Source organism: Pongo pygmaeus, chromosome 11, assembly GCF_028885625.2.
Source record: "Pongo pygmaeus isolate AG05252 chromosome 11, NHGRI_mPonPyg2-v2.0_pri, whole genome shotgun sequence".
Lineage (NCBI taxonomy): Eukaryota > Metazoa > Chordata > Mammalia > Primates > Hominidae > Pongo > Pongo pygmaeus.
In genome coordinates this window covers 129,340,386-129,628,743 of record NC_072384.2, presented here as the reverse complement: position 1 = coordinate 129,628,743, position 288,358 = coordinate 129,340,386, and the positions used below count along the sequence as shown (strand labels likewise).

Sequence of the window (288,358 nt, the reverse complement as noted above, 5' to 3'; positions counted from 1 at the left end):
TTCAAATCAAAAAGCTCATCTAATACCAAACTTTACTAATAATTACAAATAACCAAATAATTATAAAGCACAAGCAAAACAGAATGTGAGCTAGGACTGTCAGTACAGCACCCTCAGTCCTTTCTCGCTGCATTATACATGGTCTGGCTCAAATCAGCACAGAAGATACCTAATACTGTATACAGTGGCGTTACTTAAGTAGAGGGCACCCTTTTAATCTTGAAACATCTCCATTTTATACTTAGTTACATTGTGAGATTCTTTCTTGGAAGCTATATGCCATAAATCCACAGATTTCAGGTTTGTTTACTGATTCTAGGCAAACAGGTATATCCTACAAAAAGAATTCCACAGATAAGGATTTGCTTACTTGCAAACAGCAGAAGTTGCAGTCATTAACAAGTTGACAATAAGATTAGACTAGGTTCTTTCTTTCTGTAGGGTTACCTCCCTTTCTCCCTCATAAAGGGAGACAGTGGATTTCATAACTGTTGCTTAATCATTTATTGTCTGCCATGTCATATTTTCTCTGCAAGATAAATATATAAGCAATTGAAATTTTCAAAAATTATTTTCTGTAACAATACATCTTTAAGTTTAAATATTTCTTTGCTTTGAGTTATCCTTACAATTAGTATTAATATCCATTGATCAGAACAACATAAATATATGATATATTCTGATAATTATAAATAAAAGGTAGTCCCCATCCCTGATCCCTGACAACCAGTAATCTGTTCTCCAGTTCTAAAGTTTTGTTATATCAAAATTTATATATAAATGGAATCATATAGTATGTAACCTTTGGAGGATGACTTTCACTCAGTATAATTCCCTGGAGATTCATCCAAGTTGTTCCACATATCAAAGTTTATTCCTTCTTATTGCTGAGTAGTATCCCGTGATATGGATGTACCACAGTTTACTTAACCATTTATCTGATGAAAGACATCTGGACTGCTAGTTTTTGGCTATTGCAAATAAAGTTATGAACATTCATGTAAAGGTTTTTATTTAAATATGTCTTCATTTCTCTAGAATATATGACAATTCCAGGTCTAATTAGCCTCAGTGTACCTCTCCTTTTGTTCCAAATCTCCACTGGTTGCTTACTAGGATCTCTAGACTTGTAGCCAGTAGATTTGTGTGTTTATGACCTCTAACCACACGCTGTCGCAACATTATTCTTTCTAAATGTTTAGTGCCTTCTGTGATCCATTCTTAATGAGTTGTGCACGAAGGAAAATGAATTGATAAAGTGCTACAAGGACTAAAATTGGTGACATTTTTCACCTGCCACACTGTTTGTCCCTTGAATCCATTTGTCAGGATGACTCTCAAGCAGTGTGCTTGATATTGATTTGTCATTTAGAGAATTTTCTCGTTGTGAACATGTTATGGCCTAGAGAGCTCTGCTGAATTTCTGTCGCTTTTCAGTATACTCTTCTGACTAGAAAGCAGAGGGAGAGGTATCAGACCTGTCAGGAAATAAATTGTCCTTGGGCCTCTGTGTGGAACAGCTCCAGGTTTTATCATCCTAAGGCCAGCTCACCAGAAGGGGCCACATGAGGGGATGTGTATTTCAATGTGGTGTCGTTTTTATTAAGTGACTTTGTCTTCAGGGGCACACTTCAGTACCTTCAAGATGAATCGCTTCTGTCTTTGACAGTGGCATGACAATATTTCCAAGCTTCACACATCCAAGAGCCAATTGACAGGACAAATTGCACATGGGGACTGCTTGATAAGTGCAAAATGGGGCACAAATCTCAAGTCACTCTGCATCATTGGAACTAAGTTATAATACAAGTAGCAGAAATAAACCTGTCACTTTACTACCTAATTGTGGGACACATGCTGTATTTAACAGCTGAAGGAATGTTCACCTCTTTGCTAGAGTTCAAAAATAGTACTTAGTTATTACTTGATATTGGGTCTTGGTAAATTTGCTTTTTCCTCCATGGTATATATTTCTATAATAAAAAATATATTTCCTAATAAAATTTCTATTAATATTTTTATAGATTACATCAACATAATCTGTGCAAATACTTGGGGAAAAGTGCTAAACATTTTTTAAATTTTCTCAATATTTTTAGCCTTAGCAAAGTTACTGAAATAAATATCTCCCAACCAAGGCATGTGTGTAAATGTGCCCTAGAGATTGTGTACTTTATAAAATCGGCATGTTTGATACTGTTAAAAAAATTAAGAGTAAGTCTGTATGCCTTTCTGGGTCATAATCATTCCATTTAGAAAAACAAACCAAGACAGACTGTTAAAGTCAGAGGAAGGCCTTGTTTAGGCAGCGAAGCTTACCCTCTACTTTATGGTCAGGCAAGTAAACCTGGCTAAGCAGACATTAGGCAGAAGACTTGGAGGGATAACCCCATGGTGAATGACAATTAGTAGACTTCATCCCAGTCTAGCCATAGGACAGCTAGATCCATTTTCGTTTTTTCGTTTTGTTATGTTTTGTTTTTTTTGAGCCGGAGTCCAGCTCTGTTGCCCAGACTGGAGTGCAGTGGCGTGATTTCAGCTCACGGCCACCTCCGCCTCCCGGGTTCAAGCAATTCTCCTGCCTCAGCCTTCCAAGTAGCTGGGTTTACAGGTGCCTGCCACCACACCCAGCTAATTTCTATATTTTTAGTAGAGGCGGGGTTTCACTGTGTTGGCCAGGCTGGTCTCGAACTCCTGACCTCATGATCTGCCTGCCTCAGCCTCCCAAAGTGCTAGGATTACAGTCGTGAGCCACCACACCCGGCCTAGATCCACTTTTATCCTGATGAAGTGAAGTAGATCTGCCAAAAGACAGACCCCAAAATGGTATCAAAGACTCACTCTGGGAAGAAACCAAACAAAAGAAAAAACCCTGGCTTTGATTCAGAGTCATATGAGCTTCCTGAGGATGACACACACAAGCCTGTAGGACTGAGGAGTAGGACTCTGGAGCCATTGCAACCAAAAAGGATGCCCAGGCCTGCTCTGAGCTGAGACCAAGCCTCTTGGGTTGGCCTTCTGAGGGTTTCAACTGCCTTTATTGAGGGATGTGCAAAGTCCTACCCACCATAGTGTTGGGCTCCAAGAGCAATTTTTTAACATGTGTTGTCTAGTATGTTGATACACAATGCACGAGAGGCAGGGTAATAACCAACATGGCACAGATTTAATGTTTGCTTTTTGGAATTATTCTTTGAAGTGGGAATGGTTTGCTTTGTTAAACACCATTTCAGAGTTCTTTAGGAATATGATGTCTGAATATTAACTATGCACACTGTCTTTTTCTTTCAATGATTGATGCATTATAATTTAAAATCCTTGGGCTATGCAAACACATCTCTGGTTAAGGACAGTTTAACTGCCTTTGACCCCAGCCACCTTGCAGGATGTTTAAAAAGCCTTGGTAGGGTGCCTATTGCTTTTTGCTGTCCCTGACCAGGCCTTGGTCTCAGTATGGACATTTGAAGAAATGGCCAGAGAAAAGGTAAATGATATAAGAATGGAAACTAAGGTGTCTGAATCCTCTTCAAGTGAAGAAATTAAAGCGGTGGAAAGAGCTTTTGTTTTGTGGTGGAGGACTTGGGTTCTACATCTCACTTTTCCGAGACCAGCTGTGGGATTTGGGGCAAGTGTTCTCAGATCTTTGGCAGAATCATTGCATTTGCAACAAAGGAGTGGTGTTAGGTTGGCACACAAACACACACATATATAAATGATTGACCCATTTATATGTGTATGTGTGAGTAGAGGGAGGGAGGGAGGGAGGGAAAGAGAGAGAGAGAGAGAGACATGTCTTTAAAATAATTGACTCACATGGTTGTAGGTGCTGGCAAGTCCCAACATTTTAAGGGAAGGTGGGCAGACAGGAAATCCAGGGAAGAGGCATTGCAGTCTTGAGTCAGAAATCAGTCTAGAAGCAGATTTTCTTCCTTCTTGGGCATCTGTTCTCTCTACTAAGGTCTTAACCTTATTGGATGAGACCTACCTACATTATGAAGGGTAATCTGCTTTATTCTTAGTCTATTGATTTAAATGTTAATCACATCTAAAAAAGAATACCTTCACAGCAACATCTAGGCTGGTGTTTGACCTAAGAGTGGGCACCATGCTCTACCCAAATCCATGCATAAAATCAGCCATCACTGTATCTAATGATATGCCTTATTATAGAAGTTAGCTTAAGGAGTCACATGCTGAGATGGAAGGAACGTTTTTCTTAGAGTTGGGAGACATGGGCCCAAGAGCTGATTCTCTCACTGGTGGGCTCTGGGACTGCCACTGACTTCTCAGTGGAAAATGAGTGGCCTAGTTTTGATCACTGAGTTCCAATGTGATCACTGACAGGTACACATTTTCCATCATAGGCTCCATGTTTTGAGCAATTTTATTTGCCCAATAAATCACCATTATGTAAATGTGAATTCATTTTTTGCTTATACACACACACACACACACACACACACACACACAATAAAGGAGACACTGTCAGAAAACAGCTTTTCTTGGCCCTTTTGAAGTATTGAAAATAGTTCCCAGATTACCACTCCCCTTTGCTATTGTTATAGGTTTCCTCAGGGTCCAGGAAGACTGATGGAGGACCCTGCAATTCCTTGATGGCTGACGCTGAAACTGGGCAGAGAGCTCCAGGAGGAGCCAGACAGGATCCTGTTGGCAGGCTCACCACAAGTCTAAAGGGACCAGCCTTGGGAAGGGCAGTTGGGATGTGGCAAATGTGAGCCAGGTTTCTGGGTCCTACTATCCAGGTTCAAGTTCTGGCCACTCTGTGACCTTGGGCAAGTTACTTCAACCTCTTACAAGTTCCCTAATCTATAGAAACAGCTAGTACATACCTATGGAATTATTATGAGGATTAATGATCCATATAAAGCATTTAGCCAAGTACCTGGCATAGAGTAAGTCCTGGATAAATGTTAGCTGCTGGTCCTGTTCCTGTTAGTGATTCCCAGGAACCAGGAATTGGTTCTAGTAGCCCCCTTTGGGTCTTCCCTCTGCATTCTTCTAGACCTCCAAAATTTATTATTGTGCCGACAATAATTTCATAGATTTCACTATGAACAGCATCTATCCTTTAATACCTTCTTCATGGCTTAAAGCTTGTAATACAGGTTCATGGTCATAATTATCAAATCAGTGTTTGTGGTTTAGATTGTTGGGAAATTGGCATGCAGGTCCATCTCCACTCTTCAAAGTGCCCAGTGGATTCTGTGCCTCTGTGGTCAGCAAGAAAGGAGCAGATTCAAGCTGAGGTCATAAATCTCTGTGTTGCACCCTTTGCCTTTTCTCTGGAATGCGCAGGTGGGAATCCATGTGATGGAAGAAGAGCTTGACTCTGGTATTTTGCCCAGGGTTAAGAGTGGCTTTTCTTTTTCTCATCTTCTGCCTTGGAACCCAAAGGCTATTAGGATTCCCAGCAAAGTTTCCTCCGTTCTCTTTTCCTATCATGCTATTTTATGTCAGCTGGGTACATATTTTATGTCTTACAAACAATGGAAAAACAGCAAAATATTTTTTTAATTTTTTTATTGTACTTTCAGTTCTGGGATACATGTGCAGAACGTGCAGGTTTATTACATAGGCATACAGGTGCCATGGTGGTTTGCTGCACCCATCAACCCGTCATCTACATTAGGTATTTCTCCTAATGCTCTCCCTCCCCTAGCCCCCCGCCCCCCAACAGGCCTTGGTGTGTGATGTTCCCCTCCTGGTGTCCATGTGTTCTCATTGTTCAACTCCCACTTATGAAAGAGAACATGCAGTGTTTGGTTTTCTGTTCTTGTGTTAGTCACAGCAAAGTCTTTTATATCTCAAGAGAGACCTCTAGAAAGTCTTTATTCTTGGCTTGTCATTCTTGAGAAGCCCAGCAGTAAGTGGAACCCAAGCTAAGCTTGTGAAGCTGGGCTCATCCAGCTTGGAAAGTCGAAGAACTCCAGGAAAGCAGGTGCTTGGGTTCTTGCACAATCATCCATCCCATCTTCCATCTTTGTTTGGGAACCCTTGACATTACCCTTTTGATCCCACTCTCCAGTCTAGCGTGAGGTGAGTCAGGTTCCAAACAGCGGCTTCTCAGGCCAGAATGAAATAGGGACCGGCCACCAAGGGAAACAAATGGTACTGCTCAACCAGAAGGATAAATGTCGGGCAATCAAGTTTGTTTTGCCACAGATGAGCAGGGAATGGTGATTTATGAATGAAGAGCTGGCTGGGGTGTTGGAAAACTCATGAGTTGGAAGGAGAGATTCTGAGGACACTGCTCTCTCCTGATCCAACGCTGTTAACACTGCAGACACTCTGGCGGGTCCCTTGGCTTCACAGCCTCTCTGTATTTTCACAGGCTGTGGATATTCTCAAATAACTTCTTCAGTTGGGGTTGGGCAAGTCCATTTACACACACTGCAAATGTCTGTGTTTGGGACATCAGTTTATGCCATGGAATGACACATGGGGAAAGTGTTCATTTTATTTCTCTCAGAATGATTCATTTGTAATAAGTTTCATGCCCAAGGCCTGTTTCTGCAACCATAGAAAAGATGCTGGTATTTACTGCAATTTCCAGCTCGTTGTTACTTTTCCTGAAGATTCCTCTTGTCATCTTCCACGTCCCTTTGTTCCAGCACCCTGGGTGGTGAAGGCTCAAATAAAAATCTGTGTATCATTTTGGACACATATTGTGACCAATTTTATAAGTTGGTGTTTTCTGTCTACTTTGTGGCTCTGGAAGATTGCGACTCTTAAAGACAGGGCCTATCATTCATCTAGAAAGTATCCACCTCTTTCATAGACAGGATAACAGGATTCTCCTTAACCAAACCTGACGTTGGTGCACAGCTATGTTGGTTGCGGAACCTCCAGAAGCAGCCTTACACATTGAGTTCTGTGTTCTTACTCATAAGGAGGATGTGCCCACAGAAGAATATTAAAGGGAATTTTCCCACAAGAGAGAAACCATGGCAGGAGGAGACCTCTCTATGTTTAGAGTAAGTCCCTGTAACAGTGTTGATATAGAAATATACAGGTATAATGGCCCATATTATAGGGTTTCTGTTTATTGAGATGGGGGAACTCCATGGCCCAAATACACAGGGGGCATGGTTGCATGCAGAGCATAACTGAATCATTGGTATTTTGAGACAATTAATTTTTTTTTTAAGTTTTTACTCAATTTCCCTTGAAACTCAGAGCCATAAGATGCATTTCTATTAAACTGTATGCAAAAAAATAAAGAGGGAAGTTCACTTTTTGAAAAAAGGTCTGAATAGTGTTTTTCAGTGACTTACAGTCAACATTATGGGTTAATGCCAAACTCTGGAGAATTTAATGGGAGAATTAAGAAATATGTGGACAGGCAGTAAAAAATTGACTTCCTAGAGCAAAGTGCACAGTCATAGGTCAGGATTCCGGAACTTGGGCCGTTATGGATAACAGCAGGGCTGATTTAAAAGAGTTTCTGAGGGGAGACGGTCTTGCTACATCATTTTATCCCTCTGCATTCCATTTTTAGGAACACGCTATTTAAAGAATTCTTTCCATTCCATTTCTAGGAAACCCCATTCAGATAATTGTTTTCCTATGTTTCTCTTTTCCTTTCTTTTCTTTTCTTTTTTGAAACAAGGTCACACTCTGTTGCCCAGGCTGGAGTGCAGCGGTGCAGTCATAGCCCTCTGCAGCCTCTGCCTCCTGCAGGTTCAAGCAGTTCTCCTGCTCAGCCTCCTGAGTAGCTGGGACTACAGGCATGCACCACCATACCCAGCTAATTTTTGTATTTTTCGTAGAGATGGGTTTCACCATATTGGCCAGGCTGGTCTTGAACTCCTGACCTCAAGTGATCCACCCGCTTTGACCTCCCAAAGTGTTGGGATTACAGGCCTGAGCCACCACGCCCAGCCCCTATATTTCTTTAAGAAGTGCCAACTTGTTAACAATATTTCTTTTCTTTCTGTTTTTTTTGTTTTTTTTTTTTTTGAGACAGAGTCTCCTTCTGTTGCCCAGGCTGGAGTGCAGTAGCACGATCTCAGCTCACTGCAACCTCTGCCTCGCAGGTTCAAGCGATTCTTCTGCCTCAGCCTCCCCAGTAGCTGGGACCCAGCAGCCAGGTGTCTGCCACTACACCTGGCTAATTTTTGTATTTTTAGTAGAGATGGGGTTTCACCATATTGGCCAGGCTGGTCTCAAACTCCTGACCTCGTGATCTGCCCGCCTCGGCCTCCCAAAGGGCTGGGATTATAGGCGTGAGCCACTGCACCTGGCCATTAACAATATTTGAATTTATATAATCTCATATAAATAATATATTTTGAATTTATATAATCTCATATAAGCTACACATCTGTGCGCCACTCGTCTCTCCAGTACACCTCCAAAATACAACTTTATTTCTTTTAAAATCTTTATAAGTAATACATATTTATAAAGAGGAAGATATTTTCTCTTAGTTATCAAAATTTTACTACTATGAAATTGGTTTTCATTGGAGTGAATCATCTACAACTTTCAATAAAGTTTTTTAGAAGTTTTTTTTTTTTTTTTTTGAGACGGAGTCTCGCTCTGTCGCCCAGGCTGGAATGCAGTGGCGCGATCTCGGCTCACTGCAAGCTCTGCCTCCCGGGTTCACGCCATTCTCCTGCCTCAGCCTCCCGAGCAGCTGGGACTACAGGCACCCGCCACCACGCCAGGCTAATTTTTTTGTATTTTTAGAAGTATTTTTAAATTATGTCATGATATATATTTCTGTATGCAATTTTTTAGAAAAATATCAGAGAGAGAGTGTGCCTTTAGAGCAAATCAGGATTTTTTTCTACCAAACATAAAAACAGTTATTTCTAGTTTCAGTGAATAATAAAAATAAATATACCTCATTTCAGGCACTAAAGTTAATTTCCTCCATATGCTTTTTCCCCTAATTTATTTTTATTTTGGTAAAATACATACAACATAAAACTTACCATCTTAACCATTTTTAAGTGCACAGTTCAGTGATATTAAACACATTCATAATGTACACAACTATCACCACCAACCATCTCCAGAACCGTCTTCATCTTGCGAAGCTGAAACTCTGCACCCATTAAACAGTAACTCCTCATTCGTCCCTCCCCCAATCCCCTGGCAACCACAATTCTAATTGGTCTGTTTCTATGATGTTAACTACTCTAAATACCTCATACAAGTAGAATCATACAGTACTTGTCTTTTTGTGGCTGGTGTATTTTACTTAGCATAATGTCATCAAAATTCATCCATGTTGTAGTATCTGTCAGAATTTGCTTCCTTTTTAAGGCTGAATAATATTCCAGTATACATTATACATATATACTGTATTTTGTTTATTCATTCATCTATCAACGGACACTTGGATTTCTTCTACTTTTTAGCTATTGTAAATAGTGCTGCTATAAACATGTGTACAATATCTCTTTGATATACATCTTTCAATTCTTTGGGGTATATACCCAGAAGTGGAACTACAGAGTCATATAGTAATTCTACTTTTAATTTTTTTTTTTTTTTTTTTGAGATGGAGTGTCACTTTGTCACCCAGGCTGGAGTGCAGTGATATGATCTCAGCTCACTTCAACCTCTGCCTCCCGGTTTCAAGTGATTCTCCTGCCTCAGCCTTCTGAGTATGTGGGATTACAGGCGCACACTATCATGCCTGGCTAATTTTTGCTTTTTTAGTAGAGACAGAGTTTCATCATGTCAATCAGGCTGGTCTCAAACTCCTGACCTTGTGATCCGCCTGCTTCTCCTTCCAAAGTGCTGGGATTATAAGCGTGAGCCACCGCGCCCAGCCTGTACTTTTAATTTTTTGAGGAACCACCATGCTGTTTTCTACAGCAGCTGTACTGTTTTAAATTCCCACCAACAGGGTACATCAATTCCAATTTTTCTTCATCCTTCCCAACACTTGTTATTTTCTGCTTTTTTGATAGCCGCCATCCTAACAGATGTGAAGTGGTATTTAACTGTAGTTTTGGTTTGCATTTTTCTAAGGATGGTAGCATCTTTTCATGTTTTTTTTTTTTTTGGCTTCAAAAAATATCTATTAATTTCCATTGCCCATTTTTTTCCCCAGGGATTGACATACAGAAACTTTATTTTTTTAAAGCCTTTTTTCAACTTTTAGGTCCAGGGGTACAAGTGCAGGTTTGTTACATGGGTAAATTGCATGTTGCTGAGGTTTGGTGTGTTAATGGTCCCATTACCCAGGTAGTGAGCGTGATGCTTGGTAGGTAGTTTTCAACCCTCACCCCCACAACCCTCCCCTCCTAGTGGTCCCCAGTGTCTGTTGTTCCCATCTTTATGTCCATGTGTACTCAATGTTTACTCCTACTTATAAGTGAGTAAACAAGTGGTAGGGGTAGTCAGAGGGGTTCTTGTGTTGTGATAAGTATATATAAATTGAGTGAGCCGCTTATTAGTAGAACTGATAATAGCCACTTATTAGTATAACTGATAATAGGGTAATAGGATGATGGCTAGGGTAACTTCGTATGAAATTGTTTGGGCAAGAGCTCGTAATGCGCTAATTAGTGCATAGTTTGAATTGGATGCTGAGAACATGTGGTATTTGGTTTTCTGTTCCTGCATTCACTTCAGACAGTGGCCTCCAGCTATGTCCATATTGTCGCAAAGGACATGATTTTGTTCTTTTCATGGCTGCATAGTATTTATACATGGTGTATATGTACCACGTTTTCTTTATTAGGTCCACTGTGGATGCCTTTGCCCATTTTTAAGTTGGGGTTTTTGACTTTTTGTTGTTGACTTTTAGGTGTTCTGTATATATTCCAGATATTAATTACTTATTACATATATGATTTGCAAATATTTTCTCCCATTGGGTGGGCTGCCTTTTTAAATATGTTGACATTTTCTGCTTATGCACAATTTATTTGGTGCATAAGCACCACAATTTATTTGGTCCCAAACGATCACAGATTGTCCACATGAGTGGCTGAGATAGTGACACGTTTGCTTTCTGATGGCTCAATTTACATGAACTTTGATGCATAAAGTGATTAAAAATATTGGGTAAAACTAATGGCTATGTGTATAAGGTATATATGATTCATAATCATAAATAAATTTCAGTTCAAACTTAGGTTATCTCCCCAAGATATCTCATTATGTATATGCAAGTATTCCAACATCTGAAAATAGCTGAAATTTGAAATACTTCTGGTCCCGAGCATTTTCTCTAAGGGATACTCACCCTGTATTGTTAGTTTTCATCCTGCAATATTATTCCCTCTGCCTCCTCCTGTCCTTTCCCACTGCCTCTGTTCCTCATTCAGGCCACCCTTGCCTGCTGGCTGTGTCTCTGCTATAAGTCAGGCCTCCCCATCCACCTTTCTTCCTGTCATCAGGAAAGTCTGAGTTCACAGCCTGTGTCACATCCAGGCACTCCTTGGACCTTAGCCCTTCAGTGGCATTCCAGCAGGAGCAACGACGCCCCGATTCCTCAGACCGCATGTGGGGCGATCCTGCAAACGTCAGCCTATTTTTATCCAGAGGTCGTGGACCTCTTACACAGCCTCTGCTCCAGGGCTGTCTTAGGCTACCGCTTTACGTGTGCTCAGGTTAGCACAGCCTCTTTGTCCAAGCTGATTGAGACTTCCTCTACTACTTGCCTTTACTGCTCCCTCCTCCTCTTTAGCCATCTTGACTTACTGGGCTCCTATGTAGTTGGAGGCCGACGCTTTGAAATTCAGTGCCTCTTCCTGAGGCCTTCTGTCGTCAGTATATCACTGCCTCCTCCACTGAACACTCACAGTACTTTGCTGTTCCCCTTCCTGCCCTTTCCATGGCCTGCCTTACATCAGAGTCATAGCTGTGCACGTGCCAAGGGTGAGAGTTTTGCGCTGGTGAACTGTGGAGCTAGGATTTAAACCTCAACTTCACCCTGCCTCAAAGACTGTGCTCTGAATGAATATTCAAGTATTTCTTTCCTGTGGATATTCGGCCCTCCCCAGTTTCATAGCAACCCCCATGCCTATGTGTTATATTGCCATTGTGTATAAGAGGTTCCCAATAAATACTTCTGGAATGTACCACACTTACACATCTTTATTAAAAAGTTACCTTCTTAAAGGGACTACTCTTGTCACAAAAATACAATAGTCCTTAACTTCTGTGTTTTAATTTTTTATATGTGGCCTGTATTGTCCCACTAAATATAAACATTGTTTGGAATCATTCTGACCAAATGTCCCCTCTCAGTTCTCACGGTTTCCACGGACCTTCTTCTGGTCTTTCTCTCCTCGCATTCATAGTATTTCTATTTGTGTCACTAATTTTAAATGTAAGTATGTACTATTTCATTTTATTTCTTAGATGATCTCTGAAGTTTTATGCCTTTCCATAATGCCTATGCCCCAATAATAGTAATTCTGTGCATTTTGTGGGATGAATAAAACAATGAAAGAATGAAAATCCCTTCTTGGCATATTATAAACACGTTTTTAAAAAGACAGTATTTGAATCGTTTGGAATTGTTTTTCTTAGTTTTCATACTACCTACCTAGCCACGTGATAAGCCAGCATTCTACTCTTGATTCATCTGTAGATCTTTCATTTATTATCAGATCACCAGATGCTCATCAGTTCAAAAACAGTTTAGGTTCAAAAAGAACTGGGCACTGCTGTTATTTTTAAAAATTATCTTGGGAAAGAAAACTATCATGCTTTAGGCCATAATTTCAAGAGAACAGTTTTTGCGTCCTTGGCATTAGAAGCAGGCAGCCTAAGTGAAATCAAACATTGAGAGATTTGGAAAGAGACCCAGGCTAGGAGATAAGTTTAATAAAGATTTTGTTTTTCCAACGCAGCGTCCTTTTGATTCCTTCCTATTATTCAATTCTGTGTGTGTTTGGCCGAAAATAAACTTTGAGTGACTTTATGATGTTAAAGAAATGCCAAATTATGTAAAAGATCATACTCTTCATTTTAATTGGGGTTTAAAAAAGGAGTAAGGAGGGGGAGAGTAGTTCTCTAGAAATTAGATTTTAAAATCCAACTCTATTCAAATAATTTCAATACATTTGCCAAGTAGGCAACTCATTAGAGGGAAAAGGTAGAAATTTGGATGAGTTATTCTTTCAGGGAGCAAGAAAGAAGTGTCTTCACCTTCCCAATGTGACACCATGACTGTGTGAAACACCTGCTCATTCAGTCTATCAGAACAAAGAGCCTTCTGCTGATGCCTCCCTTTTCTTCCTCTCTTGCATCTGTAGGTTACCTACCTGGGCAAAGTCTCCACTACTGGCATGCAATTTTTGTCAGGCTGCACAGAAAAGCCAGTCATTGAGCTCTGGAAGAAGCACACGCTAGCCCGAGAGGATGTCTTTCCAGCCAATGCCCTCCTGGAAATTCGGCCATTCCAAGTGTGGCTCCATCACCTCGACCACAAAGGGGAGGCCACCGTGCACATGGATACCTTCCAGGTGGCCCGCATCGCCTACTGCACTGCCGACCACAACGTGAGCCCCAACATCTTCGCCTGGGTCTATAGGGAGATCAATGACGACCTGTCCTACCAGATGGACTGCCACGCCGTGGAGTGCGAGAGCAAGCTCGAGGCCAAGAAACTGGCCCACGCCATGATGGAGGCCTTCAGGAAGACTTTCCACAGTATGAAGAGCGACGGGCGGATCCACAGCAACAGCTCCTCCGAAGAGGTTTCCCAGGAATTGGAATCCGATGATGGCTGAATGAACTTGAGACGCTTCAGCAAAGGCAGCACCAGTCATGGAGTTCAAGGGAATAGATGAGTAAGCAACGTTTCAAATTTGGGATGAAAAGACTGCCAAACTATTGGCTGACCAAGCTTTTTAAATTCAGAAGAGCAATTCTAAATCTAAAGAAATGTATCATTAAAGTAATTACGTTACATTGAAACCTGCTGCTGCTGTGACTGTGAGGAGGGTGGGAGTGTGGATGGGGAGGAAGGTTCTAGGCTCTCTTCTTATTTTTCTCATTTCCCAATGCCTCTCTGTGGGAGAGCTCCATGCCAGTGTTCACCACTCTCAGGCGAATACTCTGCAGCTGTTATTGGAGGGGCCATTCCTATCTGCCTTATGAAATTCCACAAGAATGTTAGGGGCACCTATGGAATCTCTAGTGGGGTGGGCAGGGTGCTGATGGGGATGCTGGCCGCAGGGAGGAAGGAACATCTCGGGAGGGCCCTCTGTTCCTCTCCCACGGCAGATGCCCTTCTCTGTATGCAAATCAGCACAGCCTTTATTGAGCTTTACAACTAACAACCTGATAGTTGGCAGTTAATTCACAGTTACAGATAATGCTTTTATTTACATAAATATACCAAGTAGTACCCTCTTATTGTATTCGCTTCATCTATTTTCTTAGAATACTTGCAATTACTAATGACCCCTTCCCTTTCCCTCCTCCTACCCTGTCCACCCTCTTTCCCCTTCTAACATCCCTAGAGGGATGAAATCTCAACATACATTGCAGGACACCAAAAGGAAGAAAACAATCAAGCAAATAAAATAAACAGTTAAACAAACCAGGAGTTTAAAACAACAACCCCAACAACAGAAGCCTTGGCAAAGGGGAATGAGTGATCAGCAAGTGAACACACTCTATGTCAGCTCTCCTTTTATCCAGCTGAGATTTATGGTAACTTATTTAATTAATGGTCCTGTCTGATGCATCCTTGATGGCAAGCTTCAAATCCAATTTGGTATCACCAAGGAAGCCTTGCCCCCATCACTCAGCATTGCACTTAGATAGAGAATGAGTTAGATAAACTTGGCATGTCTAGAGACCCATGCCATCTTAACCTAAAGGGAAATCTTATTGCGTTATCATAAAATTGATGATATCTTAGGGTCAGAATTGCCCTTTTTTTTAAATTTTGAATGAGTAGTTCTCACTAAAAAAATCCTGAGATTTTTTAATTTCATGGTTCTTTAAATATTATAAACACAGTCAACATAGAATGAAATTGTTAAAATACATACATTGGAGTCCAAGAGCAGATGACTGCTTTTCCAAGTAATGCTGCTCCTTCCTAAAAGTCTGTTTTCAATCCTGGTAATATTAGGGGCACTGAGGCACCTAAGAAGCCTTAAATGAGAGCTAATCCAATCTAGAGAGCAATGGTGTCAGCATTTCAGTCTGCATATCTGCGTGTCCGTATCTGCGTTTGTGTGCGTGTACGTGTGCCCCTGTGTGTGGGCCCAGTTTTCAGGCATGTAGAATAAGCATGGAGTCATATTGAGGAGGACTCACTTCTTGAAGATATGCTTGTTGCTTTACAACATATGTAAGCTATTCTTTAGCATAAATGCATTCATTCTTTAATAAAAATATGTTTGCATTAATAAAGCTGAGGAGTTTCATACTTTATGTGTCTGTCCTCTTTCAAGTAATAAAAACATGAAGAACAAATTAGATCAAATAGTTCCATTAAAAATATTTTTAAACTGGGTCATAAATAAACTATTCCTTGATTGCGTTTAAAAATCTTGTTTTATTTTCTAAATGCTCAATTTGTTTTTAATTTTTGCACGCCCCTGAGATGGTGAAGTGGCAACAGTTGAAATAGTTCTATAGTATGATGGGTTTGTTTCAGTGCAGGGTCTTCCAGAACATGTTGCAAATGATTGCTATTTACAAAAATCTCGTGTATGTCTTTGAAGAACCTAGACTGAAATCCTGAAAAGTAAACACTGAGTGATTTTTTTCTGATGGGACTGGTTAAAGAATGTCTCCTCCAGGCTTTGATATCTCAGAATGGCCCCATTAAACAAGCAAGACAGGTGGCCATGGAGCCTGTGTTTTTTGAGCAATGCCCTTCATGGAATCAATAACAAATATAAAGGCTTCCAAAGTAAAAGTATAGGTGCCTGTTATAAAGAGATGAATTCAAGTGAGAATTATAACCTAACTCCTCTGATTGAAATGGCAGTTCTCTCAGGTCAAACTTTTCCCAATTTCAGTTTCTGTGTTGTCCTTGAATATACATTTAAAAAGAAGAAACAAAGAAAAAGAAAAAAAAAAAAAAAAACAGCCGGCATGTATTTCAACAGTGCCCTTTTCCTCACTGAGTAAAAGTTAAGTTGAATCCTAAGTGCACACGTGGTTATTTGTTGCAGGAAGCATTTGCTAGTTTTTTTTCAGACTACCAAGTGTGACTTGCTAAGTAATTGTCTCTGATAATATTGGCATAAGTTTTTGCTTGGGGTGATTGGTAGCAATTTAAAGATAGACACATAATGATGTTTTCCAATTAGCTGATGAAGTCTTTTGGGATGGCCAATCCTAATTCCTCTCTGAAGGGTGATTCAGCTTTGCATTATTATTTTTTTATGCTTTGTATACCCACTTTCTGTACTATATTTTCTATGCTAGTGATCACAAAGTACTTTCATGTACATTACTCAGATGCTCCTGAAAAGAACTTCATAGGCAAGCGTAGCAGTTATTTCAGAGACGAGGAAACTCACCCTGAGAGAGGTTACATCACTTGGCCATGGTAGCACAGCTAGGGCATGATTGATGAGACTAGAAGCCTCTGACTTCTGGTCCAGGGCTGTGGCTCTGTCAAGACAAGATCTACCTCCTTTCGATTTTTCATTTCTATTCCTCTTAAAACCTTCTAGCTTATTTTAAAGAAGCACACTAAACCATTAAAAATAAGCATTCTTTGCTGTTCATTTTTGAAGTATTTTTGACACCAACAGTATTAAAAGCAAAGTCCCAAGAATTTTTTTTGAGCCCAGATAACAAAATATGAAGTTTTGCTTAAGTATTTTAATGGCTATAGGCAAAATCGATACATTTTTCTACTTCTACAAAATCAAGATGCCTGTTTTGTTTGTTTTGTTTCTCTGAGGACATGTTAAAATTCTCAATCAAGTCCTTCTGTTACAGGATTCTATGCCCTCTTGTCATTTTCCTTCATGTCGTTCATTGCAGTTTTTAATTACATATTTATTTGTATAATTATGTAAATGTCTGTTTAAACCTCTTGGGTGTCAACGTTTTTGAGATGAGGGTTTTATCTCTTTTGTTCATGTTTATTGCCAGCTCCTATGGCAGGACCAGGAACGTGGGAAGAACTTATTTAGTTTCTGTTAGCTGGCTGGCAGGATGGATGGAGGGATAGGCAGATGGAAGGAAAATCACCATGTGTTTCGTCGATTTGCAAGTTCTAGGACAGAGTATTGAAACCCTGAAAGGTATCCTAGCGACTTCCTTGCTCAGTTCTCCAAAGGTTAGCAAATGGCTTTTTACTGAAGAAAAACCTTGGCCCTTACCTAATTCCAAAAGGAAATTATGGCTGCTTATACATAGAAAAACAATGTTACTCAATGCCACATGATTGAAATGAAATGAACATTATCCCAAGGAAGCAGACAGATGCTGCATTTTAAGACACCTGCATTTAGCAGATTAAAGCACTCCTGTCATGCGTCTGCTCCTGTTCATTTCTGATGCTGAAAGAGAAGAGAGAGAATGTTGGGAGAGGGTGTTTTTACTTTCTGACAGTATAAAGCATATGAATTCAGCTGAGTTTTCCCCAAATTTATACGTTAGAAAACATTGTTTTCCTTATGCACTCTCTCCTACTTTTTCTCATTTCTCTTTTTCTTCTTTCAGCCTTCCTTCCTCTTTCCTTCTTTTTTTTTTAATTATACTTTAAGTTTTAGGGTACATGGGCACAACGGGCAGGTTAGTTACATGTGTGTACATGTGCCATGTTGGTGTGCTGCACCCATTAACTCGTCATTTACATTAGGTATATCTCCTAATGCTATCCCTTCCCCCCTCCCCCCACCCCACAACAGGCCCTGGTGTGTGATGTTCCCCTTCCTGTGTCCATGTGTTCTCATTGTTCAATTCCCACCTATGAGAACATGTGGTGTTTGGTTTTCTGTCCTTGCAATAGTTTGCTGAGAATGATGGTTTCCAGCTTCATCCATGTCCCTACAAAGGACATGAACTCATCATTTTTATGGCTGCATAGTATTCCATGGTGTATATGTGCCACATTTTCTTAATCCAGTCTATCATTGTTGGATATTTGGGTTGGTTCCAAGTCTTTGCTATTGTAAATAGTGCCGCAATAAACATACATGTGCATGTGTCTTTATAGCAGCATGATTTATAGTCCTTTGGGTATATACCCAGTAATGGGATTGCTGGATCAGATGGTATTTCTAGTTCTAGATCCCTGAGGAATCGCCACACTGCCTTCCACAATGGTTGAACTAATCTACAGTCCCACTAACAGTGTAAAAGTGTTCCTATTTCTCCACATCCTCTCCAGCACCTGTTTTTTCCTGACTTTTTAATGATTGCCATTCTAACTGGTGTGAGATGGTATCTCATTGTGGTTTTGATTTGCATTTCTCTGATGGCCAGTGATGATGAGCATTTTTTCACATGTCTTGGCTGCATAAATGTTTTCTTTTGAGAAGTGTCTGTTCATATCCTTTGCCCACTTTTTGATGGGGTTGTTTCTCTTTTTTTCTGCCTTCGGTGTTTATTTACATGACACTTTTCAGACTTTCTCACATTTTAGAAGGGAAGAGCATCTGTGCTCTGAATTCCAGAGAACACATTTTTGGTTCATGATCCATTGACACAAAATTAGACCAGATTGTGGAACACTGCAGATTATCCTAAATTCCCTTTACGGATTTATTGTTTTTTCAGTCAGGTAGGACTTGATGACAACTTGCTTCTTCATAGCTTACTTAAGTAATTTTTGAAGTATCTTTCTATCTCCCAGCTACACCTTAACCTAGAGTGAAGGTAAAGATTCCCGTAATTGTCAGAGGTAACTCCCAGATTCTTATTGACCTTCAAGAAATTTTCCTGTGAGATGCCAAGATTTGGCTCTTGGAGTAATTTTATAGGATACATTGTCCAGCTTGAGAACTTGTGCTGCTCCTTCTGAAGTGGCACCAATTGATACTAGTCACCAGAAGAAAACTACGTATGATGCTGAAACTCAAGCTTAGAAAGAAAAACATCTGGATGGGTAAAAGCGAATTGCTAAGAAGCAGAAAAATCTGAATGACCTTATTTTGGACATATACTAATAAACCCTTTTTGTTGAATCTAAGACACAATCTTATGGGGAAAGTGTTTTTTTTGGAATGTGCTAGTAAATGAATTACCAATAATTACCAATACTTTTATGTCTATACCTTTTTAAAAATACGCACACATACACACACATATATTTTATATATATATACACATATATATACACACACATACATATATATATATATATATATACACTTTTTTTAATATATAGGGTCTCACTCTGTCACCCAGGCTGGAGTGCAGTGGCTTGACCACAGCTCACTATAGCCTTAAACTCCTGGGCCCAAGCGATCCTCCTACTTCAGCCTTCTGAGTAGCTTGGACTACAGGTGCCTGCCATCATGCCTAGTTAATTTTTTTAATTTTTTGTAGAGATGGGGTTTCACCATGTTGTCTAGGCTGGCCTCAAACTCCTGAGCTCAAGAAATTTGGCCATCTCACCCTCCCTGATAATATATTTTCTTAATGAGGATGTATTCATCTCTTTAAGCATTTATATTAAAATTGGGTTATTCAAAAGCATTCTGAGGTTTGTGAAATAAAACATGGTACTATTTGAGATCTGCTCGATAAAAGGCCTGTCATTACATGGCCTTGGTTGCTATTCTAGACATTCTTTATCCTCTGGAAGCAAAGTTTAAGAGAAACACTTAAGGAAATACCCACTTTCAAGGAAGAGCCAAGAGTTGGATGCATCCAAGGTCACTAATTGTTTAAAATTAATTTATTTCAATGGACAAATAAAAATTTGTATATATTTATAGTGTACAAAATTATGTTTTGAAGTATGTATACATTGTGGAATGACTAAGCTAATTAATGTATACATTCTCTCACATACGTGTAATCTTTTCTGGCGACAACACTTAAAATCTACTCTCAGCAATTTTCAGGAAATTAAAAACACAATAAGATATCATCTCACACATGTTTGGATGGCTATCATCAAAGAGTCAAAAGATAACAAGTGCTGGCAAGGATGTGGAGAAAAAACCCTTGCACACTTTTGGTGGGAATGTAAATTAGTACAGCTATTATGAAAAACAGTATGGAAGTTGCTCAAAATATTAAAAGTGGAACTACCATATCATCCAGCAATTCCACTACTGGGTATATATACAAAGGAAAGGAAATCAATGTGTCAAGGAGATATCTGAGCTCCCATGTTTATTGCAACACTAATCACAATAGCCAAGATGTGAGAACAAAGTGTCCATCAAAGGATGAATGGATAAAGAAAATGTGGTGCATATTCACAGGGGATACCATTCAGCCTTAAACAATACGGAAATCCTGTCATTTGCAACTACATGGATTAACCTAGAGGACATGAAGTAAAGAAAACCAGACACAGAAAGACAAATACTGCGTGATCTCACATATGTGTAGAATCTTAAAATGTCAAACTCACAGAAGCAGAGAGAAAAATTGTGATTACTATGGGCTGGGGATTTGGGAGTTGAGGAGATGTTGGTCAAAAGATACAAAATTTTAGGTAAATAGGAGGAATAAGTTCAAAAGAACATTGTACAACATGCTGACTACAGTTGATAACAATGCATTGTGTCCATCCATCGTCTTTTGTTTTTGTTTTTGTTTTTGGAGTCAGGGTCTCGATCTGTTGTTCAAGTTGAAGTGTGGTGGCACGATTTTGGTTCATTGCAGCCTCCACCTCCTGCGGTTAAGCAATCCTCTTTCCTCAGCCTCCCAAGAAGCTAGGACTATACATTCACAGAACCACCCCTGGCTAATTTTCGTATGTTTTCAGAAACAGAGTGTCATTCTGTTGCCCAGGCTGATCTTGAACTCCTGGGCTCAAGTGATCTACCCACCTTGGCCTTTCAAAGTGCTGGGATTACAGGCGAGAGCCGCAGTGCCAGGCCTCATCTATGGTCATTTTTAAAGTAAATTTGGGATCAACAAAGACTAAAGCTCATTATAGGTCTGAATGGAATGGTTCCGATTCCAATTTTGCACAGAAAACAAAATCTAACAAATTTCATTATGTTCATAATTAGATTATCTTCACATAGATGGTATTATCAGTATAGAAACATCTTAAATGGGGGGCTTGAGATGGAATTGGACCTTTAATCAGCCTTCTGCCAAATTATCTTTTTGCCTTTCCCATTTTAATTGCAGTAGCTTTTCCTAGAATTTAGTACTGAAAGTAAAACCTCGTTAATTTAGATAAAACTAATTATGAGTTTGTGGTTTTAGCCTTGAAAATTTAAATTTTATGCTTATTTTAATAAGCAAAAAAATAGGATGAATAACACTGCTATTGGAAGTATTGCCTACTTGGGAAAACACTGCTTTCACATATTAAAATAGCAATTTACTAGATATAGTGTAATTTCAGCATAAGTGGAAGTTGGCATGACTGAAATTGTGGCTTTGATGTGCTAGTTTCAAGCCATTCTTCTTTATTTATTAAAACGGGTTCTCAATGGAGCAACAGATGGTTAATGTAATTCTAGGATTTGGAGTCTTGAAAGTAATATAAGCCCTCTTCTTTTAAAATATCCATAATTTATATACATCTTCCCTTTTAGTTTGTATAAATGTTTGGTTCAATTAACCAAAAAACAAAAACTAAAAATGACTGAAGTATTGTTTTTTCTCATAAAAACAGCTGTTGAAACAGTTGAAATTATTTTTCTGATCACCAACCTGTAATAGTCTTCACTTTGCTACTAGTCGCTTTTTTTTCCTTCTTTTTCTTAAATTATCAAGACCCAGCATTATTGTAGATCACCTTAAGAAGTCCAATAACTTATCAAGTCATATAGTAAAACAATTATGACAATTATTTGTAGTGGTCTGTTTTGTATTTAAAGTTCAGTATTTTGTGATTTTTCGGGTCTGCTATTGTGATTGCATTGCTCCACTGCCAATTTACTATATGTTAGCTCCATCCAAATAATGTATGAGATTCTGAGGATGAATGCACATGCAGCTTATGCCCTGACCAAAGGGCCACAGTGAACATAGCCAAGTGGCTGTTGGAAACCACCTCCTCTAGCAGAGCCTGTGCCTTGGAAATTGGGGTGAGGTGGCATCAGGCCAGAGGAAGAGGAACCCTTTTGCAACCCATCAGCCAAGAGAAGTGCCTTTGTGTAATTATCTCTCCAGAGGGTGTGCTTTACCTTAGAAATAGCAGGCATGAGTTTGACCCATATATTGGTACTTAGGGTAATTTTTTTCAGGAGTTTTTGGTTAATACTTATATAATTTTTTCCTAAAAGTGATTACAATTTGATCTTTTTTCTTCTTCTCTTATTGCCTATCATTAACTCACATGGTCTGTGCTTAAGGAGATGGGAAAAAGGTGGGACTTCACATTTTGAACGCATACACACGCTGGGCCAGGCACTGTGTTAAAGTTTATGAGAGTGAGGCATCTCGCCTGAAAGAAGTTAAGACATTTGCCAAAGTTTGTACTGCCAGTCAGAGACAGGATCAGGACCGAAGCTCAGATGCATAACACACCAAAGGCTGGGTACTTCACTAGACACATGCTTCACAAACAAAAGAGCTCACAGAGGGAGACCCAGGGACCTCTAGGGAGCCATTGATGACTCAAAGGTCATCTTCTGGAGAAAAGCCATCTAATCTCACGCAGTGGTGGTTGTCTTCCTTCTAACCCTCAGAATCAAAACAATTGAGAACTTTGGCCCATCACATCCTTAATGCTATTGTATGAAAATGGCTTTTTTAAAGAACCAAAATCATTGTTTCCTTAGTGATATTTCTTCTCTGCTACTCTCGAGGGAAAGTGTGGCACAACACACGCATCAGGCACATCAGAAAATGAGATAAAATCCATTCTGGGGAAACCCAGGGATGAGCTTTCTAAAGTCCATGCCAGAAAGCCCGGAAACCTGAAGGGAAAACCTGGCGTCACACTCATTTCCCAAGGTGGGATCCTGGGCAGATGTCTCATTGATTTCTTCTGTCTCAGCCCTTCCACTGACCACGCTTTCCCAGCCCCGGAAGTGTCGTGGCAGGGATGGACTGATGCCAAACAACAGAACTCCTGAAGAAGGAAGGAAGGGGCCCAGCATTGCCCACAATTTAGTTTCAGTGGAACCAGCTCTGTGCCCTCAGATCTTCTCAATGTGTGACATTTGTCTTTTCTCTGGAAAAGACATTTGTGTGACATTTGTCTTTTCTCTGGAAAATGCCTCCTGAGGGCGCTATATCCTTCAAAGTCCATAGTAACAGGGATCTGTCTGGTTTATTCTAATATTTCTGGGCAAGGAATTTGAACACAAAGCCTCTAGCCCCACCGTTCTTCTCAGCCTCCAAAGATCCTGTTGTTCTAAAACCCGAATTTGATTACCTCAGACTTTCGCTTAAAACCCTTCATGGCGGCGGAGCGTAGTGGCTTACGCCTGTAATCCCAGCAATTTGGGAGGCTGAGGCTGGCACATCACCTGAGGTCAGGAGTTCAAGACCAGCCTGACCAACATGGAGAAACCCCATCTGTACTAAAAATACAAAATTAGCCATGCATGGTGGCGGGCGCCTGTAATCCCAGCTAGGAGGATTGCTTGAATCCAGGAGGTGGAGGTTGCTGTGAGCTGAGATTGCACCATCACACTCCAGCCTGGGAAACAAGAATGAAACTCCGTCTCAAAAAAAAAAAAAAAAAAAAAAAAACTCCTTCGTGGCCTTCTTCTTGTCTGCAAGAGAAACTAACATTTTACCTCCCTCCCTGCTTGCTTCCCTTCCCTAATTTTATATTTTATTATAATAAATAATTTTTTTGAGACAGGGTCTCACTATGTTGTGCCGGTTGGTCTCGTGCTCCCGAGCTCATGTGATCCTCCCGCCTTGGCCTTCTGAAGTGCTGGGATTACAGGCGTGAGCCACTGCAACCTGCTTATAAAAAAATATGCATGAGCTGCCTCTCACCTGAAATTCCAGGTTCAGGTTCAAACCCTGGGCCTACGTTGCTCTGGGCAAAGAACTTAACAACTTGGGCCTCAGTTTTCTCATCTGTAAAATGGGGAAAATGATGCCTAAATCACAGAGCTGCAATGAGAATTAAAGGAGTGAATATATATGAAGCATTTAGTCTAGGGGTTGGTGCCTTTTGAGTGTTCAGTCAATGCCGCCTGTGTTAGGGTTTTCATTTTCTTCTTTTACTCCTCAATGGATACCTGTCAGATCACCAGAAGAGCACTTTTCAATTTCTCCAAAGGGCTGGACTCACCTTGACATGCCCTGCTCCTAGATCATATAACGAACCCACGTTTGCTTATTCAGCTCTTCCTTCCAGTCATGTGAAGACACGCCCACCACCACCTTCATATAAAGCTTTCATTCCTAGTCCGAGAGCTCCCAGGGCAATGCTGTCCAATCTCTCTGTGTTGCCAACCACATGTGTAATTTCTAGCAGCCTGATTAAAAACGTAAAAAGAAATAGATGAAGTTCATCTCAATAGCAGACTTTAACCCAATATATTAAAAAAGTTGCCATTCAACACATGATCAATATAAAATTTATTTATGTGATATTTTATTCTTGTTGTATTGTGTGAAATTGAGGATATATTTTATACTGTATAGCACAAATGCTCTGTAGCCACATATGACTAGTGGCTATTGTGTTGAGCTGCATAGCCCAAGAGGGTGAGAACCACATCCTGATCCTCCCTCCTTGACAGAACCCATCCCGGTGGCTGACACTTAAGAGGGACTCGTAAATGTTTGTTTAGTCAGTAAAGTGTTGAACATGAACAAATCCTGCGAGTATGTAAGTGTGTTAGTTTTCTGGCGCTGCTGTACCGAAGTACCATTAAATGTGTGGCTTAAAAAACAGAGATGAATTAGCCGGACGTGGTGGTGCATGCCTGTGGTCCCAGCTACTTGAGAAATAGGTGGGAAGATCGCTTGAACCGGGAGCCCGAGGTTGCAGTGAGCTGAGATTGTGCCACTGCACTCCAGCCTGGGCAACACAGCAAGACTCTATCTCAAAATATAAATAAACGAAAAATAAAAAAATAAAAATAAAGAACAGAAATGTATTGTCTCCCAGTTCTAAGGGTCAGGAGGCTGAGATCAAGGTGCTGGCAAAGTTGATTCTTTCTGAGGCTGTGAGGGAGAACCTGTTCCATGCCTGTCTCCTAGCTTCCGGCGCATGCTGGCCATCTTTGATTGCATTTGGCTTCTGCTGCATCACTCCAGTCTCTGGTTTCATCTTCACATCATGTTCTCCTCTGTGTGCGTGTCTGTGTCTGTGCCTGCGTCTGTCTGACTGTTTCCAAATTTTCCTGTTTTATAAGGACACCAGTCATATTAGATTAGGAGTTGATCTTAACTAATTATATCTGCGATGACACTATTCCCAGATAAGGCCACATTCTGAGATACTGAGGCTGAGGCTTCATCATATGAATCCGGGTGGCTGGGAACACAATTCACCCCATCACAATAAGGCAGATATTAATGCTGAGTCTTGCTTCAGGTCTCACAGCTTGGAGGGGCACCGCAGGCTTCTCTCCAGGTTGTGTGATTCCCAAATCCCCACTTCCCGACTTTGGGGAGCCCTCAGTGTCTGGGCTTGGTTTCTCCTGGCCAGCCAGGGTTGTGGTTGGGTTATCAAGGACAGAGCAGACAGTTTCTTTGAAGCCTATTATTACTTAATTTTCAAAAAATATTTCGTGAAATAAAACTAACATGGATCTAAATACACCCACATTACAAGAAGATGAAATTTCCCTGAACTTGCCCTTTGTCGTCTTTCATTTCTCCATCATAGCTGCTTCCTTTTATTGCATTGGTGTCTGCCAACCACTGGCTTGGGTTGTCTGCTGAGGAAAATGAGGTTATGAGGGGGAAGCAGTTTGAGAATGAAGGAAATAAGAAGGTTTCAAGTAGGCAGGATGGCCCCTTTCTCTGTGTAATGACATTAGCCAACTCTTTTGAGGTCAAGTTTCCCAGACAGGGCCAACTCTGGTCTAAGCCAATGCCACAGTCCGTCTCGTGGTGTCCCTTGTTTCCTTTGGGCATGGGTGTTTTTTAGGCATCTCAGCGTGATGATCTAGCTAAAATCTCCACATCACAAAGAGGAGAAGGCTTTGAAGGCCGGAATCTGGGATTTGCCAATAATGCCGGGACTGTGGTGCATTGCTGCGTTTGCAGACCCAGGTCATGTGGTTACTTCTCCCTCTGCAACACACTGAGGAATCCTATTCCTCTGCCTCACTGTGGAGGAACATCTTTTGCCAGCATTTAAAAAGCTACTTCAATGCCACTTTGTTTAAGATAAGCCCATACCAGCATTCAATTGGCCCGCAACCAAAGAACTTCTGTGCAGCTGGGAGAATTTATTACTAAAAATTATTTTCCAGACCGATTATTTAATTTCTTTTCTAAAGGTCAGACTTTGTTACATTATGATTAAAGATTCCTTTTTTAAATTGCCTTTTTTTTTTTTTTTTTTTTTTTTTTGCCAAAATGGGCTCCTGTCAGAGGACTTGGAAAACTTTTTATTTCTCCTTTTCTCTGAAAAAATAATGAGTTTTGCAATTCCTTTCAACCTAATAATTTTGGTAGTGCTAAAATTTGTCTTTCTGTTTCTAGGCAAATCCAACTGACACTGTAATATATCGAGTATCCAATGGAGACTATTTCAGGAGTTATTTAAGCATTTAGGACATGGGATTTGGAGTAATATGTTCCAGGCTTTCTTTATAAACTCAGAATATACTAGAAAAAGAAATCAAGAAAATACTTCTGTAGGTCCCCCTGTTCTTGGAGAGAAAATTAGATACAAGATGGTGAATAACAAGTCATTTCATTCAGGCTCAACACTATGTACTAGCTGCTCCATTAGGCTCCCCCATGGGTAGGAGCTGGGGATGAGGATTAAAGAGAGAAGAGAGTTTCGAGGGAATCAAAATAATAAGAGCTAATAGTTTTGAGCATATATGCAAGGTCGTAACACCCTAAATACATCATCTCATTTAAGATGACAGAACCTTATGACAGTAGGAATTAACATTCACTCATTATGGGTAAAGGGTTGACGTTGCAAAAGCCTAAGGAAGTTGGTGGAAGCCCACCATGACTCAGAAACAGAGCTAAGTCTGAGCTCAGGGCACTTGATCCGAAAGCCTGTGATGTGCTTACATGTCCCACAGGCACCCCAGAGCTGCTCCCACCCTGATTAGCTTTTTCCACATGGCATTTTGGACTTCTAGGTTGGGCCTCAAACTTTTCCAACAGATTGAGGTTCAGCTCAGGTTTAGAGGACATAGTGCCTCCTCCCTGGCCAGCTGTTGGTGAGCCAGCCACAAAGAAAGTTTCACCCCCAGCGCTTGTGCTGCAAGACATACCCCAGAGCCCCTTCCCATCAGAGCCCCTTCCCAGGAAGTCAAAATGCAAAATTTCCCATGGACTATTCCAGCGATTCTTTCTGATGCCTTCCTGGGCACCCAGTGTCGAATCAGAAAATACATTTCAGTCCTTCTTTTCCTATGTGCACGTCACAATCTAAATGCTGAGCCTAAGTCATGTAAGATTTAAATGAGATAAAAAAAGAAGTGAGCATTTATTGAGTACTTACCATGTATCACACTTGCAGCTTTTTACTGTCATTCCCTAATTTTATACCTCACAAAAACCATATACAGAGAGAACTATTGTTATCCTTATTTTATAGTTGAAGACAATTAAGTGCAGAGATGTTAATCCTTTTGCTAAATGTCACCACCCTATTGAGGCTGTCTGAACCCTTAGTTTGACATCTTTTCCAGCCTTTCAGGTGAATGAAGGCCCTTGGCTGGTGTCTGGCGCAAGGCACGTTTAGCTCAGTTAAGTCACAAAAATGTTTCTGCAGTCTCTCTTCTAAGCCACTCTTGTCAGGCCAGCACCTTTCTTATTGGTAAAATAAGTTACAGTTGGGAGCCCGCTTCAAGGATTTCTTTTCTCCAATAAGGAAGAGAAGAACTAACAAGTCAGGTTATGACTGGGCATTTTTACATATTATTTATTTAAACAGCAGGTGTTATTAAAACATTTTTCAGATATCAATATTGAGACCCAGAGAGATTGACTTCTACTTTACACAAAGCTAGACTGACACTCAAGACACTCCTCCCAATTCTTTGCATGGGGGGCACCTTCTATGATAAAACAAGAGATGATCTCTAAATTACTGGGAGCGTGTCTTAGACACATCATTCTTTTTATTTTTTATTAACATGTTAATTTCTTATCCAGCGACTTTAAGACTGGAAATACAGAAGACATCATGAATCAATAACTCTAAGGTTACAGAGATAACATACACCCTGTCTAGGGACACTCTTCAAATAATTGGAACATATATAAACAAAATAAAGTACTGAATCTATACTGAGCATAGTCAAATGAGACAACTGGATCTTTGATGGTTTCCTGAGCCCTTTCATTATTACAAATGTGTTATTTCATGCACTGCCATTTAATCAAATGTACCATTTACTTTAATAAATGGTATAACACTAATTTTCATAACATCAGTAAAAATGTAGGCCATTGCATCATAATTATTGTTCAGTTTTTAAAACTCAGGACCCATTACGTCTGTTTAATATCAGTATTTTTGTGAAAATCATCCTGAGAGTGCACTTATGTTCTTTTGTATTATCTTCTCTTTATTAAAGAGAAGATAAACAACTTTGAAATTTCAACAACTTTGAAAGAAGTTGTTACAATTTACAATCAGATTGTTATTCCAGGGGGAGATATAACAATTGTGGTTTTATTTTTTGGCATTCTCTCCTGTAACTTCATTTCATCATCTAAGAAAACACATTTATAACAGAGAGAAAAGGAAGTGTTAGTCCTAATATATCTCATGTTGACAGTGACCTTCTCATGCTGTTGTGATTAGGGAATGATTGTTGCTTCCAAAGTTCTCCTCATTTGCTGATGAATATGGAATGCTTTTCATATGTATATATAATAAATATATGAAAATTATATATGAACATTTTATATATGTGCACATTATGCATAAGTGCTTCATTTAAAACTTCTGTTGCTCTCTGATTTTTGAAAAAAAAATAGAAACACAATATTGGTTTCCCTGGTGAAAATTCTTTCCAGAAGACACAATATGGTATGAGATATTCACTAACAGCAGGCAATATACAAAGCCATTTCTACTGGAAAATATACCATCTGGAAAAAGACAATTTGTGGAAATGCATGTCGGTATGATTGTGTTATCTTAGGTTAATGATGATAGTAATTGCGTCAACAAAGTAGTTTTTTAGTAGAAAATGGAAGAGCATTTGGAAAGAGTCATTATGAACAGGCTTTGGTTATATTTTCTGGCTATGACTTCATGCATTTCAAAGTAAGAGGAACTGAACCAAGACCATGTGCCTGTTTCCATGTGCTGGATAAAATGCGGGAAGAGGGATGGGGGAGCCTTGAGGCTTAATAAGACTGAAAAAACTCTGTTTCTTAGAGTTATCCTTAAGTAAACCTGTGATGAGCTTGACCCAATGTCCATGTCATTCTCTGTGCCTCAGTGTCCTGGTCATCTCCTAGTTCCTCATATACTCACACCAATGGCCTTCACACTTGTTGTTCCCTCTGCCTGGAGCAGTTCCAGCTTCCTGGCCCCAGTTCCCCAGTCTTAAACCCAACCCCTATGACATAAGCAATACTGCTTTAGCCTCTAGAGGAGGGATCAAAAAGCCCTTACTATACACCACTTGCATGTCGCTGTGAGCATTTTCTATGCACTTATCACAGTTGTAATTGTGTTCTATTGGCAGGACTTTTTGAATAATGGTTGTCCTTTACCTGCTAGATTTTAAGTTCCCAAAGTATCTAACTCAATGCCTGCCACTTAGAAGGGACTCATAAATATGTTCTGAAAGAATCAACGACTTGGCTTTATAGTAGTGATGACTGTGGCTACAGACCACCATCCTGAAGTTCACCACTAGTTTTACTAAGCAGCAGTGGTTCAGCTGGTGGTTGGCACGCTTTGCTGGCTGCCTTCAAGCATGGCTAGGGACTGAGGAATAGTGATTTCATCTGTTTGAAACTATCTGGGTTGTGTGGAGATCAAAGTAGGTGGGAAGAATTAGAGCAACTGATTCCTTAATCAACCCAGTCAGAAGGACTTCAAATAAACTTCTGTATTGGAAAATTGGGCAAGAGTTCCGAGGAAGATGAAGGTCTGGATGTAGGAAACGTTAAATCTTCTATTCTGACTTTATGAAGCTCTGTTTCTATCATATTGCAAATGTTTCCAGTTCAGTTCTAGGCATGTGCCCAAAGACAAGAGTAATGACTAGAAATATAAATTGTAAGAACTGGGAAAAGCCTTAGAAAATGGTTTAATGCTTTTTTCCCCAAGATGGAGACCTGGAGAAGGGTAGTGACTTGCCCACAGTCACCAAGAGTGCTGGATTCCAGACCTGACCCTGTCCACACACCAGCATCAGGTCTGGAATCCAGCCCTCTTTCTATCAGGCTACTTGCCTGCTTTTCCTACAGCAAGTCTGCTGCTTATATACCTGGAGCCACTCACTCGTATGCCTTGCTACCTAGGAGCAGGTGACCTGGGAAAACCACTTAACCTTCAGGGACCTCAGGCTTTTATTTCCCAGATGTAAAAGAACAGGGCTGTGCTAGATAATGTCTAAAAATCCTTTTGAATTGTAAATTTTTTGTTATTATCAACAAACCCTCTGCTCTTCTCATACTGCATGATGCCTTGGACATCATTTCCAAACCCACTTAGTGTGATATGAAAGTTCAGCATTAATAATCAGTAGTGTAAATATAGCATTTACTATATGCTAGACACACATATAGCAACTAATTTAATACTTACAGTGACCTTATGGGAAAGACTAGTATTTATTTCCATTTCACAGATGGGAAAACTGACATACAGAAAACTTAAAAGTCATACACAAGGTCTCACAGATCCTACGCAGTAGGGCTCAGACTTGAATACGTGCAGTCTGTCTCCAGAGTCCGTACAGACTTAATTTACAGACAACTGTCTGTGCAAAGTGGACTTTGCCTTTTATATTTTTGTTTATATACTACTCATTTTCCAAAAGGATTAGTAGTAATTTACTGATGTACACACTATACCACATACACAATTTATGAATAAATAAAGGGGAAGGAAAGTCGATGGATAGGGTCAATACCAAAAGTCTTTGGAACACTTTCCTAGATGTGGTTCTGGGTGTCCTAGTAGTGAATGTAAAGAAAGGAAAAAAAAGAAAGAAAGAAAGAAAGAATACCACCTGGAAACTTTCATCTATGTGAGACAGGAATTGGAAAAAAATTTTAAAGAATCTCCACATATTATTCTGATAACAAGCAAAATAGTGGAATGAAGTCCGTTATATTAAAAAACAAAATGAAACAGAACAAAAAAAAGCCATTTGGTCAAGAGAGACATTCCCTAAACTCTTAAAATGGAGCTCAATTTTATTTTCATCCTTAAAATATTGTTTCAGGAATTTCAGAAAAAAGGTATTGTCTTCTACCCACTTTCATTTTCTTTTATCTTTTTTTCTCCTATATTTTTCTTTTTCGTCACATGAATTCAGGCAAACTAGGGAAACCTAGCCAATTATGAGATCCGTCTTCTTTTGTCCTCTGCAAGACTGTTGAATTTCTGAAGCTCCAGAGTCCACTGTGACTCTCTGGACAAGACTGGTACCCACGATGTGAGAGCCCTATCCATAGCTTCAGATAGACCTAGGTGCCTTCACATCCTCCTCCAAGATCTGGATATCAATTCTGGTTCTTACATCACCCCCATGCCCACCCCCTCTTTATCCCTAAGGACAAAATATACCACAAGCCCTTCTTCAAACCTGCAGCCTAACAGCCCTCATGGTCAAGAAGGTGGTTTTTACTGTGCAGTCATCTACTAAGAGCTCATCTTCATGTAGTCTTTTCCAGCCTCTGGCTACAGCAACCTCCCCCACATTTGCTACAGCTATTCATGTGTTCATTCATGCATTTTTCACTACTTCATTAATTCATCAAGTATTTGGAGACTCACTTCTTTATCCAACTCTGTGACAGGCACTCTATCGTGAGTAAGAAGTTACTCTTCATTTCTTCATGGGGGAACGTAATAAAGGGTCAGGTTAACCAAATAATCTTACAAAAACGGGTAAAAATTTTTTGATGAGTGCTAGAATGGGAATAGCTAAGTTTCCAGAGACACTCTAGACTCTTCATGCCATTCCTTTCAACAGATTTTACATTCGTCTCTGTCTTTCCAAGCTTCATTTGTGAATTTTCACTTTCCATAAACCCTTCACAATGATTTAGAATGTTCACACGTCTTTAAATCAACTGATTATCTTCCTGTATCCTCAGATCTACGTGGCCCACCCTCTGGGTATCCAGTATCTTGTCTCCCATCCAAATATAACTCTGGTAGCCTGAACCCAACAAAATGCCTATAACAGTGGTTCTCAAAGTGTGGTATCTAGATCAGCAGCAGCAGCATCATTTGGCAACTTGTTAGAAACACAGATTTCTGGGCCTCTCCTTAAACCTACTGACTCGGAAAATGTGGAGATGGGGCAGACCAATCTGTGCTATAAGAAGGTGATTCTGACAAATGCTGAAATTTGAATGCTTCATATAGCACAGGAGCTCTAGCATATAGAATACTCAAGATGAATTAGTCTTGAGACGTAGTGTCATATTGACTTCATGGGTTTAATTCTGAATGAACTACCATGTAAATGACAATCCCTAGTGGTTTAGCATGACCAGAGTTGTTTTGGGATGCTCAATTGAATATCTTATTCTACATAATGGATTTACATGTTTCAAGAGTAAAGATTTGTTTTAAATAATACTTTTTCCTCCCTCATCCTTACAACTCCATTCCTACACCCCTCCTGGGTAATGTTTAGCTCATTTGGAAAGAAAACCAGTGTCACATAGAATCAAGACATTTAAATACAAATAAAATTTCATTTCCTAGGAGTATATACAATTTTAAAAAGAATAGGAAAAGATACAAGCTTGCAAAGAACTGGAAAATTATAAACAATCATATAAATCTTAAACAATCATAGAAAACAAACACCTATTCTCTGGCTGGGGTCAGCTTCTGAGCTCTGTGTGGCTGAGTGAGTGAGGCTGATGATGTCCATAGGGCATCAGTACTCAAAAATGAAACCATCTGATCTGACAGATTTCCAGCTCCTCCTCATGATGGACAGATAACAGGCCCTGAGAAATGAACAGTCTAGTATTTAGCTGCCAATTTCTGACATTTTCCAGGAAACCGAAAGCTTGGTTTCAGTTAGGAGGACTAAACCTCAACTATATTGGGATGGCTAATGGCTGAGCCAATCTTTTAATGTTTCCTTGTTTTCATTTGCAAATTAATAAAATTCAGTCGTAAAAATGAGAAAATGATGGGCACTCACTTCAGAGAAATGAAAAATGCCAAGTTGTGTTTGTTCCCATGGGGTGGTTTTTATGGTTAGGGAGATGGGGATACGGCAAAGCTAGTAAACTCAGTTGTCCAATCTGTCAGGCCTTTTAAATTTTGTCTTCTTTTACTTACTTATTTGTTTATATGCATTTTTAATTTTATTATCCAATATAAAGGTCTATTTTAACATGAAAGCATAGTTATTTAAATTCATGTGTATAAGAAAACTGTTGTGTCTTAGTTCTGTCGTTAAGTTTTATGTTGTATCTTTATTTATTTATTTTATTTACTATTTATAGGAACTGTATACAGGAGATAATGAGGCTTAAGCTTTAGGGCCCTTCCTTGCACATGGCCATTGGACAGGCCTAACAATGTGTTCACTGTGTCATGAGTTTTTGTAAACTTTGCAAAACTATGAAATTTCTGTGTTCCTTTAAATTCAACTGACCGCCTAAAATTGCACAGGCTTAAGCTTCACAAACCCTGGCTCTCCTCTTCCCCACCTGCGTAAATACTGTATAGAACTCAGAAGGTAGATAAAGACATAGGTAGATAGACACACTATTTCCAATCTCTCATTATTACGAAAAATGCAGTGATGACTTTGTGTATTATTTTGATAGGGGTGCCATAACAAAGAACTACAAATTGGGTGGCTCACACAACAGGAATTCATTTAAAATTCTGGGGGCTAGATGTCCTAAATCAAGATACTGGAAGGGTTTTTTTTTTTGGCGGGGGATTGGCGGGTTGTGAAGGTGAATCCATGCCTTCCTCCTAGCTTCTGCTGGTTTGCTGGCAATCCGTGTTTTTTTTTTTTTTTTTTTTTGACTTGTGGCAACATTACTCCAGTCTTTCCATGGCATTCCCCCTCTGTGTGTGTCTCTTTGCAAATTTCTTCTTTATATAATAAGGACACAGGTCATATTGGATTAGGGGCTTCTTCTATTTCAATATGACTTCATGTTAACTAATTAAATCCGCAACAACCCTATTCCACATAAGGACACATTCTGAAGTACGAGGGGTTAAGGCTTAAACATACATTTGGGGAAGACACTGTGGAACCCGTCTCACTAAATGGGCTAGATACTTTCCATTTTTCCCCCTGGATCAACTCTCCAGCCTTTTCTGTAATGAAGGACTGCACATACATGCTCACTTGTCATCCACATCACCTGGCTTCAGTCACTGAGGAGCACTGGCTGGAGATTGGAGAGTGGTAGAAGGGGATGTCTCTTCCCTGACTTTTTTCCTGAAGAGTCATCCTGACCCAAAAGTTAAGAAACAATTTCCCCCAGCTCTTTATTTTCATACTACTATTTTGTATATATCAATCTCCCTTACATTCGATTTCCTTTTTGTGTAAATTATGAGGTAGTGATCCATTTAATTTTTTTCTGTATGGCTAATAGTTGACCCATCATTATTTATTTATTTATTAACTTTTAATTGCATTTCTTTTATTCTGAATGTATTTCTGTGCCTTATGTATTGGTTTCTTCAGTTTCCTCTGGGATATCTTTCTCTTCTGATTTTGTTTCTTTTCAATAAAGATCATCTCCATGTGGTGGGGGAGGTCCTGTATGGGTTAATCCAACCATGAGCTTTGTAAGTCTGGCAGAGCATCTTGGGTGCTTTGTTCACCTGGATATGCTCAATGGCCAAAGGATCTACATCGAAACCCCTAGGTTCTGACTTATTTTCTGCATTTTTAAGCATGTGCGGCAAAAATTCAGCATTCTTTTTGGGCCACTGACCATGTGTCTAGCCCCAATGTTTGGCTTGGGCACACCTCCCAACTCCACCATTGTAACACTGGAATGGTACAGACTGTTTCTATACAGTGACATCTTTCAGATACTTGATGGCTTTTTATATATGCATACCCTTGGTGGCCTGGGCAGTTTCATGGGTGTTTTTAGAGTGAACATGAAGATTTGAACCTCTTGATTTGCATGATTTTGTGGGGTTTTCTTGGTCAAGCGAATAGTGGACCATTTTTACAGATCACTTCAGGCCACTCAGGAAAGAGCCCATCATCCTTTACACAGTTCTCACCTTCTAATTTGAAGTGATACCATATATACATGTAATGTGTGTGTGTGTATAAATACATAATGTGTATATATATGCTATATCAACAAAAAAGCTTTTTTGATTTCTTTTGGTTTTATATTTGTGTGTTATAAACTAAATTGTGTGCCCCCTTCAAAATTTGTGTGTTGAAGCTCTAACTCCCAAAGTTAGGGCCTTTGGGAGATTATTAGGTTTAGATGAGATAATGAGATTAGGGACCTCATGATGGGATTAGTGCACTTATAAGAGGAGAAACCAGAGAGCTTGATCTCTCCCTCTCTCTGCAATATCAGGACCCAGTGAGAAGGCAGCCACGAGCATGCCACAAAGAGATTCCTTATTAGGAAGCAAAATTGGCCAGCACCATGACCTCAGACTTCCCAAGAAGCCTCCAGAACTATGAGAAATACATTTCTATTGTTTAAACCATTCAGACTGTGATATTTCGTTATGACAGTTCAAGCTAAGTAGGGCAAATTTTGGTACAAGAAGTGGGATGCTGTGTAACAAACACCTAAAAATATGGAACAGGCTTTAAAACTGGGTAATGGGTAAAGTCTGAGAGAGTTTTGAGGTGCATGTCAGAAATATGGATGTTAATAGTGATTCTAGTGATGGCTCAGAGAGAAAAGAGGAGAGCTGGTGAGAAAGTTTTCATCGTAGAGACTATGTAAGTAATCATGAAAAGTATGGTGATATAAATATGGATGTTAAAGGCTGTTCTACTGATGTCTGATGGGAATGAGGAAGAGTTTATTGGGCAATGTAGAAAAGGCAATCTTTGTTATGAAATGGCAAAGAACTTGGCTAAGTGGCATTTATGTACTGGGGTTTTGTGGAATTAGAACTTACAAGCAATAAAATTGAGTATTTAGCTGAGGGTATTTCCAAGCAGAGTACTGAAGGAGTGGCTTGGTCCCTCCTGACTGCTTATAGTAGAATGCAAAAAGAGAGAAATAAATTAAAGAAGGAATTATTAAGCAAAAACGGTCCAGAACTGGAAGATTTGGAAAATTCTCAGCCTGCCTATATTGCAAAAAATGAGAAAGCTTTTTCTGAAGAGAATATGAAGGGTGTGGCTGAATAACCATTCAAGATGATTAGTGTGGGTATGAACCGTGGATCTAATCAGCTATATCAGCAGTGACTTAGAATAGAGATTGCATTTTACCAGCAGAAACACTACTAGCTGCCACTAAAGATAACAGAAAAGGGGGTGAATGAAGGAAGGCTGTCAGGCTTCTTGGATTTGACAAGATGGGATGATAGAACTATTTGGCTATGAACATGTGCTGTTCTTCAAGAAGACCAACTAGACCAAAGGAAATTCAGAGACCATCACAGCCACCACCTTGGTTTCAACAGGCTAGAAATCTTCTGTCCAAATCTGTAGAGGCAGGTCTGCCTGGAAGATCCTGGGGGACACAACTCCTGCCCAGAAGAGATTTGAGAGCATGACTATGCCCGGAAGAGCCTTGGATGCAAGACCCCTACCCAGCAGGTCTTGGAGATGTAACCTTACAGCTTGGCAGAGCCTCAGGGGTGGGATTGTCACCCCAACATGTCCAGAAGGCAGGGCATCAAGCCAAAGAAGATTATTTTCAAACATTAAGATATAATGGCGTTTGCCTTGAAAGGTTTTGGATCCTGCTTGGGATCAATTACCCATTTTTTTCTTCTCATCTCTCCCTTTTGGAATAGGAATATTTATATTCTATGTCTGCCCATTGTTATGTTTTGGAAGCATATAACTTGTGCTTGTCTTGTGTCACAGGTTTACAGCAGGAGAGAAATTTCTCCTCAGAGTGAATTGTGTCTCGAGTACAACAGACTGGGTGGCTTCAACAGCAGACATTTACTTTTTCACAGTGCTGGAGGCTAGAAGTTTGAGATCAGGACACCAGCATGGTCAGGTTCTGGTGAAGGCTGTTTTCCTGGCTTGTGGATTATTACCTTCTCACTGTGTCCTGATATGGCTGAGAGAGAAAGCTCTCTGGTTTCTCTTCTTATAAGGGCACTAATCTCATAAGGTTGCTGCTCTCATGATCTCATCTAAATCCAATTATCTGCCAAAAGCCCCATTTTCAAATGCTGCTACATTAGATGTTAGGGCTTCAATATATGAGTTGTGGGGGGATCACAAACATTCAATAAGCAAGACTTTGTTTTTCTTTTGCCATATCTTTGTATATATGCTATACTTAATCATTTTTAATTTTATACTGAGTATAATGTGTTTCTTAAAGTGTGGTTTCTTAACCACATGTTTCTCTCCATGTTTCTTAAAATGTGGTTTGCTGAATCCTGGTGTTTCCTGAGAACATTTTTAGGGGATCTGCAAGGTCAAAACTATTTTGATAATAATGCTGAAACTTTTTTTATCTTTTATTGTTTTTATGTTTGTGCTGATGTTGCAAAAGCAATGGTGAGTAAAATTGCTTATGTCTTAGCATCAATTTAGGAAGTACCACCAAAAAGTACCAGTAGTCATTGAAGCCTTCACAGCCACAAATTCACAGTTTCAGAAACTTCCCAGTTTTAGTTTTCCATAAGATATATATATATAATATATATAACATATATATCATATATATCATATACATATATATAACATATATGATATATATATGTTATATATATAATATATATATGTAATTTTTTTGAGACAGGGCCCTTGCTCTGTCACCTAGGCTGGAGTGCAGTGGCATGATCACAGCTCACTGAAGCCTCAATCTCCTGGTTGCAACCGGTTCTCCCACCTCAGCCTCTTAAGTACTTAGGACTACCAGCATGCACCAGAACACCTGGCTAGATGTTCTTAATAAAGCGAAAATTATGGTTAATTTTTATTAAATTTTGTTCTTTGAGTACATAGCTTTACAATCCTCTGCATAATGAAATGGGAATTACACATAAGGCACTTCTGCTGAATATGAAAATATAATGGTCATCTCAAAGAAAATGAGCTCCTTGTTAATGGAATATCATTTTTACATTGAAATAACTGATGGAGAAATTGAATATATTAGTCCATTTTCACACTGCTATAAAGAACTGAGACTGAGTAACTTAAAGGAAGGAGATTTTATTGACTCAGTTCCTCATGGCTCGGGAAGCCTCAGGAAACTTACAATCATGATGGAAGGAGAACAGGAAGCAGGCACCTTCTTCACAAGGTGGCAAGAAAGAGAGAGAATGAGGCGGGAACTGCTGAACACTTTTAAACCATCAAATCTTGTGAGAAATCACTTGCTATCATGAGACCAGCATGGAGGAAACTGCCCCCATGATTCAACCACCTCCCATTACGTCCCTCCTTTGACACGTGGAGATTACAATTCAAGAGGAGATTTGGTTAGGCATGCAGAACCAAACAATATCATTCTGCCCCTGGCCCCTCCCAAATCTCATGTCCTTTTCACATTTCAAAATGCAATTATGTCTTCCTAACATTCCCCCAAAGTCTTAACTTATTCCAGCATTAACTCAAAATTCCAAGTCCAATGTCTCATCTGAGACAAAGCAAGCCTCTTCTACCTATGAAACTGAAAATGAAAAACAAGCTAGTTACTTCCAAGATACAATGGGAGACAGGCATTGGGTGAATTCTTTGGTTCTAAATGGGAAAAATTGGCCAAAACAAAGGGGCTATAGGCCCCATGCAAGTCTGAAACCCAGTGGGGCAATCATTAAATCTTAAAGCTCTGAAATGATTTCCTTTGGCTTCATGTCTCACACCCAGGGCACGCTGACATGAGTGTTGGGCTCCCAAGGCCTTAGGCAACTCCACCCCTGTGGCTCTGCAGGGTACAGCCACCAGGGCTGTTTTCACAAACTGGCATTGAATGCCTACTGCTTTTCCAAATGCATAGTGCAAACTGTTAGTGGATCCACCATTATGGGGTCTGGAGAATGGTGGTCCTTTTCTCACAGCTCCATGAGGCAGTACTCCAGTGGGAACTCTGTGTGGGGGCACTAATCCCACATTTCCCCTTTGCATTGCCCTAGTAGAGGTTCTCCATTAGGGCTCCACCCCTGCAGCATACTTCTTCCTGGACCTCCAGGCCTTTCCATACATGCTCTGATATCTAGGCAGAGGCTCTCAAATCTAAATTCTTGCCTTCTGTGCACCCACAGGCCCCGAACCACATGGAAGCCACCAAGGCCTATACCATTTGAAGCTATGGCCCAAGCTGTACATTGGCCCCTTTTAGCCATAGCTGGAGCTGGAATGGTGGGGATACAGGGCACCATGTCCTGAGGCTGCACAGAGCAGTGGGGCCCTGGGCCCAGCCCACGAAACCATTTTCTTCTCCCAGGCCTGCAGGCCTGTGATGGGAGGGGCTGCCACGAAGATCTCTGATGTGCCCTGGAGACATTTTCCCCATTGTCTTGGCTATTAACAGTCACCTCCTTGTTACTTATGGAAATTTCTGCAGCTGTGGCTTAAATTTCTCCCCAGAAAATGTTTGGTTTTTTTCCTTACTACATGGTAATGCTACAAATTTTCCAAACCTTTTCACTCTGTTTCCCTTTTAAACATAAGTTCCAGTTTCAGACCATCTCTTAGTGAATGTATATGACTATATGTTTTCAGAAAAAGCCAGATCACATATTGAATGCTTTGCTACTTAAAGATTTCTTCTGCCAGATACCCTGTATTAGTCTGTTTTCAGACTGTTGATAAATACATGCCTGCGGCTGAGAAGAAAAAGAGGTTTAATGGATTTACAGTTCCACAAGGCTGAGAAGGCCTCACAATCATGGTGGAAGGCAAGGAGGAGCAAGTCACTTCTTACATGGATGGCAGCAGTCAAACAGAGGGAGGTTGTGCAGGGAAACTCCTGTTTTTAAAACCATCTCATCTCATGAGACTTATTCACTATCACGAGAACAGCATGGGAAAGACCTGCCCCCATGATTCAATTACCTCCCATCAGGTTCCTTCCATGACATGTGGGAACTGTGGGAGTTGCAATTCAAGATGAGATTTGAGTGGGACACAGCAAAACCATATACCCTAAATCATCTCACTCAAGTTCAATGTTCCACAGATCTTTAGGGAAGGGGGAAGATGCTTCCAGTCTCTTTGCTAAAGCATAGCAAGAGTCACCTTTACTCCAGTTCCCAATTAGTTCCTCATCCATCTGAAAACACCTCAGTCTGTGCTTCACTATCCATATCACTATCAGCATTTTGATCAAAACCATTCAACAAGTCCCTAGGAAATTCCAAGCTTTCCCACATCTTCCTGCCTTCTTCCAGGCCTTCCAACCTGTTCCAACCTCTGCCCATTACCCTGTTACAAAGTTGCTTTCACATGTTCATGCATTTTAATAGCAGTGACCCAAACTCCCAGTACCAATTCTCTTTATTAGTCCATTTTTCATGCTGCTATAAAAAATACTTGAGACTGGTTAATTAAAGAAGAAAAGAGGTTTAATTGACTCACAGTTCTATATGGCTGAGGAGGCCTCAGGAAACTTACAATCATGGCAGAAGGTGAAGGGGAAGGTGCCTACCGTCTTCACAGGGCGGCAGGAGAGAGAGAGAGAGAGAGACAGAGAAAGCAATCGGGAACTACCAAACACTTTTAAACCATCAGATCTCATGAGAACTCACTCACTATCATGAGATCAGCATGGAGGAACCCACTCCCATGATCCAATCACCTCCCACTAGGTCTCTCCCTCAATATGTGGGGATTATAATTCAAGATGAGATTTGGGTAGGGACACAGAGCCAAACCATATCACTAAGGTTATTCATATTTGGGAATTTTGCAGATATTTTCTCAAAAATGAATTAAGTAAGCCTGTCATATCAAGGAAGGTAATTGACAACACTTGTCAATAATAAAATTCAAATTTTCAAGTCAAAATGACAAGTATGGAAAATCTTTACCATTCTGAGCTTGACATCTTCCCAACACTTACTGACTTTTATGAGGAGTTAAGTGGTATGTTGACAATATAATTTCTTAATATCACACAATCAAATGTGTCAACATTTAAAAGATCTACATAACTGGTGAACCAAATGAGCAATTCATGATACTATAAAGTCAAGTAAGATTCATTCAAAGGGTAAGGTAGACCAATGGATTTGTTTGTACTACAGTAAGAGAACTTCATTGTTATGGATTTATACTCCACACACCATCCTCTAGGAAACTACTTTTCAAGTTTTGTGATATTAAAGACGTTTTTCCACAATTATTTGAATAAGCTTATAGTAAAATCCTATTCCAACTACATATCTGTGTGAGGCCAAATTTTCTTCATATACTTTAACCAAAACAATATATCTCAACAGAAACAGATATAGAATCCAACTTTTTTTTCCAGTAAGACAGACATTAAAAGATTTAAACATGTAAAACAGTATGACTCTTCTCACTAATTTTTTTGGGGGGTTGAAAAATACGTTATACTTTATTAACATTTTTCTATTTATGCTAAAAATTAATGAGTCTTATTTTAAACAAATTGTTAAATATGTTTAAATCACTTGTTTTTTATTTCTAATATGGTAAATATCAGTAGATACAGCCCACAGAAACAAAAGTCCTTTGGTATCCTTAATAATGTTTCATGCATGACAAAGTCCTGAGGCCAAAAAGTTTGACATTGGCTGGTGTGGTGGTTAACAGTGTAGACTCCGGGGCCAGATAGCTTGGATGCAAATTCTGACTACCTCCTTCTAGTTGTATGACCTCAAGGAATTTACCTAACTCCACTAGGTTATTTAAACCCCCTACGTGCTTTCAGTTCCCTCATCTGTTAAATAAAGATAATAGGAGCTTTTAACCTATGGATTATATTGAGGATTAAGTATAATACATGTAACATGCATAGCATTTTGCCTAGCAGATAGTATGATCTATATATGTTACTATCAGATTCATGACAACAAATATAATTATTTAGATTTGATTTACATTATGTATTCTTGGATAGATATTTTGTGAAATTTATTTAGGGAAGGAGCAAAGCCCGTGCCATAAACTACATGGAATTCTGTTCATAATTTCAGGTTAGGCATGTGAGTTCCTTTAGCCTTTGCTGTTTCCCAGCTGGGATGAATTACTGCAGAATTCCTTAGTATGCAATGTTTTTCCTCCATCTGCCATCCTTGGTGAGTGGCCTTGGGATTATTTGATTTACTTGGTGATCCCTCATTCATACTTACTTTCCCTGCTCCTCAAAACCTTATGCTATAAAAGTTCAAGGATCCTCCCACTGCCAGCATGTGCGTCCATTTTGGCATACCCAGGAGGAAAGTTTTGGACATGTTCCTTTCTTTCAACAACTGTGTTCTTCTGGCTCTTCTGCCAAGAGGGTCTTTGGTCTTCCCTGAATCAGCCAGGCTTTCTCTTGATAATGTGTTTCAGAGAGACCAATTTTATTTAGTTTCATCAATGATGTATTTTGGATTTCATGTTAACACTCATCATCTCTTCCTTCTTGCCACTTTTTGGACATTTTCAAGAGGAAAATTTAAGGCAAACAAACAAACCTTTATTCTACTGATAAGACTAGGCAGCTGTTTTAATATTAGCAATTCTATGTTAACACAGCTCATGGCATATGTTATTTTCATGTTCTAAATATGTGTTTTGAGCTGATGAAAAGACAACTCTAGGAGAAGAGTGATGTAAAGATTGTCTCTTATTGTGAAATTATGTTTATGGCTTAATATTTTTATTCCACCAAGCTAAGGATAAAGTAGAACCTAAGCTGGTTTCAGCTTATGTCACTATTCTCTAGTCTAGCCACATATATTCTATGGAAACTAAAAAGCAAAGCAAACATTTTCCTCCCAAAATCCTGTTTTTGGGAACTTCTGCTGAGCCTCACTCCAAGGTTACCATCCAGTGTTTGTTCCACACTGGATGTCTCCTTTACTTTCCCAGAAATCACATCACTCATCTGACCTCAGCTATGTCTCTTACAGCAAGATATGTAGAAATGATGGGAAAGAAATGATTTAGAGATGTTTACAAGGAGAAAGAAAAGTTGCATGATTTTAAAATAGTATTTATTCAGAATAGCTTCACTAGATTGTCCACCTTTGCTTCTCTCTGGTGTTCCAGCCTTAGCAAACATGGTCTTAATTTCGAATACTACCTGTTGTTAAATTATTTTCCACCAAACCAAAAAAAATATGTAATGAATTCCAGATTCAGTGCAGCTTCAAGAAACATAACCTGTTTTAGAACCCTAGAGGATAATTAAATACTAGAAACACTTCAAAGCAAACCCCCAAGAAGAAACACTCAAATTCACATCTTGATCTCTCTTGGCTATTTTTCTAACCATGAGAAAGGCCAGCCTTACTCAACCATAGGAACAAGTTAAAAAAAATAGATAGTTAACATAATATAATACTTTTTTTTGCTGTACTTAGAGTGGATTTTTTCTTTTCTTCTCCAACTCTAGAGCTGGAACATGATTAATTTTGATCATTCTATGGTGAATGTAAAATGGGTGCCATGCTGAGTTTCAGTCATATTGTTCAATCACTGTGCTCTTCATGTGACAGCAACACCTGGTTCAGGACCACAGCACTGAGGGGGATAGGCCAAGTAGGGCTTATGGGCTCCTGTGGACAGCCTTGTTCATGCTTCTTACTCTCAATGTTTGGTAGGAGCTCAGGGGAGGCTGGCAACTGTGGTAAGTCTGGATTTGATTTACATTTGGAATAGATGTAATTAGGCACAGATATAAGACTGATGACAAACTCTATTGCTGTAGGTAATAAAATAAGCAATAGTGCCAACACTTAAGGGAGCCAGAGAAAACTAGTTTGATTGGGAGAATAAGATGCTGAGAGGAAACTGCTAGATTTCTATAAGGATTCACTCAGAGGTAGAACATTCCTTATCCCTATTTGAAAAGTGAACTACCAAGTTTCTTCTCTTAGGGGATGCTGCAGACCTTTGCATTTTTAAAAAGCAGAATTGGAAAATTTGACTTTCACCTTCAAATTCAAGGTCTGATAATTGTATTTTTAAGTGCCTGGCCACTGAATATTTTGAACTCTTGTGCCACCAGGATGGTGATTACAGGGGTTTAAAAAAGGCCTCCAAATTCAGTCGTGAGAGAAAGGAGTGTGGCATTTGGTGATGTTAGGTGGAAGAGGAAGCTGAGTTTGGGGAAATTCAATGAGATGTAGATGGCCTACAACATAACCTTTCAATGCCCTTGGCTAGAAAACAAATAATGGCTCCATCAACTTACATAATTGTGAGTCTTGGGACCCCATAAACTGGGTCTGAATTCCAACTTCATCACTAGTTGGCTAAGGGTTGGGTATATGAGACCTCTCTGTAACATCCTCATAGTTTTTTTTTTTTTTTAATACAGTTTCCTTTGTTCAAAAAGCAGGGGGAGAAAAGTGCTTGTTCTTTTTCCCTGTAGTCTGAAGCCTTGATCTGTCAAGATGTTTTTGCTGTTTAAATATCTTCCTCCCTTGGGTATAGAATACTCTTGAGGCACGAGGGCCTTATCCCATGACTCAGCCTTTGGTGGTGTCTAACATCAACCCTCCCTGCACTAATGCCTAAGCTGTAGCCCAGGTATATGGTGGCAGCAGGCTTTGTGCAGTGTTGAGGGAACTGATGGCCAAGAACCTGTCCTAGAGAGGCAGGAAGGTGAGGAGGAAGCAGTAGGTGGATGAACCAAGTCTCCAGGCCACTGGCACATGTTCTGTTTTTTTCAACTGACTTCACTTGCAAAATTAAACCCAAAGATAAAATGTTTAAGAATTTCAAGATGACAACTGCAGAGCATTAACTCCAAGCATAATGTCCCCTTCTGAGTGTGGGGCCCTGTGTAACTGTAGTGGCCACATGCCCATGATACTAGCCCTGCTTCAGGTGTGTCCTTGACCTCATCAGCTCTTCCATTATCTCCTCATGCAGTACAAGCCACTGTTTGTGACTTAGAGCAGAGTTCCAAATCCTTTAATTCCATGGATTCTTTGGCAATATGGTGAATCTTATTGGCCTCTTCCCAGAATAAGTTTTAGTACCTCATTTTGTATAGTACATTTAAACTATGCTCTTCCACATGATTACGGTTTTCTGTACAGATTATTACACAACATAAATGGCCAACTATCAAATAAGTCTACAGTTTAGCAACATGTTATATTGGTGACTGAAACATCTACATTACAGTATACACACAACTACATCTGCATTACAGTATATCCTCTCTATTTAATCTTATGTTGATCAATATTTGGATAAAATTTAGTCAGAGACCATTCCACAGTATAACATTGTTATTCAAGTTAAAGAACACGAGCCTTTACAATGAAAACCTTTTAAAATGAACATGACTCTGAATATTTGGAAATGCAATTGTCTTAGAGAATACAAAAGAGAACTGAGTTCAAACTGGATAGGTTCCCTTAGTTTGGCTGAAATGATATTGATGGCAGTGGTGGCCCATCTGGAGTGGTTGCTGCCATCACTCTGGCTGCAGCAGGGAAGGATGGCCAGGGCTGCACACTCCATCAACAGAGCCAGTGGGAGCCAGGGACAAGAGGGAGCCCTGCCCCTTCCAAGTTGGTGGGGCAGGAGCTCCCCGGGTGCAACTGCAGCCACCCAAGTCGTGGCTGTGGACACGGGCTTCTCACTCCATGGAGCAGACAGGAGCTCCACCCTTCTGGGTGCAGCTATAGCTGCCCAAGTCATGGCTGCAGATCCAGGCTTCCCTGTGCTCTTGGGGGTGCCAGGAGTAGGAAGGAGTCCTGCCCTGCTGGGCGCAGATGCAGCCACCCAAGTGGTGGCTGCAGACCTGGGCCTCCTGCTCCACAGAGCAGTCAGGAGCCCTGCCCTCCCTGGGGAAGCTATATCCACCCTAGCCACAGCTACAGACCTGGGCACCTCTGCACTCTGGGGGCCCAGGAAGGACCCACCCCCTGCCTTCACAGGCTTGGTGGTGTCTGTTCCCACTACCTGGCCTCTCCCCATTTCTAGCACCCCCTCTGATCTTAGAACAAGGTTCGGGTCAAGCCCAGGTGCTGTTGCAGCCTGGCCAGCCATGTGCACACTCAGGGCAGTGCTGACACGCCAGCCCACTGCCACTTCAGCCCCCTCCAGACTTCGGGTGCTGACAAGTATGGGAGGGAAGTTGAAGGGGTGCCGAGGGCAGCTTGGCTCTGGCCTGCAGGTGCCCCTTGGCGTGAAAGCCTGGGCACCATGAACAGCAATGGGAGGCAGACAGGGCAAAATGGGGTGGGTCCCTGGTGAGGCCCCACTTTCAGGCCAGGGAGGAACTGAAGGCTGGGGATCAGGCTGCCAGTCCCGTGGACCAGAGTGGGAACTTGTGGTGCCTTTTCTGGGCCTGCTCATGGCTGCCCATGGACCAATTGGCATGCACTTCCTCCAATCTGTGGCCCATAAAAGTCCTGGGCTCAGCCAGAGCTGAGCAGATGGGATGATCAGCTACAGAGAGGAGCTGCCCACTACAGGGCCTCCTCTCTGCTGAGAGCTGCAGATGTCAGGATGACCAGCTGCAGAGAGTAGCTACCCACTCCAGGGCCTCCTCTCTGCAATTCTCTGCAGAGACAATGGGACAATCTGCCTGCAGAGAGAATCTACCCACTCCAGGGGCCTCCTCTCTGCTGACAGCTGAACACTTGATGTGACAACTTGCCTACAGAGAGGAGCTACCCACTCCTGGGCCTCCTCTGAGCTATTGTGTCACTCAATAAAGCTCCTGTACGCCTTGCTCACCTTCCACTTGTCTGCATACCTTGTTCTTCTTGGATGCAGGACAAGAACCCAAGACCTGCCAAATGGCAGGGTGAAAGAGTTGTAACACAAATGGCCGAAACACGCCCCTTGCTTGCCACATTGCAGGTGAAGAGAATGAGAAGAGCTGTGTCCCTTTGCGGAGTGCAGACATGGGAGCCCCCCTGAACCAGGGCTGTGACTCCCTCTTCTGGGGCCAGCGGTTCCTGCAGTCTCCAATATTTTGGGTGCCACCACATTTCCCATTGGCATTTGTGGAAGCTGCTTGCGGTGCACCTGGTCCAGCTGCAGTTTTCCAGAGAGCCAGTGCCCATGCCACCACCTGGAGCTGCCCGCCTTACTGCAGTAGCCAGCACGCTTGACTTTGTGCAGTGGCCAGACCCCACAGTCACTCTTTCACACACCCCTCACCACTCCACACCTGGCTCGCCCTTGTGAGGCATGGGATCCAGGCTGGTAGTGTGAGCCAAGTGCAACCTTGCCAGGCTGAGTGGGTGGAACCAGCTCAGTGGGCCCAAGCAAAACTCAGGCAAAGGTGCCACCAGCCATAGAGGTTTCCTGCCAGAAAAGTGACACCCCAAGGATACTGCACAATATGATTAAAAATGAAGACAGGTTGGGTGCATGGCTCACTCTTATAATCCCAGCACTTTGGAGGCCAGGAGTTTGAGACCAGCCAAGGCAATATAGTGAAACCTTGTCTCTAAAATTTATTTATTTTTAATTAGCCAGGCATGGTGGTATGTGCCTTTAGTCCCAGTTACTTGGGAGGCTAAGGTGAGAAGATTGCTTGAGCCCAGATGGTTGAGGTTGTAGTGAGCCAAGACTGTGCCACTGTATTTCAGCCTGGGCAACAGAGCAAGACCTTGTCTCTAAAATAAGAGAAGTCGGAGAAGACAGAAGAGAAAATATAAAAGAAATAAAAATAAAAGGGAGTAGAGGCAACACTTCATTTTCTAAAATTCTTAGAACTTTTTTTTGTTAATATTGTAACTTTTATTTTAGGTTCAGGGGCACATATACAGGTACGTTATATAGGTAAACTCGTGAATCAGGGGTTTGGTGTACAGATTATTCTGTCACCTGGGTACTAAGGAGATTACTTAACAGTTTTTTTTTTTCTGAACCCTTTCCTCCTCCTATCCTCCTCCCGCCAGTAGGCACCAGTGTTTGTTGTTTCCCTCTTCCTGTCCATGTGCTCTCATTATTTAGTTCCCACTTATAAGTGAGAACATGCAGTATTTGGTTTTCTGTTCCTGCTTTAGTTTGCTAAGGATAAAGGCCTCCAGTTCCATCCATATATTCTTGAACAAAGGACATGATCTTATTCTTTTTTATGGCTGCCTAGTATTTCATGGTGTACATGTATCACATTTTCTTTATCCACTCTACCATTGATGGGTATTTACATTGATTTCATGTCCCTGCTGTCATGAATAATGCTGCAATGATCATAGACGTGCATGCATCTTTATGGTAGAACAATTTATGTTCCTTTGGGTATATACCCAGTAGTGAGATTGCTGGGCCAAATAGTAGTTCCATTCTTAGTTATTTGAGGAATCATCACAGTGCATTCCACAATGATTGAACAAATTTACACTCCCACCAGCAGTGTTAAGCATTTTCTTTTCTTCATAACCTCACCAGCATGTTATATTTTGACTTTTAAATAATAGCCATTCTGGCTGGTGTGAGATAGTATTTCATTGTGGTTTTTATTTGCATTTCTCTAGGGATTAGTGATATTGAGCATTTTTTATATGCTTGTTGGACACATGTATGTCTTCTTTTGAAAAGTGTTCGTGTCCTTTGCGCACTTTTGAATGGTGTTGTTTTTTGTTTGTACATTTGTTTAAGTTCCTTGTAGATTCTGGGTATTAGACCTTTGTCAGCAGATGTAGAGTTTCAAATACTTTCTCTCAATCTGTAGGTTGCCTTTTCACTCTGTTAATTGTTTCTTTTGCTGTGCAGAAGCTCTTTAGTTTAGGTTCCGTTTGTCAATTTTTGCTTTTGTTGCAATTGTTTTTGGCATCTCATCTTCATCATAAAATTTTTGCCTTTTCCTGTGTCCAGCATGGCGTTGCCTAGGTTGTCTTCCAGGGTTTTTGTAGTTTTGAGTTTTATATTTAAGTCTTTACTCCATCTTTAGTTGATTTTTGTATGTGGTGTAGGGAAGGGGTCCAGTTTCAATCTTCTCCATATAGCTAGCCAGTTATCCCAGCACCATTTATTAAACAGGGACTCTTTTCTCTACTTCTTGTTTTTGTCAGCTTTCTCAAATATCAGATGATTGTAGACTTGTGGCCTTATTTCTGGGTTCCCTATTCTGTTCCATTGGTCTATGTGTCTGTTTCTGTACCAGTACCATGATGTTTTGTTTGTTGTAGCCTTGTACTACAGTTTGAAGTCAGGCAATGTGATTCCTCCAGCTTTGTTCTTTTTGCTTAGGATTGCCTTGGCTATTCTGGCTGTTTTATGGTTCCATATGAATTTTAGAATAGCTTTTTCTAGTTCTGTGAAGAATATCACTGGTAGTTTGATAAGAATATCATTGAATGTGTAAATTGCTTTGGGCAGTATGGTCATTTTAATTTCAGTGATTCTTCCTATTTATGAGCATGGGGTGTTCTTTCATTTGTTTGTGTCATATCTGATTTCTTTGAGTAGTGTTTTTTGTAATTCTCACTGTAGACATCTTTCACCTCCCTGGTTAGCTATATTCCTAGGTATCTAATTCTTTTTTTGTGGCAGTTGTGAATGGGATTGCCTTCCTGATTCGACTCTTGGCTCAGGTGCTGTTTGTATATGGGAATACTACTTATTTTTGTACATTGATTTTATAGTCCAAAACTTTGTGAAGCTACTTCAGCTCGAGGAGTTTTGAGGCAGATACTAAGGGGTTTTCTAGATATAGAATCATGTCATCTGTGAACAGCGATAGTTTGACTTCCTCTCTTTCTATTTGGATGCTTTTCATTTTTTTTCTCTTGACAGATTGCTCTGGCCAAGACTTCGAATACTATGTTGAACAGGAGTGGTGAGAGTGGAAATCCTTGTCTTTTTCCAGTGTTCCAGTTTTCAAGGGGAATGCCTCCAGCTTTTGCTCATTGAGTATGATGTTGGCTGTGGGTTTGTCATATTTGGCTCTTACAATTTTGAAATATGTTCCTTCAATGCCTAGTTTTTGAGGGTTTTTAACATGAAGGATGTTGAATTTTATTCAAAGTCTTTTCCGCACCTATTGATACAGTCATGTGGTTTTTGTCTTTAGTTTTGTTTATGTGATGTATTGCATTTATTGATTTGCATATGTTGAACCAATCTTGCATCCCAGGGACAAACTCTACTTGATTGTGGTGGATTGGATTTTTGATGTATTGTTGGATTCAGTTTGCTAGTATTTTTTAAGGATTTTTGCATCTATATAAATTAAGGATATTTGCCTGAAGTTTTCATTTTTTGTTGTGTCTCTGCCAAGTACTGGTATAAGGATGATTCTTATACCAGTACCTTATACCAAGTACTGGTATAAGGATGATACCTATAAGTACTGGTATAAGGATAATGTCTCATAAAATGAGTTGGGGATGAGAATCTCCTCCTCAATTCTTTGGAATAGCTTCAGTAAGAATAGTACCAGCTCTTCTTTGGGCATCTGGTAGAATTCAATCATGAATCTGACCTAGAACAGTATTTCAAGGATGAAAATAGAATGGAAGCAATTGCTACATTTCAGAAATAAATTAGGAGAGAGAGAGAGTGAGAGAGAGAGAGAGAGAGAAATTCAGATAGATATCAGGGGAGAGAGAGACAGAGAATAATTTCAGATAGAAATTAGGGGAGAGGCAGAGAGGGAATAATTCTATTTCCATTTAAATGAATATAATTGTATTCATGGATAACCAATGGTTGAGAACCCTCCTGTAGCAAGTATGCAAGAAACAGTTCCACAGCCAGCCAGCATGGAGAGTCTACCCAGCCTCCTTTGACCCCTGCACAATGGCATACTTGGCTGATATATCTGGTCACAGTAGAATGGGCTGTTATGTCATTGACAGCTGGAGCTGTAATTTCAGGTGGTGATGGAAGTACCCAAATTTCCCCCTGGGAATGTGGTACTAGACAACTGGGTGTAAAATGCACTGAGTAAGATGAACATCATGAACACTTCTTTGAAGTATCTGATGATTGCAGAAGTCCCAGCCCAGCTCATTTATGTGTGGGCCCTGCCAGGGAGTCTTGAGCTCATTTTGTTGTCTTTTAATAAGGATCAGGAAATGCACCAAAGAAAGAAGATTAAAAACTCATTTTCACATCTTTCTTTTGCCATCCTTTGGAGAAACCCCATCATTTTTCATTCATATCACTTATTTCATCTGAGGATCATGAAGTGTGACCTCGGATGTTTTCCAGATGACTAATGGAATGTGTTTTGGAGACAAATAACTTATTTTTGTTTGGTGCACATTTAGCTCTGTTATTTATATTACAGAAAACAAACAGATGGCGTCTGAGAGCATCCTTTCTACTGTATATCATTTTAAGTAAAAAAATAAAGTAGAAGATAGACAATAATATATAGTCAAGGTGAAAAATACCAAACAATATCAGACATTTTAGTTTATAATTCTCTTTCTTTGGTTAATTTTAGTTAAGAACATGAATCATCTAGACCCTTTTTGAAGTCCTTCAACTAATTAGCTCATTTCTGATTCAATAATAAAATTATTTTTGTCCCCATCCCAATCCTACCCAAATACTTTAGTATTGCTTAGTTATTCATTGCATAGCTATGGTACCTAATAAACTTTGCTTCATACAATACTAAAGATTTATATCCCACTAACTTCTAAAAGGGCTCAAGTCAGCTAGAAACATGTATGAGTATAACCAGGTCATAGTAATTTTTCTCCCTGTTTATGACATGTCATTCTCTTTGTCTCTACGAATACAAATGATCTCACTTCCTGCTTCTTCAGCCAATGAGAAGGTAATGAAAAATGAAAGGAAAATCACTTCCCAGTTCTTCAAACCGACATCACTAATTCCCTGCCTCTTTAAGACTTGGCATTCACAATGTAAGATGACTTCCTGAAAGACGAGAAATCTCAGTCGTGCATCAAGTTGACTTTCCACACTGCCATGATATGACATGATAGTCCTTCAACTATGATACCCTTTGAGTTTGCCGGCTCCTTATTTACTCAGTAATTCTGTTACATATCACGCTAGATTGTCTGAAAGATCATTTATAGGAAACACAATGACTTCAAGGCCCAAAAACACCATATATTTTAGGTTTCAGATGCTGAAAAAAAAATGAAAATAATACATGTAAAAATGGTTCTGGCCAACATATATAGGTGTTTCCTCAATGGTTTCCCCTCAATCCTTCTAGCCCAAGCATTGTGAACTCCACTTCTTCCTCCTCTTGGTCATATTTCAGTGCTCACATTGCAAGGAATCCTTCAAAATTGAGAGCCCGTTGTAAGGGTAGGAAATACTAGGGAAGTGAGGTAAGTAGTGAGAACACAATGAGACGTGTTTTAATCCTGGGCCTGGCTTTCAGGTAGGTTATTAGTGATTATAGCTAACTCACTTATGTGGTGGTAACACAAGAACTGCACCATGGACAACTTAAATAATGCCCACATGAATATCTAACTGTTAAAGGATCCCTGAGAATGATTTCGTGGGATAGTAATTTTTAAAATTCAGGAATACATTTTACTGTTATTCCTCAAAATAAACTGAATTGCTTAAGATGTGGGTTTTTATTAATATGATTAGTAGTAATTGTCAAAAATGCTAAGAAACGGTCTCCAATGAATATGTATGGAAGATCAATATTTTCACCACCATTACAACAGCAACAGCAGCAATAGTGATGATAGTTGCCACCATTAAGTCATTAAGTACCTACTTTTTGTTAGGCTCTGAACTGTGTGCAGCTTTCTTTCCTTCTTTCTTTCTTTCTTCTTCTGCCTTTTTTTTTTTTTTTGGATGGAGTCTCACTCTGTCACCAGGCTGGAGTGCAGTGGCAAGATCTCGGCTCACTACAACCTCCGCCTCCCAGATTCAAGTGATTCTCCTGCCTCAGCCTCCCAAGTAACTGGGATTACAGGCTCCCACCACCATGCCTGGCTAATTTTTGTGTTTTTAGTAGAGACAGGGTTTTACCATGTTGGCCAGCCTGGTCTTGAACTCCTGACCTCAGGTGATACATGTGCCTTGGCCTCCCAAAGTGCTGAGATTACAAGTATGAGCCACTGCGCACAGCCAACATTCTTTCTTCTTTATCCTGTTATGTAAACAGTGGAATAAATGCTGAGATAATCTGAGTGCATTGCCAGTGCCACATAGCTTGTTAATGGCCAAGTGAGAATTTCAACCATACGACTCTGGTCACTAGATGGTTTTCTCCACCCTTCTGTCTCTCATGACTCCTTTTTTTAGTAAGTTGTCAAGGTATTTGTGGAGAACAGTGTAACTGTCAGGCCTCTAAGAGACTCTGTTAACAACAATAGTAGGGCATACACACAGAGACACACATGCACATATACATACACCACAAACCTCAAAGAGCTTTCATAGCTTGTCAGGGCTTAGGGAAAATGTAAAACTATTCTTTTCTCTAGAAAATATTTGGAGCACTAACCACTCAAAATATTAAAGAAAACGAAATGAAAAAAATAGCATGCTCCGTTAAGAGACAGAAAAATTGCGAGAGACTGGTTGAGAGAAGCAGAGAGGAAGCTTTATAATAGGTTTTCAAGTACTCAAGGAAGATCAGTTATTTCCCATTTCATCTGTGCAAAAAATAGAGGAGGAACTTGGCTTAAAATGTAGCATAAAAGCAATAACAAAATAACTAGCGATGGAATTAAGACTCGAAGGAGGATATTGATGATGCTTATGCAGTAATCAACTCTCTTAGTCTTAACAAGATGTAGAGCTCATTGTGTCCTGGAAATGGTTCTTTAGTTCTTGAGAAATAGTGCATCCCAGTGGTTAAGAGTCAGGGTTTAGTAATCTGACCAACCTGGTTTGTTGCTTGGCTTTGCCACATTGAGCTATATGAATTTGAGCAGTTTACTTAACCATCTTCAACCCCATTTTTCTCATTTCTATAAAGGAGATACATTATCTACAATAAAAGGATATATCATTCTTTTAACAATTGGTTAACACAAAGTAAATGCATGTTGGCTGTTACTGTTACTGCTGTAATGTTTAGGTATAGTCTGGCTTGAAAATATGACTGTGGGTTCCACTGAGTTATCATTCTCCTTCAGACAAAGACTTGTAATAGACATTTGTCATGTTATAGCTACCCAGATTTCACACACCTTTTACATGCTTCAGGAATCACATGATTGTTATAAGCCACAGCAAGGAGGATATTCCTTCTCCCAACTTTCTGGCAATGAGAATGGAAACACGTGACCTTGGCTGGCTAGTTACTTGGGTTTTGAATATGGAAGAGTGATGAAGAGAGCAGAGGTCACTAGGGATTGTTTTCTGAAGCTGTGGCTGAATAGTAAACTCTCAGCATGTACCTGAGGTTTGCAGAATATGCTGGGAGAGTGGAGTATCCAGTGGTGACGAGACCTATAGTACCCTCCCAAGAAACCCCTTCTGTGGTGGAGTCTTAGCTATTCCTAGTTTCCTTTGGCTCTTGCCTCCATTCTCAATCTTGGTTATCTAGTAATTCTGGTGATTCTATGATTTCGTGATGTGTCCATCAGCTATATCCACAAAAATTCTTCAACACAATACTCCCTGCTCCCTACAAAAAAAAAAAAAAATCAATGGCATTTAACACATTCAACATAAGCTTTTATTTAAACTTTTATAGATGCAGGTTGATAGAAGATCAGCCCTTCTAGGCTGGACTTTGCAGGGTGTAGCTACAAGCTGTGGTTAGGTCCAGGTCTCCTCCACATTTCTTTATGTTTCTTGGACTACCAGTTATTGGAGGGATGTCTTTCTGATGATGAAAGGTAACAATGCATGACAGAAGGCCCAAGCGAGCAAGCACATTTGAAGTCTCTGCTTACGTCACACCTTCTAATGCCTGATTGGACTATGCAAATTCCATGGTTGAGCCCAAAATCGATGGGGTAAGGAATATATGCTGCCTCTAGTGGAAAGAAATGTAACATCTTAGGGAGTGGATATTACAAAGGCTGAGGCTGTGAACACGAAGAAGGGTGAAGAAATGAGGAAGGTAAAGCAAATGACCATATATGTGTTTTTCAATATCTTTCCAACAAAAGTCTTTTCCACTTAAATCAGTGTTTGCTTCTGCTTCTTGTAACAAAGAACCTTGATATATAGTATGGGGACTATTAAGGGAGTGAATGGTCTTTCCTTATAGGGTTTGGGGGAATCTCACATTGTTATCTGACCTGTGTGGAAAAGAAGGCAATGAAAATCTAGTGCCTTCCAGAGCATTGAAGGATGAGCCTGTAGCAGCCTATGATATATAGTTGCAACATTATTTGTTAAATTATTACCTAATTGTAACCTGGAATACACACTGAAAGCCACTAACTGACTACTGCTATAAAGTATTATAAAGAATATACATCATTCAAAGAATGAATAAAGTATTCATTATTAGATGTGGGGTGGTCACATCTAAGAGCACTGGATAGCTTGAAAAGGAATAATATGCTGAAATCAGTATATTCTTGTATGAAAGCACAAACTGAAAACTAAGAACTTTCTATAACTACTAAAATAACATCTTTAATACATTTTATACCTAAGTGCTGAGATCGTAAGCTGAAAAACAAGTGCGTCGAGGATTATATGCTTTGCCAAATTACAACATTGGTTAAATATATAGTGTTTCCAAATCTCTTAGGAACTTGATTAAGAAAGAATGGGCTCTAAGAATTGCCATAGTAGCATTTGAAAAAATTGGAGCTACCCAAGCTTCTAACACTGCTGAGCCTACCTTGCTGGCTGAAGCAAGCTTGTTGTCTAAAGAGTCTGTTCCAGCTTGGCTTAAAGTCATTGTGTCTCCCTTGTCGATTTTGCAAAAGAACCTCAACTTTGTTCCTTCCCTTCCCTCCCAACCCTCATTTCCTCCAGATACATAGGTGCAGACACATTGCAGCATGCATGCCTAAGAGGTCTGAAGAAGTCAGTTCTTTGTTAATTTGTATCAGCAAAAACAATCTGAGCAGTATGTGTAGGAATGGATTCCAGGGATGCTAGAACAAATAGGGAAGGATATAAATATAGATCAGACTAATTTATTTTAAAATCTGGAAGGCATATGAGATTCTGGATTCAATATGCTACTTAGAGCAGTAGGAGTAGTTTTAAAGGTTTGCTTGGTCTACTAGAGAGGCACAATCTAAGTTAATTTGAGATACCATAAATTCTTTCAGATAACAAAGAGAAAAATGCTGGGGTGGAATTATTGAGTGTAATCCATTCATTATTCACCTATAGTCTATAGGAAGACACAGAAGACATGACTTTTCTAAAACCTTAAAGAAGTCATTAGTGAAAGGAACATTAGTATTTCTTTTTTTGTCAACAGGAATTTATTTTGTAGATAACTATCACTTTGAATATATTAATTTTATAGTTTTTTATTTTTTATTTTACTTTAAGTTCTGGGATACATGTGCAGAATGTGCAGATTAGTTACATAGGTACACATGTGACATGGTGGTTTGCTGCCCCATCAACCTGTCATCTAGGTTTTACGTCCTGCATGCATTAGGTATTCGTCCTAATGCTCTTCCTCCCCTTGCTCTCCATACCCCAACAGGCCCCAGTGTGTGTTGTTTCCCTCCCTGTATCCATATGTTCTTATGAATATTAGTATTTCTTAAAATAGTTTAGTGGTTCTCTCTGGGCTGATGATGCATGTGGACAACAAGGTAGTTCAAATGGGCTATCTAATTTTAATGACATTAAACTATGTAGGATGGCAGACACCAATAAGTAGCATGGGATCACTACAAGCATGGTGGAAAAGGTACCCACATATTGAGACCAAGGGGGTGAACTAAACGTCCTGACTCCAAGTGAGCTTCGATTATGACTTTCTGATCACGGACTCCTAGGGGCTAAAACAAGGGATAACTTACTAAACAGCTATTTCACATTAAAAAAATATAAACCAAAAATTTTGAGATCTCCTTAAGAAACATAGTTTCTTATCAAATTCAAATAGATGTGTCTTTTCACATATCCAAAGCCCTAATAAAGTGAATGCCAGGAACTCAAAAAGAAGAAACTCACAATATCATAACGGGCATGTCATGTGAATCTTCATTCAGCCTTTCTTAGAAGAACTTGCATCCATTTAGACGGTAATGCTTAGACGTGTGGAAGTTGTTTAACCTGGTCATAGAGAGACTTAGAACAAACCTTCAGTGATTTGGGATTTAATGGGTTAAGTTATAAATAAAATTTTGAACTGAGGCTGTCTCCCAAGAGGTCCACCTCTCAGTTCATCCTGCAGTTATTTCTCTAGTTGATGAATGCAGATATATAAATCCTCATCAAAAATGAGAATTTTCACACTCATTTGCTGATCTGCAGAGTGAGTAGTATGTTTGTAACCTAAGCTCTAATTTCATGCCAATATACTAAATGTAAAATTATTAGTGGGGGAAGCAATGGAGGTCATTCCTAACTTCTCAAGCAAACAAACAAAAAAACCTATGTAAAACTTATACCCAAAACAAAAAAACAGAGACCATTCAACCCTCAAATTAGTTGTAAGTAGAAAAATAAATACCAAATCCTAGCAAGGTGTCTCCTACCATTCTTGATACAAGCTTTTGGGTAATACAAAAATAGCTCTGGAAAAATTGCAAGACATAGAGTATACAAAATTTATGACAAGCCTAAAATTGATCAGAAAAACAATACCAAAAGAGAAAGTAGGCACAGATGTAAAAAACGCCGAAATAATGTATTCTTCAGGGCACAGTTTACAGGAAAAACACTAAAAATGCATCCAGAACCTAAAAAGTGAGCCTTAGAAAAATATTGTTTGAAGGGAAAAATATTTTTAGAAAAAGTGGAGTGGTGCCTTTTAGAAATCGAGTAGAAAATGAAAAAATAAGCAAGAAGAGGCAATTCATTATCCTGCAAGATTACTAAATCAAATAAAGAGGAACACAAAACACCTTCTTATATATTTTCTCTCATTTATTTATCTCCCATTACCAAATCAGTAAAGAAACCCTTTTTTTCTATACTGGCTGAAGATATGCTTTGTGCCTGGAACCTCATAAACCACACTAAACTACCAGCTCCATCCACAGACTGCAGATACAAGAAACAGTATCCATTTATTCATCTATCTATAAGTACTTTAAACAACTTAGAAAATTAAAATCTAAACATTTCACATCAGGAAAATTCTCTCAATGAAATTAAAATTAATTGAACTCAAAAAATAAATTTAAAAAGACAAAATACACCAGTAATGAAGATTAAATTAGAAGTTGCCCAAGGAAGATAAAAATAATTTGAAACAATATGAAAAACATTGAGTAAAAGCAGGAAAATATAAAATATAATAAAAATTATGTAAAGAAAGCAGTAAAAAGAGTCAGAAAGAAAGTGGTTTAAATGAAGGACAAGCAAAGAAATAACAACGTATACGTATAATTGGAGTACTGAAAAGGACTTTTTTTAAAAAAAAACAAGAAAACAGAAATAATGTTTAAAAGTATTATCCATTGTTCTACTTTCAGTAATGGGTGAGGAAACTCCAATTAAACAGACAAACTCTACTGCAGGTAAAAATAAACTCTGAAAAAAAAAAACACAAAAGGCAGTTACTGGAAAACAATAGATGGAAGCAGATTCTAGTGGAGTCCATGCTTGTAAGCAGGAGTTGTATAGTAAGAAATCTCTATTTTTATCCTTTTAGCCTGAAGAAGGTGCAGTTGTCAGGGCACTGTTGGAAAAATGACAATCTTTCTGGTTAATTAGAAGATTTAGGATGAGACAACCATAACCATTGGAGAGGGAGGAGTATTCACAGATGAGGAAGAGTCAGCCAAGGACTATTTGGTTTATGTCTACCTGCATCTCTGAATGACTGTTGAAACATGCATGGTTGGAGCATACTCAGAACAGTTTAACTGTCTTTGCTGAAATAGCTCAGCTGGAGGAGCATTAGACTGAAGACAGCTTAATTACAAAATTCTTATTTTAAAATTTTAGCTAACTCCCAGGAGTGCATTTGTAGTTCAATCCAACCAAATTAAGTGTCTGTTAGAACAAGCAACAATACCCCTAAAAACCAGTTATCAGATAAAAATAAATAAATCCAGAATCTCTATAGCTTAACATTAGAATATTGAGGATGTAATTCAAAATTACCTGACATATGAAGAACCAGGAAAATAGAATCCATTCTCAATGGAAAAAAAAATCAATGAAGGCCAGACATGAGATAGAATAACTGTTAGAAATAACGTTTGAGTATTTCAAAGAATCCTGTATAAATATCCTTGATAATGTAAAGGATTATATGTTTTCAATCAATTTAAAAATATGAAATCTCAGCAGAAAAATGGATACGAGATAACTTCATCAAAACATTAGAACTGAAATAAACTTACCAGATAGCAGAATGGGGAAGATAGAGGAGAGACTCAGTGAACTTTAAAATAAATAAAAGAAGCATTCAATTTGAAAATAATGACAAATTTGTTAAAAAATAAATAGAACATTAAAAACTTGTTAAATAATATTAAAAGGTCAAACATACATGTAACCAGAGTCCCTTGTCATGAGGAGAAAAACTATCAGGCAGAAAAAAAGTGTTTGAAAATAATAATGGCTGAAATTTCTCCAAATAGGGAAAGACATTTACATATTTGAGATACTCACCAAACATTAAGCATGAAAAAGATGAAAAAAAATGGTTATGCCTAGGCACATTATAGTCAACCTGCTGAAAGCCAACGTAAAAAAGAAACTTTGAGAGGAGCAAGAAAAAGATGACAAGTTGCATAAAAGTGAGTGATAATTTGATTAAGAGGTGTATTAGTCTGTTCTCAAGCTGCTAATAAAGATTACCCAAGACTAGGTAATTTATAAAGGAAAGAGGTTTAATTGACTCACAGTTCACCTCACAATCATAGTGGAAGACAAAAGAGGAGGAAAAGCATGTCTTACATGGCGGCAGGCAAGAGAGCATGTGCGGGGGAACTTTCCTTTATAAAACCATCATATCTCATGAGACTTATTCACTATCATGAGAACAGCATGGGAAAGACCCACCCCCATGATTTAATTACTCCCCACTGGGTCCCTCCCATGACACATGGGAATTATGGGAGCTACAATTCAAGATGAGATATGGGTGGGAACACAGTCAAACCATATCAAGTGGTGATATCAGAAATTTTTAATCTCGAAGGAGAGTGGAACAACATTTTTTTTATGTGTTGAAAGGAAACTATAATTTAATAATACTTTCTGGAAAGAGAAGACCTGAATGTACGTAACAATAGGGTCATCTTACTACCAGGAAAATTTAACAAAATGTTAAACTCCAAGCCATATCTTAGAAAAAATATTAAAGTTGGAAGATAAAGAAAATGCCTGCCGACCTCTAGGGAAAAGATCAAATAACTTACAAGGGGAAAAGATTATTATCACCTGTCTCAGAAACAAAATACAAGGCAAGGCAATAATGGAGGAGCATTTTCAAAAGCCTCAAGGGATGAAAAAATGACCTAAGAATTGCATACCCAGTCAAGCCATTCTTCAAGTATTATTGCTATAAAAAAAACTTTTAGACATTCAAGAGATCAAGGAATTTTATACTCATTATCCCATCTTAAAGAATCTACTATAAGATGAACTTCAATCAATTAAGAAAAATGACAGATAATGAGTAAAGATTTGTTGGAATGAGACCAAGATGAAGGTGCAGTCAAGGGTGAAATGTTATACAACACAAGCTATAAGTTACATGTTGTATGTTCTGATAGAATTAGGGCAACTAAAATTTGGGAGGAAATGTCTCAGGGCAAAAGGAAATTGGAGTGAAGTCATCGATTGTTATATAGGCAATAGGTGAAAATTAAGGATACCATTAAAAACTGATAAGATATTAAAGGTTAAAAAAGGAAACATAAAATAACAACATCAGAAAGATAAATACAAAGGTTATCACTTGCCCAAAACACAAAGCTTCCTACATACTAAGGGAAATTTTAGAAATAGAAAAACAAACAATAAATAATTGACAGAGAAAAGACAACTCTTCCTTACTGTGGAAACCAAGCTTAAACAAACCAGTAGATACCATCTTAACCTAATCGTGAAAATTAACATTGCCAGCAATGGAATAATCAACAGCATGTGCATCCTGGTATTACACACTAAGATGTCAGTCTGATTTCTATTGTATTTCTGACAACAATGCATAACTTGAATCTAATCATAAGGAACCATCAAACAAACATAAATTGAGGGACAGCACATGAAATAACTGATCATCTGTACTTCTCAAAGTTATCAATGTCATAAAAAACAAATAAAAAATCATGAAACACTCCAAATTAAAAATGATTAGAGACAGGATGACTGAAAATAAATACAGTGAATTATCTTGGATTTTTTTTTTTTTGCAATGAAGGACATGTTATTGTAGAATTGGCAACATATGAATGAGTTCTGTGGAATTAGATAATATATTATCCATGTTAGTATCCTGATTTTGCTAATTTTCCTACAGATAGGTAAAAAAATTCTGTATTTGGTCAGGTGTGGTGGGTCATGCCTGTAATTCCAGCACTTTGGGAGGCCGAGGCGAGTGGATCCCTTGAACTCAGGAGGTCAACACCAGTCTTGGTAATATGTCAAAAACCTGTCTATGCAAAAAATATGAAAATTAGCCAGGTACAGTCAAACATGCCTGTAGTCCCAACTACCTGGAATTCTGAGGCGGGAGGACTGATTGAGCCCAGGTGGTTGAGGTCACAGTGAGCCGTGATTGCATCAGGGCACTCCAGCCCGGGTGACAGAGTGAGACCCTGTCTCAAAACAAAAACAAACAAACAAAAACAATGGAGAGAGAAAATATACACTATAGTATAGGGATAAAGAGACATTTATGTATGCATTATTAAAAAATAACAGAGAGAAGAACATGAAGAAGAAGGAGAGAAGGAAAAGGGAGAAGGATAATGAATAAAGAAAGAAAAGAGAAGGAGAAAATTACTGAATGAAGGGCATCGGAGGGCTTTTGTACTTTATTACAACTCTTATGTAAATTTAAAATTCTGTCAAACATAGAGAAAAAAACAAATTACCTCAAGTAATATTTCAGCTTAATTGTTCAGTACATTGAAGCGGCAGATTCTTCCCTCAATAAGGAATAATATTGGACATCTAAGCTTGCTTATTAAATAAGTAACAGACGAGATAACTATTAGTGGAGTGACTTGTGTTGTATGTTGACAACAGGCCAAACTGGTCAAGTTTATGAGCATATCTTCACAAAATTCACCTATGGAAAATCTCATATCAGACCTCTAGACCCTGAAGCCAAGCTACCCAGGGACAGGAAGTTACTAATGGTTGGTAGTCGATGCAGGTCTTGCCAAACTCTAATGAGAATGACTCCTTTGTTTCAGTAAAAAGAATTTGCTATCTCTGAGAAAAGGAATGGAAAATATTTAAAATAAACAGGTTTTTTTGTTTTGTTTTGTTTTCTGTGAGACAGAGTCTTGCTCTTTCACCCAGGCTAGAGTGTAATGGTGCAATCTCAGCTCACTGCAATCTCTGCCTCCCTGGTTCAAGTGATTCTCCTGCCTCAGCCTCCTGAGTAGTTGGAATTACAGGCGTCCACCACCACACCTGGCTAATTTTTGTATTTTTAGTAGAGACAGGGTTTCACCATGTTGGTCATGCTGGTCTCAAACTCCTGCCCTTGTGATCCACCTGCCTCAGCCTCCCAAAGCGCTGGGATTACAGGCGTGAGCCATCGTGCCTGGTCAAGCAGCATTCTTTTCTATGCAATTTGGTGATAGATTATGAAGACATCAGAGTTTGGTTTAAATTAAGTCATGTAAATCTATAAGCATCCTAAAATACCATAGAATTGTCATATTATGAAGTTGTCTTTTAGGAATGACAGTATGATGGCCCTCTGTGTCTTTTTAACTATCTTTTACTTTATTTATTTTTTTAAATTTCAAGTTTATTTTAGATACATGGAGTGCATATGCAGGTTTGTTACATGATTATATTGCATGATGCTGAGGTCTGGGATATGGATCCCATCACCCAGGTCATGAGTATAGTACATACTAAGTTGTTTTTCAACCCACATCTCCTCTCCCTCCCACTTCCAGTAGTCCACAGTGTCTACTGTTCCGAAGTATGTGTCTATGTGTGCTCAATGTTTAGCTCTCCCTTATGTGTGAGAATCTGTGGTATTTGGTTTTCTTTTCCCGTGTTAAGTTGCTTAGGATTATGGCCTCCAGATGCATCCATGTTGTTGCAAAGGACATGATTGTATTTTTTTTTTATGGCTGTGTAGCATACCATTGTGTATATGTACCACATTTTCTTTATCTACAGTGAGATACCATCTCACATCAGTCAGAATGGCTATTATTAAAAAGTCAAAAATCAATAGATTCTGCCAAGGCTGTGGAGAAAAGGGAGCATTTGTACACTGTTGGTGGGAATGTAAATTAGTCCAGCTACTTTGAGAAGCAGTTTCTCAAAGAACTTAAAAGAGAGCTACCATTTGACCTGACAATCTTGTTACTGGTTGTATACCCAAAGGAAAATAAATCATTGTACCAAAAAGACATATGTACACATATGTTCATGTATGTTGATTGCCCTCTTTTTTTTTTTTTTTTTTGGAGATGGAGTTTCTCTCTGTCACCCAGGCTGGAGTGCTGTGGCGTAATCTTGGCTCACTGCAATCTCCACCTCCTGAGTTCAAGCAATTCTCCTGCTTCAGCCTCCTGAGTAGCTGGGACTAACGGTACCTGCCACCACGCCCAGCTAATTTTTTTGTATTTTAGTAGAGACAGGGTTTCACCGTGTTTCCCAGGCTTGTCTCTGACTCCTGAGCTCAGGCAATCCGCTGCCTCGGCCTCCCAAAGTGCTACGATTACAGGCGTGAGCCACCGCACCCGGCCTCTCTTTTTACCACTACCCAGCTAAGAATAAAATGACATTCTTAAAATTAACAAACAAAGCCTTCTACAAGAGTGTAGGAAAGCTCCCTTCCAGAAATTCTAGTAAAGATATTCAGTTCAGATTTCTTACTGATTCCACATGTACTTTCTTTCTACTGTTTTTGTTCGTTTGTTTGTTTGTTTGTTTTTGAGATGGGTCTTACTCTGTTGCTCAGGCTGGAGTGCAGTGGCTATTCACAAGCACTAACATGGCACACTACAGCCTTGGACTCTTAGAATCAAGCAATCAACTCTCCTGTCTCTAGAATTCTTTACTTGCTCAGTTCCTTCTAGATAAACCTATCGGAAAATGTAATTGAAATCAATGCCATGATTATTTATACCATTGAGTTTTTGTTGCTTTTCAGGAAGGATCCCTGTTTCATGACTTTATGCACTCAACTGACAAATCATTGGCGCAAGCTTTCAACACTACCGAGGTTGGGAGATAAAGGTTGGGAGCTCATCCACAGAGTTGGCTGGATTGGCAGCAGTACCTGAAATCCAGTATGGGGTAGGTAGGCACAGTTATGAAATTGCTATCTAGACTCTTATTTGAAAGACTTTAGAAAGTTATGCATATGAAGGATGAAGTGCTTACATAGTCATTAAAATTCTTTAAAGATTTGGCTGAAAAGTATTGCTGAAGACTGATAGAATGTTCCCATTTTGTACGTGATCAAATTTTTGTTTGACATTTCTTATATACAAAGTATTTCTAAGCAGATGACATTTTTTAAAATAAACTTTATTTTGTGGAATAGCTTTAGATTTACAGAAAAATTACAAATATGGTACAGAGAGCTCTCCTATATTTCCAGTTGTATTCCAGGACTATTTATAGTTCCTCTATATCCAGTTTCTCTTATTATTAACATATTAATTTAGTATGGTACATTTGTCACAATTAATGAATCCATACTGGCATACTATTATTAACTGAAGTCCATGCTTTATTCAAATTTCCTTAATTTTTGCCTAATGTTCTTCTTTTTTTTTTTTGTTCTGGGATATCATCCAGGATACCATATTACATTTAGTCATCAAGTCTCCTTAGATTTCTCTTGGTCGTGACAGTTACTCAGACTTTTCTTGATTTTGATAACTGAGTCTGAGGAGTGTTGATCGTGTGTTTTGTAAAATCTCTTCTGTGGTTTGTTTGATATTTTTCTCATGATTAGACTGGAGCCATGGGGTTTTGGTAGGGAAAGCACACAAGTAAAATGTCATTTCATCACGCCACAGCAAGGGTACATTCTATCGATGTGACTTTTCACTCTTGATGTTGACCTTGATCACCTGCTGAATGAGTGTCTGCCAGGTTTCTCCACTGTAAAGTTACCCTTTTAACTTCTCTCTTTCCATTCTGTGCTCTCCAGAAGAAAGTCACCATACAGAGTGGGGAGTTACTCCTCCTCCTTGAGGGTGGAGCATCTACATAATTTTATGAAATTATTTTGCATGGGAGATTTGTCTCTTCTCCCTCATTTATTTATTTGTTTATGTAACAACTTATTTATATTGGAAATAACTCATGGATATTTATTTTATGCTTTGGGTTATAACCCAGTGCTAGGCAGCTGATATTTTAAAACATTTTAAATGATATTCTGTAATTTTTATTTTATTTCTATTGTAACAATACAGTAATATTTCAAAGTTACTTTTTGAGCTCAAAACTAGATTTCTAAGTCAATATGTGCATTTCATATTATCAAATTGTTAGTAGTGAAAAGTGTTGCTTATATACAACCCACTTTTTCCACGTCTATGTAATATAATTTGCATATTTTGTGGTATTGAAGTTATACAAAGTTTAAAGTGTCAAACATGCATTTAGTGTTTATTTTAAGAAGACATTTATGGACATTAGACTATTTTGAAACAAGGGCATTGCATTTCAATTTGTAAAGTCTTTTTTTTTTTTTTTTCTGTTTAACCACTACTGTGTCATTAAGAATGAGTGAGAGCTAAGCTATGAGGATGCAAAGACCTAAGAGTGATACAATGTACAAAGGACTTTAGGCACTTGGGGGAAAGGGTGGGAGGTGGGTGAAGGATAAAAGACTGCAAATTGGGTACAATGTTTACTGCTCCGGATGATGTGTGCACCAAAAGCTCACAAATCACCACTGAAGAACTTAACTCATGTAACAAAACACCACCTGTTCTCCACAAACCTATGGAAATAAATAAAATAAAATAATGCTTTATATAATGTCAAGTCATCTCTGAAGAAACTAAGTTTAGTAGCTATCAAATAGATGTTCTGTATTAAATTTTAAAAGAGAAATAAACCTCATCCATTATTCTTTGGGACCATTGCACTAAAACTGGACCATCATCACCTCAAACAAAAGAATTCTCCAGCTTTTTAGAATGAGCAAAATCTCTTTCATTTTCCATGGGTATCAATAATTCTAATAATTGATTCTAAACTGCAGAAGAACATGTGCCATGCCAAGAAAGGACTGATTAGGAAGTCTTTGTCTTGCAAGCCACTTATCATTCTAAATGGATCTCCTTGTAGTCTGCTCCTATAACACACCAGCAGTCTTCCAGAATTCCCACATAGTGTGGATGAGAAAAATTAGTACATCATCATTTATGACTCATATTTATTCATGTCTTATTAGAATAGGCTAGCAAGGTAGTGGCTTTTAACCCTTTAAATATTATGAGCTATTCTGAGACTTTGAGGAAGTCTCTATGAATAGATAGAATGTGCGAAGCACAAAATGGCAACATAGACCCCTCCTAGAATCCGTGGGCACCACATTAAAAATGATTAGACTAAGTCATTTGCCATACCTAAGCCTGGAGCCAGGGAGATGGAGAAACTTGGGTTTCCCTCTCTTAACCTATGAGAAGTAGACACTAATTCCATCATGACCTGTCAGGCTAAGTGTTTATCCTCTTATCTTCCCTCCAAAAAGCCACTAGCTCTGAGATGGAAATTACATGAAGTCAGGGATGGAGAATATTTGTAAGCTGAACACATTGTCTTGAGTGTGCTAAGCACTCAATAAACTTGTTTGAATAAAAGAATGGATTAATAGATGTATGGATGCAGTAGGACTCAACGTAAGTTTTCTTGTTAAATTCATATTGACAACACCAACAATACACAGACACATAATTTTTGCAACTTTTCATAGAAAAACTGAAACTAACATAGGACAGTGATAAAAAATAAAAATCCTACAATTTCTAAGATTTTATAGAATGAGACAATGAAGAAGTATAATTTTTTCATTTCACAATATTGTTCTACTCTTAGTGTTGGTCAAGTCAACCAAAGTATTAGGATTTGTGGGTCAGCAGAAGAAAGTCTTAGTAATACCACAGGAAAAAATGTCAACTGGCTTTAGTTCAGTAAGCAAGGGATATAAACAGGAATAAGTGTTCTCCTGTAACTCCCCTGCTTACTCTAGATCACAGTGTTTATGCTTTTGTGATCCATAAGACTTGATTTAGAAACTCATAGTGTTTACCACTGTTCAAAGAAATCATCAGAGCTGAAGTAGTTTCTATTACTTGTAAATCAAAAAAATTACATCAAGTCACACGTACTTTAGTAAGTCAAATGTATTTTAGTGGCAGGTACTTGTAGTTAGGCAGATGCCAGCATAAAATTTTTTTGGGTTCGAGAATATCCAGGCCAAATGAAGACAATAGATATATTCTCATATTTAGCTTTCATAAATATATCTTATTCTTCTTCCCTGAAAACATACTACCCTTAGTAATTCCTGAAAAAGGCTATCCCAAAAGATATACTTATTCCCACATCATTAGAAAAATGGAAAGGAAGTTGTAGCAGAGACTGGCAGTGATTGTTAAAATCAGCTTCATATGTGTTTATACAATTGTAGCAATTAAAGTTTTGTTAAAGTGATAATTTCAAAACTATACAAAAAGAGAGAAAAAAGCATAATGAACTCCCATATACATACCACTCAGCTTCAACAGTTGCTAATCCAGGACCAAGTTTGTTTCCTCTATATCCCAACCCTGTCTCCCTAACAGCCCCCTACTCCACCAATCACTGGATTACTTAAAAACAAATTGAAGACCATATACTTTCATTAATAATTATTTCAATAGGCATATCTAAAAAGATAAGGACTTTTAAGGCAAACATAACCACAGTAGAAAAATCACACCACACAATTAGAGTAATTTCTTAACTTATCTAGTATCTAAGCAATGTTCACATTTGAGAATAATTATTTATTTTTATTTTTAAAAATTATGGGATTATATAAACCCAAGTCAGAAGTACCAAAATCATTAAAGTTATTTTATTTGGGAATGGATATCAAAATGTATTGTTTTATTATTTATCTATGATATTATGTATATAGTATATTTTAAAACACAATGTTTTTATTTGAAAATGGATGTTAACTCAGTTTTGTAATATATATAATATTAGATACATGTGATATAATGTTAGTTACTTTGAGAAATTTTAATGGGACCTACCAGTTGGAGTTACTTTTAACTTTATTTTTGCAGAAGATAAATGCAAACAAAACATTACTCTGTTGCAAGGATAGAATGAAAAGGAAGCATGAGAAAACAAAAAGATCAATATGGTTACAGGAAAGAGGGGACATTCCTGTCTGTTTACTTCTCCTTTCTCTGTGAAGTAGGTGATGACTTTATCTGCTAAGAGTGAATGGGGATGTGAGAGCAGAGGACGGACGTTTGGAGAAAGCAGAAGAGGTTGGGATAGTCTTTTTAAAAAATTTTTTTAAAATATACTTTAAGTTCTAGCGTAGATATCTAGTCTAAAATGAACTCTCACTAGCAGTCTCCAGTGCAAATTTTCCTCAGAATCCCTGATGATATGTGAAAAATAAAATAGCAACTTTTAAGAATCTAATACTGAAAGTTAGAATCTAAAAAGAAGTGATACTCATTTGAAGGAAGAGTGTGAGTTAAGAAAATCTCTGGAAAACCTCATCTTGGGGCACAGTATGATTCCATGTCATGAAACAAATATGATATTCTTGATCCAAAACTTCAGATAGATTAATAGATGAAGGAGAGTAAAAGTACACGCTCATATAAAGTTCATCTCATGTAAGAGACCAAAATGAACATTTCATTTTAGTCTTTGATATTTACATGCATATAAGTTGAGGAGTACTCCTGACAAACTTACAGGGAACTGTTAAAATTATCACTGGCATAATCACCTTCAAAAATACTGCTTAATTTAAGCAAAACAACCATCACCACCACCACCAACAGATTTTACACATTAAAAGACAAGGGCAAAAGATACCAGTGAAAAATTAAAGAAGAAAAGAAAAGCTTAGAACAAAATGATTATAATTTAAAAAGTAAATTAATTAAATTCCCCAATTAAAAGTCAAAGTCTTTCAGATCAAAGAATAGCAATTGAGTTTTGGGTACAAAAGATGAACTCATAACAGAGATTGAAAGGAGATTAAAATGTTAAAAATGAAGAAAGCTATATCAGCAAAATTTAAAAAGAAAATAGAGCACTACAATATTAGTATCAGGAATGCAATAAATATAATAAAGATCTACAGGAAGAGTTTGTTAAACTAGTTTTTAAAATGGCTCTCATAAAACTAAATGATTAAATTTATAATAAATATATAATGACTAAGAAACTTTTTAACAAAAAAAACCCACTAAAATGCATACATAAAAATTTGTTAAAAATTAAGATAAAATGTGAACAGAAATGCCATAAGGATGAAAGATTTTACCCTATCATCCTCAGTTATTAAAGATGAAGTAAATAAAACATAAATGAGATTATATAAGGTTTGACTAATACACTTTATCAGATTGATTTATCAGATTCGTGCCATAGGTATAGAGTCACATCACTTCTTTTCAACATCTACATTATATTTACAAAATTTAGTGATATATTAAGCTACAAATAAAATCTTAATAAGTCCTAAATAGCTGAAATTGTATAAACTCCACTTTCTAATTACAAACGCCTTAGAAAAGGTTACAACCAGAACCACGACAAAAATAAATACAATGATGTAGAGTGAAAGCAACTCAAATTCAGGGTCAAAGAAAAAAATAAAAAACTGTGATATTTGATGTATTATTTCCTACTGTATAACAAATTGCCCTAAAATTTCAAGACTAAAACAACAAACATTTATTATCTCTCAGTTTCTGTGGGGCAGAATTTAGGAGCAGCTTAGCTGGGTGGTTCTACCTCAGGGTTTCTCCTGAAGTTGCAGTCAAGATGTCAGCTAAGGCCCTGGTCATCTGAAGGCTTGACTGGAACTGGAAGTTCTACTTCCAAGATGGTGCACTTGTGATCAACAGACGGCTGTTGGCAGGACTCCTCAGAATATAGCCATAGGGCCTAGTCTAGTACTTCGCCATAAGGCTGTATGAAACATGGCAGCTGGTTTTACCTAGAACAAGTGATCCATAGAGAGAGGAGGAAGCGTCTGTGTCTTTTATGACCTAATCTAAGTATACATGGTCACTTTCGTCTTATTCTATTCATGGTGGGTTGCTGAGAACAGCCCACACTTAGGAAATAAATTAGGTGGCCCCTTTTGAAGAGAGTGTCTCAAAATTTGTGAACATATTTTATACTACATTACACCGTTTTAAAAATAAAGATTATAATCTTAATACTTATCAATATTTGTGAAGTGTGACTGTATTAGTCCATTTTCACACTGCTGTAAAGACACTATGGGAGATTGGGTAATTTATAAATAAAGGAGGCTTAACTGACTCACAGTTCTGCATGGCTGGGGAAACCTCAGGAAACTTACAATCATGGCAGAAGGGGAAGCAGACACCTTCTTCATAAGGCAGCAGGAGAGAGAGAGAGGAGGGGAAACCACCCCTTATAAAACCATCAGATCTTGTGAGAACTCACTCACTTTCATGAGAATAGCATGGGGGAAACCGCCCCCATGATCCAATCACCTCCTACCAGGTCCCTCCCCCGACACGTGGGGATTACAATTTGGATTACAATTTGGGATGAGATTTGAGTGGGGACAGTCAACCCACATCAGTGATGGAAGCTTTTATTATTTAACCAGATAAAATAAAGAAGAATTAAAGGGAAATAAAATTTTAAGTTGAAGAGGCTAAGAAAAGCAGAAACAGCACATTCATAGAAGGGAAAAATTGTTTACAAAGATCAAAGCAGAAATTAAGTATATAAATAAATAAAAGAAAATAAATATTGAACTATATGAACTAATTTAAAGTCCCAGTGCTGGCCAGGTGCAGTGGCTCATGCCTGTAATCCCAGCACTTTGGGAGGCTAAGGCGGGCGGATCACTTGAGGTCAGTAGTTCGAGACCACCCTGGCCAATATGGCAAAACCCTGTCTCTGCTAAAAATACAAAAATCAGCTGGGTGTGATAGCACGTGCCTGTAATCCTGGCTACTCAGGAGGCTAAGGCAGGAGAATCTCTTGGACCTGGGAGGTTGCAGTGAGCCAAGATCACACCACTGCACTCCAGCTTGGGTGACAGAGCAAGACTTCATCTCAAAATAAATAAATAAAAAATAAAAAAATAAGGTCCCAGTGCTCTGGAAGGCCCAAGAAAGTAGGCTAACTTCAGAGAGGAAGAATAAGTAACCATAAACACACTGCATTAGAAATGTGAAAAAAGATACAACCACAGATAGAGTTATTTTTAATTATGAAAGAACAGTATTTAAAATTATGCTATTGTAAAATTGCTTCAGAAGAAATTTTTAAAATCTGAATTGACCTGTAACTATGAAGGAAACTGAAAATCATTATAAAAAAGTCTTCTCTCCTTTCCCCAAATTATTCTGGATCTGGAAAGTTTAATTTTGCATTTAGATATTGTCAGTTGATCATTCTCATGTTACTTAAAATGATCCAGAACATTTAAAAAGCTACAAATTAATGTTAAGAAGCAACTAAAACTCAGGTATCCAAATGATGAGAGTAGTAGAAAATTATTCAATTTTTCAATGCCTTTTTATTATAAATATATACTCAGTAGTCTGAAGGATACCAGTAGTGTATTAATGGAAAGCCTATGAATTTATCAGACTATGAAAATCAAGTCAGCAATTACCTTCCTATAAGAAATACACTGAAAACAAAAAGATACTGGAGAATTAAAGTGAAAGGATGGACAACCATGTAATAGGCAAATACAAACACAACCAAAAAACCAATTGAAGCTAATAGCATGAAAATTGACCAAAAGGGTTAATTATGAGGGAAATATCTAACAGGAAATATGAGGAGTCATGTTTTATTGACTAAAAAAATGTGCTGAAGATAAAACAGTCTTGAAGCTTTAGAAACTGAATATGATGACTTCACAATGTATAGACTTAGGAGAAAATGACAGGTACAATATTTGTAACGGGTTTGGGAAGCAATTCAGCAATTACATTTTGGGAATCTTTGAAGTGCTCTTACTTCCTGGTTCACTTACTTTCCTTCTCAGAAAAGAAAGTCTATCTTAAGAAAAACAATCCTAAGTGAGGGGATAAAGACTTCATGTCTAGAGGTAGTAAAGAGTCATAATTGAAAACCTGGACTCAAGGGCCAGATTGTCTGGGTCAGAAACTCTGGTTTGCTACAGAAGCTGGGTGTATTCTCTGTGCCTCAGTTTCTTCATTGTAAAATGGAAATAAAAAGCCTCCACTTCACAGTCCCCCCACCGCCCACTGTATTACATGAGTTAGTATATGTAAAGTGCTTAGGATAGTAAATCTCATTTACTAACTGGTATATATGCATGCCTGTTTTTATTAAATTTATCAGCTCTGTAAGTTTCAATGGAAAAATGATGAAGAAAGAAGAAGAAACTATCCAATATAGGAGGGAATTAGACATATTTATAGAGGAGTGCTATGCAACCATTAAAAATGATGGCTAGGAAGACAACATGGAAACGTTAAAAATGCTAATAATATACTGTTAGGTAAAAAACCAAAAATACAAATGATATTGTATATTACATTACTACCAGCATATGCACTAGATTTTCCATGCATATGAGAAAATGGAAGTTCACACAAATGTTAATCATAGAGATTGCAAATGGATAATTTTTTTCTGTTATTCACTTTTTTATTTTCTAAATTTACCTTTTTTGGACTAAAAAAACCCAAACATCTCTGTTTATAAATAAGATCCCCAGAATGGTTGCTTCACAATCTTTCTCCTTAAAGTTGAAAAAGAACATTTCTTAGGCATTTCATTATTCTATTACCTTTCTCTTAGATGATCACAATGATTGGAGGATAATTCAGACCAGGATTCAGAGCTAGTGAAATCATTATTGCGCTTCGTTTTGGGTGATTAGATTGATGCTGGAGCCGCAGCTGCAGAATCGACTTGTCATGACAATCATGGTTTCTTGCAAATTTGTATATGCTTGCCCCATTTATTTTCTGTTATACTGTTATAATTGAAGGACTCACACAGATTTTCATGGGCTCATTTTTGAATTGTAATTTTTTGCTGCTTTTACTCCTGTACATGTTTGACTTTACTATGCTGAGGTAAGAGTTTGAACTGGCCACACTGGAAGCTGATGGCATTCTCTTTGCATTCTTTCACCTTCCCTTACGTTTATGTTCAACCCCATCAACTTCAGACATAAAAACATCCACACTTTGCATGTTTCTGAGATACAGGTTCTGTTGCACTCCTGCACTGGAAAGTGACATTGATGTAATGCATATCTATTCAACGTTGGCCATCTCTGTCGGGGGAGAGGCACCACAGGGGCAGACCAGCTTTCCATGAGCATTTCATTTGCCTCTTTTGATGGCTCTGCTGAGTGGTATTGGTCAAATTTAGAAACAGGGATAGCTCTACATCATTTGTCAATTGACTTCAGGTGGATTGTCAGTCTCTCCTATGCATGCTGGTGCAAACAGAGGACTTTTCGTAATCAGCAGGCAGAGCTCCAGCAGACTTCAGCATGTCTGTTTGAGCTGAACACTTGACAACAGAAGAAAATTGGTTTGGAGGATAGTAAGGACCTTGACTTTGCATGAAATGAGGTTTTGTACATTTCTTGAGGTGTGCTTCAATTCGGGCACAGCAATTCCAGAGATGTGGCTCATCTCCCCTTCTATCGATCACAGGCAATTCTGAGTGTCTTATAACTCTTCTTTAAAAACTGGCTGTGAATTTAAACAGCTGCTGCACACGGAGAAGGGTGACAGAGTCAATTTGGCTTCCTGGGAAGAGTGTTACCACTGTTTCGTGGAGAAGATTAGAGAAGCATGTCTAATCTAATTGTCTTCCAGTAATAGAGTCACTTTAAGACAGTCTCTTCTAATGGAATTTGCTCCTGGCTTTTAAAATGGTGCTTTCTGAAAAATCTAGAGAGGCTGGCTTACTCCTAGTGCTGTGTGGTCTAAAGAGCGAGGCTGTTCCAGGAGTCCACTTCCCAGTACCAATACCTGATGTTGGTTACCCTAATTGGACCTCTGGGAGTGGTCCAGATTTCCCCCAGAAAGTTTTAGGATGGGTATTGGGTTTTAGAACAGTGTATTGTTCAAATCAAAACCCATGGTCATTTGTTGCTCAAGGCTAAAATTTCACATCCTATTATATTTCTGATCCCAAATTATGTCCAGCCACCTACAAGTAAGCCTAGAGTTTAGAGATTGTCGAAGAGCTCATAAGTATTTTTCAGTATTAAAATGTCAATATTAGATGCCCCAAACTTGAATACAAATCCTCTTTCATTATTAATTTTTATGAAAACCTTAAGTCACCTTGCAGAAAGGTTACTAATGAGAATAATAATTGAAGTTCAAAACAATGGTAGAAAGAGAACATCTTGGGTTTTAGCTTCTCCATAGTGGTTTTCAGTCTTAGTGACCAGCCAGAATACATGATCTGTGAACTTAAAATAAATTAAGAGAAGCTTCTCAGCAGACATACCTAAGTACTCTGAGATACTAAGTACTTACTAATTAGATACTTAAGTACTCAGAGATATGTAAGGAACCTAAGTACTGTGCACTTACCTTACCCAGGAGGAAATCTTTCTACAAACCCATTCAAAGGGCAATATTAAAAACTGCTACCTTCTTGCAAAGACCAGAAATTTGCAATGGTAGAAGCTCCAATCACAAGATTTAATTTGCATTTATTTTCTTTATTGATTTAATCTAAAATCTCTTAATTCTTGTTTCTCTGGTAAGCCTCATGCCCCTGGCTCCCAAGGACCAGATGGAGTATGGGCTCTATCCAGGGCCTAACGTCCATACACCCTTGTGAGGGGGTGTATTTGTCTTCCAGGGCCACTGTAGCAAAGCACTACAAACTGAGTGCTTACTCAACAAAAATGCATGGTTTCAAAGTTCTGAGGGCTAGAAGTCCTATATCAAAGGACTTGGCAGTCCTGGTTGGCAGCACTGGTTCCTTCTTAGGTCTGTGAGGGAAGGATCTGTTCCAGGCTCTTCCTTGGCTTATAGGTGGCCATTTTCACGTTCATGGCCATCTCTGTGTGTGTGTGTGTGTGTGTGTGTCTGTCTGTCTGTCTCAAAATTCCCCCCTTTTTATTAGGATGCCATCATGGTGGATTAGAGACCCCCCCCGCAATGATCTAATTTTACCTTAATTACCACCATAAGGACCTTATCTTCAAATAAAGTCACATTCCGAGGTACTTGGCATTAGCACTTCAACATACACATTCAGGAGGGAGAATAAAATTCCACCCGTATCAGTGGGCACTTTCATCCTAGGCTTCTCTCACTATGATGTAGGAAACCGCCTCTGAGGGAAGGCTCGTCTCACCTTGCAATGTGTTTCAGCTGGGGAAAGGCTGCATCCTGATCCCTGAACTCATATTGCTCTTGATGCTTCTGAAGCTTCAAGCTGGGTGGCGCGTGTGCCCGGAGACCCAGCTTCTGTTCAGTATGTCACACACATGTGCAGAAGACAGACATGCCTTTCTGGTTTGATTTTCTTCTGCTCTTTCCATGCTTCCCTCAGAAAGATTCAGACGAAATGATAAAGGTTTAACCTGCCTACTAAGGTGGATGGCCTTCTCCCTTCTCTAACACAGGTGCTGTCTTCTGGAATAAGTACCTTTTTTTTCCTGGTATATTTCTTTGATTTGGAGTATTTCCTAACTCCCCAATCTGTGAAGCCACATGGCAGAAAGATCGATTCTGCCATAATTCTCTCCATGGCTTTACAAACAGAATGGAATTTGGGGCAACTGATACAGCTTTCTAGGCCCAGAGCTAAAAGTTTGAGCTTGATTCTCACTAATGAATGCATCATAGGGCATGAAAAACTAGCTGGCCTTGCCTTCTAAAGAATGGCATATACTTTTCTATTCACTAAGGCCTGAAAGTCCCATATATAGAAACGTACACTTTTTTTTTTTTGGTCTATAATAGATTGTTGTCTCAGCTATACCACCTTAAGAAAAGCTTAAGAAAAGGACTATATATCTTTATAAGTCAAGTTATAGCCCTATTCCTTCCTAGCCAGCATCTGATCTGTTCCCTGAGGCCTCTGCTGAAGAGTTCAAATTTGCTTCAAGCAAGTAAGGCCTGCAAGCTAGTTACTTCAGGCCTAACGTCCACAGCCCTGACTCTATTAAGACGGCAATTTGCCTGCGGACATGGCCATCATCTGGCTGCAGTGAGCTGCCAAGGCTAGAGTCCTGACTGACACACAACTCAACTTACACCTACCCACCAGGTATCAAGAGTCAAAGGTCTATTGCAAACTCAGGTTGCATCCAACCTCATGGCCCAATATAAGTCTCAAATCGCAAAGTCTAGACATCCACTCGAACATTGCACACTGAAGTTCAAGATCCAAAGCTATGTGCCTCAAACTCACCTACATTTTGGTCCACAGATTCCAGTCTTTCTTTCTCAAGGTCTCTGGCCCTGCATAATAAATACGGAGTTTGAGAAAGGCCCAATAAGCAGTAATCTCTCACCTGAGTTTTGAACCAACTGAAAAATAAGGCAGATGGGAAATGAAAATGCTATTTTAATTTGCAATAATGCTGATTTTGAGGAATGCAGCATATACCTGGGGGCAAGTGAGCTTTGCCAAACTGAACCCCAACCTCAGCTGTACCTACTGGTCACAGGAAAGCTGGATCATCATAGGTATCCCCACGCAGGCCACTGTAAAACTTAGAACAAGGCGGAACAGACCAGAACTCATGCTTCTGGGCACAGCTGGCTCTGGAAAACAAAGGGGGAGAAAGAGGCATGTTTACAAATGCCCAGTCCCTCTCTTCACCTCATCAGTAAGAGCTTTCCTCCCCTGGGGAAGGAGCAAGGTGGAAATGTTATAATAACAAAGCCCCTGTATGTGGAAGAACCCAGCAGATATAGGGAGGAGGTCCCTGCCAACCACTTCACACTTACCCCTTAACAGCAGCAAAACCAATACATTAAATAAAAAACATTTTAATAAATAAGATAAAAATAAATGAAGGGGAGAAAAAATATTTTTGCTCTGCACATCACACTAACCCACTTTACTCTCCACTTCTGTGCTGTTTCCTCTTTTTCAGAATCTCAGGGCTCTTGATCTCTGTCTTGAGTGTACAGAGCCCTCGAGTGTGGCACCCCATAGGGCTCAATTATCCCTGGGAAATGCCACCATATTCCTTGATCTCCCATCAAAATGCACCTGTCAAGTGCATCAGCTGCTTCTCCACCTGAAGTGTACCTTGTTGGAGCGATGGGAATATGTAGAGCCACACTGCAAAGGTGGCTTCTCTTTAAGGGGCAATGATTTTTTAGTAGACAATCTGGGAGAAAAAAATAGCAAAAGCAACAGTGATGTGGTTTGGCTGTATCCCCACCCAAATCTCACCTTGAATTTTAATAAATTCCTATGTGTCAAGGGCAGGACCAGGTGGAGATAATTGAATCAAGGTGGTGGTTTCCCCCATACTTTTCTCGTGGTAGTGAATAAGTCTCACAAGTTCCGATGGTTTTATAAAGAGGAGTTCCCTTGCACAAGCTCTCTTGCCTGCTGCCATGTAAAACATCCCTTTGCTCTTCCTTCATCTTCCAACATGATTGTGAGGTCTCCCCAGCCATGTGGAACTGTGAGTCAATTAAACCTCTTTCCTTTATAAATTACCCTATCTCGGGTATGTCTTTGTTAGCAATGTGAGAACAGACTAATGCAAACAGCAAAACCACATTATCTTGATCATAATAAAATTCATTCCTATTTTGAGGTACAAGGAAAAATTTACGTAAGTTTTTAAGTAAAATATGAGGTTTTAAGGGAAATTATCCTGCCACTGGCTGCTTTGATTTATTCTCCCAGTGCCTTTGGGAGCACACTATTCGCTCTTTATTTGGATGGGAAAGCAGCTGTAGCTTAGTTCAATATTAGGAAAAAGCACCAAAATAGTGGTAAAAATAAAACCTTTTGAGTTAGGTAATTGTGTGGGCAAAGTAGTATATTTTCTTTCTAGATAATATAAGTAAAGTAAATGAACTGAAGCTCAGCTCTCTGATTTTAAAATGGAAGCACAATTAAAGTTTCCTGCCTCAGAAGGTTGTTGTCATGCGTGATTGAGATAATATCTATGTAAGTCATCAATGCAGTAATGGATACAGGGTGTGGGCTGCTCCTGGGATGGTTCCATCTTCATGTATTTGTGTAGTCATTTGTTTATCTATTCTCCTGACCATTAATTCACTTGTTCACTCATTTAATGACTATTATGTAATTTTTATCTAAATATATAATTATGTATCATATAATAATTTTATATAATAAAATTAATACACTGCAACCTAGAAATAACACCCTCAGAAGCACGGTCTGGTCTGTGCTCCACATGCATGAGCTTATTTAACACTCACAGCAACCCTTGGGGTCAGTAGTAGCCTTATTGCTTTTTTTTTTTTTTTTTTTTTTTTTAGAGAAGGTAAATGAGACATAGGTTCAGGTAATGCAATGAATCATATAATTGAAAACACAGGCCCTTTATTTTTAAGCAGAGTTCCTCACAGATTTAATGCAAGTTAGATGCTTCAAGCCTCAGAGGCGTTCACACGAATTGGAAAATGTAGAAATCGCTGTAATGATGGGATGATTTCTGCAGAGTGTCAGCCCACAAGTACAGTGGGCTCAGTAACTGAGGACAAGGCAAAGCCAAAGGCAGGGTGTCATCAATCTGGAAGTCACTGGTGAAGAGGTGAGGTTTGCACAACACAACACATTCTCAGGAGGTGGCAGCTATGAAAGCATCCGGATCCTAAGGTCTCAGGAGTGCTTGTTTGTTGCCTTTGCAAAGGTGCATTAAATAGGGTAATCAGGTGACTAAAGACTCTGTGACCTGTGAACAACTCCTGCAGAAGGAAGTGGGAGAGGGATCTGTGGGCATCAGCAGGGCTGAAGCATGGCTCTGGCACATGCTGGTGGGCACCTGATGTCCTTCCCTGTGTGTCTACCTGACTGTTACAGATCCAGCCAAGGTCGCCTCAATGTATTCTGAGTAAGTTATCCTGTAGTTTAATTCTTCCTTTAGCGTGCTGCACTAAAAAAAAAAAAGACTTAGGGTACATTATAGCCTACAGGGACTTAGAAAAATTGCCTGGTCCAGTTTCCGTAATCTACACTAGAAGAGACTGAATCAGGTTGGATCTGACCTACCTTAAAATGGTGTCAGCAAGTAAATGAGGTTTGGGAAACCTTAGTCAGATCCCATTCCCTGCAAGAATTTTGGCTTCTGTAACCTCTCCTGGCATGTTTCTAAGTCAGATAGTGTTTATCTAATGGCACAGTTGAGTTGTTTGGCAAAAGGAAAACAGAGTCTGTAACTTGGATAATAAGCACTGGGAGGAGGAAGCCCTTGGCTCTCCAGAGGTGAACTCCTTGCTTGAGTAGTGACAAGGATTCATGGGTGGGCACTGAGGAAGTGTGGTGGGCAGGCCTCCAGGATATGTGATTGAAGTTTATTTCAACAGCAGAATTGAGATGAGAAAAATGGATTGGGAGAAATCCATGAGGAGTGACCTCACACTGGTCCAAGATGATGACTGATGGCTCCCGAAGTGTGTGGCAAGTGTGGCGGACGCTCCTGGAGAGGTGGACCATGCTGGCAGGACACATGGTCTGGGTCCTGCTGGTGGCCTTTGTTGAGCACTTGCTGAGTGCCAGCCACGGTCTGCTCTATCCTTCGTGTGCATGGACTCATTTAACACTCACAGCAACCCATGGGGTAGGTAAGAGCCTTTGGCATTGTATTCTTTTTAGAAAAGGTAAATGAGACATAGGTTCAGGTAATGCCATTAATAAAGTCAGAGTTTCAACCCGGATCTGAGGAAGCCTAGAGTGAACACAGCCAGCCATTCCCTTATGCGCTTGTAAATACTGTAGGAAGGCAACTGGGAAACACGTGTGTGGAAGAATTGGAAAAGCCTTGCCACTGAGCACAGAAAGAGTCCAGTGTTTTGATGGTATCTCGGAAAGCAAATTTGCATAATGGTGAAGAGTGGAAGGGATTCCAGCTCTGAAAATGACAAGTTGCATGAGAGTTTTGTAGTTCAGCAAATCTGTGTGTCAGGTAACAGTGGAGATAGTAATAGTATTTACTTCATATTTTAAGGACTAATTGATACATTAAATGCGTAGGTTCATGCCTGCACTACAGTGAGCCTTTTTCGTATCACAACAGAGTTTAAAGAGTGAAGATGAATTTTCAATGGTTTAAAGTAAATGTTATTTCCCCATATTACTAGTCAGTATTTAATCCATATTTATTAGTTAATATTTCTTTTTGATTGCGAGTGATAGATGGTAAATCAAAACTCAAACTAGCTTAAGTAAAATAAAAAAAGGTCACAGGCTTCAGGCAAGGTCCGATTCAGAGGGTCAAATCATGCCACCAATTGTTCTTTTTCCTGCTCTCCTTTGAGTTTGTCTGTTTGATTGGCTTTAATCTCAGGCAGGGTTTCTACACAGGGTCCTAGATTAAAATAAGCAGATCTTTCCTGATTGATCTAACAAAGGTCCTACCAGGGGAACATACTAATTGCTTGACTTGGGTCATGGAACTACCCTTCTGATGAGGACGACTGATCATAGGATCATTGATTTCACAGCCCCACCATGAGAATGGGTAAAAGGAAAGTTCCCACATAAAAAGATTCCAGGCAGACAAAAGCTAACAAATACAACTGAACCCTATAGTTGGCAGTAAATGAGGAATAAAAGCCTTGCAACACCCCTTCTACAATTTAGTATTGAATATGTGATAAATGATGTATATGAATATGTTTCAAATGTATTCGGGAAGGTTTTGAGAAAGAGCATCTTCCTGCAGGAGCCCACTTTATTTGCCTCATATCAGCCAGTAGCCAAAAAGTCTTTATCAAATGATTCCCATAACCTAAGACTCCTGTTTGCACACAGCACAAATCAAATCAAAGCACAGTCAACACCACGATGATGAAAATCTTTCCTGGCAAGCAAGGCCCAGACCCCGGCTGCAAGCACGTTTGTTCCAGTGACATTCAGAAACACCCCTTCAGAGCCATCTAAGAGTATGCATCGCCTTTGCAATTTGCATAGGGCATGCCATCTACATGGGGCAGATACTTCGGGTGCTTTCATTTTTGTTTGCTTTAGTGCCCTTCTTTAGGAGATTTCATTCTTTATTAGCACCCTCTAAGAGCTAAAAAGGAATGCAGATCTCTGATTTATCTGCATGGTTACCACTGGTTTGTCAGAGGAGTATAAAGCTACAGGATGAATTAGGGACTTTGATAAGGTCATCATCAGAGAGATAAAACCTAGCACGATGAGGAAAATCTCCTTTTCCTACAGAAAATCATATTTAGTATATTTTAGACTATAAGTAACTGCCAGACATCAAGCTCTGCTTGGCTTCCAATCTTACACCAGGAGGCTTCATCTGGAGGAGGCTTCGTCTGGAGCAGTGGGCAGTCTGGAGAGCTAGACTTCATTGTAGCTCTTGGAAGCACTTAAAAGGTTTTGAAAAAGTGATAAAATAAGATTCGTGGTTTAGAAGAAACATTCTGGCAGGTGGAATGAAGTAGAAGAAGACAAGAGCTTTTACTGTCCAGAGTACAAGCCATGGTGCTATTTACTTAATGCAGAACTCTTGGCTCCCGTATTATCCTCAGTGATGGTGGCAGTGAGAATAGAAAAGGTAAAGTGGTGGTAAGCATCCTGAAGGTAGATGAGGCTCAGAGTAGATTGCTTATGTCTGGAGGACAGTGGCGGAGAGAGAGAGCAGGGGAGAGCGTAGATGGAGGTCTGTATTGGAGAAGGGAGCTGTCAAGATGCCACACATCATCGCAATTGGCTGGTGGACTAGTCCTGCTATCCTCCTCCCCATGCCCCGGGACCATTGCATTTGTTTTTGCACTTGAGTGTGTCCTGTCTGAGAATTTGCAGCAGATGAGACCATGATGCCAGGCTGAGGCGACCTTGTGGAAGAGGAGATAGAAAGTAGCATGTTTTGTGTTTCACCGTAGAGACTGCCTGGTCTCTTGATTATCCAGCCGCTAAATCCCATGCCTTGTTTAAAAAACAAATATTTTGAGAGGTTTTCTTTACTGAATTATAATAATAGATTGTGTAACCCACCTACACACAAACATAATTTCAAACTGTACTTTGAAGTAGATGTCTTTGTAAATTAACTGACAGTATTATGCATTACAACATGTAGCCACTTGTAAATGACTATACTAGAAGATAAAAACAACAAGAATAACAAAACACTGCTACAGCTTCCCATAATACTCCATAGGGGCCTGTATTACTCCCATTGGCAGTCACTGGGCCAGTCTCCACTCCTCATTTTAGAGGTTGATTACCTGCCCCAGGGCCCACAGGGAGGTAGGTGCACCAGGAAATAGAGCCAGAGATCAACTCTGCCAGCTCAGTACCTGGCCCATCCTCAGCCTCCTTTTCTCTGAAACAAACTCTTGCCATGGAACATCCGGATGCAAACTTTGACCATATTGAACAGTCCACAGAGCAGGGATAAATAGCATGGCTGTCAGAGCATCTCTTTCTGTCCAATAGGGTGGGGTAAAGGGCTCAAAAAAGGAGGCAAGAAGTCAGCAAAGCTATTATCAGGCATGTCCAATGACCTTAATAGTTCATTTTTTATGGTTTGTTCATTTATTCATTCATTCTGGACTTTCAAGACTATCCATGCTGTCATGGAATCTGTATCTCAGTAGAGCATCTGATAAGTCAGGTACCGATGAGTGCATTGAAGTAAATAAGGGAGGATCTTGGGGTCTGGGAAGTGACTGGGCAGTGGGGATACTTGTGATAGGATAATCAGGAAAGAGCTCTCTGTATGGGGTGGGGGGGCATTTAGCTGGATCCTAAATGATGTAATGGGCCCAGCCAAGCTAAGATCTGCATTCCAGGCAGGGAGGCTAACAACTTGTGAAGGCACTGAAGTATAGACAGAACTTGTCATTGATAAATGCGTGTGCCAGAGTAAAGGAGGTGAGTACCATTATCTGTTTTTTGTCCTGCCAGCATCTCTCCCTCCTTATTCTGATTATAAAACATCATTTCTCCATGGGGGAAAACATCCCTTTATCTTTTCCATGTGGTCCACAGGGACTTTGAATCCCAGAATTATCTCCCTGACCTTCCTCTCCTCCAAAGTTGAACAGAAGACCCAAGCTTTGATATGTACATCATTTTCCTCCAGACTTTGTGGAACTAAGGCTTTCTGAGCTGCCCTGGAGCCTGTCCTCCCCAGACCTAATTGTTCAACTTTCTATTTGATTAAGTGAGTACCCCCAAACTATTTTCATAATTTATTTTTGTGCTTTCATTAGCCAGAATGGGCTTTTGTGTTTGGCAACTGATTGCTAAAAAAATTGCCTGCTGTAATCAGCTCATCTTTCATAGAGATTCCTATAGATATTGAGATTTAACTTCATCTATTAATAAATAGAAGAGATTGGTTGCGTATCATATTGGAGAGATGTTGATTCAGTGCAATAAGTATTATGAAAATCATCACCATCATCATCAAATAACAATTTGAATATAATAACCAATTTCTTGGATGTGCTACTACATGGCCATAATACGGGCACTTTGTAAATATTGTACCTGTCAGCTTGCTTTATATCAGATGGCAAGGATCTTTTTAAAATTTGCTGTTTGTGCACTAGATTTATTTTCTGTGAGAATGCAAACCAAATAATTAAAAGAAAATGGACTTGACTAAGTGTATAATAGGCCAAATTTATCCTAGGAGGCCCATCGTATTCAAGAAAAAATTTGTTTGTCTTTCAGTTAGCAAATAAATAAGTAAATACATTTTGTAATCACACAACAAAATATCAAGTGAATCCTTTTTGGTAGTGGTCAGATGCCCAGTGGAGATGTGTTTAGCATCTGGGTGTGGAGCTGGCTGATGTCCTTTGCAGTCCCAGGATGTGCCTAGAGAAATTTCAGGAGAATCACTAGATAAGCACCAAGATATTTTTTAAAAAGCAAATTTCTAAATTATTATTTAAACTGATATTTTAAACTATGGCATATGCTTTGGGAAGTGCTAATTTTGTACCTATAATCATCTCTTTAATTTTGTCTTCTTTATGCTTTCCTGACTTAAAGCTTTCCTCTTTTCTACTTCCTTGTAGTCTTTTCAACACTAAGAATTTCACTTTTCATTTATTTTCTTAATTTTCTTTTGAGTTGCTAGCTCCCCGGGTTTAAGGTTTCTCTCAGGTAACCTATTATCAGTAATAGATAAATGCATGTTGTTAATGTCAGAACACTTGACTTCCAGTTTCGTCTAATTTATGAATCTCCAATAGCACAAACATTTCCCTTGCTAATGTTTAAAATTGTTTTAAATCTGTACCTGAAAATAAATGTGTTTTCCCTTAAATATGTGTTATTACTTTATATTTAATTTTATGCCTCAACCAGCCAGCTTTCTTCTGTTTTTCTGGTAAGGTTTCTCTTTTCTCTAAACTTTGCCTTTGTTTCTATCTATATCTTTTTGTCATTATTCGCCATTAAAAATTCCTTTTTTTTTTGTTTTGTTTTTTTTGCCAATAAGGCAAAGGAAGCTTGCTATTTTGAAAGTTCTTCTCCTTATGACACAAAGTCTTAATGGCAGTAGAGCCAGACGGTCCATTAGAGAGGTATTTTGCTGTTGTTATCACCAAGAGCAATACTGTTTAGGTTTCCAAGCTCAATGATTATAGTTTAGACATGTGTAATGCTAAAAGTAATTTAAAGCACTTCTATATATTTTAATATTTCATATTGCAGTGCAGTTTTGGGTAAGAATGGAAGTGTTGAACAGTGTTAGACAGATTTGTGTTCAAATCTTGGCTTAACCACTCATTTAGCTTAGTGTGGTTGAGCAAGATCAGTAACTTTTCTACATCCTGATAATTTCATGAGGAGTAGTTGAATAAGACAATGTCTATGAAATACACATAATATGTGCTTTAAAAATCATCATTACTATTATATTTTATTTTTAGTGCCAACATCATGATTATAACAATTCTCATCACTTGGGAATTTGCAACATTTTGGTTTAGTTATAGGAGTGCAATCTAAATCGATTGTTCTCTTAATCTTGAGGAACTTTAACTATCTTTAAAGAATTTTTTTTTTTGAGATGGAGTCTCACTCTGTCACTCAGGCTGGAGTGTCGTGGTAAAATCTCGGCTCACTGCAACCTCTGCCTCCCGGATTCAAGCGATTCTCCCTCCTCAGCCTCCCAAATAGCTGGGATTACAGGCAACTGCCACCACACCCAGCTAATTTTTGTATTTTTAGTAGAGACAGGGTTTCATTATGTGGCTAGGCTTGAACTCCTGACTTCAAGTGATCCACCTGCCTCAGCCTCCGAAAGTGCTGGGATTACAGGCATAAGCCACCACACCTGGCCTCTTTAAAGAAAATTTGAACTGTGATTTCTGGCCATTAAGGTGACTATAAAAGGAGAAAATACAGTAAGGTTCAAACTTTTGCAACACCTGCCTCTTCAATATCTCTACTTGGACATTTACTAAGAGCATATGGAACTTAATGTTCTGTATGCCAAATCCCTGGTTTCTGCCCCTCTCACACCTCTCCATCTGTATCTTTCTTCTTCGTGTTGCTGGTATTTCCATCCTGCCAGTTGCCCAAACAAAAAACTTTGGAGTCATCCTTGATTCCTCACTTTCTTCCATCTCTGACATCAATCCACCAACAAATCCTATAGATTCTAACTTTTTGCCTGGGTTATCTCATAGCCTCCTGACAGATTGCTCTGTATCTATCCTTGGGAAAGGTCTTGGGAGATCAAGGATATCCTCTTGAAAACATGATTTATATCATGGCACACCTCTCCTCAAACATGTGCAGCGCTCCCTCATTTTATCCAGAATAAGAACCACATTCGTTGCTGGAACCTACTAGTTCTACATGGTCTAGCTCCCCAAGCCCTCTCTGTCCTCTTTTCCTGTTATCCTGCTCACTCTTATCTCCATCAGCCACACTGGCCGCCGTCCCTCTTCTCCCTCTCTGGACATGAGTTTTTGCTCTAGCTGTTCACTTTGCCTAAAATGCTCTCTTTTCATCTTCTGAAATACTCACCTTGTGGATCATCTTATATATTTATGTGTATATATATGTATATACACATGACAGCTTTACTGACATATATAATTAAACCATCTAAAGTATACAATTCAATGATTTTTAGTATATTCACAGAGTTGTGCAACTATCAGCACAAGAGAAATTCTGTAACTACTAGCAATCACTGCCCATGCCCTTCCACTCCCAGACCTAGGAACCTAACAATTCACTTTCTATCTCTGTGGATTTTCCTACTGTGGTCATTTTATGTAAATGGAATCATATAATATGGGGTGGTTATTGACCACTTAGCGTAATGTTTTCTAGATTCATCCATTTTGCAGCATGTGTCAGTACCTCTTTTCTTTGCCAAAGAATATCTCACTATATTGATATACCACTTTTTATTTATCCATTAATTAGTTGAAAAATATTTGGGTCATTCACTTATTGACTATAATGGATAATGCAGCTATGAGCGTTCGTCTACAAATTTTGTGTGGACCTAGGTTTCCATTCCTCTTTGGCATATACCTAAGAATAAACTTGATGGAACACAGGGTAGGTGTGTGTAACTTTGGAGGAACTACCAGACTATTTTCCAAAGTAGCTATGAATTTAACGTCTGCACCCGTAGTAAATGCAGGTGCCTTTCTTCCCATCCTTGTCAACACTTGCTATTGTCTGTCTTTTTGACTATAGCCATTATAAAAGTGTGCAAGAGTATCTCACTGTGGTTTTGATTTACATTTCCCTGAAAGCTAATGATGTCAGTGTCTTTCCATGTACACCTAATTTACTGTTAACCCTTTGAATCTTTGCTTTACTTTTATCTTCTCAATGAGACCTATCATGAGCACCTTATTTAAAAGTGTTATTTGCCCCAGCCCCTGCACTTTCAAAGACTTCACTTTTTTTTAACATAGTACTTGACATCATTTTAAATGTCATATGGCTTATTTATTACATTTATGATTACTGAGGGCTTCCTCACTTCACTCTGATCTATTTGTGAATGCTCAATGAGAGCAAGGATCTTTGCTCTGATCATTGATCATATCCCACATTCCCAGAACAGTATCTGAAAAATAGAAGACACTTCAACAATATTTGTAGAATAAATGAGTAGAATGCAGAGAAAGTCGCTGCAGAAGGGACAAGGCAATAATTGTAGTGAATTAAAGCTGCCCAAGTTGAGACTGGGTAGCATCATATTTTTCTGCATCATCTTTGTGGATAATATGCTGCAAGCTTTGCTACTCTTTCAGTTTGGCCACTTTTTAAGATGGCGTTTCTAGACTACCTCACCAAGGATATTTAAGGACACATGTAGGACACCTACATGTCCTGGAATGATTTTAAAAGAGTCCCTGGAAGTTTCACTGGGACTCATTTGCACCTTTGGCTTGGTGAGAAGACTCACTTGGTGAGTAGACTGACAAGAATTTTTCATTTCCATTCAAACCGTACCAGAACTGGCCACCTTAAACCATTATATTTACCTCAGAGGTGAGGGGTTTTATTGATATAATGAAAACATGTATTCAAGACTATTTTTTAGTAAAAGGCAAAAGATGGAGTTGAGATGTAGAGATGGAGTTGGGGAGGACAGCACTCGTGAACTGGCTATAAATACTGGAACAGATAATAAAATGCTGTTCATAAGCCAATATCTACATCTATATGGCCTTAAAGAAGAAGTCTCAGGTGATATGTATCTCATATGGGTTTCAGAACATTCTTCCACTGTTTTTGCTTTTCCATACCAACTCTAGTAAGGATTGGTGTAAATATAGTAACATGTCTATCATAAAAATAACAATGAATACCTTGTGGAAATGATTACCATTTTCTTAATAAAACTCTCAATGACAGTTTAATGCTGTTAGAAACAAAATATTTTATTCTCTCATAACAGAGAACAAATTATAATTAGTTTATTGGTAAGAATGCTTTTGATCTGCTGTACACATTTATGAGGATATTAGCTTTTTATTCAGATATTATGGATTTTAAAACATCTTTTGGCATATTCCTGCCTTTGTGCTCCTTGAACTTGTGAACTCAGCTAACTTATCTCTCTAGCATACTTTTTTAGGCTCTTTTGTAAACATTTCGTTTTGGCATGGGAATAAAACAAAAATCCAAATGTAATCTCAGAGACATAATGCTCTGTGGAAAAAGAAACAAAGCGTTATGGCAAGGAAAGCTTTGGGATTCTGGTTATTTCTGTATATCCACAGAAAGCATACAATTTCAAATTTCAATGGCCAGATTATCATCTGTCTATGATTTTATTCTGATCATCATGATCATCAACTTATCAGTATAAAGACTGAACTGGGAATTATACTGCAGGATAACGAATGGGGAAATAGTCATTGATGGGAAGTTCTGACCACATGGCCAAGGTAAAGGAATCCTAGGAGTTTGAAGTCAGACTTCATTAATCAACTATTGAGCCCAAGACTCAAAGACTGAAAAACTAGCCAAACTTTCCCCTTCAGTTACAACCTGGGTCTAGATTTAGAGAAACCACCTGACTCAGGTAGTGTAACCCAGCATTTACCTTTTGTGTTCAGTGAAGACATGAAGTTTTAAGAAACATTGAATAAACAATTGAATAGTTAAGAGAGCACTACACTTACAAAAGGCACATTTAGCCAAACTTTTCCATTACTGGGAATTTCTTGCCTCTCCACAGCACTCATTTACCATCTGGTTAGCTTTTTAAAGGCTTTTAACAGCACCAGCAAAGAAAGCACTTCGGGCAGTGTTTAACCCAAATACCTATGTGTTCATATACTTTGTAATTTGGATCTTGCCATGACGGATGATCATTCCCAATACTTGCCAATCCCCAACAATGCACAGTTCTATCTTTATCCTGCAGCATCTTGACCAGAACCCTGTCTGATTAACCAATTTTATTATTTTTCCCAAGAGGCTGATCCTGGTCTTGCTTGGTTGCCAAAGTGTGACATGTCTTTTAAATGGACTATAAACCAATCTTCAGTGGCAGGATAAAAAAAAAAAGGAGTTGACTCTCCCCAGGTGAATTTATATTTCCCTATCTCTTACTAAAGGCAAAATATGCCTAGTTCTATGAGAAATAGTGTGTCAAGAATTATTCTATGGTGGCCCCAGTGTGTTATTTTATATTGACACTTATGAACATTCTTTTTATTATACTTTAAGTTTTAGGGTACATGTGCACACTGTGCAGGTTTGTTATATATGTATACATGTGCCATGTTGGTGTGCTGCACCCATTAACTCGTCATTTGTCATTTAACATTAGGTATATCTCCTAATGCTATCCCTCCCCCCTCCCCCCACCCCACAACAGGTCCCAGTGTGTGATGTTCCCCTTCCTGCGTCCATGTGTTCTCATTGTTCAATTCCCACCTATGAGTGAGAACATGCGGTGTTTGGTTTTTTGTCCTTGCAATAGTTTGCTGAGAATGATGGTTTCCGGCTTCATCCATGTCCCTGCAAAGGACATGAACTCATCATTTTTTTATGGCTGCATAGTATTCCATGGTATATATGTGCCACATTTTCTTAATCCAGTCTATCATTGTTGGACATTTGGGTTGGTTCCAAATCTTTGCTATTGTGAATAGTGCCGCAATAAACATACGTGTGCATGTGTCTTTATAGCAGCCTGATTTATAATCCTTTGGGTATATATCCAGTAACGGGATGGCTGGGTCAAATGGTATTTCTAGTTCTAGATCCCTGAGGAATTGCCACATTGACTTCCACAATGGTTGAACTAGTTTACAGTCCCACCAACAGTGTAAAAGTGTTCCTATTTCTCCACATCCTCTCCAGCACCTGTTGTTTCCTGACTTTTTAATGATTGCCATTCTGACTGGTGTGAGATGGTATCTCATTGTGGTTTTGATTTGCATTTCTCTGATGGCCAGTGATGATGAGCATTTGTTCACATGTCTTTTGGCTGCATAAATGTTTTCTTTTGAGAAGTGTCTGTTCATATCCTTCACCCACTTTTTGATGGGGTTGTTTGTTTTTTTCTTGTAAATTTGTTTGAGTTCATTGTAGATTCCGGATATTAGCCCTTTGTCAGATGAGTAGATTGCAAAATTTTTCTCCCATTCTGTAGGTTGCCTGTTCACTCTGATGGTAGTTTCTTTTGCTGTGCAGAAGCTCTTTAGTTTAATTAGATCCCATTTGTCAATTTTGGCTTTTGTTGCCATTGCTTTTGGTGTTTTAGACATGAAGTCCTTGCCCATGCCTATGTCCTGAATGGTATTGCCTAGGTTTTCTTCTAGGGTTTTTATGGTTTTAGGTCTAACATTTAAGTTTTTAATCCATCTTGAATTCATTTTTGTATAAGGTGTAAGGGAGGGATCCAGTTTCAGCTTTCTACATATGGCTAGCCAGTTTTCCCAGCACCATTTATTAAACAGGGAATCGTTTCCCCATTTCTTGTTTTTGTCAGGTTTGTCAAAGATCAGATGGTTGTAGATATGCCGCATTGTTTCTGAGGGCTCTGTTCTGTTCCATTGGACTATATCTCTGTTTTGGTACCAGTACCATGCTGTTTTGGTTACTATAGCCTTGTAGTATAGTTTGAAGTCAGGTAGCGTGATGCCTCCAGCTTTGTTCTTTTGGCTTAGGATTGACTTGGCAATGTGGGCTCTTTTTTGGTTCCATATGAACTTTAAAGTAGTTTTTTCCAATTCTGTGAAGAAAGTCATTGGTAGCTTGATGGGGATGGCACTGAATCTATAAATTACCTTGGGCATTATGGCCATTTTCACGATATTGATTCTTCCTACCCATGAGCATGGAATGTTCTTCCATTTGTTTGTATCCTCTTTTATTTCATTGAGCAGTGGTTTGTAGTTCTCCTTGAAGAGGTCCTTCATGTCCCTTGTAAGTTGGATTCCTAGGTATTTTATTCTCTTTGAAGCAATTGTGAATGGGAGTTCACTCATGATTTGGCTCTTTGTTTGTCTGTTATTGGTGTATAAAAATGCTTGTGATTTTTGCACATTGATTTTGTATCCTGAGACTTTGCTGAAATCATCTTAAGGAGATTTTGGGCTGAGACGGTGGGGTTTTCTAGATATACAATCATGTCATCTGCAAACAGGGACAATTTGACTTCCTCTTTTCCTAATTGAATACCCTTTATTTCCTTCTCCTGCCTGATTGCCCTGGCCAGAACTTCCAACACTATGTTGAATAGGAATGGTGAGAGAGGTCATCCCTGTCTTGTGCCAGTTTTCAAAGGGAATGCTTCCAGTTTTTGCCCATTCAATATGACATTGGCTGTGGGTTTGTCATAGATAGCTCTTATTATTTTGAGATACGTCCCATCAATACCTAATTTATTGAGCGTTTTTAGCATGAAGCATTGTTGAATTTTGTCAAAGGTCTTTTCTGCATCTATTGAGATAATCGTGGTTTTTGTCAGTTCTGTTTATATGCTGGATTATGTTTATTGATTTGCATATGTTGAACAAGCCTTGCATTGCAGGGATGAAGCCCACTTGATCATGGTGGATAAGCTTTTTGATGTGCTGCTGGATTTGATTTGCCAGTATTTTATTGAGGATTTTTGCATTGATGTTCATCAAGGATATTGGTCTAAAATTCTCTTTTTTTGTTGTGTCTCTGCCAGGCTTTGGTATCAGGATGATGCTGGCCTCATTTTAGGGACAGAATATTGTAGCAAAGTATAGGAAATGTGAAACTCGAACAAATACTTCTTTTCTAAGCTACAGTTCAGTTTCTTAGCAGCCTTTCTTTTCTTTATAAGCTTATGGCATTTAAAGTCACTTTCCTCATATTTTTGCTCCTTGTTTGGCAATTTTATTAAATGGTCTATGACATAGTTACAAAGATAGCCTAACAATATCTCCTTACTGACCTTCTATTTAGTGATGTAACTTCCTATTCTTTGTTAAAGGAGTGGAATCTACTTTCTCTCCCCTTAAAACAGCTGGACTCAGGGATTTACTTTGAATTCTATTCACAGAATAAAAATTCCATAAAATATACAAGACTTCAGATTATAATGGACAGTATAATGTGATAGAAGTGAAGTTGCATGACTTTCAAGGATAGGTCAGAAGAAGCCTTAGATCTTTCACCTGTTGTGTTAGAATGATTCTTCTTGAAATGTGGCTTCTATGTTGTGAGAATCCCAAGCAATATGGAGAGACCACGTGTAGGTGCTCTGTAAAGTAATCTCAGCTCAGCCTAGCCTTCAGGGCACTGCTGCCCACATGCCAGATGTTGAAGTAGCCTCCAACTGATTTCTGTTTCCATCCATTTGAGTTACTCCCAGATACTTGAATATTCTCAGCTGTAGCCCAGAAAGTATATGATATTCTCATTGTGAGAAGTGAGGAGCCCATTCCTTCTGTGCCTTTCCTAAATTAATGACCCAAAGGCAGGAAAACAAATGAGAAGGCTACTTCTTCAAATACAGGCTATTTTTCAAGAAAAAGGTGGGATGACCCAGAGCATGCAACCAAGGCCCCTGAGGACAAAACCAAGAGACACATGAATAGACACGGAATAGTGTGTTTCTGTTAGGAAAATTTCCACCTGATAAACCAAACAGGTTCCCTGGTAAGTGGCTTTGAGGAGTCAGGGAGAGAGAAAGTAAGATGTTTGCTGGCTTCATGGATTCACCATGTTTCACAGTCTGGATCTCACTTTTCAGAGACTCACAAACCTGATTTTACGGACTCACGGAGAATAATTTCATTTCCCAGATGCAGACTCATGTTGGCCCATCTATTTGATTGACACATAAAATCAGAATTTTGATTCATTAAATTGTAGTGAGAAATCATTGTCACTATAATTCAAATGCTCAAATACTGTGATGATCAGCAAATTCTCTCTGTGCAGGCAAACCTTTTTTGGGCAATAATATAGAGAATAATTTTGAAGTCTCTTTATTAAGCTGGAATCAGGCAAAACATTGTGTGTGGTTGGATGGAATTAGAGGGACTGACTATACACTGGCTTCATCTGAGATGAAGGCTAGATGAGGATTCATCTCATCTAGCAATAGGGGTGGCTTTTCAATGTGCATTGATCCTCCATTCCTTGTCACTATCTCAATATTGGCAACACCTGCCAAAAGGACTAGGCAATGGAAAATATAAGGTTAAATCTTCGTTTTCCTTCATTCTCTCTGTGCTGTCCTTGAGTGAGGGCTGACAGTGTTTTCTCCCTGTAAGTCTCATTTACTCTGCTTCCATGGCTTGCTACATTCCCCTACAGATGAAAACACTCTTCTTTTAGATATGCCAGTGAAGTCAATCTTGCTACATTGAAATCTTTCATATCTGGGGACCATTCTTTTTTCTTAAGGCATACTGCATATTTTTTTCTTTACATTGTTTGTACTTCCAAAATACTTCAAAAACATTCTCTCTTTGTCCATAGAGTTACACTCAACTAGAAAGATTCTTTTATCCATGATCTATTGTGTCCATGAAGTCGTCTGCCCTTTTAAAATATTAATTCGGGGCCAGGCACGGTGGCTCATGCCTGTAATCCCAGCATTTTGGAAGGCTGAGTTGGGCGAATCATGAGGTCAGGAGTTCGAGACCAGCCTAACAAACATGGTGAAACCCCATCTCTACTAAAAATACAAAAATTAGCTGGGTGTGGTGGCTCGTGCCTGTAATCCCAGCTACTCAGGAGGCTGAGGCAGGAGAATCACTTGAACCCAGGAGGTGGAGGTTGCAGTGAGCCGAGATCTCACGACTGCACTCCAGCCTGGGTGACAGAGTGAGACTCTGTCTCAAAAATAAATAAATAAAATGAAAAATATAGATAAATAAATAAAATATTAATTCAGATGCTGCATTATGACATGCTAAAACTTTTTCCTAGTAACTTGGCATTCTGTATTTTTTTTGACAAACCTATGTTCCAAATTACTCATTATTTTCTTCTTAATCAAGTTGGCCACTGGTGTATTTGTAATAGTGCCATGTCTTACATTTTGAAATTGCCTGAATTCATTGGGATTTTGTCATATTTACAGTAAAATTTTATTTTTCCAAATCCCTTTGTCTGAAAGCGTTAGAAATCCACTTTCAACTGAAGTAGATTTTTTTAAAGGAGAGTTTATTTTTGCTTTTATAACTGAGGGCATGATCCTGGGCCTGAGTCTGTCATCCCAATGCTAGATGTTTGTTCTGTTATTTGATCTCATTTCATTGATCTCACTCACTGATACTGCAGATGACTTCATTTATGTAGCCTTGGAAAATGACTCTAGAATCCAAATTATATCATCTTTATGGCTTGACATTTTAAAAAGAACAAACTTCTCTCTTCCAATATCAGTCATCAAATCATTGTAACTTGGCGCCATCCATAAGCTGTTTTTGTGTATGTATGTGTGTGTGGATGTGTGTGTGCTACGATCATGAAATACTTAGCTTGGCCTGTGTAGGACACTCATGCGGTAATGGCAGGCAAACTATGAGAGCCGCAGTAGGATGGAGGCAATGAGTATGATGGCTTCCTGAAAGCAAACTGGGAACTTTTACCAGACAAATGAGAATGTCACTTTGGGAATGACGTAAAGAGACAACCACGTTTCTTTCTTCTTTCTTTTCTTTCTTTTTTGAGACAGAGTGTTACTCTGTCACCCAGGCTGGAGTACAGTGGTGTGATCTTGACTCACTGCAGCCTCACCTCCTGGGTTCAAGTGATTCTCCTACCTCAGCCTCCTGAGTAGCTGGGACTACAGGTGCATGCCACCACACCCGGCTAATTTTTGTATTTTTAGTAGATTTTCTGTGTGTGAGTGTCTATGATTGCTGGTGACCCATGGTCAGAAAAATGGAGAGGAGTTTGTTTTAACCATTCAACAAATATATATTAAGTATTTCATTGGATTTTGTTTGTTTTTATCTGTCATTATTGTATGTCTCTTGGCCTCAAAACATCTGCAGTAAAACTTGGAATCTTCTAATGCATCTTAGTGCTCTCAAGGAATGATCTATCTATTCCCTAATTAAAACCAGATACTTAGAAGTCATCCTCTACACCATCTTGTTGCTCAGTCTCGCCAAGTCCTGTCAGTTCTATATCCAAAAATATATCTCCAATCCATCCATTTCTCAGCATCTCCATCACCACCACCCGTAGTCCAGGAAGTCATCTCTTGCCTGTGCTATTGTAGTAGTCCCTGACTGTTCTCTCTTCTCTCATTCTTGTGATTTCCATTAGTTTATCTGCTCTGCAGACAGCATAATTTTCAAAAACATGCCAGACATATCTGATCGTCTCTCTCAACTGCTGGAAATGTGACTGTGGCTTTCCATTGTCCTTCAGTGATGGAGAGTGCTGGGCATGGCCTCTTAGGCCTGTTTTCTGTGGCTTAGGTCACCCTTCTGCTTTCTTCTCACATGTACTCTCCAGCCATGCTAGCCATCTTTTCATTCCTCAAAAAAAGTTATGCTTCTTCCTCACCTCCCTCCATGTTCCTCATTTACGCACTTCCTTCCACTCACACCGGGCCTTATTTCCAAAGCTCATTCTCAACTGGGAGTTTTTGCCTTTGCAGTTCTCTCTGCCTGGAATGCTCAGATCTTCACATGGTGAACTCATCATTGACATTCCCATCTTGGTTCAAATATCATCTTCTTGGTCTTCCCCAACTAAAGAATCATTCTCCAACATATTATCTCAGTTTGTCTTCCTAATAGTGTTTATATCTTTCTTTTTTCTTGTTTCTTGTCTGTCTCCCCATTAGAAAGAGCAGTGTGACTGTATCTTCAGTGTTTGGCATGATGCAAGAATGAGTAAATGAAGAAAAGCATTAAAATAGCACTGCCCCCGCAACCTGGATCTTTCTTTTAAATTTACACCTTGTGGAAAGTAAGTTTAATTGAGTAATTAATACATATTTTGGAGCAAGGGCACTTGAGTTCAAATTCCATTTCTACACTTACTGACTGTATAAACTTGGATGTACTCCTGAGCTACTCTGTGCCTTAGTTTTCTCATATTTAAATAAAGACAGTAATATCTACCTTATAGAGTTGTTACAAGAGCTACATGAGTTATCATAAATAATGAACTGAGGATACTGCCTGACACACAACCAGTGCCCAGTATTTATCATTACTATTGTGTAAATATTACTGAGTGTATATTAAAATGAATCTAACAAAAGTTTATTGGCAAAATTGATGAGCATTGTTTATAATTTTATGTAACAAACTGGAAAACATTGAAATAGTCTTACTTAAATTTCTAAAAAGTAAGATACAAAGAAGGATCTCAATTCTAACTAAAATATTAAGACCTAACATGTGTTTAATACTATATCATTTATAAAACTACATCCTTGTAGCAAATCACATCACACTGCCAACATCCCTAGGAGCAGATATTACCACTGGCTTAAAAGTGAGGAAATGGAGGTGCTATGATGTTCATAGGCTTGTCCAGGGCTCCTTGCTCCTGACAGGTAGAGTCATATTTTAAACACAGATGTTTGAACACCATGTTCAGAACATCGCTGTGCTGTTTCACACCTTTTGTTTAATACTCCATATACAGCCTATGCACTTGCTTAGGGCATCCATAAAACAGAAATTCCCCCACAAATGAGAAAACTATTTGGAAATAATTAGATATTTAATTTTTTTCACTTTTCAGTTTTTTATTTTGTTAAACCTTCCTATACTTGCTTTATGGTTTTGTCTGTTTTCACTTTCATTGGCATGTGTGTGAGTGGCACTGCAATATTTTTCAGTCTTTAGACTCTCTAAAGATCCAAATCTGACCTTACATGGACCCATACACTGGCTTGGCAGAAGCAAGTTCTTGGGACTTACATACCAGTGATAACTGTTAACACTGGTTCTTTTGGACTTAAAGCTATCTCTGAAAGATAGGACCACACATGGAGCAAAACTAATGATATAGTTTTTATCTCAACCATTTCTTGGCTTTGGTGCTGCTGAGGGCAGTGGGAGATGGAGGGGAGAGGGTGTGTGATGAAGCACCAATACTAACAATGTTTGACGCACATGGCCCTGCATCCCTACATGGAAAGTAGTCAATTCCCCTAACCCATCTCATTCTGGCAGGCAGACAGCCATCAGATAATAACTCTGAATTCTTTCTCATTGGAGCCAATTTTGAACTGGTGGTCTGGAGAGAAATTCTGTATTGAATTACACTAGTTCCAATAGAATTGTTTCCAACGGTAATTAGGGCCAATGGAATGCTCATTCCTTAAAACAGTACCAAATTCCAGATTTTTCTAAAATAAAAAGCTAGACTCTGGCTCCATTGATTGCATCCATCCCCTCATTGTGGAGTATGATAGGATCTTTTTCCAAAAAAGTAAGGCATACGCTTATGTGCAGAAAGGATGCCTCCATGTTCTCTTTTTTGCTACCACAAGCTTCCCACACTATTCTAGAGAGTAACTGGGAGAATGAGACATTCAGAGGTTGACTGCTCTTGAATAAGAGGTTTTCTCTAGCTGGGAATTTGTCTCGGATTTAATATACAATGTGACATCTTGGCTTTGTGATTCAGTGGCAGCTACATGTATCAACATTCTCTGAATCCAAATCAAACACTTTTTAATAGATAGTCATCTCGATCAATAGAGGGGAAAAGCAATGCTATCTACTAGACTAAGATACTTAGCACTATTTTCAACAAAGGATGAGAAAACCTTCTATTTAGAAAAGATGAGGTAATGGCAGTTGTTTGCAATGAGAAGACCCATTCTTAATTGTTAGCATATGGCTGGGAAATGTTTTAAAGCATTGGCTTGGCTTGGTACTGCCTTGAGAACTAATAACCTTTGATGGGAGCCTAGAATGATATATCAAAAGAAGTGGTAATGCGCCAATTTTTAAAAATTGATCAGAATCCTTTTTTGAGCTTATACTTTTCTACTTTTCATAACTCTAAAATGGTTAACAGTAGCATCTGGATATACCTTATAGCAATAAGGACCAGATGGGGCCCGGTAAGGCAAGCTGAAAACACATGTGTTTGAGAAGCTGATACTAAGATTATATGCCATTTCTGCTGGCTTGAAAAGACAGAACCACAATTATCATGTTTTTGAGCCAATTTTCACATTAAGTATTTTCTTGAAGAAATTGGATTCCTGCTATTTTTCCCTTTACCAGTTAAGTTCCAAATGAACATCCTATCTCAGATCCTTAAAAATCAGAAGTGGCATTATGATATAGTTCATTTAAATAAGTGTCTCTAAGCTTCCTATTTTCTCATTCCAGAAGTAAAAGAACTACTTGATTTAATAGTTTCTGTCACCTAAAGTTGGTATTTCCCCTCTTCTTTTGTGCTCCGTTAGCCCTTTTAAAGAAAGAAGTGATGAGGATTAATTGTAATGATCACATTCAAAGCAGAAAGAGGAACTGATCATGGGTGTTTATAAGCTGCTCAGTTATTTGCAAATGCATGTGCAAGCATTATATCATGTGAGTAGGAAGGGAAAACTTTAAAAATTCCCAGATTATACAAATCATAAGTTTATTCATAAACATTCCAACCCCAGGTTTCAGAAAACTTCATCTGTAGGCAGATTCTCACTTTTAGCCACTCTGGAAGGCAATGCATCACACCTGTATTGAAGTGGGGAGGAATTGCCAAGGTATCTAAATTGTTAAGAAATAATAAAGAATTAATAGTTAGAGGCAGTTTGGCAATGTGGGATCTGGTGTTGTATACTCAGGCTTGAATCCATGCTGGCCGTCTTCCCAGCTGTGTGGCAGACCATTTGCTGGACTTCTCTGGTGCTCCTTCCTTGGAGGAGACTAACAGGGAGCTCATGAGTGCCGGCTCTGGAAGCTAACTGCATGCCTGCAAAGCCTGGCTCTGCCGTGTACTGTGGCTGACTGCCGCGCCTAGGGAAACAGAGACATTCTGGCTCTGTTTCCTCATGTGTAACCTGGGCATAATAATGATATTTATCTCTGAGGGTCATTGTGAGGATTATCTTCCTAAAAGAAATATTATTTAAAAATGGTTAACACAATGCCTAGCACTTAGTAAATAAGCCATACACGGAAGCTGGTACAGTTACTCAACCTAGCAGACTCTGGCTTATCAAGGAAGAGGGAATAAAAGTAACAATCTGTTCATGCCTGCAGAGTCCTTTTTTTTCTTTTAACTAATCAAATGCATGTGAGGTTTTAAGCACCCAGGAGGTCAGATTTTATAAAACCATCATTGCAATTAGCCAGCTTAGGAGGCAGGAAATGGAAAATAGTTTTGAAAGGCAATTGGCCAGAGGATTTCACAATCTATTTTCTTGTAAAAATTCTAAAGTTCTACAAGGGGAAGTGGTATCTCCCATGAACACCTGAATAGTGATTTTATCGTGCAACTGATTAATTGGGACTTACACTCATACTACAGTGGTAACTAACATGTACTGAGTAAAAGATGTTTTTGATTCTGGGCTGAATTGCTTTACCTCTCTCATTTATTTTTCACAATAATGCTTGGAGATCACATCCCTTTTTTGGGGAAGGTAAAGGCCAAATTCGTTAACTCATTCTGTATGGCTTGTATGGTTTGGCCACTGAAGCCTCCAGTGAAAACATTATATCCTCACCCACAACCCTCCTTTTATTAATTCATTCATTCATCAGCTTTTCATTCATTCATTCCATAAGTATTAACCAAGCACCCATGATGGGTCAGGTAGTGCTCCAACACTGAATACAGCGAGTCCATGTCCTTTGGAGCTTATGTTCTAGTGGAAGAAACAGGCAATGGAAATAAATGCATAACATTATGGAGAAAAAGTATTGAGAATGTGGGAAGTAGAAAGAAGCGCCATTTTAGATAGGGTAGGAGAGATCTGGGCAAAAATCAAAGAATGTATAAGAGGGAGTAGAGTTTGATTTTCTCTGGGTGATGGACATTCCACACTGATGGAACAAAAAAGCAACAGCCCTGAGGCCGGGGGTGTTTGACATGTTCAGGAGTGGGTGAGTGGTGGACGATGAAGTCCCTAGTACCAATATTACCTTCATTTTACTGTCTAGGAAACTGAGACTTAGAGAGACCACAACATAGCCAAGGTGACACAGCTAGAAAGTGGCAGAGGTAGGGTTGGTGCCCACTGAACACTTCTGGAGTCTGTGCTCCTAACTTCTGTGATGGCTACTGCACAATATTCGTCACTTCTTTCATGCTGAGGGCTCTCTGTGTGTCAGCAGGCAAGACAGGGCAGCCCCTTCTTTCTCCCTCAATTCCTTACCCCAGTTAAAAAGCTGATCTAATTTACTCACATGTCTCTTAACTTTTAGAATGTTGCTTATCTGACTTCTTCACTTTCTTCATCATTTTTATTATTCTAAACACCACAGCTTTTCAAATCAATTTGTTGCCTGGGATGGAATTTATGTACGGATGCATTGCTGTGGATTTCCACCCACTGTTTATTCTAGTGCAAGAGTGACTTATTCACTAAAGCAAATAATGTTCCCCTCCACTATCTCATTTGGTGGGAGCAGTTGTAGTTCGTGTGACAATGTAGGGCTGATTCTCATGCCTACTCTACGAGCAAATGTAAAATGTACTGTTTTGTGTTATTATCACAAAAAAATTACCTCATGGAACAAAATATAGTTTTTGTTTTCTTGTTCCTCCTCTTCCCACAATTATGTAACCTAATCTACCTATGACTATTTTCATGCTAAAAACATCACATGAGATCAACCAAAACTGCATATTGGTATGTACATTTTCCGAAAAATTGCTGCCTTCATTTTGAGTGGAAGAGTAAATCAAAGTGGCTGTTTCTCATTTTGCAGTACCATTCATGGAGGATGCATGATTATTATGAGCTTCTCACATAGTTATGGTGATATACATCCAACAGAAAAAGGGGAACAAAGAAGAATATTTTAATAGGAAACATTTATTAGAATAAAAGTACAGTTACTTTATTTAAACATTTTAGAACAGGTAAAATAGGCAAATGATTAGAACAGGAAGTGGGCATATTTAATACCATTTGGTGCCACAAACAGAGATTTTTCTGTATGCTGTCTTATAAAAGCCTTCTTAATGTTTTAACTAAGCAGATCAATAAGGCCATCCATAAACTGTTTCTTCTCTAATTCCTGAAAGACTGACTGAAGACATAAAAATATTATTATTAATTTTGGCTGAAATATGAACATTATAAATATTACTGAATGGCCTAAATCTCCCATGCTGGGGTATGGCAGCTCTACTAGTGCAAAATTTTTGTTACAGTAATCTTTCTCTTGTCAACAATCTTGCTTTATTTATTCTGCACCACCTGGCATGAGCAATGTGTCCAAATACTACAGGAGTGTGAACAGTTCTGCTATTTTTTCATAGCATCAAATATCGCCCCCAAATCCCAACAGATCTGTGATTTGTAGAATTCTTTGCAAAGGCTGCAAGTGGCTCATATTTTTAAATTGTTCTTTATGTAAGATTCTAGTGAAAATCAGAAGATCCTTGACAGAAAATTGTAGCATGAGAATTAGAGACGGACAAATGGAGGAAAGCTTTTATGTCTTGTTTTCAGAGTATTTTCACATTCCAGAGGTAATTAAAAGATAAACGATTATAAAGTCTTTAGTAATATGTATTGATTTTTAGTGAACAGACCCTTAAAGTAACGGGAAAGATGATGGCTTATTTTCTTACTTTTATTTAGAGTCATTCTGATGTAGGAAGGCAGAAATGATGTGTTTGTTATTTCATTGATTTGACTACATCTAATTAGATATTGATTCTGAACTCTGTACAAAGTAGATCGTGAGACAAGCTGGAGGACAATAATGAGTGAAGGCCCAAGTTTCCTTCGTCTTTCCCACAACTAGTTTTTTTTCACCCACAATGAGTTCTTGAGTTACAACAAAAAATGAATCAATAATGATTTATTTAAGAAATTGGGTCACAGTTATGGATCAATGTCAGCGAATACAATATAAGCCAAGAAACTTATAGTCAGTTTAAAGTAATAAGACATTTGAAGGATAATATATTTCAAAGCATTTCCAATTATTTGCTTCTAGATATAGCTAATAAATTATATCCGGACTACCATATTGCTAAAGGAATACATTTAAATGAATAGATAAGAATGATTTGAAGGAAATATGTTTACCTATAGAGTTTGAGTATTTTCCCTACATATGTTTTGCACTATGAAGTTACTTAATAAAATTATTCCTGATGTATAGGACAGAAGAAACACAAGGCTAATCACTGTCTATTCATCAATTTTAAAAATTATTACAGATCAAACAAATGAAGCTTTGCTATATCAAATATGACTTTTGGCCATTATTCCACTATCCCTAAGACTATGTAATTCTCATCTTTGTAACTGCAGAATGTATCATCCTTACAGTAAAAATGAAAGAAAATGTTTAAGAGAAAAAGTATTTCCCCCAGTATTTTAGATTCTGTCTGTGTGGCCAGCAACAGTGTCACTTAAAACTATTTACATAAAGACATGGCACAGACTGGGATAGAATAATATAATGACACTTTCGTAGCCTTATTCTAAATATGATCTTATTTGAAGAAGGAATAAAACCCAAAGAAGGCTCAAATTTTGCTTCAGAAATATGCTGCCTCTTTCAGTACATATTCCTGAAGAATATCTTGTTTCATAAAGAAAATCCAATATTAGAGTGATACTTTCTGTAACACTAAGCTGTATTTTAAATAGCACATTGGATTTTCATCAGAAATTGGGCCTCAGATACTAAACTTCAGATTCCCTAGAAATAAAGTGGGAAAGTAAACTCCTTAAAATGCCTGCTTAGAGAAATTCTGAAGGGAAATGAGATGGTCTGTGAATGTGTTTTTAATTTCCTTGTGGAAAAGAATGTTCATCTGAAATCAATTTTATGAATGCTTTTTAGAAGCTAGTGGGCCAAGTACATTCTATTTGACCTGCGAAGTTGGCATTGGGCCTACCCATATTTACCTGAACTACCCTTCTTTTTTAAAAAAAATTATTGCAGTATGATTAATATACAAAAAAGTTGTACATATTTTATACATTCATGAACAACATGATGAGTATACAACATGATGAGTTTGAAGGTAAGTATACACCTATGCCTATGAAACTATCACCATAATCCATGCCATAAATCTATCCACCAGCTCCAAAATGTTCCTCCTGCCCTAGTTATTTGTTGCATTTTTGTAATAATGTCACTTAACATAGGATCCACTCTCTTAGCAAAATTTTAAGTGTACAACACAGTATTGTTAACTATAGTTTCTATGATGTACAGTAAATTCCTAGAATGTATTCATCTTGTATAACTGAAACTTTGTGTACTTTGACTAATAACTCCCCATTTCCATCTCCTCGCTCCAGCACCTGGAAACCTCCATTCCACTCTCTGCTTCTATGAATTTGACTATTTTAGATTCATCATATAAATAATATTATAAAGCATTTGTTCTTCTGTGTCTGGCTTACTTGATGTAGCGTAATGTACTTCACTTTATCCATGTTGTCACAAATGGCAGGACTTTCTTTTTAAAGTCTGAATAATATCATATGTTAATATATGATATTATTTATATATTATATATATAACATATAAGTATATATTGTAATATAACCTATATATGTGCTATGTTTAGAAGATATAATTATGTGTTATATAATTATAACATTAAAATAATATTTACTATTAATAATAGTATATATGATATGTATATACCACATTTTCTTCATTCATTGAGTCATTTAGGTTGCTTCCATATCTTGGCTATTATGAATAATACTGCAATGAATATAGGAGTGCAGATGTAGTTTCATATGCTTTTGTGTTTCTGTTTAGCAGTCTTTAGTTTCAACTTGAATGTCTCCCTTTAGGACTTCTAAAGCAGGTCTAATGATGATTAACTCTCTATTTTTGTTTGTCTGGGAATATCTTTAACCTTCATGTTTGAAGTACAGGGATAGTATTCTTGGCTGATAGTTTTTTCCTTTAGCACTTTGAATTTAGTGTCTCACTCTTTCCTGGACAGTATGATTTCTGCTGAGAAATCTGCTGATATTCTCATGAGGCTTCCTATGCATGTAACGAATTGTTTATCTTTTGCTGCTTTCAAAATTCTCTCTTTGTCTTTGACTTTTGATAATTTTATTATAATGTGTCTTACTGTAGACTTCTTTTAGTTCAACCTGTTTGGGTTCTTTGGGCTTCGTAATTCTGGATGTCTATTTTTTTGGTTAGATTTGAGAAGTTTTCATCCACTATTTCTTTAAATATGCTTTCTACCCTTTCTCTTTTTCTTATCCTTCTGAGACTTTCATAATATGTATATTGGTTTATTTGATGGCGTCTCATGGGCTTTTTTCACCCTATGTTATTCTGTTTTCTTTTTGTTCCTATGACTAGATAAATTCAAATGACTTGTCTTCAAGTTTACTGATTTTTTTTCTGCTTGATTGAGCCTAGTGTTGAAGCTTTCTTTTGAATTGATCAACTCAGTTATTGTATTCTTCAGCTCTAGAATTTCTATTTGGTTCTTTTTTGTATTTTATACTTCTTTGTTGAGCTTCTTTTGTTCATGTTTTGTTTTTCTGTTATTTTCTTAGAGATTTACTGTGTTCTTTTCTAGCCTACTTAACTTCCTTAAGGGAGTTATTTTGAATTCTTTGTCAGGAAGGTCATAAATCTTCAAAAAACCTTTCACAAAATCAATGAATCCAGGAGGTGGTTTTTTAAAAAAATCAACAAAATAGACTAATAAAGAAGAAAATAGAGAAGAATCAAACAGACACAATAAAAAATGATAAAGGGGATATCACCACTGATCCCACAGAAATACAAACTACCATCAGAGAATACTATAAACACATCTACACAAATAAACTAGAAAATCTAGAAGAAATGGATGAATTCCTAGACACATACACCCTCCCAAGACTAAACCAGGAAGAAGTTGAATCCCTGAATAGACCAATAACAAGTTCTGAAATTGAGGCAGTGATTGATAGCCTACCAAAAAAAAAGCCAAGGACCAGGTGGATCCACAGCCGAATTCTACCAGAGGTACAAAGAGGAGCTGGTACCATTCCTTCTGATACTATTCCAAACAATAGGAAAAGAAGGACTCCTCCCTAACTGTTTTTATGATGCCAGCATCACTCTGATACCAAAACCTGGCAAAGACACCACAAAAAAAGAAAATTTCAGGCCAATATCCCTGATGAACATTGATGCGAAAATCCTTGATAAACTACTGGCAAACTGAATCGAGCAGCACATCAAAAAGCTTATCCACCACCATCAAGTTAGCTTCATCCCTGGGATGCAAGGCTCATTCAACACACACAAATCAATAAACGTAATTCATCACATGAACAGAACCAATGACAAAAAACACATGATTATCTCAATAGATGCAGAAAAGGTCTTCAATCAGATTCATCACTCCTTCATGCCAAAAACTCTCAATAAACTAGATATTGATGGAACATATCTCAAAATAACAAGAGCTGTTAATGAAAAACCCACAGCCAATATCATACTGAATGGGCAAAACCTGGAAGCATCCCTTTGAAAACCAGTGCAAGACAATGATGCCCTCTCTCACCACTCCTATTCAACATAGTATTGGATGTTCTGGCCGGGGCAATCAGGCAATAGAAAGAAATAAAGAGTATTCAAATAGGAAGAGAGGAAGTCAAATTGTCCCTGTTTGCAGACGACATGATTGTATATGTAGAAAACCCCATTGTCTCAGCCCAAAATCTCCTTAAGTTGATAAACAACTTCAGCAAAGTCTCAGGATACAAAACCAATGTGCAAAAATCACAAGCATTCTTATGCACCAATAACAGACAAACAGAGAGCCAAATCATGAGTGAACTCCCATTCACAACTGCTACGAAGAGAATAAAATACCTAGGAATATAACCTACAAGGGATGTGAAGGACCTCTTCAAGGAGAACTACAAACCACTTCTCAAGGAAATAAGAGAGGACCCCCAAAAATGGAAAAACATTTCATGCTCATGGATAGGAAGAATCAATATTGTAAAAATGGCCATACTGCTCAAAGTAATTTATAGATTCAATACTATCCCCATCAAGCTACCATTGACTTTCTTCAAAGAATTAGAAAAAATACTTTAAATTTCATATGGAAGCAAAAAATAGCTTATATAGCCAATACAATTTTAAGCAAAAAGAACGAAGCTGGAGGCATCACACTACCTGACTTTAAACTATACTACAAGTCTACAGTAACTAAAACAGCATGGTACTGGTACCAAACCAGACATATAGACCAATGGAACAGAACAGAGGCCTCAGAAATAACTCCACACATCTACAACCATCTGATTTTTGACAAACCTGACAAAAACAAGCAATGGGGAAAGGATTCCCTATTTAATAAATGGTGTTAGGAAAATTGGCTAGCCACATGCAGAAAACTGAAACTGGACCCTTCCCTCACACCTTATACAAAAATTAACTCAAGATGGATTAAAGACGCAAATGTAAAACCTAAAACCATAAAAACTTTAGAAGAAAACCTAGGCAATACCATTCAGGACATAGGCATGAGCAAAGACTTCATGACTAAAACACCAAAAGCTATAGGAACAAAAGCCAAAATTGACAAATGGAATCTAATTAAACCAAAGAGCTTCTGCACAGCAAATGAAACTATCTTCAGAGTGAACAGGCAACCCACAGAATGGGAGAACATTTTTGCAATCTATCCACCTGAAGAAGGGCTAATATCCAGAATCTGCATAGAACTTAAACAAATTTACAAGAAAAAACAAACAATCCCACCAAAAGGTACTTGAAGGATGTGAACAGACCCTTCTCTTAAGAATACATTTATGCAGCCAATAAACCTATGAAAAAATGCTCATCATCACTGGCCACTAGAGAAATGCAAATCAAAACCACAATGAGATACCATCTCATGCCAGTTAGAATGGCAATCATTAAAAAGTCAGGAAACAACAGATGCTGGTGAGGATGTGGAGAAATAGGAACACTTTTACACTGTTGGTGGGAGTGTAAATTAGTTCAACCATTGTGGAAGACAGTGTGGCAATTCCTCAAGGATCTAGAACCAGAAATACCATTTGACCCAGTAATGGGATTGCCAAAGGATTATAAATCATTCTACTATACCCAAAGGATTATTTTATATATATATATATATATATATATATATAAAATATATCTATTATACCCAAAGGATTATAAATCATTCTACTATAAAGACACATGCACACGTATGTTTATTGCAGCGCTGTTCACAATAGCAAAGACTTGGAACCAACCCAAATGTCCATCAATGATAGACTGGATAAATAAACGGTGGCACATATACACCATGGAATACTATGCAGCCATAAAAAATGATGAGTTCGTGTCTTTTGCAGGGACATGGATGAAGCTGGAAACCATCATTCTCAGCAAAGTAACACAGGAACAGAAAACCAAACACCACATGTTCTCACTCATAAGTGGGAGCTGAACAATGAGAACACATAGACACAGGGAGGGGAACATCATGGAATGGGGGGCTAGGGGAGGGATAGCATTAGGAGAAATACCTCATGTAGATGATGGGTTGTACTCATGCCACCATGGCATGTGTACACCGTGTAACAAACCTGCACGTTCTGCACATGTATCCCAGAACTTAAAGTATAATTAAAAAAAAAAAGAAAAACTGTCCTTTGGTTTTCTACTAGATTTCCACTGGGTCTATGCAATTAATTTCTAGACAATAGCATCAAAGAATGCAACAATTTTTGACCATCTGGATAAGTGCATTGCTAGTCATAGAAAAAATATATAAAATATAATTTGGAAGAAAATTCTAGTTTCTGCCACACAGTGATTGACTTAACATAATCCTATCTCTTGCAACATACATATAGAAATTATGGATAAGTTGTATCAAAAAATATTTGTAAGCTTTCTTTCAAAGAAATGAATGGAAAGCCAATATTCCATAGATGAAGAGATACGGTAAAGCCAGGATGTTTTAGAGAGAATGTGTAGTCTGGTGATTAGAAATCCTGATCTAAATCCTCAGTGTAATTTGCTGATTCATTCCAATATTAATGACAACACCAACAACAAGCCAATTTTTGAGTAATTCATTGACAAAAGTAGATATTTTAATAGAAATTGACAAGTAAGTAAAAATGAATAAAAACGTATACAGCACAAAGAAAATTAAGTGTCATACAGTCTAAGTGCTACACAAGCAGAGATATATTGTTTTTAATCTATGTATTTGGAAAGAAGATAAAAGGTTAATCATCTAAAAATCCAAGTCAAAAAATAACAATATAAAACTATAGAATAAAAAAATAAAAGTGAAAATTAATGAGTTAGAAACAAAAGAACAATAGAGAGGATAGGGTCAACTCCCCATTGTCTGAAAAGATTGATCTAGGAGAAAGAAGAATATTAAGAATGTACAGGGGATGGCAAGAGGTAATGTGTCCATGTTTTAATATAGTGTGTTTATACTAAAGAATTCTCTGCCAACATATTTGGAATTAGATAATTTTCTGTAAAAATATGCATTTATATATGCTACCACAAATAATTCAAAAGAACACAGAAAATCTAATACTCTATGACCCTTAAGAAATCAGATTAATGGTTAATAAATCACCTCTCTCTCCTCCCACAAAATGCGCACACACATAACTAATAAAACTAAACCAAAAAAATACCTACTAGGTTCAGATTGTTAGCCAAGTTACAGCAGATGTTTGAGGAATAAGTAATTCAAACTGGATACAAGCTCTTCAAAAGAATAAAGAGATTTTCCCATCTCATCTTATGCTGCTTTTATTACTTTGTACATTGACAATATTAAAAGGGAAATTATACAGCAATCTCACAACTGAATGTAGATACACATGTTTAAATAAAATCCAGCTACCCCCAATCCTGGGTGACATAAAATAAATACCATCAAGATTAGGTCGGGTGTGTTTTGTGACGCAAGAATGGTTTGGCATTGGAAAGCCTACATGGGCAATTCATTGCATGTTAGGATGCTTTTGACTTCAAGTAAGATGGACGATAACAAAAATAGCAGGTATTATTTTACAAAACAAGAAGCCAAGATGTTGGATGAGTTTAGGGCTAACTTAGGAGCACAACTGTGTTACCAGGGACTTAGGTTCCATTTATTTTAACTCTTTGCAATATTTAGTGTGTGATGGTTCCCAGGACAGTTGTGTAGATTAGTTCTTTCAATGTTCTGTTTCTGGAATCCCCAAGCAAGAATACATTTTATATCTCATTGGCCAGGTCATGTCATTCATTTATATTTAAACCAATCACTGAGATAGATAACAGAATTACCATGGTTAATTCAGACTAATCAAAATTCACCCTTGAAATTGAGGAGCAGTCCAGCTTATGAACTACATGACCTATCTATACTTGAACACAATCAATGTTCTCTTAGTAAGGTAGACCTGAAATAATGTCTTGGATACAGCCTGCAGTGTTAACAAAGAGGAAAATATGAAATCATTTTCATAGTTATAGAAATAACAATGGATGAAATTCAACATTAATTACAGAGTAAAAACAATAAAAACCCATTTAAAAATGAGAAAGTGAAATAAATGAACATATTAAAGACTATCTTCCAAAACCTTAAAAAGTATTTACATCCATAAGTGATTAAAGATGCCAGCTATTTTCACCTGTGTTAAACATTTTAATAGCTGTCATTCCTCCTCAGATATCTGAAATGGAACAGAAAGAACCTGCAATAAAATGTAAGGATTGGCTAGAAGGAGAAAAACTTTGTTGCAGATATTATGATCCTCTGCATAAAATGTATTAGAGAATATATTGTCAAATTAATATATGAACTGGCTTAAAGTGTTTCTGGTTACAAAAGTATATGTATTGTGTATATCTATATATTCTTTTGTTATGTAGTCAAGTTAAAAATGTACCTAAAGCTTAAAGCACAAAAAGTGTAATTTATAATAGCAACAAAAAACAGTGAATTAACTAGCAATAAATTCTTTAGAAATCCTCATGGAGAAAATTATAAAATATGTTAAATTAAAAGTCCTATTTTCCTCAAATTCCTTGGGAAAAAAATAAATATACCAACTTGTTAGGATTGTTTGAAGATTAAATGATGTAATATGTATAAACCATTTCACACTGTTCCTTGCAAAACAATTGCTAAAAAAAGATGGGTTTAATAAATTTTTATAAAAATAGTTCATTATTTTAAGAACTTATGAAATACCTCCTAAGAGCTCTGAAGTTCCTCTAAGTAATTATAAACCACACAATGACATTCATATTTTTCAGCTAATTTAAATCCACTACTCCCAATTCTTATCTAAACCAAAGCTGGTTCCACCCTTGGCAATGAGTTGTCTTATTGCTTATGCACACAGTGTGTCCTATACCCACTTTTCAACTTATGTTTTTTACCTTTTAACTGCATATTTGTAGGAATGTTTTATGCTTCCCCAAAGAAAGCAAATTCTCCAAATGTGTGGATAATCCTTCCTCCTTTTCTATCCCATACAACGTGGTATTCATTAATTTATTAGTCAAATATTTTTGAGTGACTACTCTGTACCTGGCACTAGTCCAGTTTCATGGAATACATCAATAAACAAACCCTGCAAAATCTCTTGCTCTCGTGGAGATTGCACTTTAGTGAGGGAGACAATGGCTAAACAATAAACATGAGAAATCAGGAAGCTATCATGGAAGAGATGTTTATCTATTCTATTTTTGTATTTCCTGGGCACATAGCTAGACTATATTTCCCAGATCATCTTGCAGTTAGATGTCCTCTATGACTACATTCTTGCCAGTGAGACTGGAGGCAGAGGGTGCCATGTTCTGGCCAAGGCTGACATGACCCTGCATGTTCACCTGCATTTGTCTTCTGACTTCACGCATCACAAGGTCCCAGGAAATGATGGAGCTACAGAATGGAAGGGGCCATACACTGAATCACTATGTAAAGAAAAGCTGCCCTCTGACCAGAAACGCAGCAATGACTGTTTCACCTGTGACAAATAAAATTGTATTGTGTTTGGTTCTTAAGTGGCTTTATTTATACTGCAATCTAGCATTGGCTTTATTTATACTGCAATCTAGTATTCTTTGAGTAAAATAACCATATGGTTAGTTTGAAGGTATTCTTTGCAAAGAGAAATACAAAAACAGGCAAGGTAGATGGGCATGGGGTACCAAGGCTTGGTTGATTGCAATTTTAATTAGAATGGTTAGGGTCACCTTCTTGAGAAGGTGAAGGTATTAGTCTTCTAGAGCTGCCATTACAAATACCGCACACTGGATGGCTTAAACAGAAATGTATTTTCTCACAATTCTGGAATTGAGAAGTCCAAGGTTAAGGTGTAGGTAAGATTAGTTCCTTCTGAAGACTCTCAACTTGGTATGTAGATGGACATTTCCCCCTATGTCTTCACAGAATTTTTTTTCTGAATGTCCCCAGCTCCCAAAGGCCAGATTGAGTATGGGCTTTATCCAGTGCCTAATGTCCATCTACTCTTGTGAGGGGATGTATTAGTTTGCCAGGGCTGGTGTAACAAAGTACCACAAACTGGATGCTTAGTCAACAAAAATGTATTGTCTCAGAGTTCTGGAGGCCAGAAGTCCTAAATCAAAGTGTTGGCAGGCTTGGTTCCTTCTGAGGACTATGAGGGAAGGATCTGTTTCAAGCCCCTTTCCTTGGCCTGTACATGGCCATCTTTACATTCACGGTCTTGTCCCCATGTGCGTGCCTGTCTCGAAATTCCCCCATTTAATAAGGACACCAGCATCATTGGATTGGGACCTACAACAATGACCTTACTTTAACTTAATTACCTCTGTAAAGACTCATATTTCCAAATACATTCACATTCTGAGGTGCTGGGGATTAGGACTTCAACATATGAATTTGCAGGGGCAACAGTTCCGTTCATAACAGTAGTATTTCACAAAGTCTTGAAATAAGTATGAAGGATATTCCAGCAGATATCTCTGGGAAGAACATTCTGTTAATTTCAGCATAATGACTATAAGGCAGGAGCTTGCCTGCAATGTTCAAGTCATACTAAGGAGACCACCGTTGGTGGAGTTTTTATCCTAGCTAAAGTGGGAAACCACTGTAGGGTTTTTAGTGGAAGAGTGACATCATCTGATTTAATGACTTAAAGGGATTATTCTGGGTGTTTTGATGAGAATAACTGTAAGGGGAGGTAGGAAGACTAGTTAGGATGTATCACAATAAACCAGATGAGAGTTGATATTCAGTTCAGGTTGGTGTTGGTAGTAGTGATAAATGACCAAATTTTGCGTATGTTTTGGAAATAGAGCCTACATTATTTGCTTACAGTTTGAATGTGGGGTGTAGGCAGAGAAGAGTTAGGGACAACTCCATAATTTTTGCCTGAGCAACTGAAAGGTGTGATGATGCCATAAAACTGAGATGGGAGAGTCAGAAAAGTTGATGGAGGGTTTTGTTTTGGACATGCGATGTCTATTAGTTTTATATTGGTGTTAAAACACGTGAAGTTGCTGATATTTAATTTCATATAACTATAAAATTATCAAGTTAGCATCATTCAACGTAATAAAATTCTGGAGTTTAGAAGAAAGATCTGGGAATCATCAGCGTAAGGTGATATTTCAAACTGTATTGTAAGAGCAGATCACTGTGATGGTGACTGTCCAACCAGGAAGCAGAAACCATACCATTATTTTAACTGGAGGATGCAATTAAAATAGATGTTAGGTATTAGAGCAACAAGAAGACAACAAAACACTAATAAGGAATCACATATGTAATAACTTCACATCTTGGCTGGGGAAGCAAAACAGAGTTTGGGATTAATCAAATTTAAAGGCTTGGAAGAGAAGTCCATGGGGCTAGGGCTCAGACCTCTGAGGAGGTGACACCATGTGCCTGGTGTTTCTGAGAGGGCATAAGGAGACTGATTCTGGTAATGTAGGGTGTGAGGACCCTACAATCTCCCCAGGGAAAGTTTGAAAAACTGCCACTACTGGAATTAGCTGTGTCTTCCAATGTGATGGGCCATTGTGGTTCAAGTTTCTTCTCCCTCTCCCAATCTTTTGATTTACCTGTCGCACCTCCAAATGGCATAACATAAATGGGACCGGCAGACAAAAGAGAAGTGTGATTTGCAGAGTTCCTGTCCCAGCTTCACCAAACAGAATGTGGACCAGGTGTCATTACAGTCTCATGGCTGTAATGTCAGCACTTTGGGATGCCAAGGCAAGTGGATTGCCTGAGGCTAGGAGTTTGAGACCAACATGGGCAACATAACAGGGCCCTGTCTCTACAACATATTTAAAATATTAGCCAGGTATGGTGGCAAGGGCCTGTAGTCCTAGCTACTTGGGAGGCTGAGGAGGAAGTATTGCTTGAGCCCAAGAGTTCAAGGTTACAGTCAGCTATGATCATGCCTCTGTACTCCTGCATTTAGGCTGGAACAACAACAACAAAAAGCATAATCACCAAGAATGACCCAAAGAGTGAATGTAGATAGTGCCTCAAGTCTCGGAACACTCCCTTGAAGCATCAAGCAGAATAGGAATAAAGGAGACATAGAAGGAACAATCAGTGAGGTTGGAGGAAAGCTAAAAGAATCCTTGATAGCCCAGTGAATAAAGCGCTTTAAAGAAGAACTGTTTATCAGTTGTGTACAATGTTAAAAAAAAAAACTAGTAAATTGCGAACCAAGAATTAATTAATGTATTTCACTATATATAGTCATTGGTGACTTGATCATTTGGTGAAGTGGCAGGAACAGAAAGCCTTTTGGGATTTTAAGAAGGAAATGGAGTAGAGAAATTAAAGACTTCGTATACATAGCATTTTGGGGATGGCATACATAGCATTCAATATACATAGCATTTTGCTGTAGTAGGAAGCAGAGAAATGAGGCAATATTTAGAAGTCAAGATGAGATTTCTTTTTAAACAATGGGATAAATTGTAGCAGGTTAGTGTATTGATGGGAATGATGCATTAGAGAGGGAAATATGGATTATATAGGAAATTGACTGAACAATTTCTGAAACAATGCCCTTGGGATGGCAAGAAGAGGTAGAATCAAGTGCACACATTAAGAGATTTTCTTTGGGTTGGAGCATGGATAGTGCATCTCTGATCATAGAAAGGATGGTGAGTTTGTGAGGACAGATGCTGGAAAGCATGCAGATGTGGTAGTGGAATTTGTTGACATTCTTTCCTGGTTGCTTAAAAGATTGCTTAAATTTTCCATGTCATCGACTGAGAGTGAGGAGAGCAGAGAAAAATGTATGTAATAGTGAAGAGAGCAAGACAGTCAATAGATAAGGGCAGGAAATTAGACTCTAACTCTTACAGCCCTAGTTTCTTCACCTTCAAAGTACAGCTAAATCCTAATGCTTTGTGCAAAGTAAGAGTTCTACAATCCCCTCACAAAATGAAGAATATGATATGATGTTAGATATATATTATTAATGATGAGATCTACGCAAAATAAAAGCTAAATAATTTCATAGAAAAATAGCCAGGGAGATTAATCATATATATATTCATATACATATAATTAATAATAATAATCATATATAAGAAACTTAAAGTTTTTCAAAAAATCTTTTACACAAAAAGTTATTTTTCACTTTCTGTATTAGTCCCTTCTCATGCTGCTATGAAGAAATAACCAAGACTGGGTAATTTATAAAGGAAAGAGGTTTAATTGATTCACAGTTCTGCATGGCTGGCAAGGCTTCAGGAAACTTCCAATCATGGCAGAAGGGGAAGCAAACACGTCCTTCTTCACAAGGTGGCAGGAGAGAGAAGTGCTGAGCAAATGGGGAAAAGCCCCTTATAAAACCATCAGATTTCCTGAGAACTCATTCACTATCTTGAGAACAGCATGAAGGTAACCACACTCATGATTCAATTACCTCCCACCAGATCCCTCCCACGACACATGGGGATTGTGGGAACTACCATTCAAGATGAGATTTGGATGGAGACATAGCTGAACCATATCACTTTCCAATGAAAATGCATTTTAAATGGATCTATTACATATGCATGATCATAAAACAAAATTGGGTTAAAAATCATTAAACTGAACGCTTCTTGAAGTCGGAGATAATGTCATGTTAAGTCTTCAGCATTAAATGCCAGCACTCATTTGTAGTAGCAGCCCAGTAAATATTTTTGAGCTAATTAATAGAGCAATGCTAGTTTGTCAAATGTTATTTATGAGGAGGAAGAGAGAGAAAGAGAGAGAATATATTAGACAAATCAGCATTATAGGTAATATAAACCACGGTATTGGTCCGTGGCCTGTTAGGAACCTGCTGCTGTGAGCAGCAGGAGGTGAGCCACGATGGGTAAGTGAGCATTACTGCCTGAGCTCTACTTCCTGTCAGACCCCCAGTGACATTAGATTCTCATAGAAGCTCAAACCCAGTTGTGAACTGTGCATATGGGGGATCTTGCATAGGGTTGCAAACTCCTTTTGAGAATCTAATGATAAGTGTAATGCACTTGAATCATCCTGAAACTGTTCCCTCCAACCCCCTGCCTGATCCATGGAAAAACTGTCTTCCATGAAACTACTTCCTGGTGCCAAACAGGTGGGGACCACTGGTATAAATCCTTCTTTTCCGAAGTGGTGAAATGTATCCTTAGGCTTGTTAAGATATTTCTAAGTCTAGTAACAAAGTATTTGATAACTAAATATATAATAATACTCTCTTTTTGAGCTATTATTGGATTTATAACACTGGGAACACAAGCAGCCCTGAATAATTATTATTGGGACAAATTAATACTTCAGGTTTAATATTTTCTTTTAAAACCTCCTCATGGGAGGACAGATTCTTTGTACTGATAGGTCTTAAATGAAATGCTAAAAGAAATGGCAGCAGAGATTAATGGACAAATAATAGTATCCGTCCAGGAACTAATCTGGGAAGACAACATGACGATTTTTACGGTTAGGACCATGTAAAGAATATATTTCCTGCTAATTGAGAATTAGCTGTCTGTAAATTACATGCCCACTTTTGAGGTTAAAGGTCTTTATACATTTAACTTGTAATTCACGTTATTTTTCTTGTCAAATATCCTAGGCCATGGCTATGTCAGATCATTCTTTAGAAGAAATAAGTTTTTCCTCTTGTGGTCTTGAGGACTAATGAAGTTACAGAAATCATTTGTAATCTAGTGCATGGAATTAAAGAAAAAATGTCAAATGTCTCTTATTTTTAACAGTTTTCTTGAGGTATAATTTATATATCGTAATATTCAACCATTTAAAAGTGTACAATTATTTAATAAATTTGTGTAAATTTACAGAGTTGTGCAACCATCACTACAATTTTATAACATTGTCATCATCCTGTTAAGATTCTACATCCCATTTGCAGTCAAACCCAGTTCCCACTGCCAGCTTTGGTGACCACTAATCTACTTTTTTTGGTGGATATTTCATATAAATGGATTAGGCACTATGTGGTGTTTTGTGTTAGGCTTTTTTCTTTTCATAATTTTGAGAACCATCTGTGCTGTAGTAGTTTGTTATTTTTTATTACCAATAGTATTTCATTGCTTAGATATATTATATTTCATTCATCTGTTCACAAGTTGGTGGGCTTCGAGTTGTTTCCACTTTTGGGCTATGATTAAATTTTATATTTACTCAGCAAGTTCAATATTTCTACCTGGATATCCTCCTCCACATCAGGTTGTATTCCAAGGAGGAACATGGTGTTTGGGTGCCTGTTAGTTTATTTTGACTTCCACACCCAAATGAAGAGCACTCTAGGGTATGGTCCCTCCACTCCTGGGACGCTCTGACTTTGGCTCAGGTGTTGGAAACTGCTTCTTCCATCTTCATCAGATGGAGCTGGTCCGGTCTCAGATCATGCTTCAATTATGGTTCACTTTTCCAGCTATCCTCCTAGTCTGTTGTAGTTTGTCAGTGAGAATGGTTTCATCCCCTAATTGCCGGGATCCTTTAATTAAACTCTATATATTGACCTTCACCTTGAGTGTTCGGCCTCTGTTTTCTAGAACATAGGCAACATGTCTGAGTGTCTGCATCTAAAGGGGTCTCCATCCTTGCTCTCTTATGTTAGTTAGGGTCTTTCTGGTTTGCACCATCATATCTTTTTAATCATATTCCTTGGGAACAAGAATTAGAAATATAGGTTTTGTACTTTGCACTATGCTGTGGGCTCCTTTTTTGCAAACCAATTTGGTAGTCAATTTTTGCATGCTAGGTGTCCTTAAATAAATGTCAAAAGATTGCTTGCTTGCCCTGTAGTTTTCTAATAAAAACACAAGAAAAACAAGCCAATTAAAACACAAAAAGGCAAAATTATGCCCCTATATACTGGCCACAAAAGGACTTCATAAAGACTTCAGGAGCCAAAATCAGTTCCTTTTTGGCAAAGGCATAAATGTTTAGTTCTATATAATGAGAGTTTATTTAACCACTGATTGCCACCCTCAGCAACTCAAAACCTATTGGAACTTCTATTGATATCAAAATGATAGTTCTGTCACTGGTGAGTAAGGGAGAATATTTATACAGTGCATTATTCAAATGCATTGGAACAGGGTACACCTTCTTTACCAAATGCCGTAGTGTTGTCTTGGAATCTAAATGAGAGTGGGCACCATTTCCTAAGTTCAACCCAAAATGCCTGCTTATCTAACCAGAGTCAATACAAATCTAGGGTTTTTTTTTTCTTTGCTTGATTTCCTGGGCAAGGAAGTCCATTCCTTCTCTGTTATTCTGTAGGGGGCTTTTCATATCCACTTTATAGCACTTATCCTCTTTTATTGCAATTTATAGTTTCATTGCAATTTATAATCTTCTTCATTAGATTATAAAGTTCTTTGATGTATAAATGCCTTTTCTTTCCTGCAAACTCTCACAATTTAATTTACTTTACAATTGGCACTAAATTAGTGCTTGTTGAATTGATAAATGAATGAGGAAATGGTGAAATAATTAATACTTCTGCTATTTGCTCTTTATTGCAAATTGTTTGCGAAGTGGACTATGAGATGAAGTTTAGTTTGCAGAATGTTTATTAGAGTGCCCTTGAAAAATAAGGGGAGTGTATTCGTGCATTCTTGCACCGCTATAAAGAAATACCTGAGACTGGGTAATTTATAAAGAAAAGAAGTTTAATTGGCTCATGGTTCCACAGGCTATACAGGTAGCATGGCTGGAGAGGCCTTAGAAAACTTTTAATCATGGTGGAAGGCCAAGAGGAAGCAGGCATGTATTATGTGGCCAGAACAGGAAGAAAGAGAGGGAAGTGGGAGGTGCTACACACTTAGAAACAACCAGATTTAGTGAGAACTCACTCACTATCATGAGAACAGCAAGAGGGAAGTCTGCCCCCATGATACAATCACCTCTTACCAGGTCCCTCCTCCAACACTGGGGATTACAACTGGACATGAGGTTTGTATGGGGACACAGATACAAATCGTATCAAGGAGGAAGTGGGATTGGGCCTAGAAGTTGTTGAGCTGTGTTAAATTCCCTATGATGACCCCAGCTAACCCTGCACAAAGCTCTGAAGCCAAAATGACCAGTAGGAGTTGCCCATATTGCATTGAAATGGCAATGCCATCATATCCCTCTTCCATTAGTGAATCAGTGGATGTGGGCCATCATGGGCAGGGTGTGGTCTGGGCCCACTTGCTCTTTGCTACAAAGAAATCCCTGAAGGTGCTGACAAGGGGTCCTTCCCTGTAGCAGGATCTGGGTTGTGCATCTCTGTGTCCATCAAGTCTCTCTTTTTCTTTCAACCAAAATATTAGTTAAGGCAATATCATAGTCACATTCTGCTGTTTTCTTTTCCCAAATTTTCCATTTCTATTACAAAAGACCACTTAGTGTATGTTGAATTCTGCTATGCTGCCAAAATAGCATTTTTGTGTTCCATAAGTATTTTTTAAACGTTGCATCAAATTTTTGGCGTAAATGACCAATAATTTTAGTTTAAAATTAAGAGCAGAGACTTAGAAGACAAATGGATTTTCTAATCATTTTAGAAGTGTCCTAAAATTATTCCGTTTCATCGTTTTTGGTAGATAGTCTCTTCCTCTGTCAACATATGTGGGAGAAGTTGTTTTACATTAGTGATGAATGTACATCCAAGAATGTACAACTTGGATGAATAATTTATCAAATTGTCAACAGCTGTTTTTTCTAACAATATATTTTAATGGACTAGTCCTATTTCATTTTTCAAACTTAAAAAATTTAAATTTTCTAAAAATATATTGACAAGCTTTTTTTTCACAACTTCTTCTGTAATATCAAAGTTGGCAGTGATTTTCTGGCTCCCTATGTATAGTATCAGAACTGAGATAATTTTTTGTAGACATGTAATACTTTATTTTTCAATATTAAGATTTCTTTTTGCTGATGGCCTACTGACCTATTCATTTTGGTTTCTAATAATCTCTGTTTTTCTTATACACCATTCTTAGCTGTAAGGTTAATTGTAAGCCAAGAAGGGTTAAACCCTTTGTGATGTTCCATGTTGTGCATCACCAGGGGATAATTGGTGGATCTCTTGTTTCTGCTGATGTTCCCATCCAAAAGATTAATTTTACTTCCACAGGGCTTTGCACATGACAATGACAATTCTTTATTAGATGGTTCCTGGGAGGTGTAGCTAAGCCAATAAAGATAACTTTTACTTGCATTACCAGGTGATGTTGGCCATTTCCTATTTATAATTCTACTTGTTGAGTGACTGGTCTTACAGAAAGTTTCATATGCATTATCTTATATTAATTATCATATTGGCTTTGTAAAACAAGTACTATCACCTGCTCTTTAAATAAGATAAACCTGAGGTTCACAGAGAGTTGAAGTGATTTTGTCCAGAGTCCTATAGTACGGAAACACCAGACCTCATATTCAGGTCTTCTGAGGTCAAATTTCTAGTTTTCAAGTCCTCCAAATTAGGGGTGTACTAGCAGAGTTCCGTTTAGAAAAGGTGTAACTATTGTACTTATCACACGTGCAGTGTAGTTCACAGAACTGGCACTGGTTAATTCAATAATTGACTATGAATTAGATTTTAGAGAGTTATAGGAATTGTAGAAGTAAATATAAAGAAGTACATTTTGGTACTTATCTCAGTCCTGAATTTCCATAAGATCAGTTCTCTTGTAAAATGATAGGGTGTTATGCTAAAACAGGGCAGATTGAAGACATACTTTTATTTTCCCCTCTGAAAAGTTCAGTGAAAAGAGAGTGAAGGAATCAAAAGGCATTTACCCAACTGGTCAAAGAGAATGGGGTAGCATCCCTGTCTGCTACATGTACTGCAAGTACTATTCCATCTGCTGGGTCATATGGTGTAAGTGAATAAGCAGCTTGCACAGTACACTGTACACATTACAGAGATGTATTTTACTCTGGGCCCCACTCAAACATTCTAAACTGGAAGCCTAACAGAGGTCTTGGTAAATTATTTGTTTCATACACAACTTATGTGAGTATATCTTGCCTCCAGTATTCAAATAGGTTGCTAGCTATTATGTGCCTTTCTTAGTGGTAGAAGATATCAGATACAAGATTTAGCCCTTAATTTTGGAGAATAGATCTCAACATGCTTCTGAACTCTCAAGTTCCTGGAATGTCACTGAAGTAGCAGATTGCTGAAATTTTGTTGGATTTATTTCCTACTCTCTGGTATGCATGTATTTTGCCAGAATATTTCTACTTCCTTTTCACCACATTCAGTCAGCATGCTATCACCAGTATGATGGACTAGCATAGTATCTTGTGTATCTTTTAATCATGGTGGAATCTTGTGGAATGCAGGATGATAAAAGTGTCTCTGGACTAGATTATGACACAGGACTGCACATTTCATATATCCCTGAAGTAGGAGAGTGAATAAGTATTTCTGTGTGTTTGTCTAGTAGTTATAGAGGAAAAAACACTCATTAGACTACTCGTTACGTGCCTGGTCATAGGGACTGTATTATTTCCAGCAAAGAACCTCATACAGAACATGATCTACAATTGAAGTTACCACTTGATTAAATTTATAGTAATCCATTGTCATTCTTTGAGAGCTGTCTCTCTTCCACATAGGCTGAATAGGGTAATTGAATGAGGATGTGGCTGGTATCTCTGCAATTCTCCCAGGAAGGCAGTATTGATTCTGATTACTATTTTGGCACACAGTGGCAATTCTAGAGGCTTCCTCTTGGATTTTCCTACTACAATAGTCCTCAATTTATGGGTCAGGAGAACAACATGGGGATTCTGCCAGTTGCTGGTTATGTCTCTTCCAACTATAATTTCCAAGATTATTAAAATAACCACACAGTGGATTAGGAACCCAAGAGACCCATCGTTAGAGGGATCAAAGGCAAATCCCATTAATCACCTGGTTTTTGTAAACCCCTACTCTGTCTGGTAAACCTTAATAATGTTTGAGTTCCTAGGAATTATTGTCAGTTAAAAGACGGTGTCTAGTAATCCCCCCAACATCTGAGTATTTTCCTTTCTTCAATTTACTGCTTTGGTAAGTGATCCCAAGTAAGGTCTCATTGGAGAAAACTAAGAAGAAAATATACAGTGCAAAATGTTGGCATTGTATCAGATTTCTTTAGAAGAATTCAGCTTTCCATTCAACTGGCTCTAAATCAGTGAACTGCATCAAGTCTTGAAGTTTACTGGGGAGTCTTGATCCTCTTGTGATGATTCAAGTCAGATTTCTGTTCACAAAACTTAAATTTCCTCACTTGCAGAAGTTAAGTAAAAGAGTGTTCATATATTTCAATCCTGAGGACAATACCAATAATCTCATGAGACAAATCATTATTGCTTTAGCTGTGCTATCCATTACAGTAATTTTGTCCATGTCCACCTTGTCTCTATGTGTTAAATCATACCACATAGACCCCACCATTCTGAAATGCCATCAACCTCATGGGATTCAAAAACCCCATTTTTATAGTAGCATCTCCCATTCTTATTCCTGGCTTAAAGATATCATTCACTAGAAGGCTTTTCATGGATTCTGATGCTTCCATCAAAAATGTGTTTTTTGAAACTCTGGTAAGGGTAATATCCTGAATGTTCTAGGGTACCTGGATAAAGTATGACTGAGTAGGTACATAATATTACTACATGTTGTATCTCTCTAATCCTTTAGATTCCATCCTAAAGTATTACATGCTTTCCTCTAGACTGAGCATACCAAGGGATTTCTTGCATTACAACTTTATTTGGTATAGGCTGCTGTTGTCTTCAAGAAAATTGTGAGAGCTACTCCCTGCCACTCAAGCTATGCCACAGAATCCAGAATATTCGAAGTGTGTACTACATCAATAAATTCAACCCAATCCAATATCCTAACATTTTCTACCATAGTCTATTATCTCTAGAATTCATTCCCATATATATTATTCAGATTTGTACTAGCATACATTGGCAAAATTTTAAAATTATTTTCATGCATATGGGGCTTCAGCTAGCTTATGCATTGTTCTTATCCTTCTGGGACTTGCTGAGATTTGAGTCTAAGTCTAGAAGCTATGAGAGGTGACAAGAGTGGGTCTTGAGAAGGATCATTATTCCCTGTATAACTCAGTTACCTCAGAAGAGTTTAATACAAGTCATTAAGACAAGGAGAGGCTAATGCTCTCAAATAAGAGAGAAAGTACCACTTCTATTTAAAAAATGGCATGGTGGATTTGAGTGTTCACAGTTTTTATTTTCATCAGAATCTGCCCATATATCCCATACCAATTTTCAGAATTTTACTCCTTCCTAATCAAAACTTTAACCTCATCATAAGGGGCTTCACAAGATTTTGAATTTAATTTGTTCACCTGTAACATCACACTCTGAGCTTGGTTTTCAGAAATGTTGACCCTATCATTAGAGAAGATAAATAATTTATTTAGGATAGTCACAGAAAAGTTCTGTGTTTTTTGTTTTTTTTTACCTGAAAGTAGACCTGGAAATTTTTGGTCCTGATATCATTTTTTTTTAACTCCACATTTACTGGCTTACTCAGAAGTAATAAATCAACCTTATATTATTTACACTCCTTATTTCCACTATAGTATTCTATTGAGTTGGCTATATGATTTTTCAAAGATGTATCTTCAACTAGGCATTTTTATTCCAGGTGACTACTGGTAAGTAGCCCCCGAAGACCATAGAATTTCCCATTTGCCACTTGATGTGGCCTGGCTCTGTGTCCCAACCAAATCTCATCTTGAATTGTAATCCCCATGTGTTGAGGGAGCGACCTCATGGGAGGTGATTAGATCATGAGGGCAGTTCTCCCATGCTGTTCTCAGGATAGTGAGTGAGTTCTCACAAGATCTGATGGTTTTATAAGGAGCTTTCCCCACTTCACTTTGCACTTCTCTCTCTTACCACTGTGTGAAGAAGGAAGTGTTTGCTTCCCCTTCTGCCATGATTGTAAGTTTCCTGAGGCCTCCCAAGTCATATGAAACTGTGAGTCAATTAAACCTCTTCCCTTTATAAATTACCCAGTCTTGAGTATGTCTTTGTTAGCAGTGTGAGAACGAACTAATATGCCACTGGACAGAGGACAGTATTATCTTTATATCTAGTCATATCAGAGAACAAAATTTAGATTTTTATATTCAAAACTCTGTATTTTTGGAATTAATTCCAGTATCAATAACTATATCAGCCTAGGTTTGGTCAAATAAACAAACTAAGCTCTGAATTCTGAACAAAAAATATTTACATAGAATTGGGAGATGGTGGTACTTTCAGAAGAGCTGGGTTGAGTGGGAAAGAGCAAGCATTGGTAAAGACGCTACCAAAAGTTGGTGAGCAGCTGCAGAAAGGTGGAGAAGGTGACAGCGAGAATCTCTTCTGAAGCAGTGGAGTGAGTGACTTCTACAAGCATGTCAGGAAGCCACTATGAAGCTCATGTCTGCACACACAACTGATCACTCTTGCCTCCTCCCATTTACCATATTCTGGTACATTTATGTTTTCCAAGTTTTATGTGATGACAACTTCTAACCTGGACCACATAGGAAACAAGACTCAGGAAACATAGTTTTGGCTTCAAATGTGTGTGATAATAGTGGTAATGAATTAGCAACAGAAAATCCTGCGTAATATCAAAAACTGAAAAATAAAAGAAAATATATTAGAAGTATAAATACGTTAGTTGGAAGCAATAGCTAAATGCTATATATGATTTTCTCAGTAGAGTACAAATGGAAAGTAGAATGGGATGTGGTGAGATGCTACTATATGCCTTATTAGTCTTAACGTTATTTTATCTTTAAAACAATAGGCAAGTATTACTTTAATGTTTAGGGCAATGATGCTAAGGGAATATCATTTTTTCAGGTAAATTAGAAATTTTTACTATGCAGATTTAAAACATTCCTATGTAGATTTAAAATAATTCTATAACTCTTCAAAATAAATGCAGCATTCTGGTTGGAGCATTCTATTTTATTTGCTCAAGCTACCTGTTATTCTCAAATAGGCCATAAAGAATCATAATGTTTTCCAATGGCTAGTGGGCTAATACAGGACACAGTGTATATTGGGGACATTATGCTTCTTCTGGTGAAGTCATGACCAGAACAGGCAACTCTGACTCCATGGGTAAAATGTCCAGTGCCAGTTTCACCTCTAAACATGATATTGCCTGCCTGTTCAGTTGGCTGGATAAAGAAGGATAATTTCTCTTTTCTGTGGCAAGTTCTGGACCTTGTTTCACTGAATGTTCCAGCAGGGCTTACACTGTTTGGATGAAGATGAAGTGTTAAATACAACTGTCAGCCTGAGGTTTTGTTGGAAATCATAGCAGTGAGGCCTTCACTTTATATGTAGAAGACATAGAAAGAACTATATGTGAATTTAGTTTAGATTCTTAAATGATAATTGTCACAATTTGGAAAAAAAAACTTGTGTAAACATTCTTTTGGAAGCGGTAATTTTGGAAAGGAATTTGTTGAGTTTTATTGTTGTTGAAGGCTTGTTTCTACTTATTAACCTAAAGTGGTTCAGTACAGAAATTAGTAGCTTTCCAAAGAAGCAGGATTGCATAATTTATTAAGCATGTATGCCTTAAAAGTGCGTAGATGCTCTGGGTTCATGTCCCTGTTCTTTTGCTAGCAAAATTTCCCTTGAATTATTTGAGTGAATGATTGCTTTCTCCTGCTATAAAATGAAGTTGATGACACTCCTACCTTATGGTATTGTAGGGAGGATTCAAAGAACTGATGATGCATGTCAATTGCTTAATAAAGTTTCTAGTACCTAAAATATTAGCTACCATTATGAATGTGTACAGATTATTTTTTCAAAATATATTACACAAAAGCATATTTATATAATGTGAGGAAGTGTGTATGTGTATATCCGTGAGACCTTACGAAATTTAAAATCATGAAATAGCAATATTGAGACTCATCCTTTGGAATGCTCTGAGGAGTAGATGAGTAAGGGCACTGTATGTTTGTTGAAAGGAATAAATGAAATCATGTAAATAAAAGCTGTTGGTAATCCTTCAGAGATTCTAATACAATGTAAACAGATGTTGCAGAGTTGCAGTTGATAGAATCAATGCAATAGCATTCTATCCTCCTCTGCATGCTTGCAACACCATGAAGAATAGTATTGCAGTCTTGCCCTTGGATGCCTGGGAGAGTTATAGCGTGCAATGGTTTCAGCATCCTTGTGCCAGAACGCACTAATAGAAGAATGCCAGATGCATAGAGAACCTCAAATACAAGTTACCTCTTATTATTATTATTGTCATTATAATAGGACAAAGTATATGAGAACAAGAGCAAATATCAGAGTTCTCTCAGCTAAGTTTTTTAATTGTACTAATGAGAATGTGAGGCTTGCTCAAGGTGAGAAAAGAGATATTCCCTGAGTCTGTACTAGAATGAAAGACTCCAGGTTCCAAGTTTGTTTCTCCACTCCAAGTTGATATTAACCTACTATATTCATTTGCCAGAGTTGCCATAAAAAAATATCATGGACTGGGTGGCTTAAAGAATGGAAATTTATTTTCTCACATTTCTGGAAGCTAGAAGTCCAAGATCAGGGTGCCAGCAGGATTGGTTTCTCCTGAGCCTCTCTCTTGGCTTGCAGATTGGCTGTCTTCTTGCTATGTCCTCACATGGCCCCTCCTCTGTATGAGCACATCCTTGGTGTCTCAGTCATGTTGACTTAGGCCCCCACCTGCATGACATTATTTAACCTTAATTACCTCTTTAGAAGGCCAAACACAATCACGTTGGGGGTTAGTGTTTCAACATATGAATTTTGAGCGAACACAATGCAGTCCATAACCCCTACTTATTACATTATTGTTCTTCCAATATTGTTCTATTGTTGTTCTTTTAGGTTTAAACTTCTGATGGTCATGTTTACATCCAGAACTACGCCTACAGGCACATATGTTAAATTTAATCATCTAATCTTGGTACTCAGCATAAGGGGACCAGGCCAATCTGCCAAACAGAATAAACAAAAAATGTTATTTTTAGAACAGTTCAAAATTTTAGTTCTATTGTAAATTATCAGCCTTTCAATTTTTTTAATTGACAGAACTGTGCATATTTATGGTGTACAATGTGTTTTTTTAATACATATGCATTGTGGAATGGCTAAATCAAATTAATTAGCTAGCATATTAATTACCTCATATACCATGTTAGTTAGTTTTCATGCTGCTGTTAAAAACATACTCTAGACTGGGCAATTTACAAAAGAAACAGGTTTATTGGACTTACAGTTCCACATGGCTGGGGAGGACTCAATCATAGTGGAAGGCAAGCTGGAGCAAGTCACATTTTACAGGGATGGTGGAGGGCAAGGAGAGAGAGCTTGTGCAAAGAAATATCTGTTTTAAAACCATCAGATCTCATGAGACTCATTCACTATCACGAGAAAAACATGGGAAAGACCCGTGTCCATGATTCAGTCATCTCCCACTGGGTCCCTCCCACAACGTGTGGCAATTATGGGAGTTACAAGATGAGATTTGGGTGGGGACACAGAGCCAAACCATACCACATATTTATCTTTTTTTGTGGTGAGAACATTTAAATTTTACTCTGTCAGCAAATTTTAAGTATAGAATACATTGCTATTAACTATAGTCATCATAGCAATTGTGAATGGGAATTCATTCATGATTTGGCTCTCTGCATGCCTATTGTTTGTGTATAGAAATGTTTGTGATTTTTGCACATTGATTTTGTATCCTGAGACTGCTGAAGTTGCTTATCAGCTTAAGAAACTTGTGGGCTGAGAAGATGGGATTTTCTACATATAGGGTCATGTCATCTGCAAATAAAGACAATTTGACTTCCTCTCTTCCTATTTGAATACACTTATTACTTTCTCTTGCCTGATTGCCCTGGTCAGAATGTCCAATACTATGCTGAATAGGAGTGGTGAGAGCATCCTTGTCTTGTGCCAGTTTTCAAGGGGATTGCTTCCAGCTTTTGCCCATTCAGTATGATATTGGCTGTGAGTTTGTCATAAATGACTCTTATTATTTTGAGGTATGTTCCTTCAATACCTAGTTTATTGAGAGTTTTTAACATGAAGAGATGTTGAATTTTATCAAAGACCTTTTCTGCATCTATTGAGATAATCACGTACTTTTTGTCTTTAGTTCTGTTTATGTAATGAATTACATTTATTTTCAGTATGTTGACCCAGCCTTGAATCCCAGGAATGAAGCTGAGTTGATCATGGTGGAATACAGCTAACAAGGGAAGTGAAGGACCTCTCCAAGGAGATCTACAAACCACTGCTCAAGGAAATCAGAGAATACACAAGCTAATGGAAAAACATTCCATGCTTATGGACAGGAAGAATCAATATTGTGAAAATGGCCATATTGCCCAAAATAATTTATAGATTCAATGCTATTCCCCTTAATTGACATTCCATTGACAGTCTTCACAGAATTAGAAAAAAAACTCTTTTAAAATTCATATGGAACCAAACAAGAGCCTGTATAGCCAAGACAATCCCAAGCAAAAAGAACAAAGCTGGAGGCGTCATGCTGTCTGACTTCAAACTATACTACAAGGCTAAAGTAACCAAAACAGCATAGCACTGGTACAAAAACAGACACATAGACCAATGGAACAGAATAGAAATCAGAAATAAGATCACACATCTACAACCACATGATCTTCTACAAATCTGACATAAACAAGCAATGAGGAAAGGATTCCCTGTTTAATAAATGGTGCTGGGAGAACTGGCTAGCCATATTCAGAAAAATTAAAACTGGACCCCTTCCTTACACCTTATACAAAAATTAACTCAAGATGGGTTAACAACTTAAATATAAAACCCAAAACTATAAAAACCCTAGAAGAAAACTTAGGCAATACCATTCAGGACATAGGCACAAGCAAAGATTTCATTATGAAAATGCTGAAATTTTGTTGCAATTGCAACAAAACAAAAATTGGCAAATGGGATATAATTAAATGAGCTTCTGCACAGCAAAAGAAACTGTCACTAGAGCGAGCAACAACCTACAGAATGGGGGAAACTTTTTGCAATCTATCCATCTGACAAAGGTCTAATATCCAGAATCTACAAGAAATTTAAACAAATTTACAAGAAAAAAGCAAACAACCTCATTAAAAATTGGGCAAAGGGCATGAACAGACACTTCTCAAAAGAAGACATTCATGCGGCCAACAAACATATGCAAAAAAGCTCAACATCACCGATCATTAGAGAAGTTCAAATCAAAACTGCAATGAGATACCATCTCACGCGAGTTTGAATGGCAATCATTAAAAAGTCAGGAGACAACAGATGCTGGTGAGGCTGCGGAGAAAAAGGAACACTTTTACACTGTTGGTGGGAATATAAATTAGTTCAACCATTGTGGGAGACAGTGTGGTGATTCCTCAAAAACCTAGAGGCAGAAATACCATTTGTCCCAGCAATACCATTACTATAATACCCAAAGGAATATAAATCATTCTATTATAAAGATATCTGCATGTGTATATGTTCATTGCAGCACTATTCACAATAGCAAAGACATGTAATCAACCCAAATGTCCATCAATGATAGACCGGATAAAGAAAATGTGGTACATATACACCATGGAAAACCATCAAACCATAAAAAGGAACGAGATGATGTCTTTGCAGGGACATGAGTGGAGCTGGAAGCCATTATCCTCAGCAAACTAACGCAGGAATAGAAAACCAAACACCGCATGTTCTCACTTACAAGTGGGAGCTGAACAATGTGAACACATAGACACAGGGAGGGGAACAACACACACTGGGGCCTGTTGGGAGCAGGGGGTGCAGGGACAGGGAGAGCATCAGGAAAAATAGCTAATGCATGCTGGGCTTAATACCTACGTGATAGGTTGATAAGTGCAGCAAAACATCACGGCACATGTCTACCTATGTAACGAACCTGCACATCCTCCACATGTGCCCTGGAACTTAAAATTAAAAAACAGGAACAAACAAAAAATCCAAGAGTTACTATGGTATACGATAGAGCTCTTGAGCTTCTTCCTGCTAACTGAAGTTTTGTATCCCTTGACCAGTATCTCCCCAGTCCTCCTATCTTCCATCCTCTGATAACCATCATTCTATTTTCTGCTGCTATGAGCTTGACTTTTTAAGATTTCACATATAAGGGATTTCATGAAGTATTTGTCTTTTTGATTATGTTACTTTAAGTTATGGGATACATGTGCAGAACATGCAGGTTTCTTGTATAAGTATACATGTGCCATGGTGTTTTGCTGCACCTATCAACCCGTAATCTAGGTTTTAAACCCCTTATTCATTAGGTATTCATCCTAATGCTCTCCCTCCCCTTGACCCCATTCCCTGACAGGCACCAGTGTGTGATGTTCCTCTTTCTGTGTCTATGTGTTCTCATTGCTCAACTCCCAATTATAAGGGAGAACATGCAGTGTTTGGTTGTCTGTTCCTGTGTTAGTTTGCTGAGAATGATGGCTTCCAGCTTCATCCATGTCCCTGAAAGGACAGTATTTGTCTTTTTTTTTTTTTGGTCTGGCTTTCACCTAACATTATGTCCACCAGTTTCCTCCATGTTGTAAATGACAGGATTTCCCTCTTTTTTATAGGGCTGAATAGTATTTTGTCATGTCTATGCTCCGTCATTTCTTTTTTTTTTTTTTTCTTGAGATGAAGTTTTGCTCTTGTTTCCCAGGCTGGAGCGCAATGGCATGATCTCAGCTCACTGTAACCTCCACCTCCTGGGTTCAAGCGATTCTCCTGTCTCAGCCTCCTGAGTAGCTTGGATTACAGGTGCCCACCACCATGCCCGGCTAATTTTTGTATATTTAGTAGAGACGGGGTTTCACCATATTGACCAGGCAGGTCTTGAACTTCTGACCTCAGGTGATCCACCTGCCTCGGCTTCCCAAAGTGCTGGGGTTACAGATGTGAGCCACTGCGCCCGGCCCCACCATAATTTCTTTATGTATTTATTCCTTGATAGACACTTAGGTTGATTCCATAGGTTGGCTGTTGCAAATAATGCTGCAATAAACATGCAAGTGCAGCTATCTTTCACACACTAATTTCATTTGGACATATACCTAGAAGTGGAATTGCTGGATCATATGGTAGTTCTATTTTTAATTTTTAAGGAAGCTACATAATGTTTTCCATAATGACTCTATTAATGTATGTTCTCACCAAGAGCATACAAGGGTTCCCTTTCCTCCACATCCTCACCAACACCTGTTATTTTTTTGTCTTTTTCATAACAGTCATCTTCATAGGCATGACATGATATCTCATTGTGGTTTTAATTTGCATTTTTCTGATGATTAGAAAGGTTGAGGATATTTTCATATATCTGTTGGCCATTTTTATGCCTTTTGTTAGGAAAATGTCCATTCAGGTCCTTTGCGCATTTTTTCATTGGGTTATTCTTTTTTTCCTACTGAGATGTTTGAATTCCTTGTATATTTTGGGTAGTAACTTCTTGTCAGATGCATGTTTTGCAAATATATTCTCCCATACTGTAGATTGTCTCTTCATTCTGTTGAGTGTTTCCTTTGTGGTGCAGAAGATTTTTAGTTTGATATGACTCCATTTATCTCTTTTCTGTTTTGTTGTATGCGCTTTTGGAGTCAAATCTAAAGTAGCGATCTTTTTTGATATTCAAATGAGTATACATTACAGGTTAAATGGAAAAAGTCATTAATTATATTCCTTATCATAGAAAGAAGTTTTTATCTGTAGGACAAGGTGGCTCACACCTGTAATCTCAGCACCTTGGGAGGCTGAGACATGAGGATTGCTTGAGCCCAGGAGTTTGAAATCAGCCTGGGCGATATAGTGAGACCCTGTCTCTACAAATAATTTAAAAATTAGTTGGGCATGGTGACACGCACCCACAGTCCCAGCTACTCAGGAGGCTGAGGAGGGAGAATCCCTTGAGCCCAGGAGTTTGAGGCTTCAGTGACCTATGATCACGCCACTGCACTCCAGCCTGGGTGACAGAGCAAAACCCTGTCTCTAAAAAATAAAAAATAAAAATAAAAATGAAAAAGTTTTATCTATTCACTAGCAGAGAAAAATGCTTCTACTTATTTTCTATATTATTCAAGGTTGATTTTTCAAGTAGAGCCTTTATTGCAAAGGGAAAAATCCAGATGACAGCACGATCTTCATGCCTCTAGAAGATATAATTGTGCATAGATATACTGATCATAGAGATAGAGATAAGAATAGAAACAGGGATAGACATGGATATATATATCTGTGTATAGTATAGATTTATAATTTTTCATGTACAACAAAATATTTTATTCTCATTCATGAACTTACATGAAAGTAAGTCCATCTCTGTTTACAAAATTTTATTCATAATGTAAGATAAGCTGCCTACAGAGCCTGCCAAGAGCACAGAAATTGCAAGCTCCCTTAGAAAGAAATACACATGAATGATCTAATTGCTGAGAACCACTTTTGAGAATGAAAGAACACAGTAAGCATTTTACATATAAATTTAACCTAATCATTTTATACCATTATAAAACACAAACACTTTATGTGATAGGTGAAATGTGTAGAGCTTTTGTGATTTGACCAGAGCTCGTGCTTTTTGGCAGCTAAGCCAGGAACCAGAGGAGGTATCTGGCTCCAAAGGCAGGTGGAGTTCCTTCTTCCACAATGCTTGGCTCTTTTTTGCAGAAATAGAAAATGGAAACCCAGAGGGATGAGTGATTTCATTTAAATTCAACTAATAAGGAAGTGCCAGAATGCTTGACATTCACTGGATGAGATAGAATTAATTCTCCATACAGACTGCTTAGCTCTCAGCACCGCTGTTGATGGTTAACTACTATGATGAAAATGATAAGATAATTTTAATAAAATAAAAATCGTTTGCGTTTACCATACACACATCTCTAGCAGGCTCATGGCCACTCCTTGGAGGGTGGGAATATCTGAGGACACCCCTTGGGGGTTTGGAACTATCAGGGAGAAAGCCTAGTGGACCAGTGTGAACCTAGAGAAGGACACAGTAAAATGTTAGGTCTGGGAATCAACTGTTTTTGATGAACTGTAAATTATAAAGTTTGCAGTCATTGTGTAGCCAGCAAGCAAGTGGCCACTCAGGTAAGTGGGGGAACACATGTGACCATTGCTTATAATGAGATTCTTTATGTTGGCTAGAGTTGGATTCCATCTAAGCTATAAATCAACCCTTCTCTTTCACATCATCCAAATCCATTCCATTGAAAATGAGACTCTGGCAGTGATTAGTAATTTCTGAAGCTGGAAATGCTGTCTTGATTTGGCTCTGGTTGGAAACTCTGAACATTTTCTTTTCTTACATAGAGCTGCCAGTTGGTACAGTTTTGCATTTCTCCTTAGATTCATCTCATGCCACTATAGTGTAAAATCAAAACCATAATTAAGTTCTGAAATCCCATACAATTTAGTGCCATTGAAGCTTATTTCTTTAAATCAGAGAAGACAGATCTCTATTGCCTCCATGGACAATAAGAGGGAAGGAAGAACACTTGAGAAATGTTGATCATTTAAAGATGCATTTCAGCCCTTGGGTTTAACTTTCCACAGTAAAACATTACTCAAAAATGCAGTTTCTGTTTTCTTCCCCCCCGCCCCCTGCTGCCACCATCTCTCTAAGCCACTAGCTCTCTGGTGAAATTGCTATGAGATTGTCTCAAGACTGTTAATAGCTGGAAGAAGAGTTCTAGATCAACTGAAGATGAGGAGAAGTGCGCATCCACACAGCACCAGTCAGCTCAACACGGATGCGACTTCACCAACTCTACTGCTGTTTACTCCTCTGTACAAGCCAGGTAGTGTTTAAATACAAATGTAATGCCACCATTTTATTTATTATTTAGACAAAAGAAACCCTGATGAGACACTTCTAAGCCTGCACAGGAGTTTGATAGCAATCCTTGCTTCAGAATAAAATTAGGATTAAAAACTTCCTAGAATGACTTAAAAGTCTCAACTAAACTCCAGCAACAGGTTTCTACCACAAGACAGATATTTCTATGAGGAACACTGATTTGATTAAATGTCCACAATAGAGAACCTTATTTAGCAGTACCATCTGCAGCCATAATTAGTTTGAACTCATGAAAATGATGAGTTTGACAGGAGATACATTAATTTCTGGGAAAAGAGGACTTCCTTATTTTGCATGGATGAAGGCACAGAAATGTAATGAAAAGGCACTCATAGAGATTCTGAGGGAGCTTGTTGAGAGCTTTTAAAGGTCAACGTAAGAATGGAAAAAAACTGGAACATTAACTTTGGGCTAAGAGTCGAGTTAGTGAGGCAGCTGACTGACTTAACACTTCTTCTAACATAGTTTCTTTTCCAATTGGAACAAAAATGGATGTCATCCATGCAAGCCCAGAAACTAGAGCTGCCCACCTTCTTGGACACTGCCACCTGGGTCCCCAAGATGCAGACAGCTGAGCAGTGCTTCAGAGAACAGCTGACGCAGACTGGCTGGGTATCCAGCACTTCTCAGATATTAATCACCCAGGATCTTGTGAAAAGGCAGATTCTGATTGTTTGGCAGTGAGGTGGGGCTAGAGTATGCATTTCTAACAAGGTGATGCTGGTCCCTACTTCCGTTAGCAATCTAGACTCTTTCTTAGAGATAGAAGAACCTGGAGTCTCATCCACACTTCTCCTACCCAGCTCCCACACCAACAAAAAGTAGGCAAGAGGGCACTTTTCCCTTTCGTCACCGTCCTTCTCCCCATTGTGCCTTTCCTGCCTTGGCCTCACTGGTTGTCTGTGCTATCCTGGGATGGAAGAGGCAGGGCAACATGAAAGGATCACAGTGGTGATTTGTCCAAGGCCTAAAACAATCCTCCATTGGAATTCTTACAGCCCATCTCTTATTCCTTAGAAAGCAGAAAACAAAATGTGGCTTTTATGTGTCTGGAGACATTAAATTTTGGTTCTTGGGTTGAATCTCACATGACAGCAATCACTAGGACAACACTGTCAACCACTCCTAGGAGAAATGTTTGTTCTTCTTTCAATATAAAGCAATGAATTTGATATCTGTTGTTAAAGTAAATAATTACATTATGGGGGACATAACCTCCTTTTTTTTTTCTTTAAATAATGGCTGAACTTATTATCTAAGATGTTTGTGTACTACAAACTGTTTATGTAGTTGGCTTTCTATTGAACTGAAATTCACAAGATCTGGCTTTTTTCTTTGCTCAGTCTAGGATTTACTGTGTGAACTAGGGGCAAAACATTGAAATTTCTGGGGCCCTGTTTCCCTGTTTTACAGTGTGGAGATTCATTACTTAGGTGCCTTCTGAAGCTACAATTCTAGAGTCTTAAGCTGATAGTAATTGAGGAGTTAACTAATATTGAGTAAATTTTAATTCTGCTAGTATTGTATATTTTGGAAAATTACTTAGCTTTTGGCTCATTTGGTTTTCACATCCACGCCAAAAGCTTAATTAGCAGCGTATGTAGCTCGATGTAAGGACAGTTAATTCTAGTCTTATTACTTGACAATTTCATTCTTAGTATGTCAGTATTCTTCATTTTGGGGAGAAATGTGCAAAGGTAGAAATTACATCGTGTAGTCATCTCTGTTAAGAACTTTTATCATTTTAAAAAACATCAGCTTTATTGAGATATAATTTACATATCATACCATCATACTATTCACCTTTTTAAAGTATATCATTCAATATTTTAAAGTATATTTACAGGGTTGTACAACTATCATCACACTCAATATGAGAATATTCCATCACCTCCAAGCCCTCTACCCATTAGCAGTCACTTCTCCTGAATTCTCCCCATCTCTACCCCTAGAAAACCACTATTCTCCTTTCTGTGTCTATGGATTTGCCTGCTCTAGACATTTCATGTAAGTGGTGTTATATAGTATTTGATCTTTCATGACTGCCTTCTTTCCCTTACCATGATGTTTTCAATGTTCACCCATGTTGTAGCATCTAACCGTACTTCATTCCTTTTTATTGCAAAATAACATTTCATTATATGAATGTATCACATTTTATTTATCCATTTATCCATTGATGGACAATGAGGTTGCTTCCACTTTTGGTTATTATAAATAGTGCTGTTATGAACTGAATATAAATGTTTTTGTGTGGACATGTTTTTAGTTCTCTTGGATCGATACCTAGGAGTAAAATTTCTGGGTCATATCATAACTCTATGTTTAACCTTTCAAGAAACTCTCAGATTGTTTGCCAAAGCAGCTGCCCTACATCATGCACTCAGTGTATGATGGATTCACGTTCACTGCATCCCTGCCAACACTTGTTATTGTGTCTTCTTAGTAATATCATTCTAGTGAGTATGAAGTGTTATCTCATTGTACTTTTGATGAGCACTTCCCTGATGGCTAATGATGTTGAGAATATTCTCATGTGGTTATTGGCCATTTTTATATCTTGTTTAGAGTGATGTTTATTCAGATTTTTACCCATTTTCAAATCAGTAAATATTTGCCTGTCTATGATTGAGTTGTAAGGATTCTTTGTATTTTCTAGATATGTTATCAGATACACAAATTGCAAATAATTTCTCCTGGATTGGATTGTTTTTTTCATTTTCTTGATGATGTCCTTTGAAACACAAAAGTTTTTAATTTTGAAGTCCAAGTTATCTATTTTTCCTTTTGTTGCTTGTGCTTTTGATGCCATATCTAAGAAACTACCTCAACAAGATTTATACCTATGATGAACTCCTACTCTTGATAGAAACACTTAAAAAATCTAAAGTGTTCAGAGTTCCAGACACTGGTATACCAAGCACACAGTTGATAAACAGTGTAGCGCAATTTTGATGGCGGGACAGTAGCACTCACTTGGGGAATTTTCATATCCATAGGCCATATGACACTTTGTCCATTCCCGTGGTCACATCATTATGCTAGATTGCAAAAAGACATTAAAGACATAAGGGCTTAATTATTTGGGGAAAATCTTATCTCTAACGGAGTATAACTCAGCTGGAAAACATGCTGAGCTCAAATTCATAAAGTAGGGGTCTTGTGTGCTATTTCTTTGTGACTGTTCCATACAGAACAACTTTATAACAGTCCCTAATACTTACTGAATATTTTAAAGAAATCAATTAACTGTTGAACAGCTTGGTGTTCATTTAATCCTGTACCCCCTTTTGAAATCTCTTAGACTTCTCTAAAGTGATACCTATTAATTCAGATTACCAGCATTCTATCTTATGGTGGTTTCTATTACCTGGACTTAAAATAAAAATCATACGTGTGCATGTGTCTTTATAGCAGCATGATTTATAGTCCTTTGGGTATATACCCAGTAATGGGATGGCTGGGTCGAATGGAATTTCTAGTTCTAGATCCCTGAGGAATCGCCACACTGACTTCCACAAGGGTTGAACTAGTTTACAGTCCCACCAACAGTGTAAAAGTGTTCCTATTTCTCCACATCCTCTCCAGCACTTGTTGTTTCCTGACTTTTTAATGATTGCCATTCTAACTGGTGTGAGATGGTATCTCATTGTGGTTTTGATTTGCATTTCTCTGATGGCCAGTGATGGTGAGCATTTTTTCATGTGTTTTTTGGCTGCATAAATGTCTTCTTTTGAGAAGTGTCTGTTCATGTCCTTCGCCCACTTTTTGATGGGGTTGTTTGTTTTTTTCTTGTAAATTTGTTGGAGTTCATTGTAGATTCTGGATATTAGCCCTTTGTCAGATGAGTAGGTTGCGAAAATTTTCTCCCATTTTGTAGGTTGCCTGTTCACTCTGATGGTAGTTTCCTTTGCTGTGCAGAAGCTCTTGAGTTTAATTAGATCCCATTTGTCAATTTTGGCTTTTGTTGCCATTGCTTTTGGTGTTTTAGACATGAAGTCCTTGCCCATGCCTATGTCCTGAATGGTATTGCCTAGGTTTTCTTCTAGGGTTTTTATGGTTTTAGGTCTAACATTTAAGTCTTTAATCCATCTTGAATTGATTTTTGTATAAGGTGTAAGGAAGGGATCCAGTTTCAGCTTTCTACATATGGCTAGCCAGTTTTCCCAGCACCATTTATTAAATAGGGAATCCTTTCCCCATTTCTTGTTTTTCTCAGGTTTGTCAAAGATCAGATGGTTGTAGATATGTGGCATTATTTCTGACAGCTCTGTTCTGTTCCATTGATCTATATCTCTGTTTTGGTACCAGTACCATGCTGTTTTGGTTACTGTAGCCTTGTAGTATAGTTTGAAGTCAGGTAGCGTGATGCCTCCAGCTTTGTTCTTTTGGCTTAGGATTGACTTGGCAATGCGGGCTCTTTTTTGGTTCCATATGAACTTTAAAGTAGTTTTTTCCAATTCTGTGAAGAAAGTCATTGGTAGCTTGATGGGGATGGCATTGAATCTGTAAATTACCTTGGGAAGGATGGCCATTTTCATGATATTGATTCTTCCTACCCATGAGCATGGAATGTTCTTCCATTTGTTTGTATCCTCTTTTATTTCCTTGAGCAGTGGTTTGTAGTTCTCCTTGAAGAGGTCTTTCACATCCCTTGTAAGTTGGATTCCTAGGTATTTTATTCTCTTTGAAGCAATTGTGAATGGGAGTTTACTCATGATTTGGCTCTCTGTTTGTCTGTTATTGATGTATAAGAATGCTTGTGATTTTTGCACATTGATTTTGTATCCTGAGACTTTGCTGAAGTTGCTTATCAGCTTAAGGAGATTTTGGGCTGACCCAAATGTCCAACAATGATAGACTGGATTAAGAAAATGTGGCACATATACACCATGGAATACTATGCAGCCATAAAAAATGATGAGTTCATGTCCTTTGTAGGGACATGGATGAAATTGGAAATCATCATTGTCAGTAAACTATCGCAAGAACAAAAAACCAAACACCGCATATTCTCACTCATAGGTGGGAATTGAACAATGAGAACACGTGGACACAGGAAGGGGAACATCACACTTCGGGGACTGTTGTGGGTTGGGGGGAGGGGGGAGGGATAGCATTGGGAGATATACCTAATGCTAGATGACGAGTTGGTGCGTACAGCGCACCAGCATGGCACATGTATACATATGTAACTTACCTGCACATTGGGCACATGTACCATAAAACCTAAAGTATAATGATAATAATAATAATAATAATAATAATAATAATAATAATAATAATAAAAGAAAAAAAGAAAAAAAATAAATAAAAAAATAATAAAAATAAAAATAAAAATAAAAATAAAAGTTACTTTCTCTCTTTTAAGCATTTAAAGCTTTTCCGCCTGGTTGCAAATGTATGCTTTCATACCCTCGGAGCCAAAAATGGATTTTCTTTACTATAAAAATGTTATCATAACAACCTTAGAGAAGAAAATGAAATATTCCCTTATTTACTACCTTAATGAAATGTTTCATTTTGCACATTCCTTTCCACATTTTGCTTCATACATGTGTGGCTTTACACATAACCTCAATATTATTTTCAAACAGTATTTTAGAATATGCCTTTCCAACATTCTAGTGCATGGAAAGGCTTACATCTACATATATAAGAGGATTCCAGATTTGCAAAGTAACTTTGCCCAAGGCAACAATATCCTATATTTAAAAAATCTAAAGTGTTCAGAGTTCCAGACACTGGAATACCAAGCACACAGTTGATAAATAGTATAGCGCAATTTTGTGCTTTTTTTTTTTTTGAGGTAGATTCAAAGTGGAAAATGCATCTGATGACTGCATTTTCCCTTGGAGTTGCATGATTTTACACACCTTTAGGCTGTTAACTCTGCCTTCACACTCATCTTTCTGCCCTCCTGCCCATTCACAAACAGAGAGTGTCCTGGCCACATCCTTCTTTTGGGCTATGTGATTTGGCTCCTGGCTACTTCTTAGGTTTCTTCCCACACCCCTCTCCACCTGCTAGATCTGATCTGGACACCATGGCCTTGATTGTTCCCTTAGAGCTTTCCATTCACTGACCCTTCCGTTAGGGACACTCTGTGCCTGGACCTTGCACGTTTGGCTTCTTCTTAAACTTAATGGATCAGCCAAATGCCACTTCAGGGAGAACTTTGCTTATCACTCCGATTGAAATTTCCTCTCCCTCCTCCCACCACATCACATTACTCTGTCTTATTTTCTTCATAGAGCTGACTATAGTCTATGAGAATCTGTAGTGTAAAATTGATATGTTCACAGATTATTTGTTTATTTTCTGTTTCCCCTCTGCTGACAAATGGATACTTCGTGAAGCAGGAATTCTGTCTTTTTCTCCATTATAAACTGGACTTATTACCACACATGGCACAGTAGGCATTCCATAAATGTTTACTGAATAAATGAAGAAATACAATTTTATAAATAAGCAAAGCATTTTTTTCCACACTAGTGTCCTTTCTTCCTCGCTTTCTATTCTGAGCTGAATGGGAGCAGAATATTTCTATTTTTACATTTTTGATAGTTGTGAGAAAACATCAAAAAAATAAAGCACTGAAAATACATAGATGGCAAAAATTATTATAGATAAGATTACATGCATAATTTCTTTGCAGAAAAGCTCTGGTATTAAACATAACTGAAGATCATTTCCCTGACAAACATTTTTTCAATGACTTTAATCATTCAATACTACAGCATAATAACAACTTTCTTGATTGATGGATGGTGTGCCTCAATACTGCTTGTGATAAATATTATATAATGTAATATAATATAATTAATGTAATATAATATTCTGTTTTGATATCACTTGGTGCATTTCCGACTGTATTTAAGCTTAGAGAAAATTTGCTAGTGGTAAGAAGGAAAAAGAAGAGTCTCTTGTACTTTGATTGTAAACTGGACAACATAAATGGATGAAGATGAATCTGACTGGGTTTATAAGAAACTGAAGTTCTAAGGGTAAAGTTAGATGGCTATTGTCTCTAAAAACTTTAGGTGAAGAACCTGTTTTTTTTGAGGTTGGGTATCCTGAAAAACTGAATTGTCACTTCTGTGCTTAATTAAACCTGAAACTGCAAAGATAAAAATGTGTTGTCATCCTAGATCAACTAAATCTGTCAGAAAAAAAGTACAAAATAAATAAAAAATGGAAGAAAATGTCTGGCCTGATCAAATAAACTGAAAAAAAAAGGGCTGAAAGTAAAATGATTTTTCTTCAAAGAATGGGTTGTCTTTTTTTCTCCACTGGGGACACAATTGACTTTTGAACAAAGTAATCATCTGGGCATTCACCTCAGGAGTCTCTTCTAGCACAGAATATTATTCCCCTATGCTCCTCTAAAGCATTTCCCCCTGTTCTATTCAGTTTCTTCCCTGGAATGAGGAACACATTCTGCAAGTGTCCATTTCATCTATAATATCAAAGCAGGGAATCTTGGCAACAGGAAACACCCTGCTGAGATCGAATAATAAAGTTGCAAATTATAGGTTTGGATGCTAGGCTCTGTCTCTCAGCCTTTGTCAATCTCCACCTTTACAAGGTGGCAGCTGGGGATCATGTAACAATTTAACTGGATGTGAGAGGGCCGGAGAGAGCTGTGAAAGGCCAGAGGAGAGAAAGGTGTACCATCATGAGGACACATAGAGTAGAGAAGGTATAACACTGGGAGACAGCATAGAGGGGAGAAGGGTGTGCCAACAAGAGGCGACAAAAAGGGGAGAAGATGTATCATTAAGAGGCAACATGGAGAGGTGAAGGTTTACAATCAAGAGGCAACACAGAGGAAAGAAGGTGTGACATCAAGAGCCAACATAAAGTGGAGAGGGTGTGTCAAGAAGAGGCAATATAGAGGGGAAGAAGGTATGTCATAAAGAGGCAACATGGAGGGAAGAATTTGTGCCATCAAGATAAAACATGGTGGGGAGAGGATGTGACAATCAAGAAGCAGCACAGAGGGGAGAGGGTATGCCGTCAAGACTCAACACAGAGGAGAAAGGGTGGACCACCAAGAGGCAACATGGAGGGGAGAAGGGTGTGCCATCGGGAGACAACCTGGAGAGGAGAGGGTGTAACATCAAGAAGCAACATTTAAAAAAAAGAAAAGTGCACCATCAAGAAGCAACAGGGAAAGAAGTAGTGTATACCTTAAAGAGGCAACATAAAGGCAAAAGAGTGTGTCAACAAGAGACAACATAGAAAAGAAAAGGGTGTACCATCAAGAGGCAACATGAAGGGGAGAACGGTGTGCCAACAAGAGGGAACATGGAGGGGAGAGAATAGATCGTCACGAGGTAATTAGGAAGGGAGAAGTGTGTGCCATTAACAGGCAACATGGAGGTGAGGGTGAGTACCATCCAGAGGCAACATGGAGAAGTATGTACCACGAGAGGCCACTTAGAGGAGAGCAGGTGTACCACAAGAGACAAGATGAAAGGGAGAAGTTTGTACCATCAAGAGGAAACATGGAGAGAGGAGAGCATACCATCAGGAGGCAACATGGAAAAGAGTGACTGTACCATCACGAGTAACATGGATGGGAAAAGATGCACCATCAAGAGGCAAGATGGAAGGGAAAAGGATCTACCATCGAGAGATAACACGGAGGGGACATTGTGTACCATCAAGAGATAACATAGAGCGGAGCAGACGTGCCATCAAGAGGCATAATGGAGGGGAAAAGGATGTGCCATCAAGAGGCAACATAGAAGGGAGAAGGCTGTATCATCAATAGGCACCATAGAAGGCAGAAGAGGGTACCATCAAGAGGCAACACCAAGAATAGAAGGGTGTTTCATTGACATGAAGGGGAAAAGTTTCAACATTAAGAGACAACAGAGAGGGGAGAGGGTGTACCATCAAGAGGCAACATGGAGGGGAGAGGTGTGTACCATCAAGAGGCAACATAGGAAGAGAAGTTGTGCCATCAAGAGGCAACAGGGAGGGAAAAAGGTGTACCATCAAGAGGGAACACGGAGGAGATAGGGTGTATCATTAAGAAGAACGTGGAGAGAGGAACATGTAACATCAAGATGCAACACAGAGGGAAGAAAGATGTACCATAAGGAGACAACATGGAGGGGAGAAGAGTGTTCCATTAAGAGATAACATGGACTGGAGAGGGTGTGCCATCCAGTGGCAACATAGTGAGAAGAAGGGTTTATCATCAACAGGCAAGATGGAGAGGAGAAGGGTGTGCCATCAAGAGTCAACAAAGCAAAGAGAACATGGCTTAAAGAGGCAACTGGCAAGGGAGAGGGTATACCAACAAGAGGCAACACAGAGAAGAAAAAATTATACCACCAAGAGACAACAGGGAGGGGATAGTGTGTGCCATGAAGAGGCAACATGGAGTGGGGAATGTTGTGGCATCATTAATAGGAAACATGGTGGGGAGAGGTTGTGTAATCAAGAGGAAATATGGTGGGGAGAGATTGTGTTATCAAGAGGCAATGAGGAAGGGAAAAGTGTGTACCATTAGGAGGTGTATTCATCCATTCTCACACTGCTATAAAGACATATCCAAGACTGGGTAATTTATAAAGGAAAGGGTTTTAATTGACTTAGTTCTGCATCGCTGAGGAGGCCTCAGGAAACTTACAATCATGGTGGAGGGTGAGAGAGAAGCAAAGGCCTGTCTGACATGGTGGCAGGCAAGACAGAGTGGTGAGCAAAGCAGGGAGAGCCCCTTATAAAGTGCCATCAGATCTCATGAGAACTCTCAGTATCATGAGAACAACATGGGGGAAACTGCCCCCATGATCCAATCACCTCCTACCAGGCCTCTCCCTTGACAAGTGGGGATTACAATTCTAGAAGAGATTTGGATGGGGACACAAAGCCAAACCATATCAGGAGGCAACATAGATGGGAAAGGGTGCACATCTAGAGGCAACAAAAAGGGGAGACTGTATGACATAAAGAGAGGCAACATAGTGAGTAGAAGAGTATATCACAAACAGGCAACATGGAGGAAAGAGGGATGTGCTATTAAGAGGCCACCTGGAGGGGAGAAGGGTGTCCATCAGGAGCCAATATGAAGGAGGGGGTGTATGATCAAAAGTCAGCATGGAGGCAAGAGATTGTGCCATTAGAGACAACATGGAGGTGAGAAGGGCCTACCATGAATAGGCAACATGAAAGAGACAAATTTGTGTCATCAAGAGGCAACATGGAGAGGATAAGGTGTACCATCAAGGAGGCAAAAAAGAGAGGAAAGCATTTACTATCAAGAGGCAATATGGAGGTTAGAGGGCATACCAACAAGAGGCAACATGGAAAAGAGAAGGGTGTGCCATCAAGAGGCAACTGGGAAATGAAGGAATGGCGTAATCAGGCAACAGACAAGGAAGAGATTGTACCATTAGAAGGAAACATGGAGAAGACAAGGTTATACCACCAAGAGGCAACCAAGAGGGAATAGTGTGTGCCATAAACAGGCGACACAGAGCAGGGAATGTTGTGGCATCAACAGGCAACATGAAGAGGAGAGTTGGTGTCATTATGAGGCAATATAGAGGGAAGAGGTGTGTACCATCAAGAGGCTACATGGAGGTGAGAGGGTTGTATCAAGAGAGGCTACAAGAAAGAGAGAAGGGTGTTCCAAGAAGAGTTAACATATAGGAGCGAGGGTGTGCCATCAAGAGGAACCATGGAGGGGAGAACTTATACCACCAAAAGGCAACACAGAGGGGGGTAGGTGTACCACCAAAAGGGAACACAAAAGGAAGAGAGTATGCCACAAGAGGCAACATGGAGCAGAGAGGGTGTGCCATGAAGAGGCAACATAGAGGGGAGAATCGTGTGCCATCAAGAGGAAAGATGGAAGGGGGAAGGGTATGCCATCAGGAAGCAAAAGGGAGAAAGAAGATTGTACCGTTAGAGACAACATAAAGATGAGAAGAGTGTACCATGAATAGGCAACATGGAAGGGAGAAGGGCATATCATCAAGAGGCAAGATGGAGGAGACGATGTGTACAATCAAGAGACAACATAGAAGAGGTTTTGACATCAAAAGGCAACATGAGGTAGAGCGTGTGCCATCAAGAAGCAACCTGGAAGGGAGAAACGTGTCCCAATTTAAAAAAAAAAAAAAGAAACATAGAAGGAAGAAGAGTGTGCCATCAAGAAGCAACCTGGAAGGGAGAAAGTTGTCCCAATTTAAAAAAAAAAAAAAAAAGAAACATAGAAGGAAGAAGAGTGTGCCATCAAGAGGCAACATGTGGGGGAGAGGGTGTGTCATCAAGAGGCAACAAAGAAAGGAAAGGGTTCCCACCTGGAAACAACACAGAAAAGCGAGGGTGTGAGATAAAGAGGAAACATGGAAAGGAAAAGGCCATCCAGAGGCAAGAAAGAAACGAGAGGGTGTTCCATGACAAGGCAAGGCAAGGGGTACAGTGTGTACCCTCAAGAAGCAATACGGATGAAAGAGGACATGCCAACGAGAGACAACGTGGAGGGGAGAAGTTTTGCCATGAAGAAGCAACGTGGAGGGTGAACCCTCGAGAGACAACAGGAAGAAAACAGTGTGTACCAACAAGAGGTAATGGGAAGGGAAGAGTGTGTGCCATCAAGAGGCAACATGAAATACAGAGGGTGTGCCACCAAGGGGCAACATGGAGGGTAGAGGGTGTGACATCAATAGGAAACATGAAGGGGAAAAGGGTGTACCATCAGAAGGCACCAAGGAGGAGAGAGTGTGTGCCATCAGAGGCAACACACAAGGGAAAAGGGTGTAGTATCAAAAGAAAACATTGAGGGGAGAAGGGTACACCTCAATGTACCCTTCGCAATAGGAAGTGAAGAGAGTCTACCATTAGGAGGCAACATGGAGAAGACAGGCTGTGCCGTGAAGAGTCAACATGGAGCAGAGAGGGTGTATCATTAAAAGACAACACAAAAGGTAGAAGTATGTATCATGAAGAGGCAACGGGAGGGGAGAGATGAAGGGTGCATCACCAAGAGGCAACATGGTGAGAAGAAGGGTGAGAAACCAGAAGGCAATATGGAAGAAAGAATGGTTTGCATCCACGTGGAGAGAGTGTACCATTTAGAGGTAACAGGGAGAGGAGAGGGTGTGCCATCAAGAGGCAACACGGAGGTGTTTCAAACCTATGCATCTTGTTATTAATATATCCTTGCTCACATGAATTTTACTTGTAAATTAGCGTGCATGATAGAAATGTAACAAGAGAGAAAATGGAAGAAGGATAAGGGAGAATAAGAAAGAGCTATGATGTGGGGATTGGCAGACTGAAATATTCCATTTTTATAAGAGTCATTTATTTACAAACCTGTGTATGATCACAGGGACATAGTTATGAAATAGCATAGTTATGTCACAGTTATGACCCTAAAATTCTGTATATTAGTGTAAATCTTAAAATACTATCATAATTAACTTTATTAATTGTTCATTATATAACAAATACTATTTTAATTGATTAACTTGTATTATGCAATTTTGTCCTCAGAATCTCCTTATCAAGTATGTCTTACTATTATCTTCATTTTCTAGGTGAGAACAGTGAATCTGGAGTAGATGATGTACTTACTCAAAGAAGTCTCTGGAGATAGACTGTTGCAGCTATGAGTCTATTAGAAGATATAAAACATTGTTATATGCAAGAAATTTAACATTGATGAAGTAATACTATAGAGTATACAGACCATCTAGACAAGAGGTGAATTCTGGAGACTGAGTAAAATAATCCTTTAAATTGGTTAGGCATTACATTTTCTGTCTTGTTTGGCTATATTATAAAGGGTTGTTTCTTAAAATGCATCTAAATGGAAAAAGTACTTATCTAGTTTTTTTTTCTTTGTTTATTGGTCAGGAGAGGAATTATGCTTGTTTAAAAAAAAATAGGCATTAAGAATAACCAGTGCCTGGTCACACTCATTCAAGAGAAAATTGAATAGCTCTTCCTTGTAGGGAGAAAAACATCAGCACCATCAGCAGAATTTTCCTAGTAGTCCTAATCCAGTGACCTTGAGGAATAAGTGATTCATACATTCATTTATTCATCAAATAATGTTTGGACAACTATTACTTATCAGCCCCTCTGCTAAGTAGTAGGAATAAAGTGATGAGTAAGATAATAGATATTGTCATAGTCCATTTCCTTAAAGAGCTCGATTCCCTGAAGTGGTGGACTTGAAAGGAGAGAATAACACTATATGCTGGCAAGTGTTGTCAAGGATATGCTATGGGAAATTGAAAGGGGAATGATGAACATTTGACTTTACTAAGAGAGTCAGGGTGATAGTGAGAGGCAGAGGGCATTTCAGACACTCAGCACAGGGTGGGGAAAAACTCTGAAGATAAACCAAGTAAAATGACTAAATGTTGATTAGAAAGAGCTCAGGGTGGATTTGGAAGTGACTCATTCATTCCTGACATTAAAGATGACATTATGGAGCCTCATCTATAAATATGTTTTTATATCACAAACTCTATTCAAGACATATTTTCTTCCAATATTCTCTATCACACAAAGGAACCCTAAAACAAAAAACAAAAACAAAAGCTAGAAACAACCTGTAAAGATCTCCTTCTCTTCCCCACATACCCTTTGGCTATTGTATGCTGCATTCAGTAAGGGCTCACCATGAATCAGGCACAGTGCTAGGCACTCTCATTCATTATTGCATTTATCTTTGGAAAACCTCTGTGGGGTGGTTTCATTGTGATGACTGTCTCACCAATGATGATAAAATAAATGTTCAAAGATGCCTAGTTAATAAATAGCACAACTGGCTCACAACTACATCTCTTTTATGCTGAAGCCTAAAATCCACTATTTTCTGCCCCCATTAAGAGGATAAGCCTTTTGTGATGTCTTCCTCTTCCAGTCTATCTTTGTGAAAATGCAAATAGCTGATTATTATAGGTGAACAATTTCACAGCTGAATGGACAGCCTGAGTGTTGATGCCTGAGGAGAGCAACAGATTCTCTTCTTTTAATAATAAACATGGTGATTATTTGCACCCAATTTTACCTGGCTAAAATATGAGAAGGTGATCCACAGTGTAAATATCTTTGCACAGCACACTCCCATTGGGGAGGAAGGGTCTTACTGCCCACCAGTCCTCTTCTCCAACAAGCAGACACAACATGACAATTTTCATCTTACTCTACGTGCCCAGTGTTCTTCATTATCTGACAGATATCTTTGATTATTCTTTTATGGAAATATATAGATAGGTGGATGCAGACATATTTTCTATTATTTTATTGTATCTTCTATTAATTGATAGATTTATGTCAGAGATTCAAATAGAAATGATTCTCTTATGGGTTATTTTGCAATTCAAAACCTCAAAAAATATTAAGGGTTTGAGGTCAGAAAATTAGTGCAGAAAAAAAAGATCTATTATAAAGACACATGCACACGTATGTTCATTGCAGCACTATTCACAATAGCAAAGACATGGAATCAACCTAAATGCCCATCAATGATAGACTGGATAAAGAAAATGTGGTACATATGCACCATAGAATACTATGTAGCCATAAAAAACAATGAGATCATGTCCTTTGCAGGGACATGGATGGAGCTGGAGGCCATTATCTTTAGCAAATTAACACAGGAACAGGAAACCAAATACCACATGTTCTCACTTATAAGTGGGAGCTAAATGATGAGAGCACATGGACACAAAGAGGGGAACAACATAAACTGGGATATTTTGGAGGGTGGGAAGTGGGAGGAGCGAGAGGATCAGGAAAAACAACTAATGAGTACTAGGCTTAATACCTGGGTGATGAAATAATCTGTACAACAAACCCTCAAGACACATGTTTATCCATGTAACAAACCTGCACTTGTACCCCTGAACTTAAACAAGCTATAAAAAAAAAAAAGGAGATTTGATGTCTGGTTCCAGATCTTCAATTAACTAGCTCTGTAATACTAGGTGGTCTTTTTGAACATCCGTCTCCAAATCTATGACATGTGGAAAATGCATAATTTCAAAAATCTTTTCCATGTCCAGAATACTGTAACTCTGAGGATTAAGTGGTTTCCATTCCCATGCTGGGGAAATGTAACTCATAAGCTTTTTCTGTATAATAGTTCTAGTCAACCAGCTGTTCACTCCCTTCTTCAAGCTTGGCCAGAGTGGAATGAGTTGCTAGTCTCATGCATGCCCGAAAGAATGAGAAACAAGACAGATGAGTTTTGATGAGTAAGAGCTGAGCTAAATAATCCACAGTCTAAGTGGGTTCTGGAGCAAGTGTTCTGGTGGTCAAGAGACAGAATGAGAACAATGGGGAAATAATTAATTTCTGCATTTAATGACTCTGTGTCAGGCTGATCCTGAAGTGTCTATGGAGAAAATTGCAGTGCTTCCTTGAATAGCCAGATAGGCAATAACCGGATGTATTTACACACCTATGGAGATATAAGAAAATAAAAGGAAAACTCAATTTATTTGAAATAGTTAAGGCTCTCATTTTATGAAAGGGAGGAAAAGCAGGTATCCTTAGGTGTCCCAGTCATATACCAAAGAGAGAGGCATTTATTATGAGTCAAGGCAGAATTTTCTGTTTAGACTTTGGGGGGAAAAAAGCAATTTACAGATGAGCCTACTTTCTGTCATGGTAATATATGTTACAAATTGCAAAAGTTGATGGGAGCAGTTTTATAGAAGTTATAATTGACTTGAGCCAATCAACATAAAGCTCCAGCTTCTACTTCCACTATATAATTACTTGATAAATTTCAGGCTCCTTGCACAGTCTTAGGGACCATAAACAAGTATTGAGTGCAGTCTCATTTACAGCAGAGCCCACAAACTGGGTTTATCTCCCCTGCGTAAAAAATGTTAGGCATGTTTTCTTCGTACATACAAAGGCATAATTTAGCAGCCTGAGAATGCATAAAACTCAAGCTACTGACAGATGCTTAAGCAATTCACAAATAGTATCACAAATCCTTCATTACACTTCAGCCTTTGCATTAAGACAGGATCTTGTTATTTTGCAATGTTTTTAGAAAGAGATTACCATTTCCAAGTTAAGCTTTAAGGAGCATATTGGTCGATCATTTGGATTAGAGTTCACATTGAGGGAAATGAGAATTACTATGTTACAGACACTAGAGAAAAACAAAATGCATTGGCAGAACTAGCAAATTGCAGATTACCATAGGTAAATGATTTCACTAGGTTGAATGGACAGCCTGAGTGTCGATGTTTTGTGAGAGCAATAAATTCTCTCTATTTTATAGAAAGCCTTGGTAAACAGGCATTTAAATTTGTATATTTGTATATGCCAGCTATAAGTATTTTATCTCTTTCTTCAATATTATTTGAGGTTTACAGCACAGTAAATAACATCAAAATGAATATTATAAAGACAGAAAGTGATAAGGGAAAAGGAAAATTCAAATGTGTCAACTTAAGAATTAAAGGAATTAGTGTGATCAATTTCAAGTTGGGCACTGAGATTTTTGGCTGGGCACAAGTGTTTACTCACTGTCTACTCTAGACCCAGCTCTGTGTGGGCTGTGTCTAGAGGGCGCTGGAGAAAAGGAAAGTTCCAATGCTGCTAACAGACTTTTGGCTGAAGCTTTCTTGTGTTGCCTATGTACGAAGAGTCAGCCATTTCACTCTTTATAAGCACTTCCATTACAAAGTGAGTGAGTGTTTACAGTAAACCATATACTGCACTAAGCACTAAACATGTGTTATTCTGGAAAGAAGATTAATTCATTTCCCTCATTAGGTAACATATGGCATGGCACAACATTCAAAAGACACAAAGTGGTATGCAGTGAAACTTCTCCCTTGCTACCATGTGCCTCAGCTACCCAATTATTTCCACAAGTACCAGTTTCTTAAGTACACTTTCAGGGATAATCTATGTATATGCAAATATATAAAAATGTGTGTATATCATCCTTTAATTAGTAAATTACTGTTTAGTTATTATTGGTGGGATTCTATAAACTTATTCCTCACCTTGCCTTTTTCATTAAATTTACATCCTGAAAGTGTCCCATATCAGTACCTGGAAAACTGCTTCATTCTCATTATGTTGCTCATTACTATACTATGGTGAGACAGCACAGTATTGTGGTCAGTTCTATGATCTTGGAATCAGATTCCCCTGGGTTTTAATACTAATCTTGGCATTTACTATCTGTGTCATCTTGGGCATGTTGCTGAACTTTGTGACTCATATGTACATGGGATAATAGTACTATTGTTTGGAAACTGTGTGAGATTATACATGTAAAGCACTTAGAATGCTGTGTGGTATGACAAACCACTATATATGTGTTAGCTGTCTTCATGGTAATTTTTATATTCAATTGATGCAATGAAATTAATTCAACTAGGTTCCCACTATTAGATGTATAAGATTTTCAACTCCATTGCAATTACTATATTGTAATCAATATCCTTATATACCCATTACCACTGGCACTTGCATGTGGATATCTGTGGAATGGATTTGACTTGGATTTACTCACTCAAAAACATAAATTTTTAGTTTTAATAAGAAATTTTATACTTCACACAACTAGGTACCAATGGTTCATAATAATTCACCTCCACTAACAATATACAAAATACCTACTCCTTCAATCGCAGTCAACATACAGTTTTATCTTTTCTTATCTATTACATACACTTTTATCTTTCAAAACCACTATCTCGTTGTAATCCTAATATCCACTTAAAAAATTAAAAGGGAACCTGGTAGAGTTCCATTTCCACTAGTAGTAGTGTATAGCTCATATCAGACCAAGCTTTTCATAGATAGCAATAATAAACTCTGGGCAAAATAATTAGAGAATCTGTAAAAACATTGTTACTATCTGTATGTCCTGGAGTGTGACAAAAGCAGGAAGAAACTGGAAGTGAGTGGACACTCAGAAGAAAAGAATGACACTGAGTGATTATGCTGTTTTTAATGATTCTTTGACTAAAGGCAGGTCCCAGTTATCACCTCTCAAGGTGGCTAAAACTGGATGGAAATCAAGTCACAGGACAGAGTTGAGGGCCACAACAGCTAAAAAGGCGAGGAGAAAAACCCTGGAAAGCAGACATTCAAAATTGGAAAGCCCTAAATTTTGGATATAAGTTATTCTTACATCTTTGAATATAAGAATGTATCTTTGAATTACACAATCGTGGGGAAGACTCTGAGCAGACCAATTAAGGCTAAAAGAAGTGAAAAAAGATTTTTGACTGAACTCCAACACAAGGAAAACAGAGTGTGGAACTTGAGTTCAAACAAGTTAACTTCCTACTTGTCCACAAAATTAGCTCTCTTAAGAGGAACACAACAGAATTCACAGTCTCTACAATCTTTACTTTAAAATGTATAGGAGTGAATGCAAAATTGCTAGACATATGAAGAAAAAGGAGAGTGTGACACATACTGAAGAGGAAATCAACTGAGATCAACTCCAGGATGATCCAGATATTGAAATAAGCAGATAAGACTGTAAAATAGCTGTTATAATGATGTTCAAGGACTTATAAGAAAATATATTCATAATAAATAAACAAATGGGATCAGGAAAATTGAAACTATGTGGTCATAAAGTACTTACGTTTTACTTGAAGTGTTGTGATATTCACTCTAAATAGATTGTGAAAAGACAGTACTGTAATCTCCAATTAACTACCAAAAATAAACAAAAAATCTAATAGAGACATTAAAACAGAATTTTAAGAGATACTCAACCCAAAAGAAGGCTAAAAAGAGACAGAACAAAAAAAGGACATATAGGATAAACAGAAAGTGAATAACAAAATGGCGTACCTTTATTCAATGATAATTAACATTACATGCAAATGAACTTCATACTCCAATTAGAAGGCAGTTTATCAGGCTCAATAAAAATAAAAAATCAAGATGCAGGTATATGTGATCCAGAGGAAATACACCTTATCATGGCACAGATAGATTCACTTTAAACACGGAGAGAAAAATATATCCTGAAAATACTTATAAGAAAGCTGGAATGTCTATATTAATGGTAGATAAAGTAGACTTACTGACAAACAGTTTTATCCAAACCAAGAAGGAACATTTTATCCTAATAAATGGTAGATCCTCAGTAATGCATAGCAATTATGAATATGTGTGTGTCTGATAATAGAGTTTCAACATTTATGAAGTATATATTGACATAATTTAAATGAATTAAAATCTCTGTGTCTCTTTGTATAAATCTGCTGCCGTGGTTGAAGCTTTCAACAACTCTCTCTTAGTAATTGATGAAACAGCCAGGTAAAACATTAGTAAGAGCATAAACCATCTTAAAAACCCTATAAATCAACTCGAAGTAAGTAGAAGAAAGAAAATAATAAAGACAAGAGCAATAATTAATGAAATAAAAAAGTGAGGTTGAGCATTTTTTCAATATGTATAAGAGTCATTTGCACTTTGTTTTTAATGCTAACCACCAAAATAACCACCAATATTTTTTGACTATCAAAAATAAGCAAAAATCTAATAGAGAGATTAAAACAGAATTTTAAGAGATACTCAACCCAAAAGAAGGCTAAAAAGAGACAGAAGAACAAAAAAGGATGTATGTGATAAACAGAAAATAAATAACAAAATGGCATACCTTTATTCAGTCATAGTCATTTGAATTTTTTATTGATTTGTAATGATGTGCTCTAAAGACTGTGGTTTATGTGCTTTTAAAAATATTTTTAAATATTTGCCTCTGTTTATGAATATTTTTGTTCATGCATGCATTATGGAGTTTATATACTCAAAATAATTAGCCTTTCCATAAATGGTTTCTGGATTTTGTGATTGATTGAGAAAGGCCTTTTCTGCACTGTATACATATTTGTGATTCTATGGCTTTACTTGCTGGAATTAATTTTTTTACCCATTTGACTCTTATTGGAGAGGGATATAGTGATTTAGTTTTTGTTATCTCTAGATGGCTACCTGATTGCCTCATTACCATTTGTTGAGTAATCCAGATCCAGATTTTATTTTAGGATATTCACAATAATGTGAATATGAATGATATGAATATCCTAAAATAAAATCCCTGATGTATTTGGGTCTATTTACATACTCTTTCTTTGATCTATTTATCCAGGCACAGTAAGACACTATAGTAATTAATTAGCCTTTATAACAGGGCTAGTGTCACCTCATTACCCTCTTCTTTCAGGTGTTGATTCCTCTTGCTAGTGATTTTTCTATATTAACTTCAGGATCAGCTTGATTATTTTTTAAAATCCCCAGCCACTCTATTTGGAAGGTTATAACTTTATCAAGTAACTTAGGAAAAAATTATTGAATAATGTCATTGAGTTTTAGCTAAGATTATGGTGTATTTTTAACTGTTTTTCAGTCTTTTGGGTACCTCACTAATGCTTTAAAGTTTTTCTTAATATGGATTTTGCACATTTCTGATAAGATTTGGCTTTGGTAATTTATTTTATCTTTTGTAGCTGTTTCTTCTATTAAACTACCTGATTCTTATTACATATAACATATATGTAAGTTCAGATACTGATATAGTTTGGATCTGTGCCCCCACCCAAATCTCATGTAAAATTGTAACCCCAACACTGGGGGATTACAACATTGGGGGCCGGGTGGGAGGGGATTGGATCAAGGGGGTGTATCCTTCATGAATAGTTAGGACCATACCTTTGGTACTCTTCTTCTGATAGAGTTCTAACGAGATCTGGTTGTTTAAAAGTGTATGGTATGGCCAGGCGCAGTGGCTCACGCCTGTAATCCCACCACTTTGGGAGGCCAAGGCGTGCAGATCACCTGAGGTCAGGAGTTTGAGACCAGCCTGACCACCATGGAGAAACCCCGTCCCTACTAAAAATACAAAATAAGCCGGGCTAGGTGGCATACGCCTGTAATCCCAGATACTTGGGGGGCTGAGGCAGGAGAATCACTTGAACCCAGGAAGTGGAGGTTGTGGTGAGTCGAAATGGCACCATTGCACTCCAGCCTGGGCAACAGGAGCGAAACTCGGTCTCAAAAAAAAAAAAAAAAAAAAAGAAAAGAAAAAAGAAAAACGTATATAGCACCTTCTTCCTGTTCTGGCCATGTAAGATGTGCCTGCTTCGCCTTCACCTTCTGCCATGATTGGAAGTTTCCTGAGGCCTTCCCAGAAGCACAAGCTGCTATACTTCCTGTACAGCCTATAGGACATGAGCCAACTAAACCTCTATTCTTTATAAATTTCCTAGTTTCAGGTATTTCTTTATAGCAATGTGAGAATGGACTAATATAGATACAGATACATAGATACAGATATAGAAAGTACCAGGGCATTTTAATTGTTTCCTAATGGAGTCTCTTGAGTTTTATGGGTAAACCGATATCATCTGCCCATAATGACACATGTATTTCCATCCTTTACAATTTTCATACCTCATTTATTTTTCTTTTGATAATGGACATTTTATTTTTAAAAAATAAATCTTTCACCGCTTCCTATTTAGCATAATTCTGGGCCAGTTTGATAAAGACATATTAAAGATTTATATTTCTATTACTATGTTTTAAATAATTTTTTCATAAATAATGGATGTTAAAATGTTCACTATTGAACCATTAATATACTGAATTATGCTAATGGATTTCTAACATTGAGCCATACTTACATTACTGAATAAAGACCACCAGGTTATTGTGTATTATTCTCTTAAAGTGCTGCTGAATTTTTATTACTGATTCTGTTGTGGATTTTTGTGTAGATTTTCATAAGAAAGAACTAGGATTATTGTGACGCTTTACTGTATTTCGTTATCAATGTTACATTATATTTATAAAAATAATTTTTTAAATGTTCCCCCTTATATTCTAGAACAGAGGTTGACAAACTGCTGCCTGCTGCCAAAATATAATAAATAAATAAAAATAAAGTTTTTGTAAATAAAATTTTATTGGAACACAACACACCACGTCCATTAATTTATATATTGTCTATGGCTGTTTTCATTGCATGGACATAGAGTTGAGTAGATTCAATAGAGACCGGGTAGCCCACAAAGCCCTTTAGAGAAAAGGTTTGCGGACTCCCACTCCGGAATAATTTAAGTAGCATTGGAATTGTTTGGTTTGGTTACCAAACCAATTAAGGTTTGGTAAGATTCCATGTGAAACAATCTCAGGCTCATTATTAATTCCCCATGTAGGCTTTTCTTTCTGTTCATGAGTTTATTGCAAACATTATTTCTACAATTTTATATTCATTGCAGTTCTCTTTGTGATCTAATATATTCTGAATGTTCCAAGGGTCTTTGAAAAAATATGTGTATTTTCTATTTGTGAAGTATAGTTTTTTATATGCATATTAGCTTGATTTATATTATTAACTTGTTAATTAAATCTCCTTTAACTTTACTTGTGTTTCTCCACTGATAATCTTTCACAGAAAAGAAGAGATGAAATATAATCTGTCAGTTTTCTTTGTATTTTCTTTCAACTTTATTTTTAAGATTGGTTATATATTATTTGGTTGATATATGTTGTGTAGTCATTTGGCAATAAAGTGTTCACATTTTATTTATTAATTCTCTTTATCCTAAATTCAGTCTTGTCTGATATGAAAGTTACTTACCTTGCTTTCATTGGTCTTGTATTTTCAGGAGTTATTTTGAATGCTCTTTTATTTTCAATTTTTTTTGTTGCAATTTTGTTTCAGTATGCATCCTCCATATAACAAAATGTTGAATGTAACATTGATTCTTTGATTCTTGAATATAAAATAGTTTTACCTTGTGATTCAATCAGATGTTTTATTTATTTAAATATGTGATTTTAATTAGCTTATAATTATGATATGAGAGTTTTGTTTAGTTGTAGAAGCATATTTTATTCTATGCTTTCTGTTTTGATTGCATTTGGAGTTCTTGTATCAGTCTTTTCGTAGTGTGCATAGTCTTTGATTTGGTTTGTGTGCATGTATTCCTTCCAATAATTTGGAGAGCTTGCCTTTTTACATTAGCAATAATTTTCATAATTCTACTGTTATATAATAAAAGTCATCTTTTATTATAATCAATCATTAAAATAATTATATTTCTGATTCATCCCCATTCTTTCAACCAATTGATTTTAATAATTACTATTATTTACCTTAGTGATTACTTTTATACTTTTAATTAGAGTTACATTGTTTATCAATTTAAAATCGTGTCATTTCCCTATCACTATAGAAGGTGAAGACATGAGCAATGTCTTTTCCTTTATTTTTAATTCTTTCAGTTATCTTATTTGTATATTATTAGGGTAGATATTTGTATTCTGTTACTAAACCTCTGAGTGCACATATGTTTATTTATTGTTTAATAAGTGTCAGGCACTGTTCTAAGTCCTCATAAAATTTCTGTGAAGTGGGTATTATTATTATCCCACTATACAATTCACAGAAATTTTATAAGGACTTAGAACAGTGCCTGACATTTATTAAACACTGACTAAATATTAGCTTTTTGTTATTAGTTTATCATTAATCACATTCCTTACATTTATTTTAGTCTTATTCATAGTGCTAAATGAGTTCAATGGCATTCCATCTATATTTAGGTTGGATAAAGGAAGTTCTTTAGTTTCTTTATGAAGGACTCATAGAAATCATATTTCTTGATCTGTTGCATATCTAAAACATATTAGTCTGTTGCTTTTATACTTGAGTGGTGCCTTGGATAGACATAAGCTTCCTTAAGGACTCTGTGAATGCTGTTAACTGCCTTGTCTGATTTAATGTGCTGAGAGAAAATTTTAAGTCAGCGTGATATTTTTCATCTGAGAGGTAACTTGATCACTTAGCCTTTATGCTCCACAAAATCTGAATTTGTTACATATATTTAAAATCTAATTGATGTATGTTTTTAAGTAAATTGGAATGTTTTCTTGAATTTTATCTTTCTTGAATATATTTGGTTTTATTATTTTGGTCCTCTCTGTTAAGGATACCAATTAACTATCTGTCAGATTATCTTTGCATTACTTTTACAGCTACCATTTTTCTCTTTACTTTCGACTTTCTTCATTTCAATTTCATTTTGCTTATTGCTTTTCATAATCCATGCTATCAAGTTATCCATCAAGTGTTTAGCAGTGTTTATTTTCCTCTGTTGCTTTCAATGACATTTGTTTCTGAGATGGCTTTCAGTTTCATATGTCTGCTTTAAGCTCTTGTTTTAAGACAGCATTTAGTTCATGACTTTTGTTTATTAAGTTTTTATAGGTTGGGGTGATGTCTTTATAATGATTTAAATTAGTTCCATTTTTACATTATTTTGAATTTTCTATTTGTCACTTTCCATTCTTTTATTCCCTTGGTTGAGGGCATGTAATATCTTCCGTTTAGGTGAGGGTAGTTTTTTGATCATTGCACATATCCGAATAAGTTAAATTCCTTCTAGACTTACTATTTTTAGGAGGCTGTGGCAATGAGGGCCATGCTTTAGGCTGGCAGAAATTCTCTTTATGACGTCTGGTTGTATGTGAGAGTGAATTTATCTTAGCACTATTTTTCCCAATCAAACTGTAGCAACAGCGTTACTCATAATGCAGAGTATGTCTCCTCCCACTTCCTCATTGGCAGACTGCATCCTGCAAGCATGGCGTATGAGCAATGTTTCTTACTGCCTCATGTTTTTTTCATCATTGTTGTATCAGCAAGGGTTTGGGGCAGCTTCACTGCAACCCTGCTCTCCTTTCATTCAGAGTGGAGACTTGTTGGTTTTGCCTTGTGAGCTGTCTCCAAATGTGCACTTGATGCCCTCTTGGCTTCTTCCTGCAACCCTGTGTGACCTTTACTTCATCTGACTGCCTTTCTCTCATTTTGTTGTTTGGTATAAAAGATGTTTCTTGGTGTCTTAGGACTTGAGTCTATGTACTGATTTTGTTCTCCTGGACATCTGGTCAATGCCATCTTTACCACCATGGTAAAATCACAAAAGTAATATTTTTGTTGTTACACATCAGTAATTCTGGAAACCAATTCTGGTGTTGGCAAATGACACTTTTGAAAGCAATATTTTCTTTTAGTATGAGCAGCCAAGTCCCATCAGTTTCCCTAGTCACGTAATACATGGAATAAAAGAATTGTCTCATTAATCATTAAACAATCAGCTCTAGTTCCATATTCTGTTTCTTCCTGTCACTGGGCCTCTGCCAGAGGAGATACCACCTCCTCTGTCCTTTTCCTTACTGAACCAGCTATTTATATCCTACATGCAATATTTATAAGATAAAATGTCAGTGGATCTTGATCTAGCTCATCCTTTAAGGAAATGTGACCAAAGACTGGACAAATAGCTTCTCAGGCCCAATCATGCCTGGAGGTCAGCCTTGTCTGGGATGCACGTCCACCCTCCTCCTTCTCCAGAGCTTCCCTAGCTCTCGTAGCTCAGCAAACATCCTGTCTTTTGATAAAGACTTCTCTAACTTCCAAGCACACAGAGCACTCTCTTTTTTCTGAATTCCTGAATTCCTTCTTCCCATCCTTCTTTATGGTGGTATGTTGTGGGGGTTAAAAATATGTCTCTGGAGATAGATGGCTTTCATAGGAGTCTCAGTTCTGTGAGACACCAACTGGGTAAACTTTATGGCTCAGCTTCTCTCAGTGCTTCAATATTCTAACCTAGATAGAGGACACTTATGCCTAATTATTCTTATTTTTAAAATGGGTAACACTAGTATAATTTACTTCATTGTGCTTTAAAATTATATTTTAAATAATATATTTCAATTAATTTTATAAAATAACATATTTAAATTAATTTTAAATAATTGAATTAATTTAAATATATTGACAAATGATGCTAGAACATTCTAAGCATTATATGTGTTTACTATCATTCACAAATACATATAATTCAACAAGGATGCATTTAGTAGTTAATATACACTAAATATTTTGCCATGTGCTTCAGCCACTGCTTTGTCTTGGGGTGACAGGAGGTACCAATTTTTTTTTTAATAAATTGTACCATGTATTTTTTTGCAACTTTTTTAGGTACTTTTTTAATACAAAAAACTGGACATATATAAGGAGTTCAATTTGATTTGTATTGGCAGATGAATACTCTCATAAACAGTCACCATGATCAACATGACAAATATTCCCATCACCCTAAAACATTTCCTTGAGTCCTTTAGCCATCTGTCCTTTTCTCCACTCACGTCTCCCTGCAATGACTTATCTGCTTTCTGTCCTTGTGGATTAGTTTGCATTTTCTAGAAACTATATAAATAGAATTAATGCAGTTCATTTTTGTGTCTGTTTTTTTATTTTCACAACAACTAGGATTTCCATCAAAATTGTTGTGTGCATCAATAGTTTGTCCTTATTACTTATTAATATCCAATTGTTTGGTTTTATCACAGTTTGTTTGTCCAGTGAATTGCTGATGAACATCGGATCATTTTCAGTGTTTAGATATTATTGATTTAGCTATTAATGAGATTCCGTGTACAAGACATTTCTACTGCAGTGAAACCCCTGGTCATATGGTAAGTATATATTTAATTTTTTATGAAATATCCTGTCTTTTGCCTCCCCAATTTTCCTGTGCCCATATTCCTCTTCCTCATATAGCTTATAATTGGAAAAATATTTTGAATGGAATTCCAGGCATAAGAAAAAGCATGTTTCTATGGAGCACAATCACAAAAATAATTTGCAGTTTCTCAACATATGTCAGGTCAAAATTCAAGTAAATGATGATAAACTCTCTAAGTGCCAGTGACCTGTCTCTACTTATCCACAATTAGAGCCTACCTCCTTTAGACAATGTCTGGAACAGGAGAGGCTCATTGTTACAGACTGAATGTTTGCATCTCCCCAAAATTCATATGTTGGAATCCTAATCCCCGATGTGAAGATTTAGGAGGTGAGAACCTCGGGAGGTAACTGGATCATAAGAGTGGAGCCCTTATAATTAAACTGGATTCATGCCCATTGAAGAAATTCTGTGAGGAGACCCCAGAGACCTCTCTTGTTTTCTTTCCACCATCTGAGGACACGATGAGAAGCCATCAGTCTGCAACACGAAGAGAGCCCTCCAGAATCCCACCAATGCTAGCACCCTGATCCCAAATTTTAGCTTCCAGAACTGTGGGAAATTAATTTCTGTTCTTTTGTTTGTTTGGTTGATTGGTTTTGTTTTGTTTTTGAGACAGAGTCTTGCTCTGTCACCCAGGCTGGAGTGCAGTGGCACCATCTCAGCTTACTGCAACCTCTGCCTCGTAGGTTCAAGCTATTCTCCTGCCTCAGCCTCCTGAGTAGCTGGGATTACAGGTGCATGCCCCAATGCCTGGCTAATTTTTGCAATTTTGGAAGAGACAAGGTTAGACCATGTTGGTTAGGCTGGTCTCATACTCCTGATCTCAAGTGATCCACCCGCCTCAGCCTCCCAAAGTGCTGGGACTACGGGCATAAGCCACCTCACCCAGCCCTGTTCTTTATAAGCCACCCAGTCTATGATACTTTGTTATCACATCCTGAACTAAGACATTCACTGTAAGCATTTTTTGAATGAATGTTTGAAAGAATGGATGTTTGAATGTTTAAATGAATATTTATTTTGAAGTCAACCTGTGTTACCATGAAAATTTTCAATAAATAAATAGACCTGAAACTTGCTTTAAAAAAATGAATTTAATAATGATGTATTTGTATGTCTTGTCTCAGAAGATGGCAGTGGCCTAAGTAAATGTGGTTCTTATTTGATTTGCCATAGTTTTGTGTTGTATTTGATTATTTGGGTTCTATGTACATGTTTCTCAAACTCCCCAACTAGAATATAATTTTCTTATTTTTGTCCACGATGCACTAAACATACATCCATGAATGTCGTAGGTCTATGTTGTACGTTTGCCAACCGATTGACTGATACTATCTATGACTGGTGGGACTATTTGACATTCATTTACTCAACACTTATTTATTGAGTGTTTACTATATTCCAGGTACTATTTTAGGGAACGTAGAATATCAGTGAACAATTCAGACAAAAATTTCTGCCTTTAGGGAGTTTAAACTTTATTTGAGGGTATCAGGCAATAAATAAAACATCGAGTATGTGACTGGACAACAAGGGTGATGGTGAAAAATAAAGTAGGAGCCCATGGTTCCTAGGAAGCAAGCCACCTAGATACTGGAAGAACACTGCAGAGAAGCAGCATGTGCAAAGGGGTTGAGGTGGGAGACTCTCTAGCAGGCAGAATCTTGAGTAAACCAAGGAGGTCAGTGTGACTGAAGCTGAATGAGGCACAAGGTAGTAGGAGCTGAGGTCAGCAAAATCCTAGGGGATGAAGTCAGGTCTTTTTGGTCAGCACAAATAGATTGAGCTTCATTCTAAGTGAGCTGGAAAGACTTTGGAAGATGCTGAATAGACCGGTGACATAATCTATCATGTTTTATCAGGATCACTCTGACTGGCATGTCTATGGTACACTGTAAGAGGGAAAGGGGCTGCCAGGAGAATCTGTTTGGATTCTTATTGCAGTGGTCCAAGGTGGAAATATTGGTAGCTTGGATGTGGGTGGTATCAGTAGAGGAGGTGAGAAGTGTGAGCAATCAGGTGAAATTTAGAGTATGTACTGCTTGAGAGGCCTTCTAGACATTAGGATGGTGATGCTGAATGGCTGTTGGATATACAAATCTGGAGTTCAAGAGGAAAGTACAGTATGGAGGTCTAAGTTTTGGAGTCAGCACGTAAAGATGGTATTTGGGCTTGGGTGATGCTATCAAAGAAATGCGAAGAGAATACCAAAGGAATTCTATTTAATCTCCCAGTGTTGTATTCTCCCTGAGGTGCCACAATGATCACTTATGCACTGTTCTAGCTGGATAAAAATAAAGATGCTGTGCACATCCTCATAAACAATTAGGAAGCATTAATGTTGATTGTCACAAGGAATTAAAGAGGAGAAGGTAATGTCAGTGACTGGCTTAAAGGTCATGCCACATGCTCCCATGGACCAGGTCTGGCCTGCATGCCATGAGTTATGGCTGGTACTTACCAACTGTGAGCCCTTGCAACATATAACTTAAATTCTGTGTGCCTCAGTTTCCTCAAAAGTAAATGGAGAAAATACCCAATTGGCAGTATTCTTCTAAGTATTAGACATAACCTGGGGCACACACCGAATATCTTTTCTCATTTTCTTTGTCCAAAACAAATCTATATTTTTTTTGGCAAGTCAGAGTTCCTAACCCTGGTGAGATACTCATTGTCCCTGGCTCCCTTGCAGCTAGGAGTATCTATGCCATCTGTTTCAGCCAATGAGAAAAAAAAAAATAGGCGTTTACTAGAGGCTTAAGGAAGGCTCTTTTTGTTTTTCCTGATAATAGAGAGAATAGGGCAGGTGTTCACTCTTTCTTCTCTCTCCTTTTCCTCCTCACAAGAACATGGAAATTGTGTTTCAAACTAGAGGAGTTCCATTGTTACCATGAGATGAGGATAAAAGCCAATACATAAAAAAGTTTTGAGAGGAAAGATGAAAAGATCCTGAGTTCCCAAGGCTAGATTTTTGCATATCTCTGGCTTTCTTATTTTGTTAAATAGACTTGACTTCTCTTTGTTTAAGCTACCGTAATTTGGGCTTTCTATTTTTTGCAATGAAACATATTCCAAATTGTATAAGTACAATTTATCAACTATCTGAGGATGCTTGGCCTATAGTGAAGTGTTCAATAATTCATTAATTCATATTTTTTACTTGGACATGTGTCTCAAATTGAATTAATTATAGTTTTTATTATGCATGATAATCATTGGTCCATGTACATACCTCTTTTATTTTGGTTAATTAATGTTAAAAATTATTCAGTAACATGGAACTTCTTTACTCTTTGTATTCCTTCTTCATGGGACACATAATTTCTTTGAGGTTCACATCAATTCAAGTAGCAAGATCATTGTTCCTTTGATTGGTCAAAGTTTTGATGGCATCAGTGAGGACTTGATTTTTAGTTGCAAATTACTACTACTAGAACTGGCTTAGTAAAATCAAGGTTTTGTCTTATCAGCTCCCACCTATGACGGTGCTAGGGGAGTTAGCAGTGGTTGCTAGGGCTGTACATGTATTTTGATTTAAAGGGTACAACTGAAAAAAAAAAAAGTGTGCTCCCACTTACAAATATACAGATAGGTTATGAGTGCCTGGACAACATGTTTAAAAGAAGAAGTACTGCTTGGCTTTCCAGGATTAAGTCTTATCTGTGTGGTCTCAGACTCAACGTGACCTCTGTCATCCGGTCAGTTCATCTAAGCTGCAGAAACAAATCCAGTGTGGGAATGAGGGGAGGCTTAGAACTAAGCCTTTCAGTATTTTAAAAATATTTTTAAAATTATTATTGAATAGTCCTGGGAGTTTGGTTGTTGAAGGATTTCATGTCAATTTTAAAAGATTATTTTTGGAATCATAATGAATTTAACTGTGGCCTTTCTTTTAAAAAAAATTATTGTGTTCTAGATGATGTATTCATCTGAAGAGTATAAGAAGCTCCTTATTTCTTTGTTTTAATGTCACTCATTAGCACAGAAATGAAAATGTCATATAATTCAATGTTTTGATAAGGAATCTCTGTTTCACTTTAATTAACTTTTTGAGAAGCTTATGCACATCAACTGTAATATGTTACCTACATTTATATAAAATATATTTCCTGTTTCTAAATTCCTTCTTCTTTACACACAAAATTTCGTTGTGAAAACTCCAAATCTCTATCAGCATTCACAATAAACAGATGTAATCCTGTACTTACAATAATATTGTTTTTAAGTATATCTTCCAGAATTTTCTACTTAAAATGAGAGAAAAAAGCAAGGAAAAAACTTAAGGAATTCCCAGAAATTGCAACAGGGTGTGCTTCTGTGCTGATGAATGGCTCCTTGAGGAAAATCAGCTCTCTTATTAATATAACATCTGGCTTGCATCTTGCATAAATAAAAACATAAGAGTGAGATGGAAGTAATGGAAGAGGGAAGTGGGAGGATGGGTTGTGGGTTTTCTAGCATAATAATTTTTAACAGCCAAGAAATCTAATTAGAGGAAATGTCATTTAATGAGGCTCTGGTCAAGGTAATTCCATAGAAGAAGGCAAAGCCTCATGGGACCACAACAAAAACATTAAATCTGTTAGATAATTTAAAAATAGGTAAACAGTATGCATTGCTGAAGGACCTCATTCAATCAAAACCGTGATTATCAATGGCTTCTCTGGGGGACCATTTATGACTTTAACCACAGAAATTCCATTCCTTGGTTAATATGCTTTGAGAAGGCCTGTACTGTTCTCATCTGCACGATCAGATTTCTGTCATTTCCTTTGTGCATTGTCAGCCTGGAAGACTAGAGCATGCCTAATTAACAACAGAAACAGAAGCCAATTCTCATGCTGTTACGTAGATGAGTGGAATGGTTCCTCCTCTATATGAAACTTCATTTCTAACAATTTTGTTGGAGGTCAACTTGATATTAAAGGTGAATGTCATTGATTCTACAACTCAATCTTGTTTTTTGTTTTTCCAGATATAGAAACAGAAGCAATGAATTGAGATTAGATAACATTGACTAGTATTGAATAGAAAAAAGAGGTCATATAGTAAATAAATAAATACATAAATAAATAAAAACTAGACTGAAGGCTTTAGCTGATGTTTTGTTGCTGTTTTTTTAAGAACCAGTTGTCTACTTTGAGCTTAACAAGGTATACCTGATGTTATCTTTTATGTATCTGTGCTCCACATAATCTCCACATAAACCACTTCCTGTGCTGCTTGGTGAAGTTTCCAAGATTCTAGAGACACCAATCAGCCACCTAGTAGAGTCACACAAACTAGTTTATGCCAGAAAAATAGACATGTAAAAGGAAATATTAGAAAAATGGGATTCTTATTAAAATAAAAATATAATCTACTATGAAATATATTTATTTAAGTAGGTTTGTAGGTTTCCTAAATCTAGATTCATCACTGTTTATGCTGATTACATTTTTTTCTTTGCCCTTCTCCTATTGAATATTTTTAATTATGACTCAGTAAGACCTGGGTTACATAAAAACCAATTAACATTTTCAATGATATTTTGGCAATAAGTATGACATTTTTCCAATTAAAAGTACCAGTTAAGTTAATATGCCTTTAAAAATGCATAACTTTTAACCTACCATCTCTAAGAATTTATCCTAGTTGAATAAGTATGCAGGAACACATATAGAAGAGTGTTTAAGCTAGCATTTTTGAAAACAACCAAATACTTTCCTAAGAAAGAATGGGCAGCATAAACAGGCCATTGAGTCTAATTTGGCCAATACGAAGGAGATGCAGAGACGTCTGCCAACTCCAGTCTTTAGTAGGCTCCTTGCTCATGTGGCTCAGGCACTCCCAAAAAAAGTATTGTACTGTGGCTGGCCGCTGTGGCTTACGCCTGTAATCCCAGCACTTTGGGAGGCCGAGGTGGGTAGATCATGAGGTCAAGAGATGGAGACCGTTCTGGCCAACATGGTGAAACTGTGTCTCTACTAAAAATACAAAAATTAGCTGGGCATAGTGGTGCGTGCCTGTAGTCCCAGCTACTCGGGAGGCTGAGGCAGGAGAATCACTTGAACCCGGAAGGTGGAGGTTGCAGTGAGCAGACATCGTGCCATTGCACTCCAGCCTGGGCAACAGAGCGAGACTCCATCTCAAATAAATAAATAAAAGAAAGAAAGAAAGAAAAAAAAGTATTGTACCATAAGGTATAGTTTAAGACATGCTCTAGAAAGGAATGTTTAAAGGACATTAGCAGGCATAAAGAGAAATCTTGGTAATGTATTTATCTTGGTAATGTAGTTCCACATCGTAATTAAGGCACTCCCTGAGTTGACCATATCTCACTTTGCAGATACTTACATGCATGATCCACCCAACTCTGGATTCCCAATTCTTGACTCCCTTAGCTCTACTGGCCTCTCCCTTCTCCATCCCTTAGACACCCATACAAATTGTTGTGTCCTGGAAATTATGTCATCATTCAATCTCTACATCTGCCATTCTCCTTCTGTCACTTCCTATGCAGCTTACTTACTCTACAGCTCCTACTTCAGAAATTTCCAGACATCATGGAGTACGCCTCATCACCACCTCACTGGCCTTCTTTTTCAGGCGGTGAAAAAAATCTATTGTAAATTCTCCTAGCTTTCTAGTCTTTTCCTTTTTAACTTGGAGAAACAGAAGCCCCAGTCACTCAGCTTGAGATCTGAATGTAAAGATCTGCCCCTGTTATCTAGTCTGAAGTTTTGCTTTTTCATTTTTATCATAGATATGACAAAATTTATATGAAATACCCTTTCTGTAAAATGAGGTTTCTTCCCTCATCTGGAATATCTGTAAAATTAGATTGGTGGGGTGGGAGGGGGGCTATAGATGTATTTTGGAGTTAACTGGTTTGTACATATCATTAAACATATTTTTCCCATGTAAATATGATTCTAAAAAACAACTCTGAATTTAGTCTGAAACACACACACACACACACACACACACACAAGCAAATAAGTGATTATGGTAATGCCGTTAGGAACCGTAATATTCAATACAAAGGAGACATATTACAAGACAAAAAACGTGAAGCGAAAACCAGTTAATCCCAAATTTGAATTGAAAATAACAGTATAAACTCACGATACATTTTCTAGTTCTTGTATTTTCATTTTTTCTTAGCTCTGTCTCTGGAAAAAACATGAAAATAATGATCCATCTGTAGCAATAAGCACCCTGTAGAACCCAGATTGTGATTGCTAAATATCATTTCTCGCCAAAAAAAGCCAGCCTGTTTGCAGAAGTGGCTGATTCCAGGTATGGGATGAGAAAAGGACAAGATAGTTCAGGAATATTTCTTCACGCCAGTTGCAAAGGACTTTGTTAAAGACTCTGGGTTGTGTCAGGAGTAGTTGGGAGTCAATCTGAAAGAGTTCTCCCAGGCAAAATAGGGGCAATCAGACATCATCAATAAAGATAACTGTAGCAGCTTGAAACACAATACCTATGCTAATTCATTATTGATATTAGATTTCAATAACAAAAAGATAATTAGAAAATCCCTAAATATTTTGAAGTTTTAAAAATTCAGTGAGTAAATGCAGAAGTAATAAGGAATTAGAATATAACCATTTTGTTCCCCCAGTGCAGTAATGGATGCAGGTAATGATTATGAGTGACTGCCAAAACTATTAGGTGGAAAGAGGGTAGAAATCTTGATTATGGATGAATAGTGCTGACAATACCTGAACAATCAATCTTCACGTTAAAAATAAACAAAGGGTGTGGTGTAGTGAGACATAAATTATCTGAGTTACTCAAGCACAGTATCTCACAACGATTTAGAGGAAATTAAGGGTTGAAGGAACATTTCTTAAAACCACATGCATCCTAATAGTAAAATCTAGAATATGGAAATTCTATGAGACAAAAAAAATTTTCTTCAAAAAAAATGGCAAGCAGGAAAATGCAGGGGGAAATAATAGATTTGAAGAGACTTATGAGGCCTATCAATCAAATGCCATGAATGAAATTTTTTGGATCACCAGAGATGGATAAAATAGGACTGCTCACACAGTAGATAAAGTTTAATTTTATTTGAATGAGTGCATTATAAACTATAGGACAGTTTTGACTTGTGCTGCACAAATACATTCTGTCTTTAGCTTGTGGAAATGATGGTAGAAGCATAAAGCCATGCTCAATCCCATTTGTCCTGTCACTACTAATTTCATTTCCAGGAGAGTGATGCCTTAACATTCTTAGCTCTGAAGTCAGCAAAAATTATGCTCCGTGTGATTAAAAGACAATGACAGCTATGCTTCCCCTGGCCTTGGGGCCACCTTGTCTGGGATATAAGTGTAAGACATTCTCATGAACATTTTACTATTACCAACAGACTATATCTTCTCAGGAGAAGAATGGCCATTAGTCTCCCCAGCATGTTAAAGGACAATGACAAATTCCAGTACTTTGTAAAATTTAAATAGCCTTGAACTTTTAATTAGATGATACCTATGGTTTTAGACTGAAATAAGACGTGATAGTTTTGATTCTTGGTTGGTATATTCATTTGCTAGAGTTGCCATAGCAAATACCACAAACCAAGTGGCTAAACAACAAAAATTTATTTTGCCACAGTTCTGGAGGCTAGAAACAAGATGAAGCTGTCCTCAGTCTCAGTTTCCTCTGATGCTTCTCTCCTTAGCTTGCAGATGCTTTTCTTGTTATTGTGTCCTCATGTGGTCTTTTCTCTGTGTGCACCCACACCTGGTGTCTCTCTCTGTGTTTAAGTTTCCTCCTCCTGTAAGGACATTAGTCAGATCTGATTAAGGCCCACACCAGAGACCTCATTTTAACTTAATTACCTCTTTAAAGATCTCTCCTCATATAGTCATATTCTGAGGTACTGGAGGTTAAAACTTCAACATATGAATTTTGGAAAAACATAATCCAGCCAATAGCAGTTGGAATGCACATTTTTCAGGTCATGTAAAAGATATTGAAATAAACTATCTTTTTGACAGAATATTAGCAATTCCACTGAAGTTTAGTTGGTAAAACTCTTTCTATGTATTTATTTAGGTGTTCCTATTAATATTCAGGTATCTATTTTCTCACCTATTCTTCTGTAGATTTACTATCTTAAAAAGCTTGTTAGTTTTAAATCTACACTCATGCTAAATTCTTCATTCTAGTCCACCATTTTGTTAATACCTGGTGATTTATTTTCATTGCACAATTCATGGCTTATATCTCTTTCCATAATGAAAATAACACAGTGGATTTCACTTTCATTTAAGATGGAATGACTGTCAATTCCATTATAACAGTGAGGAAACACTGGATAAACTAAAACTCATATGAGTTTTATATATATATATACACTAAACTAAAACTCATAAGAGTTTTATATATATATACTAAACTAAAACTCATATGAGTTTTATATATGTATACTAAACTAAAACTCAAGAGTTATATATATATATACTAAACTAAACTAAAACTCGTGAGTTTTATATATATAAACTAAAACTCTCATGAGTTTTTATATATATACTCTCTCTCTATATATATACATATATATATTTGATATATGTGAGTGGCTTTTAAATATATGTATATTTTTAAGCCACACAGTGTGATGGATGCATAGAAGTCTAAGTGAACTAAATTCCAGGCAGGGATAAGGCCTTCATAGGTAGGTAAAGAACAGCAGCCACTTTCATACAGGGCACCTTTTTCTAATCTTTGCCTTGGCAGAGGCTGTTCAGTCCGCCTCCCTTAAGCAGACAGATTTTGGTGGGAAAAGAGAAATGAGCCAAAATTTGATGGAGAGAATGATCTGACATGACAAGAAGAAGTCTGGGGAAGCATAAATGCAAAAACAAATCCCTCATTCTGAAAATCCTCATGTCCTGGGAATCTCAGTGATTGAATAGTAGTGGGGAAATAGCAAGAGAGCAGCAGGAGATCTTGCATCACAAACAAGACTAAAGTTTAGTCTGGAGGTAAACTAAAACTAACCCAACCTCCTTCTCACTCAAATTCTGATAAGATTAAATAAATGGGCTCCTCAGAGGGCAATAAGGGCAACTTAGAAGTAGGGCAGTAAGGCAGAGAGAGATTTTATATAATCTTGTTGGAAACCAGATAGAAACTTAAACTAATTAAAGTTGTGGCCCATGAGGGTATCTTAGTGATCAGCCTTCACCCAAGTTGTGTGGAGAAGAAAAGTGTGTGTTCTTTCTGGGAAAAACAAAATGAAAGAAAGCAAAATACATATGTATACATATTATCTACTTTAGTTTCTACTGTTCCTTTATAAAAAAATGCACAATATAATTTTTTAAAACATGAGATTTACAACTAAACAAAAAAATATGAGCCATAATCAAGAGAAAAGGCAATCAATTAAGGCAGACTAATATATAAACTTGATTTTACACTAAGCAGATAAGGAATTTAAAAATAATTGTTATGAAGAATTTAAAACATTTAGTGGCAAGTGGATAAAATGCATAAATAGAGAATTTTAGCAGAGAAACTAACTCTAGCAGTGAACTAAATGAAAATTCTAGAACTGAAAATTCTAGAAAATTCTAGAATGCTACAATATATGAAACAAAGAATTCATTGGATTGGTTTAATGTAATTCTGGACACCAGAAGATAGAACCAGGAACTCAAGAAATAGGTCAATAGCATATCAGTTTAAATATAAAGGCAACTAGACACATCAAAATAAAACTTGTGAAAAAGGAAGAAACCTATGCAAAAAATCCCCAAACAATAAAAATCATTAAGTCAGTTAGAATAAGAATGGACATCATATTCAGATGAACAACAGTAAGAATGAAATTTGGTTTCTCAACAGAAACAATTAGCCAGAAGACAGTGCAAAAGAAACAAAACAAAACAAAAACATTAACCTGTAGTTCAGTGTCTAGCAAAAGTATTTATCAAAAATGAAGGTAAAATAGAAACTGTTTTAGATTAGCAAAAATTAAGAGAATTTCTTGTCAGCTGATCTGCATTAGAATAGAAACTCTTTTAGATTAGCAAAAATTAAGAGAATTTCTTGTCAGCTGATCTGCATTAGAAGAAATGCTCATGAAAGATGATCAGAATAGCACCGTAGGAGAACGTGGATCTCCAGGAGAAATGCAGAGCACTGGAAATGGTGAATAGGTTGTAAAGTAGTAAAATTTCAAAAGAGACCATCGATTGTCTAAAGGTAAAATAACAAAGTGCTGTGGAGTTTTAAAAAGATATAGAAGTATAATATATGATGGTGATAACAGAAGGAATGAGAGGAGCAAAGGAAAAGACATTATTCTAAAGTTTTTTATTTAAGGTGGAATTAAAATGTATGCTGTAATGTTTATTCTAGAAAACTGTTAAAATGAGCAAAAAACAGTAAAGCTAAAAAGCCAAAAATAAAAAGCCGATGAAAAATACATGACTAATCTAAGAAAAAGGAGGAAAGGAAGAAAGGAGCACATAATAAGTGTGAAAGGTAGTGACCAAATGTAAAATAGTAAATTTAAACTCAACTGTACAGGTAAACACATTAGGTGTAAATGAACTAAGCACTCCAATTACAAGGCAGAGATTTAGGGAGTGGATTAAAACATACCCAACTATATGCTGTGTATAACAGAGAAATTTTAAATATAAAAACATTTACATCAAATGTAAAATTATAGAAAAAGATATGACATGCAGTCTGTACCAAAATATCTCATGTACCCCATAAATATATACACCTATTACGTACCCACAAAAATTAAAAATAAAAATATTTTTTAAAGATGTAAAATGCAAACACTGATTGTAAGAAATATCCAGAAGCTATTTTAATATCAACCAAAATAGACTCTAAGACAAGAAAAATGATCATAAATAGGTAACTTTTATAATGATAAAAGGGAAATTCACCATGACTATTTAAAAATCTCACTGTAGGTGTACCTAATAACACATATTCATAAAAAATAATCAATATTTGACAGAACTAAAGGAGAAATACACAAATCAACAGTCCTACCTGGACTGATTTTATCTTAGTCATTGCTAAGCAAAAAAAACTCTGGGTGCAGTGGCTCGTGCCTGTAGTCCCAGCACTTTTGGAAGCCGAGGCAGGCAGGTCACCTGAGGTCAGGAGTGTGAGACTAGCCTGGCCAACATGACGAAATCCCATCTCTACTAAAAAATTAAAAATTTGCCGGGCATGGTGGTGGACACCTTAATTCCAGCCACTTGGGAAGCTGAGACAGGAGAATCATTTGAACCCGGGAGGCAGAGGTTGCTGTGAGCTGAGATCATGCCACTGCATTCCAGCCAGGGTGACAGAGTGAGACTCTGTCCCAAAAAAAAAAAAAAAACCTGCAAAAATTTGAACATTTTTAACCAAATTGACCTAATTGACATTAATATAACACTTCATATTCAGATGGAACATTCACTAAAGTAAACATGCATTGAATCCTAGAGCACGTCTGAGTAAATTTCCAAGAATTAAAAACTTGCAGATTTGTGTTCTGGGACAAATGAAACTAGATTAGATATCAATAAGAAAAAGATAACTAGAAAATCCCCAACTATTTGGAAATCTAAAAACATAATTCTAAATAATCTTCTTGGGTAAAGAAAAAATCCTAAGAAATGGAAAACATAAGAAGTCAGAAGAGTGGTTGCCTGGAGGGGGAATTTTATAGAAAAAAAAAAAAAAACAAGAAGGAGCAGCGTGGGATGAATCATATCAATTTTCAGTCTTGTTCAACTAAAATGGACCAATATGATTTAAGGGTATTGCTACATACAGACATAGGCCAGACATAAAAGTCTTAGGAATCTTTGGAGTGTTGCTTTTCTGTCTGGAAACCTCTGTGGCCTGTGGTGCCTTTGCCCAAGTTCATGTCCTGCATCCAGGAATGATGAGGTACACAGACAAGTGGAGGGTGAGCAAGATGAAGAAGAGCTTTATTGAGTGTTAGAACAGCTCAGAGGAGACCTGCACTGGGCAGCTCCTCTCTGTAGGCAAGTCGTCCCATCCAGCGTTCAGCTCTCAGCAGAGAGGGTAGCTCCTCTCTGCAGCTGGTTGTCCCATAGTCTGCAGCTCTCAGCAGAGAGGAGGCCCTGGAGAGGGTAGCTCCTCTCTGCAGCTGGTTGTCCTGATGTTTCCTCTGCTCTGGCTGAGTCTGGAATTTTTATGGTCTTCAGAGGGAAGGAGTGCATGCTGATTGGTCCATGAGCCACCATGGGTGGGCTCAGGAAAAAGTATCATGAGTTCCCCCCTCCAGTTGGCAGGACTGGCAGCCTGGCTGCCAGGCTTCAGGCCTTCCCCTGCCTGAAAGTGGGGCTTCACTGGGGACATGCCTGCTTCTGCCCAGGAGCCTGTTTTCCTCTTGGCCTTGCCATTCATGGTGTCCAAGCTGTTCATACCAAGGGGCACTTGCAGACCAGTGCCAAGCTGCCATCAGGACCTCCTCAGCTTTCCTCCCATGCTCATTGTGCCCAAAGTCCAAAGGGGGCCGAGGCAGCAGGGGGCTGGTGTGTCAGCCCTGCCTTGATTGTGTGCACACCCAGCCAGGCTGTGATGGCACCCAGGCTCAGCCCAACCTTGCTTCATGACAGGAGTGGGCACTGGTAGCAGGGAGAGGTCAGGTGGCAGAAGCAGGCACTTCTGAGCCTGTTGGGGGAAGGGGAGCCTTTCCAGGGCCCCAAGAGCACAGGGACACTCAGTTCTGGAGCCGTGGCAGGGCAGGTGCAGTGGCACTTGGGGAGGGTGGGGTTCCTGTCTGTTGTGTGGAGTGGGAGGCTGAGGAAGTCTCCCCACTGCAGCCTGCATTGTGGCAGCAGCCACTCTAGATGGGCTGCTACTGCCATCAAAAGTATTGATGGAGATGTTCCTGTCTTGGACTAATCCAATAATTTTAAATAAAGCACAGTCAGCCCTTCCTATTTGTATGTTCCACATCTGGGGATTCAACAAGACAATATTCTAACAAAAGACAGACAATACTCTAAAACAATAATAGTGAATAATGCAAAATTTGAAAATCAACATAATTATTTATATAGCATTGACATTATATTAAGTATTATCAATAACTAGAGATGCTTTAAAGTATATGGGAGGATGCGTGCAGGGTTGTGCAAATACTACACCATTTTATAAAAGGGATTTGAGCATCCTCAGATTTTGGTATCTGCAGAAGGTCCTAAAACTAATCTCCCACACCCCCATACCCTCCTCCCTAATAAATAGTGAACACAACCAAAGGCATAATTATGTAAGCAAATTTTGAGTGGAATTGTTGTTCTATTTGAAGCATATTCCTAGATTACTTTCTCTGTGCTCACACTTGGCCCCTTTTAATCAACTTTGCTTCAATATGAATAAGAAAAGAAGTTTCTCTACCTTTCAGAACCACTTTTTCAGTCCTGCAGCTTCCAAGGCAATGTAGACATCTGTGAATTTCCAGATGAAAGCTCAACTAAAGGTGAATTTCACTGATAGCAGGCTGCTACTAGCAACCAACTTCTGCTGAATACAGTATTTAAAATAGTTATTACTCAGTGATCCCTCAAACAATGGACTAATTTACTAATGCTCATGCATAGCTGGATGTGCCTCTTTCAACATTTAGTGAAACCAGGTGTAAGGGCTGACTGGAAGAGAAGATACAGTTTTAAGGTAAAGAGGTCACTGAGGAATTACAGGTTGGAGCATTAGACCTAAATTAAGAATGAGAATAGGGACGTATTTTGAGCAAAAGTTATATTTGAAATTAACAGCTAACCAAAATTATGGAGTGCATTGAGGTTTCTTTTAAAAAATGTATATTTTGCTTTATTTTTAGAAAAAAGTTTAGTAGAGTTAAAAATTTATATTGGCCTGCAGCTGTAAAAAACTTTATTGGTATCCTTTCACTATTTAATGCATGTCATTGGTGATGGTCAGATACTGTACATCACTACCAAAACTGTTATGCCTGGCCTGTGCCTATTTGTGGCAATACCCTTAAATCATGGTAATTGGGTCCTTGAGGTTTTCCATCACAAGTCTTGCATAGGGATCACAATTTCCTTACTTCTACCCACAATTTCCTTTGCATCATTCTTAGCCCAGATTAGACTAGATAACTGTCTCAAAGGCATCTTTTGGAAATTTTACAATCCCTCCCTTTTTTTTTCCTTTTTTTTTGCCAGGAAATGTTTTCTTGGGTCATAGGTAATTTGTTTTATCCTTGTTGCTCTTATTTTTTCACAAAGGCTATCCAAGCCTATGTTTTAAATTAAGGATCACGTCTACATAGTATGAACAACTCTATGCTGCACTTTTTAGTGTAGAATTAACATTGCTGATCTGGAATTCTAGTGATGAAGTTAAAGGAAATGACTAAAAGAAAAGCCTAAACTACTTCTTATCTTGAATTCCGAATAATGGGATCACTTGACAAATCCTATGTAATAAATCCGTGTCCTGATTCTGTGCTCAGTGAATTCCAGGAAGTATAATCCATTATAATGATGACTGCTAGAGAGGGTATGTGCTGTACTGTGATTTCAGTTTTGCATTCAAAATGTCTCCCAATTTATGTTCCCTGAGGGTATGCTGTTTTCTCTCTCTGAACCCTATGTACCATAGAAAAGCCCATCAGAAGGAGTTCTCTCTCTTTCTTAGGGATATTGTAAGTGGGACAGAAGTAGGGCATAAAGTTCCGATTATAAAACCACACACTGATTAATGCCTTGTGAGAAGCCCTCACATGGCCATGTGCAGCATGGCATGGAAATATTAACGCAGGGTTAGCAGCAGGAGATGATTGACTATCAGCCTGAGATGGGGCTGCTGACTTTTCCATGGCGTATGCAGGAAAATCATGGAATTTAAAATGTAGTGATTGCTCAGTGGGAAGGTGCAGAAAGCTAGAGAGATAACAGGCCCCTAGGAAGTGAGGCTCAGGACAAAGAATGTTCAATTTGTGGGAATTTGCAAGTGGACAATCAATTGGCCAAGACCACAGAATCTAGCATTGGAGGCCCAAACAAACAAACAAACAAACTTGAAGGCCAGCTCAGAGCAGTTACCCCTAAGTGTTTACCATTCAAGAGAGCAAACTAGACTAAGCTACTCCGCATCACCCACCAGTAAGGCTCCAGAGAAGGCTGAAGGGAACAGGAGTCATTTCTACCTCCCATTCTCCACTACATGTAATGTCAGACCCACCTCCCCCACAGAGCCAACATTATCTGGAAAAGACAGGAAAAGAAGATAGAGACAAATAAGACTGCTTTAGACTGAACAGAATTGGAGAGTCTGGTTATGCTAGAAGATTGAGATAGTATCTATTGGCAAGTATGACTGTTTTTATTATTCAGTGAATGGGGACTTGTGAAAAAGGTTGGGTAAATTATATGAAATAAACAAAGGTACATTTTCTTTGAAATGCTAAGTGTTTCATGGGTGAATTTGTGACCTGACCATATACAAATAGAAAAAAAAAACAGTTCCCCAAACTGAAAGGCAATTGTTTATATTATTAACACAAGGAGTATTTGGTCTGCACATTAGTAGGGTTTTTCTTAATTTTTTTTCTAGCAAGAGGCAGTGCAGCATGTAGTGGCTGACAGTGTGGGCTCTGGAGCCAGTTTCCCCGTTTGCAAAATAAAGACAATAATGGTATCTACCTCATAGAGTGGTTATAAGGAGGAGAACAGTTAACACACGTAGAATATAAAATAAAATACCTCATAGTCAGCATTCAATAGACATTACTGTCATTTTGAAAAATAAACAAAATAAAAGCTCTAAGAGTTTAGGTGAGCATGAGGTCACTACAGAGTGCAATCATCTACCAGAAATTGAAGTTTATGTTGTTCTTTTAAAGAAGAAAAAAGCCGTGTGAGTGAGAGGGAATCATTCAAGTCCGTTGAAGAGCTAAGTCCTACGGGCAGGGGTCAACAAATGCTGTTTAAGAAAAAGAAAAATACCGCAGGTGTCTACGTCTTCAACTACTGAAGTACACATTAGTTTCTGGGAGAATGTCCTGCATTATGCTTTTTCCCACACATTTGTCCCCAGGGGCTCAGAAAACATGACAATTCCAGATGTATTTCATCATGTCAATAAGGCTTCAGGAGGCTACACTTTTGAAATGGTAAGTCAGCTAGGATTTGTCCTAGATTGTCCTAGGACTTGGGGGCTACAGCGTAAGTTTCTCTGTCCCTAGATTTTGTGGTTCTCACTGCACCTCATACCTGGAATCCTATCCCTATAAATAAGCCAGCAGGGCATGTCCACAGGCAACTGCAAGATCATCTTTTTTGACAACTCAAGGCATGCATAAAAAATTAGAAACAGAAATGTAATAAATACATTAAAAATAAGGTTAGGAAGAAAGGAATCTCTGTTGCCTCATGCTTCACCCCCACTATTTTTAGTCCTTCAAATGATATGCTGGAACAACATAATGAACACTTATTGAATGCATGAATAAAGGAATGGAAAAAAGGCAGTAGCAGCTTAGAAAGCACAGCTCTCGTGAATCAAATATACCAAGTAGTTCTCATATTTAGCTCAACTTACCTTTGTGAATACATACCGTGGGCAAGGTTAACAAGATACACAGAGCTCCTACCTTAAAAAAATTTTCCATTTGCTCAGCTTTGGTCTTGGCCATTTAAGTGGAGGCTATCCATACTTGCAATGAGCTCTCTTTCTCTGGAATTCAGCAAGTGACCCTCCCATTTACCCTCCTGCCCCGCCACTTCATGAGTCTGTCATTCTATCTGTCTGGTCATCTCTGGGTTGTACTCTAACTCTGGATTCACATCTGTTTAATGATCTATTTCGACATATTTATCCAAATTTTTTACCTTAATCCCTTTGCACTCAGCTGCTGGTATTAAATGGACACCTCCATTGAACTAATGGAGGGGGTGTGAAGGAAGTTATCAAAGAAAATTTTGAGTGGATAAATTGCAGGACTTAAATTACAACCTGTAATTTAAACTATAAAGGTAAAAAAGCATTTTAGGCACTAATGCAGTTTTGGATCCTGACTGAAGAGAAGATTTGGGTAAACATAGAGAATAGTCCTGGTGGTAGGAAGAAATGATGAGAGAGACAGGAGGGAGAGAGAGAATAACTAATAATCTTATATAAAAATGAAGAAAATCTGCCTTTCCTATTGTATTTTAGTCAACGTTTGGTTTTTCCATACACTAACCATTTCACAACATTAAGCATTTTTATAACTACTTTATAAAAGCATAAACTACTTTATAAGGGAATATACTGAGATTCAGCAAGCTTAAATGATTGTCTAAGAGTCCAGGCTATGGCCAACTGACTCTAAGTCTGTTACTGTCCTAGACAGATAAAATGAGTGAACAACTTATATTCCTGTTCCAACATAATTTGAATATGATTTACATCAATGCAAGGAGGCACAAGAATGTATTTGGAAAGAACAAAACTCCAAGTGTTAGGGAACTTGGTTTTCCCTTCAGACTCTGACTTTACGATAATGTGATCAGTTTGCTTCTTGCTTTTGAGTATGAGAACTCTAAATGTGGTCTGTGACGTGACTGTTCTGGACTCCCTTATCTCCAAACTTTTCCTTATCTTCTTGTTCTAACAGTTCAAGATTCATTAAACAGGGTATCCAATAAAAGTCATGTATGGAACAGCCAACATGTAAGATAGGAGAAGGGCTCATCTGCAAGGCTGTGAAAAACTTTCCTGTTGTTCTAACATTGTCAAGACACTAATAAACATCAGAAATCCTTAAATAATAAGAAAACTCATGAGAGATGACCGACTTGTCTGGAATGGTGCCACAAGTCAAAGGAAGGACTTGATACACAATACAAATCAGATTTCAGAATCTTATTTGTAACCCCCACCACTCACTACTATTGAGATGTTAGCCATCAACATAAAAACAGCTGGAATAGATTGATATTTGGACTCTGTTTGGAATTTCTTTGTTCCTAATGTATTTTAAAAGTATTTTTTGAAAGCTCTCTTACTAATTCTGACCACTAAGAATGCTTTCTGTGAATTGTTTCTGTGGACTGTTTGTATGTGATACACATCTGAGATGCATGATAAAGTATTTAGTATTTTATGCTCTATATTTATCATCTTCTCAATCTGATGTTTTGGAAAAAAAGATTGTGTACTAAGGTCTTGTGTGTTTGCTGGTGATGTTCAGCTCTTTTAAATTATCAGACTTTTTTTTACCAAATTATAATGATCTATTATTAAGGCCAAACACAATTTGGCTTGCAGCAAGCCTCATCTGGCTGGTTAATCATGAGGACATGATCTGGATTCATCAACAGATTACAGAGAAGGCACTCATGTATGGTCATGGTTACCAACATTTTTGGTCTTCCTCAATAAATCAAAATTCTCAATATCTGAGGAGATGCCTATTTAACCAGACTTTATATAGAAGGCTTGCTCTAACACTAAATTGTATTTGTTTTAAAAAATATAATGGCTTTTGAGGTTCTAGAGGAAAATGAATCTACTCATATATTCAACTACAGAAGTTAGGAGAAGTAATCTTCGTTGTTGTTGATGTTGTTATTGAGGAGCAGTGTTCTGTGTACATAAATAGTGTAATGAGGAAGAGAGACAAAAATCTCTTCAGTCAGTTCAACTATCCAAGTCCTGGCAGTGAATGGAAACATGAATCCCAGGCTTTGAATCAATTCTTGTATAAACTTGTACTTTGGAGAAGGCTTTCTACTCTTGTTATATAGTCTTTTTCTCATGCATTTAGTAGATAGATACATGTTGGGAACAAGCCATCTGTAAGGCATTGCAATAAGTACATGGTGTGAAAAAAATATATAAGGCCTTATCCTGTTTTCAGGAGGTAAAATGACACTAACTCCAGTAAGAAGCAATCATGGAAAGGGCCAAATGAGAATGGAGGAAAAGTCACAGGATTATAGCACAGCCATGAGTCAGAAGTGTTTAGGAATAAGCCTTTTTTTTTTTTTTTTTTTTTTTTTTTGCTCATAACTCTCAATTCCTTTACAAGCACTTATTCTTGTTCAGCAGTGGAAAACCTTTAGAACATAGTCTCACATAAAAATTCAATTTCAAGTACGTATTTTTTTCTAGTCTACTTTAGTCTGCTGTTCAACTGCCAGCTCTGTGCGACCCGTGCTGGCATGGTGCAGCTGCCTGTGCTTATGGTAGTCTCTCTGGCTTGATCTGGGACACATCTGATTTTCAGTCTTGATTAGGGCATATTTCCCAAAAGATCAAGGGAGATTCCCTCAGTTGTCTCCCTACAATCCCTTCAACATCAAGTGGAGGACTAGTGTGGTGGTCTCACTCTTCTTCACATATTCTTCTAGTCCTCTCTTGCAGTCCATCTTATAGCAACTGTTTCAGTGGTGAGAGAGAAATTACTGTTTGCTGATTTCATGTGGCCAGACGGGTCTTTACCAGATGTAGTGGTTTTCATTCTTACTTGTGAATAGTCTACATAGCAATCCATGTGTGTGTACTTTGTCTGCCAGAATTAAGGTGAAGCTGAGTAGAGAGATAGGAAGAATGGGAGAGAGAGGGAAACAACTTGTAATATAGGGAGCAGAAAGGGAATTCACCACTGACGTTATACATGATTGTGTTACAATTATAATTTCTTGGTGTTCAGAGGTTGGACGATCTAATATTCTCATTTGCTTGCTTGTGAGAGTCCTGATTCATTCCTTTTGTTCTAGTATATTCTTAATAATGTCACATTTCATTTTTGCAATGTCCTAGATTGAATGACAAATTATATGAAGACACTACTCAGAGGATAACTTTATGAGGCAAATGGAGTTTGGCTATAGATCAAGTTTAGCAAATGATTTTCAATTATCTGCCAGCTGTAAACAGAGGGTGCCTCTGGAGGGCTGGCTGGAGAAGAATCTGAGGCTCTGTTAAGGCTTAGCAGAGATAATGAGAGCTGTCTTCTATGGGTGTAGTATAGGTAAGGATTCAAATTATTCCAGTTTTTCAACTTAAAGCTGATTTTCCAGGTCATTCATGGAACATGCACAATTTGTAATTCACAATACTTTGATCCTTTGATGCCAAAAGCCTAGACAGACTGACTCAAATAATATCACAGTCAAGTAGGGATTAATCCAAAAATACCCTAAGCTCAAAATATGCACAGCTAAACTTTTAGTGTCTCTTCATTATATCTGACTATCTATATCTGTCTATTCAGCCATCCATTTATCTAGTATGTATGTACGATCTATCTATCTATCTATCTATCTATCTATCTATCTATCTATCTATCTGTCTGTCTGTCTGTCTGTCTGTCTGTCTGTCTATCTATCTATCTATTCATCCATCCATCTATATCATCAGTTACTTTATCTCTTCTGGCTAAGGGTGATAGAATTCACCCAGACATGGGAACCTAGAAATCTGGGGTTATTTTCCACTTCATTCTTTCTCTCACTTTCACGTCAAGATGATCATCATGGCCTCCATAGCTGTATTCCCTCCCATATGTATCAAAAACATATCCTCTGTTATACCCCCACTAAAGAACAGACCCGGTTCAGATCCTAATTATCTCTCATTTGGACCATTGTCAAAAGCCTTGAAATTCTTCTCTTTACTTACTACAATCATTGCATCCTTCACACAATCTACCACAAGAGTGACCTTTCAAAAACAAAAGTCTTTCTGTCTTACCCCCTGGAGTACCATTTTTTAGAACATTGCAAATGCATACAGCAGTAGTTCTCAAAATGAGGTTCCAGACCAGGGGCATCAGCATCTCTTTAGAAATGCAATTTCTCAGGCCCTACACCAGACCTAGTCTGGATCCATATATTAGGACCCAGAAAATCTGTATTTTAACAAGTTATTCAGATGATTCTCATGCATATTCCAACTTGAGAACTACTTGTCTAGAGGCTAAACTATTCCCTAGACAGCTTGACCTGGATTGTTCTTTTCAGTATCTTTGGATGCCATGCAAATTCTCTCTTAATTCTTTATCTCATAACCTTGGGTCACATCTCTTGATACTTCTCTATGTTTTTGTATATGCTATTTCATATGCTTGGGATGGCCTTTCCATCTGTGCCATTCTTGACTATCTTTTAAGGTCAATTATAATTGAGCTCTTCTGTAATTGTGAAGATTGCTCCACTTGCTTCCCTCAACCAGCTCCTTCAAGTTCAGTGGAGTTAATTTCTCCCTCCCCTGTGCTTCTAGAATTCCTTGCACGCACTTACTTTACAGGCATTCATTGTGTATTGCTAGTTTTATATATGTCTGCCTCTTCTGCTAGAATATGACCTTCTAAAAACGCAGTGATGCTGTCCTAGTAAATGCATGAATTGATGAGTCAAGAAACCAGGCACATTCACTATTAACTCCAAAAGTGGCTCTTATAATGCCATTACAGCTGTTGAAAGAGGTTCTCAGAGAAGGGGGAGAACAGTGATTCTTATATTCCTCTAATTCATTATTGTTGTCATGGGGCATTATGCATTATTTTAAAAGTCTGCATAGTTAGGTACTGTTAGACAATACTATTTTAAGTACAGATAAATAGGCTGTTATGAAGCAGGTTGTCAAATGTGCTACTGTGAATTTCCAAAGAGAAGATATGAAATTTTCTCAGAACTTTTTATCTCATAAACATTCTCCTTGTGGAACACTTTAGAAGCCTCATATTTGGGGGCAACATACTCTGTGAAGTGCTGCTCCAAACAATGGGTTTGTGCGTGAACATTGTGCTTGTCTCTCTAAAATCCCTTCCCACCCTTGTTTTACAGCAGGCATATTGTAGGGTGGCTGCTGGAGAGGGGAGGATTGATCTGACTTTGTCACTGACAATAGCTTAACCAGCAGCAGAAGAAGCTACATCCATTACCATTACTCATGTATACCTGTTCTGCCCAAATTTTGGCCATTCTGTTACTTAATGATTTTTTTTAAAAAGTTGCACAGATGATGACACATATCAGTGCTGGAAGAAAAGGTGGCAAGTGTGAAAGAATCAAACAAAATGGGTGGAATGGCAGGTGATATGATGTGAGGCTGGAGTGCTGTGGGAGCCAGAGCTTGTGATTTTGCACAAGAAAAATCACAGACTCTGGAAGGGGAATTGGATTGAGGATCAAGAAGAAGACACTAGAGTGTTTCAAGCATTTCTTAAGAAGCAACTTTAAAGAAATCAACTTTATTGGTATAGTATTTACATATTACATATTCACCCATTTTAAGCGGCTGCTATGTGGAGACATTATTTCCCTCTATCCTTTGCCATTCTTAATTTTAGTAAAAAATTTAAATCTGGGCCAGGCACAGTAGCACATGCCTGTAATCCCAGCACTTTAGAAGTCCAGGGCTGGAGGATCTCTTGAAGCAAGAAGTTCTAAGTCATCCTGAGCAAGACTATGTCTCTACTAAAAAAAAAAAATCTAATTTTAACCTGCATTTCTTGAATTAGAAGACATCATGTTTTCTATTCTTATCCTGAGCGGTCATTTATATTTATTTTTCTGAAATATCTGCTTTGCCCAATTTTCTGTTGGAGGCATGTGTATACATACACGTGCAATTACACATTTGTAGGATTGATTCCTGTATTATATAAATACATGTACTTTTTATGTGTGTTAGAAAGAGCTCTTGCATGCACTTTCTTTTTTAATTTTGATTTCCCCCCACAACTTTGAACATTTTTTATATAAATGAAATAATCTTTTCCTATATGACTATGGGCTTTGTGTACTTCCTATACAGATACTTGTAGTTCAGGGACTACCCAGAATCTGAACCCCCTTCTTATGCTTGATAATTACTGACCATAAAAGCTCCATTGACAGGCCCAGCTAAGAGTCCACTTCCTAATCTGAAGATCTAAGGACTAGATACTTGCTTTTTCAGTTTCTCTTGCAGCCACAGTGCTGGTATATGATCTAGATTCAGTCCATTTGAGTCTCCCACCCAGAACTTTGCATTAGAAGCCAGTGAAGTAAACACACAGACGTATGGGAGCAGCAGCGGCAGCAACATTCTTAGCTTAGGATCTCTGGTGGCAATGGTGCTGATGGGACGAGAGTCCATGGCCAGTGCCTATAGCAAGGTGATGCAAACATTCCTGGCTCAGGGTGACAACAATTGTGACTCACAGACTGGTTCTGTGGCATGAATGTGGCGGTGCTTTGTCTGCCTAGTCTTCCTTTGTTCCTGCTCATTTTCCAAGCCTGCTTGTCTAGCTCACCCAATGATTCTCTGTGTTTTCATACATTATTTTATAGCTTTGGATGACCAGGTTTTTTTTTATTGTTATTACTTGAAAATAAGAACTCTAGTTAGTACATTTCTCCACTCAATCTTTTAAGATATATATTGATACTTTTCTCCACTATTTTTATGGGTTATTTAGTTACATTTTATACGTTTAAATCTTAGAATAATTTAGAGTATATTTGGAAATAAGACATGAGGTAAGAAATCCAGCTGCTGCTAATGTTGCTCCTCCTCCTCCTCTTCCTTCTCCTCCTTCTCTTGCTCATCCTTTAGTCCTAAATAGCTAGATGTTGTTCCAGCTTCTCTTATTTAACGATCTATTTCCTCCATTGATTTTTAAATGCAAACTTAAACATGCACAACATCCCAGATGCACTTCTATACTCAATTTTGCTTCATTGATTGTTCTGTGTATTTCTGTAAAACTATCTAAATTTTAATTTCTGCAGTTTTCTAATCCGTTTGAATAATAGTTACTACATAATACTAACTGTGTACCTCCCTCTCTCTCACTTAGAATTTTTTAGGTAATTCTTACCAGCTTATTTTTCTAGATAAATGTCAATATCATGTTGCTAAATCCCTTATGTATTTAATTTGTTATGTGTATTTAATTACATTCTCTTCATACATTGACATAATAAGGATTTGAAGAATTGATATATTTATAATTGTTGTTTTCCTATTTAAGAGAAGGCAATCATTTTCACATTCGTCTATTTAAAAACAAGATAAACCTTTTAATATTATTCTGTAAAGAAGAACATTCTTTTCTTTTTCTCTTTCTACCCTCCCTTTGTTCTGATTATAACAATGCATTCGTGGGTTTTCAAAATTATGTGTGTTGTAATCTATCACTGTCATTCTACTTGATGCCCATATATTCCCCCATTTGGCCAGTGGGAGCTCCTGTGTCCTTTTGACATGACTCCATTTATCTTTGAACGTTGACCCCATTAATCCTTCAGACTGTATTCCTACTGTCGATGGGAACTCTAGTCACATATGATTAAATTATAGAGTGGAATAAAATGAAGCTAGCTCCTCCTGTCACCTTACCTTATATAATAGTACACCTCATGCCCCATGCAAGCCTCCCAAGGTTGTTTTATTTTCTTCTGTCTTAATAGCATCAGCATATTGCAAGCTTGACACTATTTCTGCTCTTATTACAATTAAACATCTAAAACAGTCAACAATATTTCTAACTATTCATTTTAAAGATCTATGGGACTTACAGAGCCTCACTTGCCTGGAATTTGCCCCTGATTTAGGGGCAATCTTTATCATCTGCTGACTCTCTGAGAGGTTTCAGCTGGAATCAACTGACAGCTATAACTTACCTTTGCACATGGTAAAGAGATCTGTTTTACAAAAACTGATAGTTGATTATACAGGTTTTGATCTAAAATGTTGACCTTCCAAAACCCTGAAATGAATATTGTTTTTAATCCATTTTAAAAATTAGCCAAAGTAATATATGCTGTGATTTAAAAATCTGTTAATAGAAAAAAACTTTCATTGACAAGCTGCCTCATTCTTTCCCCCCTCCAGTCCTGTCTCCAGAGGAAATTAATTGAATCTGTCTCTAATAATTCAGAAAGTCCCATCTCACATTTAATAATGCGTGTTTATCTATTAATTTTAGATGTCATCTCCTGGGTTCCTGCTTTGATGAAAGATGATTGAGTAAGTGTAGCACTTCCTCCTTTTCCCAATTTAGAAATAACACTATTCCCTGGTTCTCTATTTGATAGATTTGTAACATTAAGAAATATGCTTGTATTAGTTTTCTAGGGCTGCCATAACAAAGTTCTACAAATTGGGTGGCTTCAGCAGGAAAAAAAATATTGTCTTAGAGTTCTGAGGACCAGAAGTCCAGAATCAAGGTATCAAGGAGGGTTAGTTCCTTCTGAGGGCTCTAAGAGAAAGATCTGCCCCAGGCCTCTCTCTCTTTGGCTTACAGATGACCATCTACTCACAGCATCTTCCCTCCGTGCATGCATCTGTGTCCTACTTTCCCTCTCTTATAAAGACACGGGTTTGTATTGCCCACCCCCATCCCCTGAATGGCCTCATTTTAACCTGATTACCCCTACAAAGACCCTGTCTCCAAAGAAGGTCATATTCCAAGGTACTGGGGGCTAGGACTCTAGCATATATTTTGGGAGGTGGCACAATTTAACCCAGAACAATTATTATATCTTGATATTATATCTTTATTTCCTGTTCCACTAAGATTTTCCCCAGACACTTCACTTCATAAGATGACAACTGTTAACATCCTTGACCTTCTTTTAAATTCTTCTAAATCCTCTGTCTGCATTTTGCTTTTTTTTTTGAGACACAATCTCACTCTGGCCCAGGCTGCAGTGCAGTGTACAGCTCACTGTAGCCTCAAACTCCTGGGCAACAAGGAATTCTCCTACCTCAGCCTCCTGAGTAGCTGGGATTATAGGTGGCACCACCACACCTGGCTAATTTTTTATTTTTTATTTTTTTGTAGGTACATGGTTTCACTGTGTTGCCCAAGCTGGTCTCAAACTTGTGGCCTCAAGCAATCCTCAAACTTCAGCCTCTGAAAGTGCTGGGATTATAGGCGTGAACCACTGCGCCTGGCCAGTATTTTACTTTTAAATTGCCAAGGGTGATCAAGTTTGTATCCTGTTAAACATCTTTAAGCCTTTTATGCTATGTCTATTAGCTTGATTTAAAAACTTGAAATTTCATAAGTGGTATTTTAATTATGGTGATCATAATGAGTCACTTGCTATAGAACCAAATAATATACTATGTTTACATTTCATTTTCCCTGGATTTATAATTGATCTTTCACTGTATTTCTTAATGCATTCTGCTATGTTCTACAGGTCTTTCAGTATAATGCCTTTATGAGTGCATTGCCTGGTTAAGAGTCAAGCTGCCGGCTGGGCGCGGTGGCTCACGCCTGTAATCCCAGCACTTTGGGAGGCTGAGGTAGGTGGATCACAAGGTCAGGAGATCGAGACCATCCTGGCTAACACGGTGAAACCCCGTCTCTACTAAAAATACAAAAAATTAGCCGGGCATGTTAGCCGGGCGTGGTGGCGGGCGCTTGTAGTCCCAGCTACTCTGGAGAATGGCATGAACCCAGGAGGCAGAGCTTGCAGTGAGCCGATATCACACCACTGCACTCCAGCCTGGGTGACAGAGTGAAACTCCGTCTCAAAAAAAAAAAAAAAAAAAAGTCAAGCTGCCTAGGTTGAACTACAGCTGTACCAGAAACTAGCTGTGTGAACTTGGACTACCAATTTCATTTTTCATTTCTTAATTTAATCATTTGCAAAATAAAAGCAACAATTACAGTAGTAATTGACTTCATAGAATTAAATGTGTTAATATATAGGTATATATGGTATATATATAGCTGTTAGCTATATATATATAAAATTATATATGGTATATATCTACCTATCTATATCTATATCTACCTATCTATATCTATATCTATCTATATATAAAGGATTCAGTGTGTACCAGGCACATAAATATATGCCTGGTACACACACACACACACACATATGTATGCCTAGTACATACTTCATCTTTGGTATGTTTAAACTAGTATTATTATACAACTTTTCAAGGATAATATCACATTTCTAAAACCTCACTTTTAAGTACTAAATTGTGTCCTCTCCAAATCCATAGGTTGAAACCCTAACCCCCAATACGACTGCGTTTGGAGATCGGGCTTATACAGAGGTAAAGATTGACGAGATCCTATAGATGGGGCCTTAGATTCCTAGGGCTGGTGTACGTAAGAAGAGGAAGAGACTCTAGGGATCTGTGCCTCTCTCTCTCTGCTCCCACCCCTGCTCCACGCATGAACAGAGAAGAGTTCATTTAAGGACACAGCAAGAAAGGTGCCGTCTAAAAGCCAGGAAGAGAAACCTCTCCAGTAACTGCATTTGTTGGCACCTTGATTGTGTACTTCAAGCCTCCAAAACTGAGAAATGCATCTGTGTTGTTTGAGCCACCCTGTCTTTCGTATTTTATTATGGCAACTCAAGCCATGAATCTGCTCCCTTTCCCCAGATTTCTGCCTGAGGAAAGGCTCCAACGCCCCAGCTCCACCCTGGATACATTGTGCTTCTGCCCTGGAGCACTACTGATGGGCTAAGATTTTGTGTCTTTGCTTCCCTTCTTGGGCACAACCACATCCTAGATACCACTTTCTGTCTTCTTGGTTTATTTTCTTATTTACGGGTGTACAACCTGATGTAACTTCCTGAGAAAGGGTGTTTTCAGGGTAAATATTCTCAGTCTTTGAATAGTGAACACATGTATATTTTACCTTCACATTTTATTCATAGTTTGGATAGGTAACACTTTTTTTTTTAGATAAAAAGTTTTTTTTTTTCTTTTTTTTGAGATGGAGTTTCACTCTTGTTGGCCAGGCTGGAGTGCAATAGTGCGGTCTTGGTTCACTGCAATCTCCACCTCCCAGATTCATGTGATTCTCCTGCCTTAGCCTCCCCAGTACCTGGGATTACAGGTGCACACCACCACACCTGGCTATTTTTTTTTTTTTTTGAATTTTTAGTAGAGACAGGGTTTCACCATGTTGGCCAGGCTGGTCTCAAAACTCCTGACTTCAGGTGATCCACCCACCTTGGCTTCCCAAAGTGCTGGGATTACAGGCAAGAGCCACCGTGCCTGGCCAAAAATTAAAGATTAAAAATATTTTTCTCTCAGAAATTTTCCTCAAATATTACTAATAAAATGTCTACATTCCATTACCTGATAGAAAAACTGTTTTTCTGTATTGTTGTTCATTTATTTGCTTGCTGCTAGTTTTAAATCTGGAAGGTTTTAGATTCTCTTTACTTTTGGCATTCTTATTTCACAATGGTGTACCTAGGTTTCTGTATGTTACATTTATTTTTCTAGTGATGTAATGTGTTCTCATATTCTTAAGACATGTCATGTGTAACAGCCAGTTCGTAGGGGCTCCCAGAGGCCACATTTAAGATACACATTTGTGTATCTACAATAAAGATGATAACAGTGGATAACAAGACATTGACTAAAAGTTCATAAAGACCCGTGAATCTGTAATGATACCTGAAGAAAGATAGAGACAATGTCAGACAATAAATGTAAAAGGAAAGACAACATTTGAAAATATCATTTCACTACCCTCAATGGGATGACTGGCAGGTAAGGATTGTCAATGAATGCTAGTGTTGACTGAATGAAAGGTGGCTGTGAAACAGAGCCCGCTATTCATAGTCTCGAAGTACCACCCATGAGTTATTTCTCAATTACATTACAAAAGACAAACCTTCTTAATAGATATATCCATTGTTTCCTGGGTAATCAAGTAATCAAACTCGGTATCCCCAATGCTGGGAACAATATTTTGAATTTCCAAGACCTCTTTCTTAGTTTCTGATTTTTCTTTTTCCTTGACACTCTTTTGCTTTCTTATTTATATTTATGTAGTCTCTTCTCAAATAGCTCTAGAAAATAGTAATTTGAAATATTTTAAAATATGTTTGTGTTTATGAATATCTCCTTCTCCTACAAAGTTATGTTTTATCCATGATAATATTGGTCTTTGTCTTTCTTCTCTTGCAGGTTTTAATCAAAAGCTTAGTATCTCCTGGTAGATGACAATGGGGCAATAAAGAAACATAAGCATCGTGCACTAAGTGTGGCTTCTTAACCAGATAATGTAGGTGTAATGTGATGACTGGAAGGTGAAATTAGTTGCTTCATAAGTTTTGAGCTTATAGTTTTCTAGGTCCAAGATCCAATCTAGGTTTCTCCCAACCTAGTGGCAGCATCCCTGTGTGTTTCTTAAGCTGTGGTTTCACTTAAACTGTTCCAGTCAGTACTCCTCCAAGAACCTTCCATCCCTCAGAAGTTTTTGAGTCTTTTTAACCTCAGATAGCCTGTCTGTGGCTCTTTTTATTATTGTGGATTTATAGCATTTTTTTTCCTTTATTGTTGTTTTTCAGTTTGTTTTTGCTGCTGTAACCACCAACTACATTAACTCAGTGGCTTACAACGTAGATTTATTTCCCACTTACGTTGTGTGAGGGCTCTGGGTCAGCGGCTGCCCTGCTTGACAGTGCTGGGCTTGGCTGCCTCCTTATGTCTTCTCATTGTGGCTTCAAGGGTGAAGGATCCGCTCCTGCCTGGGACGTGCTGTTCTTAGAGCAGAGAACAGGAACACAGGAGCGATAGTGTCAAACCACACAAACCCATTTAAAGTTTCTGCTTGGAACTTGGCATTAAAATTTTCACCCATGTCCTATAGGCCAAAGAAAGTCACATGGCCAAGTCCAAAGTCAACATGGCAGTTTGATATAGTCCATTTAGAGGAAAGCATGCTCATGGCAGGGCATGAAATTTGTAAATAATACAAACCTGTATTACTTGTTCATAAAATAATTTATCATTGCAAACAAATGATAATTATTATTTCTAAATAATACAGCTTTTCACTACCATTTTAGTGGATCTCAGGAGGAAGGGAGATGAAAAGGTTACTCAATTCATGATTCACATGAAATCAGTCAAATTACTTAATTTCTCTGTGCCTCAGTTTCTTTCTCTTTAAAATGAAGATGAAAATAGTGTTTACATCAAAGCGTCGTAAAGGTTAAATGAATACATGTAGATAAGGAGATTAGATCAGTGCTTAGCACAGAGTAAATAATACTTAATAAATCTTAGATAGCATGATTTTTGACTATAACCATGATTGATATGAACAAGATCAATCTAATTCAAATTGATGAATGATCTATCTTTTTTCATCTTTTTGAAAGCTTTTCAATGTTTATTCATGAAAAACATTCTTCCAGAATACATGAATATGTTTCAATCATGAAAAACTTCACCACTTGCAATTTACATAAATCATGAATGCAGGCCCACACTTAGAAGACCACTCCACTTTTTATCACCACTGGAATTGTAGTAGGAAACACTCAAACGAGCTGGGGAAGATGGAGATTCATTTCTATTTTTAGAACATACAGTGATCAGTTAAAAATGACTCAAATTCAGAACTCTCAGCACTAACAATACTTTTGCTTCTTTCATTTATGTCATATGAAACTTAAATATTAAACAAACTTGACAGTTTGGCAGGGAGGCAAATTTGCATTCTGCATCTGGTTTCTCTGAGCAAAAGTATGTAAAGGAAAAGGAATGTGATTACTTTTGATCCATTATTCTTGGAAAGATAATATCAAATAAGTGTTTGAAAGCTTAAAATGAGTTTTCCCAGCTTGGGGTTATATTTGTTCCTTTTCATTTTTTGTTTGCTTTTGTTAAATAAAATTTATTTATTGCATTATAACAAGTTTGCCATTTTTGGCATGTGTTTTATCATATCAATGTTTTTGTGTTACACACCCAGATTATCTGTCTTTGTGATAACTCTCTGGCAAAAGGTGTTTTCTTACCAGTTGTATTAGTCAGAGTTCTCTAAAGGGACAGAACTAATAGAATATATGTATTTTTTAAGAGAGTTTATTAGGAGAATTGATTCACATGATCATAAAGTGAAGTCCCATAATAGGCCATCTGTAAGCTGAGGAGCAAGGAAGCCAGTCTGAGTCCCAAAACCTCAAAAGTAGGGAAGCTGATAGTGTAGCCTTCAGTCTGTGGCTGAAGGCCTGAGAGCCCCTGGCAAATCACTGATGTAAGTCCAAGAATCAAAAGCTGAAGAACTTGGAATCTGATGTTCGAGGGCAGGAAGCATCCAGCACGGGAGAAAGATGAAGGCCGGAAGACTCAGCAATTCTAGTCCTTCCAACTTCCTCTGCCTGCTTTATTCTAGCCAAGCTGACAGTGGATTAGATAGTGCCCACCAAGACTAGGGGTGGGTCTGACTCTCCCAGTCCACTGACTCAAATGTTAATTGCCTTTGGCAACACCCTCACAGAAACACCCAGGAACAATACTTTGCATCCTGCAATCCAGTCAAGATGTCACTCAATATTAACCATCATACAAATGCCTACTGCAAAACTCAAAGGACTCACGAAGTTCATAAACCCAAACTTAGCACTTTCTCTAATTCTTGCTCCAAAAGGAACTGTATATTTTACACACTCTATTAATGTATATTTGGGATACAAAATACTTGTACGTAATAATAGTAAGAAAGTAAACATGGAGCCACCGCAGATTTGCTTTCCTTGAAAGACTTTTATTTTGAGAAAGAATGGTAAATTATTTGTAAATATTCTAGGATAATAATTAAACCAAACATTATTAGCTTTGATGCTTTGAATGCCATGTGCACAGAGCTAAAATTGACATTCTGGTACTTAAAACTCACTGCATTTTCAGAAGATTTGGAGAAAAGAGGGCTGAATAAACATACCCACTTCTATCATGCGGGAGAAACACATTTGAAACTTAAACAAAAATAAGGCCCTAATTTAGAAATTTCTGAAATCTAGAGATTGTCTCATTCACTAAACATCCTAGGAAAGTAGCTACGAGAGAAATATCAGAAACTACTCATAATATGCAAATCGTTGGGTCAGCTTGCAAATTCTGTGAACTCTGTGTTTTTTCTGGACTTTATCAAGAGGCTAGAGCTCAGCAGAAATGAGCACCAGAACATTCTGTTTCTAGAAACAGAAATGGTGGAGTAGTCAAAGATTATGTTTGGGCAGGGCAACTGGGTTCTGGTCTGTCTACTGAACTGTCTTGTTAAATGACTTTCACACTTCATGCCTCAGTTCTTCTGTGGAATATGACCATATTCGTGTTTTAAATGATTTTTAACAGTATTTTCCAATTGTCCTACATGCTTTGTAGCTATATTTTATTGGCTTTTATTGCATATATGTGTTTTATCGTATAAGAAAATCACAAAGATTTCTTATAATCTTTGTGATTATAGACCCATAATTTCACTTAATTAATAAGAATACCTAGTGTATATCATTCAACACTGCTCATTTATATCTCTAATGCACATTTTCTGCCATAAAGTGTGCACGATTGCAAGCTTATTCTGTCATGGGTATTTAAGCCAAGCTGGCTTATGACAGTACTATCATCATGTTTTCTTAAACACATGTCCAAAACTCCCTTGAAATGAGAAAATACATATTTGAGGCATCAAGGAGATACCACTCTCGCCCTCAACTTTTAAATTTTTCCTCAGCTTATAGGAACAGGGAAACACATTTGAGCTGATTGTCGACATCTGGTAATTTGTAGGGTCTTGAAACAATCACATTAGCTTTGCAGCAGTGTAATTGAATGCAGACAGTGGTCTGTCACTGCATAGCTATGCATCCCACAGTAAAGTCTGCAGAAGAGAGTTCTGGCAGCTGATGTCCAGGATGAAGCATTTCAGCTGCACTTGTCTCAGTGCTATGGTAATGGGGACCTCCATGGTGACAGGATGGCTGTCTTGGAGGCTAAGGATGTGGACAATCAAAAGAAGAACAGAAGTACAGAACTATTGTACTTACAGAATGTGGAGCACAAAGTGCTTCTTGGAATGGAATAAACCCAAATGGGCTTCTGGGTTTATTTTATACTCTGTGGGGTCTGCATGAGAGACAGCCTGCTAGTCTGTTGCAAGGATCACATAGGACAAAGAGGTCATGTGTCTATGCTTGCAAAATGTGTCCATATTCAAATGTCCAAGCCTCAGACTAGAGTTGCTACAGGTAACAAGTATTTGCTGAAGGCCTACTATTCCCTGACACTGTTCTAGGCTCAGAAGGGCAGAGTAAAACATAAATAAAACCTGACAACATAAAGTATAAGGCAAATGGCACTCTCATATACTGCTGGTAGAAGTTTAAATTGGTGCATACAGTTTTGGGGGATTACATCTGGCTAAACAAAAAGTGTACATATACAAAGGCCCAGATATTTCATTTAAAAAAATTTAAGTTAGAACAAATATTGAACAAATAACTGAAGAAACATGAACAAAGATATTTATTTTGGCATCATTAGCATGTGTGACAAATTGGGAACTATTTAAATTTGCATTATTAGATGTAAACAAATAAGAACTTACATAAGACCATATGGCTATTTAAATAAATTTATTAGGTTTATAAGTAGCAATATGGATAGATCTCAAAATCACGATTCTGAGTTAAAAAGAAGATACACAAAACATTATTTATATAAGGGAAACACTGATGCTAAATATTGTATACAGACATATTTGTGTAAAGTATAAAAACTAACTACAAAGATAACTACCCACTTTATTATTTTCATTTTTTCTAGAGGTGAGAAGGACTTGAAAAAGATAACATTAGAAAAATGATGAGTTCATGTCCTTTGTAGGGACATGGATGAAATTGGAAATCATCATTCTCAGTAAACTATCGCAAGGACAAAAAACCAAACACCGCATGTTCTCACTCATAGGTGGGAATTGAACAATGAGAACACATGGACACAGGAAGGGGAACATCACACTCTGGGGACTGTTGTGGGGTGGGGGGAGGGGGGAGGGATAGCATTAGGAGATATACCTAATGCTAAATGACGAGTTAATGGGTGCAGCACACCAGCATGGCACATGTATACATATGTAACTAACCTGCACATTGTGCACATGTACCCTAAAACTTAAAGTATAATAATAATAATAATAAAAACTTATTATGTTACGGTATATTTGTTTTAAAAATAAATAACAGCACTTTAATACTTAGTAATTCTATATCTTTGTTCTGTGGTCCTTGGTTATAGCAGGATTTGTCCTTTCCTGTGTTTGGTAAGCATTCATTGTTCCTGCCTGCAGAGAATTTACAATCTAGGTTGGGATCCCCATGTAACATACACAAAACAACTGGATAATAGTCAAGTGGTAAACTCTTGTTATAACGTTTCCTGACACAAAAGCATTCAGAGAAGAGAGAGACGCCTCAGAGTCCCCAAGACTCTTTCAGGGGGTGCACAAATCCATAATAACACTAAGATAGCATTTGCCATGGTTACTGTCATGCTTTCAAAACTATACAGTGGAGTTTTTCTCAAGATACCTAGTGTAGGATATTGTAACCACCTGAATGCAGAATCAGATAAGAGAATCCAGCTGTCTTCTATTAAGCCAGACATTAAAGAGATTTTGGAAAAAGTAAAGCAATGGTATTCTTCTCAATAAAAATGTTCTTGATTTGAAAACTGTAGTTTTTTAAATCAAAAAGTGTTATTTACATTAACATGTAATGGATTTATTTTATTATTTTAAATAAACTAATAAATATGTATTTCTTTTTTTTCCATTATACTTTAAGTTTTAGGGTACATGTGCACAACTTGCAGGTTTGTTACATATGTATACATGTGCCATGTTGGTGTGCTGCACCCATTAACTCGTCATTTAACATTAGGTATATCTCCTAATGCTATCCCTCCCCGCTCCCCCCACCCCACAACAGGCCCTGGTGTGTAATGTTCCCCTTCCTGTGTCCATGTGTTCTCATTGTTCAATTCCCACCTATGAGTGAGAACATGTGGTGTTTGGTTTTTTGTCCTTGCGATAGTTTGCTGAGAATGATGGTTTCCAGCTTCATCCATGTCCCTACAAAGGACATGAACTCATCATTTTTTATGACTGCATAGTATTCCATGGTGTATATGTGCCACATTTTCTTAATCCAGTCTATCGTTGTTGGACATTTGGGTTGGTTCCAAGTCTTTGCTATTGTGAATAGTGCCACAATAAACATACGTGTGCATGTGTCTTTATAGCAGCATGATTTATAATCCTTTGGGTATATACCTAGTATAAATACGTATTTCTAAATTTTCTGTTTTAATTTCTTACACAATAAATATAAATAGCCATAAAACATTTGAACAAGTGCTCTTCTGAATTCCCAGTAATTTTTAAGCATCTAAAGTGCTCATTGCTTGGGCTAGATGATTCTTGGAAGTAATCCTCAAATATGTGGCATTACATTTATTAGAGGGAAGTAAAGAGTACTTTTCAAATGGTGTATCATGTATTTTAGTCAGTAATTATTCAGTAAATGTAGGCTTTTATTTTTTTCTCTTCTTTTTTTTAATTTTTTAAATTTTTTTTGAGACAGAGTTTCACTCTTGTTCCCCAGGCTGGAGTGCAATGGCGCAATCTCAGCTCACTGCAACCTCCGCCTCCTTGGTTCAAGCGATTCTCCTGCCTCAGCCTCCCAAGTAGTTGAGATTATAGGCATGTGCCACCATGCCCAGCTAATTTTATATTTTTAGTAGAGATGAGGTTTCACCATGTTGGCCAGGCTGGTCTTGAACTCCTGAGGTGATCCGCCCGCCTTGGCCTCCCAAAATGCTAGGATTACAGGTGTGAGTCACTGTGCCAGGACAATGCAGGCTATTTTTAAAGTTATGTGGTAGACACTGGGGCACCTGGAAGAAAAATAAGTTTTGTTTCCTGTCCTGCAAAAACTCAGCTTAATGCCTACTTAGTTATAAAGTACTGTAATACAGATTGATGTATTATGAAATGAAAGAACCAAATACTTTATAAGTTGATCTTTGATTTCTCCACCAGTATTTTGCTACTTTCTGGAAATGTCTAGAAAAATGAAACCTTATATGATAGCTTTGGAGAAAGAGAGAAATATGAAGTTGCACGTTTGTTGCAGTCTGTTTGCTGTAACCCCTTTAATAAGCTCTGGTGTGCTCACACCAGTGGCTGTGAACATCCTAACAGGATAGACCAGGTTAGCTGTGGTAACAAACAACCCTCAAATCTTAGTGGCTTAGAACAACAAATGTTTATTTCTCCCTCATGTTCTCTGTCTGTCCACTGCAGGTCAGTGGGAGGCTCTGCTCAATATATAGTCACGTTCCACATAATGACGTTTTAGTCTACAATGAATAGCATATATGATGGTGGTTGCATAAGATTATAAGTCTCTATTTTTACTGTACCTTTTTTATGTTTAGATATATTTAGATATATGAATAGTTACCACTGTGTTACAATTACCTACAGTATTCAGTACCGCCTAGGAGCAATAGCCTATGCCACATGGCCTAGGTGTTTAGTAGGCTTCACCATCTAGGTTTGTGTAAGTACACTCTATGATGTTTGCACAAGGATGAACTCACCTAAGGACACATTTCTGGGGGAGGAACCCTGTTACTAAGTGGCACATGACTGTATTTATGCTACACCACTTTACGGCACTACGATTTCAACATGCATTATCAGTGTTCCCTGAAACGGGAAGAGAAAGGTTGGAAAGTCAACCACCAGCAATTATTACAAAGCTTTCCTGGAAGAGAGATACATACCAACTACTCATATTTCATTGCCTGAAGTTAGTTTCATGGCCCTACCTAACTACTGAAAGCAAGAGGGCAAGGGAAGTGGTGGGGAATGCTAATGTTTTTTTTAACTGGAAGTAGAAGTGAACCAGATATCAGGGAAGTCTGTAGTTGCCTACCACAAACGCTGCTTAAGAAAAATAAATGACAGTAAATGTCTAACGCAAGGCCAGAGAATTTCTCCAGCTGAATCAAATTCACTAAGGATAGTTCTCTAGCTGAATTAAATTTCTTCCAGCTGAATCAAACTTCCTGTGGTGTCAGTTTCCCTTCTTTCCTAACCCTTCTGGCTTTATTTCTTGGCTGCCTCTTTCAGTCATTTGCTCTTGGGTTTATTAGTCGAATTCAGACCATTTACCTTTATTTCTGATGGATAACCTTTATGACATTATTTATGTTCATTGCTTATCAATTCTATGAACTGAAATTGTGGTCAAGAAGTATTTTACTCCGTTGCCAAACCCAGCCCTGCTCAGCCCCAGAATAACCACCAGTCAGGACCACAGTGCCGAATCTCATAATGAAGTGGACATCAAGAAGTTTCTACATTCACTGGTATGTACGTGTGTGGAGTCTGTCTAAATGTATTCAAATTTAGTTAAATTCCTCCAGTGTGGACATTTTATTTTATTAGTATATTTTTTACTATATTTTAATATAGATCAGCTGCACATAAAAAGACATTTAAAAAACCAAACAGAACGTGAAGGCATATCTCATATCTAAACATGCCTAGTGCCCAGGAAACTCAACCACATTTTGTGCTTATGTAGGTAGAAATCTCAGGGTTCCTGGTAAATATTGGCCAGTATTTATTTACTGAGTTAATTTGGCTGGCTGTGAAATCTTCCTTCTCTGTTGCTGAGCTGGGCCATTCTTGCCTGCTAGTGGACAAACCCATCTGGAAAGCTGTGCAGGGTAGAAATGCAGGGCAAGGGTTCTGTAGTCGGATTGACCTGGGTCTGGTACTTGAATCTTCTGGTCAGAAGTAAGAGTACCATAAAGAACTTTCAATTGTTAACTAACCTATTCAGATTGGCATGAGATCAGGGTCACCTGATTCTTTTGAATATTCCAAGTTCATAGGCTGGGCCCTCCAGAAGAATCAGCTCCACACAGCCTTTTCCAGGGTATTTGGGCTGAAAGTACAAATCACTGCTGGTTTCTGTTTTCATTAACTCTAGGAAAAACGTAAAATAGAAACTTCTTCCAGGAAGAGGGTGTGAGGCATAAATAATAGAATTAGAGAATGAGGTCTTGAAATTAGTCCACCTACCCGTCTAATACTCACATCTCTCATGCAACATTTCATCCAATTGGTCATATGCTTAAGGCTCCCCAGTGGCAGCAATCACAACTGCCCAATAGCATTCGTTGTCTTTGGAAATTTCTGACAGCTAGAATCATATCTTCTAATGTGCCAACGTCTATGACTTAGTGGTTTGGTCATCAAGATTTGCATGCGTATTTGAAAGGAGCTATGCTGTTAAGCTTTCTGAAAAGACATATTTTATTGTCACATTTTCTTCTCACATAAACTCTCAGAAGAAAGTATTATCATTAGTTCCTATGCTAGAAATGAGAAAACACAGGCTTGATGTGGTTAAATGACTTGCTGTAGGTGGCCGCATTGCCTTATGAACTGGGAATGAATGAATGTCTGTGCTTTCAAGTATCACTGTGGCAGGGAAAAAATATTAACCTACTGTTCTTGAGTACAAACACAATTATTTGTGACAGTGATACTGTTGTTAATACGATATTTGATAAAAAACGTGTGACAATGATTTCAAGTTGGCCATTGATAACTACCGTCATTGTTTTTTCTCCCATGCTAGTTTTTAGATTTCCTGTGGATAAATACTCTGTCATTTCAATATTTCAGTAAAGCTCAGTGCCAGGCACATAATTGCTCAGAACAAAATTGATGAAAGAGTATATGCCTGAAATATTCTTCCTATAAATCTTAACAAATGGGCTATTTTTGCAGAATAATGTTTCACTTTAACAAAATCAAAGTCTGTATTTTTCTGAAGACCGTGAGTCCAGGAAAGCATTTTCAGCTAAGTATGTGTGAAATCATCCAGAGATAGAGCTGACTCACCTCTCAGGGGTCATTTATCCAACATAACGTGTCCAACAAACCAATCAACCAATTAACCAATCAACCAACCCGCCCCCCCCAAAAAAAAATCAAACGAAGCTCTGAGCCAGGGGTGATGCAATTTATAAACACATACTAAAAAGTTTCCTGTGCTGTGTGTACATGATGTGCCTTTTGCTTTCCCTGAACCACTATACTAAATCAATAGTCCTCTGTCAAAGATATTAAAAAACAAGAACAATGGTGGAAAAATTGAACCTTGGCTTCCTCTTCCTGGGATACAATTATTTCTCCCCACTAAAACTTAGAAATTGTATCACTTTGGCTAATTCCCCAGGAAAGCAACAACAGGTGTGGAAGGGACCCACAAAAGGGAGGAATGCAATACATGTCTACTTTATTTTGGCATGTAATGAAGGCTCTGGGATTCTCACTTCATTTCTTCTTGTTTTTATTACTTCTAACATTCCTCTTTTTCAAATTTAAGTTTCTGCCATGAATTACACACTTTCACTGCCCATATTCAGAGAGGTTTAGGTTTACACTCCATTGTGATCCAATGCTTCAATTTCATCCAATCCAATCCAATCCTGGAATGCCTATATATTTCTGGAGCATTCTGAGCCCTTAAACTTCTAAACAGAAACAGCCAGGTTTTCCCTTTGTTCTGGAACTAGAAGCACAGCCTCCAGTAAGTACACGAGGTCACGATTAACCTCTTTAAACATGTCCTTTTGCCCTTCGAATGATCCAAATTCAATATCCTCAAAGTCCTAGGACTGTGGGGTTTGAAAAAATGCCAAGTGAGTTAGAAAAGTACACAGAATTTTAATCCTTATCAGACTAAAACTCCTTTTCAAAGGGAAGATGGTTGGGTTACAGAAAGCTGTAATCAATAACAATAGAGAATTTCCATTTAAGCACTCATTCAAGCAGAACTAGAGGGCAAAATGTGTTCTTGTACCCATTTGTTCTACACGTAAATTAGTGGTTTTGTTTTTGTCTATCATTTTAAAGAATATAAAAAGTCATGCAACAAAATATTCTTAAGATGGCAATGTTTAAATAACAAATATGCTTTTACTACTTTTACCTTCCTACTTCTATTTCACTAATTCTTATTGTCAGATTACTTTAGAATCCGTTCCTTGCTTACCCTTTTGAATGTATATACCATTTATCTGCCTCTATTTTTATTATTTGGAGATTGTTTTCATTGTTTTTCTTTCCATTTTCTCTGTCATTATGTACTGAAAGAATGCTATGAGACCCCCAGGATTCATTGATGGGCCCGTTAGAGAAAAGAAAAGGGCTCAAAGAGATTTGTTTTTGCATAGGCAAGTTACTTATTCTCTTTATGCTTTTGACTCCTAGTCTGTAACTAGACTAATAACAGTATCTATCTCAAAAGTTTGAGGCTTAAATGATTCCAGTCAAGTTTTATATAATGCTGGGCACATAGTAAACACTAAATACCAGCCTTATTACTAATATTATTTTTGTCTTTGTTATTGAAACATGTTGTATAAGATATTCGGCCAAATGCTGTCAGGGATTCAAAATATTAGTAAGACATGGTTTTTGCCTTCAAAGAATATACCATCTGTGGTAAAGTTGAGATATATACACAGATAACTAAGAAGAATAGTAGAAAATTCTATAAGGATGATATTAATAAAGTGCCTGGGTAGTTGGGAAAAGGCTCAGGATTCCTTCTCTTTGGGGGAATTATCGAAAGCTTTAATAAAGTGATAGTATGCTTTTCTAAATCTTGACAGAGCATTTAAGCATCATTAAAATATTAGAGGAGAGCATTCCAGGTAAAAATTATGGTGTGAACAATATGAACAACGACATGGGACTATGTAGAAAGAATAATTGGTCCCTTGATATGATTGCAATTAAGGTACACACAGTTGAAATGGGAAGGTACACTGGAATAAGAGTAGACGCCTTTGAGCATTAAGCTACAGCATTTGGTTTTCTTTTGTTGGCTTTGGGGCAATATTCTAAGTTTTGAAGCCAGCTGCTGAAAGGATATTGCAATAAAAATATTAAGCTGAAAATAATGAGACCTTAGACCTGGAAGGACTCAGACACCATCTAGTCCTATGCTCACATTGTATTTTTGCAATTGGAGAAAAAAAAAAACACCTTGTGTGCACATGTACACGAAAGTGTTATATGCTCGTTAGGGAAAAGAAAATCTACCTATGAACTCACAAAAACTGAGTTATATTATTCCATATTACCTATAATTTGTATACATTAAAAATAGTACTTGCTATTACTTACCTAATCTTTGTTTATCCAATTAGCTTGTACATTATTCTATTGGTTATTTGAATTTGTATGTCACTTCATGTCCTTAGCCTGTTTCTCACAAATCTCTCTGTGTTTTTTATATTGTTTTGTAAAAGCATTCTATGTCTTATGGGTGACAAATATGTTAACAGGTTTCCTAATATCAACCCATCCATCAATTTCTAAAATTCAATTCTCTCAATTTGGCTATATTCCTTTTATGTGCTGATATATTCGACTTTATACTTAATATAATGTGTAAATGGAACACTTTCTACATTTCGGCAGTCTCCTCAAAGGCCAAACCTGCAGAAAATTAGTGCATTTCCCAGCTTCCAAACTGAGGTGCTGGTCCACTTATACAGGGTTTGCAAAGGAAATGATGAAGGCTTGTTTTGCCTCCTTAGCCCGTACACACCTCTTGAAGATAAAAAGAAATTAAGACAGAAATGGAAATGAAAGAGAATTTCCTTGGAGACTGTTGTTGGCTTTTGTGTCATTTTTTTTCTCCCTTCACTCCCCACGTGGAACAGAGGATGAAGTGCTTTTCCTTATCTCATGCTAAGTAACAAGGACTTGAACATATGACATCCGTCCCTAGCAGTTTGGTTAAAAAAATTCTTGGGATATTGCATTTTGCCAAGGTCATAATAATACGGTCTTCCAGAACTTTACCTGTTGCCAAGGGAAAAGCCTGTTTTTCCTCCTGTTGAACCAGGGTGTGATGTGACTGCTCTGACCGGAGAGCACAGAGAAGTAATACTGCTGCCATGTGACTTCTGAGGCTGTATCATAAAATGAAAGCGTCTTTGTCTAACTTTCTTTCTTCAGGATGCTTATTCTGGGGATGCCAGTCGCCTTGCTCTGAGGAAGTCCAAATTAGTCCACATGGAGGGGATACTTGGAGAGGAGCTGAGACCCCAGTCAAGAGCCTCCATTAGGCACTGACATGAGTGAACTACTTTTAGCTGATCCTGGCCCCTAGGCTTTCAGTCTTGCAGCTGAGCCCCTCAGCAAACTTCCTGGAATCATCTCTTAAAACCTTGACTCAGAATCCTTTAGCATAGTGTACGGTCATCTGGCACATGTAAGTTTTAAGGTAATTTGTTGTGCAGTCTCAGTAACTAGAAGAGAAACACATTTTATCCCTACCTGTGGAAGACTGAAGATGAAAGGCTGAACCTGGAGTTACATGGTTGTGGCAAAGCAAAGTTATAAAGGGCAATACATGAGCAAACTGCATGTGCAGGACAAGGATGTGTGATCTCTTGAAGAAGAAAAGACAGAAGAAAAGATAGAAGAAGGGAAGAGGCCAAGAAGCCAACCTGAAAGAGATTTGGCAAGAGAGAGATGTCTAGAGAGGCAAAGTGACGCTATAGAGGGATGACTGACATTGCACCGTGGTTGAGGGAAAAACAGCCAGCGTAAAGGAAGGCCTTAGGCTACCCAAGCAGCATATCTAAGAAACCCCGATGAAGACTATAGGAAAAGAAAGGTTTATATGCCTTTGAAGGCCTCAAACACATGTCAGAATCCAGCTGTATTCACCCAGCTCTACTGTATTCTTCACCACCTTGTCCACTTCCTTCGGGTCCACATGGAAGTCAGCAAGTAGGGGAGATGAAGGGAAAGAGCAAGTGAGGTGGAGAAGGATAGTGGATCACATGCCTCAGCTCACTGCAGCCTTTCCAACAAAAAGTTGTATCCAAAGGAGGGAAGAGAAAAGCTTTAAGAAAAGCTCAGAATAATGATTACAATGGAATGGCCATTTTAGTTATGACGGAGCTTATATTCTACTTGGAGAGAAAAGGTAATAAGCAAATTAACAAGTAAAGTACACGCTAGGTATGCTGGGGATATTGCTGTGAAGGAAAATATAGAAGGATCATTCTGAATAGACAGCAGCAGCAGCAGCAGCAAGAACAATGTAAGCAAAAGAAATAAATCCATGAATTTGTACACACACACATATACATGACAGACAAATACACATGCATGTTTATGTGTACTATGTTAGCTCAGGCTGCCATAACAACAAAAACAAAACAAAACAAAACAAAAACCACAGACTGGTTGTCTGAAAGAATAGACATTTATTTTCCTACAGTTCTGGAGGCTGAAAGTCTGACATTAGGGTGCCAGCAGAATCAGGTTCTAGTGAGGGCTTTCTTCTGGCTTGCAGATGGCCACCTTCTTGCTTTGTCCTCACATGGTGGAGAGAGCTGCTGTTTCTTCTTTTAAGAACACTCATCCCATCAGACAAGGGAGTTAGGGTTTCAACATATGAATTTGGGGGTGGACACAAACATTTGGTACATAACATGTATACACACACACACACGCACATGTGTCAGGGCTGGCTCTCAGACGAACCATATTTGATCAGAGAGGTAAAGGAAGTGAGGTTGTGAGCCACAGGGTTATCTTGAGGAACAGCATTCCAAGGAAAGGGGAAACTTGCTCAAAGACCAGTAAGCCAGAATGTTCTTGGTGCATTCAAGGGACAGGGCAGAGGCCATTGTGGCTGGGTGGATGGGAGAGAGCTAGGAAGAGAAAATTCACAGGTGATGGGATTAACAGGAAATTAGGGACTAGATCATGTGAGGCCTGTATCTTAATCTAAGTGAGAAGAAAAGTCACAGGAGAACTTGAGTAGAAGAGCAATATGGTATAAAAGGTAACCTTTAGACAATGTGATATGATGATTAGGAGCACAAATACTATAGAATTTTTGAAGCATTTTTAATAGATAACAATAGGACTTGCCCGATAAAAGAAATGCTTTAAGTCACATTTTATAGATATTTGATGGCTTTGCTTTTAAACAAAGTCAGTGATATTTAGTCACCTTTTAAATAAAAAAAAAAAAAATCCTGCAATACACTCCCTAAACAATCTTTCTCCATTATTGTGAGCCTTCATTATTTAAATGTAATTTGTGGAAGTTAAATACTTAATTAAAAATAGGTGAATGGTTAACACTTTAATCAATGTAACTATTATATGTGGATTCCAATGTAAAAATGTAGAATATTTTTCAGAATTATTGCCTATATATTATTATAGAGAAAAACAGAAAAATATTACTATCAGGACATTTTCACCTTGACCTTGAAATGAAACCATGCCCTTCAGTTTTCTGTTTACTTTTTGTATTCATAGCACAGTCTTGCCCTCGCAATATCAATTTCTCAACATATTTTGAAGGGAAGAAGTTGTAGAGGCAAACTTATAAAACAAAACTGTGATCAGATATAAGTTTCTCACCTGAGCCCAGGAGTCAGATACAATGCTGTGATGGAGCTGTGATTTTTTTCCAGATCACACTAGCTTCTAAGAAACTATGAAAGTTAAAAAAAAAAAAAAAAGAAAGTTACTGTTGCTATTTTTCTCTCCTTTCTGTTCAGGTTCCACATGTATACTCAGTGACACAATTTTTCTATGTCATACAAAGCAAGGAGAATTCAAAGAAATTGTGTGTTGAATATAAAGGAAAAGAAAATTTTCTTAGTTATATACTGAGAAATAAAAGAGAAATCAGTAAGCATATTTTATCTTTTAATTTGCTTATTACATTCCAGCACTTCATAGCAAATTTCAACAATGTCTGATATCTGGGGATTTAAAAAAACTGAATAAAATTTGATGGGGTATTCTAAGAAAGGGATTACAAAATTCAGGATCACTCCTCCACTGAAACAGCGCTGACCAGATTAACCAACTTTTTCCGGTAGCTGAGCAGTTACAAATCATATTGATATTGATTTCCAAGGGCCTATTATTTTTATGAAAGAAAAATAGTGGTAGAGTTTCAATTAGATGATGAAACAGGCTAAGAAACATCCCAAATAATCAATTTTGGCTTCTCTCATGAGGTGGTATGTGTTCTGGCATCACTCAGACAGTGGCTTCAAATGTACTGATAACCTGGCTCCTCAGTTAAAGGAGGCTTCACTGCTCTGTGGAGAAATGGGCTGAGTAAAATGTGTTTGTTTGTTTGTTTGTTCGGTTGTTTTAAAATAGTAAATATATCCAAGTTAAAAGACTGTCCTTTTTAAAAAATTCTCTTTCCTATATTTTTGGTGTTAAAATATTTTCGTCTCTTAGGAAATGATTAGTACTATTTCTTTCTGGAAATTTCTTTCATTTGTTGCTATAATGTGGTTATTGGTCCCCTCGAAATCTCATGTTGGAATGTGGTCTTCAGTATTGGAGGTGGGGCTTGCTGGGAAGTGTTTTTATCATGGGGGCGATCCTTCAGGAATAGATGAATGCTCTCCTTGGGAGGGGGAAGTGAGTGAGTTTTCATCTTATGAGTTCTTGTGAGAGCTGGTTGTTAAAAAGAGCCTGGCACCTCCCCTCGTGCTCTGTTGCTTCTTCTCTCCCGATGTGATCTCTGCACATGCCTTTGGCCATGAGTACAAGCAGCCTGAGGCTCTCATCAAAAGCAGAGTGGATGGCAGTGGTAAATTTCTTAATTCATGAATGTATGTTCCAGGCCACCACTGTAAGGTTTGTGTCATATATGGAGGGGTATCTCTCTAGTCAATAAATAAGTATTGAGAAAGTGGTTATGCTCAAAACTGATCTAAAATATCATGAAAGAGGAGACTAGAGATGATAGTGGAAATGCTGTTTTCCTTTTTGGGAGTCCTTCCTCCAGATCACCTAATGGCATTTGTACTAGTTGGTGTCACTCTCTTTCCAGGTAAAGGGGACGCTGAGTTTGCAGTAAGTTAAGGGTCACAAAAAATGACACTGTTCTAGATATTGTAAACAGGAAAAAACTTAGTACCAAGAAATAGATGTTTGCAGAACTATCAGAAGTGTTGGAGAAGTGAAGGTTGAGGAAAACCTGTGCTAACATTTAGGGAATCAGGAATTACTGGGGCCATAGGATGCTGCCTCCAGTGATTTCTGCTGCCTGCTGAAGAGGGCAATTCACAGAACTTCTGGAAATCGCTGAACTTCTCGTGACTGTAGTCTGCCTATCATATTATAGCTTCCGCTTTTCTTTCACTTTCTACATTTCACAGAATTGTCTTTCTTTGCAGGAGTTTGTACCTGTATCATACAAGTAACGGTGTCTATAAAATGTAGTTACAGGGTTTTAGCCTTTGAATTGTGGAGGAAAGTTGAGGGTACAGTGACGGTGATGTGCTAACAACAGATTTTAAGGACAGTCACCTAGCTGCAATCCTTTCCCATTTCCTTTTTTTTATCAGAGCCCTGATTGGGATCAAGCATCTACTTCATCCTTTGCTCCAGAAAGAGCTAAATTTTGTTGTCATGGAATTAACCCAGTGATGATAAATGTGGTTGGGGTGGGCACATAACTTATGTGTAGGGGGCATATCTCTGTGTGTATTAGTGTGTTCTCATGCTGCTCAAAAAGACATATCCAACACTGAGTAATTTATAAAGGAAAGAGGTTTAATGGACTCACAGTTCCACATGGCTGAGGAGGCCTCACAATCATGGCAGAAGATGAAGGAAGAGCAAAGGGGCGTCCTACATGGCGGCAGGCAAGAGAAAGTGCTTGTGCAGGGACTCCCATTTATAAAACCATCAGATCTTGTGAGACATTCACTATCACAAGAACAGCACAAGAAGACCTGCCCCCATGATTCAATTACCTCCCACCAGGTCCCTCCCACGACACTTGGGAATTATGGGAGCTACAATTCAAGATGAGATTTGGGTGGGGACACAGCCAAACCATATCACTGTGTCTCTGCTTTCTATTTAACATGCACAAAGAAGCATATAACTTAAATTTTCATAGGCAGTCATTCTGAAGCCATGACAAGACCAGGATGAAGTAGGTATTAAGGAAAAAATAGCAAAGAGACAGAAAAATATAACTTTTTTTAAAAAAAATTACATAATTTTGCAACTCTTCATATTATTTCTGAAGACTCCCTACTTCTGAGTATTTTATGTGTAAAAGTAAGTTTCATTATTGTTTAAGCCAGTTTCTGTCCTGGTTTCTGCTACTTTTGAAAGCATCATAACTATTAACCCTGACTCAATTTCTGTGCTTTGAAATCCAACAAACTGTAGGTGACAAAGGAAGGAGGTAGACAGGTGCTTTCAGAAATTTCTCTGAGTAATTATTTCCATGGTGAAAATACCAGGTACCACAAAAAACTAAGACTTGGGAGGGGGGTGGGTGTCACTGAGCCCCTTGGTTCTATTCAGATTATCTGGCAGCTCCCAGCTCTGAGTAGATACAAAGCCACATCCTTTCATATCTTTGCTTTGAAGGAGTCTGTGTTTTAAAATCTTCCTATATCCCTGCTGAGTAGGCTGAGCTAGAGGACATGAACAAGACCTTAAGGGCAAGATTTGATAATAAAACTCATGGTGGAATGGGACCCAGTCATTTATGGAGGGCAGTCATAGATGCTGTCTGCTTCCAGAGTGTTATGACACAGTCAGCATATTTTTATGGTACATAGTGACAAAGACTCTCCCTGACCAAACGAGTCAGGCTTGTTTGAACCCTGTGCTCAACTAGGTCTTGGCCTTCCCTCCTGGCAGAATCCAGGTTTAGCAAGAATCCTGCTAGGTCAGTTTAGCAAGAGCCCTCACGCCCTTGATCTCTGATCACCCTGGCCTGCTCTTAGCAAGAATCCTCTGTGGTCAGTCTAACAAAAATGCCCGCTATCCTTGATGTCTCCTGTTAGTAATTTTCCCTCTGCCAACATCCATCCCCATCCCACCTGCTCCTTGGCTAGAAATTTCCACTTGTTCTTGTATTTGAAGTGGAGCCCCGTCTCTCCCCGGTTGCGTGCTACAGTCTTGACACCTATTGCAATAGTCCTGAAAAAAGTCTTGAATGAAGTTTTCCTTACCATTTCAGCAAGTGTCAGAATAACTTTTCTTTAACAATACAAGTGGTTCAAGGAGTTGGAAATGAGGTGACCTGAGCCTAAAGTGGATCCTGGTTTGTCCAGAAGTTTCTTGTTTTTTTGCACTAAATACCTACTTCTAAGAGACTAAAGCTCTAGGCTCTAGAACATTGAGAAATAGTTTGTTGTGTAAGCCACCAAGTCTATGGCATTTTTGTCATAGCAGCTGGAGCTATGACAGTGTGTAAACTTTGTTTTTTCATGATTGAATTAATGTGAGTATTTTATGTGCAGAATGTGTTGTGGTGTAAGAATGGAGATGGTGAGCAAAGAAGCTAAGGGCTCCAAGATGAACACTTTTGTACACTTCTGACTGCTGTAGAAACACGTCACTTATCTGAACTGTCAGTGCCTCGGACTCTTTACCAGGGAAATAGGATTGGCAATTTGTCTTGATCATCACACTGAATAGCAGTGGAGAATGCCTAATAATTTTGAACTGAGATGTAAGGTTAATAGGATAAAAATAGGAGGGAAGCTTAGGCATCCAAAGACATTAGCAAACTAGAATTAAAGAAAACACAAGTAATGGACCAAATGCTTTAGAGGTGCTACAACATGCAGTTGGTTGCTTCACATGAATAACTTTCTCTTTCCCTCTTCCTCTTCCAGTCCGAACCTCATCTGACTTATTTGCATTTTGATCCCAATGGGACGATCTCAATGTTTAGAAAAATCCCTCATTTTTTGCTGTTACTCATAAATGATCAATAGCCACAATAATGAAAAACATAACAGGAAGTTCTTTTTGGCAGTCATTCCTAACAATTTCGGGATGACTGCTCAGCTGTTTATGATACAAAGCTGTCTAATTTTGAGAAACTGTAACACAGGTAAAATATGGTCTCAAAATGAAGTAATTGAGGCTTTTGAATGTTTTTTAACTCTAGGATTGGCCTTTTTAGACTCACAGGCACTGAACTCCTTATCAGCCTGTTTTACACACCAGTCAAATCAGTTGTGTTTTAAAATGCATCTGGCAGGCATTATAACCATACTAAGAAGACTTCATTCTAACAGTCCTGCCTCAGGCAGAAGGTTGCTTCCTGAAATGCTCTGGCAATTACTGAATCTTAATACTATATTCACTTAGACAAAGTGTCTCTCTTTTTCAAATATACATATTTATCAATTCCCAAAAGTCTACAATGGTAAGTCAGCCCCCACTTTCATTCTCTTGGAGACTGAATATTTCCTGACCACCTGCTCTAAATCAGAAGACTGAGTAACCTTCTGATAACACATCAGTTACCCACTTCTGAGGCCTCTTTGATTCCCAAATTTCAGCGTGCATCACCTGCACAGCTTGTCAGATCGTGGTTTCCTCGGTCTCATTGCAAGATTCTGTTTTAATAGGACTGAGTTGGGGCCTGAGACTGATTTTCTAACACATTCCTCAGTGATGCTGACACTAACTGTCCATGAACCATGATGTGGAAGACACCAAAAGGACTTTCCATCTTGGACTTGAAGTGATAGTAGGCTATGAATCCTTATCCTGAGGGCTGGCGAAAGCTTGTTCCAAGCAGCGTACATGGGCACCATGACCCGCACTGCTATACCATTTTTACTTGTACTGCCATCCCAGTAACATACTCTGCTGTAGGAGCCAGGAGTTAGCAGCAGTGTTAAATATCAAGTTTCCCATGGCCCTGGTCAGACAAGTTCCAAAGCTCATGGTGAGATACAGGGCTCTCTGGGCACGTACTAGGGATCAGGGCTACATTTTTACAAATTGGTTGGTAAGTCAAAGAAGTAGCCAAGTACAGAAATAGGATGATGAACTCCTTGTGATTTCATTTTTTCAAAGACCCACAGGAAGTATACACTCACACACACGCCTATGAAATTATATAAATACATATATACATATATAATCATATTTAATAACGTATATACACATACAATCATATATAAATACATAATACCTATATAATCACTTAATATATACATATGCTATCATATGTGTGTGCACACATACGTACCACACACACATAATCAACCCATTAGTGCACTTTCACACACATCCATCTTTAAGTTGATGGAACATTTTTCCCCTCATTTATTAGATGCTCATTGCCATTTGTATCTTAATTTCCTCTTCAAAGCTGCCTTTGATAGTCACCTTTTAAAAATATGTTTCATGTATAAAGATGCTGAGCAGGCTTACGCCTGTAATCCCAGCACTTTGGGAGGCCGAGGTGGGTGGATCACAAGGTCAGGAGATCGAGACCATCCTGGCGAACACGGTGAAACCCTGTCTCTACTAGAAATACAAAAAAATTAGCCAGGCGTGGTGGTGGGCACTTGTAGTCCCAGTTACTCGGGAGGCTGAGGCAGGAGAATGGCATGAACCCGGGAGGCGGAGCTTGCAGTGACCCAAGATCGCACCCCTGCACTCCAGCCTGGGTGGCAGAGAGAGACTCAGTCTCAAAAAAAAAAAAAAAAAAAAAAAAAAAGATGCTGAGCAGTTTGGGGCTAGTGGTGTGGCACAATGTGATTTTGCTGGCTGGGCACTTTCTATCAGGGCATTTGACACTGGCAGACAATGGCTACCATGTCCCTATTCTATGTGAGAGGAAGCCTAGAGGAAGAAGCCGGTCTCTGAATTCTCCTCTCAGGCCTATAGGAAATGTTAACTCTACTAAAGGAAAAATTCTGATAGGAAAGGGATGTCCTTCTCTCTTGAATGTCATCGGAAGGAGAAGTAGGAGCCCCCTAACATATCTGTTATTCAGAATACGACAAAGGAACATTTTTCCCGAGGGTATTATGTCAGAGACATGACTGTTCTCAACAGTGTTGTTTTCAACTCTTTTCTTAGAGTTCACGAAGGGTCATTTTTATTGGTTGTCAATGTAAACCAGGGCCAAAAAGCCAAAGTGCAATTTAGCGAATGCAATCTGATAAAGGAAAGAATTGGAGAATTTCTAGATTATTGATATTCTTCTATCTGTTGCCCTCTTCCTTGTGAATAGTCCATTTCAGCAACAAAGGTGAAGCCATGGATAGGCTAGCTCTCAGTCCTTTCTTGACATTTATAAAGCTGGGCTGCTTTGTGTGAAGGTCAGGCGGTCTTCCTTTCGGTATGGATTCACGTCTGGCTTCTCCACTTTCATAAGAGGCCATCAAGTCAAGGCTTAGCTCTGCTCTCTTCCAAGGGGTTGTCAGGGACTAAAACCCCAAATTCGCTGCTCCCAGTTCAGAGAATCTTATTCGTAGACAACTTCCTAAAGAATATGCTTTTGCCTTTTTCACTAGACTCTCTAAAATTTGTCTTTGATTCAGTAGCACCAACAGAGAGCTGTTAATATATTAAGATGCTGGTAAAACTATTTCAACTTGACAATACTTTTTATTTGTTGGATATTATTTTGTTGTCTAATTTAAGACACATCAGTAAGAGCAGAAGGGGTCTACTTATCCCACTGGTTTCATCAGCATCAAAAATAAAGCTCTGAATGGCATTCTTGAGAATTCTGTGATTTAAAATGTTCTCAGAATTCTCTCTTTGTGAGTGAATCATTGACTTAACGAAATTTAAATTGTAATTGTATTTCTAAGTCTATCCGGTGAATACTTATTAAGGCAGTTACATTTATGTTTATGAATTAGGAATTTAACCAATAGCAGTTTTACTCTGCAACTTATGAAACCGAGGGCTCTACATGGACCTTTCTTGGTACAAAATCACATTCATTGAGACTTCACCATGGTATAATACCTATAATTGTAGAACTGCAAATTTTAAGTCTTTTGGAAAAAAAATGCTAAAAGGGAAGTTCATTCTTGAAAGAAACAACAATGACAGGCTGAGCATGGTGGCTCATGTCTGTAATCCCAGTAGTTTGGGAGGCCGAGGCAGGCAGATCACAAGGTCAGGAGTTCAAGAACAGCCTGGCCAACATGGTGAAAACTTGACTCTACTAAAAAATACAAAAATTAGCCAGGCATGGTGGCACTCTCCTGTAATTCCAGCTACTTGGGGGGCTGAAGCAGGAGAATTGCTTGAACCTGGGAGGCGGTGGTTGCAGTGAGTGGAGATCGTGCCACTGCACTCCAGCCTGGGTGACAGAGCAAAACTCTGTCTTAAACAAACAAACAAACAAAAAAAGAAACAACAATGACGACAAACCCTCTTCATTGTTCTCTTCTCTCTGCATTTCCAAGCCTCCCCTTCCCAGCTGGGGGGCTGTCTTCCCCTCTCTTCCCATGCAGACCCCTCCCCACTGCAGTGCTCTCAGTCCTCCCTTTCAACAAGGGGCTGGTAATTAGAGGAAGATTCCAACACCTGACTTTTCCCACTGGGTACAACCACCTAAAAATTGCAATCCTTCACCAGTTCCAACAGAAAGGAGAGCCTCTCTGGTATTCTGGAGAATATTTTTTTTTTCCTGTGGAATAATTTGTATATCCATCCTATAGGGTTGCTTCATGGTCATGTGACTGCACAAGTACACAGGGCCACGCTCTCTGAAGGTTCTGTTCCTTGGTGAAAGGCTCTGTTGTTACCATCTTGAAATTCTTAATACTTGTGAATAAGGAGCCCTGTGTGTCCTTTCTCACTGCACCTGCAGCTGGCCCTGCCCTTGTAGCATCCCTCCGTTCCGAGGAGTTTGAGAAGTGAGGTAGCAACCAGAGGAAAGGAAGCAGGACTGAAAACGTCCCCAGATCTAGGTTCGAGAGAAAAGCTGGGGGAGGAAGGAAGGGAGCAGTTTCTGGGTGTCTGTTCGCAGAGCATCCCCACAGATTGCTTGTGCTTGCTTTATTGTGTTTCAGTGCTGAAAGACTGACAGGAGTTTCTTTCTCCTCATTCTGAACCTGAGGCTGAGCAGTTAGACTTTTATCAAGAATTGTTAGGATGTGATAGTGACTTGCAGAACTTTGAAGCTCTGATGAAAGGCCTGAGGAAATGATGGTTTGAGTTCACACTGTAAAGAAATCTAGCCTCTTTCAGTTCTTATCTTGCAGGTCACAATTCAAAGCATTTAAACATTATAATAAATTCTCTATTAGGCTCCTCTGCTAGGAAAACAAAAAGCATTTTCTTTAATCCCTAATCGACTTATCATTTATTTGTATGTGAATTGAAAATTTTGTTCCTCTTCCTTTTTTTAAAGAGTAATATAAAATTATTTTTTAATAAAAAATTATTTTGTGCTCTTTGTTTTTGATTTTATAGAAATGTTTGGGAACAATTTATAGAGATGTAGTAAGCATAGTTATTACTTCTAGAGTATTGTGTTGGACAAATGTTGATGGAGAGTTTATCATCTGAACTGAGCTGCCACAAGATTGATGCCCCTTGAAAAGGAGCCCTTGTTTCCTCTTCATGTGCCCGGTGTAACACAAGACCTGGCACACAAAAACACTCCATAAAAATTTATGGAAAGTATAACATTGAAAATTCTGCTGGGGGGCCATGCACAGTGGCTCATGCCTATAATCCACGGAGTGATACTTCATCTCTACTAAACTTAAGAAAAAAAATTAGCTAAGCATGGTGGTGCACATCTGTAGTACCAGCTACTTGGAGAGTCGATGTGGGAAGATCCCTTGAGCCCAGGAGGTTGAGGCTGCAGCGAGCCATGATCACACCACTGTACTCCAGCCTGGAGAACAGGTGAGATCCTGTCTTAAAAAAATTTGAATTCCAATAAAAAGACACAAAAATAATTTTAAAATGTTTTGTTTTATAGTAATATGTACTATTTATTGATTTGCATCAGACACTTTACATAAATTACCTACACTAAGCCTTATGGTAACCTTATAAATTACTATTATGAGTTCCATTTTGAGATGGAGAATTGAGGTGCAAAGAGATCAAGAGTCTTTCCCAGGTCCACCTATTTTTGAAAGTTTCTTAATAGACTTTGGCAAGTATATAACCTAATTATGAATAAGTATGTTTTCAATCTGAACAAGCTGTGGACTAATAACATTTTATACTCTACTGTAGCAAATTGAAAAATTGAAAATTGAAACATAAAGAAAATTACAACATTCCAAAGAGCCTCCTCACTGACTCACTATCAAAGGATGAGCAAATGGACAGGAAACTAATAAAGAGGATGCATGCTTCTCAGGAGTCAACTCAGACCCCCAGGAACACTGTTGCAGCCTCAATCTTACAGGAATGTGGGAAATTTTAAACATTGAGGTAGTAAACAATAATAGGCAGCTTATGATATATAGTGACTCCAGCTTGAAGTCACCTTCTACTTCTAATGGCTCTTGGGTAATAGAAATTGACCCCAGGGTGAACAGGAAGGCAAGGTATAATAAGCCTGTGGTTCAAGCTACACAAAGGAACAGAGTACAGGGAGAGTCCTGATGCCAGCTCCCCACTGAGGGGCTCAGCTCTTGTCCTTTTAAGGAAGTTGAGGTGGGAAAAAGGAGAGACATGTAGACATGTTTAGGTAGGGTCTTCTTTGCACCTGCATAGGAACTATCATGCCCTAACATGCGTTGCACGTACAGAAAATGGCAGATAGGACATGCTTTGGGCAGAGATTTTAGTATTACAATGAGATTATAATGAGAAAAAAGTCAATGAAAGGTTAAAGAAAAGTCAGTGAAAGGTCAGCACTGAAGTCCATCTTGTTGCCAACCAGCTGGATCTCGTGAGGTTCTTATCAGGAATGGCAGAGTCGCACGTTAGCAACCTTGGAAGACATTACACAAGGAGATAAATGGTTAAGTTCTTCCTTTTATGGTTACGAATTTTGCCTGGTCTTCTAGGTTAGGAGGAGTCTCTCTTTCTGCTAATGATTTGGGTCAGCTTGTTGAGGGAGACAAGAAGGTAGGGGAGGGGATATGCCCAGACACGTGAGGCTCATTGGGATCCTAATTACCATGTCTCTTGTCTGCCAGGACCAAGTCTCCTCCCTAAACTGTCTTACTTTCCTTTTAAGTATTAATTGAAAATTGTAGATTAAAACAAAAATGAATCTCCCAAGGAGATGATTTGCAAATAATGTAAATAAATATCTGATATGGTTTGGCTGTATCCCTACCCAAATCACACCTTGAATTGTAATAATCCCCACAAATCAAGGGCAGGGTCAGGTGGACATAATTGAATCATGGGGACAGTTTCCTCCATACTGTTCTTGGGGTAGTGAATAAGTCTTACAAGAGCTGATGGTTTTATAAATGGGAGATCCCCCGCACAAGCCCTCCTGTCTCTTGCCATGTAAGACATGCTTTTGCTTCTCTTTTGCCTTCCACTATGGTTATGAGCCTTCCCCAGCCATGCTGAACTGTGAGTCCATTAAACTTCTTTCCTTTATAAATGACCCAGCCTTGGGTATGTTTTATTAGCAGCATGAGAACACTGACATAATATCTGTCCTCAGGAAGGTGGAGGATAACTCTCTCCTCCTTAAGTGTGGGCTGCACATAGTGACTGCCTTTCAAAGAGGACAATATGGAAGGGGGCTAAAAGAGTCACTTGACAGAAATTTGACAAATATGACTTCAGCCAGGTGATCAAGGTCAACATCAACAATAATAAGACATGTTGACATTGTATACTTTTGACATGAAGTCATGAGATGGCACTTTACTTCCACAGTCGTACTCTCCAAAATCCAAACCACTATCTAACTATGAGAAAAGCATCAGACACACCCCAACTGAGGGTAATTCTACAAAACACATGACCAGTACCGCTCAAAACTGTCAAAAAACTGTCATAAAAAACGGAGACTATGAGAAACTGTCAGAGTCAAGAAGATCCTAAGGAGACATGATGACTAAATGTAATATGATATTCCAGAAGGGATCCTGGAACAGAAAAAGGATGAGGTAAACACTAAGGAAACTGAAAAAAGTTAATAAGTACCAATATTGGCTTATTAATTGTGACAAATGTAAAATATTAATAATACGAGAACTGTTTGTGTGGTATATAGGAACTCTACAATCTCCTCAATTTTTCTATAAATGTAAAGCCATTCTAAAATAAAGTGCTTATTTAAAAAACAAGTAAAAGGGAGTTTTACTATAGACTTAGCCCTCTGAAATTACTAGAAAGCTTTCTTGATTGAGTTGTTTTTGCTACAAAACCAAAAAGACATACTTGATGAACATTTCATAACCAACTTAATGATGATTACCTCCCATAAAACAGAAGAAGCCATGCTGTCCCATAATGAACCTGCTGCCTCTAGCATGTGCTCACCTCAGATTGAAAGCCGGAAGTCAGAGGCAGTTAGAAGGAGCAGATGGTGTCTGATGACCAGGCTGTGATTTCAGGTCTTTGGAAGGCCCAGGAAGTGAGAGATTCTTCCTCCTAAGTGCCTACCCTTCCTGAAGCAAGGGCTGAAAGAGCCAGGGGGGTTTAGTTTAGTGTGTTCCGAATGAGTTAACGGGTGACATACCAGTGAGTATTTTCTATCACATTAATTTTAATGTATTCTACTTGTCTGATGTAAAAGACTCAAAATGACCTCGCAGTGTTCCTAATTAGTGCTCTCAGTACAACTTCTTTATCATTTCTTAGAAGTGGCTTCTGCTATGTTTCTAAATTTAGAAAAAATTACAGTTTATAAGTTTTGCATATATACTTTGGGAATTGAATAAGGAGATTAATATCTATGTGGAATTATCATAAGTAAAACAATTGATTAAGATAATACAGTGTTAGAAAAGGTTTCATGAAATGTTCTTAAAGACATGTGAACCACAAATTTTCTGTGGCAGATGCACAGGTACATGTCTTGCTTGTCAAACACTGATTAAAAGTGCTATGTGGCATGGAAGATAAGAAAGTAGCCCATGTTTATAAAACCAAAGTGTAAATTTAACTGTAGGTATAAATCAATAATCTCAATTTTGAAAATAATTCAAAGATTGCATATTTTGGTCTGTTATTTAAACATTATTTAGAATTTGGAGGTAAGCAGAACAAGATGGCAGAATAGAAGGCTCCACCAATCATCTCCCCCAACAAGGACAGTAATTTAACAACTATCTACACACAAAAAATGCACCTCCAAAAGAACAAAAAATCAAGTGACCACTCAGAGTACTTGGTTTTAACTTCATATCACTGAAAGAGGCACTGAAGATGTAGAAAAGTCAGTTTTGAATTGTTGATACCACCTTACCCCCAAACCCCAGCAGTGGCAGTGTGGCACGGAGAGCATTTCTGTGTGCTGGAGTATGGAGGGACATGCAGCAACTGTGGGACATTGAACTCAGTGCTTCCCTGTTAGAGCAGAAAGGAAAACCAGACCAAACTCAGCTGACAGCTGCTTATGGAGGGAGTATTTAAATTAACTCAAATCAGAGGGGAATCGCTGATCCCAGCTGTCGGAACTTAGGTTCCCACAAGCCTTGCCACCTCAGGCTAAAGTGCTTTGGTGCTCTAAATAAAATTGACAGATGGACTAGGTCCATAAAGACTGAAATTTTTAGGCAAGTCCTAGTACTGAACTGGACCCAGAGCTAGTAGACTGTAGGGATGGCACACGACCTACTGAGACACCAGCAGAGGTGGCAAAAGAAATGCTGGCATCACCCCTCTCCTAACCACAGGCTGCACAGCTCACAGCTCCAAAAGAGACCCTTTCCTTCTGCCTGAGGAGAGGAGAGGAGAGAGAAGAGTGGAGAGGACTTTGTCTTGCATCTTGGATACCAGCTCAGCCAACAGCAGAATAGAGCACTGGTCAGAGTTGTGAGGCCCCCTTTCCAAGCCCTAGCTCCCAGACAACATTTCTACATACCCCTTGGGCCAGGAGGGAAACCACTGCCTTGAAGGGAAGAACCCAATTCTGGCAACATTCATCACCTACTAACTGAAGAGCCGTTGGTCCCAAATAACCAGCAGTGATACCCAAGTACCACGTTGAGGGCCTTTGGTAAAACCTTGAGTTGTGCTAGCTTCAAGGGAGACTTAGCACATTTTCAACAGTTGTGGCTTCAGGGTGAGACTTCTTTTGCTTCAGAAAAGCAGAGGGAAAAGTAAAGGGCACTTTGACTTGCACCTTAGGTACCAGCTCAACCATACCAGGGTAGCGTACCAAGCAGGCGCTTGGGTACCCTGATTCCAGGACTTGGCTTTTGGACAGCATTTCTGGACCTGCCCTGGGCCAGAGGGAAGCCCACTGCCCTGAAGGCCTAGTCCCAGGCCAATCAGCATTAATCACAAGCTGACTGAAGAGCCCTTGGGTCTTGAGGGAAAATAAATGGTAGTCTGGTAGTACTCCTTGTGGGCCTGTGGTATTGGTGGCCATGGAGTGAGGCTCCTCTGCCTTTAGAAAGGAGAGGGAAGAGTGGGAAAGACTGTGTTTTGTGGACTGAGTGCCTGCTCAGCTACAGTACAATAGAGCACCAGGTAGAATTCTAAGATTTTTTAGCCTAGTCCCTGGCTCCCAGCACCTCTAGACACACCTGGCACCTGGGGGATAGAGCCACCCTGGAAGGAAGGGCATAGGCTTGGTTGACTTAACCACCTACTGATTGTAGAACTCCAGGGCCTTGAGTAAACAGAGGAAGTAGCCAGGGATTGGTTACAGTAGGCCTTGGGTGAGACCCAATGTTGTGCTAGCTTCAAGACTGACCTAGTACAGTCACAGTGGTGGTAGCCACAGGGGTGCTTGTGTCACTCCACTTCCAGCTTCAGGTGGTCCAAAATGCAGAGAGAGACTCCTTTTGTTTTGGAGAAAGTAAAGGAAGAGAACAAGAGTGTCTGGTAATGCAGAGAATTCTCCCAGATCTTATCCAAGACCATCAAGGCAGTACCTCTATGAATCTAAAAGAACCACGATGTAACTGGGCTTGGGGTGCCCCCTAAAGCAGATACAGCTTAGATAACAACACCCCAGTCCTTTCAAATATCTGGAAAGCCTTCCCAAGAAGAATTAGTACAAAAAAGCCCAGACTGTGATGACAACAATAAATACCAAACCCTTCAATGTCCAAACACAGATGAACATCTACAAGTATCAAGACAATCCAGAAAAACAGGACTTCACTGAATGAACTAAGTAAGTCACCAAGGACTAATCCTGGAGAAAAAGAGGTATGTGACCTTTCATAGAGAGAACTCAAAATAGCTATTTTTAGGAAACTCAAAGAAATTCAAGATAATGCAGAGAAGAAATTCAGAATTCTTCTAAATAAATTTAACAAAGACTTTGAAATAATTAAAAAGAATCAAGCAGTAATTCTGGAGCTGAAAAAGAAACTGGCAAACTGAAGAATGTATCAAAGTCTTTTAATGGCAAAATTGATCAAGCCAAAGAAAGAATTACTGAGCTTGAAGATAGGTGGTTTGAAAATCCACAATGAGAAAAGACTAATGAAGCATGCTTCCAGAATGTAGAAAATAGCCTCAAAAGGGCAAATCTAAAAGTTATTGGCTTTAAAGAGGAGGTAGAGAAAAAGACAGAGGTAGAAAGTTTATTCAAAGGGATAATAACAGAACTTTTCAAACCTAGAGAAAGTATAAATAATCAAGTACAAGAAGGTTATAGAACACATGGAGATTTCACCCAAAGACTACCTCAAGGCATTTAATAATCAAACTCCCAAAGATCAAGGATAAAGAAAGAATCCTAAACGCATCAAGAGAAAAGAAACAAATAAGTTTTAATGGAGCTCCAGTACATCTGGCAGCAGGTTTTTGAGTGGAAGCTTTCCAGGCCAAGAGAGAGTAGCATGACATATTTAAAGTTCTGAAGGGAAAAAATAAAACTGTTACCCTAGAATAGTATATTCAGGGTCATCTTCTTCAAACACGAAGTAGAAATAAAGATTTTCCCAGATAAGTAAAAGTTGAGGAATTTTATCAACACCAGACATGTCCTGAAAGAAATGTTAAAGGGAGTACTTAAATCAGAAAGGATAGGATGTTGATGAGCAATAAGTAATCACCTGAAACTACAAAACTCATTGGTAATTGTAGGTACCAAGACAAACAGAATTATATAACATTGTAATAGTGATGTGTAGACTACTCTTATCCTAAGTGTAAAAATTAAACAATGAACCAAACAAAAATAGTAACTACAACTTTTCAAGAAATAGACAGTACAATAAGATATAAATAAAAACAACAAAAAGTTAAAAAGTGGGGGGAAAGTTAAGGTGTAGAGTTTTTATTAGTTTTCCTTTTGCTTGTTTTTTTATACAGTTTTAAGTTGTTTTCAGGTTAAAATAATAGGTTATAAGATAGCATTTGCAATACTCATGCTAACCTCAAACCAAAAAAATACAATTAATATACAAAAAAAAATCAAGAAACTAAATCATATCGTGTGAGAAAATCACATTGACTAAAAGGAAGGCAGGAAAGAAAGAAGGAAGGAAGGAAGAGAAGACAACAAAACAACCAGAAAAGAACAAAATGACAGGAGTAAGTCCTAACTTATCAATAATAACATTGAATGTCAACAGACTAAACTCTTTCAATCAAAATAAATAGAGTGGACTTGCAAATTGTGCTATAAACATGCATACGCAAGTATGTTTTTTCATATAATGACTTCTTTTCCTCTGGGTGGGACTCAATAGTGGGATTACTGGATCAAATGGTAGTTCTATCTTTACTTCTTTAAGGAATCTCCACACTATTTTCCATAGTAGTTGTATTAGTTTACATTCCCACCGGCAGTATAGCAGTGTTCCCTTTTCAACATATCCATGCCAACATCTATTTTTTTTATTTTATTTTTTGATTAGGGCCATTCTTGCAGAAGTAAGGTGGTATCACATTGTGGTTTTAATTTGCATTTCCCTGATGATTAGTGATTTTGAGCATTTTTAAATATGTTTGTTGGCCATCTGTATATCTTCTTTTGAGAATTGTCTATTCATGTTTTTAGGCTACTTTTTGATAGGATTGTTTGTTTTTTCCTCCTAATCTGCATGAGTTCCTTGTAGATTCTGGATATTAGTCCTTTGTCAGATGTATGGATTATGAGAATTTTCTCCCACTCTGTCAGTTGTCTGTTTACTCTGCTGACTGTTCCTTTTGCCATGCAGAAGCTCTTTAGTTTAATTAAGTCCCACCTATTTATCTTTGTTTTTGTTGCATTTGCTTTTGGGTTCTTAGTCATAAAATCTTTGCCTAAGCCAATGTGTAGAAGAGTTTTTTTAATGTTGTCTTCTAGAATTTTTATAGTTTCAGGTTTTAGGTTTAAGTCCTTGACTCATCTTGAGCTGATTTTTGTATAAGGTGAGAGATGAGGATCCAGTTTTATTCTCCTACATGTGGCTTTTCAATTATGCCAGAACCATTTGTTGAACAGAGTGTTCTTTCCCTACTTTATGTTTTTGTTTCTTTGTCAAAAATCAGTTGGCTGTAGGTATTTGGATTTATTTCTGGATTCCATTGGTCTGTGTGCCTATTTTTATACCAGGTCCATGCTGTTTTGGTGACTATGGCCTTATAGTATAGTTTGAAATCCGGTAATGTGATGCCTCCAGATTTGTTCTTTTTGCTTAGTCTTGCTTTGGCTGTTTGAGCTCTTTTTTGGTTCCATGTGAATTTTAGAACTGCTTTTAATAGTTCTGAGAAGAATGATGGTGATATTTTGATGGGAATTACATTGAATTTGTAGATAGCTTTTGGCAGTATGGTCATTTTCACAATATTGATTCTACCCATCCATGAGCATGGGATGTGTTTCCATTTGTTTGCGTCATCTATGATTTCTTTCAGCAGTGTTTTGTAGTTTTGCTTGTAGAGGCCTTTCATCTCCTTGGTTAGGTATATTCCTAAGTATTTTAATTTTGTTGCAGCTATTGAAAAATTGGTTGAGTTCTTGATTTGATTCTCAGCTTGGTCACTGTTGGTGTATGGCAGAGCTACTGATTTGTGTACATTAATTTTGTTTCCTGAAACTTTGCTGAATTCTTTTATCAGTTCTAGGAGCTTTTGGGGGGAGTCTTTAGAGTTTTCTAGGTATACAATCATATCGTCAGCAAACAGCAACAGTTTGACTTTTATTTACTGATTTGAATGCCCTTTATTTCTTTCTCTTGTCTTATTGCTCTGGTTAGGACTTCTAGTACTATGTTGAATAGAAGTGGTGAGAGTGGGCACCTTTGTCTTGTTTCAGTTCTTAGAAGTAATTATTTCAACTTTTCCCCATTCAGTATTATGCATGGGTTTGTCATAGATGACACAGATGTCATAGATGGCTTTTATTACATTGAGGTATGTCACTTGTATGCCAATTTTTCTGAGGGTTTTAATAGTAAAGGGATGCTTGATATTGTCAAATGCTTTTCTGCAGATGCAGATTGTTTTTAATTCTGTTTATGTGGTGTACCACTTTTATTGACTTGTGTATGTTAAGCCAGTCCAAATGTCCATCAATCAATGAATGGATAAAATAAAACTGTGGTGTATATTATGGAATACCACTTAGCCATTAAAAGGAATGAATTAATGGCATTCACAGCAACCTTGTTGTAATTGGAGACTATTATTCTAAGTAAAGTAACTCAGGAATGGAAAAGCAAACATCGTATGTTCTCACTCATAAGTGGGAGCTAAGCTATGAGGATGCAAAGGCATAAGAATGATACAATGACTTTGGGAGATTGGGGAAAAGTTTGGGAGGTGGGTGAGAAATAAAAGACTACAAATTGGGTTCAGTGTATACTGCTTGCATCATAGGTGCACCAAAGTCTCACAAATCACCACTAAAAAACTTATTCATGTAACCAAATACAATCTGCTCCCCAAAAACCTATGGAAATAAAAAATTTTAAAAAATACAGGATTACTTATTTTTAAAAAAGACATAGAGATGCTGAATGGATTTAAAAAAAAAAGACCATTGATTTGTTGCCTACAAGAAACACACCTCACCCATAAAGACACATATAGACTGAAAATAAACAGATGGAAAAAGACATTTCATGCCAATGAACATGAAAAAAGTGCAGGAGTAACTACACCTCTATGAGATACAATAGATTTCAAGACAAAAACCATAAGAAGAGACAATAAAGGTCACTATACAGTGATAAAGGGGTCAAGTCAGCAAGAGGACATAACAATTTTAAATATATATGTACCCAACACTGGAGCACACAGGTATATAAAGAAAATATTCTTAGAGCTAAAGAGAGAGATAGACTCCAATACAATAATAGCTGGAGACTTCAACACCCCACTGAGCAGATAATAGCTGGAGACTTCAACACCCCACTGAGCAGATCTTCCAGGCATAAAATTAACAAAAATAATTGGACTTAATCTGCACTACAGACAAAATGGACAAAATAGATATTTACAAAACATTTCATCTAATGGTTACAGAATACGCATTCTCCTCAGCACAAGTCATTCTCAAGGATAGACCATATATTAGATCAAAAAACAAGTCTTAAGACATTTAAAAAATTAAAATATTATCAAGCATTTTATCTGACCACAATGGACTAAAACTAGAAACCAGCAACAAAAGGGATTTTGGAAACTATAGAAACACATGAAAATTAAGCAATATGCTCCTGAATGACCAGTGGGTCAATGAATAAATTAAGAACATTGAAAAATTTCTTGAAACAAATGATGATGGAAACACACATACCAAAATCTATGAGATACAGCAAAAGCAGTACAAAGAAGGAAGTTTATAACTCTAAGTGCCTACATCAAAAAAGAAGAACAACTTCAAATAAACAACCTAACAATGCATCTTAAAGAAAGAGAAGAGCAAGAGCAAACCAAATCCAAACTTAGTAGAAGAAAAGAAATAATAAAGATTGGGGAAATAAATAAAATTGAAATGAAGAAAACAATCCAAAAGATCAATGAAACAAGAAGTTGGTTTTTTGAAAGTTAAACAAAATTGGAAAACCTTTAGCCAGACTGACTAAGAAAAAAAGAAAGAAGATCCAAATAAATAAAATCAGAGATGAAAAAGTAGACACCACAACTGATATTGCAGAAATTTAAAGGATTGTTAGTGGCTACTATGAGCAACCATATGCCAATAAATTGGAAAATCTAGAAGAAATGGAAAATTTCTTAGAAGCATATAACCTACCAAGACTGAACTAGGAAGAAATCCAAGACCTGAACAGACTAATAAGTAATGAGATTTAAGCCAATAATAAAAATTCTCCCAGTAAAGAAAAGTCTGGGACCTGATGGCTTCACTGCTGAATTCTACCAAACATTTAAAGAAAAATTAATACCAGTCATACTCAAACTGTTCTGAAAAAATAGAAGAGGAGGGATTACTTCCAAACTCATTCTACAAGGCCAGAATTACCCTGATACCAAAACCAAAAATGTATCAAAAATAAAGAAAACTACAGGCCAGTATCTCTGATAAATATTGATGAAAAAATTCTTAACAAAATACTTGCAAAATGAATTTAATGATACATTAAAAAAATCATGCATCATGACCAATGGAATGTATATCCAGGATACAAAGATGATTCAACAAGTGCAAATCATTCACTGTGATACATCACATTAACAGAATGAAAGATACAAACTATATGATTATTTCAATTGATGTTGAAAAAGCATGTGATAAAATTCAACATCCCTTCATAATAATAATTCTCAAAAAACTGGGAATAGATAGAATGTACCTTAACATAATACAAGCCGTATAAGACATATCCAAAGCTAGTATCATACTGAATAGGGAAGAACTGAAAGTCTTTTCTCTAAGATCTGGAACATGACAAGGATGCCCACTTTCACCACTGTTACTCAACACAATACTCAAAAGTCCTAACTAGAGCAATCAGAAAAGAGAAAGAAATAAAGTACATCCAAATTGGAAAGAAAGAAGTCAAATTATCCTTGTGTGCAGATGATATAATTTTATATTAGGAAAAATCTAAAGATTTCACAAATAAACTATTATAACCGATAAACAAATTCAGTAAAGTAGCATACAAAATCAACGTACAAAAAAATTAGTGGCATTTCTATTTGCCAAAAGTGAACACTTTTTAACAAAATTTAAAAAAGTATTATCATTTACAATAACCACTAACAAAATTAAATACCTAACAACTAACTTAACTGAAGAAGATAAAGATCTCTATAATGAAAACTATAAAACACTAATGAGAGACTGAAGAGGACACACAAAAAATGGAAAGATAGTCCATGTTCATGAATTGGAAGAATCAATATTGTTAAGATGTTTTACTACCCAAAGCAATCTTCAGATTCAATTCAATCCCTATCAAAATACCAATTACCTTCTACACATAAATAGAAAAAAAACCCCTAAAATTTATATAGAACCACAAAAGACCCAGAGTAGCTACAGCAATCCTAGGGAAAACAACTAAGCTGAAGGAGTCACATTACCTGTCTTCAAATTATACTACAGAGCTATAGTAACCAAAACAACATGATACTGGTTTTAAAAGAAACATAGACTAATGCAACAGATTAGAGAACCTCAAAACAAATTCACACACCTACAATGAACTCATGTTTTGACAAAGGTGCCAAGAATGTACCTTGGAGAAAAGATAGTCTCTTCAATAAATGGTGCTGGGAAAATCGGGTATCCATATGCAGAGGAATGAAACTAGACCCCTATCTCTTGCCGTATTAAAAAATCAAATCAAAATGGATTAAAGACTTTAATTTAAGTTCTTCAGCTATGAAACTACTATAGAAAAACATTGGAGAAAATCTCTAGGGCTTTGATTTGGGCAAAAATTTATTGAGCAATACCCCATAAGCAACCAAAGTAAAAATGGACAAATGGGATCACATCAGGTTACAAAGTTTCTACACAGCAAAAGAAACAATTAACAAAATGAAGAAACAATACACAGAATGGGAGAGAATATTTGCATACTAACCATCTGACAAAGGATTAATAACCAGAATATATAAGGAGCTCAAACAACTCTATAAGACAAAAAATCTAATAATCTGATTTTAAAAAATGGGCAAAGATTTGAAAAGACATTTCTCAAAAGAGGATATACAAATGGAAAACAGGCACTTGAAAAGGTGCTCAACATCATTGATCATGAAAGACATGCAAATGAAAATTACAATGGGAGATCATCTCAAACCAGTTAAAACAGTTTATATCCAAAAGATAGCTGGTATGGTTTGGCTGTGTCCCCACTCAAATCTTACCTGGTGGAAGGTAATTGAATCATGGGGGCAGGTCTTTCCCATGCTGTTCTTGTGAGAGTAAATAAGTCTTACGAGATCTAATGGTTTTAAAAATGGGAGTTTCCCTGCACAAGCTCTCTTCTCTTTGCTGCCGTGCGAGACATGCGTTTCACCTTCCACCATGATTGTGAGGCCTCCCCAGCCATGGGGAGGTTTAATTAACTGTTAAACTTCTTTATTTTGTACACTGCCCATGTAAATTGAATATGTCTTTATCAGCAGTGTGAAAACAGACTAATACAACAGGCCATAGTGAATGCTGATGAGAATGCGGAGAAAAGGGAACTCTCATACACAGTTGGTGTGAACGTAAATTAGTACAACCACTATGGAGAACAGTTTGGAGGTTCCCCAAAAAACTAAAAATTAAGCTACCATATGTTCTAGCAATCCCACTGCTGGGTGTATACCCAAAAGAAATTAAATCAGTATATCAAAGAGATATCTGCACTCCTATGGTTGTTGCAGCATTGTTTGCAATAGCCAGGATTTGGAAGCAACCTAAGCATCCATCAACAGATGAATGGATGAAGAAAATGTGGTACTTATACACATGGTGTACTCTTCAGCCATAAAAAATAATGAGATTGTGTCATTTGCAGTAATATGGATGGAACTAAAGATCATTATGTTAAGTGAAATAAGCCAGGCATAAAAAGGCAAACATTGTATGTTCTCACTTATTTGTAGGATCTAAAAATCAAAACAATTGAACTCATGGACACAGAGAGTAGAAAAATGGTTATCAGAGGCTGGTAAGGATAGTGAAGGGGAAGTTTGGGGGGCGTGGAAGGGGAGAAGAAGATGGTTGATAAGCATTAACAAAAAAAGAATAAGACCTACTGTTTTGTAACACAACAGGGTGACTATCATCAATAATTTAACTATACATTTAAAATTAACTAAAAGGGGGAGGGACCAAAATGGCCAAACAGAAAGAGCTCTGATCTGCAGCTCCCAGTGAGACCAATGGAGAAGGTGGGTGATTTCCAACTGAGGTACCCAGCTCATCTCATCGAGACTGGTTAGGCAGTGGGTGCAACCCATGAAGAGCGAGCAGAAACAGGGTGGGGCATTGCTTCACTGGTAAGTGCACGGAGCTGGAGGACCTCCCTCTCCCAGCCAAGGGAAGCAGTGAGGGACTATGCTACCCACCCAGGTACTACCCTTTTCCCACAGATTTTTGCAATCCAGGGATCAAGAGATTCCCTCATGAGCCGACACCACCAGGGCCCTGGGTTTCAAGCAAAAGACTGGGAAGTTGTTAGGGCAGGCACCGAGCTGCAGGAGTTTTTTCACACTCCAGTGGTGCCTGGAACTCCAGTGAGACAGGACAACCATCCACTCCCCTGAAAAGGGGGCTAAAGCCAGGGAGCAAAGCAGTCTCGCTCAGTAGGTCCCACTCCCATGGAGCCCAGCAAGCTAAGAACCACTGACTTGAAATTCTCACTGCCAGCACAGCAGTCTGGGGTTGACCTAAGAGTATCAAGCTTAATTGGGGGAGGAGTGACCGCCATTACTGTGGCTTTATATTCGATTTCGCCCTGACAGTGCTAAGGAAACTGGGAGGTTTGGACTGGGCGAAATTCACCACAATGTGGCAAAGCATCTGTGGGCAGACTGCTTCTTTAGATTTCTCCTCACTGGCCGGGGAATCTCTGCAGAAAATGCAGCAGCTCTAGTCAGGGGCTTACAGATAAAACTCTCATCTCCCTAGGACAGAGGGCCTGTGGGGAGGAGCAGCTGTGGGCGCAGCTTCAGCAGACTTAATTTTTCCTGCCTGCTGACTCTGAAGACAGGGGCTGATCCTGACAAGGGATTCTCCCAGCACAGTGCACCAGCTTTAATAAGGGACAGACTCCCTCCTCAAGTGGGTCCCTGACCCCCATGCCTCTTGACTGGTAGAGACCTCCCAACAGGGTTTGATAGACATCTCATACAGGAGAGCTCCAGCTGGCATGAAGCCAGTGCCCCTCTGGAATGAAGCTTTCAGAGGAAGAAGCAGGCAGCAATCTCTGCTGTACTGCAGCCTCCACTGTTGATACCCAGGCAAAGAGGGTCTGGAGTGGACCTCCAGCAAACTGCAGCAGACCTGAGGAAAAGGGGGCTTGACTGTTAAAAGACAAACTAACAAACAGAAAGCAACAGCAACAAAACATCAACAACCCCCACACCCCCACCACAAATCCCCATCCAAAGGTCACCACCCTCAAAGGTCAAAGGTAGAGAAATCCATGAAGATGAGGAAAAACCAGTACAAAAACAATGAAAATTCCAAAAGCGAGAATGCCTCTCCTCCTTCAAATGATTGCAACACCTCTCCAGTAAGGGTGCAAAATTGGACAGAGAATGAGATTGAAGAATTGACAGAAGTAGGCTTCAGAAGATAGGTAATAAAAAACTCCTCTGAGCTAAAGGAGCATGTTCTAACCCAATGCAAGGAAGCTAAGAACCTTGATAAAAGTTTACAGGAACTGATAACTAGAAAAATCAGTTTAGAGAGGAACATAAATGACCTGATGGAGCTGAAAAACAGAGCACAAGAACTCCGTGAATAGCCGAATTAATCAAATGGAAGAAAGGATATCACAGATTGAAGACCACCTTGCTGAAATAAGGCATACAGAGAAGATTAGAGAAAAAAAGGAATGATAAGGAATGAACAAAGCCTCCAAGACTATGTGAAAAGACCAAACCTACGATTGGTTAAGTGATGGAAAGAATGGAACCAAGTTAGAAAACACACTTCAGGATATTATCCAGGAGAACTTCCCCAACCTAGCAAGACAGACCAGCATTGAAATTCAGGAAATACAGAGAACACCAGTAAGGTACTCCATGAGAAGATCAACCCAAAGACACATAATCATCAGATTCTCCAAGGTCAAAATGAAGAAAAAAGTGTTAAGAGCAGCCAGAGAGAAAGGTCAGGCCACCTACAAAGGGAAGCCCATCAGACCAACATCTGATCCCTCAGCAGAAACCCTATGAGCCAGAAGAGAGTGGGGGCCAATATTCAACATTCTTAAAGAAAAGAATTTTCAACCAAGAATTTCAATCCAGTCAAACTAAGCTTCATAAGTGAAGGAGAAATAAAATCCTTTCCAGACAAGCAAATGCTAAGGGATTTCATCACCACCAGGCCTGCCTTGCAAGAGCTCCTGAAAGAAACACTAAATATGGAAAGGAAAAACTGGTACCAGCCACTGCAAAAATATAGCAAAATATGAACACCGATGACACTATGAAGAAACTACATCAACTAGTGTGCAAAATAACCATCTAGCATCATGATGACAGGATCAAATTCACACGTAACAATACTAACCCTAAATGTAAATGGGCTAAATGCCCCCAAAAAACACAGACTGGCAAATTGGTTAAAGAGTCAAACCCATCAGTGTGCTCTATTTAGGAGACCCATCTCACGTGCAAAGACACGCATAGGCTCAAAATAAAGGGATGGAGACCAGTAAAAGCTGCAGGCTCTTCCAGCTTAATTCTCCTGTTCATAACATAGAAGGAATCAGCATAGGACCTATGCATAGATACTGGGGAAAAAAATTCAAAGAAAAGAAACATAAGCAAAAGTCAGATGAAAAATGTATTTAATAGTTCCAAAGTAACTACAGGTGATACGATTTATTGTTGTTGTTCTTCTTTTTTTCTTTTTAAGGAAAGCTCAAAGAAGAGCCTCAAGGATTCAAAAAAGAGATTATATCACAACACTGGGAAACAAAAAGCAAGCTAGTGGTGCACAGAAAAGCCAAGGAAGAATAAAGCAAAAAATATTACAGAGATGAAAAAAGCACACTGCACACTAGAAGCAACAAAAAATAGAATAAGTGTAACTAAAATGTTTCCTCTTGGCCTCTCAATGCAAACACAAAACGAATAAACAACAAAGACATTGAAATTATTTTGGAGAATATATGAATATATGACACAGTGATCCAACATACAGACAGAACAATAGAACTGAAAAAATAAGATAAAAGATATAATGGGACGAAACTTTCCTAAAATAAATTTGTTAAAATGCAAATTGAAAATGCACAATGTCTGGGAGAAACAGTGCTGAAACAGAATGGTCAACAATGAAACATATTCTGAAATTCAAGAATAAAGAAAAAAATTGTCTAAGCATGTGGCCTGAAAAGTAAATCACCTATTAAAAAAAAAAAAAAAGGAAACATTCATTTCAGCGCTCTCCACATTCAGTGCTGGAAGAACATGTGTTAATGTTTAAAAAACAAAATTTGACAGTGTTTTGGGCAGAAGGCTAAGAGGAAAGAATAGTCATTCCTTGGTATCCACAGGGGATTGATTCCAGGACCTCCGTGGACACCAAAATATGAGGATACTCAAGTCTCATATAAAATGGCATTGTATTTGCGTAAAGTGTATGCACATCCTCCCATATATTTTAAATCATCTAGATTACTTATAATACCTAGTACAACGTAAATGCTATGCAAATAGTTGTTATATTTTATTGTGTTTTATTGTTGTATTGTTGTTATTTTGAATATTTTTGATCCATGGGTAAGTCTGCATATGTGGAAGCTGCAGATATGGAAGGTTGATTTTACAGCTAAGAACTTTACACCTAGCCAAGGTTTTATTCAAGTATAAACACGAAGAACAGATTCTCAAGCATGCATGAATTCAAGAAATAAACATGAGAGCTCTTGAGAAACGATCACCCCCCTCACAAAACAAAACAAAAAAATCACTGCTGTTTGTCAAATTCCAGTTGAAAGACTTGCATCAAAGTAAGCAATTAAGAACAGAAGAGATGAAGTAAACAGTGGGAATGAACATTCATCACTTTAAAATATAACATTATGATTAAATCACTTTGGAAATTATGATTACAGAACAGAATTTACATGTTATAAAGCCCAAAAACAATAATAATAATCAAGATAAAGAGCAGAAGTAGTAAAGCTTTTTATTTCCTCTGCCTTCAAAACAAGAAGCCAATTGATATATACTAAAATAATAAACACATGTCCAGCTTCTTAATGTTGTTACGAACTCCCACTACTTTAATTTTGGGGACAATTTCAGGAACAATTACTATCTCTTTGTTGAAGAAAGAGGTATCTTAATTTTAATAGTTCCTTCACTTTTTCTGCAATTCATTTTTCTTCTGTTAAATACAATTAAATGTATGCTCTGTAAATTAAAAATAACAAGGATAGCTTGATTTAAATTTCTGACTATTCTTTCTTCCTTTACACAAGAGGCTGTGGAATTTTGTGGTTAATGGTGTAGACCCTGGAGATGAGTTTAAAATAATGAACACACTACCTACCATTTATAGCTTCTTACACAAGTTGCTACAGCTTGCTGTTTCAGTTTCCTCATTAGAAAGTGAGAATAAAGATAATATACATCTCATAGAATTATTCAAAAAACGAACATGTCCATTACTATAAAGTGCTATCATTTTCCCTAGCTTATTGTAAGTGCTAAATATGTCACTTTTCTGTGTTGTTTTATTTTTTGGCTTAGCTAATATGTACTTGGAAAATAATATCATTATTCATTAAAAATAAATATTTTAAATCCAGCGAGAGGACAAACTAGGACACAACGAAATTTCCTTCCTGTATACTCAGTCTTCTGCTCTATTTATGGAATTATGCCATTATGACTCTTCAAGAAAATCTCCAAATTTTTATTAGTACGTAGCATTTCAGAATCTAATCTCTCTTTCTCTCTACACGTATATATATATATATACACACGCATACACATTCTTTCTCTCTCTCTTTCTCTCTCTATATATATATAGACTAACACTACACATACACACACACACTTTTTTTTCTTTTACCTGCATGGTAGGTGTTTGAAAGGAAAACAATTCAAAGATAATAACTTTAAAGCCAATTATAGTTCAGGTATTGCTTTATATTAAATGTCACTTGGGGATGAATTCTATTGTTCAGAAAGTTCCATCTGTTTCTCTAACTTGCACAGTATCAAATTCTTAAAACCTTATGTATATTGGCATTTCAAGAACAGTTCCTGAAATTAATTTGGTGTCATAATTCTGTTGCTAATTAGATATAAAACAACCCAAAAGTGTCTAGCATCTGTAGGTACCTGCCCATCTCATGGAAAATTCTAGAACTAACAATGTGTTCTGCTTGGAACAGCAGATTTATATGGGCTAATGATATAAATAAATGATGTTATGATGTAGGCTTGATAGCCCGACGATAAGACTATGAAATTCTGAAATATGCTGAAATTTAAATGAACATGCCAAATGACAGGACTTAATGTTTCATTCCCTTCAACTCTGAATGCTCTGAAGGAAAAAGATCTTGGCTGCCTTGACATAGACCAGTGCAACCTAATAGAGAGCCCAGAACAAACACGTTCATATACGCTCAACTAATTTTTGACAAAGGTTCCAATAATATATAATGGGGGAAAGTATAGACTCTTTAATAAATGGTGTTGGAAAAACTTGATATTGACATGCAAACCTTAAAATCACATCTTTCTCTTATATCATACACAGAAATGAATTCAAAATGGTTTAAAGACTTACATGTAAGACCTGAAACCATGACACTCCCAGAAGAAAACATGAAGGAAAAGCTCTTTGACATTGGTCTTGGCAATGATTTTTTAGATTTGATCTCAAAAGTACAGAAAATAAAAGCAAAAATAAACAATTAGGACTACATCGAACTAAAAACTTCTGTACAGCAAATGAAACAATGAAGAAACAAAAAGGCAACCTACAGAAAAAAGAAAATATTTGTAAACCATATATCCAGTAAGATGTTACATATATATATATATATGTATATATATATATCCAAAATATATAAGAAACTCATATAACTTAATTGCAAAAACAAGTAACAAAAATAAAAAACACCCCAAATAACTCAAGTTAAAAATGAGTAAAGGACATGAATAGACATTTTCACAAAGAAGACCAAAAATAGCCAACAGATACATGAAAAGATGATGAATATCATCAATCATTAGGGAAATGTAAATCAAAATCACAATGAGATATTGCCTCATGCCTGTTAGAATTGCTACTATCAAAAAGCCAAAAGGCAAGTGTTGGCAATGGTGTGGAGAAAAGGGAACCCTTGTACTCTGTTGGTGGAAATGTAAATTGGTACAGAACTTTCAGAAAACAGTATGGAGGATTTTTGGAAAATTAAAAATAGAACTCCCAAATGGGCAAAGTTTAATGAGGTATAGAGTTAGTGAAAAGAGAGATTGCAACAGGAAGAGAGAAGATGAAACAAAAGCAAATTAGAAGCATTTCAGGGTTCCTTATTTATCTTTTCCACCCTAAAATAAATTTAGGAAAAAAATATTAACTCATGGTACATAAGGACCTCTCTGCTGTAGGGGGAAATACGAGAACAATAACAGAGAACATGGCCTTGAGAGAAACAGTAGAAATCCTATACAAGAATACCAACCCTTGGACATTTGAGCCTTTCAAAGAAGGTGTTTAGAGTCAGAGCTGGCACCTTTAGGAAAATCATTATTATTTTTTAAAATTTAGAAATGGGTGGACTTATTTTTATTTTTTGGAACTCTTCAGACCTGAGCACGCCATCCAGTGGACATCAAAACTAATATTCTTTGGTATCATGTCTAAGAAGGCTGTCAGTGTTCTAAAAATAGCTGATGTTCATTTAACTTGGCATAGTTCATCAAGGAATTGAAATACCCTCTGCCTGGCCCAGGAGGTTGTAACTTCTCTCAGACTGTCTGGAAATGTCTAAATTTAGTTTTCCATCAGGTAGCTTCCTCTAATTTCCTTCATGCTCATATGGTATATTAACAACAAAATAAACCAACCACATCTCCGTGGAAACAAGCACAGATGTTTCAGAATATGCCTGCAAAAAGAACCCGTCAATGAACAACCTATAGTTCTTTAATTAATTCAAATATTTTGCTGTCAGCTCTCTCTCTTTGAAGCCGCAGATTGTTTTTCATTTTGAGATTCACTTTTTTCCCAGTAATAGAAAGAGATAGGTTTCTTTGGTCCCACTGTGTCAAGATTTAGAAACAAGATTCCTCTTGAAAATGGCAAACTGTGGAGTAATTCATCTGTAATTACAATTTGGAGCCTTTTATCCTCTCGATTAAGGTCACATCATAGTCATATGGCTAGCATTGCTCTTCTTTTATTATATCAAGCATTTCATTTTGGAAGCATTTCTCCTAGATGGGCCAAAATATATATTTCTATTTAATAAGTCAGAATCTTATACAGCTCTGTTTTAACAATTATGCAAACTCCACCTAAAATTTTTCTTACATTCGTCCAACATCCATGCTTTTCCCCCAAATATTCCTGTGAGCCAGAAGACCACAGATTTTTACTTTTTCTTTTTTAATGTTATTGTTCATGTTGAAATGGTGTCTGAAATCTGACCTGGGAAATAGATTTTACCTGCCTGAATTCCTAGGTTGGGGATGGATTACATTTTTTTTCCTCTACTCTTGGGCTGTGCTGAAGGAACATCAATCAAATGACAAGACAAGTGAACTGAAGTTTAACACTGAAACAAATTACCATATGGATTTATTTGATGGCATAAGGAAACTATTTTGGATGGAATATAGTTGTATTAGTAGCTTATTATAAATAATAATACATATTATTAATTTTTTAATGTTTACTGATAACATTCACATGAACTTGAATGAACTTGTCCCCTGGAATTCACATAGATGGGGAAAAAAGAGGCTCAAAGGAAAAGCAGATTAATGTAAAAGGTAAGGGTGAAGCTTGAATCATGCTTTTTGGTTTGCCAAATGTCAGTGGTCTGGAGAGCACAGCTTTGGGAAGGAAAACTGTTCACAAACAGATGCTAAGAACGCCCATTGCTTCTCTCTCAGCCCCACCATGAGTTGAGAAGGAAAATAAGAGAGGATAAAGTCCTTACCATATCTCCCCTTTGTAACTGATTTCTGCTATGGAAAGCAAAACCAAACCAAACAAAACAATTAAAGGCACGATTTCGGTTTTCATGGATTTTGTCATCTGATAGGAATGTTGACATCTAATCACATGAATCAGATACATACAACTTTTAAAGCTCTGTATCAACAAACACTGATTTTGACCAGTAGTGATGCTAATTTGAGATTAGAGAAGCTTGTTTTAAATTACAGCCCATTGATTATAAAACAATTCTTAAAATTGTTGTAACTTGTGTCATAATTACTGAATTCTTATTATTGGATGTATGTTCATAATTCTTAAGGCAACTCATAGCCCATACTGTTTCACTAGAAGAAATCTAATCTTCAAAGAATATAAACAACAGTTTAAGTATGGGTGGGACAAAATGCTGATGTATATTTATGAAATTTTACTCATGTATGTTGTATATAAGTCAGAAACCAGAGTCAGTGTTACTCAGGAAAGATATGATGAAGCACATTCTTTACAAAAATTTTACCCCAGAATTTTTATGCTGTTATTATTAAGGGATCCACGAGTTTCTGTCTTCTGGGATATCTTCTGGAGCTATAAATCGTGCCTCTGAATTTGGTTTCTTAAGAGTTACCTAAAAGTTGTAAAGGTCGTTGTATGACAACCTCCCAGAATTCCTAAATAATATCTTAGTTTCTAAATTTCTAGATGTAACACTTCGCTGAATCAATGCTAAACAAAGCAAACCTTGGGAATTGTATGAGATCAAGCAAAGATGAATAAGTTTTCCATTATAATCATGATCATTTGGACTATTTTACCCCATTTATAGAGAAAAGGATATAGATCATGTTTAGTGTTTGAAGGGCCATTTTATAATACGAATACAATTCATAATTAATAGTGAACACTATGGTTTTATTCTACATAGTCACACAGTCTAGCAAGCTCTCAAAGTAACATTTACCCACTCTGGGATTAAGGACTGAATTGAGAAAAGAAAAATGTATCATTACTAGCTAATAACATATAAATAGATGGGAAAGATTGCAATCATGGACATAATAAAGGACACTGAATGAGGTTACTTGGATGAAGGAATCACAAAACTAGGTTGCTTGGGAGAGAAGAACCTCATCTTGCCTTGCCAGTGTGGTCTGATATGGTGGTGGGAGGGTGGGAGACTAAAAGGGGCAAAGCTTATCTATAACCTTGAGTATCAGTTAAAAAGCTGACTCTAGAGTGTTATGGGACACCACAAAGAATCTCAGAGTATGAAAGTTGTGGCATGCAGGTGTTGTCAACCAGACCAAACAGATTTGGGGGCATTCAGGAAAAGAGAGCCTGAGGACAACATTAACTCATAATGCTGCCCCAAAAACATGATAATTGCAACGAATGTTCATAGATGCCAAAGGATCACCACATTAGTGGAGAAATGGAAAGGTACTCAATAGCAACCTACTACATACTAGGCTAAATAAGAAACCTGAGTCTTGAAGACTTTAAATACCCAGTTGGCTTCCATTTTTGGCCACAGCCCCTGTGGTCTATTCAAGACAACCAGAGAGAGTCTTTCAAAACCTAAGTCACTCCTCTGCTCAAAACCTGCACCAAATCTCCTTTCACGCAAAGTAAACATCAGCGTCCTCACAGTGACTCTCAGGCCTCATGTGATCTAGCTTTTGTGCCTTCTCGGGCTTTATGTCCTCTTGCCTAGCTCCCACCATATGCCCCCTCTTCTATTTCTTAGGTTGTGGCTTAGGTACCTTTGCAAGATCTTTTCTCTTTGCCTAGATTGCTCCTCCCCCAGATGTTTGCTAGTTAATACACCACCTCCTGTGTCTCTGCTCAAAGGGCACCTCTTAAATAATATTGAACCTACCCTCATGCTTTGAAATTGCAACCTACATACTCTTTCCTCTGCTGCCATTCCCAATCCTCTCACCTACTTTGGTTTTTCTTTTATTTCCAGCTTCTACCATCTTCTTACAAAGTATGTAATTTACATATTATGTTTCTTATTATTCTCCCCTTGCCTAGAATGTAAGCTCCATGAAGATAGAAATCCATGACTGTTTTCTCTAATGTATCCCAAATGCCTATGCTTAATAATGAAAAGAACAGAAGCAAAAGTTGTAAGAATGAATGAAATAAATGAATGCAGGAACTGACTGATGATTACACTGCAGGTGAGCTAGGATTTGTATTGAAGTTGCTTTCTACTATTCTCTCGGTAGATGTGTACTAAGTATGCTACTGGGCATTCAGTGGAAAAAAGAGCCAACGTCCAAGCCGCTTTTACTGTCCATGAATACAGGATTGGCTACAAAATGTCCTTGAAACCTCTGTGGTTAGATTAAAAGTGCAGTAATGCACAGACTGAGACCTTTGTTCTCCTCAAAAAGGAGAGTTTTGATTTCCTTGTGGTCCGCTTGTAATCCTGTTGTTTATTAGCATAGGTGTCCTTGAGTCTGATCAATCAGAACTTTTCCCCTGCGACTTACTGAGCCAATGGCATTAATTTAAAATGTAATAATAAAGCTGTCATCAGCAGATGAGCGCAAGCTACTGTTCTGTGTCTGCCTTCCTTCTGGTGTCTGCTGCTAGCCGCCTTTATGTTCTCCGTGGTGAGAGTGGGGCTGCTGTGGGGGTGGGCAGTGGACTTAATTAAATCATTAACCTTCGTCACCAGTTCTTTTTAAACTAAGAAAAACACATCCCACATGTAATTGGGTATTAATATGAAACATGGGTCTTTAAGACTCCCTCCTATTCCATTTTTAGAACACAGATGTAATTATCATGCCCAGCTGAGCGTGCTCTAGAAGGTGAACTAAATGATGGCCCTAGAAGGCATGCATAATTGGGATGAGGACCTCTGAGGAACATGATGATGATTTTTATAATTCTGCCCAAATGTGAGTCTCTCTTCATGAAGCCCGTGAGCTTAGCATTGCATGACATAAATGGGATTACTGGGTCACGATAGCCCAGGTTCTCTTGCCAATAGCACTTAAGTCATTTGGAGACAATACAGTCAAGGTCGTCAATGCAGATGGACTTTCACCTGACAGGCGAGGTCTGGAGCTTGAGTGAGGGAGTGGAAAAGAAAATGAGGGGTCATCAATCAAAGCAGACTGCTGAGTTCAGGCTGTGTAATAGGCAAGGGCTCCCAGCCGAGGCCCTGAAGTCAAATAACAAAGAGGGTGCTTCAGTCCACTTTTCCACTGAGCTCCAGCTCTTCTGATCCTTTCCAAGTAACTATTTCAGGATTCTATGTTGAAGGCTATTAATTTTTCAGTAGTATCTTTATACCTTCCTGCTCCAAATAAGCCAGAAAAATGGCTAAACAAAGCAGAAGAGGCATATTCCTGCCTCAAGCCCCATTTATAGCAACAGTAGTTATGCTACCTTACAGTTCCATTTTGATGAGGGTTTTGAATGAGGATGTCTGCTTCTTTCCCACGCATACTCCTTATCCTTAGGTCTGGAGTTGGAAGGAAGGAAACCAACTTCTGTAGAACTTTGTACATGTGACTCACTTTTGTATGTTATGTTTTTCGGTCTTAACAAGAATCTGGCAGGAAATATACCAGTATTTCTAAATGTGTCAAAGAGCAAATGGTGGAAAGAAGAGTCAGGGAAACTTGCCCTGAGTCACACAGATAGAAAAGACAGAGCAGGAAGCTGGCTTTGCCCCTAACTATAAGGCCCACTACTCTATCTTACTAGGGAAAACTCAAGGAAACTTCTAATCATGTTGATTGCCTTTTAATTGCTTAGGTTGTCACATTCACCCTTGGCTTAGTTTTAATATATATTTAGGTAAAGTAGAAGTCAGAGATGTGTTGCAGAGTCTAGTGTAGAGAGCCAGTCTTTAATTTACAATGAACTAAATTACAAAAAATCTAAATAACCAGATTCTTCTGCCATAGATAAAATTTTAGGGGTTTGGTTTTTTATTTATTTATTTTTATTGGTGAAACTAGAATAAAGGAAACTGTGAGAGGTGAGAATAGATGGCAATAAAACTAGAAGAAAAGGCTGGCCCACCCACCTGGCTGGGCTGAATACTTTTAGTTTTACTAAAAGCTCTGCCCAATTGGACAGATTTCTCAATTCAACTCTTCTAGCCCCTGAAATGTCATGAAACACCAGTTCATTTAGGTTGATAGGCATTCAACACCAGAGAATGCAGCTACCTTCACACACTTTAATGGGCTATCAGTCACTGACCCACTGGGAATTAATTTTAGGAGATTGCTTCTAATGCTCAGTGTAAGTTCATCTGCACTGGGGGATTTGGAGTCAGGTTTGTATCAGGAGGAACTTGAAACATGAAAAAGATTGAGTTTAAACAGAACTGAGTGGAATAGGTGTTTCCTACTGCAGGAAGGCTCTCGTTGCCTAGGAATAGCAGAGGTGCACAAGGCCTGGGGGAGTTCTGAGGTCAGAAAAAAAGGGAGTCAATGCGTATATGGCTTAGCAATGGTTGATGGTCTGGGATGAAGAAAAGGTGAACAGTCTTTTTCAAATGAGACAGTAAAGATGTATGTCGTTGGACCTCTGGTGGAGCAAGGATGGATATGATTCTGCATTTCTGCGGAAACACAGATTGTATAGGTACCAAAAATAAAATCCACAAATTTGGACCAAAATAATATGATAGTTTCTTTATCTTATTTTGAGATTTTCTTATTTGGTGATTCTTTTAGAATGTTTTCAGAAATCTCAAAGAGAACAGAAAAGTTTCTTTGCGCTTAGTATCTCTCAAGCTGGCTGCACATTCGCACCGAGGGGCAGTGTAATATAACACGGATGCCCAAAAGTTCTGATGTAATTTGTCGATGGTGCAGTCTAGGCTTCAGTATTTTTAAAAGCTCCTCGGATATTTTATTGTGCAGCCAGCATTGAGAACCACTGCATTAACTTAAAACCATGTAATCCTGAGCCTCAGACATTGAGCAGAGGATCAAATAATATTGTTTCTAATCCACTCCCAACGTGTGGGTATAAAAAAGTGGAACACATTTCCTCTTTCGAGGGAAAAAACATCAGTGGCTCTGCAGCTTGGAGAGCAGGAAAGGGTCGATGCTTTTAGAATGCAAGAGGTGGCACCCAGTGCTAGCAAATTATAACAGAGGATGTTGGGGCAGATGTGCTTTTGATGGGACTGCATTTTCTAATCATCGGGTGGAAATTGTGTTCAGCAGACTGTGTCTGACTACATCAGAGGATGGAGTAGTGTGTGAAATGAATATATGAGGAGCCTCCCCCTAGGAAAGCCAGAAAAATGGGGCAGTTAAATTCAACACCTGAATTAAACATAAACAGTAGTGAGACTATAATATTAAATATAAATAAATATAATATTAAATATAAATAAATAAATAAATAAACTAAGGGTCTTATGTGGAGTAAACAATGCTCTGGACCCTGGGGAAACAGAAATGATTGAGGCTCAGACCATCTTGTTGGAGGGCCCACTTTTTACTGATGGATAGACAGCTATACAACTGGGACATAAGGTAGGAGATAAGGCAGCATCTGGAGACATCCCAGAGAGTGGTGCTGAAATGATTGCAATGCAAAGGAAGAAAAGACCCAGAGTAGGGATTTCAGAGCCAGAGGCATCTATGTTTTTATCCTGCCAGTTTCAGCCACTTGGTATATGTGTGGCCTTAATTAAGGCAATTAACCTCAACCTGAACCTCACCATTTCCCCTTTGAAATAAGGAAACCAAGTTCAACGTGTTGTTATAACGATTAGTAATTATGGATGTTATATGCCTCACACAGTTACTAGGAAATGGTAGCTTTTGGGTGAACACAGGAAAAGGGGACTATAAAGTTAGCATGGCCATGTAGTTGACTACCGTTATTGGGACTTTCAGTATAAAGGGATACGTTTTAATAATTATGCTGCAATAACACTCTAAACTTGGAAAGTCCTAGGCAACCATTATATATGTTCACCTTATAAATGATACTGATGAGGTGTCACTGATCAGGCATTAAGGGCATAAGATTTGAATTACACTGTTGGGTTAAAATTTTGTGTACATTATTCTGGTGCAGTGGCTCATGCCTGTAATCTCATTGCTTTGGGAAGCTGAGCCGGGCGGATCACAAGGTCAGAAGTTCGAGACCAGCCTGGCTAACATGGTGAAACCCTGTCTCTACTAAAAATATAAAAATTAGCCGGGAGTGGTGGAGTATGCCTGTAGTCCCAGCTACTCGGGAGGCTGAGGCAGGAGAATCGCTTGAACCTGGGAGGTGGAGGTTTCAGTAGGCCAAGATCGTGTCACTACACTCCATTCTGGGCAACAGAGTAAGATTGTGTCCCCCACCCCAGAAAAAAGTTGTGTATATCACTCACTAGCTATGTAACCTTGAGTCAGTTAGTTAACCAATCAGAATCTCAGTTTCCTCAATTACAAAATGGGACTGATAATAGTACCTTTTATATATAAGTGAACAAATTAAATGTTTAATATTTGTAATGTCTTTAAATGAATCTATAGGACATCTTAAGCACTCAGGAAGTTCCAGTTAATGTTATTATGGCTAGAAATAGTGATAGATTTACAATTAGAAGGGGGAGAAGCAGGGGAAAAAATGGAAGTCAATTGTTGCAAAAGAAGAAAAGGAATCAATTCAACAGATGTGGATATAAGAAGAGCAATATTGACTTTTGAAAGAATAATTTACTAGTTTAATGGGATCTAAAAACTTGCAGAGTGAGTGAACAAGAAAGAAATGTAGTCTTTGCCTATAGATCAGACTTCCTAAAGGAAGTGCAGTGAACAATAGGACCCAAATGGTTGGAAATTGGAGGGGGATGTAGTATTGAGGAAAAGAAGTAGAATCTCTTGGGTATTCTTAAAGACAGTGAGGAAGGTGTTAATGGAGTGGGTGAACGTCAAGTATGAAGAATGGTAGGGGTAGTTAAGGATCACAGTTCTTGAGGTAGGGATAGAATCATGGTCAGATAGGTAGGATCTAATCTTAGAAAGATGAGAAGAAATTGTCCTTATATTTATTTTTTATGCTTTATGCTATTGGAATGAGAGAACAAAAAATGGGAGTGGACATAGAGGAATGTTCACATAGAAGTCTATCTTACCCCATGGGTTCTTGATCCTCTGCTGTTCTTGAGGGGTTTTCCTCCCATAACCATTCTAGTTTATTCTCCCTCTTCACAAAGACAATTTTGCAATTGCCTATATGATTTGCTGTCATCCTAAAGAAATACATAGATGAATAATAAAAGTAAATAAACTGTGTTGAGTCTACATCTTTTAGGTGTTATCTAACCACCCTCCTTGCCCAAACTTTTTGAAAATTGATCTAAATTTGCCTAACCACATGGCCTCCTCCCGTTCATTTCCAAAGCTATTGTCACCTGGGTTTTGACCCCTTCACTCACATCCACCATATTTCTGGTCATTATCCTTTATTTTCACATTGAGTAGTGAGTAAGGTTTTTTTAATTTTAATTTTCTTTTAGTGCTTATCTTACTAGACCTACCAGTTGCATAGTCATTCAGCCTCCTTGTGGAACTTTCCCACTATATTCTCCTGGTCCAGCATCTACATCCCTGACTGTTGCTCCTTTCTCACTCACAGGTTCTCTTATTCTAGCCATGTCTTCAATGGTGTTCTTTGGGTATCCTCAGCCCACACATATTCTCACTCTTCACTGTTCTCTGGAGATATAATTCACTCCAACAGTTTTTTAACTCCTCACCTGTTAAGTTAATGATTCTCAAATTGGTACATTTATCCAGAGTTTTAAACTCTTACACCCAACGCCTTGATGAAAGTCTCTGGGATCTCAAACAGGTACCTGAAACCCAGCATTTATAAAATGAAACTAATCATCAAACCACTCATTCTGTTTCCATATTCCCATAAACTGTGCTTACTAAAAGTCCCAGTGTAGGTTCTGAAGCTAAAGTTCCTGAGTATAAAACTCAGCTCCATCATTTCCCACCTGTGTGATGTTATGTAAAACATTCAACATTCCTATACCCCAATTTTTTCTTCTAAAATGAAAACAATGGAATTTAGATTTCTTGGGTTATTGTGAGGGTAAAGTTTAAAAAAAGTGAAAATCATGTGAAGAATGCTTAGTGTAAAGGTGCTAAATTAAAGATAGCTATTATTGCTGTTTCAATATTCTCATTCTCTCTTTTCATTGGAGCATTTTAGCCTACCCATTTACTCACACTAGAAGCTTAGGGAATGTTTCTGATTCTGCCTTCCTCAGTCTCCACATCTACCAATGGCTAACCCTCAGTAATTTTACTAAGCATTAAAAAAAATCTGTCTTCTCTTTTCATTTATGGCCTGTACTATTCCCTTAATTTAAACCCCCACCAAATATTTTCAGCATTACTGACAGTGTCCCAAAGGGCCTCTGGACTCCAGATGTGTCTCCCACAAATCCGTTTTAAATCCAGCCCCTGGACTTTAATTAAAAGACAAACGTGACACTGGAACAGTCACATGTAAAACCCATAGATGGCTCCCATGTCTACCCAAGTAAGTCAGGTTCTCAATATGGCATGTGAACTATGAGCCTGATGCCAGGTCTTGAAGCATGTATGGGAGTGTCACGGAGTTCTGGACCCAAAAGCTGAAAAGCTGATTCAGCTGGATTGCATGGACTTCCAAAGAAAAGAGGCTGGTGGTTGATATGAAGAGTGTAGAGAAACAGTACTTTTTCTCCTCATTTTCTTCCGAAAAAATTATTGTCTTAACTCATGCATACGTGTGTATGTGCATGTACATGCTGCATGAAACAGGAACCATGAAGAAGATCAATGCTGATAGTGTTAGGGAGAGCAGTTGTGCCATGGAGGGTGGGGGAAAGTCTTGGTTAAGGAAAAAAAAGGCCACAAAAATGTTGAAAAAAGAAACCAAATTTTGTATATTGGAAATAGAGAAAAATTAGTTTACACTAGAAATAAGAAGAGATGGTAGGTTAAGTTTATTAGAAAAATAAATGCTCGTGATTCTTAGCCTCAGGAAAACTTTTAAATAAAAATATAGATAGATATATTAGATAGATATATGATAGATAAATACATAGATAGATAGAAATATGTCTAGCTTTATGTTCTTATATATATTTTACATTTATTTATATGGTCATCTCTCAGTATCAGTGAGTATTTGTTCCAGAACTCCTTTGGATACCAAAGTTCATGGATGCTCTGTTCCCTTACATGAATAAAAACTGCACACTCTTCCCATATACTTTAAATTATCTCTAGATTACTTATAATACCTAATACAATGTAAACATTATGTAAATATTTTACTGTATTATTTTTATTTGTATTATTTTTATTGTTGCATTGTAATTTTTTATTGTCTGTGGGTTTTTTTGAAATATTTTCTATCTGCGGTTGGCTGAATCCATGGATATGAAACCTGCAGATGTGGGGAGCTGACTGTCTACAGGCAGATATTTGTATCTATCTATTTATATGTCTATATAAACATCTATAGCTATATTTACATACACAAGGTAAAAAAGGAATATATGGAAATGTACGGAAAATAGTTGTAAATAATTTTTAAATAGGGTTGTCATAAACAGTAATAAATAATTTAATTTGTGATTTTAAGATGTTATCAAGACAGAGTAAGATTTGATTTAAGATACCTAATGTAGATCAAGAGACCCTGCTGGAGACTAAGGTGGAAGAAAAGGATCAGGAGTTGACTGACAGTCATTTGGATAATGACCTGAGAATCTAAGTCAAGCCTGTCTTAAGAGTCACGCTCTAAGAGTAGTATAATGTCTAAGTTGAGGAAAAACTTTCCATTCAGCCAGATTTTGAATGGTGGAGGCTTTCTGATCTCCAGGTATGTGAGGAATTCTAGGGGTGAAAGCAGAACACACAGAGGTATTGCCTGCTGAGTGCTGTCAAAGTTATCAGTCACATCCAAAAGTGAGGACATATCATGCTGGTGTGTGGATGGCCGTGGAATGAAAGCACAGAGCAGCAGCTGGGATTATGTAGAAACTTAAACAACCAGGAAAGGTCAGGGGAATGCAGAGTGGTCACGTTCAATGAGGTTGGCAGAGGCAGCAAAGAGATGGTGTTTGCTCCTGACTCAGGAGGTCAGGAAGTTAACAGAGTTGATGAAGCAAGTAGGGTTGATATAATTTGTAGTTTGTCCCCTCCAAATCTCATGTTAAAATGTGATCCCCAATGCTGGAAGTGGGGCCTGGTAGGAGGTGTTTGGGTTATGGGAGTGGATCCCTCATGAATGGTTTGCTTCCTTTCCTCTAGTAATGAGTTTATGTGAGATCTAGTTATTAAGGAGTCTGGGACCTCCCCCATCTCTTTCTCACTGTGTGACATGCTTGCTCCCCTTTTACCTTCCATCATGACTGAAAGCTTTCTTAATCCTCACTGGAAGCCAAGCAGATACAGGTGCTATGCTTGTACAGTCTGCAGAACTGTGAGTGAAATAAACCTCTTTTCTTTACAAGTTACCCAGTCTCAGGTATTCCTTTATAGCAATGCAAAATGGACTAACTCAAGGTGAATAAAGTTCTGATTCTAGGATAGAGGCATTTTGTTACTTGTTCCTATTTATGTTACATCTTCTTCTGTGAAGTGGGCCTGTGGGTACTCATTCCATGCAGAAGGCAACCAAAGGCCTTCCAACAAATGCTGTCTTTGATGAGAACAAAAGGTTGGAATCAGCTCATGTAAACTTAATTAAGGGTAGTGTGTGGTGCTTTTGGTTGCAAATATCAGTGAAACCAGAGGCAGGTGGTGACAGACTTAGTTTGCTCAGCAGTAGAAGACCCAATTCCTTTCCATATTGCCACTCTGTTGTCTGTACCCATTGGCTATCATCCTCCAGCTTGTCTCCTCATGGTCACGAAATGGCAGTCACAGCTTCAGATACCACACCTTTAGACAACTGTCCACATATAACCTCACCAAGGGGTAGAAAAACATAGAAGCTTCTTTTACAACAGTTTTTTTTTGTAATAACAAGTAAAACATTTCCCAGGACACTTTGAGCAATATTTTTTCCTCTATCTTCTTGATCAACATTTTTGTCATATGTCTATTCCTGTATTGAATATTGGCAAAGGGAGTGGAATCCCCATGAGTGAACTAGACTAACTGTTATCTTCCAAATGTGGGTATAGAAGAAGTTCCTCATCCTAAGCATATGAGAGGAGAAGGCAGGACCATTTGGATGAGGGGGATGACCATCCTGTTGGTGGTGTCTGTCTTCAGAGTGTTTCACTGTCATTGAAGTTGCCACGTTAGAGAAGAGAATCATGTCTGGATGAAACATCTTAGAAAAACTACTCTCTCTCTCATTATTATAAGGTTTGACTCCATCACTAGTTGGGGAGATTTCCACTTGGCCTGGACTGTGCTGCTACACTCATGGATCTTTGCAGGGAAGGATTGGAGGAGGAGCAGATTGTTGGACAGTACTACCATTGCTGAAACATATCAACAGCTTTTCTAAACTACCAAAGCAGAGATTCAAACCAAATGTACTTCCAGACATATCTCTGCAAATCAAGAGTAGAAATGTGCTCAACTTGCAACTATCAGGTGGACCCACTTTAGAAAGAAGAGCACTGCAGGCAGGGTGAGACCATCACAAAATGTAGAGCTAAAAATGTATCATTTGCATGAAAAGCTTTAAGTAGACTAGCTTGAAGAGTCAAAAGTCTAATGATAGCCTAGAGTATAACTTTAATTTCTTGAATTACCTGAACAATGGCATTGCATTATTGGCCATCTCAGAATTAATGAGGGGGAAAAAACCCTATAACTTAATTATAAACTTCTAAAATTTTCCTGCCTTGGGAGATAGATTATAGTGGAAGTTATTGAACTCAATGTGCTTTAAGGGTCACTGTTTATGATTCTCATATATTATTGATGCAGATATTATGCTGACTGTCTTTCTAAAAATTATTCCAGGATGTAGCCTCTGAATTTGGTGATGGGTATGTGGGTGTGTGTATGGGTTGTCTAAATCCTAAAAATGAAATACCAAATCAAAACCAAAACCAAAACTACAAAACTACACCCCACAAACCCTTAATCAGTTGACTAATGTTGATTAGTTGAATTCTAGTTGATTGAAACTTGACTTCTAGTTGATTGAAACTTGACTTCAGATTGTTCTTTATATTTTCTGCTCTATGTTTTCACTATTTTACATCAGAATGAGCCCACTTTCATGGGCCTATGTGGATCTCATGGTCCACAGAGGAATCCCAGATTCTTCCTTTGGTTTCATAATTTGAATTTAATTAGATGTGCTTTCACATGTATTGCGTCATCTAATTATCATAGAAGCAACATGCATTTAGCAGAGCAGAATACAATATCCCATTTTATAAGTAAACAAATAAAGGCATGAGTTTATGTAAGTTTTCTAAGGTAACACAACTAGTAAGTGGCAAAATTGAAAATCAAGCCCAGGTGTTTTATCTCTTAATTCAGAAGACTTTCAACTCCTAGTACAAAACATCCAATTTATATTGTCCAGTCCTAATTTTACATATTAAATTAGAATCTCCATAACTGTGCTCAAACTTGCAAGAACATGAGCATGGTTTCTTTAGGAGGCAGAAATGCTGTGAAAATATGCTCCTGTTTCCCTCCTTGCTAATGTGTAGAAGAATTCCCAAAGGAGAAATCAGAGAGACACTTAAGTGGATGCACCAAGTGAAAGTGTTGTCTCCCACCACCTCCCACCACTTTCAAAACACAGGCTGAAAATTGAAAAAAAGTTTGTTGTTCAATGTATGTGGAAATGGAAGGATGGCAGCAGTCCTGCTGAGGAGTCAGAGACCAGACTTTGGAATCAGGGAACACCCCCAGCTCCCACCCGCACTCAACTCTGCCCCATCCCACCTCCACCACTGACTGTAGATCCTGAAGACTAAGCTGAAATAACTAATCCTCAGTTCTAACCTCGCCAAATTCAGCTAGTAATAGCTAAAATATTGTACTTTGATTTACAAAACTCAACAAATGTCATTTGTGTATAAGAACAAGGAAGTCTAAGCAAATAACCTACCTTCTAACTTTGACAAGAAAGGATAAGTCACTTCATAGAAACCCCTTAAAAAATCTACAGATTTCCTGCATTAGGTGATGCATTCTTTCTTCCTCCTCTTTGAATGAAATACAAAAGCTATCATTTTATTTTCTAATGATTATGCTTTTGTGTTTCCAACTCTACCTTCTCCTGCCTTCTGAGAAACTTCTTTCTATTATTATGTTTTCTTTGCACAGTTGAACTTTGAGCAACATGAGGGTTGTGGGGTGCTGACCCCCTCATGCAGCTGAAAATTTGTGTATAACTTTTGACTACTTAAATTTAACTACTAATAGCCTACCATTAGCTAGAGCCTTATTAATAACATAGACAGTCAATTAACACATATTTTGTATGTTTTGTGAATTTTATACTGTTTCCTACAATAGAGTAAGTTAGCGAAAAGAAAATATTATTAAAAAATCATAAGTGAAAATATATTTACTATTTGTTACATGGAAGTAGAGCCTCATAAAGGTCTACATCCTCATCATCGCCATATTGAGTAGGCTGTGGAGGAGGAGGAAGAGGAGGGGTTGGTCTTGCTGCCTCAGGGGCAGAAAAGAAGGAAGAAAATCCACATATAAGTGGACACAGGCCAAAACTGTGTTATTCAAGGGTCAACTGTATGTACTCTTTTTCCCATCAAAATTTAAACATGATCCTTAGGGTAACATCCCTCTTCTCCATGCTTCTGTCATCTAATCCCTCTCTTTCTGCCATAACCAATTCAAAGAACCACCTACACAAAGTGGGTTTCTGTTTTAATTTCTACAACTCCACTCTTAACCCACTGCTTGCTAGTCTTTGTACTCCCTAACATCCCAAAACTATCCTTACCAACAATAGGTTTATCATTTATTGTTGAAAATGGGACACATTTGAGAATGAAAGATGGGTTAGTCATACCATTTTAGCCTAAATTCAGACTTTTCTGGGCAAAGTAGCACCTATGGGAATCCTGTAAATAGGCACATCTCAGTCCTTATTTGACTCGATTGCTTGGGAGCACTGCACGCTCGAACTTTCATTTCTGTAAAGCACATCCTTTCCTGCTGCCTCTGTGACAAGATGTCCTCTGGTTTTCCACATCCTTTGGTTGTCCTTTATCATTATTTCAGGGGCTTCTGCTCTTCCAAGCCACTACAGTTCTGTGTTTCTCAGTGTTTATTCTAGGTCTTCTAACTATTTGCCTCTGTGAATGCCATTCATTCCCATGGTTTAATTACCATCTAATGACACTAACTCATAAATTCACAACTAAAACTCATAGGTCTGTTTTGATATTCCGATCCTAATATCCTAATGTGTGCTAGACCTCTGCTTCTGGCTTTCCCACAAATACCAGAAAATTAGCATGCCAAAATCTAAAACCTTATTTCAATATAAAACCATTCCTCAATCTAATCCATCATCAAAGCCTGCATTCCATTAAATGTATGAAACCTTCTCAATTTATTCTCTCTTCCTGCCACTTCACCAGTTCAGGCCAGCATCATTTTGTATTTGCACTTCTATAAGAGCCTCTCTAATCTAAGTTTGGTTTCCTTTAATCAGATTTCATTATGGCTGACAAACTTGTTCTCAAGTGCAAATCTGATAAAGCTACTCTTCCGCTTAAAATATTTCAAGAGCTCTGTTTTTTTTTTTCAAGGTGGAGTACTCTCATGATGTGGTTTTTACTTACTTTCCAAGCCTCAACTTTTGCTTCAACTAAGCTTGCCATTGCTAAGTATTTTTTAGCTCTCTCATCTACAGATTTTTCATACACACTTCTCCCTTTGTTTGGATTATTCTCCTCTGTTTCTGCCTATCTTTCATCTATTTCAGTTTTAGCATAAATGTTACTTATTCCAAAGCCTTCCCTGATCCCCACAAACATAGATGGCAGCCATCACATTGTAACGTAAATGCCTGCTTACTACGCTATCTCCACCACTGGATTATAAGAAATATGGGAGCTGAAAATATAGACAATTGGGCTCTAATAGTGTCTTGTATATAATAAGTGTATAATAAATACATATAGCTGAATGCATTAAATTACTGAATGAATAATAATATTTCAACTGATCCCTGAAGATAAACTTCAATACTCCAAGGTAAGAAAGATATCCCAAGTGAAAGGATAGTATATAACAGTTCACAGAGTTAGAAAATTTAAAGACATGAATTAGAAGCTGTGAAGAGTATATTTTGATAAGAATAGTGAGTAGAGTGCTTTGCAGGAGAATAAATCTGGGGTGGAAGAATCCAGCCAGAAAGCTAGTGTAGTAACAGAGGTGAGAAGGAACATTATTTTTGATGAGGGTCTCAATATTGTGTGGTATGTTGAAAAACATAACACTATTTTGATAGGTAAACCAAGCCATTCAGAATTATCTTCTGAATATATCAATGAAAATCAATCACCAGACAAAAAAGTCAAGTCATTTTTGTGTGGTTCTATCCTGGTTGGCAGCCTGACACACTGTTAAAAATTGAGAAATACAAACTTTATCAGTTAGCAAGTATCCAGAGATTATTGGCGCCTTTTCTTTCTGTCAGCAAAAGACCAAGGAAATGCATTTGCTTTCCAGCCTAGGAGTAAGATGTTAGAAATTTATGGACAAGTAGTCTAGATTACAGGTCAGGTATTTTGAAAGGTTTCTTGTGAAGACTTGGACACAAACAGTGTTATTGTGGGTTTCTTCATATGTACAACCATCTTCCTTCAGAGAACATTAAAGTAAACTCTGAATATTAAAGTTGCAATTTATGTAGCCTGTTTCTATGAGTTAAAAACATTCCGAATAAATTGAAATAAAGTAGATTTTTACAAATCACCGAGAATAATTTTAAAATACTTCTTTTCAGATAAGGTATTTTTTATTTTAAAAAGGAGAACTATCAAAAGGTAGAAAATAATCCAAAATTTGTTCTTCAAAAATGCCTGACACACACAAGACATTCAATGTACCTGTTAAAGCAATAGATGAGTGAATGATGAATTTGGGGTGTCAGAGAAGTGGTGAGGAAAAGGTTTAGAGTTCTTCGTATTCCTGAAATTATACTACAAATAGGGAAGCTGTTAAACAAAATCACCTAATATAACACCCCCTCACCTCAATTCTATCACTTCCAAAAAGGCAAAACTCACATCCAAGTAAGAATTAAGGCAGAACAGATCCACCATAATTCCCAGCCAAGTTTCCCTTACACATGAGCCTCTTGTGCAGGATTTTTCGAATGGAAGTTTGCACCCAACATCATCATCATATTTTATACAAAATGAAATGGAATAGAATAGAACTGCAAGCCTGGATCATATATCGTAAGGCTAAGTATCACTCTATAAATTTTTGTTTCTGTCATAGGTGTCTGTATCTGTATCTGTGTGTGTCAGTGTGTGTGTGTGTTTATGTGTGGTTTTACTAGATCTTAATGTAAAATGCAATGTCAAAAACAATTCTTTGAGCTAGTCATGGTCAAAAAATTTTGAAAGACTCAGCCCTTCCTTTTGTTCTGCTTCACATGCAGCAGACTATGTTACTGCCAGAAATTTCCACCTCTGTGGAAATGTTTCTGTCTGGTCTGTTCTTCCTTTGATACTAGAGTTGAATGCTAGCTCACTTTATAGCTTGTCTATCTATGTTGATGAACTGACAGAAAGAAGCATCCTTTCTTTTTTTATTTTTATTATACTTTAAGTTCTGGAATACATGTGTAGAACGTGCAGGTTTGTTACATAGGTATACACATGCCATGGTGGTTTGCTGCACCCATCAACCCATCATCTACATTAGGTATTTCTCCTAATGCTATCCTGCCCCTAGCCTCCCACCCTCTGACAGGTCTTGGTGTGTGATGTTCCCCTCCTTGTGTCCATGTGTCCTCATTGCAATCTATCCATCTGACAAAGGGCCAATATCCAGGATCTACAAGGAACTTAAACAAAGTTACAAGAAAAAAAAAACCATCAAAAAGTGGGCAAAGAATATGAACAGACACTTCTTAAAAGAAGACATGTATGCGGCCAAAACAAACATGAAGAAAAGCTCATCATCACTGGTCATTAGAGAAATGCAAATCAAAACCACAATGAGATACCATCTCACGCCAGGTAGAATGGTGATCATTAAAAAGTCATGAAACAACAGATGATGGAGAGGATGTGGAGAAATAGGAATGCTTTTACACTGTTGGTGAGAGTGTAAATTAGTTCAACCATTGTGGAAAACAATGTGGTAATTCCTTAAGGATCTAGAACCAGAAATACCGTTTGACCCAGCAATCCCATTACTGGGTATATACCAAAAGGATTATAAATCATTCTGCTATAAAGACACATGCACACATATGTTTACTGCAGCACTGTTCACAATAGCAAAGACTTGGAACCAAATCACATGGCCATTAATGATAGACTGGATAAAGAAAATGTGGCATATATACACCATGGAATACTATGCAGCCATAAAAAAGGCTAAGTTCATGTCCTTTGCAGGGACATGGATGAAGCTGGAAACCATGATTCTCAGCAAACTAACACAGGAACAGAAAACCAAACAGCGCATGTTCTCACTCATAAGTGGAAACATCCTTTCTATTTGTCCCATCTGTGTCCTAATCCAATAATTTTCAGCCAAAACCTTCCAGTGAAAAATGTACACAAAGGGCTTTCTTTGGTCTCAATGTACAATGCAAACTTGAATTAGGTGAAAAGTTTCACTATTTGGAAAATGTTAAGCTCACATAGACCCTTACACTGTATTTCTACTTAGCGTCTGCTGATTCTCAGTCTTGCTTCTCCCATTCCTCCTTTGGCCAACTTTTAGTGGTCTTTGTCATTCAGTTTCCAAATTGAACTTGGATTTGAAGGTTGTACTGGTGCACCTGCCCAAACTTTCAAGGTCATATAGAAGAGAAATTATATAAATCACTCCTGGGAAAACATCTTTAAATGGTTAAGAATATGTTATTAAGATACAAATTGCTTTATCAGTGGCACAATGACCCAGAGTCTGAGTTCTTTTGATACCAGAGGATTCAGCAAGCTTCATAATTCACAAAGAAGGTTGATCGTTCTTGCTTGGTACCATATCTCTCAGCTGAGTGACCAGCCCATGTTTTCTTACCACTGAGCTTCTCCTTTAGGAGGAAAAATGAGATTGGCCATTTGGGTACTCTGTGGAGCATGGCAGTGAGTGACTTATTACTGACCATCTCAGAGTTGCCTCCTGAGAAGCCTTTTACCAGACTGAGGTCCATATTTGTGAAGCAGTCCCAAGTCTGTCTGCTGTGCTGGGCATCCAACCACCCGGGTATTTCCCTCCTTGAGTGCACTGAAGAGGGATTAGCCATCAGAGCAGAAGGAAGCAGCTTGGTTCATCAGACAGTGGCAGGCACTAAAGAGTTACCAATCTCAACTTTAGTGCATCCAGGTCAAGAGCTAAATTTTCCAGTGGTAGTGAGAACAGCAAACCATGGAAATAGTAAAAGCAAGAGCTATACAAGCTGGAATGATTATAGGCTATATAAAGTGAATCACCCAATGCCTAAGGAATGATTGTGGCCATACTTGAGTCACAGCAACATCACTTTGCTCTTTTTGCATTCTAATAACACAGCCATGCAGTGCTTTACTAAACAATACTCACATATGTTATTTAATTCAGCCTTTCAACAACACTGTGAGTAATTAAGGGACTGTTTTACACAGATTTTACAGACAAGGGACCTGAGAATTCAAGAGATTAAACAATTCACCCAACTGTCTCAAAGTCCCTTAACTTCAGAGCTGAAACTCAAATGAGAGGCTACATAAAGTGATGCCCCTTGCAGAATACCAAGGGGACATGGATCCAAATGTGTTTGCTGGGATTGCATTCAGATAGATGACAGATTGATAAAAAAGTCAAGAATAGCAGAAATGGACTAGGGAAAGAGGGTCCTAAGTTACCAGTGACCTGGGATGGTCGGGGGAGCAGATTAAAGAACAAGCTTAGAATGCGTAAGAAAGGAAAATAACAAATGAGCTACATGCTAGAGAGAAGGAATGCCAGGTTAGCAATCACTCACAGGTAATAAAATTCTTCAATTATTCAATTCAGTTTGGATTTTCTTCTACTTCCCATGGCAGCCTGATAAAAGCACCCTTTCAAATCAGTCCAACTCTCCTGAAGAAATGTCAGCATATCATTACAGGTGGCTGAGTCCACAATTCTAGCACCTCTGGGAATTCAGCATTAATGAGCTAAAACATCAGCCCTCTGTTGGGTTCAGTCTCATGCAGTTATAAGCTGTCAAAGTGAAAGAATCTTGGGGGCCTGGCGCATTGGCTCACTCCTGTAATCCCAGTACTTTGGGAGGCTGAGGCAGGTGGATCACTTGAGGTCAGGAGTTCAAGACCAGCTTGGGCAACATGGTGAAACTGAAAATATGGTCTCTACTAAAAATGCAAAAATTAGCCAGGAGTGATGGTGCATACCTGTAATCCTTGCTACTCGGGAGCCTGAGGCATGAATATTGATTGAACCTGGGAGGCAGAGGTTGCAGTGAGCCAAGATCGTGCCACTCACTGCACTGGAGCCTGGGGAATAGAGTGAGATTCTTTCTCAAAAAAAAAAAAAAAAAAAAAAAAAAAGGAAAGAAAGGATCTCTGGACCCTGAAGGGAGAAAGCTGCCTGCTGGATGATCTGGACCAGCGTGTTTCACTTCTCAGTCAAGTCCTCCCCCTTCACTGTTCACCAACTATAGTTCTCAAAATTGTTCTCAAGAAATAATAGCAGAAGTACATTCATTCTAAATATGTTAGAAGCAAAGCTGTTTCTGGGAGTTGATCTAGGAAGCTGTCAGTAAGATTGCCATCTTGAAGGAGAGGGAAATTGAAATCATAGGTCTTTCTTCATTTTCTCTTGGACAACATCCAGGAAACAGGTAATCTATTAGGAAGCAAAAACCCTGCATTTTTAATTCTCTGTTTACTCAGTCACTCATTCATTTACTAGTTTACTCATTTAGTCAATATTAATTTGATGCCCATTATATGCAGACACATCTGTATGGGGAGCAAGAGAGCTGACATTCTAGTGTGAGAAATTGTTAACAAATACGTGAGAACTAGACAACATGGTATGAGACAGTGATAAATGCTGTGAAAAAATAAAGCAGAGTAAGGAGATGATGAGTCTTGTCTGAAAAAGACCTAATTTGGTCAGAATTGTGTGGGAGGCAGAAGTCTTAGACGGCTCCAAGATTTTCTCTTCCTGATATGAAAAACTTATGCAATCCCCTCCCCTGAATGCTAGTGGGACTTGTGAATATGATGGGATTTTATATCTAATATTATGCCACATTGCGTGGCAAAATAGACTTTGCAGATGTAATTAAAATCCCTAATCAGTTGACTTTCAGTAAAATCAAAAGACAGATTTTCCTGGATGGATCTGACTTAATCTGGTGATGCCCTTTTAAAGGGAAATTGGAAGCAGTAGAGAAACTCTCCTCTCCTACTGGCCTGGAAGAAAGCAAACAGTCAGCTTGTGAGCCATCTATAAGAGCCAAATAACGGGGACCTGACAGTGGCCTCTAGAGTAAACTTGTTTGAGAGCTAGTGAAACAAATAGGGGCTTAAGTCTTAAAACTGCTAGGTACTGAATTCTTCCAACAATCTAAATGATGATGGAAGAGGACACCAAGCTCCAGAAGAGACTGAAACCAGTCAACATCATAGAATGGATTTCACTTATATGAGAGAGACCTTGAGCAGAGAATTCAACTATACTATGCCTGAATTTTGGGCCTGCAGAAACTGTGAGATTCTGAATGGGTGTTTTGTCAAGTCACTAGTTTGTCATAATTTGTCATGAAGCAATAAAAGATGAACATAGCATTACATTAGCAGTTACCAAATTTTCTTTCCCCAAAGGCAAGCCACCAAACCAAGCAACTTGTTAACACATTTCACCAAATCCCACCTTGTCCAAGGTTCTGGAATTTCACTTTCAAGAGAAAAGGTAGAGGAGTCAGAACAATCAGAGGCTCACACAGGGTTTTCTTTCTATAATAGCACCAGAAAACACCTGGCAGACAGGACGCTGGTTCTTCATTGGTGCATTGCCCTCCTCTTGCTAGACAAGCCCTGGGGAACCACTTCTTGGGGACTGGGTTGCTCAACAAACTCATAAAACACAATAAAGCCAGATAGACACTTACTCCTGACTTGAGGAGGGGGTAAGCTGGCTCCCCTTGTCTCAAAGCTTCTTAGTGGAAAGTGCTTTATGGCCCTTTATGACAGCCCATTACCCCCAAATGAAGGGAGGAGAGCAGAAAATGAATATTTTATTGGGTCTCATACAGTGGGCATGGCCTGAAGTAAAAATAAATGTTCTATGATATTCATCTTTATAAAATGCATTCTCCCTAACCATAAAAGGGATCCAACAATTTATCTGTTTTCAGGTCTCTCAGCAGTAATGACAGTAAATAATTGTCATATTCTTAGATGGTCCATGTGCTGGGAAAAGTTATGCCCAAGTAGTAACAGTTTTCTCTCATACAATAGAAAATTATAAAGACACTGGTTGGAGTTCTATTTCATTTGAATATTGCTGTTAAATTTTCCTCAGTCAGATGCGGCCTGAATTTTTTAAATGAATTGTCTAGGATTTTCTGTAGAATAATGATTTCCAGAGTATTAATATCTCATAAAAATGTGATCAGTTAAACATCCCAAACATTAAACATGTATTTATTGCAAATGAGTTACGGAAAGGATGCAAGTGAGATTGTGAGGTTTTACTGACTGAATATCTTGCAATGGCTATGAGAAGATTATCAAAGAAGATGAAAAAACAAAGAAAAAAATAGAACAGAATCAAGTCAAGGGAAAAAATAGCATCCAAAAATATGCATTCATGTGGCAGGGTGGGTTGAAGTTTCAATTTGGAGAGAATTTGATTGTTGTCTTACACCTGATTTACTACTTGAACTCTCCATTCAGTTTTAATTATTGCTTACTTATCTTGGATTTTCTAGATGCAAAAATTAATTACTTTTATTAATTTCTTTACATCATTTAGGATGACCAACCACTCTCTCTTGCCAAAACATTCACTCCTCTCATGTTTTTTTCTCTTCCACCTCATCAATTTCCTTCCAGCCTTTTCAGCTACTCATTCTCATTTATTCTTTCAACATTTCCTCTTCTAATAAACCATTTAAGTTTGAAGTTGCTTAAAATTTATTTTCCAACATATTTACTTCATGCTCTATATTTTTTCTGTTTTTCTTACATGATATCCACTCCCATCATTCTAATTACCACTTACTTTATAAAAATGTGGTTGCAGTGTGGCTGCTGTATTGCCAGATATATCATGGTTCCCAGATGTTTCAGTCAGTTCCAACTGCTATTAACAAATTACTGCAGATCTGGGGGCTTAAACAGTAGAAACTTATTTCCCATAGTTCTGGAGCCTGGAAGTCCAAGATCAGGGTGGCAGCATGGTCAGGTTCTGGTGAGAGCCCTCTTCCAGGTTGCAGACTGCCAACTTTCCCTTGTATCTTCAGATGGTGGAAAGGAGGTGAGAGAGCTCTCTGGGGTCTCTTTTATAAGGAACTAATCCTATTAATGAGGGCTACATTCTCATGAGCTAATCCCGTCCCAAAGCTCTACTTTCTAATACCAACTGGAAATGGCTAGTTGAGAGTAACTCTGTTTGAGAGCCAGTGAAAAAAATAGGAGCCTAAGTTTTAAAACTACTAGGAATTGAATATTGAGGGCCAGGATTTCAATATATAAATTTAGAGGAACATAAGCATTCATTCCATTGCACCAAGCAGGCAAATAGGGAAAAGGCCCCCAGGTGACAGAGTGGTGCATGTGTCATGAAAGCAAACACCCCACAGTTCCTAGAGGAGTTCCTTTCATGTCTCATAGTAGCACCCAGAGTCAAGGAACCAACCTGATATGTTAGGAAATCTGAGAAGGTGGGAATTTTTAGTTGAGCATATTATATGTTTGAATAAAATTAGGATTTTGTTAACCATGGAGATGGAGAGAATGAAGGTGAAGTAGACAGTTACTCCCAAATGTACATTTTCAGTCTTAATCTAATTTTGGAAATCCAAACCAGGGTCTCAAGTGTCTATTTAACAAATTAAATCAGATCATCTCTATACAAATCAACAGGTTTGTGTGCTTACTCTGCAGGAATAGTGCAATACACTGAGACAGAAAGTTTGCAGCAGAGACAGAATATAATGATTGCAGGCTGTCCAGCAAGGAGATGGAGGGAGACCCTCAACTCCATCTCCCGACGGAGTTCTGGGCTGGGTTTTTAAGGGGATCATGGAAGGTGAGGGGTTGGAAAATTGTCTTGTCACTGGTTGATTAAGCTAAGGCAGATGAAGTTATTAGGATGTAAAAGCTTCATTCTTTGGTGAGTCAGCTTCTTGTGGGGTCCTTCAGACCAACTGGCACTGGTCATTTCACCGGTATGCAGGACCTGAACGAATATCTCAAAGAGAAAACTTAACGTTTCTTGGTGTTCAAGTTGTTACTCATGGAGCAGTTAAGGAGAGCTATAATCTTGTAACAGAGTCTATGATTCTAGGACAACAAGCACCACACAAATATGAGGAAGCAGGTCCAAGAGCAAGCTGACTTAAGGATTAATGCTGAGTGTGTTGCAAGCTTGTTTTATTTCCCCTGCCCTCCTTCCCTGATTAATTTCATAAAGTTTATCAGGATAGTTTCACCGTTGGACACTCAAAAAACTGGTCCAAAGTGACCTCCCTCATTCAACTTTTTCTGCCTTCATTTTTCCAGTGTCAGAAAATGAGTCTATCAATTATCTAGTTAGTCAAAGCCAAAACTTTGACATCATCTTTGCTTCATCCCCTCTTTCACCAGTTCCCTCTATCCAAAAATCACCAAGTCCTATCTCATCTTGAATACAACTACTTCATTCTAACCCTAATCCTCCCACCTTAGTCCAAGTTACCATCTTTTCTTACCTAATACAGTGTAATAGTCTCCTAACTAATCGCTTTCATCAATTTTTGCCTGTCACCAATACATTTTTCATTGTTTTACTTCCAGTAATTTTTTAAAGTATGAGTGTGATTTTTAACCCTCCCCTGGTTAAAGTCAAATAATAGTCCTCCTGTTGAACTGAAACTTTGTATCTTTTAATCAATATCCTTTTCTCCATCCATCCCTGATGAGGGATTTGTTAATTAGCCTGATTTAATTATTCCACATTGTAATCATGCATTAAAATACCACATTCTACCCTATAAGTATATACAATTATTTTTCAGTTAAAATTTAAATTAGAAAAACAAATAAAAAGTCCATTAATAGTTGTCAAAATCCTTTAAAGGCCTAAAACTCCTGTCTAATAAGGCTCTTACTTATCTCTCCAGACTCCTATTATGTCACTGTTTCCACATGAACTATATGAGAGTTTCCTCCATTTTTTAACATGGTATCCAGCAGGGCTATAGTAAACTAGTTATTGTGAGAATTATGCCTTTAAACTACTAGAACCATCACTGTAAGTGTTGCTATTGATAACTTACTATTATGATATTCATGTTAGCTCTCATGGGCAATCTTTAGCGCAAAGTTAAGGTAAAATTCAACACTTTCTTGCCCTAACCACCCCTTCCACAAGCACAAAAATGTATAGAGATACATATACTCACATTTCTCACTAGTGAGCAAGGTAGGCTTGGAGAGAAACAGGAGAGAAATGACAGTGACTACAACCCAGGATACTACTTTAGGAAATGTCTCAAGATATACCTCTGGGCATTGTGTCATCTGGCACTCAGGAGTCAGTGCCCTTCTCCCTGACCTGGAGGCCACTTGCCCAAATTTTCTTCCCTTTCTTTCCTTGATTGCTTATGGCCTTAGCCTTACTACATATTGGGCTTATTAGCATTTCCACAGATCATTCTCCATCTTGTTTCTCCATATTTACCGTCTGGCTCTCTGGGCTGATACATGTTGCTTGAGGCCTCACCTTTGCTGTCTAAATTAGTGTGGATTAGACTCCAGCTGCAGAAGTCAAATCTGCCTTGATGCTGCTCTGTGCCCTTTGCCTTAGTTGCCATTTTTCTTCAACCAAGGTGATGAGGTTCATAGCGGTAAGTTACGTTGAAATACCTTTACAGTTTTGATCCATCACAAATGAAGCTGATGAAATGCCATTTAAAAGTGGTAGACAAATATTTTAACCAATGTCTCTGATTCCAAATTCCTTATCAAGTTCCATATTGCTACAAATCAAATAATAATTAATAGTGGAAAGTTAAAAGAAGAGTAACCACTTTCTGACAATAAAATAGGTCATGGACCATGTAGGTGGGGTAATATTCTATTCAGTAGAATCAATTTCTATGCTGTTTAAAAGAAGGGTTAATTTTTAAAATTATTTTTTATTTTAGACGGGGGAACAAGCTGTCTCTTTCTTTCTTTCTTTCTTTCTTTCTTTCTTTCGTTTCTATTTTTCTTTCCTTCTTTCTTTCATTCGAGGTTTTGCCATGTTGCCCAGGCCAGTCTCAAACTCCCGGGCTCAAGTCATCCACCTGCCTCGGCCTCCCAAAGTGCTGGAATTACAGGCATGAGCCACCGCGCCTGGCAGGAACAGCCTTTTAAATAAGGTTATTTGTTAATTTAGCTTTGTATCCTCAGACAGCATCAGATGTCTGCTGGTATCAAGCCAAGGTGAAGGCTGGAGACATTTTAATGGCAATACATTTTAACTTTGAGCTAAGAGGTTAAGGGGGGCTGATAAAGCACCACTCACGGATGGGTAATCAAAGAATTTACTTATAGATAAGAGTGTGGTATCCAAGGCACTTTATAGTAACTTTAGAGGGACAAATCTAGAGAAATAAAGATACTATAAAACATCAATGTTGAAATTAATTAGGCTTTGAAATACGGTTTAGGATAAACTATTCTGACAAGTTAATTTGTGCAGAAGGAGATGTAGATGCTCATGATTATAAATCTGTGGAGCTTGAGCAGAGGTGCCAACAGGTAGAACATACCCATTTCTCGTGCTATGAGATCCAGACCATAAGACCCAGAGGACAATATGCGCCAAATTTGAAACTCAGTGATCTTCATCTGGAACTAAAATTCAATTGGGAGCTGATGACAAATAACATGTTATTTTAGCTATTCTCTCACAGTTATTTGCATTACTAAGCATGTTTTATATTTTCTCCTACTTATCGCATTTTTTCCTCAACAAAAATTATTCACATGTAGCTAAAACATAATATTTTCAGATACTTTTCTATCCTTGTATAATATGGCTGAAACTGAGTTCTAGATATTATGCCCCAAAGCATGTCCCCTTGCAGACTTAACCATCTATCTAGATGCTAGATTGACTCTATCTAGATGCTTAGATTGATGGCTTTATTTTCCTAATTGACTCTTTTCATTTTCTTCCACAACATACATCTTTTCCAGTAGCAAATATTTTTAGTTCTGCTTTCAAAATACATCCAGAGTTTGACTGTTTCCTATGCTGCACTGACACCACTATCGCTCCTCTTGATTATTGCAAGAGCCTCCTAATCTTGCCTCCCTAGAGTGGTCAGAGGAACCCTATAAGAAAGGAAGGCTGATCATGTCACTTCTCTGTTTTAAACTCTTTATTCCCTCTTCTTTTTACTCAAAATAAAAGTTTCAGACCTGATCTACTGCTACTGATGGACGTCATCTCTATCACGATCACACATTTTAGAGGCGCCAGGCACATGCGGCTGCTGTGTTAGTTTAGCTTCTCCAAGAAACAGACACCAAAATGAAATGAGAGGAGCAAGAGATATATTGCCATAAATTGTCAAAGATAAGGATACCCAGACATTAATGAAGGTAGTGAAAACAGATGTTATTCAGTAACTACTGACAGTAGGGGGAAGAGCTAAGCTCCATTCTGATTTGTACAGAGGTGATTAGGGTGTTTTGAGAAAGAGGAAAGAGCAGGGTCTCAGTAGAGTAAGAGAAGTGAAAAATTACAAAGTGTTGGTCAGTGTAAATGCAGTTAGGCAAGCTGTTTCTGCTAGCTGGTGGCAATTGAAGTAAAGGTTCTCTTCTCCCACAGAGACTGGAAGACAGAGGCCCTAGCCTTCCTGATGATTACATTTGAAAGAATGGTTCTCAGGTCCTTGGGAGAGATACGTTGGAGCTATAAGAGATGCATATTCACAATTGTAAGCCCGTTTTAATAGATGCTCTAAAAAAGGGAAGTGAGGGGCCTATCACCAGGCGTTGGTCAGAACAAACAGTACATATTCTGGGAAGACAGTGTTGAGCTTCCTTAGGTAAGCATTTTAATGAGGGTCTAGGGTCATCCTAGTAATATGGCATTATGCTGCTAGAAGCTATGCTAGAGTTTGCTCAGGTCTCTTAGCGCAGGTATTTGGATAGCATTATGTTCTCAGAATTCAGCAGTTTTTTAAATGTCTGTGAACTAAGGGAAGAAAGTAGAAATAGGCAGAACCTTCAGACCATGATACAGGTCTGGTATCTGTGAAAGGAGACTGGGAAGAAAGGAGGGTCGGGTTAGAACAGTCTCAAACCTCTGAGTAATCCTGACCAAGTTGTAGCCAGCCTGATGGGGAGTCCTCAAGTGGAAGTCATTGTCAGAGGAGTCCCACATGCCATGTGCACTATGCCTTTACCGTGCATCCTCAGTGATTGGCTGGGAGCAGTCCATGGGAACCATGGCCTTGGCATGAATGTGGTGATGGATTAAAGGGATGGAAACTGGGATTGTAGTTATTTGCTGCCAACAGATCAGAGAATTCAAGACACGTGTTTTTGTGGCCATTGCCCCTGCCTACTGTCGGTTGAGCATTCTAGGGTTGCTCCTATTCTGGCGTCTCTGCACTTAGTGTTTCTTCTTCCTGGAACAATCTGGCACTAATATCCATAGGACTACCTCACATTGGCCAAGTCTCAGACTACACTCAAAAGCCCCCATCCCATGGAAGCCCCCCATCTACCCTGTCTCACGTTACCCCACTGACATTTCACATCTCTCTTCCCTGATGTATGTTTTTCTCCTTAGCACTAATTACCACTTAACATACTTTATATTTTATCATTTGTTGTCTGTCTTCTCACTAGAATCTAAAGGAGTTTTGTTCTGATTAGTACTAAGTTTCCAGCACCTAGAATGGTGCCTGAAACCTACTAGGTGCTTAATAACTGTCTGTAGAATAAACTTATTTTAGAGAAAGCAATGTGACTATCACCTCTTCACCTCAGGACATTCTGGTCTTCCTTGTCCAGCTTGGAAAAAGTAAAGTGATGTCTTATAGAGCTGAAATAGTGTTAGAATGGGGGTTATTTACAGGTTACATACTTTTGGCGGAGTCCAAGAGGTTTTATTTATTTATTTATTTGTTTGTTTATTTATTTATTTGAATGTCACTCTGTCGCCCAGGCTGGAATGCAGTGGCACGATCTTGGCTCACTGCAACCTGCCTCCTGAGTTCAAGTAATTCTCCTGCCTCAGCCTCCCGAGTAGCTGGGATTACAGGCACCCACCACCATGCCTGGCTAATTTTTGTATTTTTAGTAGAGATGGGGTTTCACCATGTTAGCCAAGCTGGTTTTGATCTCCTAACTGCTGGTGATCCGCCCACCTCGGGCTCCCAAAGTGCCGGGATTACACGCATGAGCCACCACCCACGGCCATTTTAATCTTTAAAGAGATCTCACCAATAAAGCAAATGCTAACTTCCCAGTTAATAAAACAGCTATTAGGTAAATTCTAGAGTGGAGACTTTCTTGGGAAACCATCTGAGAGCACAAAACCAACTTTCACTAAGGATCTTATTCTAGGATTGTTTTAGGATGTGTCTTCTTCCCCTGACATGAGACGTCAGAACCAGAGCAAGGGAAGTAGTTTCTGTATATTTCCTCAGTTTTACAATTAGTTTGCATATTCATGTTTGCTTGGTTTTGGTGAACCTAGTTTGCTAGGTTGTTAAAACAAAATAAATCAAAACAAACCTATGAATACCTTAGCAATTATTCCATAGAGTAATGTTTTATATCCATTGTTACTTTCTACTCTAGGATCTGCTGACTTTCAACATTAAGGTACAAATTATTGTACCATTTGGGATTCAAATAATACATAGCTGACTTGCCAAGATAATTGATGAGAATGAAAAAAAAATCCAGAGCAGTTGGAAGATTTTTTCCCATAATTTCCAGAATAAAGACACAGAGAAAATGATCTCTACCAGACCAATGAAGATTAAACAATGACCTATGGAAGAAAGTATTTCTCTTTCAGATTTTATTTTCAACTTCCGAAGTAAAGCTGAACCAGGACAATAAAGAAAGCTTGACATGTATACTGCCAGTCTGTTTATGAATTCCAGTTTTATCACAACACAAATAGATAAATAATAGAAGCCCATAACGCTTGTCTGTGAAATAGGAGTTAAACTGAAACTCAGTATGCAGGAAACAAAAGATGAATGATCTCTCATAAACATGTTTTTATAACATAATCCACTCATATAAACAACTGGCAGTGCATCCTTTTGGGATTCTTGTTAGCCAGGATTTCCAAAGCTACAATGAATGGATTGAGTTTCAAAATTATTTCCCAATGTTGTGCTGCTTGGAGGGGACATCTGTTTACTGTATGTAAATGAACAAGACATTCTGTTCTTTTAGGGACTCAACAAAGAACTCTTAAAGTAGGCCAATTTTGCAAATAAGAAAATACAGTGTCTTCAAAGGACCACAAATAATGTTTAACTAGAAATAATACGAGGGTTTTATTTTTCTCTTCAAAGTTTCTATATTTGGATCAAGTGAAGGATTGATATTTCCCTTTGATTAAAAACCTATCTAGGCTTTTTTCTGTCTTCTTGCTTGGTCATCAGACAGACTGAAGTTAGAAAACAGATTTACTTCATGGAAGAAGTGTGCAGCAGACAGAGAGGAGCGAGTAGGCATAAATCTTACTTCAGTTAATATTTCCACATGTTTGGCAAATACCCCTGGAAGGCCAGGAGTCCAAACAGTTTGAAGCAGATGCCTCAGCATGTGCCTTGCTTTCATATTCTATTTCGCCTCTTTGTACTAGATTGATGTTGCTCATCTTGTACATACTAATTTTGTATGAGCTGAGCTTGGCTTGAAGCAAGGGAGTAGTCCTGATGTGCTGTGAGCTGGGGACAGCTTAATAACGGGAGTCAGTCGGACACAACTTATATGCAAAGACAAATAGAAAACTCTCACCTTACGCAGAACTTACAAATGTGGTTTCATAACTCAAAGGGAAGTGGTTGTTTTCTTAAATTCTAGCTTTTAGGGAGAAAAATCTAAAAATTAACACCATAATGCTGCCGAAGAATTGTGTTTCTTATTCATTAAACTTAAATATCTCAATTACTCTTTAATATTAAAAATGCGAATACCTCTGTGTTATAAGAATATAACCACTCTTTCTATATTAAAAATGTACGGAATACACTCTAAATATGAAAAATTTGTAACACTTGCTTCAATAAATATTGTTGATACCTAATTGATACTCCTCCATTTTTTTCCATTTAAGAAGACATGTTAACCAGCCATGTCTAGAATATTTCACTCACGGTTACATTGAAACTGAAGGTGATACAACTTTATTGGCATCCTGTTGATTTTATGAACATTTCTGATAAATATCTTTTGCTCTTTTCTTCCTGCTTTTCTTGGTTGTTCTGACCCTCAGCAATATTTTTATTCAGAGCCCACTATGGGAAGAGCCCTCCTTTTAAGTGTCCAGGCCCTCTTCACTTTCCTAAATTTAGATGTGTTCATATAGAAGTAATGGAAAGCCTCCCCAAATTATATTTTCTTTTTAATACTAATAAACTTGGTGGAACTCTACTTTTTTTTAGCCAGATGCCAGCACATTTAAACCTAATTTTGGCCTTGCTCTTTGGTTTTATTTTTTCCCATTTTGAATCTCCTCTCTGAAAAAAAAGATTGTGTAAAAGATTTTAAAACACTACAAATATCAATGATGAAACCAGCCAAAGAAAAGCATGTATACAAAGCAAGTAGCACAAATCTCTCTCTCTTCCCTGACCAAAAAAAAAAATAATAAAGAAAAAAAAGGAAGGATAGAATTTGAATAGAGAAGAAAAGACAATGGTTGATGTCGAGCCATAATATAATTATGTGTGTGTGTGTTTGCTTTGATGTTTTGCTTCAAACTTCTATGACCATTGGCTACCAGCGATATTAGAAATAGGAAATACCTTTGTCTGCCTTCAGAAATACCTGCCAATTTTAATTACACATGACTAAGAAGACCAGAGTTAAAGGTGACACCATCATGGTTTCAGCCGTCATCGTCTTGTCAGCAGTGGTGCTTGGTTATCTGAGCCTGGCCCTGGGTCATTATCTTTGTCTCCTTATCTGGAATTCAAGCTCCTATTCATCTCATTTAGTTCTGTCTGATATCTTGAATACAGATCCAGACATCTTCATGAGGAATTACCTTCCTGCATGTTTCCACTTTTCATTCAAAACTTTTGAAGGCTAACCTTGACACACTCTTTTGAAATATACTCTCTTCCTGGTGCCACCTATTTTGATAATGAAATATTATTGATGCCAGCTTGTTTATAGGCTATTTTCTTTTCATCTCTCAGTTTTCTGCTTTACAACATTGCAGAACTCTCTGACACAGGATCCATTTATTTTTGAATTTTATGAACATACCTCTTTCTAACTTAATTGATATAATAGTTAAAATCTTTTTTCTTAGCGCCTTGTTTATAAGGCATTCTTGTCAGTCTAATAGATCTTTCTAATCTAATCTGTAACCTAGCACAGACTTCAAGGCACAGTCTGTGAAAATAAAAGAAACTGCATTTAGTGGCATATTTATGTTGAGAAGAAATTGGGAGTATGATTAATGCAATAACCTCAATCAAATTGGGGTGAGTCTTGAGTATGAGGCTTAAGAGTATGAATTTTATCCTGCAGGAAAGGAGATGACAGCTTGAAACCAAAGTTCTAGGACGATCAACCTATCTGTCTAACACAGGAGAGAAAGACAGCAGAAAGATCACAGTGAACAGATGATTTAAGTCCCAGTCTACATTCCATAATGCAATTTTCGGAAGGTCATTTCTGTTGTTTTATTGTCCTAATCTCTAAAATAAAGAGTTTGAATCAGATTTATTTCTAAGATTCTTTTCAGTATCCAGTGATTATAGTATATTTTTTCTTTGATAAGGTCATAATATGATTAATCAAGCTCATGATTTCTACAGGATAGAAATATCTGTGTAGATAAACAATGTGGTTAAATGAAAAAGCAGAAGGAGTCTTTAAAAAGTAGAGGAAAACATAAAATCCATCGTGTTTAAATGCTTTGTTGATGGATTTACCTGATGTAATAATTTCTGCATCCAAACTCACCACCTCTAAATTGGTTTAACTTCAGGGAAATTTTATAAGCAAAACCATTGCCTTATTGTAGGAACAGTGACTACTCACAATAACTTTTTTAGGGATGAGTCACTGTAATTACAGGTCCCATGGGCATTCTGTTGAACTTGAGCAGCACAGAGAAAGTTTTCCCACTGATTAAGAATGTCATTCTGTGATTGTTAAGACCTACATAATTTATGTATTTATTATTATTACTATTATTTTTCTATTACCATTAGCAGGTGTTTTGAAAACAAATATCTTATTCTGTGACCTTGGGCAAGCGACTTAAGTTATTTAGTCCCTCACTTACCAGAAGACATTTTAGACTAAAATATTTTTTGTAGTATTATAATACTATAAATTCTAAATTGTGACACTTATTCTCATATAACATAAAAATGTAAACTTTTCAATAAATTGTTTCATCTTTAATGTTGAACATTCCACCTTTACTCACCTGGGAAACAAGATTATGTGCAAATTGCTCTGTGTCTGATGTGGCTTCAACACTTGAAAAACAAAAACAAAGATGGGCAAAGGCTACCCACCTTCTAATATCAGCAAGTGAAGACTATTTCTTTTTTAACCCTATTTAAAGTTATATGGTGATATGGTTTGGCTGTGTCCTCACCCAAATCTCATCTTGAACTGTGATTCCTATAATCCCCATGTGTCATGGGAGGGACCTGGTGGGAGGTAATTGAATCATGGGGAGGTTACCCCCATGCTGTTGTTCTCATGGTAATGAGTGAGTTCTCATGAGATCTGAGGGTTTCATAAGGGGCCTTTCCTTGCTTTGCTTGGCACTTCTCCTTGCTGCCACCATGTGAAGGACATGTTTGCTTCCCCTTCTGCCATAATTGTAAGTTTCCTGAGGCCTCCCCAGCCCTGCAGAACTGTGGGTCAATTAAACTTTTTTCCTTTATACATTACCCAGTCTCGAGTATGTCTTTATTAGCAGCATGTGAACAGACTAATACACATAGCTCCAATATCATTCTTTTAGAGGACACATTCCACTGCTAATTTGCAGAAGGATTTGATTGTAGAAGGGAGCCTATGTAGAGTTTCCTCTTACATGGGGTGGGAGTTATCTTCTGATGATTTTCTTAAAACATCTCTTAAATTACTTAAAAAGTATGTATTTCATAGACATAACCCTGAACAATGATGCTGATGTACACTGTGCTTTGTAAGTCACTGTGCAAAATTGAAGAACAGGGCAAATCTGCAAGTCTGGGCATTCAAACCATGGTGCCCTTAAAACAACTGCCAGGTCCCTAACAGCAAATGGGAGATGCAAAAGCAAATTTACTGTAAGGCTAATGAGATACAAGATTCACTGCCCCTCACTTGCACAGAGGTCTTTCAAAGGACTAGTTTATTCATATGATTTGTACAAGTTGTAAAAGTAATATATTTAATTTTGGTTGGCAAGACCACTGCCTCTTTCCACTGTAATTTATTCTCAGTCATACTTACCCTACCACTCAAAAGTATAGGAGGGGAGAAGGTCACTTTGGAGATCTAGCTGAGAGTAAATTAAGTTGGGGATACATATAGGTTGGGTTTGGTGCTATGTAAATATCATGGTTCTCAGTCATTTCTGGGGTAGAGTCAAATTCCTTCTGGCTGCTCCAAGTGCAGAAATGGCTTCCAAGAACTTTCTACCACCCACTATGCCAACTCACCAGATATCTACCACCCAATATGCCAACTCACAGTCTCTGGCTCAGCTGTGAATATGCTGGGCCAGAGACTGTGCTGCAATGTGAATGTGAATCATGCTCCTGGTACTCTGAAAAACTAGGTGGAGGAGGGGAAACAAAACTTGAAGTTCATGGAGACCAGACCTAATCTGTGTCAAATCTTTCCAGTCATCAGACTGCAACTTTTTAAGTGAAAGACTTGTTTCTCATTGATACCTGGTCAAAACAAATGTTCTTTTCTGTCAAGAATTTTTAATAATGCAATGTGTGTAATATACATCACATTAAATTATCTGTAACATCTCAATATGCAAAGGACTTGATAGGAGTTTTTTTCAAAGTCAACAAAAATACTAAATTTTTCCATCACATTACTAATAGCGAAAAAGTATGTTTTCTAAGTTCCCTATAATAAAAAGCAAATTTTGATCAATCATATGAGATGTATTAGTTTACCAGAGCCTCCATTAAAACATATCACAAAATGGGTGACTTAAAGCAATAGAAACTTATTGTGTCATAGTTCTGGAGAAGTTCTAGAAGTCTGAAATCAAGGTGATGGCACAGCCACACTTCCTCTGAAGCTTCTAAGGGAGGGTCCCTCCTTGCCTCTTGGAGCATCTGATATCCCCAGATGTTCCTTGGCTGTGTCAAAGTAACACTGATCTCTGCCTCCATCTTCGTAGGATCTTCTCCTGTGGCTTTGTGACTTCACATGGGCATCACTCATATTGAATTGGGGCTCACCCTACTCCTGTATGACCTTATCTGAACCTAACTAATTACATCTGCAACAATTCTGAGATACTGTAAGTTAGGACTTTGCCATATTTGGGGGCATACAATTTAACCCATAATATTAGAGAAATGACTAAATTATCTGTTAAATCTGTCCACAGAGAAAATGTTACTAAAGTGTTGTTGTATGAAGAGGTGACCAAGAGTATGCAGTCAAAACTATCGGGGAAAAGAAAAAAGAAAGGGGTGTTTCGAGCACTTCATTAAGGAAGCAATGTTTTTAAAAACTGTTATGTGATGTTTGTGTTATTTAAAGTCTTTATGTTTGAAATTTCTTGTGATTTCTTATTCTGAAAATGCACTTTTATTAATTTTTGTTTATAAATCCGTATCCTGTCTTCTTATAGAAGTCCCCCACACTCTGAAATTGCATGAGGTTCAGGCCAAACATACTTGGATCTACACCTGGGGGTCAGGTAGTCTGCTCCTGTTTGCTTCAGATTTGCTCCATTTTATTACCCTTCCATCATCCTAACGCACGAGATGTGGGGTGCTGGGTCCTTCCATGCCTTTGTTCACAGCCCAGCCGTGGCTGTTTTCCCTCTTACTAAGAATACAAAGTTGAGGTCTTTACAAAGGTTCACAAGGCTACTATTTGTCCCCTTCTCCTTCCCACCCATTCCACTACCTCTTTATTTCTTTCCCACACTTGCCCTCACCTTGTTTTCTCTGCCTCTACTCACTTACTGCTTAGACAGGCTGGTGTCCCTGTCTCCCGGCCTCCATTCCATTGAAAGGTGACATTTGGGCAACCCTATTACTGACCCCACAACAGCACACCCTAGCCCCTGCACAACTCTCCTTTTGCTATAGCTCTTATTGACATAGACATACCGTGCGCTGTCTTGTGTAGCTGGAGACGGTCTCACTGGGCTGAGCCCATTGGACTGTGAGTGCCCTGAATCCAGACTCAGATTGGCTCCCTGTCGTTTCCCTGTGCCCAGAGGAGTGGCAGGTGTAAATTAGGTCTCAACAAATTATTATTGGTGACCGAATCAGAGATTTTGTTGTTATTGTTGTCAAGATTAAACCAAAAATAGGAGCCTTATTTCATGTGGGTGTTAAATTGATTGTCAGAAAATGAGCTAAAATGAAGGGTGATATTGAGAGGTGGAAAAAACAGTTTCTCCTCCTATACACATAGGACTCTTAATATCTCACTTGTGACCCCAGATGTACAAGGAAGAACAAGCTGCTCTCTCTTTTGTGCTGTCACAACCCTTCAGGTCACCAACACTTATAAGAGTTCCCTCACCCTAAGGAGTTCTTCAGTTCTCTGGGAACACCAATCAGGTGTCCTAGTATTCATCTCAATTCTGACACTAACTGGAGTTAGCACAGACCCCACAGGCTGATGGCTCAGTCTCACAAGACTGCCCCCACTTCAGAAGCCAATTGCAAATACAAGGTCTCCAGGTGACCCACAACTCCTGTCCAACTTGGCTACTAATCGGAGGTTTCTATGATCCCCTTCCTAGGTTCTATAATTTGCTAGAGTGGCTCACAGGTGCCAGAGAAATGGTTTATTTACTATTGGCAGTTAATTGCAAAGGAGAGTTTAAAGGAGTGAGGTTCTGTAGGGTCTCCAGCACAGGAGCTTCTATCTTGGTTGAGATGGAGTGGGCCACCCTCCTGGAACATGGTACTTGTTCACCAACTCAGAAGCTCTCCAAACTCTGCAGAGATTTTTATGGAGGCTTCATCATAGGCATGATCAATATTAGCTCAGTCTCCAGCTCCTCTCCCTTTCCTGGGGGATGGGGCTTGGGGATGAAACTTTCAAGCTTCTAATCATGGTCCGGTCTTTCTGGTAACTGCTCACACAGGAGCCCACCAAGAGTCAGCTCATTAGAACAAGGTACTCTTAGCACTCAGAAAATCCCAGGGAATTAGGAGCACTGTTTAAGGAACTGGGAACAAAGCCGAAAACACATATTTCTTCTTCTTTTTTTTTTTTTTTTTTTTGAGACAGAGTCTCTCTCTGTCACCCAGGATAGAGTACAGTGGCGCAATCTCAGCTCCCTGCAAGCTCTGCCGCCCACGTTCAAACAATTCTGGTGCCTCAGCCTCCCAAGTAGCTGGAGTTACAGGCATGTGCCACCACGCCTGGCTAATTTTTGTATTTTGGGTAGAGATGGGGTTTCACCGTATTAGCCAGGCTGGTCTCAATCTCCTGGCCTCAAGTGATCCACCCGCCTCGGACTCCCAAAGTACCGTGATTACAGGCCTGAGCCACCATGCCTGGCCCTAAAATATATACTTCCTGTTATAAACCATAATAACAGATCTATCTGATATATCCTCATTCTTCTTGTTATAATATACCTGATGTTGGTTGTGACTGGGCTGCTCTTGTTGTAAGTTTGCTTTCTCTTTCAGTGGTTTTTGGTAATATTTATTATCAATGATGTGTGTGTGTGTGTGTGTGTGTGTGTGTGTGTTATGTCTGAAGTAGAAGAGAGCCCTGTTCTTTCCCAGGAGGCAGGAGTTAATTACCAGAATGAATAATTGTCACTGTTTGACCCCCAGACTCACAGGGATAGCGGGATTATGGCTCCTCCATGCTGCTACACCGCAGGAGATCTCTTGTCCAGGATTTGTGGCTGAGCTCTTTTAACAGACACAGTTGTATGAAACAGCAGGCTCTTCTAGGTGTAGCCCCTTGTTATTGTCCTATTGGCTTGAATCAGCATTAATTGCTTGGAAAATGAGGGCTCGATTTGAGAGACACCTGCAGTGTTTGTAATGCTCATTTTGGTACTAGTTCAAGCTGCTTTTATCCATGGTATCCAGAGAATAGTTAGGCTTCTGTGCATGGCCAGGTTTCACCATCATTCATACTGTCAGGAAAGAGACATGGTATATATTTTTGCAAGCACTTTTTATCCTGGTGGAAAGTCGTCTATCTTCTAAGCATGGCAACACAAAGCTGAAATGAAAATTTTTGTATGATGAACGCCCAGTCTCTTGTGATTATCTCAATTTTGCTTTTCTGTTAAGATAGCTTTGTATCAGAAGCATAGATCTTTCATGTCTGTGGAATAAAATAGGTTTTGCTTTTAGTCTTTTAATGGGGTCGGATTACTTAATTTTCACTTCTGTGCGAACACAGAGTGAATTTATATTAGGTCGTAGGTAGTCTCTGCTTATTAATATTTGCAATCCCTTCGACTCCAATTCCAAATTTTAATTACCATTTTCTAGTGTATCATTTTTGAGTTAGCTAGACTGAGATCGGAGCATGAAAGATTGGAAGTGCACTATAATTGATTGTGCTTTTAAAAAGAGAGTCTGCTCCTGCTGGGGGTGGGTTCAGGCCAGATGTCAGGAGCACACAGTTATGGAAGAGAATATAAGGAAAGTGCTGCATAAATAAAGTGTTTAAAAGTGTCTTTTCCTTTTTAAAGATCATCAGTTTTATTGCAGAATTTTCTTTACGTTTTGTATATATATATTTTCTATTTTATGGATACATAATATTTTACATATTTATGGGGTACATGTGAGCGTTTGTTACATGCATAGAATGTGTAATGATCAAGTCAGGGCATCGATATCATTTCAAGTCCTCTTTTCTAATTACTTAAATACATACATAATATTGTTGCTAAGTATGGTCACTCCACTCTGCTATCAAGCATTTCTTCTGTCTGTGTGTCTGTACCTGAAACCAACCTCTCCTCATCCTTCCCACACCCACCTTTCCCAGTCTCTGGTATCTATCGTTCTGTTCTCTATCAATGAGACAAAGGTTTTTAGCTCTCACATATGAGTGACTACATGCAGTATTTGTCTTTCTGTGCCTGGCTTATTTCACTTAACAATGACCTCCAGTTCTATCCGTGTTGCTGCAAATGACATAATTTTATTCTATTTTTTAATAAATTGTTTTATTTTTAATTTTTGTGGGTACATAGTAGGTGTATATATCTATGCAGTACATAAGATATTTTGAAACAGGCATGAAAAAATACATTAATAATCACAACATGGAAAATAAGGTATCCATCTCCTCAAGCATTTATTCTTTGTGTTACAAACTATCAAATTATACTTTTAGTTATTTAAAAATGTACAATGAAATTATTATTGACTATAGTCACCCTGTTGTGCTGTCAAATACTAGGTATTATTCATTCTTTCAAACTATTTTATTCATACTCATTCACCATTCCCACCTCCTCTCCACCCCCTACTACCCTTCCCAGCCTCTGGTAACTCTCCTTGTACTCTCTATCTCCATGTGTTTCACTGCTTTGATTTTTACATCCCACAAATAAGTAAGAACATGTGATGTTTGTCTTTCTGTTCCTGGATTATTTAACTTAACACCATGATCTCCAAGTCCATCCACATTGTTGGAAATGATAGAATCTCATTCTTTTTATGGGTGAGTGGTTCATTACTGTGTGTAAGTACCACATTTTCTTTATCCACTCATCTGTTGATGCACAATTAGGTTGCTTCCCAATTTTGGCTATTGTGAACAGTGCTGCAACAAATATGGGAGTGCAGATATCTTTGCAATATACTTATTTCTCTTCTTTTGGGTATATCGCCAGCAGTGGGATTGCTGGATCATATGGTAGCTTGATTTTTAGTTTTTTGAGGAATCTCCAAACTGTTCTCCATAGTGGTTGTACTAATTGACGCTCCCACCAACAGTGTACGAGGGTTCCCTTTTTTCCACCAGCATTTGTTATTGCCTGTCTTTTGGATAAAGTCATTTTAACTGAGGTGAGATGATATCTCAGTGTGGTTTTGATTTGCATTTCTCTGATGATCAATGATGTTGAGCACCTTTTCATATGCTTGTTTGCCATTTGTATGTCTTCTCTGGAGAAATATATATTCAAATCTTTTGCTCATTTTTTGATTGGATTATTAGAATTTTTTCCTATAGAGTTGTTTGAGCTCCTTATATATTCTGGTTATTAATCCCTTATCAGATAGGTAGGTTGTAAATATTTCCTCTTATTCTGTGTGTTGTCTCTTTGTTAATTGTTTCCTTTGCTGTGCAGAAGCTTTGTAACTTGATGTGATCCCATTTGTCCATTTTTGCTTTGATTCCCTGACCTGAAGAGTTTCTCCAATGTTTTCTTGTAGTACTTTCATAGTTCAAGGTCTTAGATTTAAGTCTTTAATTTATTTTTATTTGATTTCATGTATAATGAGAGATGGGGTTAATTAAACATATACTGAGAGTGAAATATTTATGATTTTAAAAACAGGGAGAGATAGGGGTCAAGTTTTATTCTGCATATGGATATCCAGTTTGCCCAGCATCATTTATTGAAGAGACTGTTCTTTCTCCAATGCATGTTCTTGGCATCTCTGTCAAAAATGAATTCAGGTGTATGAATCTGTTTCTGGGTCCTCTCTTCTGTTCCATTGGTCTATCTGTTTTTATGACAGTATCATGCTGTTTTGAGTACTGTAGCTCTGTAATATAATTTGAAGCCAGGTAATGTGATTCCTCCAGTTTTGATTTTCTGCTCAGGAGAGCTTTGGATATGCTGGGTCTTTTGTTGTTCTATATAAATCTTAGGACTGTATTTTCTATTTGTGGGAAGAATGTATTGGCAGTTTGATCATTATTGCATTAAATCTACAGATTACTTTGTGTGGTATGGACATTTTAACAATATTGATTCTTCCAATTTATGAACATAAAATATCTTTCCCTTTTCTGGTGTCCTCTTTAATTTCTTTCATCAATGTTTTATAGTTTTTATTGTAGAGATTTTTTTACATTTTTGGTTAAATCTTAGGTATTTAATTTTATTTGTGGCTATTGAAAATGAAAATTTTAAAATATCTTTTTCAAATTGTTCACTGTTGGTATAAAAAATGCTAATGCTACTGGTTTTTGTATGCTGATCGTGCATTCTGCAAATTCACTGTATTTGTTTATCTTCTAATAGTTTTTTGTGGAGTCTTTAGGTTTTTCCAAACATAAGATCATATCATCTGCAAACAATGATAATTTGACCTTTTTCTTTCCAATTTAGATGTCTTTTATTTATTTCTCTTGTTTGATTGTTCTAGGTAGGACTTCCAGTACTATGTTGAATAACAGTGGTGAAAGTGGGCATCCTTGTTGTTTTCCTAATCTTGAAGAAAGGGCTTTCAGTTTTTCACTATTTACCATGATTACTATGTGTGAGTCTGTCCTGTATGGCTTCGATTTTGTTGAGGTGTTTATTCTATACTAATTTTTTGAGGGTTTTATCATGAAGCAATGTTGAATTTTATCAAAAGCTTTCTCAGCATCAATTAAAACTATCACATGATTGTGTCCTTCATTCTATTGATCAGATGTATCAAATTGGTTGATTTGTATATGTTGACCAATCCTGGCATTCTTGGGATAAATCCCACTTGTTTTAGATGAATAATCTTTTAATGTGTTGCTAAATTTGGTTTGCTAGTATTTTCTTGATGATTTTTTGCATCAATATTCATCAGAGATATTGGTCTGTAGTGTTTTTTTTTTTAATGTGTCTTTCTTTTGGTATCAGAGTAATATTGGCCTTGTACAATGAATTTGGAAGAATTTCCTCTTCCTTTATTTTTTGGAAAAACTTGAGTAGGATTGGCATTAGTTCTTCTTTAAATGTTTGGTAGAATTCAGCAGTAAATCTATCAGGTCCCAGGCTTTTCTTTGCTGGGAGACTTTTTATTATGGCTTTGATCTCATTACTTGTTATTGATCTGTTCAGGTTATGGACTTCTTTATGGTTCAATCTTGGTAGGCCATGTGTGTCTAGGAATTTACTCATTTCCTCTAGATTTTTCAATTTACTGGCATAAAGTTGCTCATAGTAGCCACTAATCACCCTTTGAGTTTCTGCAATATCAGTTGTAATGTCTCCTTTTTAATCTCTGATTTTATTTATTTGGTCTTCTTCCTTTTAGTCTGGCTAAAGGTCTGTCAATATTTTTTCTCTTTTCAAAGAACCAACTTTTTGTTTCATTGATCCTTTGTATGTTCTTCATTTAAAACTTATTTATGTCTCCTCTGATCCTTATTATTCCTTTTCTCTACTAATTTTGAGATGGGTTTCCTCTTGCCTTTCTAATTCTTTAAACATGTCATGAGGTTATTTAATTGAAGTTTATCTTCTTTTTTGATGTAGGCACTTACAGCTATAAATTTCTCTCTTAGCACTGCTTTCACACTGTATTTCACAGATTTTCATTATGTTGTGTTTCCATGATCACTTGTTTAAAGAATTTTTTTCAATTTCCTTCTTAATTTATTCACTGACTGACTTGTCATTTAGGAGCATATTGTTTAATATCCATGTGCTTCTATAGTTTCCAAATTCCTCTTGTTGCTAGTTTCTAGTTTTATTCCATTGTGGTCAGAGAAGATGCTGGATAATATCTCAATTTTTTGAAACTTTTGAGCCTCATGATGTTTTTGTGATCTACCATATGATCTATTATTGGGAGTGATCTTTAATGATCTTGGTCTATTCTTGAAAATGATCCATGTGCTGAGGAGAAAAATTTCTATTTTGCAACCTTTTGAAGAAATGTTCTGCAAACATCTATTGGGTCCATTCAGTCTATAGTGCAGACTAAGTCTGATGTGTCTTTGTTGAGTTTCTGTGTGGGAGATATGTCCAATGCTGGAAGCTGGGTTTTGAAGTTTCCAGCTCTAACTGTATTGAGGTCTATCTCTCTCTTTCACTCTAATAATATTTGCTTTATATATCTGAGTGCTCTAGTTTCGGGTGCATATATGCTTACAATTGTTACATCCTGTTTCTAAGTTGACCTCTTTATCATTACATAATGACCTTCTTTTACTCTTCTTATAGTTTTTGTCTTGAAGTCTATTTGTCTATTATAAGTATAGCTACTCCTATCTTTACTGGTTTCCTTTGGCATGGAACATCTTTCTCCATCCATTTATTTTCAGTCTATCTTTATAGGTAAAGTATGTTTCTTGTAGGCAAGATCATTGGGCCTTGTTTTAAAATTCATTCAGCCACTCTATGTTTTTTGATTGGGGAGTTTAGTACATTTACTTTTAATCCTATTATTTAGGTAGAAACTTACTCTTACCATTTGGTTGTTTTCTGGTTGTTATGTGATCTTTTTTTCCTTCTTTCCTGTCTACCTTTTAGTGAAGGCATTTTTCTCTGGTTATATAATTTAATCTGTTACTTTTTGTGTGTGTATATTTATTTTATTTTCTTGATTTGAGGTTACCATGAGGCTTGCAAATACTATCTTATAACCCATTATTTTAAACTGATAACTAATTTACACTGATCGCATAAACAAACACAAACCAAACACAATAAAAAACTAATACAAACTCTACAATTTAACATCTTGCTCCACTTTTTAATTTTTTATTGTTTATCTTTATGTCTTTTTTTTCTTTTTTTTAAAATTATTATTATACTTTAAGTTTTAGGGTACATGTGCACAATGTGCAGGTTAGTTACATATGTATACATGTGCCATGCTGATGTGCTGCACCCATTAACTCGCCATTTAGCATTAGGTATATCTCCTAATGCTATCCCTCCCCCCTCCCCCCACCCCACGACAGTCCCCAGAGTGTGATGTTCCCCTTCCTGTGTCCATGTGTTCTCATTGTTCAATTCCCATCTATGAGTGAGAACATGCGGTGTTTGGTATTTTGTCCTTGCGATAGTTTACTGAGAATGATGATTTCCAATTTCATCCATGTCCCTACAAAGGACATGAACTCATCCTTTTTTATGGCTGCATAGTATTCCATGGTGTATATGTGCCACATTTTCTTAATCCAGTCTATCGTTGTTGGACATTTGGGTTGGTTCCAAGTCTTTGCTATTGTGAATAGTGCCACAATAAACATATGCGTGCATGTGTCTTTATAGCAGCATGATTTATAGTCCTTTGGGTGTATACCCAGTAACGGGATGGCTGGGTCAAATGGTATTTCTAGTTCTAGATCCCTGAGGAATCGCCACACTGACTTCCACAATGGTTGAACTAGTTTACAGTCCCACCAACAGTGTAAAAGTGTTCCTATTTCTCCACATCCTCTCCAGCACCTGTTGTTTCCTGACTTTTGAATGATTGCCATTCTAACTGGTGTGAGACGGTATCTCATTGTGGTTTTGATTTGCATTTCTCTGATGGCCAGTGATGATGAGCATTTTTTCATGTGTCTTTTGGCTGCATAAATGTCTTCTTTTGAGAAGTGTCTGTTCATATCGTTTGCCCACTTTTTGATGGGGTTGTTTGGTTTTTTTCTTGTAAATTTGTTTGAGTTCTTTGTAGATTCTGAATATTTGCCCTTTGTCAGATGAGTAGGTTGTGAAAATTTTCTCCCATTTTGTAGGTTGCCTGTTCACTCTGATGGTAGTTTCTTTTGCTGTGCAGAAGCTCTTTAGTTTAATTAGATCCCATTTGTCAATTTTGGCTTTTGGTGTTTTAGACATGAAGTCCTTGCGGATGCCTATGTTCTGAATGGTAATGCCTAGGTTTGCTTCTAGGTTTTTTATGGTTTTAGGTCTAACATTTAAGTCTTTAATCCATCTTGAATTAATTTTTGTATAAGGTGTAAGGAAGGGATCCAGTTTCAGCTTTCCACATATAGCTAGCCAGTTTTCCTAGCACCATTTACTAAATAGGGAATACTTTCCCCATTGCTTATTTTTCTCAGGTTTGTCAAAGATCAGATAGTTGTAGATATGTGGCGTTATTTCTGAGGGCTCTGTTCTGTTCCATTGATCTATATCTCTGTTTTGGTACCAGTACCATGCTGTTTTGGTTACTGTAGGCTTGTAGTATAGTTTGAAGTCAGGTAGCGTGATGCCTCCAGCTTTGTTCTTTTGGCTTAGAATTGACTTGGCGATGAGGCCTCTTTTTTGGTTCCATATGAACTTTAAAGTAGTTTTTTCCAATTCTGTGAAGAAAGTCATTGGTAGCTTGATGGGGATGGCATTGAATCTATAAATTACCTTGGGCAGTATGGCCATTTTCACGATATTGATTCTTCCTATCCATGAGCATGGAATGTTCTTCCATTTGTTTGTATCCTCTTTTATTTCATTGAGCAGTGGTTTATAGTTCTCCTTGAAGAGATCCTTCACGTCCCTTGTAAGTTGGATTCCTAGGTATTTTATTCTCTTTGAAGCAATTGTGAATGGGAGTTCACTCATGATTTGGCTCTCTGTTTGTCTGTTACTGGTGTGTAAGAATGCTTGTGATTTTTGTACATTGATTTTGTATCCTGAGACTTTGCCTAAGTTGCTTATCAGCTTAAGGAGATTTTGGGCTTATTTTACTGTCTATGTCTTGGAAAGTTAGTTGTAGTTATTATTTTTTATTGGTTCATTATTTAGTCTTTTTACTAAATTTACACACCATAATTACAGTGTTAAAACATTCTGTTTTTCTGCGTGCTTACTATTACCAGTGAATTGTGTACGTTCAGATGATTTCTTCTTGCTCATTGACATCTTTTTCTTTCATACTGAAGAGCTCTCTTTAGCATTTCTTGTAGGGTAGGTCTGGTGTTGAAAAAATCCCTCAGTTTTTGTCTGGAAATGTCTTTATTTCTCCTTCATATTTGAATGATATTTTCACTGGATAAACAAGTTTTTCTTCAGCACTTTAAATATGTCACGACACTCTCTCCTGACCTGTAAGGTTCCACTGAAAAGTCTGCTGCCAGATGTGTTGGAGCTCCATTGTATGTTATTTGTTTGTTTTTCTCTTGCTGCTTTTAGGATCCTTTCTTTATTTTTGACTTTGGAAGTTTGATTAAGGGCTTCGAGGTAGTCTTCTGTGGGTTAAATCTGCTTGGCATTCTCTATCCTTCTTGTACTTGAATGTTTATATCTTTAGATTTGGGAAGTTATCTGATATTCTACCTTTGAATAAACTCTCTACTCCTATCTTTTTCTCTATCCCCTCTTTAAGGCCAATAACTCTTAGATTTGCCCTTTTGAGGCTATTTTCTAGATCTCTTAGGCATGCTTTTTTTTTTTATTCTTTTTTCTTTGGTCTCTTCTGACTGTGTATTTTCAAATAGCCTATCTTTAAGCTCACTAATTCTTCTGCAATTCTGCTATTAAAAGACTCTGATGCATTCTTCAGTATGCCAATTGCGTTTTTCAGCTTCAGAATTTCTGCCCAATTCTTTTTAATTATTTCAATCTCTTTGGTATATATATATCTAATAGAATTCTCAATTGCGTCTCTGTGTTATCTTGAATCTCTCTGAGTTTCCTCAAAATAGCTATTTCGAATTTTCTGCTTGAAAGGTCATATGTCTGTTTCCCCGGGATTAGTCCCTGATGCCTTATTTAGTTTATTTGGTGAGGTTGTGTTTTCCAGGATGATCTTGATGCTTGTAGGTGCTCATTGGTGTCTGGGAATTGAAAACTTAGGTATTTATTACAATTTTCTGAGTCTGGGCTTGTTTGTGCCCATTTTTGTTGAGAAGGCTTTCCATGTGTTCAAAGGGACTTTGGCCCCAACCCCAATATCACTGTAGTTTTTGCAGACTCATAGAGTCTTTCATAAGATCTCTGTGGTCTTTCCTAAGATCTGAAAGGGTTCTCTGGATTACCAGGCAAAGACTCTTGTTCTTTTTACTTTCTGTCTGCTGAACAAACGAACTCTCTCTCTGTGTGCTGAGCTCCCTGGAACTGGAGGTGTGGTGATGCAAGCACTCCTGTTGCTATCACCACTGTGACTGCATTGTGTCAGACCTGGAGGGAGCACGGCACTGGGTCTTGCCCAAGGCCTGCTGTAACCCCTACCTGGCTACAACTTATGTTCACTTATGGCCCTAGGGCTCTGCAGTCAGCAGGTGGTGAAGCCAGTCAGGTTTGTCTTCTTTCTTTCAGGGCAGCTGGTTATCCCAGACCCTGAGTGAGTTCAGAGACACTGTCTGTGAGCCAGAAATTAGAGTCCAGAAACCTTAGAAATTTGCCTGATATTCAATTCTACTGCAGCTAAGCTGACACTCAAAACCATGCTATAATGTTCTCACTCTTCCTTACCCTTTTTATAGGCAGAGGAGCCTCTCCCTGTGGGTACCACCACCACTGGCCCATGCGGCATTCTGCCTGGCCACTGGAATGATCATGTAAAGCCCAACAGTAAGCTAGTGGTAAAAACTGCCCAGGCTGGGACTCACTCTTTAGGGCAGGGGACTCCCCTCTGCCCCAGAGCAGGAACAGAAATGCTGTGCCAGAGCCTAGGCCTGGACTTAGGGACCCCAGGAGCCGGATTGTTGCTCTTCCCCACTCTGGCTGAGCTGGTACCTCAGCTTCTCTGTGTTATCTTGAATTGCTTCCATTCAAGAGGTTGTTGCTTCACTCTGTTGATTGCTTCTTTTTCTCCGCAGGAGCTTTTTCATCTATTTTTGTTTTGGTGGTCTTTGCTCTTGAGTCTTAGCCATAAAATCTTTGCATAGATTAATGTCCTGAAAACTTTTCTCTACTTTTTTTTTCCTAGTAGTTTTATAGTTTTGGGTCTTATGTTTAAGTATGTAATCCATTTTGAATTGACTTTGTATGTGGTGAGAGAGCCCTATCTCAGGGATATGTCAGGGGTACAATTTCATTCTTCTGTGTATGGTTATCCAGTTTTTCCCACACCATTTATTGAAGAGGGTGTCCCTTCCTCAATATACGTTTTTGGAAGATTTGTTGAAGATCAGGTGTTTGTAAATATGTGAATTTATTTCTGGGTTCTAGGTTCTATTCCATTGGCCTATGTGTCTTTTTTTTTAAATACCAATATCATGCTATTTTGGTTACTATAGCCTTGTAATGTATTTTTTAAAGTCAGGTAGTGTGATGCCTCCAGCTTTGTTCTTTTCCTATAGGACTACTTTGGCTACTTGTGCTCTTTTTTGGTTCTATATTAATTTTAGAATTGTTTTGTCTATTTCTATAAAAATAACATTAGCATTTTGATAGGGAATTGCACGTAATTTGTTGATTGCTTTGGGCAATATGGTCATTTTAGCAATATTATTAATAATTCTTCCAATCCATGACTATGGGATATCTTTTCATTGGTTTGTGTCCTCTTCAATTTCTTTCATCAGTTTTTATAGTTTTCCTTGTAGAGATCTTTTACCTCCTTGGTTAAATTTATTCCTAGGTATTTCTTTCTGGTAGCAATTGTAAAGAGGATTGCCTTCTTTATTTCTTTTTCAGTGATTTTATTATTGAAGTATAGAAATGCTACTAATTTTGTGATTTTGTATCCTACAACTTTACAGAATTTGTTCATTGATCTAAGAGATTTTTGGTGGAGTTTTTTGTTTTTTTAATATATAAGATTATGTTGTCTATGAAGAAGCGCAATTTGGCTTTTATTATTTGTTTCTTGCCTGATGGCTTTGGCTATAACTTCCAATACTATGTTAAATCGGAGTAGTCAAAGTGGACATTCTTGTCTTGTTTCACTTCTTAGAGAAAAGGCTTTCAACTTTTCCCCATTCACTGTGATGTTCACTGTGGGTTTGTCATATATAGCCTTTATTATTGTGAGGTGTGATCCTTCTGTGCCTAGATTATTGAGAGTTTTTATCATGAAGGTGTACTGAATTTTGTCAAATGCTTTTTCTGCACCCATTGAGATAATCATATGGTTTTTGTCCTTCATTCTGTTGATGTGATGTATCACGTTTATTGATTATATATGTTGAACCATTTTTGCATCCCTGGTATAAATACCACTTGATCACAGTGTATTATATTTTTGATGAGCTGTTGGATTTAGTTTGCTAGTATTCTGTTGAGTATTTTTGTGTCCATGTTCATTAGGGATATTGTTCTGTAGGCTTCTTTTTTTATTGTGTCTTTTTCTGGTTTTGATATCAGGGTAATCTCAGCTTTTTAGAATGTGAATTCTGTCCTCTTTAGTTTTTGGAATAGTTTGAGGATAAATGGTATTAGTTCTTTACATATTTGGTAGAATTCAACAGTGAATCCATTCAGTACTGTACTTTTCTTTGTTGGGAGACTTTTTATTACTGATTCAATCTTGTTTCATGTTATTGATCTGTTCAGATTTTCTATATCTTAATGATTCAACTTTGGTAGGTTGTATGTTTCCAGGAATTTATCATTGCCTCCAGGTTTTCCAGTTTGTTAGTGTACAGTTGTTCAAAATAGCCTCTGATAATCTTCTCTTTTTCTGTAGGATCATTTGAAATGTCACCTTGATTTTATTTGTGCCTTATCTCTTCCTGTCTTGGTTAGTCTAGCAGTTTATCAATTTTGTTTATCTTTTTGAAAAACCAACTTTTCATTTTGTCGATCCTTTGTATTGTCTCTTTTAGTCCCTATTTCCTTTAGTTCTGCCCTGATCTTTATTATTTCTTTTCTTCCACTAATTTGAGGTTAGGATTGTTTTTGCTTTTCTTGTTCCTTGAGGAGCATAATTAGATTGTTTATTTTACATCTTTCTATTTTTCAATGTAGGCATTATTGCTAAAAGTTCTCTCTTAACACTACTATTACTGAATCCCACAAGTTTTAGTATATTGTGTTTCCAGTTTAATTTGTTTCAATAAATTCTCGATATCCATATTTGATTTTTATTTTTGTTTGTGTTTTTTGAGGTGGAATCTCGCTCTGTCATTCAGGCTGGAGTACAGTGGTGCAATCTCAGCCCACTGAAACCTCCTCCTCCAGGGTTCAAATGATTCTCCTGTCTCAGCCTTCTGAGTAGCTGGGATTATAGGCGTGCGCCACCACGTGCAGCTAATTTTTGTGTTTTTAGTAGAGACAGGGTTTCACCATGTTGGCCAGGGTGGTCTCGAACTCCTGACCTCAGGTGATCCACCTGCCTCTGCCTCCAAAAGTGCTGGGATTACAGGCATGAGCCACCGCACTCAGCCTCGGTATCTGTCTTAATTCCTTCACTGACTCAATGGTTATTCAGAATCATATTGTTTAATTTCCATGTATTTGTATAGCTTCGAAAGTTTCTGTTGGTATTGATTTCTAGTTTTATTCCATTGCGGCCTGAGAAGATACTTGCCCTGATTTCAATTTTTAAAAAACCTTTTCTTTGGGAGGCCGAGGCGGGCGGATCACGAAGTCAGGAGACTGAGACCATCCTGGCTAACATGGTGAAACCCCGTCTCTAATAAAAAAAAAAAAATACAAAAAATTAGCCGGGCATAGTGGCAGGCGCTTGTAGTCCCAGCTACTCGGGAGGCTGAGGCAGGAGAATGGCGTGAACTCGGGAGGCGGAGCTTGCAGTGAGCGGAGAGCGCGCCACTGCACTCCAGCCTGGGCGACAGAGTGAGACTCCGTCTCAAAAAAAAAAAAAAAAAACTTTTTAAGTCTTTGTGGCCTAACATGCTCAATCACGGACAGTGTCCCATGTGCTTACAAGAAGAATGTGTATTCTGTAGTTGTTGAATAAAATACTATTTAAATATCTATTAGGTCCATTTGGTCTAAAGGCCAGTTTAATTCCCCTATTTTTTTGTTGATTTTCCATTTTGATGATTTGGCTAATGCTAAGAGTGCAGTGTAGAAGACATTCAATATTACTGTGTTGGAGTCTATCTCTTTATTTAGATTTAGTAATATTTGCTTTACGAATCTGGGTGCTCCAGTATTGGGTGCATATACATTTAGAATTATATGCTCTTGCTGAATTGACCCTTTATTATTATATAATGACCTTCTCTGTCTTCTTATTTTTTCACTGTTTCTTACTTAAAGTTAGTTTTATCTAATATGATTATAGCTACTCCTGCTCACTTTTGGTTTCCATTTGCAGGGAAGACTATTTTGGAGCTTTAAGATTTAATGACAATACCGCTGGATTTTGGACTTGCACGGCGTCTTTAGCCCCTTTCTTTTGGCTAATTTCTTCCATTTGGAATGGGAGCTG

At 38.0% G+C, this 288,358-nt stretch overlaps 1 protein-coding gene and 1 long non-coding RNA gene across 4 annotated transcripts in view; both read left to right on the top strand.

Annotated features, from left to right (window-relative positions):
• Positions 1 to 15,366, top strand: part of PID1 (phosphotyrosine interaction domain containing 1) — a 251,500-nt gene extending 236,134 nt beyond the window's left edge. For all 3 annotated transcript variants that reach the window (XM_054477906.2, XM_063648030.1, XM_063648031.1), the window contains exon 3: positions 13,251 to 15,366. In XM_054477906.2, the coding sequence (XP_054333881.1) occupies positions 13,251 to 13,727 (477 nt within the window). In that variant the 3' untranslated portion in view covers positions 13,728 to 15,366. The remainder of the gene's footprint in view (positions 1 to 13,250) is intronic.
• A 49,614-nt stretch (positions 15,367 to 64,980) lies between these two features.
• LOC134737716 (uncharacterized) lies at positions 64,981 to 190,678 on the top strand. Its single transcript, XR_010122894.1, has 4 exons — positions 64,981 to 65,126; positions 161,161 to 161,286; positions 187,267 to 187,307; positions 189,309 to 190,678. It is a non-coding gene; the product is annotated as an uncharacterized LOC134737716 (long non-coding RNA).
• Positions 190,679 to 288,358: the final 97,680 nt, after the last annotated feature.